General features: G+C 49.0%; 7 protein-coding genes across 25 annotated transcripts; 5 read left to right on the top strand and 2 right to left on the bottom strand.

Annotated features, from left to right (window-relative positions):
* Window positions 1–2584: 2584 nt before the first annotated feature.
* LIAT1 (ligand of ATE1) lies at window positions 2585–12447 on the bottom strand. Its single transcript, XM_061561638.1, has 2 exons — window positions 11970–12447; window positions 2585–3907 (listed from the first exon to the last, which is right to left on the bottom strand). The coding sequence occupies exons 1-2, from the start codon at window positions 12265–12267 to the stop codon at window positions 3336–3338; spliced, it is 870 nt and encodes a 289-aa protein (XP_061417622.1). The 5' UTR covers window positions 12268–12447; the 3' UTR covers window positions 2585–3335.
* Window positions 12448–13423: 976 nt separating this feature from the next.
* LOC133348759 (coiled-coil domain-containing protein 92-like) lies at window positions 13424–32127 on the top strand. Of its 2 annotated transcripts, none has more exons than XM_061561734.1 (4): window positions 13424–13525; window positions 26034–26177; window positions 26726–26767; window positions 27886–32127. In XM_061561734.1, the coding sequence occupies exons 3-4, from the start codon at window positions 26746–26748 to the stop codon at window positions 28722–28724; spliced, it is 861 nt and encodes a 286-aa protein (XP_061417718.1). In that variant the 5' UTR covers window positions 13424–13525; window positions 26034–26177; window positions 26726–26745; the 3' UTR covers window positions 28725–32127. The 2 variants fall into 2 exon arrangements, with proteins under 2 accessions (XP_061417718.1, XP_061417717.1); XM_061561733.1 differs by lacking the exon at window positions 13424–13525 and adding an exon at window positions 16538–16878.
* LOC133348754 (dynein axonemal heavy chain 10-like) lies at window positions 27458–133117 on the bottom strand. The gene is given in 81 exon segments (XM_061561713.1): window positions 27458–28067; window positions 36995–37156; window positions 37475–37620; window positions 37760–37940; window positions 38090–38257; window positions 38952–39163; window positions 40428–40559; window positions 41339–41510; window positions 41645–41740; window positions 43140–43349; window positions 44687–44887; window positions 45510–45693; window positions 46381–46535; window positions 47065–47219; window positions 47367–47471; window positions 48292–48565; window positions 50471–50700; window positions 53023–53302; window positions 56536–56683; window positions 57395–57616; window positions 58203–58420; window positions 58853–58983; window positions 60636–60817; window positions 61479–61653; window positions 62138–62299; window positions 62962–63159; window positions 63755–63835; window positions 63967–64170; window positions 64299–64470; window positions 66172–66363; window positions 67237–67404; window positions 67553–67646; window positions 68289–68461; window positions 68887–69147; window positions 69292–69444; window positions 69534–69679; window positions 69788–69907; window positions 70149–70365; window positions 70674–70808; window positions 70906–71025; window positions 71704–71839; window positions 72342–72500; window positions 72735–72853; window positions 73717–73908; window positions 74134–74280; window positions 74786–74974; window positions 75676–75828; window positions 76686–76820; window positions 79474–79657; window positions 81815–82084; window positions 82954–83177; window positions 84783–85016; window positions 85319–85441; window positions 86203–86241; window positions 86243–86437; window positions 86851–87007; window positions 101730–101941; window positions 102450–102628; window positions 102903–103005; window positions 103097–103213; window positions 103529–103687; window positions 116391–116645; window positions 116903–117127; window positions 117253–117409; window positions 117666–117873; window positions 118734–118895; window positions 119013–119164; window positions 119657–119820; window positions 122376–122576; window positions 123527–123703; window positions 124136–124303; window positions 124660–124845; window positions 127736–127934; window positions 128284–128474; window positions 130007–130237; window positions 130378–130433; window positions 130683–130959; window positions 131080–131195; window positions 131388–131472; window positions 132269–132285; window positions 132907–133117. Coding segments are annotated over 80 exon segments (13581 nt in total). The 5' UTR covers window positions 133115–133117; the 3' UTR covers window positions 27458–28067; window positions 36995–37009.
* A 700-nt stretch (window positions 133118–133817) lies between these two features.
* LOC133348757 (probable RNA-binding protein 46) lies at window positions 133818–145418 on the top strand. 16 transcript variants are annotated; one of them, XM_061561728.1, is made up of 8 exons: window positions 133972–133985; window positions 134237–134284; window positions 134761–134888; window positions 137541–137706; window positions 140715–141013; window positions 141662–141818; window positions 142812–143117; window positions 144388–145418. In XM_061561728.1, exons 4-8 carry the CDS (start codon window positions 137541–137543, stop codon window positions 144498–144500), a joined length of 1041 nt encoding a protein of 346 aa, XP_061417712.1. In that variant the 5' UTR covers window positions 133972–133985; window positions 134237–134284; window positions 134761–134888; the 3' UTR covers window positions 144501–145418. The 16 variants fall into 16 exon arrangements, with proteins under 16 accessions (XP_061417702.1, XP_061417706.1, XP_061417700.1 ...); XM_061561718.1 differs by lacking the exon at window positions 134237–134284 and having other exon boundaries at window positions 133818–133985; window positions 134744–134888; window positions 137637–137706; XM_061561722.1 differs by lacking the exon at window positions 134237–134284 and having other exon boundaries at window positions 133818–133985; window positions 134744–134888; window positions 142978–143117.
* Window positions 145419–158502: 13084 nt separating this feature from the next.
* Window positions 158503–163866, top strand: ZNHIT3 (zinc finger HIT-type containing 3). Of its 2 annotated transcripts, XM_061561711.1 has the most exons (5): window positions 158503–158616; window positions 159324–159355; window positions 160834–160914; window positions 161796–161870; window positions 162823–163866. In XM_061561711.1, exons 1-5 carry the CDS (start codon window positions 158531–158533, stop codon window positions 163005–163007), a joined length of 459 nt encoding a protein of 152 aa, XP_061417695.1. In that variant the 5' UTR covers window positions 158503–158530; the 3' UTR covers window positions 163008–163866. The 2 variants fall into 2 exon arrangements, with proteins under 2 accessions (XP_061417695.1, XP_061417696.1); XM_061561712.1 differs by lacking the exon at window positions 161796–161870.
* An 11464-nt stretch (window positions 163867–175330) lies between these two features.
* Window positions 175331–223893, top strand: LOC133348755 (V-type proton ATPase 116 kDa subunit a 3-like). Of its 2 annotated transcripts, none has more exons than XM_061561715.1 (21): window positions 175331–175647; window positions 182018–182096; window positions 189711–189808; window positions 190324–190458; window positions 192188–192264; window positions 200007–200133; window positions 200834–200916; window positions 201081–201174; window positions 201521–201598; window positions 202345–202476; window positions 203616–203760; window positions 204426–204565; window positions 204897–205051; window positions 205698–205794; window positions 214492–214610; window positions 215496–215700; window positions 215887–215991; window positions 217017–217109; window positions 217582–217699; window positions 218090–218261; window positions 221514–223893. In XM_061561715.1, exons 1-21 carry the CDS (start codon window positions 175531–175533, stop codon window positions 221608–221610), a joined length of 2466 nt encoding a protein of 821 aa, XP_061417699.1. In that variant the 5' UTR covers window positions 175331–175530; the 3' UTR covers window positions 221611–223893. The 2 variants fall into 2 exon arrangements, with proteins under 2 accessions (XP_061417699.1, XP_061417698.1); XM_061561714.1 differs by having other exon boundaries at window positions 175332–175647; window positions 217014–217109.
* A 7523-nt stretch (window positions 223894–231416) lies between these two features.
* Window positions 231417–242961, top strand: LOC133348710 (basic proline-rich protein-like). The gene is made up of 3 exons (XM_061561648.1): window positions 231417–231434; window positions 239894–241891; window positions 242845–242961. The coding sequence occupies exons 1-3, from the start codon at window positions 231417–231419 to the stop codon at window positions 242959–242961; spliced, it is 2133 nt and encodes a 710-aa protein (XP_061417632.1).
* Window positions 242962–245764: the final 2803 nt, after the last annotated feature.

Genomic DNA, 245764 nt, shown 5'->3' with positions numbered 1-245764 from the left:
ATGCACAACAATAACCGCCTGCCCACCAACAATCGAGTGAAGCTCTACTACTTGCTTGAAGCACCGAGGGCAATCGCAAACGTGACCGACATTCACAACAACGGCAACCCCCCCCCCCACCCGCCCCCCAAAAAAAAATCACTCGACAATTAAAAGTCTGATTGTGATCATGCGGCTGTACAACGTACAACGAAAGCGAGGTCTCGTCACTGCATTCCCAAGCACGACGGACACGTACTGCAGGTGCAGCGCAGCTGAACGGTTGGAGAATCGAGACAGGATTACATTGACGTCGCCTATGACATCAATGGAGCTATTCTAAGATCATCTCACTGATGTGGCGTTCCAATATAGGTCTAAAATGAGGTCATAGAGACACTAATTTAGGAACTCATTCTAAAAATTCTCAAAACGCTCAGGGCACGCTGGTGTGTGTATATATATATAGTTTATTATATAGCTCAGTGGGTCAGGCTGCAGGGCTTCCAATCGTATGACCATGAGCTCAAATTCCTGTCGGGATTGACATCAATCATCACAACCACCACCACCAACATCATCATCCTCTGTGTTTTGTAAAATAAGCAGCGCCTACCGTTCAAAAGAGGTTGTTGTGTTAGGGAGTGTAAGATCCCCCCTCCCCTACCACGAGAATGTGGAATTTCCACCACTGGCTGAGGATCAGTGATAAGAGGTGTTGAGCACCGATCAGCGCATGTTTCAGAGTGGGGATACATCTTTTAGACTATAAAACATATATACATGACGTTCTTCGCCTTTTATAGCGGGCGAGTCAGGGCCTTAAAAAGCCGTGACGCATATGAACGGCCATAAAGCTGATTGGTAATACGCTCTGTAAACCGACGTTTTTGGATCATGAGCGACCAATGATGCACGTAGTAAACGATCACGAGTGTAGACGTGTAATAGAAATGTGGAATACACGAAACATGTCATTCCTGAGTGACAACAACATTATACGTTTTGGCGGTGGGGTAGGACGAGCGAATTGAGAGGCAGAGACAAACAGGAAGAGAGGAGACGCCGGTGGATCTTGTCGCTCGATTTGTGGCTTCAATAAAAGACCTCCCCAGCTCCCTACACCTCGGCTCCCCACGCACACAGGGCGCCTGTTTGCAAGCCGACCTACACACGTGACTGTTTCTACCCAGCTGCCACAACTGTATGGCATCGGCAAGTGGATCCTCTCGGCGCCCCGACGTTATTCGCAATCGGAGATTCAGCAGTCTCCAAAAATGATGAAGAGTTGTTAAATTGTGCGAAAATGTTGGCATGTGCATCAACATCAATTGATTGTGGAGTCACAAAGGGGTGACGACCACATCCCAAACGTTTACATGCAATAAACTAATTAACTTCACCTGAACAGATTTAAACAACACACACACGTGCATTACTCTCAGCCTTATGCAGACCACCGGCTCAAAAGAACTGCATACGTGCGTCAGTCTCTCTTGCAATTTTTAGACCACGAACTCAAGGAGTTGGGAAAACGCGGCCAACCCAACAACAGCCTGCGGTGAGACAGACACAACTGTGAACAGGTTTCCATCCTTATTAGGACTCATCAGTACAGCAGTCATGAACATTCGCTGCGGCCATATGCCTTTGGGAGCCTCGTATATTGGAGAGGGTTTCTTCTGAAATCTGATCTAATCTATTTGCATGACGTGATAAAAGTATAAAAGTCTACAGCAGGCAAAGGGGTGTGGGGGGGGTCTTTCATTGTTATCCAATTTCTAGAGCAGATTTGCCTCAAATATTTGCAAAGGAACTAAAAATAATCACACCGTGAGATATTCATAGCAATACAAATGTACGACTCTATGCTTTGCACAAACCGTTCAATTTGTGGCAAACGGAACACGGTCAGGGGATAGTGGCACGTGTACAACAACTTCCAATCGGAGGGGGTAGGGGTACAATAATATGGCCACAATTTTACATCTTGGTAATAATAATATTTTAAATGATTATTAGCAAGGCTGGTGTGCATTATACACGCTGCATGGTGAGGTCATGTGACAATGCCAGGCATGCTGGAAGGACGACCAGTCTTACAGTCACAATGGCAACTTTTGGTGTCTATAAGCCACGTTTTGTATTATTCATCTTGGTTGGTGAATCTTTGTGACAGGCTTCCCTAAACTCCAGTCTTTGAAACCGGCCAGAGTTCAACTTTCAGCGTTTACCAAGCTACCGTGCACATTCATTATTTGTTACATGCTGCGCACACTCAATGATTGGTAGATAGCGTTGAGTGCAATTTCAAATGAAGATAGACATCTTGCATGTGTGTGTGCGTCACATGCAACTTAGCGCCGATTCAGATTAACAATGACTTAGATAATAATAGGGGTTTCCCCCTTTTTCTGGCAACAAAACTGAAACCTTTTTACAAGGATTCATGTCTGCATTAACCACAATACTTGCAGTCAAAATGTAAACATCAAACACACTCTGATAATATATAGTCCACACCAGTTTCATGGACAATGCATATATTATCAGAGTATGTTTTATGTTTGCATTTTGACTGCAAGTATTGTGGTTAATGCAGACATAAATCCTTGTAAAAAGGTTTCAGTTTTGTTGCTAGAAACAAGGGGGAAACCCCTATTATTATATTTGGGTACTGGCAAAGGAGGTCTAATGATGAAATGACTTAGATTTGTGCCAGTGGAATGTAACATTTGTTGATGTGCTTAGAAATCATCTTGGTGTGTGCAGTGTGCAACAACCTAATTTATACTTGAATGGAGAAGACTGGGAAGACTTGAGTGGGTTGTGAGGATCGGAGTTTGGGACCTTGCGCCGTAAACAATGCATCGACAATATTCGGTGCACTTTGCACAGCCGGAGCGTTCGGTGCAACATTCCAAAGGAGAATGGGGAAACGACTTTTTGGAACATCATACGAATCAGTCCATTGCAGATCCAACTGACGAGGTGGTACACATCTTCACATCCATGAGGGAAAACAATCCGCCTTGCTTGGAAAGCAGGCTGCTAAACGGGGTCAGCGTTAAAATAGCAATGGGGCTGTGGCCAAAACTACGATCAGTTAAATGCACTTGCCCGTTAAATCCTCAATGAGGTTCGGTTCTCTTGAGGAGGTTCTCGCTACGGATGATTTGGGCAAATCCCATTTCAGTAATTTTGCGAGTGAGAGAAAACCCACTCATACGGGCGGAAAATAAAAAAGAAATCCACAGACAGCTAAGCCACCTACTTGCTACACAACCCCCCGCCCAGCAGGTGGGTCTTTTACGAATAAGATCCCGGCACAACTTATAAACCACAACCTCCAAATCTCAACTTATAGGCGTGCACAACTGCCCCCGTGCCCAGCTAACAGGCCCCCGAACAACGGTTCTCACGAGGAACCGCTGCGGTCCCTCCGGCCTTTTCGCACAGCAGGCGCTCACACGGCGGCGGGGCCGACCTCCGCGCCGACGGGCGGCAACTCTGCGATGCGCACGGCGAGCCGCTCCACCTGGCGATGGTGCCACGGCACCGGCGCGGCGCCCACCGCCTCGCCCCGCCGACTTCTCCGCCGCAGGAGCAGCAGGCCAGAGTACTCGTCCGCGGTGAGGACGTAGGGGCCGTCCGACGCGTGGCGCGGCAGCGGGCGGCGAGTCGCGGTCGGGCTCGGCGAGCGCCGGCGGCAGGTTGAGGCGGCGGCACAGGTCCCGGCGCGCCGTCAGGTAGCGCTCGCGCCGCCGCAGCCGGTAGAGCCGCATGCGCTCCTCCTCGGCGGCCGGGTCGGGCAGCGCGCCCTCCCAGCGCAGGCTCGCATCGCCGGTGCCCGGCGCCGCCGTGGTGGCGGCGGCCGGCGCTGGGCCGCGCTCCTGCTCGCTGCTTCCGCTGCTGCTATGCAATTTCCCTTGAGGAGGCGAGATGAACAGCAATGGTAAAAATGATAACGGCAAAAAATTCAACGTTTCAAAAGTCGTAGAGCAATTTGATATTTTTTTGTAATTGCCATGTGATCGAGGAGGTTGTGTCAATGATAATCATTTACAGTGCCATTGGGGCCAAGCAACCCAAACTATGAACCATACGTAAACCTATAAAAACAGATATACAAACACCCACTGAAATACATAGAGACCCATAGAGAACATACAGAAAGACAGAGACTCAGAGGTACAGAGAGAGCCAAAGAGATACATCAAAGTCAAGCCACTGCAGTACGATTGTAGCTATGCAATCCAAACTACGGACCGTGGTCCGTGCCCCAACAGAGGAGGAGCAGCAAAACTGCACCAACTCTCCCTCTCCCGAAACCCACTCGTTGTGACCGGCCAGCAGCAGACCTTGACATCGAGCCCCTGAACACATTGCCATATGCAAGAACAGAACATAATTTACAGCTGCCTGGTTGATCCACTGTTGGATGACCGTGTCCCTAGGCCGTGTTGGACGTGGGGTTTGTTTTGCCATACTTCGCCACGCTGGTCAGCGCAGGTTGGTGAAGGCAGAGGGCCTATAGAAAGGCTGTAACACTGAGAAGGGCGTCGGGGGGGGGGGGGGGGGCGGTTACATTCCTATGTGATGGGCAAGGAGCCCATATTGTTTTAAAAGATTTCCACAAATGAAGTTTGACACAGTCATTACATCATCATCATCATCTCGTAGGCTTTACCGATCAATATCATCCATAATACACATTTATATATTTACGCGATCTAACCCAAAAAAAACCTGGATTATGGATCATCCGGCCCCTCGCCGAGCTTACATTTACAAGCAAATATTTCTTTCCTACTCGCTCTCTCGAAAGAACCAAAGAGTATGGATCATCATCAAGCAATGACAGTATTGGTCAGCTGACCGATCAATCTAGAGGATGTGAGCGCCTGTTTCCCTTGTATACACCTTGTGGTTTTCTTCAGAAACTCCACTTTCCTCCAACGAGACGCTCAAACACACTCCAAAACGCAACACTGGACAAACACAACCACCCCCACCATACAACTCTTATTAACCAAATACACATTCACATTTAAAAGTAGTTTGATTTTGAGCTTTGATCAATGAAGTGCGGCTGCGAGTACGTGTCCAGCTCGTAGACCCAGGAGGAGTGGCCTTTCGCTTTGTTTTCTTTTGCACGGCCGAGGCCCTCTGCCATGCAGTTTACACGCCGGCAAGCCGACGGGGCCCATTGGCGCCACGAGAACCTCCGAACAAGCCCTCGGCGCTGGCTCGTGAGCACGGCCCTCGGCGCTGGCTCGTGAGCACGGCCCCCGCGTCATGGCAAGAGTGGCCCCTCGAGGGGCCGATATCCCGGCCCTTACACCGGCCCTCGTTCCCGACCGAGCGCTCGCGAGAGACACGCGCGTGGAGTGCGAGCCGAGAGGCCGGCGCTGGGGCGAGCGAGTGTGCGTGTGTGCGTGCGTGCGTGCTCTCTGTCCCGTGGCCACTGGACATCGCGGGACGAGTGCACACACAGCGACGCTTTCTCGAGTGATTTTCCCAGACCCTTCTGGCATGCTGGAATGTAAGAATATGCGTAAAGTGTTTGTACATACACACCGCTCCTTTCATTCATGTTGAAACCCAGCGTGGCTGTTTTATATATTTGTACAAGGCTGTGACAGACATCTGAGCAGTTTGGTTTATGTACTGTTCAGGGCACTGTGCAATTGACCCGGTGGCCTGAGTTTGACTCCCTGCCATGGTTAACACCAGTGGTGAGTGATAGCTGAACAGGGCATCGTCTACCATTCGCCAAATCCACACTGACATGCCTTTGGGAGGTATTCATTCAGTAGTGGATTGAAAAAAAAGTTGTAAATTGTCCTAGAATTCAAATGTATTGTAGCCTAAACTAAAACAGAGTAATAATTGCTAAAACATATTTTCTCCATTTTCTAAATTAATATTGTTGACCGCGGTTGGCTGTTCCATGTCACACTTTTTTTCACACCCCTTTAGCCACTGCTGCATGAAAGCCTCCCAATGTCTGTGCCGGTCATGGTAGTTGTCTGACCATACTTCACCACGCTGGTCCGTGTGGGTTGGTGAAGGAAGTGCCAGGATCGGTGCAGACATGCAGTTGTGGCTGATGTTAGCCGTGGCTGCAAGCTGAACTCTGGTGGCAGGGCGCAGAGCGCAATGTGCTAATCTTTGCGCCACCACTCCACCCACCTTTCACTGAACAGCAATTTATTTCAACAAATCGTTTTTTCTCTCCAATCGTTTGATGTAAAGTATTTTGACAACTGAGATACACGTGAAATATCATGCTAAATCAGGGGTTGGAAACCAAAATAACAATAGCAGCCATTTTTTTCCAATTTGGTCAACAAAAATATTTCAAGAGCCGCATTTTATGTGACTATGAGACGGTGGCCCTTCATAAATAACGTCACGAAGCAGTTCCTTAACGCGGCGCACGCGGCCCTGGAGCTGCAGGTTGTCGCCCCCTGTGCTAAATTAACCCAAATAGAGTTTTGCTGTACGTACACGCGCATACGTAACTATAGGTGTGCGCGAGTGTCTCCACGTACTGTAAACCAATCCATACACTGTGCACTCTACAGGTGCAGGCCAGGTGGACCGACTGGTGTTTAACCAACACAAGACCATAGCCACCTGGTAAAAATAGAAGAGAAAGGCCTCGCCTCACAGCTGCCGCTGCATGCAGTCGTATGATGCGGCAGCAAGGCTGGCGAAGAGGAAGTTATTAAGAGGCGGTCGCGGTTCAGCGGGGTAAGGGGCCGTTGCCAGGGCTCCGAGTGGTGCCGTTGTCGTGTTTGCGACCTGTACAGACTTCAGGTTGTTACTGCCGAGTGGTCAAGCGTAAAACAAGAATCAGCCACCTTCTGCATGTACAGTATTTATGTTGAACTTCTTTTTCACCGTACGTAGCTAACCGTACTAATTGGAGGTATGAATAAATGTTGAACTTCTTTCGCACCGTACGTAGCCAACAGTGATAATCAGAGGTGCAGGGGAAGGACAACAAACTAAATACAAAAATAAGTTTGAAGTAAATGAGTTTTCAATCTAGATGATTTAAAAGTGCATACCTCCAGTGGCTTCGGCGTTTCAGACGGCCGCGATGCGATGCCCGTTTTTGTTCAATAGCTAGCCAAAAGCCGCTACTGCGGGGATGACGGGAGTTCACGTGATGGTTTATTACTCCTTGACGAGATCGCCAAAGTATTGTGGTTCATTTGTGACAAGCACTGTGTGCGTAATGAGTGCGACCTTATCATGTAAAGCTTGCAAACGTTTTCCAGTACAGATAATTAATTAGATGTGCTACTCTTTGTCAATAACGATTGCCTGAATAGAAATATCCGACAGATGTGGTTATATTTATAAGGTAAACATGAGGGTTTCATTGCAGCTGGATCTGTGGTGTGTCAGCGACCCAGAATGTATCTCTGCATCCGGAACACCACATCCAGTTTACCTCGCACTTTGACTGTGGCTACTTGTCACGTGCCTACTCCGGGCTCGTTACTCGCGACCTGGAAAATTTTCGTGTTTGTTACGGCCAAAGCCAGCACTGGCAGTCCTGACGCAAAGTGGAGCATCCCATCTATTACAACAGCATCGCTTGGCTTCTTCATCATCATCATTGCCATCAGCCAAGATTAATCCAATGCTGGATGAAGGCCTCCCAAGCTGCCACCACCTCTCACGATACTGAGATGCATCTGCAGATAAACTGGTTTCACCGCTCCATCTCATTGGTATACGTCCACTTGGACGCATTTCATACCTCGGTTGCCACTCGGTTATTATTCTGGACAATCGTTCATTGTCCCCTCTAGCCGCAACACGTCCTACCCTAGCCCACTTACTTTTATTCATAGTTTGGATGATGTGGTCAACCTGCATATGTTCTCCAATCAACGTGCTCCTCTTTTTCCCCAACATGAATGTTTGGTATATACCGCACACAGATGTACCATGTGTTGAACAACTTGAGCATATAAACACGATGAAAGTTTCCAACATTGCCCAGATAGGGTACATTCATTATCTGCTCGGTGTCAAAGTTATTGTGGTGATCCGCAGCTCAGGGCCCCGTACAACTAACAACAGCAGTGCTGCTAGGGGCACTTTTCCAGTCTCTCAATATTTAATGGGCTGTCACTTCACCGCCGGCCGTTGTGCATTTTTATCCAATTTACTCTTTCACAGGGGCAGCAGCAGGGCTATTGTCGCTACACAATGACCCACTCGCCGCAAGTGTGGCACGACCGTGAATTGAAAACGGTCGCACGCCGTCCCCCGCACACCGTGTTGGCAGGCGTCACCTGGCACGTCTGTGATCATTCAGCCAGAGTACCGACTGTCAAATGAGCAATCTGCACTAAAACCCAAATGTCCTCTGTTGGCTCCAGCATGTTTAATTCTGCTAAGATGTGTCGATGGGAGTGGTGGCGAAGTATTTAGAGCGCTGTGCTACGAGCCCAGCAACTTGAGTTTGATTACTGACAACGGCTGGCATCAGTAGCCCAGGTGGCGAAATGTGAACGACCTCGCCTGGTATACAGGAGTACGTGGGTTCAATCTCGACCCTGAAGCCTACATATTTGGAGTTTGCATATTCATTTTTCTCCAGGTCCTCCATTTTTCCCCTCCGCATTTCGAATCAACATTACGAGTTAAAATGTCCACGTGATAAGCCACATCGTTCAGCTATCATTTGTGGACAGATCGCTTCTGAAAAAGAGCTACATAGCTCCGTGGGCCTTGCCTGGTAATATAACAAGTTTAGTCGTGTAGTACATGATATCAGAACTGGGCCCTCAACCAACACGGACTCGTGTGAAGTATGGCCAAACAGCCTGCATCAACTGACATAGTGTGGGGAAGCCTGCATCCAGCAGTGGATTGATTAAGAGTTGTAAATAACTAATTTTATGTGAAATTTGAAATGTGTAGACATTCACGCATCCAAATCTCTTCCACGTTTACCATGACATGTGTATGCAAATTGGAACGACTGCAGTCGTGGAAGCTGGGCCACCTAAGAGGAACCACAAAGCGCAGAGATGGGCCACTGCTCAAGGAGAAGGCCGAGGTGGTGTGTGGCGGGAGTTGGCAAGTGCGTGCTGAAAGCATTCCCAATATTTCTACTGCGTCCACTGCCAAGGCAACTTTTAATAACTTAAGGCAGCTTACAGTAAAGGTATTTGGGCCCTGGCCAGGATTAGGGTGAACCCAAGCCATATTCTTAAAAATGATCTCAAATGATTGTACTAAATTTTTTTTTAAATATAATGAAAATAAAAATTGAACAGTGCTTTGTCAATCCACTGTGGGATAAAGCCTGCCCACGCTGTTGGTCTTGGGGGTTTATGTGACCATACTTCACCACGCGGTGCAGCTTGGTGAAGAGGGGTCCACAGGACCAGTGATGTCAGCCGTCTTAACTCATTTAATGGTCGCGAGTATACATTTATCCAGAGCCCCAACACGTTTCTGCACAAATAAACATCAAACTGGCTTCTGAATCACTGGGGAGCTAAACTATTATTAAACGGCGAGCAGGTTAAACCAGCTCTTTAATTCAATAAGCAGTCCAATACACGTTACAGTGAAGCTCACGAAGGGCAGCCGCTCTGCTGATAAACAAGGAAGTTTGGACTCTTTTCATCGACACGAAGCTATAGCAGCTCGCATTCAGTTTTGGCGAAAGTCACAGATACAGGAAATCTGTATCTGCAGTGCAGGGCATGTGTGCGTGTGTACGTTGCCATACGTGTGACCCGACAATAGCCCTTGTGCCAAGGCAACTTTGACCAACACAACAAAATGTGTGGCTCCGGTTGGCACACCAACTCACACAATGTTTGTTTTTCCCCCACTGGAGTCAATGGACACACCAAACACTTTCCCCGTTTTACTGCAGTACAGTACATTATACATAATTTGACTTTAATATTCTTTGTTAAAACTGTTTATACTCTTTAGTTTGTTCGGTAAAGTCACGTAGGTAAAAATAAATAAAATGAAAACTAAATTAAATCACAACGTTTCGGGCGCAACACCAGTTGTTTTCATTTCATTTATTTTCACCTACGTGACTTTACCGAAAAAAACCAAAGAGTATGAATCCTTGCAGTCACGAAAACTTCAAATCTAGAATTAAAACTGTTTACTTAATGCAATCCACGAGAGATTTATTCAACGGAACTTCTATGGAATACGATGGCAAATTCACCAGACTGTGTTCTTGCTTAAGCACGTGGAGACAGACCCGTGTAAACAGAGTTTAAATACCGTCGTGTTATTTCTGCTTTCGAATAAGTTGCAGGCGGTCCTCAGACCTGAGATTAGGTCTTACAAGTATTCACACTGACCAAAGAAAACCTTGATTGTGGATAATATTGGTCGCGAAAGCCTCCGTGCTAAAATGACAACGAATGACTCACATGGCAGGTTCTGTGTGTCCACTTTAGAGTTGGCAACATCATTTGCGTAATAATTCCCCGATGGACACGGTGTAGAAGGGGGGCTTTAAAAATTAACCCGTAAAAACAAAGTTTTTCACTCTAAATCCTTTATATGCGTGGCAGCTAGAGTCCTCTCGTCCTCTGGCTTGAGATGGCTGCCACCTATGGGTCAGATGATTGTCTGCCAGCATTAAGCAATTGGTAATTAAATATTTTTAAAAAATTCCCTAAACAGTGTAAAATTTTGGAAAAATTTGTTCACGAAAATGTTTTGTCACGCACAACGAGTCTGTGTGGAAAATGTCAGCTCGATTGGATCACGGGAAGTGGGTTAAAAAACGACCGAAAGATTTGCACGGTCGTAAGCAAGCACGCAAGCAAGTGAACTTAATATAAAGGATTTAAAAATGGCGATTTTGGAGAAAAACTTCATGGGCTCGTGAATTAAATTTCCGAATATCTCAACTCGATGTCAAAAGCTTCCTTTGGGTATAAATCTTCTATTGATAGATGACAAATTTTTCTCAACAACAAAAATCTATCTGCCTGCTTGAGTAGTAAAAGACCACGATACCACCACCACCACAGTCCACCCCACTTGCTACACCAGTAGAGTCACAAGAGGAAACTAAATCTCTGCTGGCACAAAGCCGACCACTCTGCTGCTAACTCTGTGCCAAGTCAGGTTAATTGATGACTGCTTACTCGGAATTACATACCGCAAACCCTGAACATGCCCGACTATAAAACGGTGATAATAATCATAAATTACAGCCGTTCTGTCAATCCCCTGCTGGACACTCTAACGCTCTAAGGCACGCAACACAGACGGCGGGTTGGTGAGGGAATGGGTCCACACGTCGCTCGCCACTGACGTGAATAAGGCCGTGGCCGAGTGTCGAACTCAGGTGGCCGGGTGTCGAACTCAGGTGGCCGGGTGTCGAGCTCAGGTGGCCGGGTGTCGAGCTCAGGTGGCCGGGTGTCGAGCTCAGGTGGCCGGGTGTCGAGCTCAGGTGGCCGGGTGTCGAGCTCAGGTGGCCGGGTGTCGAACTCAGGTGGCCGGATGTCGAATTCAGGTGACCGGGTGTCGAGCTCAGGTGGCCGGGTGTCGAGCTCAGGTGGCCGGGTACATATTGTGCTAACCACTGCACCACCATTCCACCCGAACTTATAATTGTAGTAATAATGTTGATAAGACAGCGGTCATGAAAGTCGCGTTACCTCGACATGACACCCGATATGAAACAAGGCGATGGTGGTGGTGGTGATGGTGGTGGTGATGATGATGATGGTGGTGATGGTAGTGATCGTGGTGGTGATGATGGTGATGATGGTGGTGGTGGTAGTGGTGATGTTAGTGATGATGGTGGTGATCGTGGTGATGTTGATGGTGGTGACGGGGGTGGCGATCGTGGTGATGATAGTGGTGATGATGATGATAGTGATGATGGTGATGATCTTGATGGCGGTGGTGACGCTGGTGTTGATAATAGTGACGGCATCTCACCACTGTCAGCGACTCACCCGCGTCTCTCCTTCTCCTCCTCCTCCTCGTCGCGTTCTCCTTCACCTCCTTCACCTCGTCAGCCATCACCGCCCTCAGCTGCTGTATCTTCATCCCCTCCGCCACCTTCACCGCCTCCACCACCACCACCTCGTCCCTCACCTCGACCTTCACCTCGTCCCTCACCTCGTCCCTCGCCGCCCCTTTCCTCCTCCTCCTCCTCATCGCCGCCGCCTTCTTCGTCATCTTCTTCGTCTTCCCCTCGGGGTCAGAGCTCGACCCCTGAGCGACGGCTCTCTCCATCATCTCGACCCGCATTAATATTTATCAACATCTAACCCCGCGCTTTCTTCTTATTCACATCGCTAACGCGGCCGCCGCGGCTTCAAAGCCGTCTGATTGCTTGTTGACATTTGTTGACGCGCGTTTGTTTGTTTGTTTGTGTCTCTTGTCAAGTTCCGCGTGAACCGCAGCAGCGGACGCGGCTTTTCCCGTTGCCAGGGGCGACGCCGCCGCGTCACCGCCGCGCCGGGGGGCGGGGGGGGGCGGGGGGGGGCCGAGCGCCGTTGTATCCCTCCGCCCGGCGTGAGATTCTTGGGCTTCTAACGCGACGTCGGTGGCCCCGCCCACCGCGCGTCACAGAGCAGCAGCAGCGTCACGGCTTGCTGGAGGTCACCCGTGTGACCCCTACACACTCCACGTTCCTCCTACAGAGTCCCATCACAAGGTGAGAAACACAAACAAATAGACAAACATCATATAAACGTGTCGTTAAACCCGCCACCACCCGACACAGCCAATTAGGAAGGTTTGTCACGTAAACAGAACGTGGTCAATTCGTCACTAGTACAGCACTAGTGTGTAGTGTAGTGTATAGTGTAGTGTATAGTGTAGTGTATAGTAGTGTAGTGTATAGTGAGTATACTAGTACAGCACTAACCAGTGTGTTGGAGAGCCAAGCTACAACATTTACAATCTCGACTACGAGGTTTCGCCAGTAATTACAACCGGCATCATCAGGCGACAGCCAAATCTGGCTGCTTACGTGACGAAACTTACTAATTGGTTGTGTCGAGTGGTGGCGGGTTTCACAACACCACATTTATATTTCCGATGTCTAACCCAAAAAAAAACTGCATTATGGATGATATTGGTCGCGAAAGCATACGCGTTAAACCAAACAGATAAACATGTTCCTTAACAAAAACTGTTGTATGTATTAATGTTGATAATTGGTGTCAATTACGCTACTTATCATGCGACTGTCTGTGATCTTGCTGCTTGCTTGATACGTGGATGCACACAGTCATGCTGATTTGTGTTGCCCATATTGAAACTTCTGTCCGCTGTACAAGAATACGGGTAAACCGCATGGGTTGACAGCTATGAAACTGCAGATGGGCAGAATGAGAATCTTGTATTAATCCCGGAGGAATCCGATGACTTGTGAAGCTATTCCTCCTCCCCCCTATAGATGTCCAGTTGGGGCGGCTCAGCGACGTTACAACGGCGAACAATACGGCCACACGATCGGAGGGCAAATGAGAGAAAAGGGTAATAATACAAGTCACAAAAGGTAATAAAATAAAATAATTATACAAGTCCGACTTATCATGCTTGGGCACGGCACGATAAACAACAACAAAATAATCCAAGACTTAGCACGGTTGGCTACATACGGTGCAAAAGAAGTTCAACACACGGTTGCTAACGTAACGCACAATAGTCCCTCAATAAAATGGCACATTTACATTGAATTATCGATACAGAAGTAAGGATCAAAGTTACAAATCACATTTGCAAATGCAAAACTAATCTTCTGTTTCAAGATATTTTTTACAGGAAGATTTACGATGTCAAGGATTGTCCCATATAGAGTAGGTGCTTCAATCTGCAGGCGATTAATCTCATCTCTGCCCCTCCACGTGAACCTATATATTTCTACACATTCCATCATCCACACGGCCTTCTTGTAAGGGAGTGGATAATCACAGCAGCATTGGTTCAACACAAGTCAAACTCTAGACCAGTTTCGACATGCAGTGTCTCATCAGCAGTCCGAATTGCTTTAACCATTCTAATTATGGAGCTGAACTGCACCGAATCTCTAAAAACATCAATATATTTGCTTAGCATATTGGCTTGCTGGTCTGGAAAGACAATACCGTAGCTAGATAACAATATTTCTAGAATATTTTTAAATAAACACACTTATTTCAGACCCAATGCTGTTGCTAGACTAAAAATCAGGGCGGAGATGCATAATGGAGTTCTTCTTATAACGTTGTATTGTGCGGTGCAAAAGAAGTTAAACATAATACAATAATGTTTCATTGTATAATGATGGTTTAACGAAAGGCGCCTTGAATGAAATAAACTTTGGTTGTGTTTGCTCTGATTATAGAGGTGAACACACAACTGAGTACACAGCGTGTCCGTGTGCCATGCCACTGCGTGTGGTGTTGACACGGGTGGTAACGAGTCCATTTGGATTCATTATCACAGTTCCATTACGGGGCGTCCGAGTATTTTTTGTTTGTTTATGTTTTGGCGAATGGTAGCGGCCTCTAGCGCCTGCAAGGGGTCACGTGAAGCGACGTTAAATACACAATAACACGAAGAATATCTGTGTGTGCCGTAAAGGTCCATTATCCGAAACGTCTCCTATTATATATTTTATAAGACCATAGCGTTATTGACGAATGTTTCTTAGTTGCCTTGTTACAAACGAATATATTCCATGCGTTTGTCGTTATGCATTACCATAGAGGTCAATTAATCGTCCACGCATCATCCTCCCTGCTTGGTTATTTTTGTCAATCCACTGCTGGATGACGGCCTCCCCACGCCCTGTCGTCGTTCATACGGGTTGATGCACATACTTCACCACCCTGCTAAAACCGGGAAGGGGGCCCAGGACCGGTTCAGATATCACTCGCCACTGACGTGAGCCGGGGTCGGGAATCGAACTGAGGTGGCCAGGTTCACCGCGCAGTGCGCCAACTACGGAGCCACCGCTGCACCCCGCAAGTTTATGTTATATAATACTTAGGGGCCGTTCATAAATGACGTCACGCAATGTTGGACGATTTTTGACCCTCCCCCTCGTCACACGGCGTCACAAAAAGTCAGACCCCCCCCCCCCCTCAAATATGACGTCACAAAGCTCTGCCCCCCCCCCCACCTAAGTGCGTGACGTCATTTATGGACGGCCCCTTACGAAACATTGGGCATGCAAGATTTACCCACTCTATGGAATATACCCTAATCGAACCCCGCTTTAATCCGGTTACGAAAGATTTCAATGATATTGGTCATCTATGCACGATAGTGTTTGTAGCTATATCAAGTGTAACTCGTGTACAGTATAGCTTGCTGAGATGTCTTGTTCACACCACTGCTGGCAGAAGAGCCTCCATTAGGCAGAGCTCTCGAGAACCCCGCTAGAATGTACAGTATTTGGCCTACTCTTCCACGATGGCCAGACGTCTTGGAAGAAACAAAACACAGTACTGTACAGGGTAGTCCATATGTAGTGACCCCCAATTAATTGACCCCAATATTATAGTCTTGGTTCTTTCGGTAAAGTCACAACTGATGATGATTGCTTGTGTTGCAGTCGAAACGTTGTGATAATTTTATTGTTTAATATTTTTGTTATTTAATTTTTTCCCTTCTACGTGACTTTACCGAAAGAACCAAGAATATGAATCCCTGCAGTCACGAAAGCTTTAAATCAAAATTTGACCCCAATATTGTTTTATTTTGCATAACCATTAATGTTTCAAATAAACCTTACTTTAAAAAAAATCAGTTTCAGATCATTAAACGGGGCTCACAAGACATTTGGACCACCATGTACATGCATGGGAGTTCTCAGATCTCGAAAGCTCAGCGTATTTGAGCCTGGGTTTGTCCCTTGTACCGGGTGACCGCTTGGGTTTGCCAAGTGTTGTAGGCTGCGCGGGGCCGCGAGATGGCGAAGGGAGTTGCTGAGTGTCACCCCCTGGCATGCCTGATGGGTTTCCTCCGGTTTGCTCCCCATACGCCGCTTGCTAATGGCATTGAGAGGAGACATGGGGGGTGGGGGTTGGCTCAGGCGAGGGTAATGATAATAATACCGCACATCGGACGAGACCATTGTGGTCCTCATTTTCTGTCAGCGTGGGAACTGACACAATCTGGAATCCTAACCCAGAATTAATAATAACACCGTGGACCAAATACGAATGATTTCACGCAGTTTCTTGTATACACAGTAGACGTGTATTGTATACATTAAAGCACATATAGGTTATGCGACGATTCAATCCTTTAGCGCTATGTTCTTTACAAAGGGTGGAAAATGCGTAACGATACGATCCGCCTATTTTCCTATAATGTATACTGCCCTTTATTTCTATTAACAAAACCCGTCACTTGCGTGTTTAAAATTGTATAACATGTTTGACTTGGCTATTTTAATTTAGAATCCAATCATGCTGTGAATCCAATCAGAATAGGGGCCGCAGTGCACACACAGAGCCGGTCCCTATGGAAGACAGTGGGCGTTTAAATGTCAGGATGGACTCACCCACCTCACGCGCGATGGGGTTTCCTTAAAAGGACGTAAGCATCAGCTGTTAGAATTATTAACCATCATCACGAGCACTGCCATAGCAGCCGTGGTCTACGAGCCATAAGCAGCGTTATACCACGATTTGTAAAAAATATATATTAACAAACAGTGTGTATGCGGGAAGCCTTGCGTGGTTGGAACAATGTGTCCGCGGATGAGTTAAACAAGGGACACGTGCGGGGGATGAGCGGTGCGGCTGCTGGACTTGGCGCATTTTTTTTTCTTGCTTGAACCCGACGGTCCAATTCGCGCATAAATAGGCGCTTCCAACCAGCGAGACACGGGGAAAATGGCAGAAGACCGCTGCCACGGTGAGTCGAGTTTGCCAACGTTTCACCCCGCGTTGTGTGGCGTCGTTGCTGCTGGTTTGTGTAAAGGCGAGCTGATGGCCGCATCTGCAGTGGACGTATGTACTTGTGTGTTCTACCGGTGCGGTGCATTTGTATCCTTCGTGCAGGGACATCTTGCAGCAGCCATTTAAAATGTACTTACTGGATGTGCATGCCACACGCTGCGGGAGATGTAATGCATTGGTATATATTTTTTCGAATGTCTATATAGCTTTTTTTAGTTCATATGCTTTGGAACTCATACATCATCAGCTATGATCGCTGCTGGATAAAGGCTCTCACCCAAACCATCGCCATCTCTCGCGATCCTGAGATGAAACATTCCACTTCACGTATTTCATTGCTCCATCTCCCCGGTTGGAGCATCCTCTCGGGGTTCATATACATACGCATGAATTATATTAATATTTTCACGTGTGCTATCATGTATGTGTTGTCCAGTGGGAAATTATCCATTGATAAATGTTGTCGTTATATCTTACCGATATAACATGTTACGTCATTGGGGTAATAAAATTGATATTCTAAACATGTACAGTATATGGATATAAAAACATGCACGCATATACACGGCTGTGTACATTATTAATATACACTCGCTCCACTAACTACAGTTTTTAGACGTATGAACGCACACAATAGCCTCTCTTTCGCTCGTCACACGTACTGGCCTGTAGACAATCAGCGTAACCCAATGTCACTCCAAACGCAATTAGCAAAAACAACACCGCATTGCAGCGTGTTTGAACCAATGGCTGTTTCAACTATACCCTTCGTGCAATGAATATATAGATCATGCTGCTAAACAAGAGTTTTGTTCCTTCTCCAAAGCATTTAAAAAAAAATTAAACATTCAAAAGCACAGCAGACTCCCAAGAGCACAAGTGGAGAAAGACGCAAACACAAAACATTGCATTCACACAAATTGTGTCCGTGTGACAATGTAATACACAGAGGTGGGCGAGTGTACGAGTAGGTTGTTGAAGGGGGCGAGCGGGTCCATTGTCAGAATTGTCTGCTTAGAGACGGTATGAATACAATGAGCGAGTTGATAACATATCATTATCCATGACATTTAACATTTTGACATAAGGGGCCGTCCATAAATGACGTCACGCGATTTTGGACGATTTTTGACCCCCCCCCCCCCGTCGTCACACGGCGTCACAAAAAGTCAGACCCCCCCCCTCAAATATGACGTCACAAAGCTCTGCCCCCCCCCCCCCTCTAAACCCATATTTCTATTTTGAAAATAAAACTTGCTTCAAATCGCTTTAAACTATTGTCATTGTAGTGCGTATTTAATGTGGCGCTGCACTCTGATGTTGTAGGAGTGTTGTTATAACAATTAGTGTTATAACAATTCTATATTTATTTAAAGTTGCACATTTTTTATCTGGAACCCATGGGTCCCTCCATAAGGTTCAATTATTTATTATTATCTATTTCACCTATTACCTAATCGGGGAAAGGGGAGAAATATGGGGATGAGGAGTTGATTGAGGCTGCAAACCGTACATGGAAGTCGGTCTTTGATCCCTTAAGAGGGGATTCTCAGGTAAGGCTCCTTCTATACCTTGACAAACATCCATCCCTCTTAGTTTAACACAAAGATGCACTAAGGGGGCGTCCATAAATGACGTCACGCACCTGGGGGAGGGGGGGGGGTCAGACAGTTGTGACGATGTGTGACGAGGGGGGGGGGGTTTGAGAAATGTGACGTCACATCAAAATGCGCAACTTTAAATAAATATAGAATTGTGAAAACAACAATTGGTATAACACTCCTACAACATGAGAGTGCAGCGCCACATTAAATACGCACTACAATGTTTTATTTTCAAAATGGAAATATGGTTGGGGGGGGCAGAGCTTTGTGACGTCATATTTGAGGGGGGGGGGTCTGACTTTTTGTGACGCCGTGTGACGAGGGGGGGGTCAAAAATCGTCCAAAATCACGTGACGTCATTTATGGACGGCCCCTAAGGCGGCCTGCACGGCCAACAAAGCTCCGCATGATTACATGATGCGGTGTTTGCATTTCCTTTCACAAGACTGTTAGGTCATCTGTAACCCAACGCCGGTATGGGTGTTGGCGGGTAGGGGTAGTGATTGTGGGGAAATGGAGGTGGCGCCCACTGCACAGGGCTGGGCCATAATACATTTTCGCCTCCCTCTATCCACCATCATATATCTGTATATCTTAATATGACCTGCCTTTGAGTACCTTACAATTTATCTCTTATCATCTTCCCATGTGCAGTGGGGGTTATATATGACGTGAAAATATGAATTACATAAATGCCTAACCGCCATGCTTTTTGTTCTGCCGAAGCCTACTTTCATATATAGTCCAAGGGCCCAGACCTAAAAAAAATCACTTATTGGTACCAGCTGAGGTGGCAAAGTCTAGTCATGTTTTTTGTAATCCTCCATCTGTGTGTGGGACATATTCTGATCTGATCACCTTTGCGGAGTGGCAGCTTAGTTTTAGTTACCACGACTTGTAAACACCCATAGCCTGTGACAGGCGTCCGGAACGATGCAATGGGCATTATTACTGACAAACTACCTCGACCAAAGCCAGTTAGGTCACAAGCTGGTCTTTGTTGGTTTAAATGCACAATGAAAACACAGGATAATAAGGAATACCACAGTGAGGTACGGAACTACTTGAATATTATAAACATTGACATTCGCATATACTTAGTCAATGATACATGTGAAGTATTGGAAATGACGGCAGGAACTTCTTGACGGGTAACACACTTTTATTAAAACTTGACGTGTCACAATACAACGTGTGGTCTCTATTCTTTGTACTATACACTCCACTTAACTCGTGTAGACTCTATGCCTTTGGCTACACACAATACACTTGACTCGTGTAGACCCTATGCCTCTGGCTACACATAATACACTTGACTCGTGTAGACCCTATGCCTCTGGCTACACACAATACACTTGACTCGTGTAGACCCTATGCCTCTGGCTACACACAATGCATTCGGCTCGTGTAGACCCTATGCCTATGGCTACACACAATACACTCGCCTCTGGGTTACACAGAGTCCCAGTCCCGTTAGGACAGCGGGACTAGGTACCGCAGGGCCCTATCTCTTCGATCCCCGTCTTCATTCTTCGCTGGTTACATACTGCCCTTACGCCTGTGTGCATCCCCTTTTATAGCCCCTGCTCACGGGAGACGGAGCTGATGCGGACGTCTACGTGAGCATCGCTCCTTAGTTAACCAATCACGACGCGCTCTCTCTACGATCCGTTTTCCCCCAGCGCGTGTTAACACTACTCCACCAATCACACCGCGCTGTCACCTGATCACTCCCTCTCAGCGCGTCACCGGCACACAGCCAATCAGCACCCCGTAACCCACGACCCCGCGCTGACCCCTGATCCTCCACCGTCAGCGCGCGTCACCACATACACAGCCAATCATTACGCGCTGGCATACGATCCCTAATCCCAGCGCGTATCACCACTACACATGTAATCCCATATATATCGTTAGTGATGGGTATATGTAAAGGTTACATTATTGTTATCAAGCTCTGTGTGTACTTAGATGGTGTTAACAAGGGTAACCAAGTCCAGAATGACCACACTGTGCATCAATTTATACTACTACTACCACCACAGTAATACCATCAGAATCACCACCCTGTGTCACTCATCAAACTGCTCGTCTATCTCGTCATCTGACTCCCTGAGTTCAAAGTCAGGTTCTGGATCATCCTGCAGTTTTTGGTTACTGCAGGTCTGTAACCTGCACATGTCTGTGCATGTCAGTCCATTTGACAGGCACATGCAGCTTGGCATTTTGCATGAACGCATACACTTGCATGTTAGCAGTTCCAAGACCACATCTGGTGCGGGTGGGGAGCGCATCCAGTAAATGGCCAGCTTGCCATTATCGTCTGTCCATCCATACTTAGTAGGGCTTGGCACCACAGGGTTAGCCTGCAGACAGCATTTCCAGATTGCTGCCTGATAGTTGGCTCGTTGATCATGCATGAAGAGACAGTCTCTACATGGTGGCAGCTGGCTGGACTCGACTTCTCCCCTTTTGGTGCAGAAGAGCTGGTAGCGCAGTTCGTTCACCTCACCGGTGCTGCGATTAGCAACATACATGCGACTGGTGAACTGCTCAATTTTCTGGAACAGTCCATCACTCACATTCCATGACTACCCCTGTCGACTAAAAGTCTCTTGGCAGGAAGTGTCCTTTCTCACCATCTTCAGGGCATTCAGATTCCCTCTGATGGTGAATGCACTGACAGTGTCGCAGCCTGTGAAGGCGTGCAAGCCAATTAGGCTGTCACAGATGCTGTCTCCAAGTGACCTTGTCAGTTTGCTGATATTGACAAACCGTGTGCGGTTCTGTGTCCCACACTTCTCGTAGGCGGGAGAGGTGATGTCCTTCTGGAAGCCAAGACAAAGCACCATGACATCAGTGTCCTCAGCTGTGATGATAACTACCTTTGAGCCCACATTTGCTACATGCAATGCATGCAGGAGCAGACGGGTGTCAACTTCTTCATGCGTGGAGTGCAGCTCTGCTACTTTCTCACACTCATCTTCTGTCAACTTGTAGCAGGTTTCCTCACAAGTCATGTACAACACCTTGCCATGCAGCATCTCTCTGTATCGTGGGAATTACCACTCTTCCACCAGAAACTTGATGAGACTGGTCTTGTTGGAGGGACTGCACAGGAATTTTCTCCACTGCTGGACGTGGCACCCCCCTGCAAGATTCTTGTACTGGAGAGTGTTATCTGCACCCCGGTTCAGTCGTTCAGCATCTTTGATCGAAGTCTGTCGGTAGACATTAAACAGGACCCTGCGGGGTGGGCTGGTAGGAACGAATAACCAAAGAATATAAACATAATGTATTATTACACTTGTTTAGCCAGGAAAGCCCCACTGAGTCGAAAGGTTTTTGTAGGGTCCTGCCAAGTGTTTGCAGTAGGGGGCGATGTTGCTACACCTAATCGGACGATCCGAAGGGAGATTTTGAGGCCTAGTTCTAGGCTTTAGGCCTAGCTGTAGGCTTTAGGGCGCTGTGAGTTAATTTTTAATTTAAATTTTTAATTATTAATGTATAATTTAAATGTTTTAATTATTAATGTAAAAGCTTTAAATGTAAATGTTTCTATTTTAAAACATCAGGGAATGTAACATTGTTAAACATTAACTCTCTTTCACACACGCGGGGGTACGATACGAAGGGAGACTTTGAGGCCTAGTTCTAGGCTTTAGGCCTAGCTGTAGGCTTTAGGGCGCTGTGAGTTTTTTATTTAATTTCAAAGTTTTAATTAAAAGCTATCTCAGGGAATTATAAGGGAATGTTACACGTGTTTAGCCAGGAAAGCCTCATTCATTTAAATGTTTTAATTAAAGCTATCTGAGGGAATTACAAGGGAATGTTACACTTGTTTAGCCAGGAAAGCCTCACAGAGTCTAAAGGTTTTTGTAGGGTCATGCCAAGTGTTTTCAGTAGGGGGCGATGTTGCTACACGTAATCGGACATTGGACGGACGGACGTACGATATAATCTATTGTAGGCTGGTCCACTTCGTTCCTACCAGTAAAAAATCAGTCCTCTCACTCTGTGCCCCCTCGTGGAGGACCTGGGTCAAGGCTGACTCTGCCACCTGTGCAAATATTTTGTTGTTGCCATTCATTTTTTTGGACCAGGCTCATCCCATCAATGATGGAAGTAGATGGGGTTGGGATGTCTTCTGCAGGAGACACATTCTTTTCAAGCTCTCTGGAAAGTGCAGCCTTGTTTGATTTTCTTAGGGACCCATCAGCATTTGCCAGTGCCCATGGCAGTGGGCCCAATGGGTGGGCAAGGACATCGTTCATATTCACCTTCCTGCTTTCAGCCACCAGGATCATGTGGCTGAACAGGTTTCTATCTGCCTTCAGAACCACATCCTGTGCTTTCTTTCCATGTGCTGTTTTTGTGCTGGCATTGGAGAATGTCTTCAGACTTTGCTTGGTCATCTTGTCGTGGTATTTCACAGATGGTAGGTCAACTAACCTTGTTTGCTTCAATACCTGGTAGGCCTCTTCTCCTATCTCAAGAGGTCTCAAGAGATCCCTGGTAACATCAGGTGAAGCCATGGTACCAGTGGAGAGGCTAACCAGATCTGTCTCATCAGGGGATAGGGGATTGATCCAGTTAGTCTCCATAAGGTCAATGAGAGACTGGCCATCTGCTTCATCTCTCTTGATCCTTGGACCCTGTAGATTTGGATGGGACAGTTTGGAGTTGCCTTGACCTATCAAGTCTCTCAGCTGTCTGAGGTACATGCTTCTGTACTCAGCTGTTAGGTAAAATTTGGTCACGGCTCCTGGCTTCAAGCTGAATCCCTTTGTCCCCCCAGCTGTCTGGGTGTCTTTTTTCACTGTTTCTTCTGTAGCGTGGTCAACAGGGATTCGGCCAAAGGGATTGGTGGAGCCCAGTTGAACTGAAAAGCCTCCTTCATCTTAACTAATCTTAACTAAATTAAGGGGAGGTACTACAGATGAATAGCCAAAAAAATCCTATCCTTTTATCAGAACGAAAAATTACCAGAAGAATATACACAAAAATATAAGCTTTTTTGTATTGTGACTTTCCCCCCATTCATTTATGCATATTTTCGTGTTATCTCATTAAATATACACACATTTGCATATTATGTAAAACACAATATTGACTTAGTAGATGAAGCCGTAACTTTTTGGTTTGTTTTAATGTGATCAATAACTAATTGGTTGGCAATCTACAGAGGCTTTTGTCATATTATTCTTTCAGTTAATTATGTAAAAATATATTTTACATATATACTACCACATAAAATGACAAAAATATCAAAAAATCATTCTGAACATTTCTAGCTATTCCAAGTAGGAAGCAGTATGTAGAATTATGTGGCTTTACCTTTTATGAAACATGAGTTTTCACACTCGGCATGCAAAATGTCATTTTTAGAAAATCGCAATACCAGTTCTGGCACTGTGATGCCAGTAGCAATGAGACTTGAGAGTTCTACTTGTGTGTTCCCCCTCTTAATGCCATGACAGCAAAGTAAATAGCCATATATGACGAAGCTAGACGTCTGCTCCAGAGAATAAGCTTGTCAATGATATGCAATTCACGTAGGTTATTTCTTAGAATGCGGAGACAAATTACTAATTTAAGACTTTGTTTACTTGGCGAAGTGTGTATAAAATCGTAAAAACAAACTTAGAAAATATAAAGTTACTTTTTATGATTTTAATAATCAATTATTACCAATAACAAAGTTATTACCAATAACAAAGTTATTGGTAATAATTGTGTGCATGTTATGAAAGTTTACAATTTATAGAAGCAAAATATTAAAAATATATAAAAATTGACAAACTTAACAATAATCTTAACAGGTACATTAATACATTGAGGGTAAAGTTACCACTTTAGATATCTTTACTGAACAGAAATAATACAGAACCATCAGTACTTGCCTCACCTGCCACTAAGTGATCATGAACAAACAAGCAGCTAGAAACAGAAGGAAAACAGCGCCAATCTATTCCAGACTTCACTAAGTCACTGAAATTGAAGAACAAGCGTAAATAAATGCTATATGTATGAAATACATGCCTTGGGGAAAAACATCCATTTTGTAAATTATTTATTGTCTTAACAGCAGAGGTGTTGGAATGTTTTATTTGTAACGTCCGGGCAAATAGGCGTGATTGGGATAGGTGCAAAAACAGGTTTACTGCGAGAACAATTCAACAGCTGCTCATTTGGAAAGGTTGTCATGTCTTGACTTCTGTTGGTGTAACAAACAAAATGGCACCTTTGAAGTTTTGCCACCTTGGGTGGTACCGATAACTGGTCTGGCCCAAGGACTAATACAAGTATGTTATCAGTCAACGTCTTTAATTTGCATTCACTGAATCGTGTGTCCATTTTCTGGCTCTCAAACTCCAAGCATGCACCTTCTAACACACATCTTTGGTTCCAGGTTATTTACCATTGTCTTTGTTTCTGATCCGTGTCGATCTCTCCAGTGCTGCTGAGGTGGTCCACTTTACTCCAGTGACCCGGGTGCTGCCGCGGGGTCCACTTTCTGCCCATCCCCCCCCCCACTTCTCTCTCCCCCCCTACTGCCGAGGCCTATACAACCTCGTGCCACGGCAGATCTCTCGCCTACTTCAGCAGTTTTTTCTTGCTGTGGTTGTCCCACCTGATGACGATTGCTTGTGTTGCGATCGAAACGTCGTGATCTATTATTGTTCTACCTACGTGACTTTACCGAAAGAACCAAAGAGTATGGTATCATGCTCTTTATTCAGTTTACCATTATGTACTTGGAGCGGTAAAAAAATGTACAACATAATAAATAACAACTATTGTATTTATATGTTATACGGAAGTAAACGCCTGTCTTCTATCTAGCTGGGTGAAACTGTAGTTCTGGTGCTTGACTCACTCTTGTAAGCCTGAGTTAATTTCCTGCTCTTGGATAAGAAGTCAACAGTGAATGTCCCCTTGGACGTAGACTTGGGCCCCACCAATACTGGTTCAGGCCCACCAATGGAGGTAAATGTCACGCATTTCTGGGTTGAACAGGAAGACAAGATGACATTGCCTTGACCCAGAAAGCATCTCAGTCCTCTGCCCAATGGCATGTCCTCACTTCAAACTCCTTTTTCCCCATCACATTCTTGAGCGTCTTTACTTCATCTGTACACCTCCACCACCTTCAAATTGTCAAGCAGCATCTTTCTCTTTCTGCCTCTGTACGTCTCCCATGCGTTTTCGTGTTGTACTGCGTAATGGTCAGAATGCCCGACGTTTCACTCAACGTGCAGGGAGCCAATTCATGAACCAGTATTGAGCTGAGGGACTGAGCTCCTGAAGAAGTTCTCAGCACATGAATAGAAATGCCAGATAAGCCAAACAACACAAAACACAACCTGAAAACAGGAGTGTTCAAATCGGTTTCCTCTCCAACTGAACCTGCTGAAAAACTGAATTACTCTTCCTCATTAAACTAAAGAACCTGTAACAAAACCTTGCACACATGCATGATTTCCTCACGGCTGACTCTGTGTAGGAGATGTCCTGGAGCCCTGGGAGCCAGCGGCCAGGGCTCGGCTGGAGCGAGCCAAGGAAGCTCTCCAGGCCGAGCAGCACGCGCACAGCCAGAGGCTCGGCCTCCTGCACTCGGAGATAGCACAGCTGCAACGTCACTGCGCTGGTACTGGGGGCACCCCACCGCCGTTCACTTCTCCACAGTGATAGTCGCTAAATGCTGGGAGAAACAGGGGCTGGATCTGTATAAAATTCTGCAAATCCAGGAAATCGTGATAACATTCGGTATCGTGATTTCAGTGGCAAATTTTAGTGTCACAATAAAAGTCACCATGGAAATTTCTAGGCATGTTAATATCCTCTTATGGCTGATGATGTTTCCACTTCGAGTTTCCACCCTAAACGCATAATTCCTTGGTGCTCCCTGCTGCGATGGCATCTTCAAGTGTATAAAATGTATCAATAATTTATGTAAGTCGCTGCTGTAAGAATGTGTATGTGTAGTATATTTCATTGCTAACATTATAATTGGGTCATGGGGAAAGCAGAGGGCAAAGGGAAATTAAATAATCAAAACATGACATGTAGGTGTATTGCATATTGTACCTATCATAAATGTATGAACGTAGGATATTAGCCAACTGTGAATAGATTGATTGGTAATGATGGTGAGATTGATAATCACTGAAGTGTTTTTGGTTTAAACTGTTGCAGATTTGACTTTTGAAGTTGTGATGAAGACAGCCCCCAGTGAAGGTGAGATCATTTTTTTCACATCTTCAATAGGAAAGAACATCCGTGCAAAGAGCTTCAGAGCTCATCGGACTCCTCCAGCGTAAATAAATATTATGATTCTGTGTAAAGTGCTTCAACAAAGGTGACCTTCAAATCAAGGGGAGGCAATCAATAAATCCACCCACACACTTCCAGTCTGCTGATAGGCATTTAGACTACAAATGACTCCACTTTAACGCAATGCAGACTTTACGATCTAATGTCGTACTACAGTCTGCAGCACATGATATCGCGGAGGACGAGAATGGTGATGGAGTGGCAGCCAGGGGAAGGACCGCATCCGAGAGGACGACTAACTTTGGAGATAGTGACGAGATTAATTCGTGTGCTGGAGACGAATGGATTGTCGCATCGAGGAACCAGTAAGAGATAGAAGAACATAGCTGACCATTATTAATAAAATCGTGGTGCAGCAGTGGCAAGTGGTTAGCGTACTGCAATGTGGGGAATCCTCAGCCATGGCTCATGTAAATTGAATATCTGAACGAATCCCACGCAACCCCATCATCAACCTGAATTGACCAGCATCACGAAATATGGTAAAATAACCACCATTGTCTGAAAGTGTGGGGTGGCCCTCATCCATTATTATTGATGAAATCGCCTCAAACATGTTGCAAATACAATAAAATAGTGAATGAACTCGAACTTTTGAAACATGTTTATTACAATATATGCTTAACAAATTGTCAACAGTGTTTCTTAACAATACCAAACCTCAAACAGCATAAACAAAAACAAAAGACGGTGTAGAACAGGTAAATGATTCACAACTTGCAACAAACGTGTTTGATTAGGGTTGGCTAATTTTTATCAAGTGTGGCCCTTCCTGGAATAAAAGTGCCTTTTTCATAAACCCTGTTCAGGAGTGGTGTAGGAATCTAGAATTAATTGTAATAATAGTTATGTAACTTTATGGTAATCAAGTTTTAAATTTCCAGTAGCAGCTGCAGGAAAAAAATAAATGTAGGTCAACAGTGACAAATACAGATAAATACTGGGTCAATGGAATGGATATAAATTCACCAACTCCAAGAAAAAACTAACATTTTTTTGTGTGCTTGTGTCACATCACACAGGAGAGCTCTGGAGCAAAGATGAAAAGAGTGTGGATGAGGCACTGGAGAGGAGTGTTTGGGAGCTGGAAGCTCAGCTCAGAAATAAAGAACAAGAGAAGCAGGAGCTCACCGAGCAGATCGACCAAACGCTGGTAGTCATTGTGGCGCTGGAGGGCGGCATGAGGGGCCAGGAGCGCGAGTATCTGGAGGAGATAAAGCAGAAGAGCCACAGGATGCACGTCATGGCTCACGAATTAGAGCAACAGCGCAGCACCATAGCCCACCTAACGACCCAGCTGCATCACGTCAGGGGCAGGCTCTCCAGCGGCAAGGGCTACCCCCCGCCCAAGGTGGACAGCGCGACAGGTCGGGGAGCTTCGCCCGCGGCTGTACGAGGGCCTCCCGTCGGGAAGGACCATGGCGACTGGCGGCAAAGCAGCATCGTGAGGCAGTCGTACGTGTCGCCCAAGTACAGCGTGCGCAGCGCGGCTGTACGCTCTATGAGTCTCGACAGCCTCACGGATATGCCCGACCCTGGACTCTTCCTCAGCCCTGTGCTGGACTCCTGGGTGTCCCCCAGGGTGGTGGGCAACCCCTGCCTCTACCTGTACGACATGCCTGACCCCTCCGCCTTCCTGCCGTGCCAGGACACGGGCATTCACGGCTGCGGTAGCCAAATGCCACGAGAGCTTGTGCTCAATGATAAAGACTGCAACAATGCGGTTCGTCTTCCCCAGACAGGGCTGGACGATGCTCAAAGCCAAACAGCAGGACTCGTTCGGCTATCTCAGACGTTACCAAACGTACCAACACCTAAAGTGACCTGTTTGAAGCAGGGCAAGAAGACAAAGGCTTTATGACCACAATCTACACTTTAATAGTATTAACATTTTAACTGTAACAAATGGATGTAGTGAAGCATTGTTTTTTTACAGTTAAATATCATTTCATGAATAGTTAAAGAAAACTGGTGGGAAAAAGTGGAAACCATCCCTTGTAGACATAGATGTGTGAAGAGTAATTATTGATTACGGTAAAATATTTTTCCCACTGGTTACACGTGCATTTGCTTACAGTTACACGGAGACAATCTCATTGGCAGTGCTAACAAAATACTAGCCAAGTCAGAACATGGTATTTTAATATTATATATTGGGCATAGGCACATGCACAGATATCTATCAACTGAATGCCCTCAAATTACAAAACAGCAAACGTGCACTGCTAATTGCTGAATTTACAAATCAGTAATTGAAATCTCTTTCCCGTAAAACCTTGCTGAGTCTTCAAGACTCTTAATAAGGTCCTGTATGCAATGTTAGCCCAATTTATTAGAACTGATGGTGACTTCCAGAAATAATTGAGGGCATTTATATAAGACACAACATAATAATGCCCTAAATTTACCCCGGTAAGACCAAAGAGATTGTCAGGAGGGGGCTATACTGGGATGTTTGGCCAATTCCATTCATGAATGTTTGGCTTCAATGCCAGTGGAAATTGAACTACCCAAAGAAAACCTACGCATATGAGGGGGTAAAACTTGAAGTTCTATACAGATTCAAGAATCAGTTGCTCTCCTGCCATTTTATGGCTACTTTGCATCACGAACAACGTATTCACAACAGTCATGGCACTGAGCCTGGACAGTGGCATTTAGTGGGGATCTTTGTTCGTGGGGATCTATGTTGCTAACAGCAATATCTTCTTTACTGAAGGCTTGGCTAGCCAAAGTAATTAAGATTTGTATTTTTCTCACAGCGGCAGAAAAAAATATACTCGCTGGGGTTTTTTTCCATAATAAACTTTGCTGAACACTGTAGGCTTTTTGTGGACACGTTTTAACGATTATTGGAGATCGGGAATAGAACGTTAGTGTTCATAGGCAAGCAGCAGATGTGCGGTGCCTGATGGTTGGCTATGCCCACGATACCGTGGAACGTTAATAATGCATTAGCAACTGGGTTTTTACACAACAACCATAAGCACATAATGTAATACATGGCTTGGTAAATGTAATACCATAGTTCGTTTCTGCAGCTGTGATTGTTACACACACATGTAAACATTTATAATGGGCTTGTATACAATATGAAATGTTTTCGATGTAAAAAAATAACGAAGATGAATATGTACTGTCTGACAGTAAGCTATAATTCTCAGCATGCAAGCCATTCTTCTCATACTGCTGGTGTACATTTTCACATCTTCTCTTTGCGCAAATCTTTTTTCAGACCTTTCCCACTGGTTTTCTTCGCTCCATTTACCTCCCTACCATCATCCCCCTTCGCTCTACCTCTCACTTATTGATCACGCTTCACGTGCATAGAAAAGTGAATTTGTTTTCTAGCAGTGGATATCCGCACTTAAATATTCACATCTCCACAAGGAGGCCTGGAATAGACCATAGGGGTGGAGGGGGCTGATTCCCCTCTACTTGGTAGGGGACAAAGACTTAGCCACCTCGACTAAAATTTTCTCTGGTTAGGGAATACTGTAGTTGCCAATTGGCTACCTTTAACAGTAAATGGTCCATATAAACGCATTCATTTACTGTTAAAAGAACATCTAAAGTGTTACAAATATAATGTGCTATACATAACTTATGTTAACAGTATCACTCTTTGGAGAGACACTGTGGCTGCGGGATGGTGAACTTAAAGAGTACAATATAATCTGAGGCAGAACGCGTCTCCTGTCTGTGCTCAGCTCTCTTCTGCAACCGGACTACAGGAATATGAATTTAAATAGCGTTTCAATGCAAGAGCATCTAAACAGAGTACTATACGACAACCATATTAACGTACGCAGTTCAAACTAAGTATTAAGTATATTATAACAATAATGCAAACCTAATTTTAAAATATATTGGCTATATAAATCCCCATTTGGTGGTACAGTGTATCATGTGTATAACGTTTGAGATGTAGTTTTCATTTAGGCACTAAATACATTCAAATTGTAATTGGAGCCACTCTGTCCTCACCCCTCCGCTACAGCACCTTTACCTTTATGCAGCAGATGCTGACTTTTTTTTCCCCTTCCATCATGGTTTCGCCCAACTCCCCTGTCTCCCCCCCATCCCCCCATTTTCTCCACCATTTAGCACACCCCTCCCCCCCCCCCACTTGCGAAGGCTGTAGCACTGCCAATGGCATAAAGGACAGTACAGTATTTATTCGAATCTAAAAATACATGACCACAGCAGACATAAGACAGCAGCCCCTCACCCCAACCCACGAAGATGGGTCTCCATGACCTCACGGGGCCTACGCCCTTGCACTGGCTTGGAAGAAACTACAGCTCCGCGCTGCACCATGACACGTGTCTCGTATGCGATGTAGGCAAGATTATTCAAGGTTGGGCCGAGCTGCACTGTGCATTAGTGCCTTTTACAAGAGGAATGACCTTTCTGTAGCCAGACATGTTGGTCTGTGTACTTGTGAGCTAGGACATGAATCTTGACATGCGTGCATGTGAGCTGAATATTCTACACACATCAACATCATCGTCGTCATCTTTAGCCATGTGCATGGCGCCAAGTCAAAGAAATATTTAAGATTGACTCCAGCTTACTTTGTTGACAAGATGTAACAGGGAGTTTCTTTAATTGACATTGAGGTAAATGTCCTAACATGAAATGCAAGGTAATTTATTAGAATGAAATATAAAGCATCCTGATGGATTGTGCTATTTATCATATACATTACACGCCTAATTATAGCCTAAGTGAGCATAGTGTTTAACATATATGCATGTGTCTTAACTCATTGTTTGAATTGTTAAGTGTTTTTTAAGTTTATTTACCAATGTGTTTCCTATTGCTGTAGATAAATAGTAATGTGATTGTCTTTGCCTCAAGGACAAATTCATCTGGCACTGCGTATGGCTGATGCTCCTCGGGTTGGTTAGTGGACAAAGAATACAATCAGTACAACCTGAATAAACGATATTTTCCAAGGAATGTTCCGGTAAGAAAAAGGTAACCAAAAAACCCTGCTAAATGCAAAGTTGTATCAATAACTTTAACAACAAAAAAATCAGTATTTCTATTTCATGGGCACTTTGAATTGATTTGGTAGATCTGCCTCAAATGTTAGAGCTTCCCAAAGTATAGCAACAAGTTGATAATATGTAGTTATTATTTTGAATGTTTTAACCCATACATTTAAATAAATTACATTTCTTATTGCACTTGCTATGCGGAACATTATAGCATATGGCTCACTATGCAAAGAGATTCAATAAAATTCATATTACTCATGTTTTGTCAGATTTTATGTTTGCACAACATTGACAAACATTTGGTCTACTTTTCCCAGAAATGTAACTTTCCGAAATGCATGGTCCGTTCGTTCGTTCGTTTCTCAGTCCGCTTGTCCTGATGAGGGTCGTGGAGGCAGCATGTTGAGTCGGACAGGCGTTCCCAAGCCAGATGAGCGACATAGTCCCGCCAGCGTGTCCTGGGCTGGCCCCGGAGTTTATGCCCAATGGGACGTGCCCGGTAGAGTTCCAGGGGGAGTCTATCAGGGGGGCATCTTTACCATCTACCTGAACCATCTCAACTGGCTCCTCTCGATCCAGAGGAGCAGCCGCTCGACTTTGAGGCTCTCCCGGATTACCGAGCTCCTCACCCGATCACGGAGAGTGAGCCCCTTGTACCCACGATCTCATCCTTTCGGTCATTACCCAAAGCTCATGACCATGGGTCAGGGTGGGAATGTAGATCGACCTGTCACCAAGAACTTTGTTCGAGAACTCAGCTCCCGCTTCACTACCACGCAATGGTGCAGTGCCCACAACACTGCGGACGCCGCACCGATCTGCCAGCCGATCTCCCGCTCCCACTTACCATCACTCGCGAAAGAGACACCGGGGTACTTAAACTCCTCCACTAAGGGCAGCTATTCCCCCCTCACCTGGAGAGAACAATTCACCGTCTCCTGGAAGTGAACCATGACCTCAGATTTGAAGGTGCTGATCTTCATCCCAGCCTCTTCACACCCGGCATCAAACCATTCAAGTTAATGCTAGAGATCACACACTGACGAGGACGTCATCTGCAAAAAGCAGCGACACCACCTCCATGGGCCTGTAATGGATACTCTCCATACCTCGGCTGCGCCTTGATATCCTATCCATGAAAATCACAAACAATTGGAGACAAGACGCACCCGTGGTGGAATTCAACACCCACAGTGAACGACTTTGGTTTAACACCAAGAATACGGACACAGCTCTCACTCCGGGAATAAAGGGAACGGCACGGGTACATCATACTCCCGCAGCACCTCCAACAAGCCATTGCGGGGAACACGGTCACATGCTTTCTACAAGTCTACGAAGCGGAGGTAGATTGGAGAAGCATACTCCCATGACCCCTCATATCTGTGAGAGGGAAAAGTGCTGGTCCATTGTTCCATGATCATGACGGAATCCACATTATTTCTCCTGAAGTTGAGGCTCAACCACCGAACGGAGCCTCCTCTCCAGCACTCTGGCACAAGCTTTATCTGGCACACTGAAGAGTGTGATTCCTCTATAGTTGGAGCACACCGTCTGGTCTCCTTTTTTAAATCCTTTATATTAAGTTAGCTTGGTTGCTTGCTTGCTTGCGCGCTTACGACCGTGCAAATCTTTCGGTCGTTTTTAACCCACTTCTCGTGATCCAATCGAGCTGACATTTTCCACACAGACTCGTTGTGCGTGACAATTAATTTTCGTGAAAAAAAATTTGCTAAATTTTTAGGAATTTTTTTTTATATTTAATTACCAATTGCTTAATGCTGCCAGGCAATCATCTGACCCATAGGTGGCAGCCATCTCAAGCCAGAGGACGAGAGGACTCTAGCTGCCACGCATATAAAGGATTTAGAGTGAAAAACTTTGTTTATATGGGTTAATTTTTTTAAAAATGGGAAGCATGACCCGATTTTTCCAATACAGAGTTACTATACCCGCCTTTCATGCAACATTGAAGAGGCGTGTTAATCACAACACTCCTACACTGTCCAGCGCTTTCATCAACTCTGGTCAAATCTCGTCCACCCCAGTAGCTTTGCCACTACAAAGACCCTCAACTGTCACAGCGACTTCAGCAGCCGTGATGGATCTGACCCCCCCAGCTGTTTTCAGGGCTCCCTCCTGAGAGGAGGGCATGTCCACCATGTTGAGGAGCTCCTCAAAGTGTTCCTTCCACCTCTCCTTAGTTGAGGTCAATGTTATGCCACCCTTACTGAAAACAGCCTGGACCACGCCCCATCGACCCCTCCTAAGGCGTCAGATGGTTTGTCAGAACATTTTAGAGGCTGCCCAGTTGTCCGTCTCCATGGCCTCTCCAAACTCCTCCCATGCCCGGGCTTTCGCTTCAGCGACTGCTGCAGCTGCCGTCCTCTTGGCAAGCCAGTACCTTTCAATCGAGTCGGGAGACATTTTTCCGAGCATAGCTCGGAAAGCCTCCTTCTTCAACTTGATAGCTTCCCTCACCACTGGTGTCCACCAGCGGGTCATAGAGTTGCCGCCATGACAGGCACCAACTGCCTTCAGGCCACAGCTTTTCGCAGCTGCATCCACAATCGAGGTCCTGAACATCGTCCACTCAGACTGAATGTCCACGACCTCCCCTGGAGTGCAGGATAAGTTTTTTTTCCAGAGTTAGAGGTTGAAATAATTCTGCACTGGGTCTTCCGCCAGACGTTCCCAGAAAACCCGCACTATTTGTTTGGGCCTTCCACATCTATCTGGTCAGTGCCCCAAGCATAGGATCCAACTTACCACCAGGTGGTGATCAGATGACAGCTCTGCCCCTCTCGTCACCCGAGTGTCCAGAACATAAGGCCTTAGGTTTGATGATACAACTATAAAGTCAATCACTGACCTTCGGCCCAAGGTGCTCTGGTACTAAGTACACTTATAAGCATTCTTGTGTTCGGATGTGGTGTTTGTTATTGACATTCTGTGACTATCAGAGAATTCCAATAACATCTCACCGTTCGGGTTTAGATCATCATTGAAGTTGCCCAGTAAGACTATTGAGTTGGTAGGCGGCACTCTGTTGAGCACTGCACCCACCATCTCCAAGGCCGAATACTCTGAACTCCTGTTTGGTGCATAAGCACAGACAACAGTCAGGGTTTTCCTTTCTGAGAACCGAAGTCTCACTGAGGCGACCCTCTCGTCCACTGAACAACACCCAGCCAGGGGCTTGTGAGTATTCCCACACCCACCCGGGGCCTCTCACCAGGGGTTACTCCGAAATAGGGAGACCACCCCCGATCAAGAAGTTTGGTTCCAATGCCAATACTGTGTGTGTAGGTGAGACAGCCTATATCTAGTCAGTACCTTTCCACCTCCTCCGCCAGCTCTGGCTCCTTCCCCCCCAGTGACGTGACATTCCGCGTCCCTATAGCTAGTGTCCATCGCTAAGGTTCAGTCCATCTGAGACCATCTCTATTCCTGCCAAACTGGCATCGCACCCGCCACTCACACTTTGTCCTGCGGATAGTGGGCCCACAGGACGGCGCCACATAGCCATTTTGGGTTGGGCCCGACCGGGTTACACGAGTCACCCGGTCACCAGGCACTTGCCAGCGAACACCACACCCAGGCTTGGTTCCAGGGGTGTGTCCCGATATCCCTTGTCCGGGCGAGGTTCTCTGATTTTTGTATTATTCTAAATGTAATATTAAACATGTCGACATGCCAGTCTATTAATGGAACCTCCATTATTTTTGAGGATTCCTAGGCCATATCTTTGGAAGAACTTCAGACATAAGGATGACACTTCACGTGATAATGTCAGAGTATTCCAAGAATACTGTTTCAAGCAGAGTCAACTGTGCAAAGAAATGTGCACAAATAAATACATGTACATGCTGACAGCTGCACACAGGCACAGGCACATGAAAACAAAATCTTTCCCAATGTTATAAGTAAGCAATGTCATCCTCCGTGGCAATATAGAGCAACTGCACTCCGGGCAGAACAAGTTTGACACGATTATCTAATTTCCATGGACATATCAATGGAAACTATATGGTAGTTGAGTCGAGTTGACCTGTGCCCTGGCAGTGTAAGGTGGCCAGGACATGGCAGCATGGTAAGTGGGTTCGTGAACCTCTCTGTGCGTGGATTGTCTCTGGATACTCTGGTTCCCTCCCACATACAAAATGTTCCTTAAATGAACAAAGGCGCTCTATACATATAAAACAAGATATTAAGCCAACCATTTCAATGCATGACTGTCCTGAATCTGCATTAGGCATTGATAAATTAGAAGATGGGTACAAACTGAGCAATCATTGGAAGGACGTCATCAACCAGGTAAAGTCTTAACTGACTGTGATGTTTCCATCCTACCTGCCTATGTCAGCTGTTATTTCCGACTGTGTGTCTCTCTCTCTCTCTGTGCATCTCTCTCCGATCTCTACTCCAGTGACCCGGGTGCTGCTGCGGGGTCCACTTTCTGCCCCGCCTCCTCCCCCTCCCCCTTCTCTCTCCCCCCCCTGCAGCCGATCTCTCAGATCTCTCCAAGTGCTGCCTGGGGGTCTATTTTCTGTCCCGCCCCTCTCTCCCCCCACCTCCTCTCTCCCCCCCTACTGCCGAGGCCTATATAACCTCGTGTCACGGCAGATCTCTAGCCTACTTCAGCAGTTTTATCTTGCCGTGGTTGTCCCACCTGATGAAGATTGCTTGTGTTGCGATCGAAACGTCGTGATCTATTATTTTTCTACCTACGTGACTTTACCAAATAAACCAAAGAGTATGGATTCCTGCATTCACGAAAGATTCATATCAAGATTAAATAAAATGATTACATGATGTATTGTATAGGCACTCAATCATGTAAAGAATGATTCAGGGATTAATTTCTCATTTTCTGGGTTGCTGATAGACCCAAGTAGGAAAGTGAGTAGTAGCGACGGTCATACTGGTTGTGGTATGCCGGGTTGCAGAAATATTTTCCGGGTTGCCAACCCATACAGGCTGCACTGAAACTAAGCCCCGAACTGATTCCAGCTAAAGGAATGCAAAATTTCCTTTGCTGGCTCAGGAATTGCAATGGAGATGATGAGCAATGTTGGAAAAAGTTGTGTTGTATGCAGGTATGCAGTACTCTTATCCAGTTTACCTTGGCAGACACATGTCAGCTGGAGTTGAGAGTGAGGCACACTCCTTGCAGGATCAAGTGAGACATGTGCTGGGAGGTGTGCAAGTCGGCTTCAAATACCAGCCCTTCTCCCATCGCGTTTCGTCTCATTGATGTCACGTATACGGGTGTTCGAAGAGTGTTCTGCGGTACAAGAGACACCATTTGCAGCTGAAGACACTTCATCATCATCATTAACACCGCTTTACGAATGAAAAATAAATATTTCTGTAAGCTAATGGCCTTCAGAGTGGAGAGAGAGATGGACAGAAGATTGTGACAACAGAGACAGCAGTGCATCACTTGTATTGTGGCCTATCAAGTTTTAATTTATACACCACTTCAAAATCTCTATAGCATATGCCGTCCTCTCCATGAGAGCTACCAGCACCAAAGCCACTCTCACCACCCCATTTTTTTCACATAACAGATCATTAGCATGACTGTATTTGTCCAGTTTACCTGGAGTTTCACTAAGCGCAACTGGGTCGGAATAATTTCCATAATTGGGAGCTCCACAACAAGTACTTTTGGTCTACTGCAAACCAAGCATCGTCTCTCTATGTCCCAGTCAGCTCCTTCCAAGTACAGGCCAGACACAAAGTATCCTGGAAACACATCAGGAAACTGGATTAATGGTGGGCAATCAACGAAAAAGTTAAGGCATATGTGTGTGCTAGTGAAACAAAACTGCAGTCCCAGAATAAAAAAAATGACATGGTAATTTTATAGAAAGTGTTCATTGACCTTGCCCTCGGCGTTCTGTGATCTCCTCAGCTCTGCGGTAACCAGTAACTTGTGTGTATAGGGTGGACCTGTCCAGTGGCCATGCATTTTTGTGGCATGTGGTCTGGACAAGGGCAGTCAGGTAAGACTCTGGAATGTGCAGCCCTGACAGCCATATCACATGTGGCTCTCCTTCAGATATCTATTCATAAGAGAAACATTTATTGAGATAAATGCTCAGTGCAAACCATGACGGAATGGTCAACAACGTTACTTATCAACAAAGTGGTGTATAGTGTGTCGAGTTGACATGCTTGCTCCCTATGTAACTGATGAAAAGCAAGTTCCTACCCATGATGAGTACTGGTCGTGTCTGCGCTTGAAGTGTATCATCCAGTTTCCAAGGCTCTTGAGCGTGTTGGGAGCAAGCTTCCTCCAAATGGCTGGGATCTCTCCATTGAACAGGGATTGGGCCAAGTCATCCAGCTCACTGCTCATGCCTACCTCACCAATCAGTGCCTGCGATGAAACAAAACAACCATAAAGGTACTTTACTGATACATATAATTATTTGAGGGATGCTACTACAGTGTGATGGTTAACACGTTGGACTTGCGATCCAGACCACACCAGTTTGATTTCCCAGTGCAGCAGTTGATATGGGGCAAGTTTCTGATATCCTCCCCACCTCTGTTCAATATGAACAAGTACACCACAGGTAGTCGATCGAGTGTGGTTGGATAAAGTGTGGGTACTCCTACTTCTTCCAAGATGTCTGGGAAGCTTAGAATAAACCTAAAACTTTCTATTGGGGCAATCTAGAGCGCTCTCTAGTGAAACTCCTTATGTTAGCAAAAGCACGTAATCACAGGGCTAAACCTTTGCACTATTTAGTTTAACACGTAGGCTTTCGCGACCAATATCATTCATAATAGAGTTTTTTTGGGTTAGATCGCGTAACTATATAAATGTGTCGTTAACACAGAACATTTTAATTCGTCACTAGTACAGCACACCGGTGTGTTGGAGAGCCAAGCCACAACATTTACAATCTGAGTATGACGTTTCGCCAGTAATTACAACTAGCTTCATCAGGCGACAGCCAGATTTGTGGAGAAGTCTAACTGATGACCATTATTTAAGGCTATATTTATTGAGGATACTTTTAGATTCCATTACTTTTAAATTTCAGGATACTTTTAAATTCCATTACCCGCTGCAACTCGTTGAGGGATCTGCCCATGCAGATGACAAGACGGTTGAAGCGCTGCAGCTCCTGGAGGAGTACCACAGTGGGTGGTGAGATGTCACTTCCCAGGGCCTTCTTGATCGGGTCCAGGTCAAACCTCATGGGCAGCCTTTGCTCAATGTCCCCGGACACTTGAGCAATGAAGTCCTCACGGCTTTCTCCGACACTCGTGTCTCCTAATGGTTTAAACAGTGTTCACCATTTTTTGTTGTTGTCGTCAAAATCACAAGATGATAAATGTGTGAGCACATTGCAGGGATGCACCAGTCGATCATAAACTTTGACATTTTTCCACTATAGCAGGATTATAGTCATGATCAGTCTGAGGGACAGGTATATGTACAATGTATATGTGCAATAATAATTTACACGTGTAATTATATGCGTAACATATACTGTGGCATGATGATGGCAAGACTTTTGTTGTCTAAACATTGATATATAAAAATCCTATTGTGTGAAACCAGTGTTTTTATGAGCACCTTCACTGCCAGTCACACCTTTGCTATCCAGTGTGAATACTGGTCACGTGGTCAGAGAGACCAATGAGGTCAATACAGGCGGTCTCCGGTTTACAACAGACTGATTTAGCATGATCCACATTTACGACATTTATGTAATGCCACCATGGATTAATTCACGATACAGAATCTTGATTTACGATGCATCTTCTGACATGACTCCGGAAATATTTGAACAGTCAGTCTGGTTTCCAATGGGACTTGGCATCATTCATTCATAACGCATAGTCAGCGAAGGACAATTGCTCCAAACGTGTGACCTCTTGCGACAGCATTCGCATAAGCTGCGCTTGCTGCCGTACCAATGACTTAGCGTGGAGCTTTTGTTATTCTCAAGCGTTTTTTGTGGATTTTTTACAATTAAGCCCTGTTAAATAGGGCTGATAAAAGGAAAAACACATCGGCAGCTGATGTTTCTGTTTCTACTGTCTATGGGAAAATAGGGTCCGATTTACGACGAGGCTTTTCCAGGAAAGCATTGTCATAAAAGCGGGGACCGCCTGTATACAGAACAAGTACTGTATCTACCAAACTCAATAGTTAAATTCAATTCGCTCTTATATGACAAAATTGTAAAACATACTTTACTTCATTATGCAACTCCGATTAGCACGGTTGGCTACGTATGGTGCCAAAGAAGTTCAACATACATACATTAAGCTAAATAACAATGCTGATAGGTAGGAGATGGAAAGAGCTTGAGGAGTTGAGAGGTTGTGGGGATTAGTGTCTAGGATCTCTATTGTCCAAGGCAAACACATTCACACATTCACCCATGTCATTTTAAATGACACAACGACACGGCGTCATGATTCTGACAGATTATCACCCCCAGATGTCTTTATTGACCGTGTACAAAGGCTGTGCACACAATGTATTGCCCTGACGTGCACTAAAAGCAATGACTACAATTGCTTACCAGTTTGCGGTTGCAGTTCCACCAGGTACCTCCACATGTCACATGCTGCCTGGGTGTAGTAGCCGATCTCTGCATTTGGGTGCAGCCCAAACACTTCTGGTGTGTTCGCAAGAGGCATAGATTCAATTGCATCTATGAAAAAATTAAAAAAAAGTTTGGCCTGTAAAATCTAACCTTGCTGAAGTTAAAAGTTCCAAGGTTGCTGCATGTCTTTCAGAGGGATGATATCGATGTTAAGACATCGAGCCAGCACCTCTGTTTTCACCATGTAACAAGCAACCTCTCAGAGAACAGGTACCCATACCAATGCACTGATGCAGTAGCTTGACTTCAAGTCTTAGGATTCAATGTTTATCAGCTCATGTCTATGGTATGGATTATTTGACCACATATAAGACATTTAATTCGTCAACCAATATGCCTCAACGATTTGTTTAAACCTAAGACATTGATATGGACTGAAACTAGTCTTATAAGCATAGTCTGGCCTGTTAAACCGAAACTGGCTATGCTGATGATCTGTACATAAGCAGTCACCCTACAACGTAGAAAAGAAACAATGAGCTGTAGTGGTCCATAATAGAGTTTTTTGGGTTGGATCGCGTAAATATAATTGTGTCATTAAACCCGCCACAGCCAGTTAGTATTTGAATTGTAAATGTTGTGGGTTTACTCTCCAACACATCGGTGTACTGAACTAGTAACTAATTGGCATGTTTTGTTTACGTGACAAACTTTACTAATTGGCTGTGTATGGTGGTGGCGGGTTTAACGACGCATTTATATTTACGCAATCTAACCCAGAAAACCTCTATGATGTATATTGGTCACGAAAGCCTAATACGTGCTAAACCAGCTGTAGTGGTGTTTCAAACATTGGGGGAAAAAATGTGTTGACGTTCGCAACTTACCAACATAGCTGTCATTGGGCCCAATGGGTGGGATTTTGTAGTCGACATGCTCATTGTGAAAAAAATGGAAGGGCTGATACGTGTCGAAGACAAAGTCTCCCAGGTACTCATCCAAGTACGTAGTCAGAATTCGCTGATCAAAACTGTCTAAGACACGGCCTCCATACACCACCTGTGCAACAACATGCAGCATTAGAAAGGTACAGTGCACGTGACCCATCGATATGTATTCAAATGCAATCGCATACTGAGTATAGAGTATCATCAGTGGACATGTCCTTAAAAGAAATACATAAAAATACCCACCTGGCCTATCAGGTACTTGAGGTTGTCCCAGGGAATCTTGCCTTGAACTCGCTGGTGTGCCTTGGTTAGGTATGTGTTAAGAATTTCCATGCAAACCTATGTACAGACACAGGTGTTTTAAAGTTTTGCTTTATAATGTTCATCACTCCTTCATTGTGAAAAAGAATGTAAGATTCCTTTGTTTATAACCAGGTGTGAGCCCAATGCTGCAGGACGTCCCTGATGTCAGGAAGCCCGGGGTAAAATACCAGACAAAGGTAAAAACTTTTACCAAATTATAACAAAAAATTGGTGCAAAACAGTGTAAATAAAATATGAAAATTGGCTAATCAACAGTTGTGCCAAACTAATGCACTATGTACTAATGCAAACATTAAAGCATAAATATTTAAAACAAGCTGGCAAGACAATCCATTAAAAGGATTTGGCTATACAAAGACATTTCTGCACCAAAACAAGCAGCAAACATGAAAATGAATGCACACGTTTGCACGTAAATACAAATATGCACGTATTCCATGCACACACCTGCTAATATCATATCGGTACACAGCATTTCATTAGAGATTTCATAAAAAAACGCTTTTTCAAGGTATTTTATTGCGAATTTTTCCAAAAAGTATGCGGATTTGGAAAGAGGTATTGGTAAGTGGAGTAGTACATTTTGTAACAATTGCTTTATGGGTTTGTAGCTTTTGTGGCATATTGTGCCAGAAAACAGATATGTCATGGGCATAGCAAGCAGACCTTCGTGCTACCCGTAAAACACACAAACAGCAGTGTAAAGATATTTGCACATTCGTTAAAACTATAAGAGCAATAAAACACATGTTGACAAGCAAAAAGTAAACCACACCTTATAAACTGAACAAAAACAACCTTATACCATAGACTCCTGAATAATAAACTGGATGCCTTATCATTACTATATTTTCTAATGACCTCTTCCTCATGCATAGACTAATAATAGGGGAGAGGAGTACAGTGAGTTATATGGAGATCCTGGGCAACAGCGAGGGAATGGGGGCACTGGAAGGAAGAGGGTGGTGAACCCACGGAGTGTCATGGCTCATAGGTGACTGATGTCCAGGGCTCTGGGGCTGATTCTGGGTAATTCCTGGGTTGGTACTGGGCTCGCAGAGCCTGCTTCTCAATCCAGTACTGCATAAGTATGATCCATGCTGTCCTAGTAGACATTATAATCAGCCATGATTAATCCACTGCTGGACAAAGGCCTCCCCAGACTCTCACCATCTCTCACAGTCCTACGATGTATCAATCCACCTAATCCCTTTTCCAGGATATGGATCAAAATTAGAGGGAGGGATACTCTTTGGTTTTTTCGGTAAAGTCACGTAGGTTAAAAAAAAGAGAAAACAAATAAATTAAATCACGACATTTCGAAGGCAACACAAGCCTCCGTCTTCAGGTGGCACCGCCACAGCAAAAATCACTGTATCAAATCTAGAATTAGAGGGAGGGATATGGTGGTCACCTGGAAGTCAGACCGATTGAAGTTGTAGGGGACGTTCCAGCCAATCTTGCCGTACTTGCGACGCTCCTGCACGACGGCGTGGAAGAAGGCAAGCGTGAAGACGAGATGGCGGAAGTCAGGGTGGGGGCAGTCCGACAGTGCCTGGTGCGACACCTTGAAGTACGTCGCCCTCAGGTTCAGCTTCAAGCCACTTGGGGGCTCCGTTACGACCTGGTGTGCATTAAGGCACAAAGCAGGGAAGCACAAGAAATCAAGACAGATTTTTGAGAGTTGAATAAAAATCAAATGTGTTTTCGGGTTGTCTCGCATGTTGTTCGGCATGATGCTCAAATGTTTTGTTCCATCTGCTGGGAGCTTTTTCAGGAACTGAAGTTAAGCAGCTTATTTTCTTCCTCGATTGGATATTGTTGTTAGCTGCTGCTGGTGTTGCCAGGTCTTGACTTTTGATTGGGATCAGCTCTCTGATGTGCACCTCAATTCAGTGCCAAACAACACGCGGTACAAGCCAAAAATAAGTCAGAGCTATATATACAGCACAACCACTAAAATCTAAGCAGTAGTGTTGAATCCGAGTTTTCGGTGTGTGTGGGGAGTGTTTGGCGTGATGATTAGCACCCTCTTCTTGGTTCTTTCGGTAAAGTCACGTAGAAGGAAAATAATAAAATAATACAAATAAAACATAATAAAATAATTCTCACGACGTTTCGGCCACAACGCAAGCAGCCGTCTTCAGGTGGAGAACAGGTCTGTCGAAAAGACAGAGTCTGAATGGCACGCCCCAGGCTTGGAGACGGCTGCTTGCGTTGTGGCGGAAACGTCGTGAGAATTATTTTATTATGTTTTATTTTTATTATTTTATTATTTTCCTTCTACGTGACTTTACCGAAAGAACCAAGAAGATGAATCCCTGTAGTCACGAAAGCTTGAAATCGAGATGAGCACCCTGCCGCACGTCTACGATAACCAAGACCTGTGTTTAACACATGGCTGGTATATTGGCAATTGGTATCGAAAACCCAGCCTTGGCCTCCATAGCTTAAAATTAGCGACTGACACGGTTATAGTTTTAGTTTTATGCTTAAGAGGAATTGTATCCTAAAACCATCGTTTAATCCACACCACAAATAAGAAAAGCATTATCACAGATAACAAGATTAATACTCCTTTAAGCCATTGATTTGCTTATCTCTATCATGGTGCCCCCATACCATTGCAGGTAATGAATGCGTGTACTTCAATAGAGTATATCAAGCATGCGAAGGAAGTTTAACATATATAGATCACATATCATGTACATGTGTATACATGCACAGCCCTTTAGTCAATCAACTTCTGGATGAGATCCTCCCCACACTGGATAAGTAATGGTGTTTATTTGACCATACTTCACCACAATGGTAAGCGAGGGTACGGTTAAGGCGGGCAGCATAGACATTGGATTACAGCAGTACAGTACAACAATGGATGTGTATGTACTGCCTTATGCTGACACTGTAGCTCCACCAATTAAAACGTGTGTTTTATCCCCAATCCATTGTGTGCTTTGCCTTGAAAGATTTCCGCAGGATGCCAATGGGGAAGAGAGGAGTTGGCTCCGTCGTGAGCCACACACGCAGGTTTGGGTGTGGGTTGTGAAGCTTGCCCAGGGCCTCCTCTAGATCTCTGAGCCACCTCACCAACAGGTGGCAGTTCTGCAGCATCAGCCACAGGCCCCGTGCTGCTGCGTGCTCCAGCAACTTTAGGGCTACCTGTGTGCGCACAAGCAACGCAGTTACAAACCCACAATTGCACAATGTCAACTCACAACATATAATTTCATTGTTCGCCTACAACAATCACAATGTAGCATGCACATTTGGATTCATCCGAAATGAGTGACCTATGATGCTAACTGTGAATGGGCCTTGGCCCCATGCGGACTCCCTGGGACTCGTTTGTGTTGTTCTGGCCTCACCGGCTGTCCCAGGGGGACGTTGTTGGTAATGGACTCTGGTGCAATCGCATTCAGATGGTATGTAACCTGAAATTGTAATTGTAAAAATCTAAGTGGTACTATGTACTGCATGTGCTGGGCATTGTGATGCTTGTTTGTCATCTTGCACAACCAAACTGTAAGGTTATAAGATGGCTCACAGGTGGCAATACAAGTCAGGTTGTTGACCTATCCATACATATTTATGTTGGGGTTATAGCCTCCTATGTGAGGGTTTTCTCCAGGGGATCCAGTTCACCTCACAAGTGTAAAAAAAACATTGAAAGACTACACTTATTATTCTGTTTTTAAAAATGCAATTAACCAGCCATTCATCAATGCTTCTCTCTTGGGAGGCTAGGGAAACATCATTCGCACTTTCTAAAACAGGAAACCACCTTCTCCTGGCCTTGGCCCATGGCAAGGATCCGCAGGTGCTTCCTGGTGAAGCCCAACTGCTCTGCCAGCTTCTTCAAGTCACTGGCGGGGTTAGCACCAGGGCTCAGAATGAATATGACGGGCGACGCGGAGCTGCTCTGGTCAAAAACATTCCTCATGTTGACGACGGGTGGCTGCACGTACCTGCAGCACAGACGTGAAAGAGACAACATTCGACCACCTCTGTGTAACAAGCAACTCTGCATGTACTGGTGACACCTTGATAACGGCCCAAGTTGATTTTTATGTCCAGGTGTCTTTGAGGTTAGCGTGACTGCCACTCGATCCAGAGATCGGCAGTTCAAATATCGAGCTTGTGATAACGCTGCAGGGTTATCATGAGATACGTGTGAGAACATATCCAACTGAGTCGTGCAGTGATTCCAGAACACAGCTCGTAATTGGAAGGTTCTGCGGTTAAAATCCTGGTGGAGGTTGACACAAGCCCTCTGTCCTTCTGGAATCAATTCAATCAGTACCACTTTGTAGAATGTCAACAGTGGTTGTTCTACGGATAGACTCAACTCTTTGATAGTAATTTGGAGATTTTAGCACTTATCCATGGAGGGAAAACAGGCAATTAACTTACTACATCTGTTTCAGCAAGAAATTTACATTCACTGATATTAACAATGCTATTTTTCAAAATTCCTACAATCATTAACTTAACATATATAGGATGCTTTACTCCAAGTTATATAAACTAGAAGACACCTTTAGAAACAGTACTGCACCAAGACGATACTTGGTGTATGGGTAACAATGCTGATGCTGCAATGCAAGTTTGATTTTAGGTGTATCTGCAATGTGGCTTGGCGTGCGTAGGCTCACTTCTCGCCCATGGTAATAGTGACATAGTCAGTAATGGCACGGATCATCCGGTCCACGCGGAAACAGCGTAGGTGCAGCAGACGCTGGAACGCTGTCAGGCTATTCTTGTGCTCACAAGGGATTGTCGCCTGTTCCGGGGCATCCAGATCAAACCACTGATGTGCAAATGGCACGTGCATAGGAGGGTTAGACACAACAGTGCCACAAACATAATAACTGCACATGCAGTGCAAAGCTGGGTTCACATCATGAGGGCAGATTGTACAGATGCTATTGCTATAAATATAGCACTTTAAATAAATAAACAAGCAAGGCTTTCATCCTAAGAGCAGACAACACAACATTTAAGATTATTCATTATAACGCTGTGAAGTGCCATGGCATTCAGGACTTACTAAATAAATAAATGCAAATCCTTATTTGCTGACCATGAAACTCTTTATTACTAGTCACCAAAATGAAAATGCCCTTGACCCTTGTTGACATTATGAATATGCACTTCAAAGTGCTTGTGACACTTGCTTGTGATAAGAAACTATTTCAAGACCAGCATTTACAATTCTTGGAAATGCAAAATGAGCATCGTTCAGATGCACTCATTTCTCAAACCGCGCTACTGACAAAAACAACTAAACGAAATGTAATGTGGAAAGCTTGTCAGATAATGCGTAAGCTTATACTCACAGCCTTCCAGTCCACTTCGTGTGTCTCAATATCCCCTGGAAGATTCGAAAAAGCCTCAGGGGACACTTCTGCTAATTGCACCACGTCCTCCCAGCCCTGGTCAGGGATCCAACCAAATGGCTTCTGCCTTTTACTCCTCTCCTGGGATATGTTTCCTGCAGGGTACATTTAATAATGTAAAGTTCTGCACTATTTATACCACACATGTTAATCTTAGGTAATATTACACCATTTAATGTTTTTAACAATTAAAAAAAAGTCACAGATTTTACTCAGACTCAGGCGATAATTAAATGTTGTACCTTTCAGGAAGAAATCCAACTCTCTCTGAGGCACCTGACCGCCTGCCTGCTGAATCTTGAGAGTCATATTAAATGAGAATGGCAACTTGTGTTTTTCAAACAGCCCTGTGAAACATTTGACAAACTTCAAAACCATGATTTATACAGCTAGGAAATAAAAAAAAAAAATTTGATGGCAAACAACACTAAACCAGTAGAGCAATCACAGTTGCTCTTTGGAAACTGGAAAAATATCATAAAACACATGGACATAATAAAATGAAAACTCGATTGGCGGTAGGATTAATGATTTTTACGATGTTTTTAAGTTAGTGTTTAGCCTAGAGAGAGTATGATACATTAAGCAATGAGAATGGCCCAAGTGATCAAGACCAATTTTAGACTCAATTAAAACCAAGTGGGCAAATCTGTACAAGATTTTGTGTAAACATAAAAATAATTCATAACATTGTGGATTAAAAATAGAGTATGTTAACACACCTGGCATGGACAAATTCCTTTGTGAATCTACTGCTGGATGAAGGCTAGTCAAGGAGGTCGTTTGACCTTATTCCACCACGTTTGTCAGTGCGGGTTAATGAAGAGGAGGCCAATGCAAAGTTTGAATATCACTTGCTGGCAATATTAGCCATGGCCGGAAATCAAACTCAAGTAGACAGGTTTGTATCACAATGCGCAAAACACAGCACCAATGTTGCACCACTTAAAATGTATATACGCTCTATCTTTAGCATTCAAGATGATTTATGGATGGTAAAGAATACTCGTTTTAAATTCAGGTCATTTTCTGATCACACTCAATAATGCAAACTATATTTGCTATGTTTTACATATTTTTCAAGTGAGGATTTAAATTCCAAAGGGGTCTCAACGTAGGTATACTGTAATTTAATTTATCAAAGTCCCTATCAGGCGTGGGATGTACCTGTACAACCATAGTTGTAGACTCTGTAAGTCAGTGCATCCATAATGTTTTGCAGGCGCACGCCGAGGTTGCTGTCTGGGATTGAGTGGCGCAGAGAAAACCTGAAGACTCGCAGGAAGGAGGAGAGCGAGTACTGGTACATCCTGTTTATGAGGGCCATTTCTGACAGGCCGAAGAAAAGAATTGCTCCACGTTGAGCAGCAGGGCGATACCTGTTGCGCAGGATGTCAATGTCCACAGTCGTTTGCTCTGCCAGGGCCAGTTTCTCGGAGACCTGCCACAAGGTGATGATCACACATTGCACTTGTGCACTCTTTGATAATGCTCAAGTAGCCAACCCTTAAAGTTGACTTGATACCGCGTGCAAAAGGCATAATGACCACAAGGAATATTGTGATTCTAAAGCCAATCAGCCATACTTTTAGCAAATAGCAAGAAAAATATGACATTTAGTAGGACCCAAAGAAGCTCAATGTGGCCTGGGATTCAGAGAAATAATAGCCGGAATCAATTTGGATCAAGTCAATATAGTGAGTGGAGCTAAGCCTTCAATCACTACAACACAGGGTGAGTACAGTATTCACAAGCTTTACTCTCTACATGTATCGTTTGTCACCCTTCCATCTCCACTCTATACACCTCTCCTCTCTCTCGCTTGAGTGCATTTATTTCCTGCCTCTTCGATCTGATCTGAATACACCTTCTATATCCAACAAATGCATCTCTATCCTATTGTTTCTTTTAAATGCATCTCTTCTAACATGTCTCTCATATATTTATTATATCTCTCATTTCGTATGTCTCAGAGAAATGTATCTCTCTTTTACAATAGATCTAATATCTGCTCTAAAATGAATCTCTTTCGTATCTTATCCCTTTTCTATCTTGTCTCAATAAATCTCCTTGATCTCATCTGAATTAATTTCTCCTATAATCTCCCCTATCACTTAAGGATACATGAGAAGCACAAGAGACACGATAGACATAAATAAAACACGAGAGAGACTAAGAGGCATGAGAGAAACAAGCACGACACAATAGAGAAATTATAATTGAGAAACGTTGAAAAACACGAGCAGAGACACGATGAGAAAGACATGAACGACAGATGTGAGCAGGATACGAGAGAGACAAGAGAGGGACACGTGGTGTGAGACGACAGAAACGAGGCAATAGACACGGATGTAGAGGGAGCCAAACACCTATCTGTGCCAAGGAGGTCGTGTCATAATGTGAGGATACGGAGGAGACTGTGGAAGAGGTCAGTCTCGATAGGGGTTAATGTTAGGGCTCATGGTACATTGATTTTTTTTGTTTTGGTGTATTTGATAAAAGCACAATTTAGTTGATATGTAAAGTATTGGGATAATCGAGTTAAAACGATCTTGATAAAGCATTTAATTGAATATGTGAATTACGTTTCAACCCAAAGCTTTAGCAATCATCATCAGTGTTACGCTGTGCTCATATCTACTGGTGATCCTGTGCGAGTGGTGTAAATTAAACATATCTATGATGGAGATCAGCCTCTCCTTAGAACAACCACTGTTCTACTGACCTATTAATTGACTCAAAAAAGAGCTGATGTACTGAGTCGACTCCTCACTCCAAATTTAACTCACAACCTTCCAATTGTGAGCAACAATGTCACTCTGCCACCCAGCCTAACACCCAATCAGGCACATGCTATATGCAATTGAATGTAAGAGATTGAACACGACGCCTATATACAGTATTTGAAGTTGTCATGTTCTCCCCGTGGTTGCGTGGATTTTTCTGCGGTCCTCCTGTTTTTTCCTCCACATTTAGAATCAACATGCGTTTAGAATATTTGGCTGCTATAAATTTCCACATGATAAGCCATTTCTTTGAGCTATCATTTGTGGCCAGGTTGCTTCTAAAAAAGATCTATATAGCTCAGTGGGCCTTACCTGGTAAAATAAAAAATAGTTTAGTTTAAATGTGGAAAGGTGAACTGTGATACAGTGTGAGGACTACAGTACCCTTCTGTTCTTTGTGTAATTCTGCAATCTTGAGGTGATCGATATTTTACAGGCAGTTGGCTACATACTTGCAAATTTAAGTTATCGTTATAAAACCCTCGTGTTGATGATTTGTATTAGTGCTGTCCCAGATGACTATGACTTTGTGTTGGAGCAAGTTGAGCAATGCGGTGCACCTCGGTGGCTTTGGCCTTGGTCTCATCGAGCGTCTGCACTAGCTGTGCGTTGTCCAGCATGTTCCCTGTGGACGTGATGAGCTCACGGAGGAGCGAGTTCTCCAGCTCCTTTAGCAGCTTCTTGCTGGAGCTGGTCTCCTGGACGAGGCGCTCACGCTGCTCCTCCAGCTCCTTCCGCTCAAAGTCCACGATCACTCCAAGCAGTTGATCTTCCAGACCCTTCATCGTCACTGACTCACAAACATGTGCACGAGCTCGTTTCAGCTTCACAAAATCACACGTGTAGGGTGATGCTCAGTGGTAGAGGGAGGCGCTGGTGGGCTCTGCACTTTTTCAAAAGAAGAACAATTAATTTCTCCCGGTCTTCTGAGATCTCGTTTGGCTTACACACCACTGTTAACGCTCTACATGTCCGCGCACTGGCGGAGCCAGTGGGGTGGGGTGGCACGTGCTCCCCCAATGATCCGATTGAAATCCCTAATTTCGATCGGATCATTGGGGTTTATTAGTAATAAATCGGGATTTTGCGACCCCCACTGCCACTGTGTAGCATATTATTTTGTGCCAGGGACTCTATGAGATGATAGGACAATAGTCTGCGTCCATAATTGGCAATAAGTAACGGTAAAGCAGTTATAAGTAACTCACAGAATTGTGCACAGTTTATTATACAGTACCAGACTTCCCGGAAGGCAAACACCCTTCAGCGAGCGCGATGCCGATCATACACAGTTCAAATTCGATCCTCGATCGATTGCTGTGCCATACGCATCGAATAAAAAGCAAGGGACAAGTCTTTACTTACTAACAACTCCTCTATCATTTTTAATTGCTAGAGGGGTGCCCCCCATACCTGAAAATCCTGGCTCCGCCATTGTGTCCGCGAGCAAATTTGACTTTTATCAAAATTCTTTGCGCTTCGTGGGCCCTCTAGTGTTCGTGGAGGGCTCTCGCTTGTGGCAGTCAACATGCGCGCCATTCTAAATGACTACTCATGAGACTCTCAAAGTCGAAACTAGTCCAAGATGTCTCTGCCTAAACAAGTGCTGCTGGAATACATAAACTAAATGCTATGTCGTGAGATAGATGCTCATCTGTTGATATTAATCTATTATGTATGTATGTTGAACTTATTTCGCACCGTACGTAGCCAACCATGCTAATCGGAGGTGCGGGGGAAGGACAACAAACTAAAAACAAAAAGCAGTTTTAAAGAAATGAGTTTTCATTCTAGATTTAAAAGTGAATAGCTCCAGTGGCTTCCTAATATCGGAAGAGCATTCCAGACGGCCGCAGAAATACATCTGAAAGTGCGATGTCGTGACCATATTTTTCAATGACTCGCCAAAAGCCGCTGCGAGGATGACCGCAGCTCGCGTGATGGTTTACGTTCCTTGACGAGATCAGCAAGGTATTGTGGTTCATTTGTGGCAAGCACTTTGTGTGTAATGAGTGCGACCTTATAATGTTCAGTAACCGGAAGCCAATGCCACAATTATATGGTGAAGAGTTGTGAATGTTTTGTTGACTAAAAGCACATTATTCTGGTTGCAGAGAAGGTATAAAGGAAGATTTTAGCTGTTAAAGCATTCCATGTAAAATTATGCGATTGTTCAAGAATGTGCATGAAGGCACTCAGATTTGTATGCAGTTAACAGAGACCTTAACATGTAGGCAAGGTGACGTGTTTGGTATTTATCACCCACACTGTTGAATCTTGTGATCGATGTTGTGCTCATTTTATATGATGACGAATATACAGGTTGTTAGGGTTGGGTTTTCTGCGTCTTCATCCAAGGTGTCAATAGAAATTGAGAATGTGTAGGCAATAGAGAGATTCATGTATTTAGCTATTAGTATGCATTATGCAGCGTGTTGTGAGGTCAAGAGATGTATGGCGTTTGCAAGATCGTTTTTTAATGGGCTACACAAACCAGTTTGAAAGAGTAGAGAGATAAATTAGTTTTTTAAATATGGGTGTTTGAGGAAGGAGTAATGTTGTTTTACTGTTAGGGCCCCTGGGCCAGTGAGCTGGACTTTAACAAAACAACTCAAAAGATATTTGTTTCCCATATGCATATACATGTGTGTGGAGTATTCGAGGAATTTAATTACAGGTTGCGTTAACTTGTAAGTTTGTAATAGATTGTGAAAATAAAGTTTCGCAAAAAAAATCAGGTTGTGACAAGTTGGGCACATGCATCAGATGCAGGAGGGCAGGTTACCGATCAAGGCATTAAAGTACCTAGGGGTCAGATGGTGGGGTATTGTAATAGTTGACATTAAAGGCTGGGTACTGAGTGTGTAAGAATTTGGCATGAAGCAGAAAGAAGATAATTTTAGTGGGATGTGCTGGCATTTTGAGCATGAATTTTACAAATATAGGATTTTACTTGTTACTCTGGGATTTCATTTGCACACAGTAGCCTATTATGCACCTTGGGCAGTCTTTAACATCCACTTTAATCAGAAATGTTTACAGCAAACTGCAATGTTCTTGTAAATACCTCTTCTAAAAGGAACCTTCAGGTCATTTACAGCAGTTTTCCCACCTGTGTAGTTGATGACCATGGTTTTGCTGTAGACTGATGGTGAGTACTTGGGGTTTGCAAGCTTGGTGTTGAGATAGAGCCTAAAATTGGGATCAAAGTCCACTTCCTTGTCCCCGAGGACAATGAACTGGCGTCCCTGCTGCACTTGGACATTCCGCGTGATCACGTTGTCCACCACGGGGTCAATAAACTCATCCACGTCTTCGAAGAGGCATGGGAAGCCGTACTTGAGGGCAAACTCCAAATGGTTCAGGAAATCTGGCTTGTTGAATGATGTCACCTGCATGATTAACAGCAAACAAATCAGTAAAAAAAATCCACGTTTACATTTTTTTATGTATTAAAAAGCAAAGCTATAGCCAGACACATCTGTCAAGGTGTGCAATGTACCATCATCGTTCAACTACGTGGCTGCAATACTAATGAATGATAATATTCTACAAGGGCTATAAAACTGAAATTTGTCATATAGTTTAGTTTATTCTTATCTCCAGAAACATCCAAAATACAACATATTTTCATGCAGGCAAGACAGTCACAAAGGTAGAAAACCAGGTGACCAACTATGGGGTATGCAGCGAATACGATGCATAGGAGCCCAGTCGGCCACAAGGAGACCCCGAATCAACAGATAAACAAGTAAGAAATGTTAAGAAAATTTATTTTTAAAAATATTACAACAATCTTACCTATAAAAGTACATTTTTGTCTGTCTGTCTGTGTGTCTGTCTGTGTGGACACACCTTGTGACGCATTTAACTCACAAACTGCTGGCTTTACGTTTCAAATCGCAATTTCTTTTTCCCATCCGTCAAATGTAAAGTAGTTAAATTAACTATTTACTACTATTTATTATATTACTATGCTGAGCGCATGCTGAGCGCGCGTCAAGGCACGCATCTGCGCATGCGCAAGAACGCTATCTCGTGGTTCCCCGAGCAACGCACATACGCGATCAGTGGGGGCGGGGGAAAATTATCATTCGCGTTAAAAATGATAAAAAAATACAGACAACGCCAAGGTAAATTCTTCACAGTGTGATGTCCTCTTCTCCCTCCACCTCAATGTGTGCAGTTACTACTATAGAGTCAGGGAGATGGTGGGTAGCAGCCCAGTCCTAGCCTACCAAGGTGCCACCTCGGCCGGCTGAGCAATCTTGGCAAGGCCGGAGGCTCTCCACGGGACTAGGCCTCACCACGGCACTTTGTATAGTTTGTAGATACTGCTATAGAGTCGATATATACTATTATAGAGTCGGTAGATACGACTATAGAGTCAGTAGATACATCTACAGTCAGTAGATACTACTATAGTCAGTATATTCTGCTGCAGAGTTGGTCGATATGACTATAGAATCAGTAGTTACTACTAGTCAGTGGATACTACTATAGAGTCCATAGATACGACTATATATTCAGTAGATACTACTATAGTCAGTAGTAGATACTACTACGGTGAGTAGATACTACTATAGAGTCAGTACATACTACTGTATAGTTAGTAGATACTACTACTGTCAGTAGATACTACTATGGTCAGTAAATACCCATTCTGGCAATTTGCCCGATGATGCTGGATGCAATTACCAGCGAAACGTCGTACTCAAATTGTAAATGTTGTGGTCTCGCGCTTCAACACACCGGTGGGCTAAAGCAGTGAACTATTTTGTCTTTTGTCAACGTGACACTTTTTTACTGATTGGCCGTGTCGGGTGGTGGAGGGTTACGACACATTTATAAATAACGCGATCTAAACCCAAAAACGTTGATTATGAATAATATTGGTCGCGAAAGCCTACGTGTTAAATACTACTAAAGTCAGTGGATACTACTATAGTCAGTATATACTGCTGCAGAGTAGGTAGATATGACTATAGAGTAAGTAGAGACTGCTATAGTCAGCAAATACTGCTATAGAGTTAGCAGATACTGCTATAGAGTGAGCAGATACTACTGTAGAGTTAGTAGTTACTACTTTAGAGTCGGTAGATACTACTGTAGAGTCAGTAGATACTACATTAAGGTCAGTAGTTACTACTACAGTCAATAGTAACTATTATACAGTCAGTCGCTACGACTGTGCTCAGTAGATAACTACTGTACAGTCAGTAGATAAAACCACAGTCATCAGATACTACTATAGAGTCAATAGATACTACTGTAGAGTCAGTAGATACTACTGTAGAGCCAGATACTACTATAGAGTCACTAGATACTACTCACTCTATTGTATGTAGGGTGTATAAGTATATATGCCTACGGGGGGGGGTAAAAATATTTTTGAAGGGGGGGGAGGTCGACAATTTTCGGAAACCTTTTAGATCAACTATTTACCCACCACTTTCTATTACTTTTTGATTCAGGACTTCTGCAAGCCTCTTATAATTTTGTTTACGGACAAATTGACAAACGGAATGCCGGGCTTTCACAATAGCTTCGTATTAAGAGAAGTTTTAAAATATATTTGTCCCCCGGGTAATGCCAGGTACTTCCCGCTAGTTAACTATAAATGGCAAAAACTGAAAAAATATTTCTGAAAAACACGCACACAGCGTAAAATATAGTAGCGCTACTGCTGGTGTTTGTTATTGACATTCACGTGAAAGCAAGACGCATGATAACTTAAGTGTAAGTATTGTATCATTAAATATTTGTATTAATACTGTCACCGTGAGACTGTCTTCCTCTAAACCCAATACACAGTGCAACTAAAATTATATAAATATATAGTTATTACCTACATATTATTGTATACGGCTTAAAAACATCCGCAGCTATTTCAGTAAAAGTGAGTCGGCAGAGAGGAGGGGGCCCCCAGTTGTATCTCACATACCCCCGTTGAAATAGGCAGTTGTGCCAATGTAGACAGCCGAAAAACAAACATTACTGAAAAAATATGAACCATGTGAAGGCACATACATATAAGGACAACCGTAGGGTTGACGTAATTGAAAGAAGGCAAACAAATGGAAATCAAAACTAAATATTTTTTAAATAGGGCATTTATTGAAGGTGGACCAGAAGAAAATGATAATATAGAGAGGTGAGCGATAGCAGGTTGGTGTGCTTATCGAAATTGAATAAGAGAATGAAAATCAGCAGGCCAGTGTGCCTAAAGAGTAAAGTTTTCAAGTGTATTACATGCTATGATATGGATTGGAAACAGACACTCACAAAGAAAATGGAACAAAAGCTCAAAAGGAAACTGTGTGGAGATATTGGTGCTGGAAATTATATTGAAATAAAAAAAGATCAACACATGTATCATAATAATAACATGAGCTTGAGCAGGACACATAGCTATATTAAATGGTGATTGAGGCACAAGACTAGTGATGAGATGAGAGTCAAAAGAGGGATCACATCTGAGAGGATGACCACCACCAAATATCGTGACGTGAGATGCTGTTGCTGCCACCAATAATGTTTACAAGTGAGAAGATCACTCTGTGACGCGACGCATGCTGCAAGATTTGATCCTATTACTCGTGTACATGATATAAATCTGACTTGCCCTCATTTGGTTCTTCTCTTCCTTTCTCTTGATCCATTTGAGCGCCTGCTGCTGGGGATCGATACAGAGCGGCGTGCGGTAGGCCTGCACCGTCAGGATTCCATTCTGCACGGACATCTCATCTGATGGGAGGCCCTCTGAGCGCCATCTGGGGACAAAAGTGTTTGTTGCATTTGCACGCTCATGTCTCTAGTGTGGTGGGGTAATAAACTCCATTTAAAGTTTTGCAGTTTCAGAGAACACGTGTAAGTAGATTAATACTGTCATTAAAATTCAATAGAAATATAAACTTTTCAGAGACTGCAACAATGTATGGAATGCATTGTTGCATGTTTGACGAAGCCACTGCCATCACAATTCTATTTAGCTAGGATAGCCATGCCAAGTGCTGAAATACTTTTTCAGGGAGGTTCACAGCTAGGAATATTTATCCAATTGCTTTTAAAACATTGTACGTAGAGGAGTTAAGTGGAGTGCTCATAATGGGGCCACACGTTTCAGTAAAGCATATTCAAACTCCACACAATAGCTGTACTGTCTTCAACACGATTACTTGCGATTTTTTATTATATTCATGTACAATTTCACATTAGTTTCCAGTGTTATTGTTATTGTGATGTGTTACTGATGCTTTATTTAACCTGGAGACATTTGAAATCAAACTTGTGATTTAAGCGAGGACACCATTGCGAATAAAACCACATTTCCAGTTGTCTCAACAGATTGTTTTTACTTGTCTCACAATTGTGTGCAGTTACTTACATTCAACTGCTACTAACTTTGTTAAAGGTGTACTATGGTGCTGTGGTGATGCCGGATGCAAACCACTTCTGCGATACTGAAATCGGCTTTCCCTTGCCTGCTTATCTCCACGTCGTCAGAGAGCAGAGCCTCGAGGCGGAAGGGCTGGCTCAGAGGGATGTTTCGCAACAGGATGTCGCTCTGCCACTCCTCGTATACCATGGCGTTGCGGAAGTTCAAGCTGAAGGTGGCTTCGTAGCTGAGGAAGGCCGCGCAGATAAGACAGTCTCCCAGGAGCCTCAGCCGACGTGTCTGGAGCTCGTCCAGTTCCGCAGCCCACCTGTTCGCCAGCATCAGTCATTCATCTCTTCATTTCTTATTCACAATTTTATTCCAATTGTGAGATGAAAAAAATTACATTCACAATATTGAAACTAGCAATGACCTTGTCTAAAGAGAATGGTACTGCAAAATATCACAGAACTACTTAAGTGACTTAAATATATCTTTATCCATAATATGACCACACTTGGAATGATCTACACAGATTATTCATTCCATTTCAATCAGACAATTTTCAAGTCTCAGATCTGAAGGAATCTAAATAAAATAACCATAAATTAACGTGATTTTTTGTGCTGAACCCAGATTCAAACCCAGAGCTTTAGCAATGACTGCTGAGCCACATGGCCACCTCAAATGTTCAACTTTCACTGAACAAATGTTGAAATTGAGTTTTATTCTTGTAACATCCGATTTTGGAGCTGGGAACTCCAAGATTGACCATGAGGGTCACAGTCACAGGGGTCAAATCAAAGGGAAATTTCCTCCATATGAACTCTGCAATTGGAGTGGGAATTATATTTTTATTTTCAATTTTTCGTTTAATTGATATTTCATTCATGTAAACAGCTCTATCAACACACCTGATATTCTCAGAACCAAAGCCAGCAAAAAGTTTGTCCACTGCGATGAGCTGGCGCTCCATGATCTCAGTCTCTGACTGAAGCTGCTGTTTTTCGATCATCGCCTCCTCGTACTTTTTCATCAGTGTCGCCCCCAAGGCTTGCAGTGATGCAAACTCTTGCTGAATTTTGCCCAGTTCCCGTTTACTCTGGTGGTAATTCCGCTCCAGCTTGGCTGCCTGCGTCAACAAACCGTGCAAGGCTACATGTTAGTGGGCACGTATATTTTCAAGTGATTGCTTGTGTTTTAATTAGTATACAATGCAACACGAAGTGGTGCAGTTAGGATTTGCATAGTTTAAAAATGTAATTATTTAAAATCACAGTTGCTACAGGCGCACATGCCTAAAATGCCACTCGGCCAGCAACACACAGTACAATTGAGCATATAAAAAGATATAAAACATGAAGGTAACTTCAGGTGCAGGTGTCACAGTGACAATATCAACACTTAAGGGAGTATGCACGGTTGGCTACGTACGGTGCAAAATAAGATTAACATACATGACCTTTCACCATGAAGTAGTCTCTAACTATATTATGTCAAACACAAATACATGTGAATATATTAATTCTCCAAAAAGCTACAAACTAATTTTGTTTTATGTTACCTTCTCCCGTTTGGGCTTAATGTCACGTGCGACATCGCAGTAGCCCATAACAGCCTCTACAAACTTCAGCATGCCAGCGCCCGCCCTGCTGACGGCCACCATTTCCTCATAGGCTGTCAATTTCATCAAACCTGCAGCAGAATTTACAGAATCATTATGATTAAGAATTGTTTTTTGTTAGACTGTGCAAGTATGAAGCTAAAATGGTGGCGTACTTATATTTACGAAATATAACCCAAAAAACAATTATTAATCATATTAGTCGCAAACCCTACATGTTAAAGAATCATTATGCATTACTTTTTTCAGTGGCTACATATATGCAACAGCAGAGGGAAATTGGTAAGGAAACCCTGCTCACCCTAGCCCAGTCTTACTCCTCAGTGTGGGCCTGCAACTGTAGGTTTCAGTTTTTTTAAAATAATTATTCGGAGCAATGTTACCCATCCTGTGGTACATGTATCTGGAGGTACACGTGTGACATCTCTCAGGGGTACATGAGATAATTTACTTCACGGCGGTAGTCATGTGGGGTATGGTCAAGGGGGCTTACGCAGTGCTGATTTGGGTGTGAAGGGATTCAGCTCACGCTGTGTTCAGCAAAGGTTTCCTTCCTTGTTGATGGCCCACAGGTAACGCAGCCAGTCGTACAGCAGGTAACACACGCTTCCGCAACGCCACATTCAGAACTCCCCTACTTCTCCCTCCCCTTTTATCCCCCGGTCTCCCCTCCTTGCCTGGCAATCATTTCCCAGGGCTTCTGCCGCAGATGATGACGAACAGGCAAGGTGCCTCCATGTTTCCTACACGTGCGTGCACTAGACAATCTAAACTATATACTTATCTCTTGTATGAAATTTGGCGAACCCCTGAGCGTGGGAGCCTAGGCCATCCATGTATGCTCTTAGGGCTCTCTCTTATTTAACATAATTATTTTAAGAAAAACATTCAGAACCAATGTAATAGAGGTTAATTCAGACGTGATGCTAATACATTGATTCAATCCATATACTGTGCGGTAGGTTTGTCACATCATGCAGGGAACCATCATTCCTAGCAAGAGCTGTGATGATGATGTGCATGAGATAACCACTTACAGGATGAGGTGTTGTCTGCAGGGGGCATTGGAGAGGACAAGTTCAAACCTATACTCGTACCATTTACAATTGTTTTTTACACACTTTTATTGAACTCGCCTTGTTGTCTGCTTATATTCTTTGGAATCGTTGACACTTAATATCTTCAGATCTACGAAGCCTAACCAGCTGAAATTTTTCTACAGACTCGTCTCGCGTGACAATTTAAGATTTCATGAAAAAAAAACGGTCCAGGTCCTGCCGATCGTGGGCCTATTCGTGTTTTTGACTTAATTTTAATGAGTACATTTTACCCCCCCCCCCCTTCTGTCACCGGGTTTCTATGGTGCAACCAGGTCCTCATTGAACATTAGTATGTAGGTGTTTTACCTGTACCAAAAAAACGATTTAACCTATCTGTGTGAAACGTGGTGTTCTCCTTTCAGACTATATGTATGGATATTCTCTTGGTCCTCCCACATAAATAATCTGCCAAATGATGTCAAGTATGACTCTATTGAAAATGAGCCTTGAAGACTCAAGGGTCTTTATCAGGTAAACATTTCAAATTATACCAATGTAAGGCCTATTACCATGGCTGCATCCACATAACAATAATTTTTCATAATTTTGTTGCCTGCACTTTGTCAATTTAATATTTTTTTTATTAAATATTTAACTTGTTTAACGTGTCAATGGGACGGTACCTCGGATAGTTTTGACCTGGCTGGGTGTGATAGCGTCACAGTCCATCTCCATGAGTGTGCGCAGGAAACTTGTATCTGACATCATGGACCTGGCAGACTTCCAGCTGATATCCTTATAGGCCTGCATCACCAGAATGCACTCGCACACCGTCTGCACCTGCTTGGGCGGCTTCACAAAAGACCTGTACCACCGACACGCGAGAGGATATTCGGCGATGATCTAGACAAAGATTCCAGTCTCCAGCTAGGTATTATCTGTGAGTATTTTTTTCTGCCAATTGACCATTTTAAGTACACGTATGGTTTACAGTAAATTATATTTCTGAACAATAATTTACTCCATAATAACCCTTAAGATGACAAAGTCATCCAAAATATGAAGCTCGTCCTTTATTGCTCTGCTGTGTGTGACTGAGGCTACGAACTCCAAGCTATGGTCCACGTAACTTTGCACTGCCCAAAATATAATTTTAAAAGCGGCATATTTGAAATTTACCAACTCTCAGACAAAGCAATTGATTGGTTAAATCGCTTACACATTCATCTATAATAGTTTCTCTTCGTTGTCCATATGAAGACAAAAAAATAACGCACCAAAAATATTATATGAAGAAACTCATGGGTATGTGTGCTGTACACATTGAAAAAAGCCTACGTGAAATGTGAAAAAAAGAACATGCTCTCAGTGAGTGTCGGTCAGTTCCATGACTTGTGGTCATTGAGACATTACTGCTGTTACTGCCTCTTTCCATCAGTTATCCCTGTCAGAAGAAGAGTACAAGGCCAACCTAAAGATAACAAATAAAATTAGGATGAGGTGTTGGGCACCAATGTGAGGCATGCCTTATCTCAGTGACGTCTGACTTGTCGAGTTCCTGCAGGGCTTTCCGAGCAGCCTCCAATACAGGCATAGCTGCTGCAAGGGCTTCCTCTGCCTCCTTCTTTTCCTTGGAAATCATCAAGTTCTGATCCTCAATCTCCTGCACCTTCGCCTCTACTAACAGTCTCTTCTCATTCACTGTTGTGATCCACAAACATACAAATTGATTCACAATTTAAATTTCGATTTAAAGCTTTCGTGACTGCAGGGATTCACAATTTGTCTACCGCACTGCTTCTTGCAGACATCACCTTGTTGTTGTGTGCATTCATTGGTCACTCAAAGCTACCAGAAGTCACTACAGCTGATGACCATTTCACCCCAATGGAGATATTCCAATTCACATTCTTCCAAAGTGAAATTTCAGCAAAAACATATTTGAAATATAAGCTTTGCTCCTCAATACATACCCGCGCTTCTGCGGTTGTCTGGCATGCTCTTCCTTCCGATATTAGGAAACAACTGGAGCTATGCACTTTTAAATCTAGATAGAAAACTCATTTCCTTAGAACTGCTTTTTTTGTTTTAGCTGTTTCTCCTTCCCCACCTCCGATTAGCACGTTTGGCTACCTACGGTCCGAAAGAAGCTAAAAATACGTACATACTTGAACTGAGCACTTACCGTCCACAGTACTGGCAACAATCTCCTCCAAGAGCAGCTTACACGCTGTGGACTTTTCGGCTACAATCACCCTCTGGAAGGCCAGCCTCTCGTTCAGCTCCACCAGCTGCACACTGGCCTCCTGCAGCTTTTCTAGCCCAACCTCCAGGCGTCTGGATTGGGCTGCAGTGGGAAATTATACAAAACTCTTACACAACGGCAGCTTTCAGTTAAAAGAGGCCCTCGCATTTAATCAGCACATTTATTCGTGCAAAGCTCTAAGCTGACGTGCATAAAAAAAGTTTTCAGTATATTTTTGGTTTTCAAAGTTCATGGTTAAAATATACATATATTTGAATAGATCTACAATATTACAATGTGTGGCTCTTTCACAAGGAGCTTGTGAAGATAATTATTTTAGTCACATCTTTAGCACACAAATGTGAGCATTTTCATTGAGCGCTATGGGATCCTTAAATATAAATTGGTGAATTAACTAGGCTTTTATACTGTATTAGATACAAGTTTTACTGGCTGGATTTCAGCCTGGATTCCTGTCTGTCTGGATGTCTGGTGAGCAGGTGCGTGATGGTGACATCACCGCGCACATCTGTGTGAAGACGTCACCCGCATCCCACAGCATTGAGCCAGATCCGTGTGTTGCACTGACGTTACGCCTTCCCCCCCCCCACCCTTTATCCTGCCCGTGGATCCCGCACAAATGCGTGGGATATGCTATCATACTTTCATCATACTATCATGCTATATTACACAAAAGTTCGGCTGCCTGGCGGCCAGGAAAGATTATAGTAGTTTAGTTTTTTGTACAGAAATGTGCAGCTCACTCTTTATGGACATGTCCTTTTCCTGAAGCAGCCTTATATAGTTATGGATGAAATCCATAAAATTCTTGGGTGTTACATAATTCTCGCGTCTGAGTTCTTGTTTAAACTTCTCAGTGTAGGATTTCACAGATTTGTGGACCACAACTATGTGGTTGATGAGAGCCTCTGTGTAGTTGCTGGGAATCATGGGGTTCTTTCCTAATGGAATAAAAACTCATCTTTACATAGAATTCTGCTATAAACAATAATCCTTTGAATTTTTTTCAAAATGAGAAAAATTTGTTGCGTTAATTTAGATGCAACATGAGAAATACAAGGAGGCAAAATTCTGGTTATATTCGTTTAAAGGAGAAAGTAAAAACTATCAAATGTAAACAAGTACAGAATGGGCATTCAGAAACAGTAGAATACAGTACAAATAAAATACAAACATGTACTGTATATAGCCATGTGCAAGACAAACATCTCTATAAAATATAAACATATGATCATTTACCTAATACATGACAAAAATGTACATGCAATAGTACTTTGACCATTTAATACTATGCATCTGGGGCTATTTACTCAGTAAAGCATCACTGGATCCTTAAGATGATTTTCAGAGGATCATTTCGAGATATTTGACCAGTCGCTGAGTATTGACATGTAGAAATAAATTGAATGCCCATAGAAAATGAACATAAAATAAAAAACTTGCCAAAAAAACTATTTTTGGTTTTCAGAACTTTAGTTTCTAAGCAGTTACTTTATGTCATAGAAATTCTTAATGTGTATTTGTAAATAATCTTACCTAAAAATGTCTCTGCAACTTCATTTAGTGCATCAATTGGCCATTGAAATAGCCAATTTATACCTGTGTTGTTCACGATACCTGCAAAGTAAAAAGCGTCCACTTTAAAACCTGCTGCAGAAGGGTGCAAATCAACTTAAACACAGGAACCATAATCATATTAATTCCGCAAGTTGCAGCTCAGCAGTAGAAGATTGAGATAATTCACTTGCCAGGGAAGTTTCTACATCTTGTCCTGAGAGTATCTCCGACGGGAGACATGCTCAACACCACGTGGAGATTGCTGGCACTCTTTTCGTTGAAGTACTGCCAGATGCTTGCCTTGGACAGCCCAAAGCCCGCACTCGTTGCCTCGTCCCGAATCTGGTTCACAATATTCTCTCTCTCATCGTCCAAAAATAGTGCTGGCACCACACCTTAAAGGAGGAATCACAAGCATTGTCTTTCGCAATGGACACACTTAACTCGTAGCAATGAACAATTGACTTGAGTCAATGTTTTATTCAACAAACCGAGCAGTAATGTGTCGGTAATGAGCACTGACCACATGTCAGCATGTTGTTGACGATCTCCAAAAAGCTCTCTTTGGCTACATGTGCATCAGTGAACAGGAAGACAATCTTCTTGTTGTCGATGCCTAGTTTTGTGTACAGCACTTTCAAGTCTTCCCGAAAATGCTTTTCTTCATATCCCCGTGTTAGCTTGATCTCAAACATCTGATAAGTACCGCACGTTTACAAAAGAAAATTTTAACACAGGCAGAGTGGATATAAATATGAATATTCATGACAACAAGTTGGGACCCTATCTCCACAACAAAAAATTATGATAAATAAGTCTATTGGGCTATTGGCCAAACTTGACTCATGTTGATCAGCAGCTTTATTTATTTATTTAGGCAAATAAAATATATTCGCATGAACAGAATGTGTTTAATGATATGTTTTGATTATAGCAAGGATAAATTTTGACTTAAAACTTTCGTGACTGCAGGAATTCATATTCTATGGTTCTTTCGGTAAAGTCACGTAGATAGAAAATTTAATAAAAATCTCTCCCCCCCCACCTCTCCCTCTATCACTACCCCCTTCTTTCTCCCTATCTCCCCTCCCCTCTCTCTCTCCCCCTGTCTCTACCCTCCTCTCTCTCCCCCTGTCTCTACCCCCCCCCCCTCTCTCTCTCTCCCCCTGTCTCTACCCTCCTCTCTCTCTCACTCTCCCCCTGTCTCTACCCTCCTTCACTCTCCCCCTATCTCTCCCCCCTCTCTCTACCTCTACCCCTTCTCTTTCCCTTCTCTCTCTCCCTTTGTCTTCTCCTACATTAACATTAGCTGCCCCGCCCATGTTGCTGACACACTTGGACTACGCCGAACGAGCTCAGCACCACGACTCTTGTGCCTCGCCCACTCACAGCTTTAGCTCGTCTATTCATGCTGTTCCACTGCTCTTGCGCCCATTTAAGACCTTTATAAGCAGTTGCAGTTAGAGGCTTGCCCCCCCTTTTTTCTCTCCGCCTGATGACTGCTTGTGTTGCGATCGAAACGTCGCGAGTTTTTTGTTTTTTATATTTTTATTATTTTTATTTTATTTTCTATCTACGTGACTTTACCGAAAGAACCATAGAATATAGCAAGGATATTGCAGTGATCATTCGACTGAAATTCCCCAATATCATTATTGTCTTATAAAGACCCAGAACTCAGTGGGGGTGCAGATTGACCTGTGAATTTGCAAAGGTAAGCTTGAGTAGAGAGTAGAGGGTGAGGCATGAATGTGTATTGAGAGTCAAAGTTGTATTTTCAAGCACAAGGCGAGTGTGCGTCTTTCAACGTGCATGTCTGTGCAAGTGTGAATGTGACATTATTGTGGTGGTGTTCACTGCTCATTGACCTAGAAACTATTTCTGCACTTAGTGCACCACGTCCAGGATACATCTCGCCATGGCTGTGACTAGTCACAGAGCTGACCTCGTTTTCAGTGACACGGAAAATATTCAGCGAGAAATTAAGCCTTGTGTAAACATAACCGTTCACCCTGTCCCCCTCCCACACTCCCAATGAATTTAGAAATTATAAACATGTTTTTATTTTACCAGGTAAGGCCCACTGAGCTATTAGCTTCTTTTTCAGAAGCGACCTGGCCAAAAATGATAACCCAACGAAGTGGCTCATCATGTTAAAATGTATAGCAGCTTAATACTTGATATAGCCTTATCATAATGGTAGAAATTTGAAATTATAATTTCCTTGGTGTAGTTGAAACGTCTCACCTGTTAAATAAATGTTGGTGTGCCCCAGTGGTTGTCATGAGTGAGCGACGATTTGCAAAGCCTCAACATTATATTAATGAGGTCTTTATGCCAGGTGATAGGAATGATGACGATTACCATTGCGAGCATGTGCAGGCAGCACTGTGTACCTCGTAGCCGGCGGTGTAGGCGGCGAGGCGTGTGAGCGAGTGCTTCCCCGAGCCTTCAACCCCGACCAGCAGGCCGTGACCACCGTCAATTCGCAAGATGCGGTGGATGCGTGTCGTGTGCTCCACGGCATAGTCAAACAGGACGAGGTTCATCGCCGTCATATTCTTCTCGTTGTAGTCCTCCAGTACCTCCTTTCAAGGGAATGGCACGCACGTAATGTGGGGTCACAAAAGTTCCTATCCCTCAAAGGAAACTTGTCAAAGCATTTGGTGGTGCTCTTAGCTTTAACATTCTTTAACAATGCAGACTTAGTGTGCATACCTACATTGTTGCACTGCTGTGACATGTATCAGATCTATGCCCCAGGAGTGATTGGCTGGCAGGTCTTTCATGAAGAGGGACAAAGTATTATAGCTGCTACATATTGTGCATCTGGTGGTCCACAGCTGCCAGGTGAGGTCCCCAGTTATAATTTGTATTTCTTATCATAAGGTGTCTCAGTAAATTAGTTTAGGAGACTTGAGATATAACTTCCAGTTTCAGAGTGGTGAATACCCCAACATGTTTCTAAAAATAATCAACGGTGCTACCTATTTCCTAAACTTAAGTAGGTATTTTATAAATATGCATACATTATAAATTTGAATGCATAAGGAAATAAACCATTACATTGCTGGAGTTTTGACAAAACCATCAGAAGATGGTAAAGTTTTGCGATGTTTGTGCGACGTTGAATGGGAGAAAATCAGTTGGACAGAGAGAAAGAGTTACGAGGAAGTCCAGGAGGGTTCAGGACACACCTAATTCAAACAAGTCAAAAGGGGGAAAACGATATGGATTTGGAATGCTGTCAGAGCCGAAGGCTTGCTGAAAGAAGCTCTAGGATCTTAGAAAAAGTCCAATACGTAGAAAAGGAAGGTGCTGCTCGACAACAGGAAGAAACGGGGGCCGTATAGGGAAATTAAAAATAGCGCAAGATCAGATAGTGTGGAGAAAACTTGAATTTAGACCTCCGCATAAGCAGATAAATTAAGAGAGCTGCCAGAGAGAGCCGTCATTTTCACCTGGAGTAGTATCCTTGCTGTATTGTAATCTTTGACGTCCTCGTACACACGGCTCTCAGCCCCTCCCGGTGCTGTATTGTAATCACCAAACAAAATGGGGTCACGTGTTGCGTAGTCCAACTCAGTTGGTAAGTGTTCCGTGATCAGTTCCTGTATACTGCGCTGAACCTGAAAAATGGTGAGGCACGGTGAAATAACCTCCATCTAAAATTAGTAAATTGGCAAACGACTGTAAACGCGCTTTTAATAAACAATGACTAGCAAAATATGATTGTTTATAAATACTGTTTTGTGTTCAAAAGTACACATGACTTACAAGTGCTTGGTCAGTTTTGTTTATAAGCCGGTCATGGAAAACACGAAGGCACTCGTTTCTCCAGACTCTTACAAACTGCGCTTTCATGGTGAATCTGAAACAATAAAAATGTTCAGCACAATTCAACACACCCAAACATGGTTTGGAGCTTAACATATACTCATATAGAGTAATATTTCTCTTGTATGACAAATGTGAAGGACACTTACTTATGAGTAAATTTTGAAATCAGGGAAGTTTTATTGATTTTACGGGTAGGAAATCTCATCTGCTAATATAGTTATCCACCAACACTGTGGGACCCATTCAGAGCAAAACAGCTAAATTATACCAAACTCGTTATGCATGGCCATGAAGGATTGTGGAAAATGCAATAATAAATGAACAGATAATGATGCCTTTCCATATAAAATATATGCAAACATTTTGTCAGTCTATGAACCTATATAGCCTCTGGCAGCACAGAATCACTTAACAGGGTTGACTGCTGATGAGTCAGATAGTCAAAACCAACAAAGAATTTAATTGCTGAAATGAATGCTGCTGAAAAACATTTGTTCAGAAAGTCCAAATGTTGATAGAACAAAAACATGTTTTGAATGCGGAGAGAGATACTTTTTACATCTAATTTTAGTGCATGACAAAGTTGTATCATTTTATGCAAAATGGAATGGAACTTTCAGTGGTTTTTATAAAGTGATCTAACAGCACACATGAACAAAAGACATATGGCCACCTTTCAGGTGTGGTGAGACACAAGCCACTGTAGACTCTGGAGAGGTCTCGCAGATTGAAAATATAATGGAACTTCGAGGGGGTTGGTGGAAGGTTGTGAACGACGTTGTTATACAGCTTGAGCGTGCAAGCAGTAATCTTCTCACACAATGACTGCACCTCGTCTGAAAATGTCTTGGGGTAAAATGGTACGACAGGACACAAAAAAGGTTTATCAACCAGTTCAACATTGTCAAATTGAAATGTGAAAAATCTCAATGATAGTTCACTACCCAGCAAAACTATCTAGCACGAAAACCCTTCCTAGCAGGGCCTGGTCGAGGATGTTTAACCATTTCCTTACTGAATGTTTTCATAAGTGAGAAAAAAAAACATTCCAAGTGAAAATCCAGACATATGAAAGGAGATTGCTCAAAAATCTACCCAGGTTGTAAAACAACCCACTTGCTCTACTGTATTGTGCAGTCTACCCCACTGCCCTGCATCAACACCCCACCCCTCCCATTACAAAGCATTGGGTTACAGGTGCACAAAACCACCACACCGCCGAAACATTTGGGAATCATGGTTAGCTTCATTCGAAGTCCGCTCTGGCTTACCGTTGTGTGGCATTTTAAGATAGAAGCGTAGATATGGTGCAGTGACTCCTCTTTTGGGAAAGTGACAATGAAGGTGGAGACGAGGGACGTAAAGCGCGGGTCCACTTCATTGCGGCCTCCTCCAGCCTTGCCCATCGCAGCCAGGAAGTCCAGGTTTTTCACGTTCTTGTAGTTTATCCCCTGCCCACGGTTGTACATTCCGCCCTTCTCCAACAAAAACTTTAGCAATGCGATTGGCTGCTGTGTTCCATACTCATCCACCTGGCAAGTAAAATATCATTCAAATTAGCAGGGGCTTCTGGAAATGCTGGCACTCACTTCGATGGTATGAAACTTTGCAAGCGGTGAGAGTACAAACAGCATGACTTCAAGCCATGGAATTAAAAGTGCTGTGACAATTCTCACCCGAGGCATGTTCATATCATCTATGAACATGAGCAGTCTCTTGCCCAACGGTGGGCTGAACGTGTCCCTTGTTATTTTTTCGATATTGGCTTCCAAGTTTCGTTGAACATCCATTGATGTGGTGCAAGATGAGAAGGTCATTTTAAGCACAATCTGAAAATAGTAACACATTTTTTTAGTTCTGCTTACAGATGACATAAAAATAGTGTTTTGTTACTATTGTGTTAGAAACGGACCCTTACAGTGGTTTCTTTATTGAGGTCCTTGAGAAAGTTGTGTGTGATGACTGTTTTGGAGGTGCCAGATTCCCCGACCAGCAGCGCAGGGCGTTTAATCTTGACCATCTGCTCGAGAAGCCACGTGATCCGCAAAGTATCCACTGTGGGAACTATTTGAGCAGATGAGAGAAACATACAAAAAACGTAATGACCAGCTGCAAAATGTATCACCAGCTAATTTTGCAAACATAGAGCAGCACGTGAGTCACAGCACTCACCAAGAATGTCGCCGAATCTGACTTCGGGCCTGGGCATGTACTGGGGCACTCGATTGGCCCAGCTCACCCAATGTTTGCTTTCTTCATCAAAATGGAAATCATAGAGCGTAGGGCACTGACCTAACAGAGCAACAGCAACATTCATATGGATTGTGAAGCATCACAAACACGTGACTACAATCGAAGTGGTTTCATTACTGTCAACAGAATAATAAAATTAAACTTTTCAAGACATATCACCAGGTAACATAAAATGGCATTTGTAAACATATTTTTCTAAATTCATTAAGAAATATATTTAACTATGTAACGTGATATAAAGGTCATCAAGATGAACATGAGTGATGAGGCATTGTATTACCAGGAAGTTCATCAGGTCCTACCACTCTGCCTTGCTCAGACACTAGGCGCATGCCTGAGATTTTTTTCACTAATTTGTCAAATCTGATTCTGTCTTCCTCTAGAAGAGTTGCTCCCAGGGAGCAAAAGAGAGCCTCTAGAAAATAACACTCGAGCATTGAGCTGTCTTCTCCAGCCAACTCCAGCAGTGCATCCAGCATCATGCACAGTTGCACAACCTGGGTAGAGATTTATAGCGCAGTGTGGCACATCATCATATTCCAATGCTTTGACATTTTACACCCGATATTCCTAGCCTGTGACCTCCAGGGATGCAGGTATTGAGAAATGTTAAGTTGTTTTTGAGTTTGGAACAATAGTTACATTTTTAAAAGTCTATCATTCGAAGTGAACCAATATTTTTGGACACCCCACATCAGGTGATACAGTTAAAAAAAATATTGCAATGATTAGTTGTTAAATTAACAATTTAAGAAACTCGGTCTTTCTTAGAATATTTTTGCTCTCTGCCAGGCGGCCCACCTACCATGTTCAGGTCCGTCTGGGGCACCATGGTTTTGGGCTTGACTTCCTGGGTCCCGTTCACAATTCCTTCCACGATCATTTGCATACACACTGGGACGTACTTGAGAAATAACACCTCCAGGCTCTCTTGTATTTTCTGCAGAAAGCGAGTTCCATTTGTTATTTCGTCCATTGTCTTGGACAACCAAGAAAAAACTCATGTCACACCAAACACGTGTAATACATACACCCACCTGATGCCACTTCTTAAGCCACTTTTTCCAGTAGGGTAAATGCTGTAGGTTTTTGGGGTCAACGTACACCACTCCACACCGCGACACTGTAGAAGGTGACGAATAATCTAGATTCCCAACCTAAAGCAGGGCAACGCAGGGACACACAATATAAACACAGAACCTATTTTGTGAACGTATGACAAAGTCATGTGTTTAAGAAACAAGATCAAATTCCCCTTGCCAGAGTGTGAATGGTAAAATCACAGTGCAAAAGTATTAGGTGTGGTGTCATAACTTTGGAATTCCCTCTCATCAGAAAATAAAGAATTTGCACTGTTCCAGTCTTTAAACTGCACTTAGAGACAGATAATTTAATTAGACACATCCTTCCAATGCTCACGTGAACAGACCCATAACATTGGGTGTTTAAACTTTATGGTAAAACAAAACATAATACCTTAAATGAGTTGGTGTATTGTGTAGAGGTAAAACATACATGGGACATCCACATTCAGGGCAATAATTTGAAGCCTGGCAGTAGCAGTATAGTAAGTAATTTTGTGATCTGTGTGTAATTGGACTGTTGTGCCTTAACATCTGTGGGTTTTATCTGGTAACTCTAGTTTTCTCCAAAACAAAACACTCAGGGATTTAGGCAAACATGGGAATAAACGACTGCCCTGAAAAAACTCTTCAAACTCAATGAAACATATCGTGACCAAAACACTAATTTAATTACATTAAATGCTTTTCCAGTGGGTGGATGTGCACGCATCATGAAACTAATTACAATAAACAAAATACAAAAACACTGACTTCCAGAAGCATGGCACAATACGGCTGAAGGTGAATGCGTTCGCCGTTAGCAAGCGTGAGCAGCTTGTTGTCGTCCATCACAGAGTTCATGTTTTCCACCCATAGGGGATCCACGTCACCATCAAACAAAATGTACCTGCCACCAGGTTAAATAACATCAGCATGTTTTACTGTCTCCAAAATTAAGTGGCCACTGACATGCGGGATTTCTACAACTGACTCAAGGTCATTAACAGAGCTTTGCAACCACCACATTACTCTCTTGAGCAGAAAATGTCCTTCATTGAAATAAATCGAAGATCTCGACACTTTGCCTTTTGTCTCAAAAATGTATCGGTTGCAAAGATTTCACACAAACACAATTTCAAATTTTGCAATGACAAGTTTCAAAAAGCCAAGAGCATCACGCTTCGATATTCAAATCTAAATCTTTACAGGATTAACTGCCCTGGAAACAGTACAATATATCACAGGCTAAATATATCACAAAACCCTGTTTTTATCAGTTATATGCCAATGCTATCAATGATGATGGTGATAAAAGTATATTTAATCTGTACATGTACACCCAAGCTCATAAGTCATCAACTTCCTTGTCATGCTCTCTTTTCAAGCGGAGACTTTGCAGGCATAGTGACCTGCGTTCCTGCCTGTCCGTAGGCTTGTTGATATTCCGGAAGATGCTCGAGAGGATACCATCGGTCCATTGCTGCGTGCCAGGCTCCAGAACACCATACAACTCGACCACGCTCATTGCCTTTGGGTTCAGTGTGTAGAGCCTTGTGAACAGGCCAAGTCTGTACACATACGCAGGAGACAGCATTCCATTGATTCCAGAGAGAAACAGAGTAAAGAGTAGAGTTGTCATGAATAAATTAATCGACAATGCTTAAGGTCAAGATGCTTGCATAAAATTTTGTGTTTAAGAATTAATTTGTGTACTTTGTGTGAAATGATCACAATGTAAAATTTCCTTGCTACAAGCGTCTCATAATTTGTGAGTGTGGCACTTTTGAGACACAAATGCTGACCTGGTCTGTGCTTGGCACAGGGTGTTGATGACCACAGATTTCCCACCACCAGTAGGGCCTACCACTACAGAGGTGTGGCGAGTCATCATGGTTTCATACAACTGCACCACCTTGTCCACCTGCATGGCCGACAATCAAAACCTCTTTAAATCAAAACTGTAAATATATTGTACACATGACTCCACAACAATTTTTTTAAATAAATAATACTGTAATGGAACAATTTTCACGAGGCCCTTTTGCATCATGACACAAGCTCCCATTGCCACATGCCTTCCCTTAATATACAAATCATATCCACGCATCTGCAACTATTGATAGGGATTATGTATGATTACAATTGGGGAGGATATCAGGATAATGTCTCAATAATTTTTTTATAAATAACATTAAATATGCAAATGCTTTAAATTTACAATAGAATGTTTATATTTTATAGGCACGTTGTAGAAACCGACATTGGCGGATAAAAAAAAACCTGTGATGTCATATTTTATAAGATAAATCTGCTGTGTCAGTGTTGTGGTCCAAATATTGCCAAAATCGGTGTACACTAGCAAAGTCAGAAATAATTTTCTTGGCAAAGTCAGCCATGAGGTGGCTCATCATACAATTTTGACTTGTACAAAGAGGCCCCAATGAATCTTCAAAATACTTTTTTCCAGGAGGGTGCTTGTTAAGGTCCACTTCTTATAAAATACCACTAATCACGTAGGGGGAAACAACACAATGATCTACCACTTCGTCGTTTACGTCTCATGGTGATGTCATGGTAAGCCATTGGTGGGGGGGGGGGGGGGTTTAATCCAGAGTACATTCCAGAACTTTCATTATTGGGTGGAATTTGTTTAAAATGTCTATTTCTACCTCCTGACTTCACATAACTGGTGTTTTCCCCATATGCCAATATCAACCCAGTGAGTTGCAACACTTTTTTGAGGGGTCTTGAGCCCTGATTGTTGAGCACTACAACCATCAGAACCTGGGCAGGAAGAACCAAGTAGCCCTTTTCTTGCAGTGTCTCCTCCACGGCCTTGACAAAGCTAGGATACGACACGCGCTGGCATTCGAGGCCTGGGAAGAGGTCGGAGATGAGGCCCAAGAAGAGAGGCACGTCCTCAAACACAAACTTGGGCAGGTTCATGTCTCGTAGGGCCCGCATCAGCACCACGTCCTGGCTCACCAACATTCAGTCAAATTTACATGTGAGGTCTTTGTTTTGAAATAATCTGATAAATAATAGTTATGATTAACTTTTGAAAAGATGCATGTGGGTTCATCAAAAGGTGTTGTCAACTGGACATTAAAGAGGTAGGCAGAGTTTATATTCCATCACACAACATTGACTAACGCAGTAAAACAGAGTTCACAAAACTAACACTAAAATCACTCTAGTCACCTCGCTGAGGTACGGTTCCTCTCGCTTAAGATCACCGGCCATCATCAAGACAGACTTGAGAGTTCGTAGCCCAAAGTCATAGTGACTCTGTTTCGAAAGCTGGTCCCGTGCCAGTTTGTAAAGCGTGGTCATCTTCTTGGCAAGAGTCTGGACAAGAACATTTTAAAATATTAATGAAAGAATGTAGGTATGTTTTGAATATCACATGCTGCTGCCATGTATGACATTGTTATGTAAATACAAAAAACTATGTACATAATTAGCTTATTGATACCCATTTAGGCCACCTACGGTAGACCACACCTGTAATATAGCACTTTGGAGACTGAGTCAGTGGATTGTGCAGGAATCATCCTCAAAGCAGAGCTATGAAGTGAATGGTAGAAAATGGTACAGCAATTGCAATGCTGACCCGTCTGCCCAAACTACTGAGAATTATCCATTTACAATAATCGCTTTTATTCCCTCTTGTTAGTCACGTAAATATCCACAGACACAATAGTCAACAAAGAACTAGGTGTATAACAGAACTGAAAAAAGAGTATTGGAAGTTTAAGTTTTTCTTGCCAAGGAAATTATCATTGGCAACATCAGGCAAAGCCCTTGATTGTACCTTGATGTTCGGTAACTTTTGCTTAAAAAACACAAATACCTTTGCCATGAGGAACCCTTCTGAGAAGAGCATTATTTCACAGATGAGCTGCAAGTCTGGCGCAACGACCATGACTGGCCGGAATAAAGTCTTGATAGACTCGGGCAGCTCAGTGCGGCCAGCATAGCCCAGGTTCATGGTGATGAAGATGCCCATCTTTGCATCCAGTGAAATCGCACTGCCCTCAAACTGACAAAACAACGACAAAGATCCCCCGTATAGCCTTAACAGATTTCTGGGGCAATTGCTGTTAGCGAGCACCTATGAAGGCCGGCACGGCACGCAAGGGGGTGGGTGGACAGCACCACGCCTGGTCTCCTTGTCTCCCCAGTGGTGATGTTTACATACCACACTGGGTACTCATTTGAGGCTGAGTCGACCTAGGAGAGGCCCAGGACCAGTTCAGATAATCGTCACTGGTGTCGGCCATGAGCAGGAATCGAACTTGGGCTGCTGGGTTCATAGTGCAGGACTCTAACCGCTACACTACCACTTCCCAGAAACTGAACACACATACACACGCTTATATATAAAATTATGCTTGGGTGCAATACATGATGTGAATAGTTCAATGTCTATTTTGAATTTGCTATTAAAGTTTAGGAGTTGCAAACTCTAATCACAGCACAACCCAGAAAATTAAATTTTATAATGCAATTTGCCAATGGTGAAACATTATTCATGAAGGATGCTGTGTGTTCTGGCTCTGTGGCGTTATCCTTTAAGGATAATGACGTATGCTATGTGATGGTAGCTTTAATTTTAGATGTAATTCAAAAAAACTGCTTGATTATTTTCAAACTTCTGTATTTTTGTGAATGTGCCAAAAATGTGGCTTATCACTAAAGATGACACGTACTATGTTGCCTGTCATTGCTGTTGCAGCCTACCTGGAATTTAGTGAGATGGTTGATAAGTGCATTTCGAATGGTTTGAATCTGGGACGAAACGACAGATAGCACGGAAGCATCGATGCGGTTGAACTCATCAAAGCAGCCCCAGGCACCGCATTGGGCCAGTCCGGAAAAGATCTTTCCTATAGCCTAGAGCAGAAACATCAAAACAATGACATGAACTTTGTTTTCTTAATTTAAACATGGTGACCCAACACATATAATTTTCAGCAAAACATAAGGTGGCCTTAATTGTACTGTGTAGTGGCAACAACCTATAATACAGCCACCTGGGAGTGGAGTTGATCAATGTAAACTGGAATCCCCATAAGACCAGCATGGTAATAATGTTGTATCCGTAGGAGGCAACACATCAAGAAGGTTTCTGGTGTGCTGTGTCGAATTCTTTGTAAAGTGGAGATTTACAAGTACTTGAGCTGGTTTTTCCCACAAGCAAAACATATCGCAACATTTCCCCAACATGCTACAGAGGACAATACTGATAGTTATTATACTTTCCTGGGCCAATAAAGAATGTTTTTTACACTGTAAAATGTTTTCTTGATTCAGGGAGAATAAGTGTAACAGCATTTGATAAACAGTGCAATTATAAATAAAATGGATATTTTAGTTTTTAATTTGAATAGAAAAAAATGGATATGAACCTTATGGCAGGACCCCGGGGTCCCATAAGCCCCCGGCTATCACGTAAACTGCGTTGAGACGTCAATTTATGTCTGTTGAAGGCGAACGATATGGCAATCTATTCCTCTCGATGAGCTCTACACGTTGCGCTAATCAAAGTTTAGAAGTTTTGTTTCTTCTGCGCATTCGTCCTCGCTGCGCTTGGACATGACAAAAAAATTATCCGCGCCAGGTGGGTCGCGGCGTTTATGTGCGCGGTGGGACGGAGTCGCCAAAAATAAATACATTTATTACGATATTGACTTCCGTTTATTCTGGACCCCGGGGTCCCGCCATGAGGTTCATATGTCTGATTGCAGGACCTTGTAATCCATGCCCTCGCCACAGTTGGTAACCATGCAGAGCAGTCCCAGGGCTTTCGCGAGGTCTTTAGTCGTCTCCGTTTTGCCCGTCCCAGCAGGTCCAGCAGGTGCCCCACCCAGGAAAATTGTCAGGGCCTGGGCAAAGTTGCTTCATCATCAACATTTTTTTAATTACAAATATAATTAATACATCCTGATCAACAAACAATATATAATACATTGTTTTGGGCAATTAGCATCCTTCAAAGTAGAAGGAAAAGCGTATTATAAGTAAAACATGTATACACAATGCTATTGGTGAAAATAGTGCAGTGACATAGGACGTCACTACTGTGTCGGCCCGTACGAGGGCTAGGAGCCCCAGGGGGTAGCCTGGGGGGTCGTGTGGTGGAGGATCCGGACCTTCCCGGATGTTCAGGAAGGGAGGCGTGGCCTGGGCGGAGCCGGCCACGCCGGAGCGGTTATAAGCGGGGTGTGAACGCAGAGCAGGGCTGTTCAACCCCGAAGTGAAGACGCCATCATCGGTCCTCAAGTCCCGGGTCGTCGTCCGTGACCAGGCAGCCCGTTGCCTGCCTTGGCCAGGCTCTATAGTGTTCCAGAGTGTTAGTGAGTTGAGGAAGGTGGTCACCACCTTATGTACTTACTTACCGTTCTAATAAATGTGTTTGTGCACCTAATTCGAACCCACTACATTTGGTGTCGGAAGTGGCCGTCGAACCTTGGCTGCTTAAATTCAAGAAGCTGGAACCCTTCGCTGGCGTGGTGCAAAAGCCGGCAGCGGAGTGCAAGACCCAACCGGAAGAGCGGATGGACGGCGAGGGCTGCACCAGAGCTCTCCCTGCGACGGTGATGTGCCCCTAGGGGAGGGTGACTGCAGCCTGCACGGGAGGAGGCTGTGGGCCCAGACTGGCTCCCATCGATGGAGAGCTGGGGCGACGTCGCCGGCCGACTCGACCAGCTGCTGGTGTCGAGGGAGCGGCCGGGTGTGGGTGAGTCGATGGCGGAGCTGCAGGGGGACGCGGCCGCCGTCGGGTCGCTGTGGCGTTCCCGCCATTCCCGCGGCTGCGACGTTCCCGCCATTTTTGCGGTGGCGGTGTTCCCGCCATTTAGCGCATGGCAGCGACTCGGCCGTCGACCGTTATTGTCGCTGCTGGAACCCGGTGACTGCGAGCGGGGTGTGCCTCCCTCGTCGTAATTGAAGAGGTGTGCTCCAACGTCTGGAGCCTGGGGAGCCGCCTGCTTCGTACTGGTGGGATGAGCCGGCACACAGGAGAGCGCACCGCCACTGCGCGATGGGCCTGCTGCTTGTGGGGGGTGCAAGCCGCGTCGTTGGTGTGACAGGCACAGCGGGACATTGCTTCGAGGGACTTTGCAACGTCGGCCGTCAAGTGTTGTGTTCTTCGCTGACGTTCTTTTTGGAAATTTTTGGAGGTGTTATATTGTTGTTACAGTGTTGTTATGTTGTGGCTATAGGGATGTTAGTTTGGGGGTTTAGTGTTATGATGTGTTGCTATTTTTTAAAATGTTTTTTGCTGCCTGTCGTGGGGGTCATCTAGATTGTTTTGTTTCTTTTTATAAGGGAACGTTGACAGCCGAGACGGCTGATTTTGCTTCACGGGGGGGGGGGGAGATGTAGAGGAGTAGTGATATGACGTCATGTCATCTGTCGAGTGGGATGACGTGATGTGATGACATCATGTCATCTAAAGCGGTGGGGTACTTAAGGGGGACCCCGGGACGATGGCGGGGTCGCCGTGGGGAGAGTGAGGGGGTCGCCGTAGGAGAGTGAGAGAAAGGGGAACGAGAGCCTGCGTGGAAGACATCCCAGCCGCCGGAGAAGGGCTAGAGATGTAGAGGTCTCACCTCGTCGCCGGGCGGTGATGGGTGAGCCCCCGCCTGGGGCAGACGAGGTGATAGACATAGGGGAAGCCGTACCGGGGCGTAGATAACTGAGGGATGTCCGCGTAAAGGACAGAGTTCTGACGTGTGTAAGCGTCGAGTATAGAGAGTGGAAACAGAGTGTATAAGAGTGTGTAACAGGTTGTGAATAAACGGCAAGCAGCCCGATGTAACAATCCTCGTCTCCGTCTTCCTCTACAAGTCTCCTGGGTGTCAAGAGTTACTACACAACAATAGTATTCAGACGCTGTCTTTCCGACAGACCTGTTCTTCACCTGAGTGCGGCTGCTTGCGTTGTGGCCGAAACGTCGTGTGAATTGTATTTTATTATGTTTTCTCTTTATTATTTTATTATTTCCCTTCTACGTGACTTTACCGAAAGAACCAAGAAGAAAAATAGTATAGCATTTTAGGTGTGTGCTGAAACACCACTGACAGTGCATTCCTTTTAATTTATCTAGCAACTGTCCAGTGATAATGGACTTTATACAAAGGGAAAGCAGGAGGTGACCAGATAGCTCAAAAGGCCAGAGTGCTGAGCTGGCATCATTGAATTCCCGGGTTAAAAAATCTAGGAAACTAAGTTCTCACGTGTACTGGGTTGACAAAAAAATCCATTATATAAAATTTGGTTCTACACTTAAGCTGGCTAAATAAGAGATATACAAATATATGTTTGACTGTCATGCGAAGAACATTACTCAGTCGAAAGTGACCTTGTGGAAAAGAGGTAGCTTTGCTTCTGTGGGCTGTTCTCTAACATGAATGGTTGCATTGCTTTTTCCAAAACCTGAATAGATACTTCTTCACGTGACACTGATGGCACAATCAGGATAACACTGCGAAAACGAGATTATAAAATCAGGAAAAATAATGATAAAACACTAACTTGCGTTAGCGTGAGGTAGACGCGGTCCGTGAGCGGCGTGATCACCAGACGACCATTCAGCCCCATGTACTCGTAGCCGTAGCCAAACGTGCCTGTGCACTGTCGCACGGTCAACTCGTCCGGAACGCAGTCCCAGTAAAACCTCAGCTGACTCTCCCATGCAAACTCGTTCACATCCACAATACTGCCAATGGGGCGGGAAATACAGTGTCGTGTTGTGAGCAACTTTGTGTAATGCCCAAATTTCGATTTAAAGCTTTCGTGACTGCAGGGATTCATCTTCTTGGTTCTTTCGGTAAAGTCACGTAGAAGGGAAGTAATAAAATAATAAAAATAAAACATAATAAAACAATTCTCACGACGTTTCGGCCACAACGCAAGCAGCCGTCCTCAGGTGAAAACCAGGTCCGTCGAGGCGACAGAGTCTGAATGAAACAGCACACGAGCTTGGAGCATATATATAAGCTGGGCGCATTGACAAAGGAATTTGCATATCAAAAGGAATTTAGCATATTTATGGGAAATGCAGGAATGTGATTAGTACTGCATATGCATGTGCATTATGCAGGATTAACAGCATCAAAGGGAGTAGTAAGCAGTAACTGCAGCTCCCTTTGATGCTGTTAATCCTGCATAATGCACATGCATATGCAGTACTAATCACATTCCTGCATTTCCCATAAATATGCTAAATTCATTTTGATATGCAAATTCCTTTGTCAATGCGCCCAGCTTATATATATGCTCCAAGCTCGTGTGCTGTTTCATTCAGACTCTGTCACCTCGACGGACCTGGTTTTCACCTGAGGACGGCTGCTTGCGTTGTGGCCGAAACGTCGTGAGAATTGTTTTATTATGTTTTATTTTTATTATTTTATTACTTCCCTTCTACGTGACTTTACCGAAAGAACCAAGAAGATAATGCCCAAATGTTAAAGCCAGAAGTACTTTTTGTTCTTGTCTATTTATTAATCTACTGATGAGCCCTAATATTGTGAAACCAATTCAGTGTTTGTGCGCATAAACAATGCTGCTGGTAAACATAAGTCTGGAAGGCCACTTTGACAAAAGGCTAATGGATGTTTTAGATTTATGTGGCGAAAGAAACATAAGGTTATTTTATTCCAGAGAATACTCCACTATGGTACTCGGTGAAGTTGTATCGGCCTACGATGAAGCATTGATTAATCTATTAAAATCACTTCTTATGTTTGTAATACAGTACATGCATTAAAATTGCATGTAAAAATGTATACATTTTTATTCATTTATATATTTAAAATGTAATTCATTCACGTTATGTCTACAGCGTGCAATGCACCATACAGTTAAAAAGGAGTTGATTTCTGAATCTAATCAATCATGACCCAGAATTGTGACAATTCATCAAATCATGAGGTGGGAGAATCATTACAACCCTAGAAGCATATATTTCACAAAAGTGTCCAGAACACATGAGATATGAAGGGTCTATCACCAAACCTAGGATTGTCTGGGTGAATTTAATACATTGTTTAACATAACTATTAAAAAAAAATAAGTTTGGCTCGCTGATAAAGAAAGCTGCTAAAGATCGTCCGGCATGGCGTGGGCTTGTTGTGGCCACAGGGAGCGAAGTGGAGAAAGTAAGTTGGCTCACGTTGAAAAACACACACATACCCTGAACATACACATAGCCACCTTGGCGCACTCGCTGTGTAGAAGGTTTGGCGATCCTGCATTGACATGCTAATTTTTATTCAATGGGTCTTTCGGTAAAGCCATGTAGATAGAAAAATAATAAAAATATCACAACGTTTCGATCGCAACACAAGCAATCGTCTTCAGGTGTGTATCCTCTCCTACCTGAAGATGATTGCTTGTGTTGCGATCGAAACGTCGTGATATTTTTTTAAAATTTCTATCTACGTGGCTTGACTAAAAGACCCATAGAATATGTATACCTGCAGTCACAAAAGATTAAGTCATGCTAATTTTTGCCTGGCAGCCCTCTGATTGGTGGAAAGCCCACCACCGTCGCAGTCGCTGCCCACCACTTGTATTGGCATTGGCTGCTGACATTTGGGCTATGCCAATTTCACACCTTTATAAGCAGTTGTCTTTAGAAGCTAACCCCCCTTTTTGCTGAAGACGACCACTTGTGTTGCGATCGAAACGTCGATATTTTTTGTTATTTTTTTCTGTCTACGTGGCTTTACCCAAAGAATACATCTCAGCCATTTAAACTTGCAGTATTGCTCATCGGCATGAGTGAAGAATGGTTTGTACAACTATGCAAAGATTCATATGAACTGACCTGTGGCACATAAATCAATAAAAGTTAGTAAAAGCTGTGACGCACCTGTCCCTTACGAGGATGTCCACAATATCACGGGCATGCACGTCGATGATGAGTGCGGTGTTGTACTTCTTGCGGTTGTTGCCACTGAGAGGCTGAGAGCTTCTGGAAACCAGCTCATTGATCTGATGGTGCAGCTTAGTGGAATAGCTCTTCATAGCCAGCTTTTGGCCTTTGCCAATCTGACAGAACATATCTTCCACCTCCCAGGTCCACCAAACCTGGGTTGCAGCCAGCACCACCATGCCCTGAAGTGGAAGCATCCAGTCCACTCTGCAAGCACCAGGAAATGCAACACACTGATTGCAAAATACTGAAGACCCAATTTATTTGGCTTTTTTGGCCATCATTCTGCGTTGTTATGGTATATTGGCCCGATTCTGCCAATTGAAAGTTATGAAGGGACATTACCTACAGTAGTGGACCATATTTTGCCAAGCCTCAGTCCACAAGGTGGATATGATGGAGTTGGGTGGAGCTACGAGGAGCCCCAAAATTGGAAAATTTCACTGGGGTGAAAGGAATGTTTGGTCATAAAAATGTCAGGTTGAATATCTGTAGGCAGAGACCACTGACTGGGCAGACATTTGAGGTAGTTATGGTCGAGAAAATGCAGAGTCTCAATTATTGTGCGTATTATTGTTTTGTGACTTGAAATGTTCCAGTATTGTTAGACAGGTAAGGAAAGAACCATAATCAAGGTTGTAGCAAATAACATTAAACTTGGCCCAGGTACGGTAGAAGAAACATGGATACAACTTAATGTGCATAAAGTTATGGAGCCCTGCACACTTCCTGTAATCTTCATTTTCAGCAAGTGAGAAAATATATTTTGCAACTTATTGTGCGATCTAGCCCGTGGGATTTTAGCTAAAATCGATTTCACCTACGGTGGCAAAAACATTAATGGTATCAATTTCATAATTTGGCTAATATGAATTACCTGCTAACAGTTATTCGACGATATGACAACATAATTCACTTTTTTTTTAAGCAAAATGGCATTGCTAAATCCTTGGCCAAGTCAGCTTGTATCAACAAATGGCATTTCTAGTCTGGATTTGTGTTACTAAGTCCCAATCCTAGAAAGCACACTGTTGGCTGATAAAAATTATGCATTTGCAGGTGGGGGCATCCAGTACCTGCTTTTGTCCTCACAGTATGTGAAGATGGCCTTCTTGGTGATGAACTTATTGGTGGACCGCATCTCATAGAGCACTTTCGTCATCCAGTCCTCCACATAACCCTCGGCCAACACCGGCCGGCGGAAATTCATCACCTCACCCTCGGCTGACACCATCCCCATTACCTGTGTCTCAGAATGGCTGTCTGTACAGAAGCTCAGAGATGCGATGTTGTCGTACATCTGCAAGGTACACATGTGGATACAAAAACTGCTCAGCGCTCAAAATACTCATGTGATCAGTGGGTGTGGGTCATGACGCCAAGTCGGGATAACATGGATCATGGCATGTCAAAGCTGTGAGAGTTCAGAATCAGAAACTTTATTTATATTGGAGGAATCCGATGAGCTATAAAGCTCTTTTTCAAGATATCCAGTAGGGGCGGGTCAGAAAGTTACAATAAGAGACAAGACATAACACGATAGGAGTTCAAAGCATAGGGAAGATAAGAAAATCACAAAACAATAAAAAAAATCGAGTATTTTTATTTTACCAGGTAAAGCCCACTGAGCTATTAGCTTCTTTTTCAGAAGCGACCTGGCCAAAAATGATAACCCAACGAAGTGGCTCATCATGTGGAAATGTATAGCAGCTAAATAATCTAAATAATCTTGCTTGTATATGGTCATCATATTACATGTACATATGCATTTACAGCCCTTTGTCAAGTCATTAAGAATAGTCTCCCCACATCATATCGTTAATGGAAGTTGTTTTGACCATACTTCACCACATTGGTTAGTAAGAGTTTGGTGAAGGGAACCTCAGCACCAATTTAGATATCGCTTGCTACTGATGTTCACTATGGCTGGGAATTAGACCCAGGTATCTGGGTTGAGTGCACAGTTCGCTAACCACTATGCCACTGCTCCAACTCAAAGTACATATATCACTGAGATACAACCGGGTAAAAAAATAAAGCAACATACATTTTTGCAATGTTTCCCTAGTTTCGCATACAGAAGGCCAGGGTAAATTAACTAATTAAGTTTATTATTTATTTACTATCTACAGTTGTCCTGTTTCATAAAAAATGTTGAGGAAATAAACCAAAGGATGCATTTTGTTGGAACAGTGGTGTAATATTACTACATATGTAGACACATAATGTGTGGTCTCTACATATGTAGTAATATAACACCACTTGCCCTAACTTGAGGAGTTTTTTATGTGCATTTTTCTCCTTTTTCCTTCCTGTTCGGGGTTTCACAGCCGGGTCGGCTGACTTTTTATAAAGGGGGGGGGGGGGGTAGAGACACATAATGTGGTCTTTATGTTGTTGCACCAGCCAAAGGGCTGGAGGGGCGCTGAGCACCGGGAGCCTCCATTTTGGAGGATGAGAGGACACGTGACCAGGAGCGGGGAGCTAGGGTCGGGACACAAAGAGGGGCGGGGCCGAGGGCGGCTGAGAGGCGGCGGCCAGCGGATAAAGGGGGAGCGCCGGAGAGATTCAGGGCTCGTGTTGGGGGATCGATGCAAGAGGACTCGCGCTTCAGCTCTTCAGGGGTCTGCTCTTGGTCGTCGCGTGGAGTTAACTAGAAATCGTGGGTTCTGTAGCGTGTGAGCTACAGACCCGTTCACTAGCTAACTCACACACACATAGTAACCAATATAGGACAGGCATAGCCACACTTGACAGATTAGAACCCGGTGATCAGTGAGTTGTTTATTAAGAGATGCCTCTGTTGAACAGTGTGTGTGTCTCAGTAATTACACACGCTACACATACATACAACAAAACATATGCGTGTGGCAACATGCACAGAGCGACAGAGAAGCTGGTGTACCTTGATCATGTGCTCCTGCACACAGGAGGGGTTGCTGCTACCCAGGATGCTCAGCAGCTCATCATCGGAGATGAAGAAAAAGCGTGGGAATGCATTGCGCTTTGAGTCCAGGTAGTCGTTGAGGCTCTTCTGGCAGTTCTCCAGCCCCTCGCACAGGTTCATCAGTGATGATAACCGATTTGGTGCCAGGCAGCAGTGCTTTATGAGTGGGTCCTTTAGTGTCTCCAACATGATCTACACCAAGGCACAAAATGGGTTTACATGATATGGTCTAACACTTGTCATCAGCGGGTGTCGTCATATTATATTTTTCTTCATGTGTATATGCATGCATGCCTCCATCCTGCCACTTTAGTGATGGAGATGTTAATAGATGAAAAATATGATAAGAGCTAGAACCGCATATGGCTTGTCCTACACTGGTTGAAATTGGCAGGAATGGGCAACTTCAAACATTGACTTGTAAGATCCCACAACCCACGTACATACAAGTGACAGGACTGTAAGTTTGGATTAAAACCAAAACCGTTCGGTACCTTCCTAAACATCTTGTCCATGTTGTCGAAGCATTTGGCTTTCTCTGGTAACTGCGACCTGATATCCGCTCCGGTAAATATACTCTCGAGATATATCCATTTACTTTGTACCACCAGCCACATCTGTATTGAGAAGACATGTAAATGCTTGGCTATGAAGCAAAGTAAGATTTTAACTAACATTACAATGAGCATCCTGTGTGCACCTGCCTTTGATTTATGACACGTGTATCTTCACATGTTTCACTAGTCATGAGTACTTGTATACATATTCTTAACTTCCCTGTGTATTCATTTGGGTCACTACAAACCCTGTTGAAATGGGATTCTGTATCATCAGTATCATTACATTTATAAATAGCACATATTACATTATGCCCTAAGCTGTCATAGCTATTGAATGAATATTAGTAAGTTCCAAAATGAGACTACTTTAAGTGTGTGCAAGACTCTGCATGAATGTAGAGATGAAGGAGAAAATGCCAGCATTTTTAACCAACAAAGTTGAGCAAAAGGCATTTCCTATATAACTATTAATTACCCAGTATAATACAAGCGTCCAGAGAACATCCACAAGTACATAGCATATGTCAAAAACATACTGCCTGTTCTATCTCCAATTGTTGAAGGTAGGTGTCTCGTGAACTTGACAGAATAACTCATGTGTGATTTATTAACCCACATCCCAAATATACACATTAAAGGCATATTATAGCTACCGCACATGGAAAATTTCAGAATGAAATATCATGAATGCACATCTGAATAGCACCCGCACCTCTGATTAGTGCAGTTGGCTATGTACGGTGTGAAAGAAGTTCACCATACATAGATACCTACAACAGAATGTCACGACCCAGCAATTTGTGAGTGAATTTAAATACCTCAATGACTTCTCTGATGAGGGACAGGGATTTTTCACGAGCTCTGCACAGTGCCAAGGAAGGGACCAATAAAACGGCTGCCGGCCATTCCCTGCAAGATCATGGTTTGGTCGTCAAGCATTTGTACGATCTCAGCTGTGGAGTCCAGCACATGTCCTCGTCCTTCCGTCCCCTTCATGTGCTGTGTAAGTGTAAACTCCATGCTCTTCCATGTATCCTCAATCTCCTGTATGCCCTGCTCACTCAAACGCGTGCATGCAAGTTCCCGCTTAAAACACATTTTTTCAATCTCTTTATTGTCAATCCCAGCGATCATGAAAAATATTTAATTCATTCATCAAGCTAAGGCTCAGAGTTACAAAGGCTCTTTTGCGGGGTTAAAGTCATGCTGTGAATAAGTCAATTCCTTTTTGAAGAATGCTTCTTTGAATTCACAAGAAAACCCCAACATGTTTTGGGAAAACTATTTTTCTTAATGTGCATTCTTCATTGTGTGTGCCTCACTCACATGATAGAGTTGAACTCTTGTTTTTGTTTAAAAAATGCCTTAACCAGTACTTTGGATACATAATTTATGACTTAAAATCGGTCTTTATGGATTGTTCTCAATATTATGTACTTTCAATGATGTGATATCAAACAAAAAACCTTTTCTATGCTAATCTCCTTAGCAGCAATGGTGATGATCTCTGGGATCTTGGCATTGTGTTTGTGCAGTTCCATAGAAAACACATTTTCCAGTGTAAACTTGTCAGGATCCAAGTCACAGTGAATGCCCACCATGTCCATTAGCTTATTCCAGTGTCTGCAAAGTGTAAAATGCAATCACACACTTAGGTATACGTAACAAAGATATTCAGACATGTTTGCATATGTTTAGCAAGTAGCTGTATACAGTGAACTCCTGACTATCTATGGTCAGGTAGCTGGAAAATAAAATAAAAAATATTTTTCTTTTTTTTGTATTACTTTTTTATTTTCTATCTACGTGACTTTACGGAAAGAACCAAATAATATGAATTCCTGCAGTCACGAAAGTTTTAAGTCAAAATGTATCTATGGTCAGATTATCCAGCGGATTAACTGTGCTCTTTCACGTCTTTCCATTCGCTAGTTTAATAGCTGCTCTTCACTTGTACTGGGTCAGTTACTCGGTGCCCACCTGACGGCAAACATGTCAGCTAATAATCTGATTACTTGAAAAAAACAATAATACCACATGATGCATTGTGCATTTCCACACACATTCTACATAGGTAAATAAAATAATCATTTTATAGCCCTAATTACATATCGTTTACATTACCCATGTTTTTGTTTGGTATCCCTGCCCCCCCATTACTCTGGACTGGTAACCAATTCACTATATACAATTTACAAAAAACACAAGTTCAGTTAAGTAAACATTTTGATCATTGGTAGATGTGTTACTTGGTGCGCTAAAGTGTATCTTGTGGTACGGCTTCAGCAATTATCCTATGTACACAGCTTGCTAAGTACAGGCGACCATTGGTGGAATGTGGCCTAAAATAACATCAGCATTTAGCCTACAGCCCAGGCTGGAGTGGATAGATTCACTTCCGACCAGATACTGAATAACTGTTCCAGTGCTTATTGGCTATGATTACTGTATTAGGGAAGGCAGTATACAGATAGTTTAACACGTAGGCTTTCGCGACCAATATTATTCATAATAAAGGTTTTTGGGTTTGATCGCGTTATTTATAAATGTGTCGCAACCCTCCAGCACCTGGCACGGCCAATCAGTGCGGCCTGGAAGTGTATGATTCAATAATTATTACAATTCCTTTTCGGGGAAACACATACACTAATTCACTGATTGCTAACGTAGTATATAATGGGTAGTGATTGGGTTCAATTATTAAATAATACACATTACAACTAATTACTAATCTACAACTGATTACTAATCATAACATTTAACTGATTACTAAGCTATTATATAATTACCTCCTCTCTGCCTCTGATCTCTGCACCTGATTGGGTAAAATGATGATATCACCCTGCTGCTCTATTTAAGACCGGGAGCAGGCAAATTATCCGATGATGCTGGATGTAATTACCAGCGAAACGTCGTACTCGAAAAATGTAAATGTTATGGATTCACTCTTCAACACACCGGTGGGCTAAAGTAGTAAACTATTTGTCTTTTGTCAACGTGACACTTTTTTTACTGATTGGCCGTGTCGGGTGGTGGAGGGTTGCGACACATTTATAAATAATGCGATCTAACCCAAAAACATGTATTATGAGTATACAGATAATTTATGTACAATGTTGTCCACTGTGAGAGTCAAATGGAGCTCTGCCTTAATAAAATACAATGATTAGACAGGATTCATTGGCCTATTGGAATGGTATTTGAATATGCTAGGTGTACTCCCCTATGGTTTCTAGAACCCTATAATAGAGGCCACTTGACCACAGCTTTCAAGTGACTACAATTCATGGACATATTCCTTTTCCCACAACAAGACAGGGTTGGTTTTTGGAACACACCTATCATGTCCATGCTGTGCTTCACTATGTGTTCACTGTCATCACGGAAATGGGTTGAGCAAACACATATAAATCAACAATGGTTCATATGAAACTTAGACTTTGGAGTATGCAGAATATGCAAGGATTATGGCAAAAGCAACACAACTTTTGACACATGTCCGAAGACTGGACATTGAGTCCTTAAAATGAGATTCCCAGTGTTAAGATAAGGCTATTATAAATGGTCACTGCAGGTGTCAGGAAATGATGATGTGAAGGTAGTAGAGGATGTCATGAGTTCAGAGAGTAATATACGTCTAGGGACAGTGCGGAGAAAGAGGGACAGTGCATGACCAAGTGGTCACGAGGGATAATTACAGGAGGGGACTATCGAGGAAGTTCGGGGTTGGCCGAGACAATTCGAGAAAGGGGGCGTGGCCGGGGGCGGAGCGAAGCCACGCCAGGGAATATAAGGCGGCGGGCGAGGGAGCTTGGGGCTGGCGTGGGATCGGGATGGACTGTCTCCACGTCGTCGCTGTCTCTGCGTCGTCGCTGTCTCTGCGTCGTCGCTGTCTCTGCGTCGTCGCTGTCTCTGCGTCGTCGCTGTCTTCGTGTCGTCTCTAATAGGGGGCTGGCCTAGCCCAAGTATCTATATGTTATCCTAGCCTAAGTATCTATATGTTAGCGCTAACCCAAAAGCTGTCGGATACGAGACCACGTTATCTGCGCGCCGCGCCTGAATAAATAAATAATAATAGTTCAATTTGTAACGCGCGCAAATTTACAGACGTAGTGGCCGCAACTCAGAGGCGCGGAGCCAAGCTCAAAGTCACTCAAAAGCATGATTGTAGAAGTGAGTTTTTAAGTCTCTCTTGAAGGAGGCGATTGAGGTGATGCTGCGAATGTGCAGAGGGATATCGTTCCAGACTGTTGGGGCTGCCACCGAGAAGCGGCGCATAGACATGACCATCCTGGATCTTGGTATCAAGAGGAGGTCGTGAGTCGCGCTGCGCAGGCATCTGCCGTGTGCTGAGCTGCAAGTTGTCAATAGTGAAGAAAGGTATGGCGGGCAAGCGGATATGAAGGCATTGTGGCAGAGGCAGGCGATCTTGTATGTAGTTGATAGCACGGAGACAAGCTAGTGAGTCGAGACAGGGATGAGTGTGGGCAATGACGACGCGTGCTAGGTTGTTTTGTAGTCTTTGAAGTTTCTTTAGTTTTGCCAGCGGAGGTCCGGACTAGGACGGAGTTGCAATAGTCAAGGCGAGACCCAACTATGCAACATGCCAATGTGTTGGCAATTTCAGTAGAGATGAGAGGACGTATGTGTCTGAGAGCCTTCAGGTGAAAGTTACATGAGCTGATGATATGGTTGGTTTGATGGTCGAAGGATAAAGTTGAATCTAGGATGACACCGAGGTAGCTGAAGTGGTCGGTGAACTTGATGCTGTGACCGAAGATGTGTATGTGTGTGGGGAGTGCTGCTGAATTGAGACGTTGCTTGGTACCTAACATGATGGCCACTGACTTTTTCGGATTAAGGGCTAGGTTGTGTGCAGTGATCCATTGTTGCACCGCGGGTAGTACATTCCAGCGGAGGTCCGGACTAGGACGGAGTTGCAATAGTCAAGGCGAGACCCAACTATGCAACATGCCAATGTGTTGGCAATTTCAGTAGAGATGAGAGGACGTATGTGTCTGAGAGCCTTCAAGTGAAAGTTACATGAGCTGATGATATGGTTGGTTTGATGGTCGAAGGATAAAGTTGAATCTAGGAAGACACCGAGGTAGCTGAAGTGGTCGGTGAACTTGATGCTGTGACCGAAGTTGTGTATGTATGTGGGGAGTGCTGCTGAATTGAGATGTTGCTTGGTACCTAACATGATGGCCACTGACTTTTTCGGATTAAGGGCTAGGTTGTGTGCAGTGATCCATTGTTGCACCGCGGGTAGTACATTCCGAGAGCCTCTCGAATCCAGATGCATTGCTAGAATCGATGGCGGTGAATAGAATCGTGTCATCCGCGTATGAGTGATGCTTAATACCGAAGCTTGCGATGAGCAGGCCGATCGGGGAAGTGTAGGCTGTGAAGAGCAGGGGACCTAGTACAGAGCCCTGGGGAACCCCGCATAATGCTATTGTTTCAGGCGATGTGGACATGCCGGTCAGAAAGGTACGAAACTAATCACATGAGTGCTGAGCCGCATATACCGAAGTCGGATTTCAGGAGGGAAGCAAGGAGCGAATGGTTGATGGTGTAAAAGGCTGACGAAATGTCAAGAATTATAAGTGCAACAGTTGAGCCGCAATCAATGATCGTTAAAATGTTATCGAGCACTCTAGTGAGTGCTGTAGTTTGCGGAGGAGGTGATGTGTGGTTTTAGCTGGGCGAGGGCTAGTCGTTCAAGGAGTTTAGAGAGGTTCGAGAGGTTAGTGATGGGACGATAACTAGATGGGTCATCCGGGTCAAGACTTGGTTTCTTTAACAAGGGAGAAACCAGGCCAGGTTTGAGGTTGGACAGAAAACACCCCGTAGAGAAGGAGGCATTTGCGATGTTCCTGATCATGATGGCGAGTTCCAGGAGCACATTGCTTGAACAAGGAACCTGGGAGCACGTCGAGTGGAGATGACTTCAAATGAAGTGATTCAATTAACGAGAAAACGTCTTTTGTAGACACCGGCTTTAGCGTAATTAGAAGAGTGTCTGGGTTAGTGCTTACAATTTTAGGTACCATGAGTGGGGTACAATGGTGCGATGTGTCGGTAGACGTGCACGAGTTTACGATGGTGATTAGCTTGTTGGTGAAATAAGTATTAAAAGAGGTGGCAAGTTTCAGTGAGGCAAGGGGATCGCTAAGGTGAGGGACTATGGTGCTACCAGGATGTAGAAGATCTTTGAGGGTTTTACATAGAATGCGCGGTTTTCCAGTTGGTTTTTTGATGCGTTCCTCAATGTAGCAGGAACGTGAGACTAGGATCAGTTTGTTAGTTTCCTGCAGGCGACTCTGTAAGCAAGTCGATCAGCAGGTAGACCACTGCGGGATGCGATACTTTCAAGGCGCCTCCTGGTTCGCTTAGCAATGATGGCATCTCTTGAGAGCCAGTGAGTGTCGTGGGAAGACTGCCTAGCGGTTCGTGATTTTAATGGAGCTAGTTTGTCCAGCGCCGCCCTCATGTCAGCTTCTAGTTGGAGAGCGCAGACGGTTGGATCCGATGATGGGGATAACATTGAAAGCGAATTTGCAAGGAGGTGACGAAAAGCAGAAAACTTGATACCCTTAAAATTACGCAAGTTGCGGGTGAATTTGATGGTGATTGGCTTGGGAAATTGGAGGGAAGAAAGTATGAGGCGGTGGTCGGAGTAACCAGTTTGGAAAACTCCCAGTGCAGTGATGCGTCGGTGCTGGTCAGGTTCCAGAACCAGGTCGAGCATGTTCTCAACGTTGGTTGACGAAGCTCTGGTGGGGCCTGAGTTTGTGATGACTAGGTTATGGCAAGCCAAAGTTGACTCAAGGTGACTATCGATGGAGGCTGGGGTATTGCCGGGGCAATTAAAGTCACCTGTAATCACAAGCCTGTGAGATGGGTTAGGAATCAGATATAGGAATTCCGAAAGCTCGTTTAAGAAGGTGTTGATGCTGCCATCTGGAGGGCGATAGATGGAAATGATGGAAAAGCACTCAGTAGTGAGGGATACGGACTGGACCTCCAAGGTGGCAGGAGCCATCGGTAGATAGAGCTTTTTAATTTTCAAATGTGCATTGTTAACGACCGCTAAGCCACCACCCCGCTGGTTAGTTGCGCGAGGTTTATGAAGAACCTTGTATCCTGGGGGTACAAGGTTCTTTATAAACCTTGTACATACGTAATGATTGTGAGTAGCAGGTCAAGAGACAAATGCATGTATCAGGGTGAGTTTTAAAAAATGTTACGCAAGCTACTGTAAAAGTAACTGGCCTACTTTTGTGTTCAGAACTATGTGCTTGAGACAAGAGTAACATCCTTTTAATCTATGGGTCAGGAAGCTGAACTTAAGCAAATCAATGTATGGCCTTTGAAAATAGGTACTTTCAAGTATTCCTAGGAAATACATGGTAGCATAAGGTGAATGACTTGGAAGATTGGAATAGAACATGGCAAGAAAGCATTGCGGACGATATAAAGAGGACGTTGTTCGGGTGGACATACAGTATATGAAGAATGAAGGATGGTTACTAATACAGGTACTGCATTGAAAACACAAATAATGGAAATAAATCGTACTTTAAACCAGATGGTTGGATACTTAAACTATCATGGGATCGAGCAGAAGTGATGGGGGGTTGTGGTAGAATCAACAGCTGTGATGGCCCTTGACCTCTATGTATCAATAAAAACCTGGATGAGTTTCCAATCTCAATTCGAGAGGATCCTTCTTGAAATGTTTTGATAATTCTCGATTAGTTTACAGTAATAGAGGAAACAAGTGAAAACCTAACACACAAAAAGGGACAGCAGTCATACGTGCATTAAAATGGATCAACAGCATACTTTCTGAACTCTCTTATACAACACTAACTGCACCTGCACGTAATTGTGGTGCCACAGCGACGGGGCCGCTCTGCCGAGCCAGGGAGCCGCCCGGCTTCCCCCACCGCACTGCCCCCCATCACCCCCCCCACATAAGCACACACCCGCACGCATTCCCCCCCCCCCCCCCCCCATAGAGCTGGAAGGGAAGGTTACCTGATCGACCGGTTTTTATCCGAGAGACCCTTATCGGGATTAATTCTCACGGTTTCCGGCGATCAGGGAATTGGATGACCTCCCCCGTGCTACGTTGCGCCGCGGCGCTGCGACCGGCCTTAATATGGTGTGGTCGCGGCGTGGGGCATTCGGCCAGCGCGGTTGAGGCGCATTTCCCCCCACACACGCCAGTATCGACGGGGCAGGCAGAGGGAATAAGCATTGTGATGGAGGAGCATCATTAGAAAACACGCAGCGCATCTGAACTGCATAATCAGGCACCCCCGCACCGGCAGCGTAGGAACGGCATAATTACGCTCGGGTACGCAGGCACCATTGTTAGGGGAGTTAAAGGATAAGGCTATTAGTATAAATAATCGGGAGAGGGGAGGCGCGCGGGGAGCCATGCACAGCTTCCCACGACGGGCCTTTGTGATGGACACCGCCGCATGAACCTCGATGATGGGGGCCTGCGTGAGAAAAGGATTGATTGGAATTTGCGCCGTGCAGGTCGCTCATTGATTAGCGGAACAAAGGCACCGGCGGAGCTGCCTGGCCCGGGCGAGGGGGGCGCGTGCCATTGTTTGGAGTTCACGCCGCGCGGACAAAGGATTAATTAGCATAGCGAAGGCGCACGGTGCGTGGGAAGGGGGTAGGGGTCCGGGAATCAGGATAAATGGAGAGCGCAGAGGGGAAATCGCTCTCTTACTCCAGCGCCAGGCGACCAGACGCAGCTCGAGCCAGCGACCCAGGACGTCCGTGCGACGCACCGAGGCACGCGGTTAACACAAGGATCAGCGGACCGCCGTGGACACTTAACAGTGAGTAAGAAGGTGAATTAGAATCATAGCCGATAAATAGGGAATAGGTGCCGGTTTAGTGGAATAGGCCAGCCTCGTCGACTCACTGATTCAACATTAGTTACCAGGTAATAAATCATTAATAGCGAAGCGTGGTCTCGCGTGATCTTGTCGTGCAAGGTGAGCGTGTATACGCAGTGGTTCTGTAGTGCTGCGGCTCGCCTCGGGGGAGCGCTGCGCAGAGCGGTGCGAGAGTGGGTGTCGCGTGTGTTCACTCCGTGTGTGACACAGGTGCACGATCATAACGCGAGTAGTCAGTGTGGAGTTGGAGTGTACGGCGCGATGTGTGTGTGCGTGCATACGTTCGTTACGTGTCGGATACGGATGCGCATTGGTAACGTGCCGCACAGGGCTATACTGCGAGCACGGCGTTTGATCGACGATGATGTGCGCACGTATGCTCGCAGCGTGGGAGCGCGGCGCGAGGCTGTAACCGTAGGGGCGTCGCGTTCGAATGCCGGCGAAACCGTAGCGGGTAATAGGGAGGTGGGGTAACGTAAACGGAATAGGGGATGAAGGCGGGAGGGACCCCGGGGGCCGACGGCCCCCACAAATTGGTGTCGGAAGCGGTACGGACCCCCGCGTTACCTCACGCTAAAATAAGACTAATATTTACCGGCCGGGGGGCCCCTTCGTGGAAGGCATTCGCCCGCAATCTCTTAGGGGCCAAGGAAATTAATGGATGGACGGACGCGCAGGCAGTACGTCAACTTAATATGAATCTTGATGGGCGGGCAGCCGATTTTGTAGAAGCGTTACCCGCGAGCGCACAGACACAGCTAGAGGAGCTGATGCGCCGACTCGATCAGCGCTTTGGCACGCGTGACGAGGAGGAAGCAAAATCGGCCTTAGAGGCGCGCCGTCGCCAACCTGGCGAAGATCTACGTGATTACGCCGAGGATGTGCGCGAGTTAACAAAGATCGCACGCCCGGGGTACGCATCTGATGTTATTGAGGAACTGGCCGCCGAGAAAATCCAGCGGTACCTGTCTCGCACGGCGTGGTGGCAGCCAGACATGAGCTGCCCACGTCTTCCCTTTAACGCCCTTGTCGAGCGCGCACGTAAGTGTGAAAGAATTCACAGCGAACGCGCGCAGCTCCGGGGGCTGGGACGAGAGCGCGCCATTACGAGCCTGCTCTCGGAAGACGAGGAGGAGGAACAGGAGCTCGCAAGGACGGTAAGGGGCCGGGAAAGAGAGCCACAGAGACCCAGCGAGACGACCCCGGGGTGGGTAGCCGGGTTACAGACCGGCATTGGAGATATTGCTGGCCGGGTAGACCGAATGGACGGTAAGGTAACCCACGTAGGTGAGAGGGTAGCCCAGGTACGCGAGGAAACGAATAAAAATATGACCAAACTGCAATCCTCCGTTGAGACCATCCGATCCGAGATGGGGGAACTAGACTCCACGGTAGGAGGGCTAACTGGAAGGATAGCGCGACTAGAAGCAGAGTATGAGCAGCAGCGCACTGGGGGAGGAGGGAGTGGGCAGAGAGCCCACTACGGAGCCGCCACCCCTCCCCGGGCATGTTATATGTGCGATCGCCGAGGGCATCTAGTGAGGGACTGTCCTCAGGTCGCCCGAGCTAGACAAGAGCTAAGGTCAAACACTAAGGCCCCCTTAGAGAGGGGACCACCGGGGGGTGAAATCGACGTAGCCCCGACACAAACAAGGTGTGAGAATAATGGCGAGCGAGTGATCTCCACACAGGTTCCAGCAACAACGCCCACAGAAACGGTGACTCCTGGCGACTGGCTGCGGGAGCTGGTGGCGGGGATCACGGGGGCCACGTCGCTGGTGGAAGGGGAGGTAAACGGAGTGCGTACCCGAATCCTGCTGGACACGGGGGCGGTGGCCTCGCTCGTGAGCGCAGCGCACTGCAGCGCGATCGGGGTCGACGTGCGTCACCTGCAGGCCCCGGACCGCGCGCTGCACACTGCGAGCGGAGCCGGAATGGGGCTGCTGGGGAGAGCCACCCTAGAGGTCCGCATAGGCAGCCAGGTGTGCACGCAGGAGTTCTACGTGTCGAGTGCGTTGTGTCACGAGTGTATCGCAGGCACCGACCTCCTAGAACGGTTGGGACTCAACGTGCAACCCCGCCAGCGATGCGCCACCATGGAGAGCAACGGCGAGCGGATACCGTTCCTGGGACGAGAACCAACGCGCCGCCGCTTTGCACCTGTGGCCGCTATCCTGGCGACGGCAGTCACCATCGGCCCGCTCACCGAGATGCTGGTGCCGGTGGCAACATCCCCCACCGACCCCGCGCTCCGACCATCAGGGGAGGTAATGCTAACTCCTCACCCGGAGTTGGCAAAACGGTATGGGGTTGTGGGATCCGCCACGTTGGTAAACGCAGATGGGGACCGATTGTTTATGCGGATGTTTAACCCCCACAATACCCCAGAGATACTGCGACGGCGCACCCCGATAGCCACAGTACACCCCCTGCACGCACGCCACTCTAACGACTCGGTGTTCGCACTCTGGGCTGAGGACCCCGGTCGTCCTGAGGGTGAGCAGGACCTGGCCTGGCAAGTCGGCCCGACTCCCCGAGCCGAGGTCGTTCCCCTGCTCGACGCGTTACATGTACCATGGGCGGACTTACCTAAGGGAGAGGCCGATCGGCTGCGCGAGTTACTGCGGGAGTATGCCGACGTGTTCAGCGAACACGACTCGGACGTGGGTCGGACCGACCTTGTTAAGCACCAAATTGACACCGGTGCAGCCCGACCCATCAAACTCCCTGCGTACCGAGTGGGCGCACCCGAACGCACCCAGATCAAAGAGGCGGTTGGGGACATGCTTCGCGATAACATAATTCAGCCCTCGGCGAGCCCCTGGTCAGCCCCAGTGGTACTAGTAACGAAAAAGGATGGGTCAACCCGGTTCTGCGTCGATTACCGTAAACTAAATGCAGTCACGCTCGGCGATGCCTTCCCCATACCCCGCATCGACGACACCTTCGACAGTCTCGCAGGAGCGCGGTATTTTTCCACCCTCGATCTGGCGTCCGGTTACTGGCAGGTGGAGATGACGGAGGAGGATCGGCCAAAAACAGCATTCACCACCCCGATGGGCCTGTTTGAGTTTCGAGTGTTGCCGTTCGGACTCACTAACGCGCCCGCGACGTTCCAGCGGTTGATGGAGTTGGTGATGCGGGGTTTGCAATGGGAACAGTGCCTGATTTACTTGGACGATGTGATAGTGTTCAGTAGATCTTTGTCTGAGCATTGGTCCAGGCTTCGAGAGGTGTTCCAGCGACTGCGAGCGGCTCATCTCAAGCTCAAGCCACGTAAGTGTTACATCGCACAACGCGAGGTGGGGTACCTCGGGCATCGCGTCAGCAAGGCAGGCGTGTGCACCGATCCGGAGAAGGTACGCGCCGTAGTGGAGTGGCCACGGCCAAGGAATCTGACGGAGATCAGATCATTTTTGGGGCTCGCCACCTATTATCGTCGATTTGTAAAGGGATTCAGCGAGATTGCACGCCCCCTCACCCAACTCACCTCCCCTAAGCACCCCTATCAGTGGACGGGGGCCTGCCAGACGGCCTTCACCACTCTCAAAGACCACCTCACCCACGCCCCCACCCTTGCTTTCCCCGATTTTACCACCGATTTTATTTTGGACACCGACGCCTGCAGCAGCGGGCTGGGCGCGGTGTTGTCACAGGTACAGGATGGGACGGAACGAGTCATCGCGTACGCCAGCCGGACCTTGAGTGGGGCCGAGCTGAACTATTGCGTGACCCGCCAAGAGTTGTACGCCGTGATTTTCGCATGCAAACAGTTCCGGCCGTATTTGTACGGCAGGAGATGTCGCGTACGCACTGACCATTATGCTCTGCAGTTTCTTCTTACATTCAAGGAGCCGCCGGGGCAGATGGCCCGGTGGTTGGCGCAGTTGCAGGAGTACAACCTGCAAATCGAGTATCGGGCTGGCCGGACGCATGCAAACGCGGACGCCTTGTCGAGGCGACCCACGGTGTACGCCGAGACGAGGGCGGAGGAGGCCTGCCCGTGTTTCACGGGGGGACGCTGCCGGCAGGCAACGGACCCCCGAGAGGCCGCGGCCACTGACCCCCCCCCAGCGAGAGAGAGTGCAGTGTGCGCCACAGAGACCCTCACAGGTGGCACTGAGGATCCCGTCGACCGCCCGGCAAGCGCGGGACCCGCGGCTCGGGACCCGATCGGACGGATCCAGGAGGACGTCGGCTGCGCCTTCCCGGGCCTAAACGACGAGCAGCTGAGACAGACCCAGCAGCGAGATCCGGATCTGGCGGCGGTGGAGGCGGCACTGCGGGAGGAAAAGAGCGCCCTACCAGGACCCTGGAGCGGTTTGTATGCCCGGTTGTGTGTGCAGAACGGAGTGGTACGGGAGTTAACCGAGGCCGGCCAGCTGGGGTGCATCTGTGTTCCTGCCCAGGTGCGACCCCAGCTGCTACGGCTGGTGCATGACCACCCACTCGGGGGCCACGATGGGGAACGACGTACTCGAGAGACCCTGCGTCGCCAGTATCTCTGGCCCAAATTGGCACAAGACGTGGCGGCCTGGGTACAGGGCTGCCGCGCCTGTCAGCAGTGCGGGCCGAAACCGGCACGATACCAGGTACCCCTAAGGCCGTTCCGCATCAGCCGCACGAATCAGCTGGTCGGGATCGACCTACAGGGGCCATTCCCGCGATCCCATCGAGGCAACCGATATATCCTAGTCGCAGTAGAGTATTTCACCCGCTACCCCGTGGCAGTGGCCATCCCTGATAAAACGGCCTTGGTGGTGGCCCGGGCATTTGTGGAACACTACGTACTTAAGCACGGGATCCCAGAACGAGTCCTCACCGACCAGGGTAGCGAGTTCGAGGCCGAGTTGTTCCAGGCACTGTGCCGAGAGTTCGGAATCCAGAAGGACCGAACCACAGCGTACCACCCCCAGGCGAACGGGATGGTGGAGCGCATGAATCAGACCTTAGCGGGGAAACTCAAACGTATGGCGGCCGCAAATCAACGGGATTGGGATGAACACCTCCCCTACGCCCTTTTCGCCTACGCCACCACCGTACACACGTCGACGGGACAAACCCCGTTTTTAATGATGTTCGGCCGTGAGTCTCGTTTACCCGCAGATCTGCTATTCGGCGTCCCTTCCCCCCAGCCGGAGGAGGGAAGCCGCCCCGTGGAACACCTGTTGGAGACCCTACGAGAAGCCCGAGGCCGAGCATACCCGCAAGGGGAAGCCGCGCATCGGCGGCAGGAACAGGGCACCCGACCCCGCATGGAACCCCCCTTATTCCTGACAGGCGCTAAGGTGTGGCTACACACCCCTCGCGTCGGGGCCGGGCAGGTGGGGAAACTGACGACCTACTGGCGGGGACCCTGGACCGTGGTGCGACAGATCTCCCCCTGGACGGTACTAATTGATGGCGGGGAGAGGGGTCGAGAGACGGTGGTCAATGTCCGCCGCTTAAAACCGTGGAAAGCGGCCCCGGCGAGAGAGAACCCCGTCACCCGAAGGCCCCGAAATCCCGGAGTACCCGCATCCCCCGTGCCCGGGGGCCTCGCGCAGTATATGGGCCCCACGGAGCCCAGGGCTCCGAGGGGCCCCGGGCGGGGCCGGGGGCGACGAGGACGGCGACCCTTAAACCCCACCGCCTCTGAGTTTGTTCCCCAGCCCGCAGGTGCCAGGGGCCGAGGGGAGCCGTTGGAATGGAGGAGGAGACCACCGCCGGAGCCCCAGGAGACGGAGCCGCCACCCCCGAGGCCAGCCACAAGGGCCGGGCGAATCCCGCGGACCCCGCGGCGATACCTCGTGGGGGCAACCCAGGCGAGGTGCTCCAGTCAACCCGGGACGGGGACTGGCACCCCGGGGGGCTATGTGGTGCCACAGCGACGGGGCCGCTCTGCCGAGCCAGGGAGCCGCCCGGCTTCCCCCACCGCACTGCCCCCCATCACCCCCCCCACATAAGCACACACCCGCACGCACCCCCCCCCCCCCCCCATAGAGCTGGAAGGGAAGGTTACCTGATCGACCGGTTTTTATCCGAGAGACCCTTATCGGGATTAATTCTCGCGGTTTCCGGCGATCAGGGAATTGGATGACCTCCCCCGTGCTACGTTGCGCCGCGGCGCTGCGACCGGCCTCAATATGGTGTGGTCGCGGCGTGGGGCATTCGGCCAGCGCGGTTGAGGCGCATTTCCCCCCACACACGCCAGTATCGACGGGGCAGGCAGAGGGAATAAGCATTGTGATGGAGGAGCATCATTAGAAAACACGCAGCGCATCTGAACTGCATAATCAGGCACCCCCGCACCGGCAGCGTAGGAACGGCATAATTACGCTCGGGTACGCAGGCACCATTGTTAGGGGAGTTAAAGGATAAGGCTATTAGTATAAATAATCGGGAGAGGGGAGGCGCGCGGGGAGCCATGCACAGCTTCCCACGACGGGCCTTTGTGATGGACACCGCCGCATGAACCTCGATGATGGGGGCCTGCGTGAGAAAAGGATTGATTGGAATTTGCGCCGTGCAGGTCGCTCATTGATTAGCGGAACAAAGGCACCGGCGGAGCTGCCTGGCCCGGGCGAGGGGGGCGCGTGCCATTGTTTGGAGTTCACGCCGCGCGGACAAAGGATTAATTAGCATAGCGAAGGCGCACGGTGCGTGGGAAGGGGGTAGGGGTCCGGGAATCAGGATAAATGGAGAGCGCAGAGGGGAAATCGCTCTCTTACTCCAGCGCCAGGCGACCAGACGCAGCTCGAGCCAGCGACCCGGACGTCCGTGCGACGTACCGAGGCACGCGGTTAACACAAGGATCAGCGGACCGCCGTGGACACTTAACAGTGAGTAAGAAGGTGAATTAGAATCATAGCCGATAAATAGGGAATAGGTGCCGGTTTAGTGGAATAGGCCAGCCTCGTCGACTCACTGATTCAACATTAGTTACCAGGTAATAAATCATTAATAGCGAAGCGTGGTCTCGCGTTATCTTGTCGTGCAGGGTGAGCGTGTGTACGCAGTGGTTCTGTAGTGCTGCGGCTCGCCTCGGGGGAGCGCTGCGCAGAGCGGTGCGAGAGTGGGTGTCGCGTGTGTTCACTCCGTGTGTGACACAGGTGCACGATCATAACGCGAGTAGTCAGTGTGGAGTTGGAGTGTACGGCGCGGTGTGTGTGTGCGTGCATACGTTCGTTACGTGTCGGATACGGATGCGCATTGGTAACGTGCCGCACAGGGCTATACTGCGAGCACGGCGTTTGATCGACGATGATGTGCGCACGTATGCTCGCAGCGTGGGAGCGCGGCGCGAAGCTGTAACCGTAGGGGCGTCGCGTTCGAATGCCGGCGAAACCGTAGCGGGTAATAGGGAGGTGGGGTAACGTAAACGGAATAGGGGATGAAGGCGGGAGGGACCCCGGGGGCCGACGGCCCCCACATAATACCTCTCCTGCAGTGCCTCTGCCTTCAAATATGCCAGCAGAGCCAATGCACTGGTGAAGTCGTTGATCTTAGCCTCCAAGAATAATGATGCAGACATTTCCCTGACCATCTTTGGGAGACTGTGCAGCGACTTCATGAGCACATCCACCCCCTCTTCATAATTTGACATGTCCAGGTCACGCCACAGCATCCGTGCCCACTTTTGTTTTGTGGCCTGCTCAGTAGTGTTAGTGGAGGAATCAGCAAGATGCAAATCAAAAAACTTGCTACGTCTTGTTTTCATCTTATTCCAGTAATTTGACATATATTTGAATACATAAATATGTTTTGACTAGTGCAGCCTCAGAGGCCAAGCAACAGCAGTCCCACTATTATGCTATACCTCTGCAATGCCACCATCACACAAATGCTATATCACACTCCCCAAACTAACATTTGAAAAATGACTATGCTAAGAACCCTACAGTTTCCTTAACCTATTGGTTGGACTCTCTAAAAAATGTTACCATTTAAATTGTATGCTATCATGTTATAGAATGGTCTACTCTTTTGAATAAGATAAACATCCATAAGAACACTGTTTAGCTGATGGTAAACAATGTGCAACAAGCTACAGCTTAATCGGCCAGCTATTGGGATTTCAACTAAAGACCATTGCTAACTGGCTCATTGCCTAAAGCGATTACCACTTGGATATCCATCCATGTATTCAAGCTGCTAACCTTCAGTTGACTGTAAATGTTGTAGATTTCTTTCAAGTCCTTAATTTCGGTTTGAACACTAACAAGGTCTGTGCAAGCAGTAATTTGGAGGTCAAATAGCTTCTCTGCGTTTGTCAGTTCCTTTTTCCTTTTTCCATACTCATCAGCTTCATTGTGGAATATCACCAACACTTCCAGGCCTATAGGGAGTCACAGCAGTAAACCAATGAGACTTTTGAAATATATTTTCCATTCAAGTATAGCAACCCTGTTTGAATAGCATCCAAACCAACCGTTTAATCGAATCAGGTCTGCATTTAAGGCTACTTTTAAAAAAGTTATTCTCACATGATTTTAGATAACTGGCCTTTTTGTTAAATGCAAGCTAACTAAAATTTAAACCTTTACTAAAATACTAAAATCTGTTGAGCTGACTACGACATTATAGAATAAGATCAAAAAGAAATATCAAACCTTTGTCAAAGTTAGGTCCAAATGAGACAGGGCCCTCACAGCGGAACCTCTCAATAAACTGCATCAGGTCTTGCTTAAAGACGCTCATATCATCTGCAGTAATCTGTGAAAACATGCAACCATACATGTATATTCGTGAAATAAATAACGTGACACTTTTTGTTTAGTTAATGACAAACATGAGCACGTCTCACCTGCATAAAGTGTTTCTTTAAAGGGGTTAGGTTGTAGTTGGTTTTCTTCGCGTCCATTATCAGGTTTTCCCATAATGATTGCACATTAGCAAGAGCTTCAATTTCTTCTTGTGTTAACTGAAACAGATCTTTTATTAAATAACATTTTTTTTCACACAGATATTAAGTGTTCGTCAAGTGTAACGCCACTAATATTTTATTCTCATACACGGGTATTTGATTTAAACAAAAAACCTATATTTTATCAATTGACAGCTTAAGATGTTACACTATAAGATATGAAGATTAATACCAGCATCAACTAGCACCATCAATAGGCAGCCATAACAACTCGGCATAGTAGCATTAATCATACGACAGGCAATGCTGTCCCTGACAAACATACCTCTATATATGGGCAGATAGCAACATGTCATCTAATAATGTACTTACGTCAATGTCAAATAGAACCAAGTTGTGATATTTCTCTTGGATATCATTCAGCATCAGCTCCATAGTGAGAGACTCCTCCATAATGATGGAAATTGTGCCGAGGATGAGCTTTATGTCATTGAAACTCTGAGGTACCTTATTCAGAATTTGCCGCTTTTCCTGTGCACAATCACCAGTCAGAATAAATGCCTTAAAAAAGAAAAGTCGCAGATTTTGCTGATCTGTATTCTTAATATGATCCTTATGGTGGGACCCCGGGGTCCCGAATAAACGGTAGTCAAAACCGCAAATAATTTATTTATTTTTGGCGACTCCGTCCCACCGCGCACATAAACGCCGAGACCCACCTGGCGAGGATCATTGTTGTCATGTCATCCAAGCACAGCGAGGACGAATGCGCAGAACAGCTGAACAAGCGAAACTTTGATTAGCGCATCGTGTATAGCCCATTAAGAGGAATAGATTGTCGTATCGTTCGCCTTCAACAGAAATAAAATGACGTCGCAACGCAGTTTATGCGAGAGCCAGGGGCTTATGGGACCCCGGGGTCCCACCATAAGGTACATATCACGAGTAGATGTACAGCCAATGAGCTTCTCATGTCAAAACCAAATCAATACTATACATAATACAAATTAGTGTCATTGCTCCTGTCAGACAAACCAAAGTAGAAAACATTCATGTATATATTTGTAAAAATATAACACTATTTAAATAAGAATTCACAAAATAAAGCATGTCTACTGGAAATACTGGAATTTTCACCACTGGATCATTATCACCAATGCAGATGAGTGCTACTAAAATGCACTCCAGTATATGTGGACTCTTTTTGCCTTTTTGACTTGTGAAAGAGATACATCTTACCTATAAACGTCATTTTTTTTGTCTGTGTGTCTGTCTGTCTGCGCGGGTACTTTGAGCCTTTTTAATTGACAAACTGTGGGGTTTACGTATCAAAAAAGTACACGGATACCACGTGGTATGCCCCGGGACGAAAAAGTGCTATTCGTATTTCACGTCAACTTTAAAGTCATTAAATTAACATGTCTCGGACCGCATCCGTGAACATAAAGCAGACTTGAAACACGGTAGGACAAACACCTCAGCCGTGGCAGATCACTGTTATAATTCAGTGGGTTCACATGATATTGACTTCTCCAAGACAGAGGTTATCTGCAAGCCATCTGGCTACCATGGGAGATTCGTTGATGAGGCGATCCACATATACAAACACAGAGACAATTTCAACCGAGAAGATGGATTCCGGCTTAGCAATCATTGGAAGGACGTAATAAACCATTTCGGATCTTAACTGATTGTGTCCACGTTTACGGTGACTTTCAGGCCGTGTTCCACTCACTGACTTTGACTATATATCCTGTATTCTCCGCAGGGAATGGATTCTTTGCTCCGCTGCAAGCTTCCTACCACCACTCTCCCATTGACATATTTCGTTGCTTCCTCTTAGTACCTTTCACGCGACGGTCAATGGTATAGTGTATAGCATATTGTATAATAATAAATTGTATTAAAGTGTAATGTTTAATACAATGTATAAGGTAATATATAGTATCGTAATTGTATAGTGAATATACAGCAGTGTGGTATACAGTTGGGTGGGCAGAATAATACATAGTGTAATATTACAATGTATAGTCTAAAAACATATTAGTTGCTGCGGCGCCATATTATTAACATTCTTTCCCTTTATTAATTCTAACCTTACTCCCTCCCTTTGATACTGCTAATCCTGCATAATGCATGGGCATAATGACTTAAACCCCTCGCCAATCCTCCTAATCGCATATCTGCATTTCCCATAAATATGCTAAATTCCTCTTGATATGCACTCTGCATGGAATGGATTCTTTGCTCCGCTGCAAGCTTCCCACCACCATTCTCCCATTGACATATTTAATTGCTTCATCTTAGTACCTTTCACGCGACGGTTTATGGTATAGTGTATAGCATATTATATAATAATAAATAGTATTAAAGTGTAATGTTTAATACAATGTATAAGGTAATATATAGTATCGTAATTTTATAGTGAATATATAGCAGTGTGGGTAGAATAAAACATAGTGTAATATGACAAGGTATAGTCAATAAGCATATTAGTTGCTGCGGCGCCATATTTTTAACATTCCTTCCCTTTATTAATTCTGACCTTACTCCCTCCCTTTGATGCTGCTAATCCTGCATAATGCATGGGCATAATGACTTTAAACCCCTCGCCAAACCTCCTACGCATTTCACAAGAAGTACTAATCGCATATCTGCATTTCCCATAAATATGCTAAATTCCTCTTGATATGCAAATTATTTTGTCAAGACGCTCTTCGCTCCTCCATCCCAGCATAAATAGTCGCTCCAAGCCTGGAGCGTGCCATTCAGACTCTGTCTACTTGACGGACCTGTTCTCCACCTGAGGATGGCTGCTTGCGTTGTGGCCGAAACGTCGTGAGAATTATTTTATTATGTTTTATTTTTTATTATTTTATTACTTCCCTTCTACGTGACTTTACCGAAAGATAATTTATTCCCTTTTATAAGCACAGGGTGGCGCCAGAGCATGCATCTGCGCATGCGCAAGCAAGCCGTCTCTGGGGTGGTGGTTGCCTTAGCAACGCACATACGCGATCGGTGGAGGGAATTCTCATTCGCGTTAAAATTCAGCAAAAAATACACAACGCTGAGGTAAATTCCTCACAGTGTGATGTCCTCTTCTCCCCAATGTGTGCACTTACTACTATAGGGTCGGTAGATACTATTATAGTCCTTAGATACTATTACTGTCGAGCGGGCGGGGGGATGGTGGGGGGGGGTGGCAGCGAGGCCGGGGGCTCTGCACGTGACTAGGCCTCACCACGGCACTATGTGTAGTAGTTAACTGCTATAGAGTCGATAGATACTATTATAGAGTTGGTATATACGACTTTAGAGTCGGTAGATACTACTGTAGAATCGGTAGATACTACGGTATAGTCATATATACTGCTATAGAGTAAACAGATACTGCTATAGTCAGCAGATACTACTATAGAGTTAGTGGTTACGACTATAGTCAGTAGATACTACTATAGAGTAAATACATACTACTATAGAGTCAGTAGATATTACTGTAGAGCCAGATATTATTGTAGAGTCAGATACTACTATAGAGTCACTAGATACTCCTCACTCTATTGTATGTAGGGAGTGTAGGTATATATGCCTACGCGGGGGTAAAACAAAATTTTGAGGTGAGGGGGGTCGACAATTTTCGGAAACCTGTTAGATCAACTATTTACACCCCACTTTTTATAACGTATTGGACTTCTGCAAGCCTCTTATAATTTTGTTGATGGACAAATGGACAAACAGCACACCGGGCTTTCACAATAGCTTAGTATTTGTGTATGTATATGTTATACAGGTAGGAACAATGTTCCACACTGCCCACCAGGGATTTATTGTCTGTCTGTTTGTCTGACTGTCTGTTTGTTTGTCGTGCATAAATAAATATATAACATAAACAGCTCTTTGATTGGTGGAGACCTACTTCCGGGTACGGAGAGGGGAGGTGCCTAAGGGAGGAGGGTCAGGGGAGGGGCCTAAGGATATGGGGGGGGGGGTGTTCAGGGGAGGGGCCTAAGGGAAGGGGGGTCAGGGGAGGGGCCTAAGGGAGGGGGGGTCAGGGGAGGGGCCTAAGGGAAGGGGGGTCAGGGGAGGGGCCTAAGGGAGGGGGGGTCAGGGGAGGGGCCTAAGGGAGGGGGGGCGATAGTTAAGGGGGCTGTCTGCCTGGCTACCTAAAGTCAAGTTATACAGGTAGGAACAATGTTCCACAGTGCCCACCAGGGGTTTATTGTCTGTCTGTCGTGCATCTTATTCGCTGCGTTAACTCTCCCATGCCACTCGAGGCCATCTTGGTGCCAGTCCTTTCCCACCCCACCACCTCTGTGTTCTCTCCCTCCCCCACCGATGGTGCTTCAAACAATGGCGAATAGGCTTCAACGTAAATATTAAGAGTCTTCTATTAAGAGTCTTCAAGGCGGTACGTGACTCCACAGATATTTGCTTTATCACTAAAAACACCATGAGTATATTGATAAGCTTTTTTCTCGTATCTCTTGACGCAGAATACGCTGCCTATGCACATATACTATTGTATTGTAAGTTAGAGTATTGTTTGTGTCTCCTGCACTTTTATTATCGATTTTTACCGTTTGCTTATGGAATATTGTATTGATTCCTAAGTCATGGAATCTATAATCTTCTACTTTTTGAGTACTTGATCAAACTGCTTGGCGCATGGCACGCATTTTTACAGACGCATGTTGCAATGTCATTGTTCTGATCATTATAGATACAATATAAACAATATAATAAACGTACACCACTTGGTCAAGCCACTGCTAGATGAAGGCCTAACCACGCCATGTCAGTCATTGAGCTTGTTTTGACCATATTTCACTCATTGTGGGTGTGCTGAAGATTGGTAATGCTTTTTTTAATAGGCTTTTGTGCATGCAATTATCGCAACACCCTTAAAAATGCAATGAACATCCCTAACTGGACATGTGTGCATGGTGGCATTGGCTGCCTGTGGGCCATGTTTACGATTCAACTGGAGTCCCCCCCCCCACTCCCAGCACACTTTCCAGTTTTTCAATTAATTGTGATAGATTTAGTCATTATTTCATTATTTTTTTCCCATTTTGACCATCTCTATTTTAATTCATACAGTTATTTTTTGGTTACTTTACTTTCTCCTCAATTCAACATTGCAAAAATGCAAGTAGAGTTTTAATTAGGCTTGCCAAAGACACATCGTGACTAAAAGGGATAATAGCAAGTGGACAGAACTTGGGATGGAATGTCAACCGATGGAGAAAACACGTGTGAGAAAATAACCACCACAGAGATGAAGCAATGAGATCATCTCATGCGCATGAGCTGGGTGGATCACAAGATCATGAGGGATGGTGACAATATCGGGGAAAATATTGGGGAACCTTTTCTCCCAGCAGTAGATTGAGCATGGCTGATGATGATGAACATTGGCATGTAATGTACATGCATTGTAAATAATCTAATCTCACGTGACTTGTTTATTTGTCAGGAGCATAATCAATTTCAGTTGATGAATTTATTTTACGTGCCTACTCAACGCTTTGGGTAGTTGCTACACTTGTGGGTAAGACACGAGGTTGCCATTTCTTAATTTGAAAAAAATAGGTTTGGCATTTCTTATTTATAAATTATTCTGACATGATACATACATCGTGAGTGTGAAAATGGATAATTGACAGTATTTTATTATAATACAGCTATTATTGACAGTATTTGAATCTTATACAGGGAGGAACAACAGGTTCCACACTGCCCACCAGGGATTATTTGGCTGTCTGTCGTGCATATTTGTCTGTCGTGCACTCTGTGCAGTTCAGTGACTGTGACTGTCTTGGCATATTGCAGTTTGCTTGACTGCAAAAGTTTTCTGGCGCGATCGCCGACGTTCAGTGCAACCATCGGTGGTGTGGAGAAAGTGGGGATGTTCGCAACCATCGGCGACGTCTGGCCACAGTACGGCGGCGGGCGCACAATAAAGGACGAGATGCCCGAAGAGCGTGCTGGCCGACTGGAGCGCGCGCGCGTCTCGTTGGCTGCCCGACGTGCCGCGCCCCAGACGCCCGAAGAGCGTGCTGCCCGACTGGAGCGCGCGCGCGTCTCGATGGCTGCCCGACGTGCCGCGCCCCAGACGCCCGAAGAGCGTGCTGCCCGACTGGAGCGCGCGCGCGTCTCGATGGCTGCCCGACGTGCTGCGCCCCAGACGCCCGAAGAGCGTGCTGCCCGACTGGAGCGCGCGCGCGTCGCGAAGGCCGAGAAGCGACGCGTCAGCGTCGATACTGAGGACGCCATGCTCGCGTCTCTGGCCGAGACCGCTCTCACTGAGCAGGACCCTAGTGAGGAGACCGTCAGGTTCCTGGCGAAGTCGCAAAATTTCGCAAAGGATCCGCGTCTGGCGCTGCTGTATTTCCACCTGTGCGCAAACCATCCCGACGCCTTTGTTTTCAATGATGAGAGCCTGCATGGGCCTAACGGACCCGCGGTCTGCGAGCGGATCCTGCGAGCCATTGGCGGCGTGGTAGGCCACGACGACGCTGTGCACTGTCAGCGCAGTGCGGCTGCCCGTGACCCCGGCACGGGGCGCATCGCGGCGTGCGCGTCGTGCAATGAGTTTCTCTTTGAGGCCAATAAGACCATCGTCGACGCCGGCCCCGTCGAACAGCTTCCCAATGTGTTCCGCCTCACCAATGAGCAAGTCGCCGAGCAGTGCACCCTGCCGGAGCATCTCGTTGAGCGGCACGTCTCCGTGCTGCGCGTGAACGACGTCCGGTACCATCTCAATCCGGATCTCGTGCCCGACATCAACAACGTCGTCCTGTGCTCGACCTGTGCGAAAAATCCGGCCGATCACGACTTCAGCCTCTACAACGGGCACGACTATGGTCGGCGGGGGTCGCTGCCCAAAGTGAACAGCATGACGCTCAACGCGATTTTACCCGCCCGAGCCTTCAATATTGACATCTTGATAAGGGCCAGCCACTCAACGGGGAACGCCATTTGTTTCATGCAAGACGGTCCTGTCGAGGTGGCCAACGTGCTGCCCCGGGTTTCCCCGGTGCAACGCCCGCAGGAGACCTTTCTCGGGCCGCGCGACGCCTGGCGGAAGGCGCAGGCTCGTTTCCGTGACATGTACAACATCGACGTCACCGGAGCGTACCAGTGGCTCGAGTTCTGGACCGGGGTCAAACATCCGCGATTCGACGGCATTACCATCGACAATTCCTCCGAAATGCGCCGACGCCTGGACGAGGAGGGTGCCGCCATCGAGAACGACGCCATCTGCAATGACGATGTTGACGTCGCTGCAATGAATGCGCACGTCGACGATGACGACGTCAACAACGACGTGCCAGAGTCGCCGGCCAGCAACACGGGCTGTGACCTTGTTCACGCGGCGGTCTTGCCCAAACAATCTCTCCTCAGTGGCGGCGTCAACCTGGCGCTGCAGGCGCTGAACTACATCATTCACCCCGATGACAAGAATGCCGGAGATCGTGTTCCCCCTCCTATCGCAGGTGGTTTCACGCGGCAAAGACTCAATCGTCGAGTGGGACGAGAACGATGTCCTCATGTCGGCGGTTTTCGCGTCTTTGTTCCTTCTGGGCAAGGGATTGTCCAAGGGCTCTCTCAACAAAAAGTTCCTGCACCATCTCTTTCTCTACTACGATGGCCGATTCGAGGACCCGCTCTTCATTGCGACCGCGTTCAATCAGCTGCAGCGGCATACATGCGTCCGGCATACGGCGCGCATAGGCGCCAAACGGGCCTCGCAACTTCAGAAACTCGGCGAGCTGGCCAATTCGTCAGCATTCCCACAACGCCTGCTCTGGGCGCACGACAACCCGCTGTCAGATGAGGCCAAGAAGCTGAACGCCAAGGTGTGCCGCATCATGTCCATGGTCGGATCGACTGTCCCGTTTAGCCCGTTTGAGCGCGAGGCCACGCGCCCCAAACTGGCTGCGATGCGTCTCAGGTATGGGATCGGGAGTCATTTTCTGACGGGGTCGCCGCCCGAGTTTGAGGACTTATCCGTCCTGCGCCTGGCCATCATGCGCGATACTCGCCAATGGAACAACATCAACTGCCCGCTGCAGCGGACAGGTTTCACGTGCGCCGATCTGCCCGACGATTTCGTTTCCAACGCCGGCGCGAGGATGGCGGTGACGCGTCCCCATCCTGCTCTGGCCGCAATGTCTTTCGCCAACCACATGCGCATCCTGCTCGATGATGTTGTACGGTGTCCGATGGCTGCGCATACTCGCGTCTCGCGTGACTACTTGCAGCGGGAGCGCGGCGCGTATCTCAATATTGCCGCCGTCAGCGGCGTGATTGAGCCGCAGAAGGGCGGACGGCTGCATTGGCATCTGAATACATACAGCTCGGTCCTGACGCCATCGCTACTAACTCGGTTGGCTGCCGCGCCAACCGACGTTCAGATTGTCATCGGCAACATTCTCGACAGTACGGCTTGTACACACCTGGCTCCTGCTGTGCGCGAGTGGTGTGACGGGATTGTCGCGCAAGACAGCAACGTCGCGCGCCCGCGCGCTGCCGACCTGAATGTGCCGGATGCGATGGCCCACTACGGCGAGTTCGTCGCCGTGGGGCAACGCAAGTCCGCCCTGTCGCAGCACCACAAACATGGATTTTCCTGCGAAAAGCCACCGAAGGGCCTGTATATGTGCCGCTTGTGCATGCCACGTGGCGTTCATGAAGAGCATACCTGCCCTCTCATGATCGCTATGCACAAGCGCCCGGAGCACAAGGACAATCAGCGTGCCATTCTGGTCGGCCTGCCCGTCGATCAAGCAACGCTGGACATGATTGACGGCCCGAACGACCCGTTGGGTGGCCAGCTCATCCGCCCGCATCCTGTTGGCCCGATCGTATGGGAAATGCGGCGCCCTGCGACCGATGCGATGCTTGTAGAATCGAACCTGATCACGACCAATCTGGTCGGTTGCCACAACAACTCGTCCGTCATTAGCAGTCAGGATGCCGGCGAAGCCGTCGAGGAGTACGAGGCGGCGTATATGACGAAAGAGGGCGCTCCTTTGCGCCAGGCCGCTGCTGTGCTCCTGTCCGCCCTGGACGACATTGCGCAACACCCAAGCGTGGCCGACGACACAGGCACGGCACACCGCACGGGGAAGCACTTGGCGTCGCGGACGGTCAACGCGTTCACCGGCGCCCACCAATGGTCCATGCCCTTGATGGTACATGCCCTGATGGGCGCCACGTCAGAAGTCCAGACAGAAACATTCCGGTACGTCTTCCCACACGCAGCTGTCGCCTACGTCGATCGGCAATTGGATCGCGCCATCGACAAGGACGGCGAAAACGACGATCCTCTGGCGCCTGACGTTGACCCGCCTGTCGATGACGACCAGTTCGTCGACGAGGCCCTGGACGCCCTGGTGTTCGCTGTCCATCCTGATGATAAGGGCGATGGCAGCGTCGGCGGTGCGACGGCGTACAAGCTGCCGTCCGGCAAAGTCGTCTTCATGTCGCAGGCCGAATCGTATGACAACCGCGGGATTCACTTTGCCGAATACTCGGCGCTCGAGTTCGAGAGCATCGTCGAGCTGGTCCCTAACAAGCAGCGCCTTGCTGCGGCTCAGCCTGCCGGGGCGGGTCGACCTGGTCGGCACGTGTTTGATCTGGGGCCCAAACATCCTCTGTTCACTGAGTATAACGCGGTCATTCGCCTCAAGATGCGTACCGCTGTTCTCGCCGGCCGACCGCCGCCGTCGTTTCCGGGGAACAAACCCGACGATCCCGCTTGAGTCTCTGCATGGAAGCGCGATCTCGAACCGTTCGCCAAATACATCCTGGATCTGCTCGTACCATGGCAGAGTGCCGACGAGCCACGGTTCGCCCGCAACGGCGACGGTCTCGCCGAGATGATTCATGCATGGGATCGGCGCTCGGTCTCTTTACCACCTGATGTCGAAGCGGCATCGGAGCAGTCGCAATGAGCTGATCACCAGTCTCTGGAGGCAGCGCAATGCCGACTACTGGGCCACCGTCCGCATTGGCAAGTCCAGGGGCCCTGGCCTGCGACCTGACAACGCCGATGGGGACGGGGATGCCGAGCACGCGGGTCGTCTCTGTCCGTCGGAGATGTACGAGCTAACCGCAGCAGCAGCCAGCCCCGATGTTCAGCGACGAGCGTCCCATGTGGAGCTGACGGCTTCGTGCGATGAGCTCTTCAACGATGCCGTTCTCGTGAGTGCCCACCAACTCGCGGCTAGCCATGGACCGGCGCCGTCGGTGCCGGTGTACGCCCCGCCCGACAACTACGATTTGCTGCACGGCGAGGGGGCCGCTGATGACGTCCGACTGTCGCTGAGCGACATGCGCAAACAGATCCATGCCCTCGAACCGCACCAAACCGTTCACGCGACGTTGGTGCCGCCAGTGGCCATGGAAGAAACGGCGGCCCTGTAGATCCGATGTTCCATGACGAGGCCATGGTCAAAATCGGGCCGTGCTTTCTGACCGATGGCCAGTACTGTGTCGCATCGGAAATCGTCGACGTGCCCGGACAGAAGTTGCTCATGATTCACGGCGGTGGTGGCGTCGGGAAGAGCGTCTGCATCCACAAAACCGCCGATGAAATCGCCTCACGCGGCGGCACAACGGCCTGCTGCTGCTACACCGGCGTCGGCGCCTGCCCGCTGCCCCAGGGTCAGACTTTTGCTGCCATGTGGAAGTCGTTCGTCAAGGACCTGAACGCTGGCCAGCTGGTGGACTTGATTTTCAACGTCATCGGCGGCGACAGTTTGCGCCTCGTCATCATCGACGAGGTCAGCATGCTGCCGGCTGCCTTCCTCGTACTGTTGGACCAGCGCCTGCGCTCAATGTACAATCCGCGTTTGGTTTTCGGGGGCATCTCCATCCTCCTGGTGGGCGACTTCATACAGCTGCCGGTTACATGCGGCCGCGATTTATATCGCGTCATGTACGGCGCCGTGTCATCGGAAGACCTGATGTCGCGCTCCCTATTCGAGCGATTCCATGTTTTCGAGATGACTGAGCAGCTTCGGGCCGCTGGCTGTCCGGATCATTGCCGGCGCCTCCAGGGGATGCGGGCGCTACCGCGGCGTTACCCGACGGGGACCCGCTGGACGGATGCCGACTGCGCCTTCCGCCCCATCACCGACGACATAATCGATGGCCTGACGGCACCGATTACCAAGATCGAGATCGCCGCAGATCCAGCCTGGCTCACGGAATCCACGTGCCTGACGACAAGCAATCGCGATCGGGCCGTCATCAATGCTGCACGTGCTGTACACGTCGCCGTTGCCACGGGTCGACACGTTCTGCGGTGGCGTCGGCGCCTGAAGCGCGATGTTCCTGTCTCGCTGCAGTCACTGCTCTACCAGGAGAAAGACAATCCCGAGCTGTTCGGGTACTTCGTCGCTGGCTGCCCTGCCCAGATCCTCGACAATGGCAACGGCAACATCGTCTACAATGTCGCGAATGGCACGCCCTGCACGCTGGTATCCGTCACGTGGGACAATGCGGACGAACGCCGCACCACCATCGCCGCCATACGTGCTCAAAGCGACAGCGGCGACAATGGCGTCCGCCGTATCATTGACGTTCCGATGCCGCCTGACCATATCATCGTCTCCGTGCATGGGGTCGATGTGGCTGCATGGCCGCGTCATCTCAACGTCGTCCCGCGCAATGCTGACGGTGGTGTCGACGCGGTCCACATCCCGATCGGACTGCCGAAGACGATCCGGATCGGAAAGGTCACGGTCGCCTACGAGATGCACGCGGTCGACCTGTCATTCGCAATCACCACATGGAAATGCCAGGGCGCGACGTTCGCGTACATCATCGCCCTGCTGGAGCCAAGTCGCGCCAGCCCCAATCTGTCATTCGAGTTGCTGTACGTGATGTTCAGCCGCGTACGGCAGGCGTGTCGATTCCGTTGTTTTCCTTTGACGCTCTCGTTCCGGAAGGCGCACCTCAAGACGTTGCGGCCAAATATACATTTGACGAAATGGCGAATGGACATTGCCAAAAACGGCATGTGGCAACCACGTGCGGGACCACAGGCTCGCAAGCCACTCGTCCCGCGCGGGAAACGGTCGTGGCCGGAGGAGCCAACGTCGCAAGAGTCTGCTGTGGCGGTGAAGCGGCGGAGGTCCAAACCAAGCCCGCCTCCGCCCGATCCGCTCATCCTGCGCAGAAAACGGTCGCGGCCAGAGGAGCCAACTCCGACGCCGCAAGAGTCTGCTGTGGCGGTGAAGCAGCGACCAAGCCCGCCTCCGCCCGGCGTCACTCCACGTTGTCCGCCCCCTGTCTCGGTCGAACACGTTGTCTTCGTTCCGGGGTACGGAAGGCTGTTCCCGAACGACTTCCGCTGCTTACAACCTGGCCAGTGGTTGAACGACACCATCATCAACCTGTTCGGGCAGTTCTACTGCCTGCCGCGAGCGGCATACGTCCACCTGTTCAACACATTCCTGTACACAAAGTTCTTGGCGGGCCATCTCGACGACTTGAATTGCGTCATCGATGGCGTGTCTTCCAGGCCGGTGTGGATCATACCGATCCACGACCAGTCGCACTGGCAGATCTTGGTCATCGTCAACGCCACGTGCCCAACAAGGTCGACTGCCATGCTGTTAGACTCAATGGCAGCGTGCGGGCAGTCGCGCAACGCCAAAAACATCGCGGCCTTCGCCAGCACGGTGGTGGACCGGGTCGTGCGCGCCGAATCGGTGAGCACGCCGGTGGCGATCACCACCGTGGCAATCACCACGGTGCTTGTGCCGCAGCAACCGAACGGCTACGACTGTGGCGTCTACGCCCTGCTCAACATCATGCACCTGGTGCGCCATTACGACAACATCGTGGCCGTTCAAGGACCAGGTCAGGTGGATTGGCGCGCGTGGTACACGCAGGAGGCGGCGTCACAGCACAGGCGCAACCTGCTGCAACAGCTACATGAACTTAAAGACCTACACCAATAAATCAACAATCATCATCTGATGCAATAGTAACAGCTACAACTTCCAACACGACTACGGTATCCAACACGGATCGCACGAATGCGCTGTCCAACCAAGTTCCTACCTGCCCACTCCGAAGGAACGTGTTGTTTTTAAGAGACGTTTTGAAATATATTTTTCCCCCGGCCAACGCCGGGTACTTCACGCTAGACACTGATAAATAAATAAAAAAAATCTGCCACCATGTTTCCCCGTTCACGTTTTGCACTCACAATTAGTGAATTCTGAAAGTCAAACAGGTTTTTTCTGTTGACTTGATTGAGCATCCTGCTCAGAGAAATCTGCACCGAGTGCAACTTGGTCACGATTGATGAGATGAGCGGTGTCAACTGCAGCCTTATGCAATGCTCATCCCAAGTGTCGGGCTGTGCCTGGATCTCGGCTCGCATGTTTGAGTACAGTTTCAGTTTTCCTTCGTACACCGCACAACTCGGATTCTTAGCTGCAACCCGCTGCAGCATTAGGTTCTGGGGATAACGGGGAGTCAGAAATCAACAAACAGAAAGAAGCATTGACTGGTGAAAGTTACCCTCATAAATCGGCAGCTCATGACACAATAATCCTTTCAGACCACCTATATGTCTTATTTTATCTCACTCCCTTGCTCAGTCTGTCCTATTCCCATTTCTTCCTTTGTATTTCTCTGAAACATTTGTTAAGTTATTGGAGCATTGAAAACTATTGTGTTGGCAATACAAGATTGTCTCAAACAAACACTTCACACCTGGTCAAGTTTCCAAATTGTATTGAACTTCTTCCAGCTGATGAGGTACTTGTTGATATTCCGCAGAATCTGCTGCATGGTGAGGGAGATGAGACTGAGATGAAACGATATCTGAGGGTTTTGAGAGATGTCGTCGAAAAAGCTGAGAACTACAGGTTCGTCTTCATTGGCTATGAACTGAGGCGGTGTTTCGATGCATGTTCCATCCATCCAGCGTACAAAACTCTGTTGGGCCAGAATTTTTTTTACGTAAACATCAATGAAAAATCTGATATAATTGAGCACTGCATGTACCAAAACTCTGACTACATTGCTTTTTTGGTTCAGTCACTAAGGTGGTGTTAGGGTACCTTAGTTGAAGCCAGACAGTTTTTTGCTGAATTAAGGGCTAGGATATGGATATCATAAGGAAGAGGTTGCAACACCACGTTTGGTGACGATGGTATGGTATGGACAATAAACAATGGTTTTTCACTCTGTAAATTGGAATTATAGTTATTCAAATTTCTGCAAGAAAAAATAGGCAAGAGTTATATATATATAAATTCTCATAGAGAATAGTCATTTTTACTCTTTCCCAATTATATACCTGGGTTTCTCTATGAAACCTAGCTTTTACAAACATTCCAACATCTGAAAAGACATTCAATTGGCCAAACAGAATTCCCACGAAAATATTTATGAGACTTAGGGTAGCCTTTCCTTAGTAGACAAAGCAATCATCATGAAACTATAAGAAAAGGGTAAAGAATGGTGACTGTACCTGAGCACCATACTTGTGAGCGCATCATAGATTCGTCTCTCCCAGTAAGTGTAATAATTGGCAAGCTGGGGCGACCTGCCCGTGCTGGTGAAGGCCACTAGGCCTTCCACCTTTACCAGCAGTGGGCCGATTGCCTGCACCTCTCGCAGCAGCAGCTCCACGTCCCTCTGTCGCTCACACTCCATGGACTGAAAAAACTCCCTCGCACCTGCCACTCGGCACAGACGATCAACAATTCTCTTCGGAAATTATCACAATATAATTTCTTCACTGTTCAATATTGTCCTGCTTGGTGACATGCAGATTTGATAGAGGCAGTATACCAGAGTGTAAACGCACATGCAATTATTGCATTCATATGTATTACCCATGGTTGGTTACTTCATGACATTTGACAAAATGATAGAACATCAGGTGTACCACTTCAAACTCTGGTTATATTATGTCAACAAGCTGTGGGAAAACAAAGACTCCATACATCCAATAACATAGCAGTGTCTAAAAAAATGTACTGCAAGAACTGAACTGAAACAAGGTAGCTGGGAAGAACGGCTTAGGGCGTTTCTCCCACTGCTCTTAAGCTCTTTCACAAGTTGCTTTAGTTTTGCTGTTTGGAGTTTTTTGGGATTTACTTTAAACATGGTCCTGTATGACTCAAGCAATTTGCAGCAAATCAGATGTTTTTAACTTATTGGCTGTAAAGGTACTTTTCATAATTTTCTTAAATTAATATTTCTAGCATTATTCTTATTAACATGCGCGTGTCTGAGCACGTGTGTGCGAGAGGTCCCATCGCTCCTTCTTCTCCTTTGGAAATTTTTGTTATGACGATTCTGTGAAGACTACATGTGAGTGAAAACAATTTTCACTTGTCATAACTAGAAATAAAGAACTCACGTTTTATATAAAGCTTATATTTGTAGATATGTGGAAGAATGACACCAGGATATAGATATATAATCTGACAAAACATTTAAGTATCTCTGTGGGAAAAAAAAACATCACATTGGGAGAAACTAAAAAGCACAGTATGTACCAAAACACCTTATTCACTGCAGCTATACTCACTTGAAAGTTCCCCGTGCATTGAAGAAGAAATTCTACACAAGATTGCTGTCTTAATGGCTGTTAACTTGCATTCCATAAGGAAAGCATTTCTGTGCACTTGTGCTACAAGTTTTTCAAACTTGGCGATCGCTTGTCTCAAACGAGAAATGTAGTCTCTAACTCCTGTTAGAAAAGAGCAGTGTTCATGAACAGTGAAAGTCGCGTAAAAACAATTCAATCAAGTCACATATTTGGGCAAAACTGATGGTTGCCATTACTGGGTCATCAGATAAAACCTACCTAGGGAGTTCCAAAATATTCTATTGAGCCCTGGCGACAAGATGCTTTGCAATTGATTAATCTGCTGGTCCAGCAGTTGAGATTCAGCTTCATTTATAGAGTTCAGCACGGCACGATAATGTTGTAAAGTCATTTTGAGGGCATCTTTATTCCTGAAATATTGCAAATTAATTTAGGTTATGTATACATAGTACAGACAGAAAAATGAGCACATGAATAAGGGAACAAACAGAAAGCAGAGACATCGCTAAAAGGATGATTACTACAAGTGATGGAATGGTAGCCAAAGTAGAGAATGTGCACAAGAATATGCTCACGATGAAGATTGCAGAATGAGACTTAAATCACAACTTAGCTGTGCAGAAGTAGAAGTGACATTGAGAGGTAAACGAGCGAAAGGGTAACTTTTATAAGAATTATAAAATATCAATACAGTAATTATTTTTGTTACGTCAATACATATTTAAAAATAATTATTAATATTGTGAAGATCGTTCATTTTACTATTACACTTATTAGGATCTACTGTGAAATACATAGGCTGAAAAAATTACGTGTATTGCATTGGTCAAAAAACCTAAACACTTGATTGATTTCATTATTAAAGGTACTCCAGCTAACTGCAGAAAGAAAATCGAGGATACCTGATGAGACTTTCCTCCAGCAGCACTGCATTGCAGGTCATCTCTGGGATGTGGAAACCAAGCTGGTTCAAACGCCTGGCCTCCATTATAACCTCCAGCAGCTCTGGAGCAAAGTTTACTTCAAAGTCCATCGATATGTTCTCATGTTTTCTCAATAACAACTCCTGAGGACACCACAGAAACACAAATACAGGATATGTTATATTGTGACTGGGATACAGAGCCAGATCGATTGTTAGAACAACACATTCACAATTATGTGCCATTTAATATTAGTGAGATGTGACTCAACCCATCATTATGAAGCCAACTGAAGACCCGGGAAGCTAAAAATCGATATCACTCCTGTGCACGATCTATAAACGGCTGGAATGCATCATCCTCCAGAGAATCAGCCCCCTTGTTGAGTCAGTGAACCTGCAGAACAAGCGGGATTCTGGCCTGGACGCAGCTGCTGTGACAAAGTTTTTGCCTTTGCGATGCACATTGAGGCCAGATTACAGAAAAAATCCAAGACCGGCGCTGCCTTCGTGGACTTGTCATCGGCCTACGACAGTCTGGATTAAGGGCTTGATGTTGAAGCTCACAAGGACCATTCCTTGACTCACACAATATGCCTGATAAGGATGATGCTGACCGCGGGTCTATATGGGCGACAAAGCCAGCTCACCCCAGTTTCTCAATAATGGATTGCCATGAGTGTCAATACTCGCACCAATGCTCAATATCTATACGAGCAGCATGCCGAAAACCGGGTCATGCAAATATGTATACGCGAATGACCTTTCCCTGGCAATGCAAGCAACCACTTTCAACGACATGGAATCTACTCTGAACTAAGACCTAAACACCATGGGGGAATATTTCTGGAAATGGAGGCTAAAGCCAAATTCTCATAAAACAAGTCACTGCATTTAATCTTGAGAACTAAAGCACCAAGCACACTGAAAGTGACCTTCTGCGGCAACAATGTGCAACATGACCCCACTCCAACATCTCAGAATGAAGCTGGACCGTACGCTAACCTTCCATGACCACTTGAAAAAGATAGCCTCCAAGACAAAAACACGGGTTAAACTGGTCCAGAAACTGGCAACCACAAGCTTGGGAGCATGAGCACCAGCGCTACGAACATCAACTATGGCCCTTGAGTACTCTGTAACAAAACACTGTGCACCAGTATGGACAAATAGTAGTCACACTCGACTTGTTGATGTCCAACTGAACAATTTCAATGCGGTGTATCACTGGAACCCTCAAGTCGATCCCAACACTGTGGCTGCCCACGCTATCACACATCTCTCCCCTACCCATCCGCCGCAAAACTGCAACCCGACGGGAAGTCCTGCAAATCGAGGAAAATAGTCACCACCTTCCCATTTATCAGGACCTCACTAACGTACCTCGTCATTGCTTGAAGCCATGAAAACCCTTTTGGACCCATGCGCTTAACCATCAACAATGCGAATTCAACCCTAATGAAGCCTGGAGAGCTGAATGGAGTTTAAAATAACTCACAAACACCTTGTGAAAAACTCAACACAGATCTCTGGGTGTGATCTTCCATGAAGCTCATGGTCCACCCTAAACCACATCCGCACAAATCATGGCAGATGCGGATAATTGATGCACAAATAGAAACATTTTAACTCTCCAGTGTGTGACTGTGGTCATCCAGAACAGACCATACAATATATAACGACGCAATGCCCGATCCAAAAATACGGAATAGGCATCACAGCAATACACTCCACTACTCCTGGCACAGTTATCTGGCTTGAACACCATAATGTGAAATTGTAGTTGTTGCTCTGCATCTATATCAGCTATACGAAACAGTTAGAAAGATGGTACATCAAACATTCGCTTAAACTTTGAAATCAGCCAAAAACCGTCTGTTTAAGTATTATTTATCGAACATTCGATAAAGGAAAATCAAAGGGAGAGGAAGTAATAAAGGATTCAGAAAAGTTACACCCAGATTGTTCCTGCCGTGTAAGCATATACCGAACACCCATCCCCAGGGAACAGTCCCATCATCAGAGAGAGGAGAAATAATACAGTAAATTGTATTATTCTGGGGCAAAGCAATTCTGAAGAGGGCTCCTAGCAGTGTTTGTACAGTATATTCTCATTTTCGCATTGCGATAAGTGCCCAGATGCTTTACAGATACTTTTTCGGCATTGTATGAATCCACACACATTTTACTTTTATTTACTATGATCCTTCCAATATGGGAGCATGGGGAGTCTGACCATGACAGCAAATCTGAAGAAGCAGTCTATGGTATTTAGTAAGCGGTACAGGCGATGGAAGCCTTAAGAGACAAACTAACGTGGCGTGGAGTAAGTGTTAAACGAGAGCTGAATATTCACATTTTCAACATACAGTATCAGCACAAAGAAGTGGGCTCATGTTTGCTGAACCGAATGGGTGCGTCTAAGAAACATCTGGCTCATCACCTTCAACAGTCCTAAACCAACGGTGAACATTTCAGATTCTTGAAACAAAGATCAATCTCTTACATTCTCTCAAAAGTGGTACTTGTTTGTATCAACTCTGGTGGGATGTTGGGATTAGTCAACCCTGACAATGACTCATCCATACTTTTCCTATTTAGCATCATATAAATATAGGATGTATAGTATATGAATACATTACAATTCATTTAAGTATAAATACTAGACCTATAAAGTAGTTTAAAATATATTCACTTACAGTAGCTAGTGAGTTACTTTCAGGATTAATGTAGTCATCCATTGCAGATAGCTTGAGATTGCCCTGTGAATCCGCGAGCCTCAGCAGGCTTTTGTGCAGGTAAGGTAACAGAACAGATTCCACCTCTTTTGTCCAGTCGGCATATTTCTTCTCCTCATATTTTTTCAATTGCATTCCCACTTCTAGATACTTTTCTTTAGTCTGTAACATACCAACATAACTGTTAATGTTGCCTTCATTGCTCACAATTTTGTTCTCAGATAGCTATTGATAAATATACATTACAGAATAATTATTAGCATCACTGTGAAAATAATTAATGAGCAAATAATATGCCTCCTTCCCATATCTGTCCCTCCCCATAAAAATATGAAAGTATTTTTTCACATTCAATTAAGTTAGCGGTCCCCAATCTTTTTGGCACCAGGGACCGGTTTTGTGGAAGACAATTTTTTCACGGACCGGGGGGGGGGTCATCATTGGGTCTTTCCCCTTTTTCAAAGAAGCTCTCCAGCGACGTTTGTTTTTGACTTATTATGGCAAGGGTTAGCTTGTGGGCTTACCAAAACTGAGAAAAGTGCGCAGTGCGGGAAAGAGGCACGGATGGAAGTGGTATATAAAATAATGGGCGGGCCACGCGCGGACTCACCGCTCACCTCCTGCTGTGCGGCCCGGTTTGGGGACCCCTGCGCCACACAGCATTCTGAGAGTATTTGTTTAGCAGCATTGGTTTCCACATTCAGTGTCTCATGACGAGCCAAGCTTGCTTAAACCAATGCCAATTGTTTATATGTAAAGACCCTAAGATATGGGTCCAAACTCGATGCAGAAATATATAATTGATAACTAAAAAAATTAACGTCGTTGTGGAGAATAAAAGTAATTTAGTGACAAATATGGGAAGGCATATGGAGTGTTTAATTTATCGCATTACTTTCATTTTAAGGGAGCTGTTTTGGGAAATATGAGTCTACTCAGAATGGTTTTCGTCCATTACATGATACCCCATGCATGACAATACATTTACATGTAGTTCTCCTCTCTTAAGTATGTTGCATCTCAGCAGTGCTGTCCCGAATTGCAACTACAAAACCCTGGAATGTTAATCAACCAAACTATTTCCATGACTGCAAACTTCTAGATTGACGCACAGCTCTGCCGATTTCCGTGTCCATCACATGTGGAGAGCTCAGGAAGTGGATGATGGGATTCTTGATACGCTGAAATAGCATACGAGCCCAGCTGATGGCTCCAGCCACCGGCGGTTGGCTCTTGCCAATTGGTGGCTTCTCATGAGACGTCATAAATATTTCCTGCACTGTTGCTACCTGAAAAACAGATTTTCTAAGATTTGTTTAAATACTTACAGGTGGTTTGGTGTGATATGTCCTGTTTTTTGTCATATGCATTGGCTTTTTTAAACATTTGTTACAGAACCATATCGCAGAATTTCTCCATTAATGCACAGACCAGTTAATAATTGGTTAAGACTAGCAAATATGCACCGTTGGCACACACATAATTATTACATTAAACTCAACTTCATTATAGTACTACAAATAGGAAATGAAGCACAATGAAATCTCACCAAACCAAACCAAACAAATGTCATGAACACAAATACAATTCTCTGAAGGCTAGATTTTTTAAAAGAGCATGTATATTCCCACAATACTACTGTAGATCACTGCTATTACTTTAGATACAGTTCAAACATGGTCAAAGTTCACATTGTAACACAGCATAAGTAAAACAAGTACCTCTTTGCAGTACCGTAAGAGCACTTCATTAACTTTCTCCATCAACAGTGAGCTGATTTTCTCTCCCTTTTGAATGTTCTTAAACTTCAATAGCATGTCAAATGCATCAGCGGAACGTAGGTGTTTGAATGCATCATTTATTAAGGTCACAGCCGTCTCTTCGATATCCTTTAATTAAACATCAATATATACATAGATTTTGTAAAAAAAAATGTGCAAACAGGTCGATCAATTGAGTTGTATCAACAATGTAGGATTGTACATTATCAATATTGTCCATTCATCAACAAGGAGTTTCTCTTGGCATTCCTGTTTCCTCTCACATACAAAAATACTCAATATGGAATTAGTCAAACGTTTATGGAAGGGCTTTCAAACTGAGTTTAGAATGTCCTGGGTAAATAAAAAACCCTAAATTTGCATTACCAATATTTTCCTGGGATAGAGAATAGAAAAATAAACACAAATGAAAAATGTAAATTATGTTTACAAATAATTATGTCAACAGTTGCACCTTTACACACCTGCTTGAAACCAGTAATTAATCCATTCCACGATTTTGCATACTGGACATTGAATGGGTTGAAAAGTATGCTTGTAAATGGGTCAATGAGCTGGTCAGCCTTCTTTTGTGCATCATCGATATACCACAAAATCCCAGTTATGGACTTCAACTCTGGCCCAAAATCTGCATAAAATTCTTCCAGAATCTAAGTAAAAATATATTTGTATCACAAGACAGACATCCAAAAACAACTCATTGTGTGTACATTATATTTACCCAAAATTCCAAAGAATGATACATTTTTCATATGAAGTAGCACATTCATATCTACACTTGATTTAAAGACAACACCTAATAAATAGGATTAAGTTGTAGCTACATAAACAGGCTAAGCTGCATACAGTGAGGGAAAAAAGTATTTGATCCCCTGCTGATTTTGTACGTTTGTCGACTGACAAAGAAATGATCAGTCTATAATTTTAATGGTAGGTTTAATTGAACAGTGAGAGACAGAATAACAACAAAATCCAGAAAAATGCATGTCAAAAATTTTATAAATTGATTTGCATTTTAATGAGGGAAATAAGTATTTAACCCCTCTGCAAAACATGACTTAGTACTTGGTGGCAAAACCCTTGTTGGCAATCACAGAGGTCAGACGTTTCTTTTAGTTGGCCACCAGGTTTGCACACATCTCAGGAGGGATTTTGTCCCACTCCTCTTTGCAGATCTTCTCCAAGTCATTAAGGTTTCGAGGCTGACGTTTGGCAACTCGAACCTCCAGCTCCCTCCACAGATTTTCTATGGGATTAAGGTCTGGAGACTGGCTAGGCCACTCCAGGACCTTAATGTTCTTCTTCTTGAGCCACTCCTTTGTTGCCTTGGCCGTGTGTTTTGGGTCAGTGTCATGCTGGAATACCCATCCACAACCCATTTCCAATGCCCTGGCTAAGGGAAGGAGGTTCTCACCCAAGATTTGACGGTACATGGCCCCGTCCATCGTCCCTTTGATGCGGTGAAGTTGTCCTGTCCCCTTAGTAGAAAAACACCCCCAAAGCATGTTTCCACCTCCATGTTTGACGGTGGGGATGGTGTTCTTGGGGTCATAGGCAGCATTCCTCCTCCAAACACGGCGAGTTGAGTTGATGCCAAAGAGCTCCATTTTGGTCTCATTTGACCACAACACTTTCACCCAGTTGTCCTCTGAATCATTCACATGTTCATTGGCAAACTTCAGACGGGCATGTATGTGCTTTCTTGAGCACGGGGACCTTGCGGGCGCTGCAGGATTTCAGTCCTTCACGGCGTAGTGTTACCAACTATTTTCTTGGTGACTATGGTCCCAGCTGCTGAGATCATTGACAAGATCCTCCCGTGTAGTTCTGGGCTGATTCCTCACCGTTCTCATGATCATTGCAACTCCACGAGGTGAGATCTTGCATGGAGCCCCAGGCCGAGGGAGATTGACAGTTCTTGTGTTTCTTCCATTTGCGAATAATCGCACCAACTGTTGTCACCTTCTCACCAAGCTGCTTGGCGATGGTCTTGTAGCCCATTCCAGCCTTGTGTAGGTCTACAATCTTGTCCCTGACATCCTTGGAGAGCTCTTTGGTCTTGACCATGGTGGAGCGTTTGGAATCTGATTGATTGCTTCTGTAAACAGGTGTCTTTTAGGGGTCCTACTCTTGAGTCGGGGTCCCTGCCGGCTAGCTCCGGTCTCTCTCGTGTCGGATCGTGGACTCTGCCGACTCCACCGACCGGAGAGAGAGCACCTCTACGGCTACCACCGGCTTCTCCCCAGACTCCCTATTTGATCCCTCTCTCTACCCCTGGTTCCCTCTTCACCCTGTTTACTTTATCCGTTCCCACAGTGACCCCGCTTACTTCATGGGATATCCCTTAAGTACCCTAGGAGACGTGACGTCATCGCACTGAATGGCACACCTGACGTCACGTCCCTATTTTACTCCTCTACACAGGTAACAAGCTGAGATTAGGAGCACTCCCTTTAAGAGTGGTAACAAGCTGAGATTAGGAGCACTCCCTTTAAGAGTGGTAACAAGCTGAGATTAGGAGCACTCCCTTTAAGAGTGTGCGCCTAATCTCAGCTTGTTACCTGTATAAAAGACACCTGGGAGCCAGAAATCTTTCTGATTGAGAGGGGGTCAAATACTTATTTCCCTTATTAAAATGCAAATCAATTTATAAAATTTTTGACATGCGTTTTTCTAGATTTTGTCGTTGTTATTCTGTCTCTCACTGTTCAAATAAACCTACCATTAAAATTATAGACTGATCATTTCTTTGTCGGTGGGCAAACGTACAAAATCAGCAGGGGATCAAATACTTTTTTCCCCTCACTGTATCTTGGGTTGTCCAATGTGGATTTGGAGACTTTGGCGCAATTGTGATGCACAAACATATTTCCTTTTCGTGGTATCACCAAATTGCACCCACATTACGTGATTTGTTACCAAAATGTGCAGTAGAAATAAATAACATGCTTCTCCCAACGTTTTCTAGCTTGAGTTGTATTATTACAGCACTGTGCAGCTACAAATTGGGGAATCCACGTAACCTCAACACAACCACACTGAAGTGCGATCAAACACTGCAGCTACATTCCAAGATGAGAATTCTATCTACATGTGCTACATCGTAACATGTGATGCATGATAGTGTTAAACATAGATCTCAGCACCAGGACTTAATTTCTCATTGAATATCTTCCAGGCTGCTGGTCGACTGGAGTAGCCATGTGGCTTGTTGCTCAAGCCAAGCGTATACTGGATGTGGTGTCCAGGGTGCAGATAATAAGCCCTGCTATGCACACAGAGGGTCATATAAAACCCGTAAGTGGTGGCACAATGCCCTCAAGCTGAGAATTGGATGTGATTTTAAACAGCTTTCTTTTAACGTACATATAATGTACTGCATTGCTGTGGATTAATATATTGTATTTCAGGAAAATTGCATCCATTTGTTTTTTATTTAACATATACCTTTGGTTTCATGCCAGAGAAATGTAAAAATGAAGACTAGTAAAACACCCATTTCCGTAGAATGTGTTAATTGTACAAAGCATACGTTTGTACCTGCGCTATGTCATAAAGGTCCTGGCATACGCCAGTCATGTAGTCAGTCTTCTGAAATAGACACTTTTTGTCAAACACCCAGTACTCACACCTGCCCGATGCCTCAATGGCAGCACAGGTTTCTAGGTAACACTCTTTCCACCGGACCAACATTCTCTTCGCTTCTTTTGTCTGCCTCATGACCACCATGGGACTATTCCTGAACAGGAAAAATTGGTCATATTTAAAAAAATATGTTTTAAGTTCTCTACATATTTGTTGCAATTTTCATTTGACTGGGGATTATGCAAGCTTGTAATAAGTCTACATTAGCAGGCTATAACATTTTATGGATTTTCTTTTTGTAAATTTATTTTACTTGCAATTTTATAAATAAAAACAATGTATTTTCTACTGGATAAAGGCCTCCCCACGCCATATCGGTCATGGGGATTATTTGAATATACTTCATCATACTGTTCACCCCTGTTATGTGTGTATATATATTTTTAAACTACTAACAATGACATTTTGAATTTAACACAGAGTTGTACACGAGATGAACGCACTTAAACAGCGAGCGGACGTCAATGATGCAGCAGACACGCTCTGCTATCTCCCACGCGATGCGCTGCATGAGTGGCCCCATGCGCTCGCTCGTGTTGTAGTGATGTGAGATGGTCCACACCACGCGCAGCCCCATCATCATCGACGGCAGGGTGTCAATGACAACCCTAAAGCTTGTACCTTGGGAGAGTGTCTGACAAAATCGTGGCATAGGGTTATACAGCATATTTCCACTATATTAATTAACACGTATGACTCCCTAACCCATAACACCTACGACTTTGTCCCCAAGTTCAGATTACGCACCGAAATCATCGCGAGCGGTCTGTATATCAGTTTAGCATGTAGGCTTTCGCGACCAATATTATTCATAATAAAGGTTTTTGGGTTAAATCACGTAAGTATAAATGTGTCGTAACCCTCCACCACACGACACAGCCAGTAAGGTTTGTCACGTAAACAATGCGCCAATTATTTACTACTTCAGCCCACCTGTGTGTTGGAGAGTAAATCCACAACATTTAAAATATTGACGTTTCGCTGGTAATTACATCCAGCATCATCGGCGATTTGGCAAATTCAACGAAATGTCGTATTCAAATTGTAAATGTTGTGGATTTACTCTCCAACACACCGGTGGGCTGAATAACTAATTGGCAACTTGTTCACGTGCCAAACCTTATTGGCTGTGTTGGATAGTGGAGGGTTATGACACATTTTTACTTACGTGATCTAACCCAAAAACCTTTATTATGGTCTGTATGTATTTCCACTTCACTCGGGCAAGCATGTCTCCTATGCTACCCTCACCTTGCACAACTTCTCTCCGGTACCTCCTCTGGTACGCTTGTCCTCTCTACACAGCTAAAACTACTCACCTCTCCTCCATATTAGCTAGTAGGTACCTACCCTTCACTCAAGATAGGGTTAATATATCTGCTTGCATCTTTTAAACAGCAATCCTGAACGAGCTATGAACCAAGTTTCCCTCGTAGGTCCCCCAGCACACCCATCCATTACTTGCACACTGCTATCCCCCATCTCCCTCCCCCTGTTCACATCCCCAGAAGTTCACCCTCATTTACACCTGCCCTATCTTTAATCTTTCTAACTTCTCTGACCAACATTTGTCTCCCACTGATCTCTCTCTTATCCTTTCACAGAGTTACTGTTTAACAACGCTATTTGAAGTTACTTCCAGTCCTGACTCAAAATAATCATAAATGTATTTCTTATACAAGTCATCGGCTGCACGGCATTCCGGGAGTGCATAATTTCAGCAGCATTGATCTACATATCAGTAAACTCTGCACCAGTTTCTACAGTGTCAAGCGTGCTTTACTCAATGCTGGTAAACTGTCAATGTTACATGTATGGGTTGTAGTTCGACGCAATATTATAGAATACATAACTTAATATAATCATGAGCATTGTGAATACAAATTACAAAATAATATCGTCTATGTCGTGTTCTAGCCCTCATGTCGCTTCCCTCTGCTACATGCTGCAGGTACCAAGCTACCCCATATAATTATATTAAATCCATGATTGACTTGGATGGAGGTCATTGCAATTCCACATTTTTCTCATTAAGAAGCCTCTATGGTGACCCAAGTTTTTTTTTTGGCCCAACTGCTGCAAGGCTAACCGAAGACAGATTAATAAATTGAGAATCAATTTAAATAATGAAGGAATTACGCTTGAACTGCAGCTTGATACCCGTACCTTGAAGTATCTTTCCAGTGCGGACAAAAACCGGACGTTGTCCTTGGCCTCTACTTGCAGCTCATGAAGCTCGGAGGTGGCGAGCTCAAATGTCTGTACTGCCACAGGATCAACTTTGGCGACCAATGCCAGTGTCTCCAGCACAGCCGGAAGTTTCAGCTGTTCCGCTAGTGCTTCGAGCACAGTCCTGCGTTCTCGCCAGAATTCTATCTCCGCCAGTGGTCCTTTATCCTGATGACATGCACAACTATTGTAAACTGAAAACCTCGTGAGATTTATACGTCATTAATTCCATAATTCAATTTAAAACGTAGCGTTTGGGAGTGTTGACCACAAGTTGACAAGCTTTGTTTTACCAGTGCTCAACATACCTGTGGAATCTTTTCCAGTTCTACCTCGATGGTTCTCATGGTCTGGATCTGCCAGTCTGTCAGACATTTTTGGACCATATCAAGATTTGCAGAGTCTCTTAATAAAGCACGCCAGTTCTCTGGAATCGTCAATGTTATGTTTCCTGCAAATGTTTCAGAAACATTTCAACAAAGGCACAATTTCCATCATGACACAAATTTAAAGTAGTATGTTCAAAAATACATTTAAAGCCAAACTACAGAGTATGTCAAACATGTATTTTACAATGGCAAATGAAGGCTCTCCATGTCTGCAATATTCTCACCTGCAAGCTGCTGATTGGCACGATGGACAAAGTCAACAAATGTATGTAAGCCGAGAAGAAATGCGTCACGCATTGGCTGCGGGTTGCACGCAATAACCTTATTTTTGCCTAACTGTTCAGTGGAGGACAGAGGCTCGGCAATGCCCTTCTCTTCTGAACTATTAGAGGATGACAGTTGCTCGCGAGGTGTTTGGCTTGCTGCTTCCATTTGTATGCTGTCGTTGGGAGGCACTGTAATTCCTTTGTGCCGACCATACGCGAGCAATGGCACATACATCTGTGACCCATCACATCACGTCAATGTTTTGTTACAAATTAGTGTCATGGCCATAAATTATTGTGGATTACATTTTTATTGAAACAAACGATTGATGTATAGTCCATGTTACAGTAATACCTGGGAAAGCACTTGTTCCAATACGCCTAGCAGAGGTCCAGAGCAGAGTCCAAATTCCAGGAATTGTGGCAGGAGTTGATTTGCTTCCAGAAAATTGACAGGCGTTGGGATTGACTCTGTCCAGATAGATATATAAATTCAGTTAAACAATTTCACATGGTTGGGATATTTTGAAACTCACGCGACCACTATTTATGGCAGGCACGGGTTAAACTTGACATGCATTGAGTAACCAGTATATGTAAAATTTTATGAAACATAATAAATACAGTAACATCATGTATTTAAACAAATTGATATGTAACCACCTCTTGTGTTTCGTAGAAAATATAAGCCCTGGCCAATGTAGTTCTCAGGTAGGTGACCATAGCTGATATGCAAGACCTCAGATTCCTTCATTCACACAAAAACCCCATCACAAATCATTAAATGCAGTGTTCAGTGTTATAATACGTGTTGTACATTATTCAAAATAAAACACTTGTACGTACAATATTGTTACATGATAGAATACCAAGTGTTGTGACACTTGAAGAATCACGTAAATAGCTGAGTTGCAGCAATGCTGTGATCAGTACACGACGGAACTTTACAGGCAAGGCCACAATGGGTATGCATCTGGCCTGGCGAAAAAAATCCGATCCACCCCTTATTGGGCATCTGTGATTTCTCGATGATAAATTAACACATTCCTGCGGAGGGAGCTGGTAGGAACGTTGGGTTGCTCGGTCAATGGCCAGGGTCAACGGCGGCGTGGTGTATTCCGCAAATATGTCCGACTGTGAGGGCGGGCACAAGCCGGCGTGAGTAGGTTAAACGTTGAGTTTATAAGGGCAACACGGGGTGACCAGCCCCTCCCCACCCAGCTCCTCCCCACCCACCCAGCCCCTCCCTCCCCACCCAGCCCCTCCCTGCACGATGGACACAATAATCCCCTGTGGGCTGGTGTAACCAGGAGGGTCCTACCAGTAAAATTCAGATTCTGATAACAGAAACATCACAGCATTTTAAGACAATGTATTAGAAAGTGGTAGGTCACAGTGATTAGAATCGACCCCTCGTCACTGGCAGACCATTGAAACACGCCCAGAGTTCACAATAAACCATGGGGCCCCTCTCTTCTCATCTCTTGTATGAGGGTGACAAAATCAACAAGGGTGATTCCAATAGGTAGGTGCAAAACCCTCACCATATCCATATTTGTTTCTGGAATAAAACGCACAAAAAAAGAAGTTTATTTTACATTCAGCCATTTTCAGTAAATACATTTTTTTCTGAGCAAATATCACGTTTGTGGAATTTTCTCTGTCGGAAACAAAAATACTCACATTTCACAATGACGCCACCAGGTGTTGATATAATTAAGTGTTGTACAGTGATTGGTAGAATTACATGTAGTACAGTACTGTATTGTGAAGATGTATAAATACCAAGTATGCGACTTTGCTTGAACACATACAAATTGTATTTCAAATATACACGCCATGAACATACACAATATAGCATGGTTATTGGAGCTGTGATAAACGATTGTTTTTGCAAGACAATCTAAACCACGCCACTTCAGCATCTTCCCATTATCCGCGATATCTTGCAAAGATTCGTCACGGAAAGTGTTGGTGGTGATCCCTACAATTATTCCCTTATCGCGATTCTTACACAGATAAAGACAACCGCGTTAAGTCTGTCATGAGCGTTCGGGTGTAAATTAAACTTACTTGCGCGCATCTTTATTTTATTATCATCACACGAAGGGGGGGGGGGGATAATGCCACGACGAAGATGTCGTGAAGGAAGACGTAAGCTCAGCATTGGTGTCTCTCTCACCCTGCTGTCGTCCCAAAGCCTCCACGTAGAACCACAGCACCTGGGGCGGATCGTCCTCCACGTCCTCCTCGTCCGCCACGTGGCCGAGGAGGCGCCGCACGGAGTCGCGGTGACCCTCGTCCTCCATGAGGCGGTCGAAGCGACTGGCAGTGCTCAGCATGGAGGAGACCCTGTCCCTCAGCCACGAGAGGACGGGCCAGGACGACATGGCTACACACACTTCGTTGTTGTTGACGTTGTTGTTGATGTTGTTGGGAGGCAATGGCGATTGGGTTTGGCACCGCCAGCCGAGGTCCTCCTGGAGGGAATCTACCGCAGGATTCTCGCCACTTTTACTACGCCTCTTTAGATCTGTGGTGGTTACATTTGTGGGTGGTTACATTTGTAAAGGATTAACGTCCCTCAAATTTGAGATTAAAATTGTAATATTCGCTCGAAGTGGAAGGCACCAGAAACCTCACAGGAACTATGTTATTGCATAATTAACCGAATCCCTATGAGGCGGGAAAATGTTTTACGCGTCTATAGGTTATTTTAGTTGATCTTACGTCTGCGTCTATAGATTTCCTCAAATTACTAGATTTAATTGAAATATCCACCCGACATTTACTTTTAGCAACAGAATTATATAATTTGAAGAGATTTTAGAATATTGTATTCGTGACGTGTATTGTACTGTGATATCCACGTCTTTTATAAGTTACTTCAGTTTAATAAAATTACTTCTAATAAGTTACTAAAATCTTACGTGAGCTTTTAAAACAAATAAACGTACAGGATATTCCTACACTGAGGTAAATTATTTCAACGTTACGTTTTAATCGATTTAGTTCCCACGATTTGGGGTTTATTCCCCCCAACCACACCAAGGAAACGTTTAAGGAGTAATAAAAACGTTAATAAAATCGTTTAAAACGTCAAAACGTTTAAATGTTTGTGGCTGTCGCGATACAAACGGACCGCGAAAAAACCGCCGAGCAGGCAGCAATTAGCCAATCACAGAGAGGGGGCGTGTCACGTGATGCTGGGCCAGCCAATGGGGTGACTCCATCAACCGGCCTCGGGAGTAAATCGACACGGTGATGAACCCGCTGATTATTTTATTATTCTTATGCCCCTTTTTGTATTAAATTAAAGAACATTGTATTCTGATGTCCGTTTTTTTCCTTCTTAAATTTGATTATGTGACTGTACACGAAACCATTGGCGTTCTGTGGATTCTACGATGTCGGGATGTTAACTACCTCGCCTGGCACGCAGGAGGTTCGTGTGTTTGACCCGGCCCCCTGCTGCTGCTGAGTATTTGGAGTTTGCGTCTCTCTCTCATCAGCATCGCAATGGCGAGGGGACGGTAACTACCTCGCGTGGCGTGCAGGAGGTTAGTGTGTTTGACCCGGCCCCCTGCTGCTGCTGTGTATTTGGAGTTTGCGTCTCTCTCTCATCAACATCGCGATGGCGAGGGGACGGTAGCTACCTCGCCTGGCACGCAGGAGGGTCGTCGATTCGATCCCGACCCTGACGCCTGCTGCTGTGTATTTGGAGTCTGCGTGTCTCTCTCTCTCTCCCCGTGGATTTGTCTCCGTGCCCTCCAGTTTTTTCCCCTCCACGTTTAAAAACATAAGTTTAGAATATTTGGGTGCTATACATTTCCACGTGAGAAGCCACTTCATTGAGCTATCGCGTGATAGCCAGGGCGTTTTAGATCTCAGCGGGCTTCACATATTAAATAAAATTGTAAGCACCTTTTCAGCTCGTGGGGTGTGGCCATAGGTGGGGCCTCAAAATCCCACGTGTCCATCGATTAGGTGTGGCCTTAATATCTCTCGTGTCCATAAAGGGGTGCATCTCTGATAGGAGATTGCATTGGGTGCCTCGAGCTGCTGCGAGTGACCCACGCCTTGCCACACGGGCTCGGCGGCACGCGGTCGAGTGCCCCCCCAGCGACGACGCCCGCCTTCGTGTCTCTGCACCATCATCACCAGGTGATCGCACGGCCCTGGGGGGGCGGCGGGGGGGGGGGCGACGGAAATGAATTTGACTGTTTTTTTGTGTGTGATTAAAAATTTACAGAGATATCAATTAAATATATTGATACGCCTCGTTTTATTTGCGCTCGCCACGTCGTCGTCGAACGAAATCCTTTTTAAAATTGCGTCATCCGATGTAATCGTAGTAAAAAAAAGTTGATATTTTCGCGCTTATTTTTTGGTTTTACCGTGTTTTTAAAATATCAAATTAAATCTGCTTGTCTGCCGCACAGAGCGCGCTTTCCGTACAACGAGGACACATACTAAATAATGAACGTAATCAACATTTAACGACGCCTTTCAATTGACTGGACCAAGTCCACGTCAATCACTCTGAGTGAAAGCGACGTCAGCGGTGCCAAATGTCGACGGTCTCCATTGAAGGGCGACAATTGTACCAAACACATCTCGTCACCGTGGCATCGTTGTTGAGAATACCGTGACATGTACATTATTAAGCACAATATACTCTTTGGTGCTTTCGGTCAAGTCACGTAGTTAGAAATACGTGGACTTTACCGAAAGAACCAAAGAGTATGGATTCCTGCGGTCACGAAAGCTTTAAATCAAGATTAAGCACAATGTGGACAATAACATGCTGAAATTCATAGATAACATTTTACACGGGCGAAGGGGCTTTGGGGGGCGGGGCGGGGGAGTTTGTGGGGGGGCGGGGGGAGTTTGTGGGGGGGCGGGGGGAGTTTGGGGGGGCGCGGGGGAGTTTGGGGGGGGCGCGGGGGGAGTTTGGGGGGGCGCGGGGGGAATTTGGGGGGGGCGGGGGGAGTTTGGGGGGGGCGCGGGGGGAGTTTGGGGGGGGGCGGGGGGAGTTTGTGGGGGGGCGGGGGGAGTTTGGGGGGGGGCGGGGGGAGTTTGGGGGGGGCGCGGGGGGAGTTTGTGGGGGGGCGGGGGGAGTTTGGGGGGGCGCGGGGGGAGTTTGGGGGGGGCGCGGGGGGAGTTTGGGGGGGCGCGGGGGGAGTTTGGGGGGGGCGGGGGGAGTTTGGGGGGGCGCGGGGGGAGTTTGGGGGGGGGGCGGGGGGAGTTTGTGGGGGGGGGCGCGGGGGAGTTTGGGGGGGGGGAGTTGTGGGGGGCCGGGGGGAGTTTGGGGGGGCGGCCATGTTCCTAAAATGGCGGTGTAAGGGAGCCGCCATCTTGGCCACGTTTGTCTCCAAGTCTGCGGTGCTCGCCGAGGTGACGTGTGAATGTTGAATGTGGTTAAGAAGGGGGGGTACCTTTCATTATATTGGCTCCGGGTGTTGAATCCATCGGATATTTGTCGAATGTTTATTTAAAAGATCCCGCGTACAGTATGATGTATGCACTGCGAAGTGTAAAAGTGTCGCTTTGTGTGAATTAATCATAAATCTTGTCGCTCTTACTCCCGCCATGGAGAAGTGGAATTACGACTACCACTTCGTGCTGCCAAAGCAGGAGAGAGGAGGGTCTGGGCGTTTTGATTGGGGAGCCGCGGACATTTACAAGCAAATTCATTTAGGCCTCTGTTGAATTACCATCAAATCACTTTTAACACGATTTATTTTAATTTATCCAGACACGTTTCGTCTTCAGTGCTGCGAATCTTTCGTGATACTGCCCGGTTAAGCAATGGTGCACAACAACATTACTAAACATTGCACACAGTCTTCAATAACACTGGCCTTAAATAGAGAAATATATATAACACTTGTATATAACACTTGCCTTTAATCGAAAGAAAATAGTCGACGTTTTGGGCCCAAGTAAAATTAGTTACAGCGCGGGCAGCACGTCACGTGACTTCAATCTGGGGTTTACAAATATAATAAAATAACCCTGTGGAGTCTTACTCCAGTGCTGGGCCTTTAAAACTATATATCTATACAATAGCTGCGACAGCTGTGGATCGCGGGTGATATTGACGACAGTTTTACATCACACTTGCACAACTGCGTGCATTCTAATTCAATTGTGCGACGTTTATGACAATATTAAACTTTACACGTCAAAACGACTACCAAACACTTGACTCTGAAATCGTAGTGGTTTTGTGTTCATTTCCAATGCGATAGTCGAATGTTAATGTTGCCAAATGTGTAGTACATTTCTTGGGAATTGCGCAGTGCAACACCACGTGAGGCTTATGAGCACGAAACATTTGGAGAAACTCTAGATTTGAAGCTTTCGTGACTACAAGGATTCATACTCTTAGGTTTTTTCGGTAACTTCACGTAGGTAAAAATAATAGAAATCAAATTATATTTATATTATCTAGAAATAAAATTATATTATTTATTTTTACCTACGTGACTTTACCGAAAAACCCTAAGAGTATTTGGAGAAACATTGGAGAAACGCATGGCGTTCTGTGCCTAATAGCACACGGGTGCTAGTAGGCACACTTGAGTCGTCCCGTGTGCTGTTGAGGTGCTGTTGAGAACCCCTCCTGATGTCCGGAGTCACGGGCTCACGGCTCTTGCTCTGCACGCTCCCGGGAACTGCAAAAGCGGCTGCTTCGTCGTGCACAAAATGATCGCTGTATAAAGAAAGTTGCAGAACAACCTCGAGAGAGAACATTTTAATTCATCAACCGTTGTGCGCTGATTTGCCTCCCTCCCCCCCCCCCCCCCTTAGATGGCGTCAGATTCCCCGTGCCATGCTCCGATAACCAGCACCACTCTGAGGGTTTTAAAAGCGTTCAGTGTTGACCCCAAGGAGAATGCGTTGCAGGAGCTGGTTCGTCGCACGGGGTACAGACTGGCCCAAGAGAACGGACAGCGGACGTACGGACCGCCACCCGGTATCTGAGACGCACCGAGACTCTTGTCCGCGCGAATGTGCACGCACAGGCACGCACATGGGTACATGGGCACATGGATATAAGGATACATGGGCACTCGTGTTGATTCGCACCCACGGGAGCATACGCGTGCACATAAAGCCCCCCCCCATACATATAGTGTTTTGAAGCCGAGTTGTTCGTACCTTAATAGGGGTTTTCCCCTTTTTTCTGGCAACAAAACTGAAACCTTCTTACAAGGATTCGTGTCTGCATTAACCACAATACTGGCAGTCAAAATGCAAAAAAAGCCCACTTTTAGTTTTTTCTTCTTAGTTCTTTCGGTAAAGTCACGTAGAAGGGAAATAATAAAGTAATAAAATATAATAAAATACAATTGTACGTGACTTTACCGAAAGAACCAAGAAGATGAATCCCTGCAGTCACGAAAGCTTTAAATCGATATTTTTGTTTTGTTTGCATTTTGACTGCAAGTATTGTGGTCAATGCAGACATGAATCCTCGTAAAAAAAGGTTTCAGTTTTGTTGTCGGAAAAAAAGGGTAAAAACCCTTTTATATTTTTGTACTGGCAAAGGAGGTCTAATGCTGTTAGTACCTATTAAGACTGGAATACCCAAGGGAATGGTGTGACCAGCACCACGGCCTTTGACCCGGGTGAGTTGTCCTAAGGGAGTCCCAGGACCAGACCACATTCGCCATCGATGTTTACCTCGTGTGTGCTAACCACTCACTACCGCTATCACAAAGATAAAGATCCCCCTATAGACATAGCATACCGTTGGGAAAGCGCTATTAGTGAGGATCAATTAAGGCCAACATGGTCCACAAATGAATTTTTTTATCCTTGAGAAATCCGATGAGCTATGAAGGTCTTTTTCATATGTATAGTATGGGCAGGTCAGAAAGTTACAACAGCAAACAAAACGGGACATGGGTGGGTGGCCGGCATCAAGCCATCTGTCTTCCTAAATGATGTTTTCACACCATACCAGGGACGGTAATACCCTGATTTACGTCGTTTTGCAAATACGTCGTCACTTAATACTGCCTGATCTGCATCGCCCCAACCGTATCCGTCGCCTCGGCCTTCGCTCTCCACCTACCCTGTACAAACTACTTTGCGTAGCGCATAAATAAATGTACTGTAGGGTACAGTATATTATGTATGCGCATGTAGTCATCGACTTACGAACACACGTACTTGACAACCAGCGTCCACGAGATATAAAAAAATAACATTTGGCTTAACGCGAACTCGCGTTTTAAGTCAAGAAACGTGGAAATATTCTGTTCCGAGGAGTGATCCTCCGAGAGATGTTATGAGTCGGCCTCACGCTGGGAGTGAGTGCGAGCGCGTGTGGACTGTGTGTGTGTGTGACTGTGTGTGTGTGTGACTGTGTGTGTGTGTGACTGTGTGTGTGTGACTTGTGTGTGTGTGACTGTGTGCGTCTGTGACGGTGAGTCTGTGGGGAGCGGTAGTGTAGCGGTTAGCGCGCTGCGCTACGAAAGCGGAGACCCGAGTTCGATTCTTGCTCACGGTCAACACCAGTGACGATTATCTGAATGGGACCTGGGCCTCCCCCAGGTCGACTCAGCCTCAAATGGGTACCTGATGCGGTGTATAAACGACGCCACTGGGGAGGCATCTGTAGCCGGGCATGGCGCTGGCCACTCGCCCCCCCCTCGTGTGCCGTCCTGGCCTTCAGCGGCGCTGCTTGCTAACAGCTCTGCCACCAACACCCTGTAAAGGTAACACAGGAGATTGTTGGAGTGTGGGTGTGCGTCTGTGTGTGTGCAATTGTGGTGACTCATTTCCTCCCTTCCGACTACAAGCTAGCATCAGGACTCAAGGTAAGTGAAAATACAAGTTTTTTTTCTATTTATGTTTATTTAGTTTTACTATACAGTATATTTTTTACAATGTTACATGCAAATGTACAATATTTATTTTTAATTGTGAGTTCAACAATGCTTCCATTTTTGTCCAACCATAATACATTTCATAACACTGACTATACGGGCATTTAAATACAGTACCTTATTGTGTTCCGACTTATGAACCGTTCAACTTATGAACAGGTCTCGGGAATGAATTAGATTTGTAACCCGGGAATTGTCTGTACAGTATTTTGGTGATCTTTATTGTACCCTATATAATTTGTGTTAAAGTTTACTGCTCTACACTGGTGTTGAGTACAGTATCTGTGACTAAGAGGCGTTGTAAACGTGTTTATGTATCGTAGAAGTAAAATTAGATGTAATTCGGCACTGCTGCCGAGGCGAGACGCATGCGCTCCTCCTACGAGTGCGTGTATGTGGACCCTAGACTCTTCGGTTTTTTCGGTAAAGTCACGAAAAAAAAACTTTAAGTATGGATCCTTGCAGTCACGAAAACTTCAAATCTAGAATGTGGACCTGTGAACGAGCGCATGTGTGCGGGGGGGGGGGCGCTGTGTCTCCACATCGCCACCTCATACCCAGTAAGCAAAGCCAGCTCTCGGTACTCGAGATAAGAAAAATTAAAACTCTGTTTTTTTTGTATTTAAATGTCTGGTAATTTTAATGTTATGTATGTGTATTTGAATATAACTGTCATTAACCAAAAAGGGGTAATATAGGTAAAGAGTGACAATACGTGAAGTTCAGTCTTGATTTGAACCTTTCGTGACTGCAGGAATCCATACTCTTTGGTTCTTTCGGTAAAGTCAGGTAGGTATGAAATAAAATAAATGACGACGTTTCGGGTGCAACACAAGCGTGACTTCACCGAAAGAACCAAAGAGTAATACGTGAAGTGACGACGTTAGGAACGCAATCCCCCCCCCATTCATATGAGAAAAAATTGCTTTGATTAACATTTCAATGTTCGTCACATTTCAGGAACGCACCACCGATGTGAACCGGGGTATTGCTGTATTCTTATAAGTCAACCGCTACCACACGTGCACATACATTTGTATTGGCGACTTTAACATGTGACTGGACTGTCTCTCCCCCATGGCCGCAGACTGGAAGGGGTTCCCGCCCCCCCGTGGCAGCGAAGTGTTTGTGGGGAAACTCCCGCGTGACCTCTACGAGGACGAGCTGGTGCCCGTGCTGGAGATGGTTGGGCAGCTCTACAAGCTGCGCCTTATGATGGCGTTTAGCGGAGAAAACCGCGGCTTCGCGTTCGCCACCTACACGAATTGCGCTGACGCGGAGACCGCCGTCCGGAAGCTAAATAATTGGTATATCCGGCCCAGACATCGCATCGGAGTCTGCATCAGCAAAGACAATTGCTGTATCTTCATTAGCGGACTGCCAAAGGTACGGCGGCATGGTCGGAGGGGAGGGGCGGGGGTAATCTGCCATAATGATAACAAAACAGTATAAAATACAACATGTATTCTAAATCCAATACAGGTAAGAACGTGTGGTTTACACAATTTTGCGTTAATACAATTGACAAATTATGGACACTTTTCCATTTAACGAAATCAAATGTCAGTGTGAATGAAATAACGAAATCGAATGTGTGCGAATGAAATATCACACTGCACGTGCCATGCAATCAAACAAGAAGAAAACGGGAGGCTGCGTCATCCATTCACGAGTGTCACAGTACCCCTCCAGTGCAACAATAACGCTGTTACAAGGCAATGAAACACTGCCTCAATGCTCATTTATGCAAAAAGTAAGTTTCAACTTTGGCTATACAATCATACATTTAAAGTGCTGCTGTATAGAACGGTAGGACAAAGGCAATCGAGTAAAAAGAGAGGCATATTTCTGTTATGCATGTCTATATAATATTGGTGCGAGAGTATTGTAATTTTTAATTTTGGACATTGGTCTATGGGGGCCATTATGTCTCTGGAATAGGATAACATGAGCACCAATTTGTATGCACCGGAATGGACTTCAAAGCAGTAAATGAATGCTGGTGAGTTTGCATTGTGTCTCCTCCCCTTGCAGGACAAGACCAAAGAGGAGGTCTTGATGGAAATGTGTTGTGCCACGGAGGGGGTTGTGGATGTGAAAATGAGCAGCTATGCTCAAAGTCAAGGCTACGCATTGGTCGAGTACCAGAACCATCGTGCAGCCGCCATGGCCCGCAGAAGAATGATTCCAGGTGCGGTGGAGGTCACATGTCGCACGAATTATGCGTGTTTAGTGCTTGTGACCCTGTGTGCATTTACACCTGTATTAGGTAACGACCTCTCAGCCGATCCTGGGCCTCTTTTAGGTCGACTGGTGCGGTGTCTAAAAACATTGCCTATTGGGAGACAAAGGTGGTCGGATGTGGTCCTAGTCACCCACCCCCTCATTGTGCCAGCCTTCAGAGGGGCTCACTCGTAGCCCTTGCCCCAAAAGTCTGTTAGGCTGAGGGGGGGGGGACCTTTGTCTTGTGTGCTTATGTGAGCTAGTGTGGGGGTGTACGTGTGCGAGCCCGTCTGTACAGGTGCGAGTTTGGCAATACCAATACCCGCCATTTGCCACTAAGTGACGGTGACGTCACCACGGTGCCTGTGCCAGGCCAGGTGCATTTTGAGTGTGCACCGCGCCTGGCACAAGCGAATCGTGGCTGTTATTGTCGTGTACGCATGTGAGCCTGTGGGTGTGTGCGTGTTTGTTAACTACACTATCGGAGTTACCTCGTTTCTGACTTATTCAAGCCTTCTGGGTATTTTCCTGTATTCTACTGTACGAAGTCTAGGTTGCATCCTAAACTGGTATTCTCATGCATTTGAAATGTATTAATTATGTTTTCTTTTTACTATTTGGTATATTAAATGTATGGGAATACAGTTCCATAGTTAATGCAACATGTTCAGCCTTTTTGTCAATTCTACTGGATAATGGGAATCCCCAAGCCGTGCTGGTCCTGGAATTGATTTGATCCTTTTTCTACGCTGATCTAAGCAGATTGATGTGTGCATATTAAAGGTCACTTGAAGAGATCTTAGGTAGTTCTGTGATATCTAATTATGGGGGGGGGGCGTTCTCTTAACACGGTGGCGGCACTGCTCTGCAAGAGTTCATTTCGTGATCTATGTGGTGCTGATGGCGCAGTCGGAAAAAACGAAATTAAAAATATTCCCGTTTGTGCGCCACCATTCCACAGTGTCCTTCCAGCTGTGGTGCCACCCCATCTGTGTGGAATGGGCCGACCCAGATTGGGACGTGGCAACGCTGATGGATAGGCCAGCGCCTTCCCTGCACGGTCGCCACATGCTACTGCCTGCCCGCATGGACCTCCGTGCATGCGGTGTTCTCTCGCGTAACAACAGCAGTGATGGCGGTGGAACCAGTGCTGCTGCTTCGGATGAAGATTTTGCCCGGTGGCTTTGCAGTGCTGAAGTTCGACTCGCAAAAGGCTGTGAAAATCACCTGCCAAGTGCTGCACAGGTCCAGTCTGCTCGGGGTACAGGTGAGGGCAGCCACTGCAGAGCCTGGGGGCCTCTGTTTTGACATTTTTTTGTGCAGTCATTGCTGATCCATCAGACCATCAACTTACTGCGCTCGAGAACCCAGTATATAATTAATCAGATGGCTGATGCCTGGATTTTATCCTAGGATTTTAGTGGCGCCAGCTTGGCAAACTGACCTCTTCGAGTCACCGGGGCTTACTCTTCTGTGAGAATTCGTAATGGAAATGTATTCATTTCATGACCTGGTGCCAGTAAGCACAAGTGGTACTATAAATCTACAATAAATATTCATGTTTGCCCCAGAAAGTACCACTTACCGTTGGAAAGCACAATTCGTGCGACATGGTTGAATATTTTTACAAGCGATGTTAATTTTATTCATTAAATTAGCGATGCAAATACTAGTAAAATTCAAGTGTGCCGACGATGACAATAAATGTGTTTCACATTCCAAGAACACAGGATTAGATGTTACTATCCTTTGTGCAAGCACTTCCAAGAGTTCATGAACAGTGAGCCTGGTGAAATTTGGGGAGCGCATCGTCAGTAGTGTACCTTTGGTTCCCAGGGTGTTTCGGCCTTTCACACTATACACCCTCCCCAAAGGCGGCCAGCGACAGGGTGATCAATCCTACGCTTGCGTCCCATTCCCAATTAGTCATATGAGTTGCCTTGTTGTTGATAGCTAACATCCCATGGGACTATGCATGGCAGGGGCGTCCTCCCTGAGTCAAGCATTGTTGACCGCAACTGTTGACCGTAACTATGACGAGATGAACTTAACGCCTCCTGAAGATGCTTGCACACAATCACCTACTCTTGCTAATTACATAAGGGTATCTTTAAAGTCCACTGAGGTAGACGGCGTGTAATAATACGTAGTAATACAGTATTCCCTCATTCATGAACTTGCTATCCCCGATTTTGTCTATCTGCGAATTGCCTCTGGAACTCTGAATGATTGCATCGAGAGAGAAAGAAAGTGATGGAAAAAAGAGATGAGAGATGGAGAAAGATAACTTATTGCAGCTTTAGAAGCATTTGCAGAAATTGCGTGTATGATATTTGTAGGTCAATATCCGCAAAATCTGCTATTCACAAGCATCCTCTACGTATCCCTCGCGAAATAACGAGGGAATGCTTGTACAATCAGGGTCGCCGCTGGGTTCTAACCACGAACTTCTGCAACAAGCGGAAAACGGGACGCGTCACCGCCTGTGAAACGAGCACGGATTGCAAGGCGGTGACCGCTCTGTGTGTGTGCTGCAGGTGGAGGTGCTGTTTGCAACAACTACTCGGGAGATGTCCCCAGGTTTCCCCATTGCATCTCCGACCAGCACTACCGAGCCAGTGAGCTCTGGGGCACGTACACCAAGCCATAGGGAGACAACCATCTGAGCCATCGCCGCGCCTGTGTCCTCAGCACTTCCTCGCGAGGAACCCCGACTTCACATGTCTTAAATGACGCCTCCTTTTACACGAGAGCACTTCCTCCCTCACCAATGCATTCGTGTTCATATGCTAACTCTTGAGTGGCACCAATCCCCGACTAACCACAAAGCACCCTCTCACACATTTCCCTCCACGCACATGCTAATTTATTGCCGTGCTCACTTTTCATTGAGACCTGGGACATCTCATCATGCGTCGATGGTAGTCAGGATTTGATTGTAATATGGCTTAATTTTACCCACTTGTGGTTTTCAGAATCATTAAGCTAAATTGAGAAAACAGTCCTTAGAATAAGCATGTTGTACGTTTTACAAATAGTTTTACAGTTTTCCAAGTTTCACGCACTAGTTATGTTTGAAAGAACAAAAATACTTGCATAGATGTTAGTAATTTCATAAAGACTTACATGGACATGTTTCACGTATTTAAACTTCTGTTATTTTAAACGAGAAAGAATAGCTTTTTGTGCATCATGTTTTGTTATCCTCCGTTATCTTAAAAAATGTTTACGGAGTTTGTGGGCCAGGATTGGACAAGGACACAGCACCACCCACCACTTCCACTAGGGCAACCAAACGGCACAGACTTTGATATTTTTCATCACTATAGCGTCAAACAATTATGCATATTCAACGCACAATTTATACAATAAATAACACGCAATTTAATACTTGAATAAAAACAACTTGATCTGATTATTTTTTATACTCGGGGACACTTCCCATATCAAAGCAGGCTACTGTCTAAAACAGCCAACCAGTGGAAGTTATATCATAAGAGTTTAAGTTAAATGTTTTTTTTTGCTGTAATTGTTTACACATTTCAAAAATAAAGTCTTAAAATTCTTGCGTTTTCTTGTGTGTGGTCACAATTGAAACTAGGTATTCCTCGTGCTTCCATCAAGGCTCGAACAATGCTGCCTTGTCATGGCCGCTTGACATTTCTTCCCTTGGTACACAATCTGCTTGCAAAAAATGCATTGACTCAAAATCCTTATTTACCATTGAGAAACTTGTTTTTACAGATGTCAGTCGAGGTGGGTCAAAAGGTTACAACAAACTACAAAAATACAATAGGAGTGCAAAGTATCGGAAAGGTTAGCATGAAAATAAATCCACAAAATGAACGTTTTATTTTACCAGCTAAAGCCGACTCACCTATTTTTCAGAAGCGACCTGGCCACAAATAGCTCAACTAAGTGGCTTATGTGGAAATGTACAGCACCAAATACTGTACTCTAAACCAGGGATGTCACTCAATCGGATAGCGGGCCAGTTCTTTCCCGGGGGCACAGTTGGGCTTTGAAAATGAAAAACATAACACGGCATGAATTGGCTGGCTGTATAAAAGGGTAGTTAAATTCAGTTCAACCCATGTAATGTCAAAAAACATTGAATACAATGATTTGTATTGCTCTTCAGTTCTGCGGCTGCTTGCGTCCTGATGCTTCACACCTCTGGACGAATGCATCGAAGTATGGAACAAGTGACTGGGCTCTTGCTACCTTTATTTGCTGTGCGCAGATCTTGGCTTTCCATTAACCTCCACAAAGAAATGTGAATTCCTCCACTTGGACAACTCTACACTTTATTGACCTGCCTTTGATAACAATTGGGCTATTCGACATATCACAGTTCAAAAACATTTATTATCCCATATTCTAATTTTGAATTGAAATGGATTTTGCTGCTGGAGTGATTGAAGGATAATCGTATCAGTAGAGCTTACGTGTATAGGTAGCGAGATACGAAGATCCGATTTGGGAACCATCTGCACTTACGAACGAACCGCTCTAAGATATATATTTTTTTAACCACCTGACTTGAGAATGTCCTGTCGTACTCTTGAACCCAACCGTGCAACTATTTTGGTTGGCGGAGCGATCCTCCGCGAGATGTAATGAGTCTCAGCATCCCGCATAATACACAATTACATAATATACAATTACATAATACACAATTACATAATATACAATGACAGTAAATTGTTTGATTCGAGGTAAGTTAAAATATTACTTTTTCCACGTGACACTTTTTTTCTAAAGTATATTACTGTGTTACATGTAACTGCAATATTTCTTATTTATGAGTTTGAAAATTATTCCCTTTCTTCAACTATATGATCATGGGACCTCCCTTGCCAATATCAAAATATAATAATAGGTTTTACCCTTTGGCAATAAAAGTTGTGTTAAGAAGTTAAAATAACCAACAGAAACCTTTTGCAAGGAATCATGTCTGCATGAACCACATACTTGTGGTGAACATGCAAACAAAAACATGCTTTGGTAGTATTTGATGCATTGTCTTTGAAACTGATTGGTCCACACCAGAGACAGCTTTCTTCAGAGCCAAATCTCAAACGGTGTTAGACCAGAGGACGCCAAAAGTTGAACAGCACAAAGACTCCATATCAGGACACTGAGAGCTCGGGGTGAGCAGCTACATCTAGAAATCAACATACGAACACATCGACTTAACGGTTCTCAGGAACGTATCGCGTTCGCAAGTCGAGGACTGTAGAAGTAGCGTGAGGAACTTCCTCGGATTTCTATGGACACGGGTGGTTGAGGGCGGGCGGCGGGGGAGGGTACTACGTCCGCGGATGTCTATCGCCCATATAAAGTGGTCGTGGAGAGGACGCGGGGGTCTGCAGACATTACAGTGGGTGAGCCGGCTGGGGAAGGGTGGATGTCCATGTGAAGGCATCGAGAGATGGTTTAGAATGCGCGGTAAAATATACGATTTACAGTCCTTTTTAGCGGAAGGCTGCGCCAAATCCGTTTCAATTTACGATTTAAATTCAGGTTGAATTTAGGTAGAAGCTTAAAATAAAAAAAGAATAAAAACAATAAGTAAGTCAACTTTTAAACACGTGGTGGGCCAGGGGAAGGGGCTTGGGGGGCCGGGTATTTAACATCTCTGCTCTAAACGCGTGATGTTGATTCTAAATGTGGAGGGAAAATCCGGAGGACCCGGAGAAGACCCCACACGACCATGGAGAGAGCGAGACACGCAAACTCCAAATATACAGGCGTCAGAGTCGGGATCAACATGAACACTCCTGAGATTGTAAATCTTTATCCCTAATTTCAGCACTTTTGGGAAACTTAACTCGACCAGCAGTCTCTTAATGTGGAGAGTTCGTTTATGAGATGGTGCTACTGTCGATAGCTCTCATCTCTCTTACCGAATTAAAAAAAACTTACAAATGCATCTCAGTGGACTGGTAATTCTAGAGTTACACCATTTAATTGGTGTTATCCATTGTAACACAATTACGCTGCTTGACACAACAATCTGGCTTAAAGAGGTTGTGCTTAAAGCCTCTTTAACTGAACAAATATAACCACCACGAAACAAAGCACAGATTCGGTCCACGTTAGAATCTCGTCATATCTGGGGAGGACCACCCAAGTTCCCTACCTCACCGGATGTAATTCAACGTAAGTGGCAGTCAGGGTGATCGATGATTCAGCACTTGCTCATCGACGGTCAGCCTCCTCGTCTATAGCTGCTAGGCTACTAATCCCGTGACCTTCACTCATCGATTTCCCTCCCCACCATGTTGAGGATTCGCCCCACCAGCAAACACTTCTCTCTCTACTTCTTCCCTCCCTCACACTGCTCCACTTTGGAATTTGTTGGCGCTTTCTATTTCCCCAAGCTCGTATAATCTTGCTCATTTGAAGGAACGCTTTAACTCGTCTAGTGCAACTGGGAGCTTTGATGTATTTGCTGGTCGCTTGGCGTTTTGAGCTCAGCGACTTTCTGGAGTCCTCGTTCACGTGATTTCATTGTACAGGTCGTGCTCTCATTGTACAGGTCGTGCTCTCATTGTACAGGTCGTGCTCTCATTGTACAGGTCGTGCTTCATTGTACAGGTCGTGCTTTCATTGTACAGGTCGTGCTCTCATTGTACAGGTCGTGCTCTCATTGTACAGGTCGTGCTCTCTATCCCTCTGGGGGCCGCCGAGCTCCGGGTAATTCCAAGCATGAAACTCTCCAAACCTTTTCATTAATGTCCACGTTTCTCATCCAAGAGCAGGCACATTTATTCGTATTAATTCATTAATAAGTATTATTGCCCCCCCCCCCTCCTGATTTGTTTAACGTGTGAGCGTAAGCTTCATCTCCACAGGACAACAATCACTACATTTCATCTTGATAAGAGCAGCGCCAAGCAAACTCTCATTCACCTGCGGCAACACTTGCGCTGCAGGACGCCAATCCAACCCATCGCTGGACTGGACGCTTCTTACTCTTAGGTTTATTTCGGTAAAGTCACGTAGGTAAAAAATAATAAAAATAAAATAATAATTGAAAATAAATCAATTAAATCACGACGTTTCGGAGGCAACACAAAATAACGGTAGCGAGAGTTATTTGATAAATAACTCGCTACAGTTATTTTGCTGTGCCTTTTTTACACCTGATGGAGGAAGCTTGTGTTGCCTCCTAAATGTCGTGATTGAATTGATTTATTTTCATTTATTATTATTTTATTTTTATTATTTTTTTACCGACGTAACTTTACCGAAAACACATAAGAGTATGAATCCTTGCAGTCACGAAAGCTTCAAATCTAGAATGGACGTTTCTTCTTTCTTACTGCTGCTGATGTAGATCCACAGCCACAACTACAATCTCTCATGCAGGTGGTTATCAAGCCAGATAACAGCGTCAGGAGCAGCGGAGTGGATCATCGCTGTGATGCCTCCTTCGTATTTGCGGATCGGGAATTGCGTGGTTATCTATATATATAAATATAAAATCGCAAATCTGTCTGTCTGTCTGTGTGTGTGTGTGTCTGTCTGTCTGTGTGTCGCCGGACCATACGCAGTTTCATTGGACGAAATGTGAGGGATTTGCGAGACACGATTGGTCCATTTGGTTTTCCACGGCGGTTGCCCCTGGCAACGGGTAGCGACGCATTCGCTGCGGGGTGGACGCCATTTTTAATTCCCGTTAAAAATATGCGCACGCATTAACACGCGACTCTGAGGTAAATTCATCAAAGTTTCACGTCCTCTTCACTCCCCCCCCCCCACCCCAATGTGTGCAATTACTATTATAGGGTCGGTAGATAATAAAATTATAGCGATTAGACAGTATTATTGATGCGCGGGGGTGGGGGGGGGGGGTAACGGCCCCAGTACCCAGCCTCAGCCGGGTGGGCAATTTAGGCGAGGCCGGAGGCTCTGCACGGTACTAGGCCTCGACACCCCACCACACTATAGGCCGTACATATTACTGCACAGCGGCCGAGGAGATCGTGGCTGGGGGGGGGGGGGGGGTTATTAAGAAATATATTTTTCACCCGGGCAATGCTGGGTACTTCTGCTAGTATGTTATACAATCTGTCCTGGATGACCACAGTCACACACTGCTGGAGAGAGTTTTTAATTTTCCATTTGTGCATCAGGTATCCGCATCTAATGATATGGTTTCATGAACTATTAAGTTCATTAATGTTTGTTCTTTCTAATAAAAAATAACAGAATCTTTAAATTGTGCGGCATCCAATAGGTATGTCTTTAAATATCAGTTTAATCAAGTCAACAATTTTAGTTTTGTGGAAAAATACACGTTTTTTTGTAGTTGTTCGCGTGTCTGATAGACAAAACGGAAGAAATATATATCATGTCACGTTTATTATTATATTTATTTAAAACGTTTGCCTGGCGAAGACGAGCTTCATGAACTCGTACGAAAGAAGAAATAAAAAAAAATAAAAAATGCTTTGAGCCTTGCTGTGCCCACGTACGGCTTCGTCGCCCCCTACTGCGAAAACCTGGCAAGACCCCAAACACCGACTCTTGAAACCCTTCACGGGTTTTTCTAATTGAACACCAGAAGTTACCGTAGGAATACCAAACCTGTCAACCCTTTATCAGTGGCTACCTTATTACAGAACAGTTCAGAACGTATTGGTCACCCCGTGTCCTTACAAATCTCAGCGTTCATCCCACAAAGTCCCATCACAAAGGAGAAATACAAATGTCACGTTTTTGCTACTGTAGAGGTGTAATTGCGCATGGCTACGAATGTTGAGGTGTGATTATGCATGGCCACGGATGGCCAACAAACACAAGGGGCGGGGTTACGGCCGTACACAAGGGTGGCGCTCGCACCGACGTCCGCATGTGTATCCCCCACGGGCCCCCCCCCTCGGGGGCGAGTCCTATAAAAGGTGATGAGCTCGAGGGCTCGAGGTCGGGACTCAGCTTTAACCAGAGAAGACGGAAGACCAGCTAGTGTAGGCCCCAGAGCTCCCCTGGCTCGCTGTCCTTATAAGGGCCGACCAGGGCAAGCCGGTGGCGTGGCCCCGAGAGCCCAGACGAAGCTGGTCTGGTGACTCAGGGAGCCGGGATCCCAGCTTAACCAAGCTGGGACAGATAGCCTCCCCTAGTCCCGTAGTGGAGGAATTGGTATAGGTTAGAGGGGTTAGCTGTCGAGAATCCCTGTAGCCAAGTGACCTGTAATAACTGTGTTGGTGTAATAAATAAGTGTGCCTCCGATCCTGTCGTCAAGCCTCCATATATACTTACTACATCTGGGGTCAGAAGTAAACGTCCAACGATGGACACACGAGGGACGACACGTACCAGGGAGTCGGAGATGGAAGACGCCGCGGCCGAATCACCACCAGAGATGGCCGGGGTCGAATCGGAGCAGCCGGGGCCGAGTACGCCCGCGCCGCTACGACAGGAGGAGGGGGATGCGTCGGCCGAAGGACTCCGGCTGGCCCACTCCCGCCTGGCGGACCTGCTCTACGCCGCGGCCGCCGCGTTGGAGGAGATCACGCGGCTGGGGGCTGGAGGAGCAGCGCGGGTCGACGACGGCAGCCGGCGCGGGGCGACGTTTCCCGCCACCCCGACACGGCTCGCGGTCAAATTTCCCGCCATATCTACAGTACGAGCGGAGGGCGGGGCCGGCCCGCGTCACGTGTCTGCTGAGCGCCAAGCACAAGCCGTGACATCATCAACGCCGGCCGGCGCGTCAACATCGGAGCGACCGGCGATGCCATGTGCACGGCCCGCCCACACTGTATCATCGGCGGGGAGCGACGGAGAGCGTTCTGCGGCCACGGACGCCGCCTTACAACAGCGTCTGCCGCCTCTTAAAGAATTTGTCGGCGCTGACGGAGACTGGGGCGGCTTCAAGAGGCGGTTCATCGCTCATCAAGAGATGGCGAACTGGTCGGACGCCGAGGCCCTACGCGCGCTGCCAGCGATGCTGGACAACGACGCCCTGGCTACCCTCACCTCGGCGCCGAGGGAAAAGCGCGCCACTCTACACCTGGCGTTGCAGCTGCTGTCAGCCGTCTATGGGCCGCCTTCGGACTGCAGGCAGCTGTTCCACGATCGGAGTCGGGGCGCCAACGAGTCACCCCTGGCCTTCCGGATGGCCCTCCTGGCTCTGGCGAAGGCTGCTTTCCCAAGGATGGACGAGGAAGGAGTGGATGCCATGGTGGCTGAGAAGCTGCTGCTACTCGCTGACGAGCTGGACGTCAACGTCCTGGCTCAGGACGACGCGGAGATGTCGTCCCTGCTGGTCGCGCGCCACATCCACGGGGGCTTGCGGTCCCTGCGTCGAAAGGCGGCAAAGGGGGTGGCCAGCCATGCCATGGCGGCTACCGCCCTCCCATCGGAGGAGGTCTGCGGGGTGGAGCGGCGAGGGGAATGGAGAGCGGCGGCACCACAGGCTCGGAATGGACCGAGCCGCCAGGAGCAGCCCAGGACATCGGGGGCGCTCACACGCTGCTACAACTGTGGCCTGCAAGGCCACGTTGCGTCAGGATGCCGGGCTCCCCGTCAGCGCGGGGCGACACCTCGTCAGGACGCCACGCCGTCTCCTCCCAAGCTCCAGCAGAGAAATACGGCGAGTCGCGGCACCTCACACGTTTGGCGCACGCACACATCCGACACACACTCACGCGCTCAACCAAACAGGGCTCCAAATTCCCCGTCCGTCGCACGCGGTTGTTCTATAATGCGGCGAGCGCTCCAACCGGGTCAGTGGTCGGAGCTCGCCCATCGTGTCGTTGCTGCGTCGGCGGGATCATCGGTTGTGGTCGGTCATATTGATGGGGTAGAGGTGCGGATTTTAATTGACACAGGGGCATCGGCGACCATTATATCTGATTTGATTTATAACATCCTTCCCGTTCAAAGTCGTCCCTTGCTCCCTGTTGACGTACCATGCTATGCTGCTAACGGGGGCTCGCTGGGCATTATTGGGCAAATCCGCGCCACTATCTGCATTGGAGACATTAAATTATCCGGGCCTGTTTTGGTTTCCTCCTCACTCGCGGTTCCGTGCCTGTTGGGGACGGATTTCTTGGCCAAAATGCCCATCCGTATCCTGATTGACCAGGGGTGCATTGAGCTCCCATCGGGCCGACGCGTTACATTTTTGTCTTCCCCCACCACGGAGCGCCGGGCGTTTGCCACCGTGCAGGCGCTCGTGACAAAAACTGTGCGCGTACCTCCGGGGGCTCAGATGCTCGTCCCTCTTAGGTTGCGTCGGCCGTTTAATGAAGGGGTTGCGGATCGGGGGGTCTTGTTGGGACCATCTCGGGCCGGGGTAAATGGACCCGATTTGCTCGCGGCTCAGACCATGGTGAGAGGGGATGGGGACCCCTTCATTGCAGTCCTTAATGTGGGATCGCGAACGGCCGTGGTTCCTCAAGGGACCGTGCTTGCACACGCAACGCCGGTACCCTATGAGGAACCACTCGTGGGTCAGGTATCCACCGATCCTCCGTCGCGACCGCATTCGGACTGTGATGACGGATGGCTGGATGCGCTTTGCGCGGGTTCAGTGGACCTGTCCGACTCGCAGCGCGCGCAGCTGCGAGTTCTCTGTGAGCGAATTTGCTGACGTTTTTAGTCAACACAAATTTGATATTGGTTGTACTAAATTGCTGCGACACCATATTGACACGGGTGACAGCGCGCCAATCCGCCAAAATCCCTTTCGGTTGAGTCCCGCCGAAAAGGATCATGTCAAATCGGCTGTTGATGACATGCTAGCCGCTGATATCATTTCCCCTTCCAACAGCCCGTGGGGCGCGCCGATCGTTTTGGTGAAAAAACATGACGGCTCACTGAGATTTTGTGTCGACTTTCGGCGTCTCAACAAAATCTCTGTGGCAGATGCGTACCCGCTTCCTCGGATGGATGAGTCGCTCGACGCCTTGGCCGGTGCGCGATTCTTTTCCACCCTCGATTTGCTATCAGGATTCTGGCAGCTTCCTCTGGATGACGAATCGAAACCTAAGACTGCTTTTCGTACACCGCAAGGTCTCTTCCAATTTAACCGCTTGCCGATGGGTTTACATTCTGCGCCGGCAACTTTTCAGCGGTTAATGGAATTGGTCTTGGCAGGTTTGCAATGGGATTCGTGTTTGATTTACTTAGACGATGTCATCGTCTTTAGCAAATCCTTCGAGGAACACCTCCAGAGGTTGCGTGCTGTTTTTCTCAAAATGCGGGCTGCCAATTTGAAATTTAAACCACAGAAGTGCCATTTACTCCGCGAATCGGTGCGATATTTGGGTCACATTGTTGGGCGCTCGGGGATATCCACTGATTCCGCCAAAACGGAATGCGTCAGCTCCTGGCCGACTCCCACCTCTGTGGGAGAGGTCAGGAGTTTCATTGGGTTCGCGTCGTATTATCGGCGATTTGTGGCTGACTTCGCTACGATTGCGAAACCATTGCATGCCTTGACGTCCAAGGGAGTCAGGTTTCATTGGGGGCCGGAGGAGGAGGCTTCTTTTCGCGCCCTCCGGAATGCTTTGGTGGGGGCTCCGCCGTTGAATTACCCGGATTTTTCACAACCCTTCTTGCTCGATACAGACGCAAGTAACACGGGCATCGGGGGCGTGCTGTCCCAGCTCATTGGGGGCGTAGAGCATGTGGTGGCTTACGGTAGTCGGGTACTGTCTCCAGCCGAACAGCGGTACTGCGTTACCCGTCGGGAATTATTGGCGATTGTTTATTTCATTCAGCAGTACCGCCCGTATCTGTACGGTCGGCGGTTCACCGTCCGTACAGATCATGCGGCCCTACAATACGCCCTGCGGGTTCAACAACCATCGGGCCAGTTGTCTCGATGGTTGGAGATTCTCCAAGACTATGACTTTGTCACCACATATCGTAAGGGTCTCCGCCACACGAACGCTGACGCCCTGTCGCGATTGCCACCCACTTCGGAGTGCGCGTGCCTCTTGGGTTCGGGGCGTTGTAGGTCTCCGAACGTCACCACCGATTCGGTCCTCGTGGCCGCTGCCGATGCGCCTTCGGTTTCGGGTCCTATCGAGCAAGAAGGGAGGGATTCGTTGCTGGGGTTGTCGGTCGCGGAATGGGGTCGCCTCCAAATGGAGGACACCTCCCTCCTCGCTCTGCGCCGTCGCGCCGGGGGGGTTGGCCAGGGGGTGGAAAACGTTGACTCGTGGGGGTTGTTCCAGGGACTTTTAATGCACTGGGATGGTAAAACCCGGCGCCAGCGGCTCGTGGTGCCTGCTGCTTTAAGGGGTAAGGTGGTATGGGGCTGTTCATGAGCGGCTTCTGCACTTGGGGGTTCACAAGACCTTTGCCACGCTCCAGCTAGATTTCTTCTGGCCGGGCATGGAAAAGGACGTGGGGGATCTCCTGGGGTCATGCACGCAATGCGCGCAGAGGAAGCCACCTGCTAGGGGGTCCAACCCTCCGCTGCAGTCCATAAAAGTTTCCCGGGTTAACGAGCTCGTCGCTCTGGACATACTTGGCCCATTTCCCGCTACACCCAGGGGCAATAGGTATTTACTAACGGGGGTTGAATACTTCACGAGATGGCCTATGGCCTGGCCCCTGGCGAACCAGTCGGCAGCAGCCATCGCGGAGGCCTTTGTCCAGGGCTATGTCCTCGACAAGGGTGCTCCGGAATGGCTGCTTACTGACCAGGGTAGGAATTTTTCTGGTAAACTCCTACGTGAGGTGTGCGACCTCTTGGGTACGGAGAAGGTTCGGACCTCTCCGTATCACCCACAAACTGACGGGATGGTGGAACGGCTGCATCGGACCATCACGTCCATGCTGTCCCAGCAGGTGTCGGTATCCCAGACGGATTGGGACCTCCGCATAGCCGGTGTGTTGCAGGCCTACAGAATGGCTCCCCATGCGGCCACCGGATTTTCCCCTTTCTTTTTAATGTATGGGCGCGAAGTTAACCCCCCTGTGGCGACCCAGCTGAAGCTCTCGGCGCTCCAGGCGAAGTCTAATTTGTCCGAACACGTTAAATTTAACATCGCTCAATTGTCTGAGGCGCGGGAAGCGGCCGTGCAAAATTCTGAACTCCGCCAGAAGGCGAACGAGAGGCTTCGGTTGGGGCGGGTGCAGGTGGTCAAATGGAAACCAGGGGACAGGGCGTGGTTGCACTGTCCCCAGGTGCCGCTGGCAACCTCGTCAAAATTGGTACGGCCGTGGCGGGGGCCAGTGGAGGTCGTACAGGTCTTGCGGCCGCAATGTGTTCGCGTCAAATGGGGGAGGCGCCGGTGGTATGTGCACCCCTCAAGGTTGAAACCATTCATCGCGCCGCCCCGTGGTTCACACACACACACGCATGGCCAAACGTGTGAGGGTTCCGCCGACTCCCCGACGTCGCTGCACTCGCCTAACCCGACATCAACTGTTCCGTCCCCAGGCGCAACAGGAGTGACGGGTCCACACCCACCAACCCCTCCCGGAGGGGTCGGGGGTCACTCGGCAGCGACGCCTGACTCTCTTGCACCCGGACCGTCAACAACCGTCACTGAGCGTGCCAGGACGGGCCCTTGTGACGGGCCCGCCGCGAGAACGCGCGCCAAAACGCGCAGACTATTGTGAGGTCGGCCGTTGGGGGGCTTTGCGGACAATGGGAGGGGTGGCGTCCGGAGTGTGTGTATATATGTTGGTTTTGGGGTATTTATTCGGGGGGGGTGCGTCGGGTTATTTTTTTTTCTCTCTCTTCCTGTTGTTGTTCTTGTTAAGGTTCTCTTGTTCTTGTTAAAAATTACGCGAGGCACACACACGGGGTTTTCGTGAGGGATGCACCTTTATTCTGATTTTTTTTGCAGCCAGGGACGGCTGCGAGCTGTACAGGGGGGGGTGATGTAGAGGTGTAATTGCGCATGGCTACGAATGTTGAGGTGTGATTATGCATGGCCACGGATGGCCAACAAACACAAGGGGCGGGGTTACGGCCGTACACAAGGGTGGCGCTCGCACCGACGTCCGCATGTGTATCCCCCACGGGCCCCCCCCCCTCGGGGGCGAGTCCTATAAAAGGTGATGAGCTCGAGGGCTCGAGGTCGGGACTCAGCTTTAACCAGAGAAGACGGAAGACCAGCTAGTGTAGGCCCCAGAGCTCCCCTGGCTCGCTGTCCTTATAAGGGCCGACCAGGGCAAGCCGGTGGCGTGGCCCCGAGAGCCCAGACGAAGCTGGTCTGGTGACTCAGGGAGCCGGGATCCCAGCTTAACCAAGCTGGGACAGATAGCCTCCCCTAGTCCCGTAGTGGTGGAATTGGTATAGGTTAGAGGGGTTAGCTGTCGAGAATCCCTGTAGCCAAGTGACCTGTAATAATTGTGTTGGTGTAATAAATAAGTGTGCCTCCGATCCTGTCGTCAAGCCTCCATATATACTTACTACACTACTATTGAAACGGCTGTATGCAGTATGGACCTACAAACTATTTCCCTGTACAAGAATACGGGGTAAACCATGTATGGTCCATAATACAGTTTTTTTTGGGTTACATTGCGTAATCAACCAGGTAGGGTGTTGACTGTTATGTTAGCCGACTCTTTGTGTTGTATTGCATTATATTTCTAAGTTTACTAGGTTGGTTTTGACTTAAAGCTTTCGTGACTGCAGGGATTCATATTATTGGTTCTTTCGGTAAAGTCACGTAGAAGGGAAATTATAAAAATATAAAACAATAAAATTCTCACAACGTTTCGACTGCAACACAAGCAATCATCATCAGGTGTGAAATCCACATCAAGAAATAGTTTTTTTCAAATTTTGTAGAGCGTATTTAATGTGGCGCTGCACTCTGATGTTGTAGGAGAAAACATTTATTAAAAAGTCTTTGAGTTGTGCGCCTTTTGGCGTCATCTGGTCCAACCCATGTGAGACTAGGCTCTAAGGAAAGCTTTCTCGGGTGTGGACCAATCAACTTCAAGGACAGTGCATACATTATCAGAGTTATGTTTTTTGTTTGCATTTCGACTGCAGGTATTGTGGTCTATGTAAACATGACTCCTTGTAAAAAAAAGGTGTCAGTTTTGTTGCCAGATAGAAGGGTAAAAAAAAAACAATTATCATAAGTAGAGCGTGTTGTCTATATTTATTTAAAGTTGCGCATTTTGATGTGACGTCATATTTCTCCCCCCCCCCCCCTCGTCACACATCGTCACAAATGTCTGACCCCCCCCCCCCTAGGTGCGTGACGTCATTTATGGACGGCCCCTTATAGATATTCTATGGGTCTTTCGGTAAAGCCACGTAGATAGAAAAATAATAAAAGAATGTGCCTTCCTGTAGTCACGAAAGCTTTAAGTCAAGATTTGTGTTATATTGGTCGCGAAAGCCTCCGTGTTAAACTAACCCGCATGTGTTGACAGGTATGGAATACAATGTTTAAACAAAACATATGCCCGTGTTTCTGATGCATATATTATATCGTGCATATAAACGCGGGAAACATAAATTATATGTTGCTAATCGTAATAATTATATTTGTAAAATAAACAGCGGGAGCGTCCTCGGCCCGTCACGTGACGCGGGACGTCCTCCCCCTACCCAAGATGGCCGCGCGGACTACAGCGCGAGGCCGCGTTTTCCTCGCGCGCGATTGGTCGCGCTTCGGTCACGTGACATAGACGCTCGACTGCGATTGGCTGCTGCTGTTGGGTGGCGGCGAGGAACGAGCGATGGAAGCGACGAAGAGGGCGGCGTTGTGCGCCGTGTGCGCGCTCTCTCCTCGCAAGTACAAGTGTCCCGCGTGCGAAAGCCCATAGTACGTGCGCTACACCGTCGCACTACGTGCCACGTGTATTCAATGTTTAATAATAATAACCACACGGTGACGAAACACAGCGCGCCCTGCCGATACACCGTAGCACGTGTTGTGCAGTTGTCGTCCCAGATGTCTTGTGACCCCTCCTATACCCCTATTTCATTCTCTAAAACTTAATGTTTTTGGATACCAGTGGAGGTGCGACAACAGAAATTAATACGCAAAGGGAAAACAATGTTCAGGGTCAATTAATTGGGGGGGGTCGTGTCACAAGATATTTGGACCACACTGTACGTGGCCCGGGTAGTTACTGTACGTGAGTGGGGATTGGTGGCGCGGTGGTTAGCGCTGAACTGCGCTGCGAAACCCGGCAACCCGAGTTCGGTTCCCAGTGGCAACTATTTGTCGCTCGCTGGGTCTCCCACTTGGTCGACTTAGTATTAAACGAGTGTGCCTGGTACGGTGCGTAAACAGCATTGTGGATACCAATGCGGCCTTGCGTGGAGTTATGGCAACACCATCGTTACCGTTGTCGGTGTGCCGTGCCGGCCTTCATAGATAGGTGCTCGCCAACAGCACTTTCATCATCATCAGCAGCAGCCTGTTAAAGGCTATAGGGCGGGTGCGTGGACCTAGCCTGGCACAAGCACCGTGTTGACGTGGCGAATAGCTGTATGAGCTTTCAACTTGAACCTCTCTGTCCGCAGCTGTTCGGTGGAGTGCTATAAAGTTCACAAAGGTAACACAACGCACACCGCCGTTCGACTGCAGTGCAAGCACGTGCTCACCACGGTCCATGCGCACAGGCGATAAGAAAATGGGGGAAATTAAAGACAGCCCACAGTGCTATTTGGGCCATGGAACCCCAATTATATGGGTCATATAGTAAACCCGTAGCGACACACAGAGGTAGAAACACCCATTAGATATGCATTTAAAACAAGCCACAGCAGTACGTGCAGGCTGGACTCGGGTCAAGCCAAAATTCGGAATGTCGGAAAAGCTACCCAAAAGTATAGCAGCCAATTCAATTAAACCAAAAATCTCCAGCCTGAATATTGTTCGCAACGCAGCACTGAAACCCATCCCATCGGAGTTTGGTTACCAGCCATGCCTAACATGGGCCTCCCCTTCATCCCACACTGACCAGCGTGGTGGTAAAGTATGGTCATTCAAAACCAACAACTGCCACATCATGTGGAGGTCATCATCCAGCAGTGGATAGACAATATTAATTATTTGTGAATATTAATTATTTAGTTCTGTGGTTTTAAATATACATGCAGTTAAAATTACTTTTCATTTTCTTGGTGTGTTTACACGTGCAACATTGCCACCTACTGGGAAACCTGACAGTCTTGAGACCCTGTGATGCTTAACTGTAAACAAGCGTGAGTAATAATTATAACAGACATGTTAGCTGGTAGCTGTTTAACAAACAAGATGCATTGCCAGCTGTGGATCACACAAAAAAACAAATTAAATTACTACATTAATGATTTGCCACTGTGTAAATGTGGCAGCAGCAGAGGTGTGCGCGACTGTTTTGACAAACGTCCCCTGCTGTATAAGAATAGGTTTTACCCTTTCTGTCAAAACAGGTGTTAAGGTATTCTTTGGGTCTTTCGGTAAAGTCACGTAGATCGTTTTTTGTTATTTTCTTTCAACCTATCTACATTACTTTACCGAAAGACCCAAAGAATATGAATTCCTGTAGTCACGAAAGCTTTAAATGAAGGTGTTAAGATGTTAAAACAGCAAACAGAAACCTTTGGAAAGAATCATGTCTGCATTAACCACACATACCTGTGGTGAACATGCAAACAAAAGAATGTTCTGGTAATATATTGCCAGAAAGGGTAAAGCCAATTCTTATATTTTGATACCGGCAAGATCCCATGATGTAGATGCTCACCCCAAGCTATAATGCCCCTGCATTGTCTTTGTGCTGGTCGCCTTTTGGCGTTCTCTGGTTTAACACTGTTGTCTCTGGTGTGGACCAATCAGTTTCAAAGACAATGCATATAATACTATAGCATGATTTTGTTTGCATGTTCACCACAAGTGTGGTTAATGCAGACATGATTCCTTGCAAAAGGTTTCTGTTTGGTGTTTTAACATCTTAACACCTGTTTTATTGCCAGAAAGGGTATAAACAATTATTATATTTTGATACTGGCAAGAAAGGTCCCATCATGTTCCCTGCTGTCTCGTTAGGGAGCAGCAACTGCATTCCAAAGCCCAACACCGCTGCCGCCACTTCCACTGGGAGCCCTCTTGACAGAAGGCACGACAAGGGTGTGTGGTATACAACAACAACACGCACACCCACAGACACACCTGATTTATGCATTCACCATTTGAATGATCGCAACATGTTTGTCTTGGACCACATCACCCAGAATGCACCTGACCGTGTCACATCTCGGAAACTAAGCGGTATTGAGCCTACATCAGTGGTTGGCCACCTGTGTGCCGTGGAGCCCCTCCTCGTGGTGGCCTGGTCTAAGTGTGTCTAGGGTGGTGCGTGGGGTCATGATTAGTGCACAAGCACGATGTCAAGCTTGTGGCCTGCTGAGGAGAAAGAGGGCTGCTCATGTGGCCCCACTAGTTTAGGTTGCCCATCAGTGACCTAGAGAGTGCTTGGATGGACAACCACCTTGCATAAAACACGAAACAGGAATTGTAGGCTCTCGACAGAGAGCAGTGCAGCAAACATCAATCGTGCTTTTCTATGCTACAATAACTTTGCTCTGCGTTTTCACCAACCTACAGTGACAAGCGTGGTGAAGCATGGTCAAATAACCCCCACAAGCTGCTCTTTCCACCAACTGTTCCCAATATCCTGGAGCTCTTATGTAAATTCCCCCTTGACTCCCGATCTGTCTTGGCACATGTCGTTCGCGATCAGTTATCACACACTAAATGAAGGATGTTTTAACGTGCGATTTCTACCCTTATTTTAGCAGCACGCCTATTTTAAGTGCTCATCTGTGAGGCCCCAACTTGAGTCAAACTGCGGTCTTGTGCAGGGTTCAGGCGGTTGCTTTGGAAAGCATGAAGTTATAAACCATCCGCGATTCACGCTGGCTCGAAAACAACCTTGCTTGTCTTGTTTTGTTGATTTGACATTGCGTCATAGCTGATCACGTTTGACATTGTTGCTATTTTGCCAGCAGCAGTGGACAACAATACTTATGATTATGCAGATGAAGATTCTGACCAAGTGCCCCCAACCAGATTGTGTCTACTCGGTGAGTCGTTGGTGCATCAGCTGAAACTGCCGGTTCCACCTATGACCCCATTGAAAATGACCGTGTCTTTTACTGACATACAGTTAATCATCGATTATTCGCCTTCCAACATTATCTGGTGGTCTCAGGCCGATCCGGCAAAACCACTCCACAAGCTGTACCAGTCCAGCGATCAACACCATGTGCGTGGCAAAAAAAGTAGCTATGTTTGATTTTACTGTGAAATACCATAGTATATTATACACTACATACAACTTAAACAATGAAAATACTGCACATATATACATTTTTTATGACAAATAACTACAATAATAAAAACAATATACAGTGCGATCTGGTGCAATGTAATTCGGCGTTTGTATCAGTCCGGCGATCATCAAACACAAACAAGAGCGTAGCACCTCAGCCCATGCAAAGTATTCGAGATTGAAGTGGTAAGTACGTTACAGAAAATTCAGCACCTTTTTACAGTAGGGTATTTTTTTTGTCTTATTAGTATGTTTATGCCAATTTCATATCGCAAACAAATTTAAAACACGAAAAAAACCTATACACAGCGCTTAAAAACATGTAATGCAAGGATGTGCAAAAATATATTTTGAATAATGATGTGATTATCCAGAGTTTTAGAAAATTTGGCACCCCCTTCTTCCCGAAGCCGTCGGATAATCAATAATCTACTGTAGTAATACTCAACAGTGTCAGTCCGCTACTGGACAAAAGCCTCCCTGTGTTTGACCAGTTTTGGGGATTATTTGGCCATCCTTCACCACACTGGGCAGTTGAGGTTGGTAAAAGTGATGCGAGATCTAGCAGGGACGTCACTCGTCACTGACGTTAGCCACAACTCGCCGAGATCTCTGTGCGGCGGTACGTTGGCCGGGCAGAGCGGTGCATGGGGACAACGACGACGTCACCGGTCGGCATTGCGTGAAACTTGCGTGCGCTGCAGACGAGAGCGCCGCCCTGAGGGCGCTGCTGGACAACCCCCACCTGCGCTCGCTTCTGACGGAGGTCGACGGTGCGCAGGACAAGGCGACGGCGATGCGCCTCGCCATGCAGGAGCCGCTCTTCGTCGAGTTCGCCGACCGGTGCCTGAGTGTCGTGGCGCCCGCGGAGGGCGAGCGGGAGGACTAGCGCCGCCGGCGTTTCCGGACGTCGCAACGCACTCCGGCAAAGAAGAGATATCGCCACCAGCTGTAGTCTTTCAACTGCTGGATGAAGACATGCCAAAAGTGGTCGCCATCTCGAGACGATTTTATCGTTCTCATCTCTGCGGTGGTAAAACAATCCCCGCTAACAACCTGCACTCAGCAGTGGGTGAATACAAAGGGCTGTACGCATACTATGTAGCATAACGCTGTCCATAAAATACTGTGATGGTGTTTATTCAGAGACGGAAGTTAATGCTTTTGAGGCAGTGTGTTATTGCAACATCTGCCACTAAATGTTGTGTGTGCCAGTTCAGATGTTTTTTTTAATCTAAAACGTTATGACGAGTAATAATTTCAACTTGTAACGTGCCGCAGAATGGAAGGCCAGCCACACGCTGAGCCGGCACCAACAGTTGTCCAAGCTCAGCAGTCGACAGATTCAGGCGTTATCGGCCATTTAATTAGTGCTAAGATATGGGAGGAAACCGGAGCACCTCGAGAAAACCAAAATATGCGAGAGGGAAATTTTCTCCTGTACAGACCGAACAGGTGGAGTCCACATTTTGTCTGTACCGCCTTCTGGAAAGCCAAGGTATAACTACTCGACACTTACAGAAAAGGAGTTTAGCTGCATTTGTACGGTGATCCATCAACCGGCATTGCCTCCATAGTGCTGGATTGCAGGCAGCCACGTGCAGTATTGCCACCACGGCTTGGCTATACTGCACATATAGGGAGCACGTGTTTATTTCTCAGCAAGTGATTGGTTATTTGAGTGCAGTAGCCACATTGTGGCATTTATTTCGTAAGATGTAGCCTAAAATAAAAATGTATTTTTCTTACGTGTGCGGTTTTGCTTTAGTAATGTTGCTGTTGTACATCTGGTTATTATTTTAGTTTTATAAACGACAGTACTGTCACTAGGGTTGGTGTCACCCAGTGCGGTAACTCATGGTGTCACCCCTCATGGACCACCGCCCGTACCAGACCATACAGAATCCTTAGTAATGTGTTTTGTACTAATGTTACTGGTAAATCGTAATTCCCGTATATCACTGAATGTAATGGCAATAGTAGTGACATAAACAACTAGCAACATTTAAATTACACCTTTAAATTACAATATTTCATTTAATTACTACTTCATTCTCAAAAAAGTTATTGATATAAATTCACAAATACTAATTACCACAATATTGCAGCTTAAACACCAGAAAATTTGACAAAACCAGCGACTAAAAACACGAGCAGCAACAGCTGCTTGAAGCACGTGCAGATGAAACCACGTGATTCGAAGCATCATTGTAATTGGGTAATAATGACGGCTCTGACCGGGGCGCATTCGAAGGTTCGAAAAGTAAATTCGCACAGGGATTTAGCCTTGTAGGTATATTGATACAGTACATGTAAGCTGGGCTTACGAAACATGTTCTTGTTATAACTACAGGGATATTTTTTTTTATAAAAAAAAATACATTTCTTCTGAAACACTGCACAAGTTGTATAGACTAATTTTGGTGTCACCCCCTCTGATGGTGTCACCCGGGGCGGTCCGCACCCCCCGAGTGACGCCACTGATAAACGAATAATTTTAACAAAAAATGGAAAGTTTCCTGTTCAAATAGAAAGCACTCATCCTGTTAGCCGCCTTGAGCCAACCGATTACGAAAATCAATATTTCAAATTACTTTTTTAAAAACATGCTTTAATGAACATGCTTTAATTACATTCAGTACCGTACGAGTAATGGCAGAACTCCAGGAAGTGGCCCCGAGGCTTGCCACAACGTAAGCGTGGTGATTTACAACCAACGTCAGTTGAGCGTGGACAATTAGACCCGAGCCGAAACATAACATGTAAAAAAATTGTTTAAAAATATATTTTTTATGATACAATATAGTATTGTCATCCGTATGACATAAGTATACCAAGTTTGCAGTCGATAACACATTGGGAAGTGGGTTAAAAATTAGTTACAAGATTTGAGGATGCGACAACAGAGTTAAATAAAAGCGTGTAATAAAAAAAAATGTGCATCAATTTTATCGACCCTGCAGAAATTATTGGCTGAGTTAACCCTCAGCCGAGTAGTTGTAACTCGCAACCTTCTAATTGACTTGGGTGTTCAAATTGGCCTCAGTTGTAAAAATACCATTCTGCTCTGTAACCTTGAAAACTTTGACAAAACGAGTCTGTAAATCAATGAACTCTCACCTGCGTAAGGAACCAGCATAAACAACTATACGACTCTTGGACGTACCGCATTTTCTGCTATAAAGGTTTATTTTACTTGTCGGCGCAGTATTGGCAGGGCCGTCCATACGTTGGCTGCGGAACCCGGGGTAAATCCCACAACACGTGCCCCCCCCCGCCCCCGATGCCTTCAAACTAAACTGGAAGTCTTGCATCTGACACCGTGAGGTCGAATCGCCGTTCCTTCGGGACGGCTCTGAGCCCTCTTGGTGAACGTAGCACAACCACACGGCACCAAGTCGTAAGGAGGGTTAGGGGCCGTCCATAAATGACGTCACGCACCTGAAATGTGACGTCACATCAAAATGCGCAACTTTAAATAAATGTAGGCAACACGTTCCACTTAATTAAAGAGACTTTGATAAATGAATAGTTTAAAGCGATTTGAAGCATGTTTTATTTTTTGGGGGGGGGGGGCAGAGCTTTGTGACGTCATATTTGAGGGGGGTCTGACTTTTTGTGACGAGGGGGGGGGGGGGTCAAAAATCGTCCAAAATAGCGTGACGTCATTTATGGACGGCCCCTTAGCTTGTTCAAGTAACCAGAGACTGTATATCTCTACGTAATGCTGCAGACCAGTTCTACTCGACGACGTCTTCATCTCCGGTTTGGCCACATGACCTGTCGCCCAAACAACTCGTGATTGCCACCCCCCTCCCCGCTAGCTCAGGTGACCGTGACTCATGTGAAGAAACACTAGCGGCGAAAGCATTCACTCAACGTTTAAAAAGCAAACTGTGCCTGTTTTAACCTGATAAAAAAATAGCCAGTATCTGCCCAAAGATTGCAGCTTTAGCACTCGGGGTGAAGTGTTGTTAGCGAGCACCTATTCAAAACTATAACTTTTATTTATATTACCAGCTAAGGCCCACTGAACTATATAGCTCTTTTCAGAAGTAATCTGGCCACGAATGATAGCTCAACGAAGCATCTTACGTGGACATGTATCGACGAATGAATGGGTAGGTAAGAGTGGTGGCAGCGCCACACAGATGTTTCGTAACGTCCTTCATGCAAATCGTCGCTCGCGTAGCGGCCATGTGACCAGGCGGGGCGAGCCAGTACCAGCAATGGGCCAAGGGGCCGTCCATAAATGACGTCACGCGATTTTGGACGATTTTTGACCCCCCCCCCCATCGTCACACGGCGTCACAAAAAGTCAGACCCCCTCTCAAATATGACGTCACAAAGCTTTGCCCCCCCCCCAAAAAAAATAAAACATGCTTCAAATCGCTTTAAACTATTGTCATTGTAGTGCGTATTTAATGTGGCGCTGTACTCTGATGTTGTAGGAGAAACATTTATTAAAAAGTCTATTTAATTAATTAGAACGTGTTGTCAATATTTATTTAAAGTTGCGCATTTTGATGTGACGTCACATTTCTCCCCCCCCCCCCCCGTCACACAGCGTCACAAATGTCTGACCCCCCCCCCCCTAGATGCGTGACGTCATTTATGGACGACCCCTATGGGAAGGAGGGGAATTGCTTGTATTGTGGATTATACATTGGTTAAGAATACAACCCGGATGCATTCCGTTAGTGCCTGAAACTACGAACCTAAACACCTGGTGACCTGAAGTTTAATTCCCGGCCACGTGTGTCAATGGTGGTGGCGTGGCCACGTGTGTCAATGGTGGTGGCGTGGCCACGTGTGTCAATGGTGGTGGCGTGGCCACGTGTGTCAATGGTGGTGGCGTGGCCACGTGTGTCAATGGTGGTGGCGTGGCCACGTGTGTCAATGGTGGTGGCGTGACCACGTGTGTCAATGGTGGTGGCGTGGTCACGTGTGTCAATGGTGGTGGCGTGGCCACGTGTGTCAATGGTGGTGGCGTGGCCACGTGTGTCAATGGTGGTGGCGTGGCCACGTGTGTCAATGGTGGTGGCGTGGCCACGTGTGTCAATGGTGGTGGCGTGGCCACGTGTGTCAATGGTGGTGGCGTGGCCACGTGTGTCAATGGTGGTGGCGTGGCCACGTGTGTCAATGGTGGTGGCGTGGCCACGTGTGTCAATGGTGGTGGCGTGGCCACGTGTGTCAATGGTGGTGGCGTGGTCACGTGTGTCAATGGTGGTGGCGTGGCCACGTGTGTCAATGGTGGTGGCGTGGCCACGTGTGTCAATGGTGGTGGCGTGGCCACGTGTGTCAATGGTGGTGGCGTGACCACGTGTGTCAATGGTGGTGGCGTGGCCACGTGTGTCAATGGTGGTGGCGTGGCCACGTGTGTCAATGGTGGTGGCGTGGCCACGTGTGTCAATGGTGGTGGCGTGACCACGTGTGTCAATGGTGGTGGCGTGGCCACGTGTGTCAATGGTGGTGGCGTGGCCACGTGTGTCAATGGTGGTGGCGTGGCCACGTGTGTCAATGGTGGTGGCGTGACCACGTGTGTCAATGGTGGTGGCGTGGTCACGTGTGTCAATGGTGGTGGCGTGACCACGTGTGTCAATGGTGGTGGCGTGACCACGTGTGTCAATGGTGGTGGCGTGGCCACGTGTGTCAATGGTGGTGGCGTGGCCACGTGTGTCAATGGTGGTGGCGTGACCACGTGTGTCAATGGTGGTGGCGTGACCACGTGTGTCAATGGTGGTGGCGTGGCCACGTGTGTCAATGGTGGTGGCGTGACCACGTGTGTCAATGGTGGTGGCGTGGTCACGTGTGTCAATTGTGGTGGCGTGGCCACGTGTGTCAATGGTGGTGGCGTGGTCACGTGTGTCAATGGTGGTGGCGTGGTCACGTGTGTCAATGGTGGTGGCGTGGCCACGTGTGTCAATGGTGGTGGCGTGGTCACGTGTGTCAATGGTGGTGGCGTGGCCACGTGTGTCAATGTTGGTGGCGTGGTCACGTGTGTCAATGGTGGTGGCGTGACCACGTGTGTCAATGGTGGTGGCGTGGTCACGTGTGTCAATGGTGGTGGCGTGACCACGTGTGTCAATGTTGGTGGCGTGACCACGTGTGTCAATGGTGGTGGCGTGACCACGTGTGTCAATGGTGGTGGCGTGGCCACGTGTGTCAATGTTGGTGGCGTGGTCACGTGTGTCAATGGTGGTGGCGTGACCACGTGTGTCAATGGTGGTGGCGTGGTCACGTGTGTCAATGGTGGTGGCGTGGTCACGTGTGTCAATGGTGGTGGCGTGGTCACGTGTGTCAATGGTGGTGGCGTGACCACGTGTGTCAATGGTGGTGGCGTGGTCACGTGTGTCAATGGTGGTGGCGTGGTCACGTGTGTCAATGGTGGTGGCGTGGTCACGTGTGTCAATGGTGGTAGCGTGGTCACGTGTGTCAATGGTGGTGGCGTGACCACGTGTGTCAATGGTGGTGGCGTGGTCACGTGTGTCAATGGTGGTGGCGTGGCAAGTCAACGAGTCCTACTGGGGGCAACCCGCGCCGACTCGCGTGGGTGGGTGAAGTGTGGCCCCAAACAAGCCCCTAGCACCTGCGCCACGTGGGGAGCCTTCATCCAGCAGTGGATTTAACAAAGAGGCTGCAGGAGCTCCATGTTGACGTGAAGGAAAGTAAACAGAGCAGTGCAGCCGAAGTGACGGGAGAATCCGTGTAGAAACCTTCACATCGGTTATCTTGAGATGGGCACGCATTTGCTACCCCGTTACACAGACAACACAGGCTCAGAGACTTCCCAGACATATGTATGTTAAACTTCTTTCGCACCGTACGTAGCCAACCGTGCTAATCGACGGTGTTTATTGATACTGATCCCCCCCTCACCCCAAACGTGCACGCGTGATAGCCGTGGGAAACCCGCTGAGATGCTCAGATATCAGAACCATTTAAAACATACAAACATAACCGGTTATGCAAAGCAGGCGACATTCTTATCACACAGCGTGGCTCGACGTGTTTCTATTAGGGTTTCTTGCCCCCCCCCCCCACCCCGATAAAAAAAAAGTAATTCGACAGACAGCAACAAACAGCACTATTTAGTTTAACACGTTGTAGGCTTTCGCGACCAATATCATCCATTATAGAATTTTTGGGTTAGATCGCGTAAATATATAAATGTGTCGTTAAAACCCGCCACCACCCGACACAGCCGACTAGTAAGGGTTGTCACGTAAACAGAACGTGGCCAATTCGTCACTAGTACAGCACAACAGTAATTACAACAGTTGTAATTATAACTATTGTAATTACTGGCGAAACGTCGTACTCAGATTGTAAATGTTGTGGCTTGGCTCTCCAACACACCGGTTAGTGCTGTACTAGTATACTACACTATACACTACACTATACACTACTATATACACCACTATACACTACACTATACACTAGTGCTGTACTAGTATACTACACTATACACTAGTGCTGTACTAGTCACTAGTACAGCACTAGTGTATAGTGTAGTATACTAGTACGTTCTGTTTACGTGACAACCCTTACTAGTCCGTTTCGTACATTCCAACGATATCCTGGAAGGACTATAGTCAGCTAAAATGTTGGTAGGGTATTCATTAATATATTTGAGCCTATTCTGAAAGGACAGTGTAGTCTCGAATAGATCTGCGTGGGACATTGTGCGATTGAACTTATCTCGTGAGTCGAGGGTCAGACTCGAGCTGGCGACATCCGCTCGACCTTGGCCAAAGCTTGAATTTGGTGTTCAAACATCGGCAGGAATTAAAGCCCAGGGTGGTCCACATGTATTGTGACGCCCAATGAATTGACCCATAACATTGCTTTCCTTCGCATATTCATTTCTGTTTCAAATAAACCTTACTTAAAAAAAATTATTAGGTTTTAGAGAATGAAATGTATTTCTGTTTCAAATAAACCTTACTTTTAAAAAATGTTAGGTTTTAGAGAATGAAATGTGGGGGGGGGGGGGGGGGTCACAAGACATGTGGATCATCCTGTTCTTATGCAATTTGTACCTACTGTAATTAATATATTTTTAGTGACTTACTTAGCTTTCCTATACTTTGCACTCCTATCGGATGTTGTACTCTTTGTTGATGTAACTCTGACCCGCAGCCAACTGAACATGTTATTTTAAAAAGAGCTTTAGAGCTCATCGGATTGTCCCACTCTCAATCAACATTCTGCGTGCGCGAGTGGAGCGCCCTCTGCAGGCCCCCACGGGCGCTGCGGGCGACCGTAAACTCTGGAGTAGAAGCACCCTCGGGGAAGGAAGAGGCGCTGCAAACCCGCGTCCCGTTGCCACGAAGACGTCACACACTTGATCATACAAGACGTGACACACTTGATCATACAAGACGTGACACACTTGATCATACAGGACGTGACACACTTGATCATACAAGACGTGACACACTTGATCATACAAGACGTGACACACTTGATCATAAAAGACGTGACACACGTGATCATACAAGACGTGACACACGTGATCATACAAGACGTGACACACTTGATCATACAAGACGTGACACACTTGATCATACAAGACGTAACACACTTGATCATACTAGACGTGACACACTTGATCATACAAGACGTGACACACGTGATCATACAAGACGTACACACTTAATCATACAAGACGTGACACACTTGATCATACAAGACGTACACACTTGATCATACAAGACGTGACACACTTGATCATACAAGACGTGACACATTGATCATACAAGACGTGACACACTTGATCATACAAGACGTGACACACGTGATCATACAAGACGTACACACTTAATCATACAAGACGTGACACACTTGATCATACAAGACGTACACACTTGATCATACAAGACGTGACACACTTGATCATACAAGACGTGACACATTGATCATACAAGACGTGACACACTTGATCATACAAGACGTGACACACTTGATCATACAAGACGTGACACACTTAATCATACAAGACGTGACACACTTGATCATACAAGACGTGACACACTTGATCATAAAAGACGTGACACACTTGATCATACAAGACGCACACACTTGATCATACAAGACGTGACACACTTGATCATACGAGACGCACACACTTGATCATACAAGACGCACACACTTGATCATACAAGACGTGACACACTTGATCATAAAAGACGTGACACACTTGATCATACAAGACGTGACACATTGATCATACAAGACGTGACACACTTGATCATACAAGACATGACACACTTGATCATACAAGACGTGACACACTTGATCATACAAGACGTGACACACTTGATCATACAAGACGCACACACTTGATCATACAAGACGTGACACACTTGATCATAAAAGACGTGACACACTTGATCATACAAGACGTGACACACTTGATCATACAAGACGTACACACTTGATCATACAAGACGTGACACACTTGATCATACAAGACGTGACACACTTAATCATACAAGACGTGACACACTTGATCATACAAGACGTGACACACTTGATCATAAAAGACGTGACACACTTGATCATACAAGACGCACACACTTGATCATACAAGACGTGACACACTTGATCATACAAGACGCACACACTTGATCATACAAGACGCACACACTTGATCATACAAGACGTGACACACTTGATCATAAAAGACGTGACACACTTGATCATACAAGACGCACACACTTGATCATACAAGACGTGACACACTTGATCATAAAAGACGTGACACACTTGATCATACAAGACGTGACACATTGATCATACAAGACGTGACACACTTGATCGTACAAGACATGACACACTTGATCATACAAGACGCACACACTTGATCATACAAGACGTGACACATTGATCATACAAGATGCACACACTTGATCATACAAGACGTGACACACTTGATCATACAAGACGCACACACTTGATCATACAAGATGCACACATTTGATCATACAAGACGCACACACTTGATCATACAAGACGTGACACATTGATCATACAAGATGCACACACTTGATCATACAAGACGTACACACTTGATCATACAAGACGTACACACTTGATCATACAAGACGTGACACACTTGATCATACAAGACGCACGCACTTGATCATACAAGACGTACACACTTGATCATACAAGACGTACACACTTGATCATACAAGACGTGACACATTGATCATACAAGACGTGACACACTTGATCATACAAGACGCACACACTTGATCATACAAGACGCACACACTTGATCATACAAGACGTACACACTTGATCATACAAGACGTGACACACGTGATCATACAAGACGTGACACACTTGATCATACAAGACGTGACACACTTGATCATACAAGACGTGACACACTTGATCATACAAGACGTGACACACGTGATCATACAAGACGTGACACACTTGATCATACAAGACGTGACACACGTGATCATACAAGACGTACACACTTGATCATACAAGACGTGACACACTTGATCATACAAGACGTGACACACGTGATCATACAAGACGTACACACTTGATCATACAAGACGTGACACACTTGATCATACAAGACGTGATACACTTGATCATATAAGACGTACACACTTGATCATACAAGACGCACACACTTGATCATACAAGACGCACACACGTGATCATACAAGACGCGACACACTTGATCATACAAGACGCACACACTTGATCATACAAGACGTGACACACGTGATCATACAAGACGCGACACACGTGATCATACAAGACGTGACACACTTGATCATACAAGACGTGACACACTTGATCATACAAGACGCACACACTTGATCATACAAGACGTGACACACGTGATCATACAAGACGCACACACTTGATCATACAAGACGCACACACGTGATCATACAAGACGTGACACACTTGATCATACAAGACGTGACACACTTGATCATACAAGACGCACACACTTGATCATACAAGACGTACACACTTGATCATACAAGACGTGACACACTTGATCATACAAGACGTGACACACTTGATCATACAAGACGTGACACACTTGATCATACAAGACGCACACACTTGATCATACAAGACGTGACACACGTGATCATACAAGACGCACACACTTGATCATACAAGACGCACACACTTGATCATACAAGACGTGACACACTTGATCATACAAGACGCGACACACGTGATCATACAAGACGCACACACTTGATCATACAAGACGCACACACTTGATCATACAAGACGTGACACATTGATCATACAAGACGCGACACACTTGATCATACAAGACGCACACACTTGATCATACAAGACGTGACACACGTGATCATACAAGACGCGACACACGTGATCATACAAGACGTGACACACTTGATCATACAAGACGTGACACACTCGATCATACAAGACGCACACACTTGATCATACAAGACGTGACACACGTGATCATACAAGACGCACACACTTGATCATACAAGACGCACACACGTGATCATACAAGACGTGACACACTTGATCATACAAGACGTGACACACTTGATCATACAAGACGTGACACACTTGATCATACAAGACGTGACACACTTGATCATACAAGACGTGACACACGTGATCATACAAGACGCACACACTTGATCATACAAGACGCACACACTTGATCATACAAGACGTGACACACTTGATCATACAAGACGCGACACACGTGATCATACAAGACGTGACACATTGATCATACAAGACGTGACACACTTGATCATACAAGACGCACACACTTGATCATACAAGACGTGACACACTTGATCATACAAGACGCGACACACGTGATCATACAAGACGCACACACTTGATCATACAAGACGCACACACTTGATCATACAAGACGTGACACATTGATCATACAAGACGTGACACACTTGATCATACAAGACGTGACACATTGATCATACAAGACGCACACACGTGCACACACCTCGTGTCACACGTAGCCCTACAACCCCCAACGTTTGCGTGACACATGGGGGAGGGGGGGGGGTGACGAGAGTGCGCGTTGTAGTCGCGAGAATACGGCCCCAGCACGCGCGTGTTGTGGCTGCGAGATGGGCGGCACGTGATGGGGGAGAGGAGGAGGAGGGGGGTGATGGTGGTGATGAGGAGGAGGGGGGTGATGATGGTGGTGATGAGGAGGAGGGGGTGGTGAGGAGGAGGAGGAAGCGCAGAGTCCACGCGATTCATCCGCCCGCCCAGTCGCCACAAGCCGCCGGCTGCTGCCACCACCGCGAGTCGCACAGCTCGAGGCGTGGGGGTCGTCAGCTGTTGGTGAACGAACGGAGCCGCCGCCGCCACCATCATCATCATCACCACCATCATCACCACCATCATCATCATCGTCTCCGTGGTCTCCAAGACGGCATCGTCTGAGCGCCGCGGCCGCGATCTCCTGCAGAGAGCAGCATCGACACCTCGTCTCGGCCCTGTAGTTTAGTAGACTGTAGTTTAGTCGATTGTAGTTGAGTAGACTGTAGTTTAGTAGACTGTAGTTTAGTAGACTGTAGTTTAGTAGACTAGTTGAGTAGACTGTAGTTGAGTCGAGTGTAGTTTAGTCGAGTGTAGTTGCGGGCTCGCTGTCCTCTGGGATTATCGGGAGACGTCGCCACCGGAGCGAGGCACAAGAAGACGGACCCAGCCCTGCCGTGCCCCCCCCCCCACGCCTCCATCCACCCACGGGGTTTAATTCTCGAGTCAAACAAAACAACAACAACAGCAGCAGCTGCTGCTGCGTCCATTCATTGTGAAGCCGGACAAGGGGAGGAGGAGGAGGCTCGATCGGCGCTGTGGAATTTCCAGGGTCGTGGGTTAAAGGGTCGGAGGTTGCCCAGCGGGAGCCTCCAGGGGGTCCAGGGGGTCGAGAGAGTCCGGCAGAGGGGACCCGGGCAGAGGGGACCCGGGCAGAGGGGACCCGGGCAGAGGGGACCCGGGCAGAGGGGACCCGGGCAGAGGGGACCCGGGCAGAGGGGACCCGGGCAGAGTGACGCGGTCAGGCAGTGGGACGAAGGGGTCCAGGGAAGGGGCAGTCGGGAAGAGTTGGGTAGTGGGGAGATCAGCGAGATCTTGGGGTTGTTTGAGAGGGGATCTTGGGGTTGTTTGAGAGTGGATCTTGGGGTTGTTTGAGAGGGGATCTTGGGGTTGTTTGAGAGTGGATCTTGGGGTTGTTTGATAGGAGATCTTGGGGTTGTTTGAGAGGGGATCTTGGGGTTGTTTGATAGGGGATCTTGGGGTTGTTTGATAGGGGATCTTGGGGTTGTTTGAGAGTGGATCTTGGGGTTGTTTGAGAGGGGTCTCTGGTAGAGAAGGCCACCACCGCCACCACCATGGGCGCGTTGTTCCGCAGCGAGAGGATGAGCCTCATGAACATCTTCCTGCCCAGCGCGTCCGCCTTCGCGTGCGTGAGCGAGCTCGGAGAGCGCGGCCTCTGCGAGTTCAGAGATGTGAGTACACACACACACACAGGTACACACACACGTACACACACACACAGGTACACACACACACAGGTACACACACACAGGTACACACACACACACACACAGGTACACACACACACAGGTACACAAAGACAAAGACAAAGATCCCCGTATAGCCTTAACACACTGTAGGGGCAAGTGCTGTTAGCGAGCACCTATGAAGGCCGGAACGGTACACGAGTGGGTGGGTGGCCAGCACCACGCCCGACCGCCTTTGTCTCCCAAGTGGCGATGTTTACACACCGCACCAGGTACTCACTTAAGGCTGAGTCGACCTAGGGGAGGCCCAGAACCGGTTCAGATAATCGTCACTGGTGTTAGCCGTGAGCGGGAATCGAACCCGGGTCGCCAGGTTCATAGCGCAGCGCGCTAACCGCTACACTACCGCTCCCCACACAGGTACACACACACGACAACAACACACACACAGGTACACACACACAAGTACACACACAGGTACACACACACACAGGTACACACACACACAGGTACACACACACACAGGTACACACACACACACGTACACACACACACACAGGTACACACACACAGGTACACACACACAAGTACACACACACAGGTACACACACACAGGTACACACACACACACAGGTACACACACACAGGTACACACACACACACAGGTACACACACACAGGTACACACGACAACAACACACACAGGTACACACGACAACAACACACACACAGGTACACACACACACACAGGTACACACACACAGGTACACACACACACAGGTACACACACACACAGGTACACACACACACAGGTACACACACACACACGTACACACACACACACAGGTACACACACACAGGTACACACACACAAGTACACACACACAGGTACACACACACAGGTACACACACACACACAGGTACACACACACAGGTACACACGACAACAACACACACACAGGTACACACACACAGGTACACACACACAAGTACACACACACAGGTACACACACAACAACACACACACAGGTACACACGACAACAACACACACACAGGTACACACACACAGGTACACACACACAGGTACACACACACAGGTACACACACAACAACACACACACACGACAACAACACACACACAGGTACACACACACACAGGTACACACACACACGGGTACACACACACGGGTACACACACGGGTACACACACACAGGTACACACACACACAGGTACACAGGTACACACACACAGGTACACACACGGGTACACACACACACACAGGTACACACACACACGGGTACACACAACAACACACACACACAGGTACACACACGGGTAGACACACAAAACAAAGAAAACAAAGATCCCCCGTATAGCCTTAACAGGCTGTTAGCGAGTAGCACCTACGAAGGCCGGCACGGCACGCGAGGGGGTGGGTAGTCAACAGCACGCCCGGCCGCCTTTGTCTCCCCAGTGGCGATGTTGACTACACGTCGCACCGGGTACTCATTTGAGACTGAGTCGACCTAGGGGAGGCCCAGGACCGGTTCAGATAATCGTTACCGGTGTTGGCCGTGAGCGGGAATCGAACCCGGCTCGCTTGGCTCTTAACGCAGCGTATCGCTAACCACTACACCCACCGCTCCCCACACATACGCCACGAAGTGTGGCGCTTGTGCCAGGCTAGGTGCATCTTGAGGCTATCATCATGTGCAGTGTGGAAGGCTCGTTGGCAAGAGGGGGTGACGAGACAGAGCCGAGTGTTGTGGGTTCGGCAAAGGCTGTTGGGGCAAGAGCTGTTTGCGTGTGTCTAGCACCACACCCGGCCGCCTTTGTCTCTCCAGTGACGATGTTTACTACACACAGCACCAGGTACTCATTTGAGGCTGAGTCGACATAAGGGAGGCCAGGGCCGGTTCAGATAATCGTCGCCGGTGTTGGCCGTGAGCGGGAATCGGACTCGGATCGCTACACTGTCGCTCCCCACACACACACGTGTGTGGACAGTGTAGACACGCGTGTGGACAGTGTAGACACGCGTGTGGACAGTGTAGACACGCGTGTGGACAGTGTAGACACGCGTGTGGACAGTGTAGACACGCGTGTGGACAGTGTAGACACGCGTGTGGACAGTGTAGACACGCGTGTGGACAGTGTAGACACGCGTGTGGACAGTGTAGACACGCGTGTGGACAGTGTAGACACGCGTGTGGACAGTGTAGACACGCGTGTGGACAGTGTAGACACGCCACGCGTGTGGACAGTGTAGACACGCGTGTGGACAGTGTAGACACGCGTGTGGACAGTGTAGACACGCGTGTGGACAGTGTAGACACGCGTGTGGACAGTGTAGACACGCGTGTGGACAGTGTAGACACGCGTGTGGACAGTGTAGACACGCGTGTGGACAGTGTAGACACGCGTGTGGACAGTGTAGACACGCGTGTGGACAGTGTAGACACGCGTGTGGACAGTGTAGACACGCGTGTGGACAGTGTAGACACGCGTGTGGACAGTGTAGACACGCGTGTACAGTACGAGTGCACACTAGACACTTGTACACACACACGCGGAGACATACGCGAATGTAATGTACAGTACTCTCACACGTTCCTGTGTACACGTGCTCACACAGACAACGCGTACACAAGTCCCCACATACACAACGCGTACACACTAGGGTCGAACGATTAATCCATTTCAAATCGAAATCGCAATTTGAAACAATGCGATTAGCAAATCGCAAAGGCGGCGATGTTTTGCGATTTGAAAAGTCCTATTACTTTCCTATTGGAATTGTTTTATTTATTTATTATAACTTTATTTAACTGAATTGTTCTGTTTGATTGTTTTATTTAAATACATTTAAAAAATACATGTTGGAAGCAATTCATATATTTTAAGTTATCATCCTTGCATTAGAATATATAGAGCAGTTCATATTGTGATGGTATCACGTGGTAATGCTCCATCACATGTTTTAAATCTATTACGCATAGAATATTGAACTGAAGCTTGACTTAAAAAAATGTAATCGCAGATCAAATCGCCATATATTTGTTAGAAAACAAATCGCAATTCGATTCCCCCCCCCAAATCGTTCAGCCCTTGTGCACACGTGCTCACGCAGGCAACACGTGTTCTTACACAGTGCACAAAGAAGACGGAGACAACCCATCCCCGCCCCCATGTAGCCCAGGGCTGTTGAGGGAAGTGCTTTGAGTTAGCTGCGTTAGCATCTGCAAGGCCACACCAAACAAACAAAAAATACCCGTTTCGTCACACAGGTCGTTGTGGAAAGTGCTGTTGGCAAGCGCCTATTAAGGCCTGAACTATGCTCGAGGGGGTGATGGTCAGAACCACGCCAGGTCACCTTTGTATCATCCAATGCTGATGCTTATTAATTTAAGGTCGAGTCGACCTAGGGGAAGCCCAGGAATCGTTTTGATATCATTTGCCATTGATGTTCATCCCTGGTCGGGAATTGAACTCGGGTAGGAAGGGTTCGTAGCGCCACTGCCTCGCGTGTGTACCCAAGCATGGGTGGGGTGGATAAAATGTGAATGCCTTCACCAACCCCACTAACCGGCATGGTGAAGTATGGTCAAACTACCCCCATGGCCGGCAAGGCATGAGTAGGGCTCATGTAACATTAACAAAGAAGCTTCAATTAATCATAATTGGACGCATTGCATGACAATGCCTTTATTGTAATCTTGGCATGTGGCAGTAATAGGAGTGCATTCTATCGTGGGAAGCCTTGCTGAGTCTCAAGACTCATTTGAAGAGGAGTCCTGCTACATTCTGATGTTTGGCCAATTCCAGTAATGAGAGTTTGTCTTCTGTGTTGAAGAAACCGGAGAACATCCACCACTCATAGATAGGGGGAGGTGACACTCAAAGCCCCGCACATATGAATTCAAGAATCCGTTGCTGTGCTTCCATCTCCTGGCCACACCTCTCAGCCAGTCACAACCCGATGACAGCAGTACCTGCTATTCCCAAACAGCCTCCAACCACACGGAGCACTGACCAGGCCCAACACTGGCAATTTTAAATATTAAATGTCCCCCCCCCCCCCCAAGGGATGGCACTGAAAGTTCAGTCCCAGGGATAAGCCAGCGAAATCATCCCCCCCCCCCATCATTTCACACCATGCTGCAATGCTGTTTGTGTTTGACGCACGTACAGAGTCGTTTGTTGTCCTTCCCCCGCACCTCCGATTAGTGCGGTTGGCTACGTATGGTGCGAAAGAAGTTCAACATACATAGATATACGTACACACACACATTCCTGCACTTGGCATCGCACTTCATCAGGAAGCACTATCTGGAACGCTTTCCACATTCACATGATCGATGATTCACGCTCTGACTCCCCCACCCCTCCCCCCTGATTAGCCAAGGGGGACAAATGTTTGAAAATGTTTCTTGATGTTTGTCAAAGTGGAACCCGTGTCCGTTCATGAACACTTCTCTCCTTGTTTCTGGAAACTTAAGAGACCCACGAATTTCATCTGGCCCCACAAAGTGTTTAAATCCCAAAGTCCAACAACCCGATATTTATTTACCCATCACTGCCAGAATATCAACATTTCCCTTTAACTCGTGTGTGGCCGGCCTAACCCAAAACAAATATGAATCAAGGAGACTCGGGTGTTCTGATCAGTGCACTGATGACCTGGGTGGGTTGACCCAGCACGATTGCACTACTTTGAACCCAGAGATAGTGACGCCGCCCTGTCGAATTTGTCACGAGCCCTCGATGTGCACAGCCTCGTGTGTCGCCATCGCCGCTGGTTGAAATGCGGGTCCGCAACGGCATTACTTAACTCGCGTAATGGCCAACCTGCGATGTTGCACAGTTTGTAAAGTTAACGTGCCTCAAAGAGTTTTGCGTGAATCGGCAGCCAATCAAGAGAATTATGTTGAACTTCTGTCGTACCGTACATAGCCAATCATGGCACAAGAGTGGACACCGGCAAGGGCTGTGATTCACGCGACGGTGAAGCAATCGTCACAAACTACACGACCGTAACGTGAAGTTCCCCTCTCGTACTTTTAACGTAACGCAAGGCAACGTCCAGCGTCGGCCATCCTGAGTGTTGAGGCTGGAAGCCCACCCAAGGTGCGATCAGTGCCAGTCCGAATATACGAATCCAGGAAATAGAAACTAAAACTAAACTCTTTTTTTTATTTTACCAAACAAGTCCCACTGAGCTATGTAGCTCTTTTTCATAAGCGACCTGGCCACAAATGATAGCGCAACGAAGTGGCTTATGTGTGTAAATTAATATCAGCCAAATACTCTTAAACGCATGTTTCTAAATATGGAGGGAAAAACCAGAGGACCCGGAGAAAAATCCACGTGACCATAGGGAGAACATGCAAGCTCCAAATATACAGGTGTCAGGGTCGGGATCAAAGCCACGACCTCCTGCATACCTGGCGAGGGAGATAACATCTTGCCACCGGGGTGCCCATTTACGAAGTTCTAAGGAGTGGAGCCGGTCCAGAAGGTGTGGACTGGTTCAGCAAAATGTGCACTGCCCCCGGCACTTTGTAGAATGACTCGGCTTATTGTTGCAACGTGTTGGGTGGGGGGGGCGCGGGTTGAGTTCAGGATCTGCAAATGGCGGAACGCGTTTCGCCAGCCACACGGCCGTTGTACGTAGCGGTTGAATGATCAGTGGTGGGCGAACCTCCCGCGGAGCCGCTGCAGGGCTCCAGTGAAGCTGAAAGCTTCTGCAATTCGTGGGAAAACGCAACATCCCGCATGCCGGATGGGCATGGCGGGAAGGGCACGCGCTCTCGCACACGTGGCATTCGTGTCTTCAGTGTGCGTACAAATGGCACGGACAGTATACACGGCGTTCACGTGGGGGCAGAGTGGCAGAGCAGCGGTTAACGCATTTATTCACCGCTGAACCCTGCCACCTAAGTTTGAATTCCGGCAATGGCTAATGCCAATCCCGCACCGACCGGCATGGTAAAATATGGCCAAACAACTCCCATTACCGACACGGTATGGAGAGAGGCCCTCATCCAGCAACGGTCCATGATTGATGACAGCGCTATGAACCCGGCAACCTGAGTTCAATTCCCATCCACGACTATCACCAGTAGAGAGTGATCTCTTGAGTCGGTCCAGTAAATTATTATTAACATCTTCAAGATTTCACGTTTGTCTTATTCTTGACACCGCAACTTTTATTTCCATTGTTTAAACCCCCTTGCCCACCTTAACTTCCCACTGACCCCCTGACCTTACTTCTGGTGACCTCAGCCTCTCCCTGCTGACCTCTCCCTCCCCTCCCCCAACCTCCTCCCACTATTATCTCGTGAACGCGAGCAGATGAACGCCGGTGTGAACGTGTTCCAGCGGCGCTTTGTGGGCGAGATCCGTCGCTACGAGGACATGGAGCACACCCTGGGTAAGGCGCTGGTTGCTGGGGCAGCATCGTCAGTAACCACCCATGGTCTATTCACTGCTGGTTGTAGCGGCTTTGCACCTTCTGCCACTGACCCTCGTGCCCCCGGCAAAAAAAAATATTGTGCCCCAAAACACAAGCTGCGTTTGTATTTTTGTCCATTTCCCCACCCCCCAAACGGCCTACGGAAGCGTTCATCACAGAACTCCTTCCGAGATATCCTTGCTATTAATATTCCACGGCTTACATCGGTTGCGAATGACATCTGCATCTGGGCCTGGACAACCCCCTCTCCTTCGCCAATCCGCACTGACCAACATGGCGAAGTATGTTCAAACAACCCATGTAACCGACAAGGCGTGGGGGAGGTCTTCATCCAGTAGTGGACGGCGCAGGCCTGCACACCTGTGTGTGTTTGTGTGAGAGTGATGGAGAGGTAGTGTCACGGTTAGCACGTTGCGCTATAAATACGGTGACCCGAGTTCGATTCCTCTCATGCCCAACACCAGTGACTATTATCTTAACCGGTCCTGGGCCCTCCCCTATGTCAACTCGGCCTCAAAATGAGTACCTGGTGCAGTATTTACACACCCCGCCCCCTCGTGTGCCATGCCTGCCTTCATTGGTGCTCGCTAACAAGCGTTGCCCCAATAGTCTGTTATGGCTACACGGGGGATTTTTGTTTTTGTGGTAGAGAGGTTGGCGGGAATATGATTTGTGGAACTGATGGAGAGTTTCCACAGCGACCATGTGCCGGGCCGTCTGAGTGAAAACAGGAAACGCAAAAGAGTGTTTTTTTTTTTATCACAGCTGCCTCGGTGCCACCGCAGATCGCTGCCCGTAGACCCAAGCGAGTGAACCCACATGCCCGGTCACATGCTGAACAATCCGCTAGGCCCTTAACGTTATCAATCGTTGACCGTCGGGTGAGTGTGGCCTGTGTCTCCGACGTAAGGGCCGAGGGAGCAGAGGAGAGCATCTGCTCGTTCAGGGGTTTTCCTCTCCACAGCCAATTTCACTTCCTTTATTTTCACGACGACAGTTGTGTAGCGTCTAAATGTGACCACTGTATAGACAGAGCTTTTGTAGGGGAGTGAGGGAGAGGGGAGAGGTGGGAGAGTGCGTGGAGGGGAGGAGAGTGGGATGAGAGGGAGAGGTAGGAGAGTGCGTCGAGGGGAGGAGAGTGAGTTAGGAGGGGAGAGGTAAGCAGGGCTGAGTCTGCCTCCCTTCTGTACTGTGAAAGATTCACGGCTAATAAAACATTTTACGGGTTTGGAATCAATATAAATAATTATCTAACATGTTCGTGTTTTTGTCTGACATCTGCTTGAGATGTTTGTCCAGTTCCTATTTTTTTTAGAGCTGTGTGAGCGGAGGATCTGCTTACCAGTGACGACCCCACGGCTTAACAGAGACGTTAAGCGTCCTGCTGGAAGCGTTAGCGAGTCAGCCTCAGTTGGTGGGTTGAGTGACAGATTATTTATTTACATCCGTGGTGGAGGCAGTGGCCACGAGTCGTGCATCTTCCTGCCGTGATGCCGCCGTCTCCTTCCCGTCGATTCCGGGAGGGTCAGGGGGTCGGTAGCGGAAGAAGAGGCATTTCAAGAGCCGCAACGCACGCGGATGCGTACACTGCACGCGTGACGTCACGAAGCAGCCCGTAAAGAGGGGCGCACGCGGCTCCGGAGCTGCGGGTTTCCGACCCCTTGCAGAGGTGGGGGGGTGGGTACGGGAGATTGATTGACGTTCGAGGTCGCACTTTACCCCCTTGGGGCCTTGAGAAGATCGGTGTTAGCGGGCGGCGGGGGGGCATTTTAAGGACGTTGAGAAACATAACTGAGCGGACACGAGTCGTTTACTGTTGGATGACTCTGGCGATTAAACAGACCCTTGGAAGGTCAAACACATTTTGTGTACGGGAATCGTTGTGTAAAAAAAGAAGCTGTAAAAGATGAATGTGGAACTGAATAGATCCGCTTTTTCACATCCTAGTTATTGAACCGATCGTGACGCTTCCTCGTGCGTTATTTGTTTATTTAAACGACGTGCAAGGGGGCCTCGTCGTCACGCACGTGCCGACTTGCCCCCTTCAACGAAACGTCTCAGCGACACCACGCACACACGCGCTCACGCACACACGCATGTACACACGCATGTACACACGCACACACGCACACACACGTACACACGCATAACAACAACCGCCATTTGCCCCTAAGTGGCGGTGACATCACCACGACGCTTGTGCCAGGCCATGTGCACCTTGAGGCCACGTGAAGTGTCGAACGCCCGCTGGCAGGAGGTCACGGGGCAGACCCAGGTGCCACGGGTCGACTGACTGAGATTACCGAGATGACTGGCTGATGCACCACCTGTGCCTCCTACTGTCCTACTATGCCAACTTGCTGTGCTTTAACCACCCGGCGCTCCGCTCGTTGTGAGCGTCGCTCCTCCGCCCTTCGTTGTTGTTGGAGGGAGACTGCCTCCAACTGCCCAGTAGCGTCCTTCACGAGCCTCCTCCACAGAGGCCGATCTTGACATCGCTGGTACCAGTCATTGGCAAGTCCATTCAGCTCCACGTCCTCCTGTACCACATCACTCCATCTCTTCTCTACCCCATGCGGCGCTCGTTTAGCCCCCTCGATCCGGCCGAACAAAAGCTGTTTAGGCATGTGGTGGCTGGGCATGCGGGCTACATGACCCAGTCAACGCAGCCTTGCCTGCCAGAGGAGCTCACCGATGGGACTTTGCCCAGATCTTTCGTGGATTTGTGAGCTCACACAATCCAGCCTGGTTAAACCTTGCCTGCCGGAGGAGCTCACCGATGGGACTTTGCCCAGATTTTTCAAGGATTTGTGAGCTCCTCACACAATCCAGCCTGGTTAAACCCAGGATGGATCGTAGGCAGGCCAGCCTAAATGTTTCTAACCGGCAAAGATGCTCCATTAGGAGGGTCCACGTTTCGCAAGCGTAGAGAAGGGAGGGAATGACTGTGGCCGAGAAGACCTGAAGCTTCGTGCGAAGCGACAGACCAGGTAGCTTCCACACAGCCGTTACGCAACCGATGAAAAGATATTGCCGCTCGACTTATTCGGAGTGAGACCTCTGCTGTTAAACTGGAGCCGGTCATAAGCACACTGCCCAGGTATGGGAAACTCTCCACTCTCTCCACAACTACCCCATCACCGATTGGGAGTTGCGTGGGTGGAGTGTCCGATGGTACAAAATACCCAGGCAGGTGCTTAGTTTTGGTGGGGCTGATGGTAAGGCCCCACCTCTTAGTGGCACGCTCCAGTCTCAGCAGCAGCGTCTCAAACTCCTTCTCTGAATGAGCAGCTATTTCCAAATCATCGGCATACATAACGTGGTTGACCAATAGGGAGCCATCCCTTGATCACACCCGGGCATCGATCAGCCTCCCATTATATCTGTACCAAATGGAAATTCCCCTGGTACAGCTATTGAAGGCTTCACGAACTACGTGGTCAAAATAGATGTTAAATAATGTGGGAGCCAGAGGACATCCCTGTAGCACCCCAAGGTGTACAGGAAAGGCTCTGACTCCCGGCCACGTAGTTTTACCCGGGCCCGCTCACCATTATGAAGGTCTTTATTGATCGTGAGCAGAGGGTCAGGGACTCCGAAAGCACGAAGAACAACCCAGAGCCCAGGCCTACTGATGGTATCATAGGCCTTGACCAGGTCAATAAAGCAGAGATGTAGGTCTCTTTGGAATTCCCTACACCTCTGCTGTAGCAGACGGACAGAAAATATGGCATCTGTGCAGGACTGCCCTTTCCTGAAATTGCATTGGGGCTCCGCAAGCCTCTCCTCAGCGTGCCTAGCAAGGCGATGTTGTATAATCTTTGCCAGGACCTTTCCCGGCACACTGAGGAGTGAGATGCCCCTGTAGTTGTTACAGTCTGTGCGGTCCCCCTTCTTAAAGAGGGGGATCACAGCATCCTTCCAATCCTGCGGAACCCGTCCAGTGGTCCAGACTGTTGTTATGATGTCATATAGGGCAGTCTGTGCACAAACGCCACCCTCCCTCAGCATTTCGCTTGGGAGATCATCTCTGCCCGGTGCCTTTCCTGGTCTCAGACTCCGGATCGCCTTCAGTACTTCCTCAACAGATGGCACCTCAGCCAGCCACTCACAGGGGGTGACTTCTTCCAATATTTGAGGCACCGCAGCCTCAGCAGGGTCATCCCCACTTTGTCCCATGATGTTTTCCAGGCTGAGGGATTTCCCCACCCCCAGGACCTCACACAAATGCTCAGCAAATCTGCAAACCTGTTCCTGGGGGTCGGAGATTGGATCACCGTTTTTTCCCCGAATGATGGTAATCGGTGTGGCGCTGCAGGTCACGCACACGTACACACACACGCGCCGCACACACAAGTCGCCTGCCTGTCGTGACTCGCCAGCCGCGGCACCGAGAGGAGTCACGCCGGTGATAGGGTGGGGAGAGGTGGGGAGAGAGGGGGCTAGGTTAGGGGGGAGGGAGGTGGGGGGAGCTGGGGGAGGGGTAGGGTGGAGGTGGATGGGGGAGGCTGGAGAGGAGACGTACTGGTTTCTCTGCATCCGTGTGCTTGGAGCAACCCAACCTCATTTGCCACGCTGTGCCCTACACGTGTGCCTTCACGCTTCATTTATTGACATGTTTACCATCGTCTGACCATACTTCACCCCACGATGGTCAGTGCGAGTTGGTCAAGGCGGGGGAACCCAGGACAGCTTCGGGTATCACTTTGCCACTGACGTTAGCCGTGAGCAGGTTATCAAATTCAGGTCGTGCTGTTCGGAGCGCAGTGCGCTGGTTGCCACTGATTGTGTAAACAGAGGCCTCCTGTGTACTGAGCATACACACACAGAGATGCCCTCTGTAGCCCTTAATGGTGTGCTGTTAGCAAGCATCTATTAAGGGCGCCATGGTGGGGGAGGGGTGTGGCTCCCCTTTGTCTCTGCGGTGGCGATGTTTAACCACCGCCACCGAGTGGTTGTTTCCAGAGCTCCGGGGCTGCCTCAGAGATCACTCGCCACCGCTGGCAGCCGTGGCCGGACATCGGGCTCGTGCTTGTGTGTAAGAGCGTGATAAAAGCTGCGTGTTAACCCGTGTGTGTTCAACGCTGCGTGTTAGCCCACAGCGAAAAGCGTGGGTTAACAACTCGGCTTAAGGGCTTGAGTTTATCGGCCTGCACACAAGGGGGGGGGGGTGGTGTAATGGGATGGCATGACCCCCCCTTCCAGCCACTAGAGGCCGCAACATTAACCGCACTGTTGACAACCAAATGGAATCCAAGTATTGGACGTTAAGCTTCTTTCGCACCGTACGTAGGCAAACGCGCTCATCGGAAGTGCGGGGGGAAAGGACAACAAACTAAACGGTGTCGTTGAGTCGCGACAGTTCGTCGTCACTGGGGGGGGGGGGGGGGGGGTGAGCCGAGGCGTGGATCAAGCCGAGCGCCGATTAGTGGCGAAACTTCGGCGGCGCCCTCGAGTTTGATTCCCGGCCCACGGCCAACGTCGGTGGCGAGCTGCATCTGAAACGGCGGGGGCCCCTCGTCACCAACCCGGCCTGGGGAAGTACGGTCAAACAAACAACGCCCCACGACCAAACACTGCTGAGGCATTCATTCAGCGGTCTATTGACAAATGGTTGATTGTCATGAATTATTACTCTATATGATATTTATTCAATTACACACACACACGGGATTAAGCGTGTCCTTAAACTTGGAATCCACTTTGCCTGACAAGTGCCTCATTCATTTCTCAGACTGTTACCGATTTCAGAACCCATCCCATGGCCTCAGGGAGTGGGGGGGGGCGATTGGTGGCAGATAACCGCGATAATCGTTTGGCGATGGAGCAAATGAGCCGTGTGACTCTGTTGCTCTCCAGATTTTTGGCAGCCCCCCCACCCCGCCACCCCCTGGCCACGGTATCTCTGGTGGGCGTGTGTGCCCATTGTCACCAAGCTGCCAAGGGGAGAAATGAAAACTACTGAGTGTGGGAATCCGTCGCACGAGGCCGGATCGGGTCCCGAAATGACCCACGGGGCACGGGCAGGAGCACTCCGTGTGCCCCACGTGGCTACACGTCGTCACACCACCTTCCCCCCGTCGCCTTCCCTCAGTCGCCGTCCCACCACGTCGCCGCGTCCCACCCCGTCGCCGCCCCACCCCGTCGCCGCCCCACCCCGTCGCCGCGTGACGTGAGCGTTGTGAAGCACAGCGTGCGGCGCACGTCTCTAGAGCGGGAAGTGAGCACGCTAGAGCGACAGTGAGCTGGACGTCGCGCCGGCCAGGAGGATCGGAACGCTGAGCCGGTTCCGCAGAAATCCTGGGGTCCAAATCCGGGTTTCAGCGACCCTGTGCTGAACTGCAATAAACTATGGGGTTTTGTTTGTGGCTCACGTGATAGTCTCCGGCTGTGTGTACAGCGCTAAACCCCCGGACCGTCCACGTGACCTAACACGGCCGTTAGGAGTCCCTCCCGGCACCACGGTGATCTCTCACGGGGGGTTAACGCCTCGCAATGCTCCTGCTGACCCATGTGGGGCGTTTATATGAACTCGTCTGGTACGCAGGAGGTCATGGCTTCGATCCCGACCCTGACGCCTGCTGTATATTTGGAGTTTGCGTGTCTCTCTCCCCAGGGTCGCGTTGATGTTTCTCCGGGTCCTCCGGTTTTCCCCTCCATATTTAGAATCAACATATGTTTATAGTGTTTGGCTGCCACATGATAAGCCACTTCGTCCAGGTGGTGAGTCCCGGTTCTCAATTGAGCCGAGTCTCTAATGGCAGCACAAGGATTACACTCCCGTCTCATTCATACTGGATCACCAGTTATCACACCCTCCCTCTCCCCTTTACAGACAGACGCACAGACAGATGGACGGACGGACAATGGGAATCTTTTCACGCTTATAACATTCCTCCACGCATGTTGAGTACTCGGTCTACCAGACTGTTCACTCACCACACATCACTATCACACACTCATTCACCCACCCACTAACCGCACTACAGGTCACACAACACTATCACCCACCCACTAACCGCACTGCAGGTCACACAACACTATCACCCACCCACTCACCGCACTGCAGGTCACAACAACACACTCACCCACCCACTCACCGCACTGCAGGTCACAATAACACTCGCCCACCCACTCACCGCACTGCAGGTCAAACAAAACTCACCCACCCACTCACCGCACTGCAGGTCACAACAACACTCTCACTCACCGCACCGCACTGCAGGTCACAACAACACTCTCACTCACCCACTCACCGCACTGCAGGTCACAACAACACACTCACTCACCCACTCATCGCACTGCAGGTCACAACAACACACTCACTCACCCACTCATCGCACTGCAGGTCACAACAACACACTCACCCACTCACCGCACTGCAGGTCACAACAACACTCTAACTCACCGCATCGCATTGCAGGTCACACAACACTCACCCACCCACTCACCGCATGCCACCACACTGCTCTCCCTGCTTCCTCCCTCCCACTGCTCCGCTCTGGAACTCCCATCATCACCGTCCGCGCGACGTGCGAGTGACTCCTCCTCCGTCCCGCGTGCGCCACGCAGGGCTCCTGGAGAAGGAGGTGGTGAAGGCGAAGCTGGCAGGGGATGCGCGCGAAGGCAACCCGATGGCGCCTTCGCCGCGTGACGCGCTGCACATACAGGTACGGTGCATGCGGTGCAACTGCACACGCACGCGGTGCGATCACACGTGCGCGCGGTGCGATCACACACACGTTTCCGCCGGGACGGTCGTCGACGAGTCCAAGACGAACTCGTGACATCGTCAGAGACCGCGGTGCACCGAGGAACACCGGCAATGTTACGACGTATGAACACCCAGAGATCGACTGAGTTCACCGATTGGCTGAACTGATAATATTGGGCGGAGGGGGGCGTGGGATTGCACACCCCTCACACCAACATATCCTAGCCTAGAGTGTCTGACTGACTAGGTGTGTGACTGCTTGAGTGACCAGACGAAGAGAACGGCTCCGTCAAATCCACAGACTCGACGCAAACTGCCAGTCCCGTCACCGTAGTCGCCGTAGTCTGGACTGGAACTCTGGGTAAAGTAAACCTCGCGGAACCGCATTAGTGGCGCGAAGGACGGCATGAGCACCGCCACGCCCAATGCCCATCGCCGCTCCCCAACCCCCCCTCCTGTAACCCTGCGCAGACCCAGACGGAGCAGCTGGAGCGCGAGCTGCTGGAGGTGAGCCGCAACCGCGAGACGCTGCAGAAGAACCTGACGGAGCTGCTGGAGTACGCGGCGCTGCTGCGCGCCGTCCAGAGGCTCTGCCGGGACGACGGCGTGAGTTCCCCCCCCGCCGCGAGTTCCCCCCCCGCCGCGAGTTCCCCCCCCGCCGCGAGTTCCCCCCCCGCCGCGAGTTCCCTCCCCGCCGCGAGTTCCCCCCCCGCCGCGAGTTCCCCTCCCGCCGCGAGTTCCCCCCCCCCCCGCCGCGAGTTCCCCCCCCCCGCGAGTTCCCCCCCCGCCCCGACGAGTTCCCCCCCCGCCGCGAGTTCCCCCCCTGCCGCGAGTTCCCCCCCCCACCGCGAGTTCCCCCCCTGCCGCGAGTTCCCCCCCCGCCGCGCAGTTCCCCCCCCGCCGCGAGTCCCCCCCCCGCCGCGAGTTCCCCCCCCGCCGCGAGTTCCCCCCCCCGCCGCGAGTTCCCCCCCCGCCGCGAGTTCCTCCCCCCGCCGCGAGTTCCCCCCCCGCCGCGAGTTCCCCCCCGCCGCGAGTTCCCCCCCTGCCGCGAGTTCCCCCCCTGCCGCGAGTTCCCCCCCTGCCGCGAGTTCCCCCCCTGCCGCGAGTTCCCCCCCCGCCGCGAGTTCCCCCCCTGCCGCGAGTTCCCCCCCCGCCGCGAGTTCCCCCCCCGCCGCGAGTTCCCCCCCCCGCCGCGAGTTCCCCCGCTCCCCCGACGGCAGTGGCGGACGCGTTTTTAGGTCCGGCTTGGGTCGCTCTGAGCCCCAACCAGACTTTCTGGTTGGGACCACTTTAACCGTTTCCCGTTGTTGTTCAGGGTGTGGGGGGGGTCCCTGTTTGCCGCTGAATCTCAGAACGCGCACGCGGTCACGTTAATTTTATTCACAAAGGTGAAGTAGCGCCGTTGTTTTTAAAGACATTGCACTCCCTGCAGAGAACTGTAGTGAGACGACCATCGCACTCTACGATAGCTGGCGCTAAATTCTGTCACGCCCTCCCGCATGGCCTTGTGGGAGCGTCGGGACCAATAAAGTTACTTGAGTTTTTTCTTTCGTTCCCATTCCGTCATCGGAACAGATTTGAAAGAAAAACTAATGAATGTATACGTGCGTCGTCGGAACGGGAAAGGGTTAATAAACTCTCCCCTGTGCTGGCGGGCCAAGCGTCATGATGTCATAACGTCTGTACTCGTCCCCACTGATGTCTCGATTAAACAATGTAAAGTTAAAAACAAACTGTGAATGTTTCCTTGGGTCCAATTTGTAAATGGAACGGAGTTTGGATTTTGCGGAAAGTTCACCGCTGGAAACCTGCTGGAAACCTTCCGCAAACAGAAAATGTCACAACTCTTGTTCTCGTGTGCAAATTAATAAAAGTAATAATAGAAATAAAATAAAATAATAAATCACTCTACTCCCCTCCACACACTCTCCTACCTCTCCCCTCCCAACTCACTCTACTCCCCTCCACGCACTCTCCGCTCCGATATCGTGGATTGTAAAGCATTCCAACGAAGCTATGGATTTTAAATAATCGGATTTTGACTCTAAGGACAATTACGGACTTATTTTGCGGATGTTCAGATATTCTGCTTAATTATTGAAGCAGCAGCGTCGCCTGGCATCGCCACTTTTGGCGGGAAAACCGTGGACTTGACCTCACTTTTTTTTTCAGATCTAAAGCATTTTTTTTTCTGGATGATTCCAAATCTCAAATCTGAATCAAATGTGATATTTTCAGATTTTTTTCAGATGTCTAAAATCGAGAAATGGTAAAAACGCGCCCCTAACGCGCGCCTCTCCCGTCCGTAAGTGCGTGGTGGTCGTTTTCTGCGCAGGCTCCTCCTTCGCCCGTCCTCTTCAACGGTCGCGCCACAGACGCCGCGGGGAGTCAGCCCAACGAGATGAGGATGAGGTGAGGGCAACCGGTCCACGCCTCCCGGCTTGGGGAAACGTGCCGCCGCGCCACCGACGGTCCGGGCAACGCACGGCTGTTGACGGTGCCGAATAGCAGAACCGGTCCTTGGTCGACTTGGCCTCAAACGAGTACCTGGTGCGGTGTGTAGTAAACATCGCCACCGGGGAGACAGGGGGCCCGGCGTGGTGTTGGCCACCCAACCCCTCGTGTGCCGTGTCGGCCTTCATAGGTGCTACTCGCCGACAGCACTTGCTCCTACAGTTTGTTTAGGCTATACGGGGCATCTTTGTCTTTTGTATGTATGTCTGTCTGTGTGTGTGTCTTTGCGTGGCTAAAGCACAGCAAGTTGGTACAGTAGGGGGCACATGTGGTGCATCAGCCAGTCATCTCGGTCGTCTCAGTCAGTCGACCCGTGGCACCTGGGTCTGCCCCGTGACCTCCTGCCAGCGGGCGTTTGACACTTCACGTGGCCTCAAGGTGCACATGGCCTGGCACAAGCGTCGTGGTGACGTCACCACCACTTAGTGGCGAATGGCGGTTGTTGTGTCTTTGTCTGTTTATTTGTATGTCTGTATGTGTCTTTGTGTGTGTTTATGTGTATGTGTCTTTGTGTGTGTTTATGTGTACGTGTCTGTGTGTGTGTTTATGTGTGTGTGTGTGTGTTTATGTGTCTGTGTGTGTGTTTATGTGTCTGTGTGTGTGTGTTTATGTGTCTGTGTGTTTATGTGTACGTGTCTGTGTGTGTTTGTTTATGTGTACGTGTCTGTGTGTGTTTGTTTATGTGTACGTGTCTGTGTGTTTGTTTATGTGTACGTGTCTGTGTGTGTGTTTATGTGTACGTGTCTGTGTGTTTGTTTATGTGTACGTGTCTGTGTGTTTGTTTATGTGTAATAAAGGACTCGACCACGATGTCTGGCTTGGTGTCCTTTATTCGGTTCTTCTCTCTTAACCCGCACGGCTGTCCTTCTATAAGACTCTATACTGACACTGATACTGCTCTCCTGCAGTTTCTCCCCTCGTCGTTCTCTCAGCCTCTCTCTCCTCTCGTCGCTCTCGTAGCCTCTCCCTCACACACAGCCTCGCCGGCTGTGTTCCCCGCAGCTCCTCGTCCGCCTTCTCTCCAGCCGCCCCACCGCTGTCTTCTCTCGCAGCTCCGCTGGCTGCTCCCTTAGCTGGCCACCGCTGGCCGCCGCTGCCACCCCTTGGCTTTGCCCACGTGGCCTTACTCTGGTCCAGTCCCACTCGTTCTGCCTTCCTCTTCCGGTCTCCTCCCTTAAGAACCTTAACCTTTCCTCCCACGTCACCTAACTCCACCTCTCCGTGACGTCACATCCGGGAGGTCGCCCGCGCCCGCATTACACCACCCTCCCCCGTGGAGAAAAACCCAGCCGACCTCGGCTGAACAACACCAACAGTAATGCGGGCGAACCCGAGCGTAACACACCAAAGGACACCAAGCATGCAATATAACAGTAAGAACAATCAACACAACTCAACAATCAATAACGTAGCAGAAGCAGGCAATAAATACACAGTAAGAACAATACAACATAACAATCAACGAAACACAAGGGATTTAGAGCGTGTGCGGGTCGCCGGCCCGTCCCGGACGGTCGGCGGCCCATCCGCGGAACGGGAACGTGATTGAGTTTGAGGAGCGACAGGGTGAAATCCCCCTGTCGCTGTTGGAAGTCCACCAACGTCCCGTGTCCTTGAAGGATCAGTCTTGGGCTTGTCCCGCGGATGCATCTGCAGCGGGGTCGGAAGGGCTGCAGGGCTCGAAGGACCCGCAGATCTGGCAGGCACCCTCCGAGCAGAGCGCCTCGTCCCCTCCGGCGTCAAGGCCGGCCTGCCTGGAACAGGTACGACAGGCGCTCTAGCAAGATCAATGGACGCAGGCGGGGGAGAGTCGGCAGCAACAGACCCCGGCAAGGCAACATTGGGAGATGATGCATCATGTAGGGGAGCAACATACGGTTTCAAGCGCGACGTGTGAACAAACCAGCGGCGAGAACCAATTTGAACACGCGCCGACTGAGGATTAGGAACCTCAATGAGGCGGACAGGCCCTCGCCAAGGTTTGTGAAATTTGGGAGAGGTACCCGGCCGCACCTGCGGGCAATGGAGCCAGGCCAGGTCCCCAACCTTCCAGGGGCACTCCCCTTTGGAACGCCGTGCGTACCTTTCATTTCGGGCCTGAGCTTTGGCCGTAGCCACACGGGCACTCTCCCGCGCCTCCGAGACCCGGCGAACAGTGTCACGAATGTAGTCAGGAAGCGGTTTACAAGGTCCCCTCACACCGGTTCCCATCTGCACATCCATTGGCGGCACGTTTTCCCGACCATACATAAGGTAAAATGGCGAATAACCCGTAGCCGCATGAGGAGTCATCCTGTACGCCGAAAGCACCCCCGGGATGTGCAGGTCCCAATCCGATTGTTGCTCACTCACCGTGTGGCACAGCATGGCAGACAATGTCCGGTTTAGCCGCTCAACCATACCATCCGTTTGCGGATGGTATGGGGATGTCCGGACCTTCTTAGTCCCTAGGCCCGCGCATACTTCCGCCAATAATTTCGAAGAAAAATTTCGGCCCTGATCCGTAAGGAGTCTCTCCGGCGCACCCTTGTCCATAACATATCCGAACAAAAAGGCGTCGGTAATGGCCGCGGCCGATTGATCGGGCAACGGCCAGGCCATCGGCCAACGGGAGAGGTACTCAACCCCGACCAGCAAATATTTATTACCCCTCGCCGAAGGTGGGAAAGGTCCCAAAATGTCCAGTGCCACCAATTCATTGACCCGAGACACCCGAATTGACTGTAAGGGTGGCACATAAGGATGTTTAGGAGGCTTACGCCGGGCACAGTCAGGGCACGCGCGGACGTGCCCCACGACATCCGTCGACATGCCGTGCCAAAAATAATGACGTTGCAACGTCAACAAGGTCTTCTGCACACCCAGATGTAATAGCGTGTCACAATGGAGAGTTCTAATCAACTCGTATCGGAGGGACGCAGGCACCACTAGACGCCAGTGTTCCTGGAGACTTTCCCTCCACATAAGCAGACCATCTCGGACCGCGGTTTCCGGCGCACCCTCCGTAACCGGACCCCCAACCTCCACTTTGGATCGCTTCCGCAAGGACACTAACGACTCATCCATCATTTGCTCCCTTATCCAAACAGACCGTGGCAGATTCAAAACCCCATCAGTCGGCCCCGGTTCCACAGTAGCATCCGACTTCTCCACAGCCAATACCACCGGCTGAGGGGGGGGTAGGCTGGGCGCACATCTCTGCGTCCCCGACGCACATTTGCAAGGGGAGCGCTGCGGCAACCTAGAAAGTGCGTCTGCGTTCGCATGGCGCACCCCTTTACGATGGTGAATTTGAAATGAAAATTCTTGCAGCGTGTCCAACCAACGCGACAGCTGGCCGGAAGGTTGATCCATTTTAAGGGCATATTGCAAGGCCGCATGATCCGTACGTACGATAAAGGAACGGCCGTACAGGTACGGTCGAAACTGACGTAGGAAAAAAACGACGGCTAAGAGTTCCCTGCGAGTGACACAGTAGCGTGTTTCCGCGGGCGACAGGACCCGGCTACCATACGCAACGACGCGCTCTACGCCCCCTTTAGACTGAGACAACACCGCGCCAATACCTGTGTCGCTCGCATCCGTATCAAGAATGAACGGTTGATTGAAATCCGGATAATCCAATGTTGGGGCGGTAGCCAACAGATTACGCAGACTCTGAAAGGCCGCCTCTTCCGGCGGTCCCCACGCAAACTTACGTCCCTTACCCGTAAGGAGGTGCAAGGGCCTCGCGATGGTCGCAAAATTCGGTACAAATCTTCGATAATACGAGGCAAATCCCAGAAAGCGACGTACATCCCCCACGGTGACCGGAGTCGGCCAATCTCGGACGCACGCCGTTTTTTCCGGGTCCGTAGACACCCCCTCAGCACTCACGATGTGCCCCAAATAACGGACGGACCGTTGCAGTAGGTGACATTTCTTTGGTTTAAATTTCAAGTTCGCGGAGCGCATCCTCGCGAACACCGTCTCCAGCCGCCTTAAATGTTCATCAAATGTGCGGCTGAAGACGATGATATCGTCCAAATATATGAGACATGTCTCCCACTGCAACCCCGTCAAAACGAGTTCCATGAGCCTTTGAAATGTGGCAGGGGCCGCATTCAGCCCCATCGGAAGGCAGTTAAATTGAAACAACCCCTGCGGCGTACGGAATGCGGTCTTCTCCCGTGAGGGCTCGTCAAGGGGAAGCTGCCAAAATCCCGAAGAGAGGTCCAGTGTAGAGAAATACTTAGCCCCCGACAATGCGTCGAGGGAGTCGTCCATACGCGGCAGGGGATACGCATCTGCCACCGATATCTTATTCAATTTTCGAAAGTCAACACAGAATCGCAATTTGCCATCCTTTTTCTTAACCAAAACCACAGGCGCGCCCCATGGGCTGTTCGACGGCGATATAATATCCGCAGCCAACATATCCTCCACTGCCCCCCGAACGTGTTCTCGCTCGGCCGGACTCATTCGGTGCGAATTCAACCGAATAGGGGCAGCGTCGCCTGTAGCAATGTGATGGTGAAGCAATGAGGTGCGTCCCAAATCCAAATCATTGGAGCTGAACACATCGGAATACGTCAATAACAATTTATGAAGCGCACCCCGTTGATCCACAGACAGGGAAGAATTTCCGTCACATAAGCTAGCAATCCAGCGGTCATCCGAAGCCACAGGCTCGGAAACACCAGCAACCACTCCCTGGCTATGCGAACAATCGTGAGCCGTAAATGCCGTGGTGGCATGTGCCACAACCGTGCCGGCTGGGACACAGACATTTTCCGTACCCGCATTGAGCACCTGCAAAAACGGTAATTGATCTGGCCGGACGATGGTCTGCGCTCCGACCAGCGCCGATCCGGCCGTTATCGAGGCTGAAGGTGACAACAAGATCCCAACCGCTCCCAGCCGACCAGGCAGGGGCTTCCGATACCGCAGGGGAATAAGCATCTGTGAACCAGGTGGAATATCAACAGATGCCACGGATAGCGCCTGCCCTTGTACGGCCGAAGCAGGTCGCCCCCAGGGCGACGGCAGAAACGAAATTTGACGGCCACCCGGCAGTTCAATACAATTCTCATTAATTTTGATCAAAATAGGCATCTTAGCCAGAAAATCAGTGCCCAATAAACAGGGAACTGCCAAGGATCTTGAAATCAACACAACGCCCGAGGCCGACACATCCCCAATAGATATTTTAGCGTCCACCTGGCCCACGATGCCCATACTACCCCCGTTCGCAGCGACGCACGACCCGTAAACCGGACGCACGGCCCCGGGTGGGATGCCTAACAGATGAAAAATGACATCCGAAATAATAGTCGCGGACGCCCCGGAATCGACCAAAATGCGCACGTCCACCCCTTGTATAGACCCCGGCACGGTGGACGAACCCGTAGCGGCCGCAACAACCCTCCGTGCCAATTTGCGCCACTGCGTCACAGAGCGACAAGGCCCCGTCGAAGGTCCCTCTTTAACAACAACACTATGACCGCACAACGAAGGTGATGGGTGAGGTGTAAAGCCTTGCCGGGTGTCTGGTGCGTGCCGACTTGCCTGTTTCGGTGGATCCTTGGGCGGCTTGGCCGGTAATGAGGCCTCCTGTTGTGGCGGACCCGGGATGCGGGCCCAGCAGTCCTTCGCGTAGTGGCCCTTCCGTCCGCAGCGGAAGCAATCGGCGTCGTTGCGCCGAAGCGCAGGCCTTGCATCGCGCCGCCCGCGTATCGGCGGTGCAGCACGAGAGGCCGGTCCACCCCGGCCTGACCATGGCACCGAGGCGGCCGTCAGCTCCTGAGGGCCCCGCTCATCCGGCACGTATACCGACTTCGTAGGGTCCCAACCCAGAGCGCCACCCTCCGCGTCGGGCCCCCCTGTCCACGCCGTGACCTGTTTCCATCGTCGTAGGTTGAATTGTGCATCCAGACATTTCGCCGCCGCCCGGGAGGTGAGCTTCTCATGCCCGCACACCGGCATGGGAATCCCAAGATCCCGCGACAGCTCGAGCATCTTGCCCAAGATGAGAGGCTCGAGCAGGTCAGGTGTTGTATCTGGATACGCGGCCATAGCCAAATCAAGCACTGCACCCCTGTACGCCACAGGCGACTCCTCGGGCGCTCGTTGTCGTTGAGCGAATCGCCGATGCGCGTCGTCAGGTGGCTCGTAGGCGTCGGCCATTTCTTGAAAAACTCCATATAATGTCCTCTTCTTCTCGGCCTTAATGGAGCGAAAAAAACGAACAGATTCGTCGTCCAGAAGAGTCGGCAACACTTCCAAGGCCTCAGCATCGGTCCATCTCGCAGAACGGACCGCCGCTAAAAATCTGCAGGCGAAAGCGCTCCAGTCGCCCCCAATGGCGAATTCCTTGACCGTGGTGAGATGGCGACTCCGACTTCGCTTCACTCCGCCCTCCGCCGATGGTTCCTCCGGAGGCAAATTCAAAATGGCGTCGAATCGCGGCGTGGTCAAGATGGCGGATTCCCGCCGCGGCACGCGCAAGATGGCGGCCTCCTGCCGCGTGGCCCATGGCGCCGGGAGTGAAGAACCCGTGGCGGCCTGTGGAGCACTCTCCGCTCTCTCCGTCGCCGTGCTTGGGGTGACGAGATGACACAATTGGCCCAGGGCGTCCTTGAGAGTCTCCAGTTGCTCAGCCACCTGCAGCCATCGCCGATCAGCGTCTGATGGTGTCGGCGGCCCTGACACTGTGGCTACATCTTCCACTCCCGTCCCCGCACTCGTTTCAGCAGGGCTCTCCTCCACCACCCTGGCAGGATCCATGTTTGGAGGGAAGTCTTCGTCTTCCGACGAAGAAGCCGATGCCGGCGCTGGAACATTTTTCTTTCTCACTTGTTTCGACATGCCGTTGCACTTCCGACACCAATGTAATAAAGGACTCGACCACGATGTCTGGCTTGGTGTCCTTTATTCGGTTCTTCTCTCTTAACCCGCACGGCTGTCCTTCTATAAGACTCTATACTGACACTGATACTGCTCTCCTGCAGTTTCTCCCCTCGTCGTTCTCTCAGCCTCTCTCTCCTCTCGTCGCTCTCGTAGCCTCTCCCTCACACACAGCCTCGCCGGCTGTGTTCCCCGCAGCTCCTCGTCCGCCTTCTCTCCAGCCGCCCCACCGCTGTCTTCTCTCGCAGCTCCGCTGGCTGCTCCCTTAGCTGGCCACCGCTGGCCGCCGCTGCCACCCCTTGGCTTTGCCCACGTGGCCTTACTCTGGTCCAGTCCCACTCGTTCTGCCTTCCTCTTCCGGTCTCCTCCCTTAAGAACCTTAACCTTTCCTCCCACGTCACCTAACTCCACCTCTCCGTGACGTCACATCCGGGAGGTCGCCCGCGCCCGCATTACATATGTGTACGTGTCTGTGTGTGTGTTTATGTGTACGTGTCTGTGTGTTTGTTTATGTGTACGTGTCTGTGTGTGTGTTTATGTGTACGTGTCTGTGTGTTTGTTTATGTGTACGTGTCTGTGTGTTTGTTTATGTGTACGTGTCTGTGTGTGTGTTTATGTGTACGTGTCTGTGTGTTTGTTTATGTGTACGTGTCTGTGTGTGTTTGTTTATGTGTACGTGTCTGTGTGTGTGTTTATGTGTACGTGTCTGTATGTTTATGTGTACATGTCTGTGTCTGTGTGTGTGTGTGCTGCAGCACGGTGTTTGGCACCATCGACCCGCAGAAGGTGCCCGCGTTTGAGCTCATGCTGTTCCGCGTGTGCCGAGGCTTCACCTTCATGCGCTCCATGGAGCTCCCGGAGCCGCTCGCCGTGCCCTTCCTCGTGCGTCTCCTTCCCCTGCCCACACTCGCACCACCCCTCCCGCTCCCCTCCTCCTCACTCCCTCAAGTGGACATGAATAGCGTAGCGCAATGTCTACGTTGTGAATCCAGCCGCTGCTGCGGACTTCAGAGCACAGTGATCGTGAATTCCATAGACACGCAGAGACCCATGGATTCACACAGAGACTCATAGACTCACGCAGAGACTCGTAGACTCACACATAGACCCATAGACTCACACAGAGGAGACCCATAGACTCACACAGAAGAGACCCAGTGAGCATGAGTTCACGATGTGTTCCGCTAATTGTTGCTGTGCAACTTAGTCGCATTTGGGAGATTATTTTATTTTACATTTGTGAAGAAGTTGATTGCACCTTTGACTCCACCTGTCACTGCACCTACGATGTGTGGTAGCCGACTCCTTGCGAGGGCTTCCCACTCCTACTGATCCTCGTGGTGGTGGTGATGGTGATTGCGGTGGAGGTGGTGTAGTGATGATTATCACAGTGCTGGTTAATGGTCATGGTGGTGGTTACTGATGGTATCGGTGGTTGCGGTGGTGATGGTCACAGTGCTGGTATTGGCTATGGTGGTATCAGTGACGTCATCGGTGAATGTGGCGGTACTGGTCAATGCGGTGGTGGCGGTGGCGATGACGATTGTGGCTTTGTGTGGCCGGTTGCCGTCACGGCCCGCAGGACGAGCCGGTGCGTCTCTCCGTCTTCTCCATCTCCTTCTGGGGGGAGCGCATCGGTGACAAGGTGCGCAAGATCAGCAGCTGGTGAGTGGCCGCCCTTGGCGCCGCGCCCCCCACATCTCCATGCGAGTTCACCACCCGGCCTCCGCCCTCCACGATCGCCACGACGACGATTGTGACGACCTTGACGACGACGCTCTGCGTGACCTCCACGCTCTCTCTGCCCCCTCCCCCCCCCCCCGCTGCAGCTTTCACTGCCGCCTGCTCCACTGCCCCGACTCCCAGCGGGAGCAGCAGGAGCTGCTGGGCAGCCTGGACATCCGCATCGCTGACCTGCAGAGCGTGAGCTACTCACCGCCGCCTACCCCCGTCGCCTACCTCCGCCTAACCCACACACTGCCACTTACCCACACTCCACCCCCTACCCACACACCACCACCTACCCACACCACCACCCACCCACACACCGTCACCTACCCACACACCACCAGCAAACCTCACACCGTCACCTAACCACACACCACCACCTACCTCACACCGTCACCTAACCACACACCACCACCTACCACACACCGCCACCTATCCACACACCACCACCTACCTCACACCCCTGACTTGGCGTGTTTTTTCCGTCTGTTGGCATTACCCCGATCCCCCCCTCTCCCACCGCCGCCGCCGCCCTGTGTAGGTCCTTTCCCAGACGGAGGCCTACAGGAAGCAGGTGCTGCAGAAGGCGGCCAGCGTCTGCTCGGTGTGGCTCGTGCAGGTGAGCGCGCCGCCCCCCCGGCTGTCTCCGCCCTCGACGATTCGACATCAATCCCTGCCGCCTTCCCCCAATCTCTCATTACGAGCGGCACGGACGCGTGGGCCCCTTTAGCTGCGTCGTCGTCGTCTTGTCTAGGGGACCCTTGTTGCCGGTATAAAGATGAATAAAAAAATGTTTAAATGCTTTACCAGGTGTGTTCAAACACCAAATAGAGGCGTTATTACAAGGCGTCCAGTCTGCGTTAACCGCACAGACAAATATGCTTTGATAATGAACTCCAATGCGGAAGCAACACTGCTTAACCCGAGCTGTTAATGCGTTGGCGTTTGCATTGCCCTTGTGCTGTCTGCCTTTTTGCGTCCTTTGCTCGACAGCACCGTGGAGGCAAAGCCATGAATGAAGGAGGCTGTCTGTGGTGCAGGCCAATCAGTCCCAAGGACAATTTGCTGTTGTTGTCTACTTCAACCAATGTTTTTCCTCGGTTTTTTATTGCCACTTAGATAAAGTAGTCAACAAGCACACGGCGCCTGTGGCTGCTACGGTCATGAGCCGCACTACTGCCCCCCACGCCCCCATCCCTCTTCCCCGCATTCCCCAGCTCAGCGGAGGTGGGGGGGGTGCGCCAAACACCCGAAGTGAAACTCGCGATCGATCGGCACCGCCGCGAGAGACAGCTCGGGGAACGCAGCGCTCGCACCGCCGTCGCCACCGCTTGTAATTGCCACTCCCCGCCCTACCCCCACAAGGTGCGCAAGGCCAAGGCTGTCTACCACGTGCTCAACCAGTGCCACTACGATGCACGCAACTACCTGGTGGGTGAGGCGTGGTGCCCGACCGAGGACAAGCCGAGGGTGGAGGAGGCGCTGCTGCAAGCCTCCGTACGTCGTCGCACACGCGCATGTGTGTGTACGTGTGTGTGCGCACGTGTGTGTGCGCACGTGTGTGTACGTGTGTGTGTACGTGTGTGTACGTGTGTGTGTACGTGTGTGTACGTGTGTGTGTGCGTGCGTGTGTGTGCGCGTGTGTGTACGTGTGTGTGCGTGTGTGCGCGCGTGTGTGCGCGCGTGTGTGCGCGCGTGTGTGCGCGCGTGTGCGCGCGCGTGTGCGCGCGCGTGTACGTGTGTGTGTACGTGTGTGTGTACGTGTGTGTGTACGTGTGTGTGTGCGTGTGTGTGCGTGTTTGTGCGTGTGTGTGTGTGTGTACGTGTGTGTGTACGTGTGTGTGTACGTGTGTGTGTGCGTGTGTGTGCGCGTGTGTGTGCGCGTGTGTGTGCGCGCGTGTGTACGCGCGTGTGTACGTGTGTGCGCGCACGTGTGCGCACGTGTGTGTATGTGTGTGTGTACGTGTGTGTACGTGTGTGTGTGCGCGTGTGCGTACGCGTGTGTGTATGCGTGTGTGTACGTGTGTGTGCGCACGTGTGTGTGCGCACGTGTGTGTGCGCACGTGTGTGTGCGCACGTGTGTGTACGTGTGTGTACGTGTGTGTACGTGTGTGTACGTGCGGAGCGGTAGCGTAACGGTTAGCGCCCTGCGCTACGATCCTGGCAACGCGAGTTTAATACCTGCCCACGGCCAACACCAGTGACGATTATCTGAACCGGTCATGGGCCTCCCCTAGGTCGACTTTGCCTGAAATGAGTACCTGGTGCAGTGTATAAAAACATTGCCACTAGGGAAAGGCGGTTGGGCGTGGTGTTGGCCACCCACCCCCTCATATGCCGTGCCAGCCTTAAGAGGTGCTCGCTAACAGCACTTGCCTCAAAAGTCAGTTAGGGCTAAACGGAGGGATCTTTGTATGCACACGAAGTGGCCGTGTGTGTGTGTACACCCGCACACACGGCCACTCGCGACTCGCATATGCGTACATACACGTGTGTCCATGTGTGCGCATACACATGGGCACCCGTACAAGACAAAAATTTCCTGTATAGCCTTTAACAGACTGTTGGGGCAAGTGCTGTTGGCGAGTAGCTCCTACGCTTCGCGTCGCCTAAGCGAGCGACGCGTCTCCCGACAGGACGTCCACTCAGAGAAGGCCACCGTGACGGTGATCCCCACGCAGCAGGAGCCGCCCACTCTCAACCGCACCAACCGCTTCACCAGCAGCTTCCAGGGCATCGTGGACGCGTACGGCGTGGGCAGCTACCGCGAGGTCAACCCCGGTGGGTCGCGTGGCCGCTCGCGACCGCGACGACGCGTCTGTGCGTGCGTGAACGTTTGTGCGCCCGCAAGTATTTGTAAGGGGGCCGTGGTGGTGTGTGAGAGCTTGACGGCCAACGTGATCATCGTCGTCGCCATCGTCTTCATCATCACCACTGCTACCAGCACCATTGTCACCACCACCAGCGTCTTCACTGCTATCATCACGGTCACTGCACCCACCAGGATCACCCAACTGCCATCATCATCACCACCACCACTACTACTAAAACTTAAAGAAACTATTTTTTTTATTTTACCAGGTAAGACCAATTGAGCGATATGTCTTTTTTCTGAAGCGACCTGGCCAAAAATGATAGCTCAACTAAGTGGCTTATCAATTGGAGATGTATTGCAACAAAATACTCTATACGCAAGATGTTGATTCTAAATGTGGAGGGAAAGACCGGAGGACACGGAGAAAAATCTTCACGACCACGAGGAGAGAGAGAGACACTGCAGACTCCACATAAAGAGGCACTGTCAGGGTCGGGATCGGAACCACGACCTCCTGTATACCAGGCGAGGGAGTTAACATATCACGACCGTCTTCAGCCGAGACCCCTTCTCTGACTCTCTTATCCCTCGTTCCCTCTCTCTCTCTCCGCCCTGCCCCTCTCCCCCGCAGCGCCGTACACGATCATCACCTTCCCCTTTCTCTTCGCCGTGATGTTCGGCGACCTGGGCCATGGCGCCATTATGCTGCTGTTCGCCCTCTGGATGGTGCTGAAGGAGAATAACAAGGCGTTCAAGAGCAGCAACAACGAGGTGGGCGCCGGGAGACGCAGATCATCGTCCCGAGAGGGCTGGCCGGGCACGGGGAGAGCCTGGGGGGCGACTGTGGGCCAAGCTTGGGTAGCTACGGCCCAGCGGGTCGGACAGGGCCCGTGACTTGATATCGTACAGCCCGCATTCAAAGAACAATCGGGATAATAACGTTTCGCTTCTTACCCAAAATATTCAAATTAAACGGAGTGACTGTCGGGAGTCGAGGATGGTGGTGGCTGTGGCTGGAGGGGTCCTTGGTGCGTGCCCCACGTGAGCCCCCTGTGCTTGCCCGTGTGGATGGTCCCTGCGTACCCGTGTCCGCTGGGAGTAGATCTGGCAGCAGCTCTTTGGAGGGCGCTACATCATGCTGCTCATGGGGCTCTTCTCTATCTACACGGGCTTCATCTACAACGACTGCTTCTCCAAGCCGCTCACCATCTTCCCCTCGGCCTGGAACGTCACCGCCATGATCAAAGGGTCTTGGAAGTACGCAAACGTCCAGACATGCACGCACACTCGGATATATACACGCACGCACAGACACACTCGGACACATGTACGCACGCACTCACAGGCACGCGTGTGCACAGACGCACGCACAGACACGCACGCACACACATTGACGTGTGCGCACACACATTCGGACACACACTCGGATACACACTCGCACATTTGAGACACACACTCAAGGCACAAATGCGTGTATGCAATGACAACAACAACAACATTTGCCACCAAGTGGCGGTGACATCACCACAGTGACACACAAAATGATAAAGGCAAAGATCCCCCGCGTAGCCTTAACAGACTGTTGGGGGCAAGTGCTGTTTGCGAGCACCCATCAAGGCCGACGTGGCACATGATGGGGTGGGTGGCCAGCGCCACGCCTGGCCACCTTTATCTCTCCAGGTACTAATTTGAGGCTGAGTTGACCTAGAGGAAGCCCGGAACCAGTTTATACAATCGTCACCGGTGTTGACCGTGAGTGGGAATTGAACTCGGGCAGCCGGGTTAGTAGCGCAGCGCACTAACCGCCACGCTACCGCTCCTCACAAACTGTGACGCGCACAGCGACATGCAGCGAGCAGACAGGGGCTGACGCTTGCCTCTTGCGCCCCGCTTGCTTCCCCAGCGTGACACACACCAACATCAGCAACATCCAGCTGCTCGCCCTGGACCCCAATATCAGCGGCGTCTTCACAACCCCCTACCCCTTCGGCATCGACCCGGTAAATACTCGGCTTGACGGGCAACGCCGCGGCAAAACCCGGCGGTGCTCGCGGCGGTTCAGACGCGACGATGACAGCGGCGAGAATCGCGATTCGAGAGGGGAGACTGAGGGGGGGAGACTGGGGGGGGGGGAGACTGAGGGGGGGGAGACTGAGGGGGGGGGAGACTGAGGGGGGGGAGACTGAGGGGGGGGGAGACTGGGGGGGGGAGACGGGGGGGGGAGACTGGGGGGGGGAGACTGAGGGGGGGGGAGACTGGGGGGGGGGGAGACTGGGGGGGGGGGAGACTGGGGGGGGGGGAGACTGGGTGGGGGGAGACTGGGGGGGGGAGACTGGGGGGGGGGGACGGAGGGGGGGGGACGGAGGGGGGGGGGACGGAGGGGGGGGACGGAGGGGGGGGACGGAGGGGGTACAAGGGATTGTTTCGCCTCCTTGCTCCACCGTGTAGAATGGGGCACGCTGCCCCCATGGCGTAACGGTCAGCAGAGGTGATGGTGGGAGTTTCTTAAACCCCCCCCCCCCATTCCTAACACCGTACGCTAAGCGAGCGTTTGCCATAGCCGTCGGCTCTCTCGACGGGGGATCAGCAGAGGCATTTAGAGAAATTGTGCTGGGGCCGGGGTCTGAGCAGTAGAGGGAGGAGGGGGTGGGGGGCCGGGGTCTGAGCAGTAGAGGGAGGAGGGGGTGGGGAGCCGGGGTCTGAGCAGTAGAGGGAGGAGGGGGTGGGGGGCCGGGCTTGCGACGACGGAGAAAGAAGAAGGTGAAACGCCGCCGCTTACCGGCGCTCACCAAGCGGCGCGTTAGCGAAGCGGTGAGCGACGTTCACCATGAGGTGGGACTCTCAGCCCCTTCGCACGGCGGCAGCAGAGGGGCAGCCGTGTCGCCGTAGTCACGCGCCGCTCTCCCGGCGGCGACCAAAACACCGCCACCGTCGTCGTCGCCGCATCACGCCGGCCCCTCATCCATTTCGGGTTTTTCTTTTTACAAATCATTCATCATCAATCTCCTCAGCCGGGCTCGATCCACTGCTGTTTTGAGCGAGACGTGAAGCCGTATCGAATTGGAATAAGCGCTTGGGTGAGCGGTGCTCTGCCCCTTGGCCTGTGTAGTGTTTTTTTTAATGTATATTCGACTCCATCGGTTTTGTTTTCTTACAAACCATTATCCCGATTGGGGTGAAGAGCGTCGTGTCGTCACGAGACGGCGAATCCATTCGCAAGTCTCGCAGGGAGCAGCGTGCACGCCTTCATGTAGTTGAGGGCCGCGGAAGCAGATACCACAGAGCCAGCTCTGAGATCCCCTTCTGAAGTGCTCTGTTCCACACAGTAGGGGGGGGGGGGGCAGCACTTCCCCACTCATTCTACCGTTCTTTGAGAGCATCGTTCGTCATGTTGAAAGTCTAAATCAACAGGAGGCTTTCTCCAGAATTCTGGCTGCCGCCTGATGATGCTGGTTGTATTTACTGGCGAAACGTCGTACTCGGTGTGCAGTACTAGTGTAGAGGTGATACGCGCTGGGATTAAGGATCGTATGCACAGTGCGTGATGATTGGCTGTGTAGGTGGTGACGCGCGCTGACGGTGGAGGATCAGGGGTCAGCGCGGGGTCGTGGGTTACGGGGTACCGATTGGCTGTGGGCGGTGACGCGCTGAGAGAGAGTGCGTCGTGATTGGGTCATTAAGGAACGACGCTCACGTCGACGCCGCATCAGCTCCGTCCCTCGTGAGCAGGGGCTATAAAAGGGGATGCACACAGGCGTAAGGGCAGAGTGTAACCAGCGAAGAAGGAAGACGGGGATGAAGACCTAGAGCCCTGCGGTACCTAGCCCCGCTGTCCTAAGGGGACCGGGACTCTGTGTAACCCAGAGGCGAGTGTAGTGGGTGTAGCCATAGGTCTACACGAGCCGAATGTACTATGTGTAGCCAGAGGCATAGGGCTTACACGAGTCGAGTGTATTGTGTAGCCAGAGGCATAGGGCTTACACGAGTCGAGTATATTGTGTGTAGCCAGAGGCATAGGGTCTACACGAGTCAAGTGTATCGGGTGTAGCCAGAGGCCTAGAGCTTACACGAGATTAGTGGAGTGTGTCGGAGGAAGAAGAGAGACCACACGTTGTATTGTGATACCTAAAGGATTTAATAAAAGTGTGTTACCCGTCAAGAAGTTCCTGCCGTCAATTCCCATACTTCAACTGGCGTCAGAAGTGAAACGGTCCTCCAAGCATGGATACAAGGAGGAACCGTCGGACCCACGGGATTGACCACGAGGACAACCTCGACGACGCGGGCCAGCGGGCATCAGGGGGTGAGGAAGAGGAGCTGCCCACGGGGCAGGATCCACCGACGGCGCCGGTCGAGCGACGGGGGACTGACACCGTGCTTCGCGAGGCACACTCCCGTCTGGCGGAGCTGCTGCTCGCCGCCGCGTCCATCTTGGCGGAGATCAGCTCGTCGGGAGGAGCGGGGACGGCGGCCGACGTGCTACAGGATCGCCCTGCAGATTCCCGCCAAAACGATTTGGCGATTCCCGCCATTTCATCCGCTCCAACTTTTGGCGGGAACGGCCATCACCACGTGGCAGCGGTTCTCCATGCACGGCCGCTGACGTCACCAACGCGCGCGGCGGACCGCCATCACACACCCGCCACTGGGGCCGCCATCTTACACACCGACGGGGGGGCAGAGAGGAAGCACGAGGAGGAGGACGACTTTATCTTTCAGCAGCGCCTTCCCACGTTGTCAGCATTCAAGGCGGAAGGCGGGGATTGGAGCCAATTTCAGCGCAGATTTTTGGCGCATCAAGAGATGTCCGCCTGGTCCGACGCTACGGCACTGCGGGCACTGCCTGCCATGCTGGACGACAACGCGCTCGCGGCCTTCACGTCCGCACGCAGGTCGGACCGCTCCACGCTCAAGGATGCGCTGGCTCTCATGGCCAAAGTCTACGGTCCTCCCTCGGCGTGCCGCCATCATTTCTACGCAAGACGGAAGGCGGACACGGAGACCGTGCTCGCCTACCGCACGGCGTTGCTCGCTCTCGCTGACGCCGCGTTCCCTCGTATGGACGAGGAGGGCCAAGATGCGATGGTTTTGGAGCAGCTGCTCAAGTTGGCGCAGGACCTGGGGGTCCCCATCAACACGGCCGACGACACCGATATTTCTTCATTACGGGTCGCCACGAGCATGCAAGCGCACGAGGTCCTTCAACGAAAGCAGGGGGTCGTCTGCAACGCTGCCGTGGCCTCAACTCCGGGTCCGGTTGACACCGTGCCCCAAGTCGTCAGCCCACGAGAGGACGCGTTCATCGCGGGACGAGCGGGGGACTGGAGGTCGGGGGGTCGTTCGCCTCTGCGAGCGGCCCGCAAGCTGGAGCAACCGAGATCTCCGACTACTGTCATCACCTGCTATAACTGCGGCCTTCGTGGCCACGTGGCCTCCGGTTGCCGCGCCCCACGTCAGCGCGCCATGGGACCTCGGCTGGACGACGACCAAGGCCCCAAGTCATCACTGCAAACCCCGGCAAGTCGCGGCACCTCACATGCTTGGCCCGCATACTCGACACGTATGGGTCGTCGCGTTGCGACGAGGGAGAGCCGAGTAGAGTTCGGGGATTCGGTTCGGAGAGGGGGGTTCGGCCGGGACCGGGGAGACATTAAATGGTCGGAATTGGGGCACAGAATAGTGGCTGCCTCAGCGGGTTCATCCGTCGTTACCGGATCGATTGATGGGGTCGAGGTCAGGGTGTTAGTGGACACGGGGGCATCGGCGACTATTATTTCGGATCTCATTTATAATATTCTCCCGGTACAATGTCGTCCGCTTCTTCCGGTGGATGTGCCATTTTACGCCGCAAACGGGGAATCGTTGGGCATTATCGGTCAGATTAGGGCGTCCATTTGCATTGGTGATATCAAATTGTCGGGACCCGTTTTCGTTTCATCTTCCCTGGCGGTTCCTTGCCTATTGGGCACTGATTTTTTGGCGAAAATGCCCATCAAAATTCTCATTGATCAGCGTTGCATTGAACTACCATCGGGTCGCCGTATTTCATTTTTGACGAGCCCTAATGTAATTCGGACGGCGTGCGCTACCATTCAGGCGTTAGCAACACAGACCGTGCACGTGCCCCCGGGTTCACAAATGTTGATTCCCCTCCGGTTACGGAAGCCATGGGGGAAGGAGGCCTCGGAACAGGCCATGCTTCTGGGTCCTTCTAATAGGGCTGTTGGAGGTCTCGATTTATCGGTGGCTCACACTTTGGTTGGGGCAGACAGGGATCCGTTTGTCATGGTTTTAAACGCTGGGGCGCGGCCGGCCGTCATTTAGCAGGGCACCGTGCTGGCTCACGCGGCACGGGTCCCTGCGGAGGAGAGGCTGGTTGCGCAGGCTGATCCGAGCCCCACGAATAGCGTACCATCAAAGGAGGACCTAGATTGGATTGATATGCTGTGCGCGGACTCTGACGATTTGTCAGCGCTACAGTTGGGTGCGTTGCGCGGGTTGCTGATTGAATTTTCGGATGTCTTCAGTAAACATAAGTATGATATCGGATGCACGGACCTGCTACGCCACCACATTGAAACGGGCGATGCGGCACCGGTCAGGCAAAATCCCTTCCGACTGAGTCCTGCTGAGAAGGAACATGTTCAGTCGGCAGTTAACGATATGCTGGAAGCCGACATTATTTCGCCTTCTTCCAGTCCTTGGGGAGCACCTATTGTGCTCGTTAAAAAGCAGGACGGGTCCCTGCGATTTTGCGTCGATTTCCGCCGCCTGAATAAGATCTCGGTGGCCGACGCGTATCCGCTCCCCAGGATGGACGAGTCTCTCGATGCATTGTCCGGTGCGCGATACTTTTCGACTCTTGATTTATTGTCCGGATTTTGGCAGTTGCCACTCGACGAGGAGTCTAAGCCTAAGACTGCATTCCGGACTCCAGGGGGCCTGTTTCAGTTTAACCGGTTACCCATGGGACTTCACTCCTCTCCTGCGACGTTTCAGCGTCTTATGGAATTGGTTTTGTCGGGCTTGCAGTGGGAGACGTGCCTCATTTACCTTGACGATGTCATTGTTTTCGGTAAAACGTTCGAAGAACACCTCCAGCGATTGAGAGGGGTGTTCTTGCGAATGCGATCGGCTAAATTAAAGTTTAAACCGGCCAAATGCCATCTTTTTCGTAAATCCGTGAGGTACTTGGGTCACATTGTCGACTCTTCGGGGATTTCTACCGATCCTGCGAAGACGGACTGTGTCAGTTCGTGGCCGACGCCCACGTCAGTGTCAGACGTGCGCAGTTTCATCGGTTTTGCTTCGTATTATCGCCGATTCGTTGAGCACTTCGCCACCATTGCAAAGCCCTTGCACGCTCTAACGGCAAAAGGAGTGAAGTTCCGGTGGGGACCGGAGGAGGAGGCTGCATTCTGTTCCCTCCGGGACGCCTTGGTAAGGGCCCCACCCTTGTGCTATCCGGACTTTGAGAGTCCCTTCTTGCTAGACACGGATGCTAGCAACACGGGCATTGGGGGAGTGCTGTCCCAAGTCGTTGGAGGGGTCGAACGGGTGGTCGCCTATGGTAGCAGGGTGTTGTCGCCGGCAGAGCAGCGCTACTGCGTCACCCGTCGTGAACTACTTGCCATTGTTTTTTTTGTACAACAATTCAGGCCATATCTCTATGGTCGTCATTTCACGGTCCGGACGGACCATGCGGCGCTCCAGTATTCATTACGGGTTGCCCAGCCCTCGGGCCAATTGTCGCGGTGGTTGGAAGTCCTCCAGGACTATCAGTTCACGACTACGTACCGTAAAGGGTTGCGACACACGAATGCCGATGCCCTGTCGCGGTTGTTGCCTTGTCACAAATGTGCGTGCTTATCGGGATCGGCGCGCTGTAAACCTCCGGTTACGGAAGGTAGGGAGGCGTTGGTTGCGACCGCGAGCACACCAATTGGGGATGGTCCCGCTACCCCAGGGGGTCAGGACTCGCTGCTCTCACTGTCGTTGATTGAGTGGGGCCGTCTCCAAATGGCGGACAGCTCCCTGCTGACATTGCGCCGAAAGACGGAGGGTTCCGAAGGTAGCCACGACCGAACTGGCTCCTACGAGCTTAAGCAGGGCCTGTTGATGAGATGGGACAGTTTGTCCCGACGGCATGCGATTGTGGTGCCTTCTGCTGTGAGGGGGAAGGTTGTCTTGGCCGCACACGAACGCCTCTTGCATTTGGGAGTTAACAAAACGCTTGCCCTGCTTCAGCGTGACTATTATTGGCCGGGAATGGGGGGTGACGTGGTGAATATTCTGAAGGGTTGTGTTGAGTGCGCCAGACGGAAACCACCGCCCGTGGCAGCTAATCCACCGCTGCAATCTATTCAGGTCTCGCGCACTAACGAGCTCGTTGCACTCGATATTCTGGGGCCCTTTCCGGTCACGCCTAGGGGTAATAAGTACCTGTTGGTGGGGGTCGAATATTTTACCCGGTGGCCTATGGCGTGGCCACTCGCCAACCAGTCGGCGGCGGCTGTGACGGACGCCTTTGTCCAGGGCTACGTCCTGGACAAGGGGGCTCCCGAACGCTTGCTGATTGACCAAGGGAAAAATTTTTCGAGTAAATTACTGCAGGAGGTGTGCGACCTGTTGGGTACCAAAAAGGTGCGTACCTCCCCGTACCACCCGCAGACGGACGGGATGGTGGAGAGGCTTAACAGGACATTGACCTCTATGCTGTGCCAGCAGGTGTGTGAGTCGCATGTTGATTGGGACCTGCAGGTCCCTGGGGTCCTTGCCGCGTATAGAATGGCCCCCCATGCAGCTACGGGGTTTTCCCCGTTTTTTCTAATGTACGGTCGGGAAGCCGACCCGCCCATGGAAACGCAGCTGGGTCTGCCCGCACCACGAACTAATTCTAAATTGGCAGAGCATATTAAATTTAATATTCATAAACTGACAGAGGCAAGGGAGGCCGCACGGCTTAATTCGCGGGCTCGCCAAATTGCGAACGAGCGGTTGCGGGCACGGAAGGTGTCCGTGCACAATTGGGAACCAGGTGACAAGGCCTGGCTGCATTGCCCTCAGGCACCTTTGGCCACGTCGCCTAAATTGTTGAAGCCGTGGCGGGGACCCGTGGAGGTCGTGCGGGTGGCACGCCCCCAGTGCGTTCAGATAAAATGGGGGAAACGCCGTTGGTACGTCCACCCCTCCCGACTGAAACCGTTCTCGCCTCCGTATGGCCTCCCCTTGTGTCGTGAGGGCCGAGCATGTGACGTGACCGACGACCCTGAGAGGGAATTGTCCTTGCCTGCTCCTCACATGTCTCCGCCTGATCCGCTCCCAGGTGTCTCGGAACTGACTGCTGCCGACCACCGGCGGCCGGATCTTCACGGCGGGGCCGGTCCTTCCAGGCCCGACCCGTGCCGTCTAGAGCTGCCGGAGACACCGGACGGTCGCCAACGTCCCGTTCCATACGACGGACCGGCCAGACGGACTCGCGCTAGGTCGCGCTACTTTGTGTAACCTACCACGTGCGGAGTCGAGGCAGCCGGAGCGCCTCGGCACTGCGTGGGTCACAGTGACACTTGGCGCGTTCGTTTTACGGTGTTCGCTTTTATTGTGTTGTTCGTCGGGCTGTATATTGCTTCATATTTAAGGTTGTGTTATGTTGTTGTTGTTGTGTTACGGGGCACACTGGGATGTGGAGTTCTTTATTACTGCGTTGCGTTATGTTGTGTTGTAGGTTAACAGCCGGGCCGGCTGCAAGCTATGTGGGAGGGGGTGATGTAGAGGTGATACGCGCTGGGATTAAGGATCGTATGCACAGTGCGTGATGATTGGCTGTGTAGGTGGTGACGCGCGCTGACGGTGGAGGATCAGGGGTCAGCGCGGGGTCGTGGGTTACGGGGTACCGATTGGCTGTGGGCGGTGACGCGCTGAGAGAGAGTGCGTCGTGATTGGGTCATTAAGGAACGACGCTCACGTCGACGCCGCATCAGCTCCGTCCCTCGTGAGCAGGGGCTATAAAAGGGGATGCACACAGGCGTAAGGGCAGAGTGTAACCAGCGAAGAAGGAAGACGGGGATGAAGACCTAGAGCCCTGCGGTACCTAGCCCCGCTGTCCTAAGGGGACCGGGACTCTGTGTAACCCAGAGGCGAGTGTAGTGGGTGTAGCCATAGGTCTACACGAGCCGAATGTACTATGTGTAGCCAGAGGCATAGGGCTTACACGAGTCGAGTGTATTGTGTAGCCAGAGGCATAGGGCTTACACGAGTCGAGTATATTGTGTGTAGCCAGAGGCATAGGGTCTACACGAGTCAAGTGTATCGGGTGTAGCCAGAGGCCTAGAGCTTACACGAGATTAGTGGAGTGTGTCGGAGGAAGAAGAGAGACCACACGTTGTATTGTGATACCTAAAGGATTTAATAAAAGTGTGTTACCCGTCAAGAAGTTCCTGCCGTCAATTCCCATACTTCACTAGCAATGAATTGGCACGCTCTGTTCACGTGACAAACCTTACTACATTAATATTTACGCGATCTAACCCAAAAACCTCTATTATGGAAAATATTTTTACTTCCCAGAGCTGGAGATGTATTCACATTTAGTGAAACACCAAATGTAATTTCATGGAGTCGTTGGTGACTCGGCTGGGCCCATTCAGCTCGCTGCGTTTGGCTGATTTGTAATCTCCACATGTCGATTGTGGTCACAGATCTGGGGCTTGGCAAAGAACCAGTTGACCTTCCTCAACTCGTACAAGATGAAGATGTCCGTGGTGCTGGGCGTCATCCACATGACGTTCGGAGTCATCCTCAGCTGCTTCAACCACGTGTAATATACTGTCCACATGCGAGCACTGGACCACACACTGCGGTGCTTGCACCGTACACGCTCGCGGCTCCAGACAGTGGAGGAATAGTGCCGGCACGTGGCGGTACTCTGTGCCGGGGCTCCGCACGACACCGACATGTATACCGGCATGATTCACCGCGATTCACGAAATTATTGATGAAACTCGTCCCCACTGTGGCGAGAGGGGCGCCACGGTGGCGAGATGTTAACTCCCTCGCCTGGCATGCAGGAGGTCGTGGGTTCGATCCCGACCCTGACGCCTGCTGCTGTATATTTGGAGTTTGTGTGTTCTCCCCGTGGTTGTGTGGATTTTTCTCCGGGTCCTCCTGTTTTTCCCTCCACATACAGAAACATGCGTTTAGAGTATTTGGCCGCTATAAAATTCCACATGGTAAGCCGCTTCGTTCAGCTATCATTTGTGGCCAGGTCGCTTCTGGGCCTTACCTGGTAAAATCAAAATAGAATAGTTAGAGCTGCTGTGCCAGGAGGCGGAATGACGCTGGTGATGTCAGGATTGCAAATCCAGTGCGCTGCTAACATTTACATCAACTGTGGCAGCGTGCCCCAAAAATCACAACAATGGTATTAAACTGTACGAAATGATGATGGTGATTAAAGCCCTGTGAGAGCTTTGATTTATTTTAAGCATGGGAGCTCGGTTCCGAACATACGTAGATATGTTGAACTTCTTTCGCACCGTACGTATCCAACCGGGCTAATTGGACGTGCGGGGGAAGGACCACAAAAAGCTAAAAGCAGTTCCTAAAGTAATGAAATTCTGGCGTTTTGGGCGCTAAACCCCATGCGTTCGTGCGTACTTGATCCCCCGCTCCCCCCCTCTCCCCTGGCACTCAACGCCGACAGCCACTTCCGCGACTACCCGAGCATCCTGCTGGTGTTTGTGCCGGAGATGGTGTTCATGCTGGCGCTGTTTGGGTACCTGGTGGTGATCGTAATCTACAAGTGGGTGGCGTGGCCTACCAGCATGTCTAACACGGCGCCCAGCATCCTCATCGACTTCATCAACATGTTCATGTTCAGGAGCTCGGACAACCTCTACGCTCACCAGGTCAGTGGGAGAGTTTGTTGCGGTGACAATGACAACGATATCATTTTGGCTTTGGTGTTCATCATCGATAGTGACAGTGATTACACCACCCACTGATGGTGACGGTGACTACGCCTGTCAGCGCTGTGATTGTGGCGCCGGCTCGCTCCGCTGACCCCGCCACGCCGCTGTTGTCCCCGCGAGCAGGCGAAGGTGCAGATGCTGCTGGTGGTGGTGGCCGTGCTCATGGTGCCAGTGTTGCTGCTGGGGAAGCCGCTGTCCCAGGTCGTCGCGTTGCGGATGAAGCGCAGGGTGAGCGGTGCGACGATCGTTTCCGTTGCTCGAGGGGTCCGATTGTGCAACTATGATGGTTCGCCTCCGTTCCCACGCGTGCTGCTGGTCAGGAGGTTTTCATAAACTGCGTCGGGCTGGGCTTGGCTTACGGGGGTTTCCCGCCTTCGGGGGGTAGGATGTGGGGGGGGGTGACCACCGTTTTTAAAGAGGGCGCGAGTTAATCGAGTACGAAACCAGCAGACAGGACATCGTTAGTCGATGAAGTCCGAGACTCCTGCGCAGGGGCGCTGGCTGTGCCGCTCCTTCGTCGCGTCCACGACCCTACGTGGGGATCACAGACGCACAGAGACGCGACCAGCCATAGACTCGTAGCGAGACTCGCACACTTACAGAGACTTGCATGGTTTTTTCACCGTTTTTGTTTTGTTGTTGTAACTTTCTGACTCGCTCCGACTGGACATCTGTGAAAAAGAGCTTCATAGCTCACCGGATTCCTCCAGGATAAATACAGATTCTGATTCTGAGGCTCATAGACTCGCTTACATTAACACGATCCAGAGAGTTACGTAGAGCACTATCAATTTGCAGAGAGACACGTGAACTTTGGCGGGGCGCGGGGGGGCACTGCTCAGAGTTTCTCTCTCCACGAGCGTCTATCCGGCGCCTCTTCTGCAGTCCCGTCCACCGCCCTCGCGTCTCGCTCACCGCACCGCCCCCTCGCTCACTCCCAGTCAAAATCACAATCTTCTTTATTTAGATTGGAAGACTCCGATGAGCTATGAATCCCTTTTTCACAGATGTCCAGTAAGGGCACGGGGTTAGAAAGTTACAACACCAAATACAATGCAGACAAGACGCTGGCGTCACACGGCGGAGTGGGGAGATGCTCGCTGGACGCGCGTCGTGCACATGGGGGCAGCCCCGTTCGTCTCTCTGCCGCCGGACGTAGCCCTCTGGTTGCGATCGCTCACCGAGCCCTCCCCCTCCTCCCATTCGCAATGTCCCCCCCCCCCCCCCATGCCCCCCACTCCGCACCCCAGCAGACGAATCTCACGCTGCTGATTCAGTCGGAGGAGAGGACGCCGCTCCTGACCGCCGTGACCGTGGAGGACGAACCGGACTCTGAGCACGCGGAGGTGAGTGTGCGGAGTCTGTCCACGCGTGAACGCGTTTAGATGAAGACGTCGCGACGCTCTGTCCCGGCCGGCTGCCTGGGTCTGCGCGAGGCCTCCCGCTGGAGGTGTGGAGAAGCTCATCGCCACCACTGTGCTGCAACTTTGGTTTCGCGAAAAAAAATACAAAAACGGCGGCGATCTTTTTTTGTCCATTTTGTTGTCGGCGTCGTGAGACGAGGAGAGATCCTCTCCGGACTTCTCCCAACGAATCCATCTCAATAAAATCGTCTTTTTATCCTTCGGTCGACCCTTCCGTCCCGACCGCGTTGTGCCTGTGGCGCGTAGCGGGGTCGTGACGTGGACTGTCCGTGGGGGTCCGGACCAACGTTCGAAGAAAGGATTTCGTTGCGTTTACAAATAGACGGCCATGTTTGGAACGTGACGTCGCCACGGTTTTCACGAGCCGCACTCCCCCTTCCGCTACAACGTGCAGGTTGACTTCAGCGACATCTTCATGCACCAGGCGATCCACACCATCGAGTACTGCCTGGGCTGCATCTCCAACACGGCCTCCTACCTGCGCCTCTGGGCGCTCAGCCTGGCGCACGGAGGTGCGTCCTCAGTCTCGTCTCGTCGTCCCTCCGTCCGCTCTGCCCCCACCCCGGCCCTTCCCCTTATTATTATTATTGTAACTCTCTGACCCGCCCGTGCTGCGCATCGGTGAAAAAGGGCTTCGCGGCTCATCGGATTCCTCCTGCAGTCTAAATAAAGATTCTGATTCTCAAATGCGGAGAAAGAAAATCTGCGACACGCAAAGCCGTCTCAAAATGGTGGGCCCCGTGTTGATCGCCGGCCGTGCGTGACGGAGTCACGGGCCCTAGGCTCCCGGAAACTTCCCTGGGCTCCTCTTGCTGTGGTCTTCGGTGAATGTGAACGTACGCCACCCCAACCCCCCACCCCCCTCGCCCCGTGTGTCCCCCCCCCCTCCCGCGCGTGCGCAGAGCTGTCCGAGGTGCTGTGGAAGATGGTGCTGAGCTTCGGGCTCCGGTCGACGAGCTTGTCGCACGCCGTGCTGCTGGTGCCCATCTTCGGGGCCTTCGCTGTGCTCACGCTCTCCATCCTGCTCGTCATGGAGGGGCTCTCCGCATTCCTGCATGCGCTGCGCCTGCACTGGTAACCGCGCAACTACAACAACCACCGCTAGCCACCGAGCGGCACTGACGGCGCCACGGCACGCTCGTGCCAGGCCAGGTGCACTTTAGGGCCATCGCGCGTGCGTTGTGGTCGGACCGGGTTCTCAGGGGCAGGGAGATGATGGTCTCGGCCTGCTCACCAGTGACTTAGATAGAGACCCATAGACCGCACAGTCACCCAAAGACTCGCATAGATTGCGTTGCAATTAAACTGGGTTTTTATGGGGGCAGTGAAGTTGATGGTCTGAGCCTGTTTATCAATGGCTACACAACTACCAGCTTTTGAGATAAAAACAAAAATTAGATTTGACTCATTCTTCGAACATTATTCTCGGTTTGTGGAAAGGTGGGTGGGTGGGTGCGTGGGTTGATGCGTGGGTGGGTGGGTGCGTGGGTGGGTGCTTGGGTGAGTTTGGGTGGGTGGGTGAGTTTGGGTAGGTGGGTGAGTTTGGGTGGGTGGGTGAGTTTGGGTGGGTGGGTGAGTTTGGGTGGGTGGGTGGGTGAGTTTGGGTGGGTGGGTGGGTGAGTTTGGGTGGGTGGGTGGGTGAGTGAGTTTGGGTGGGTGAGTGAGTTTGGGTGGGTGGGTGGGTGAGTGAGTTTGGGTGGGTGGGTGAGTGAGTTTGGGTGGGTGGGTGGGTGAGTGAGTTTGGGTGGGTGGGTGGGTGAGTGAGTTTGGGTGGGTGGGTGGGTGGGTGAGTGAGTTTGGGTGGGTGGGTGAGTGAGTTTGGGTGGGTGGGTGAGTGAGTTTGGGTGGGTGGGTGAGTGAGTGAGTTGGGTGGGTGGGTGAGTGAGTTTGGGTGGGTGGGTGAGTGAGTTTGGGTGGGTGGGTGAGTGAGTTGGGTGGGTGGGTGAGTGTTGGGTGGGTGGTGAGTGAGTTTGGGTGGGTGGGTGAGTGAGTGAGTTTGGGTGGGTGGGTGAGTGAGTGAGTTTGGGTGGGTGGGTGAGTGAGTGAGTTTGGGTGGGTGGGTGGGTGAGTTTGGGTGGGTGGGTGGGTGGGTGAGTTTGGGTGGGTGGGTGAGTTTGGGTGGGTGGGTGGCCAGCACTACGCCCGGCTGCCTTTCTCTTCTGAGTGGTGGTGCTTACAGATCGCACCAGCTACTCATTTGAAGCTGAGTCGACCTAGGAGGAGGCCCAGGACCGGTTCAAATATTCTTCACCACTGTTGTTGGTCGTGAGTGGGAATCGAACTCGGGTCGTAGTGCAGCGCGCACACCACTGCACCACCACTCGCACGCACACATGCATACACGTACACACACACTCACCACCAGATGGCGTGCTAGCTTCCGTGGGTCCTGACCTTGTATCTCTTAGTTCATCGTGGACAAAAAACAACGGCAAGTCAATCGCTGTTCACGAGCGTTGAGCAGAGCTCGTAGGTGTTTCTCTCTCTCCCAACGTTGTTCACGCTGCGCTTTGGCATCGAGAGGCAGACACGGACACTCGGAACGCTCGCTCAACATTGCATTACCCCACGTGTTAGACAACGGCCTGCGAAACTACTTCTGAGATCCCGCGCGTGACCTCTTATGGATACGGGGAGGGGGGGGGCAACAGCACTCTCGTACGGGCCCTGGCATAGAGACTGTGGTACAGGTGCGCTTACTGCACCTGTGCATCATCCACTGAGCCTCTATTGAGGAGCCTATTGAGGCCGGCACGGTGCATGAGTGGGTGCTGTGGAAACAAACTAAAACTAAACTATTTTTATTTTACCAGGTAATTCCCCACTAAGCTATAGAGCTCTTTTTCAGAAGCGACTTGGCAATCACAAATGATAAGCTTTACGAAGCGGCTTATCACGTGGACATTTATAGAACTGATTTTGTTGATTCTAGGAGTTTGAGTTTATTAGTTTATGTCATGGGTCTGCATTTGTGACCGGGCTAAGAGCCACCGACCGGCTGCTGCGCTTGAGAATCCAGTTCAATCGCGCGGGTGCCTGAGGTCCCGGCTTCAAACCCAGGATCTCACGGAGCCGGCTCAGTGCCCTCTGCCCCTCTGAGCCCTGAGCCTCTCGGCCGTCTGTGGTTCAGTCTCCTCCTCACCGCGCCGAACTTCATCGGAACAAGGCTGTTTGTGAAACAAACTAAGAATGCCTATTGTTGTAAATGTCATTATTTTGTAAAATTGTTCTTGTTGTATTAATATATTTTGGTGCGGATCCCAGTTCCTGTAACACGTAGAGATACTCGCTGTTTGTGTCATGTCCTATTGAACTCAGATCTGTACTGTACAACAAGTGTCCAGCAGCTCATTGGGCCCTTCCTGCTAAAATAAATAATCTAATTCTCAAGTTATGTTATTTTAAATATGACTAACCAACTAAAACGTAGTAGATCAGCTTTGCTTGTTTAACTTTGTGCCAATTAACGAAGTAATTAGCACAAACCTAAACATGTGCTAATTTACCTTCAAATTAAAGTACTAATATATTGATCGAGGCTCTTCGTAATCTCATTCAGCAGGCACCACATTTAGATATTCATATAATTTACAGCTCTTTGTCAGAATCTGAATAGATGTCTAGTAAATCCTCTGCTGAATAAAGGCCTCCACTTAACGTTTTGGCCATAGGAGTTGCTTGACCATACTTCACCATACTAGTCAATGCAGGTCTGTGAATGGCCTATCTTTCACTCGCCACTGATGCTAGCCACGGCCGCGATGGAATTCCTTGGTTTCGTAGCGCAGCGCGCAAATCACTGCACCACCGCTCCCATGTGTACGTAAACGAGCAAAGAGGAGGGGGGCAGGGGGGTGGGAGGTGGGGGGCTAACTGCGCCGAGATGACGTTCCCCTTCAAAGACTTCCAAGAATCCACACTTTGCATTTACTTTCTGGTTTCCATCGCAACCGCACAACCACCACATGGCTCACGCTCACACGTGTATGTGTGCGCGTGTGTGTGCGCGCGTCTGTCCGTGCATGTCCACGTGTATGTCCGGGTGGGGAGCGGTGAGGCAGCGGTTAGTGTGCCGCGCTATGAACCTGGCGACACGAGTTTGATTCCCGCTCACGACCAACACCAGTGATGATAATCTGAACCGGTCTACGTCCTGTCCTAGGTCGACTCAGCCTCACATGAGTACCTGGTGGTCGGGCGTGGTGCTGGCCACTCACCCCCTCGTGTACCATCACGGCCTCAATAGGTGCTCGCTAACAGTACTTGCCCCAACAGTCTGTTAATGTTGGGGGATCTTTGTCTTTTTGTGTGTCCGTGTCCACGCAGGGTGGAGTTCCAGAACAAGTTCTACAAGGGCTCGGGGTACCTGTTCGTTCCGTTCTACTTCCAACCAATCCTGGAAGGCCTGGTGCACTCAGACTAAGCCCCCCGCGGTTATCCCAAGAAACCCCCCCGCCCCCTCACGTACTTTACTTTTACAAAACGCAACAGGGATTACACGAGATTTCTACCACGCACCTGCCATTCTCAAGCGGTCGGCTGCCGATATTTTTTCAACATCCCCCTCCCCCGCGTCCTCGCGATGGTTTTCAGATTAAAACGTTTTGCGTTCCGGAATTTTAGGGCCAGTTTTAGATGTTTATTCTTCACATTTTCTGATAATTTTGTTGAAAACTTCTTTGTACCAACGACGGTGACGTCACGCGACGCCGCCGCTCTTGGCCGGAGAAGCGCGGCAGTGATGTCACGCAAAGCTAAATGTTCGAATCATCCGCAATTTTGCATTTTGGCCTTGTTTTCAGGTTTTTCTGATTTATCCGGAATTAGAGAGCACGTCCCTCCCAACATACCAGTTTTCAACGCGTTAATCTTACTGCTTCCTAAACAGTTTGGCGACGAAAAATGTCGATAATGTTTGCTTTGAAAAGTCAGTACGTGCCAAACGGTCTAGAGCATTGGCAGCCTAGTGCTTCAGTCGGCAGGGTTGGTCAGTCAGTACGTCGCACGCACGCGCACGCAATGCTGCTCATCTCCCATGCAAACATCAACCTCCCCTTCGCCTTACTGTCGACTGGACGGCGTGATGCTAGCGAGCACCTGCTGAAGGTCGGCAGCACTGCTGGAGAGTGGTGGTGGTGGTGTGGCCAGGACCACGTGTGGGGGTTCCTGGGGTTCTCCCGTGGCTATGGGCGGGCTGCACCATGAGGCTCGGAACAAGTTGAGGTGCTCGGCGTGGCCGGGGAATTGAAATTGAGACCATTGCATCGCCACAGCGATAAAGAGCCTCTGTGTAGACTTTAACAGACTGTTGGGGCGGGAGCTGTCAGCGAGCTCCTATTAAGACCGATACAGTTCCAAGGGGCAGTGTAGCCACCTTTGTCTCTCTAGCGCTGATGTTGATACGCTCTCTCCCCAAGCACTCATTTGAGACTGAATTGACGAAGGGAAGTCCCCAGACTTGTTCTGATTCCAGTTGCTACTGATAGTTCGCTGTGACCGGGGATTGAACTCAGGCCGCCGGGTTCATTGCGCACTGTCACCACCCACCACTGCATCACCCCACCACCCCACCACCCCACCACCCCACCACCCCACCACCCCACCACCCCACCACCCCACCACTCCACCACCCCACCACCCCACCACCCCACCACCCCACCACCCCCCACAGTCACTGCACAAGATCTCCTGTCTAGCCTTTAACAGACTGTTGTGGACAGTGCTGTTAGCGAGTAGAACCTATGAAAGCTGGCGCAGCACACCAGGGGGTGGCTAACACCACGCCCGGCCACCTGTGTATTCCCAATGCTGATGTTTACACACCGCACCTGGGACTCGTTTGAGGCTGATTCGATCTAGGGGAGGCCTAGGACCACTTCAAATATCTGCTGCTGTTGGTCGTGAGCGAGAGTCGAACTCGGGTCTCCGGGTAGCGCACCGCTCTCCTACACGCACGAAATACTGCCACAATGTACAGGTTTTTTTTTTTTATCCCGAATGCGAAAGGGAATTTGCTACTTGAGAAATTTTTATATGGAAAACATTGACTATGGTTTTCTCTTGTGAATGCTGTGTTTAAAATAGTTTTTTAAACAAATCTTTTAGCGGCGGGCGGGCGGGCAGTGGTGGGAAAGGAAACGTTGGGGGGGGGGGGGTGGGGAGACAGTGCACGCGTTGCTATCGCCGGGCACGTAATCCTCGTCTACTTCCGAAATTGAAGTTAAAACCGAAGCTGTGGCGGGCTCGCCCGAGAGACCGCGGGAAGCGAGTCTGGTTCCCGACTCTATGGCCGATCGGGGCCATCGATGGGGAATTTCGCGTTTCCATGGTTTGGTCGCACATTTCATTCCAATGGTTTGGTAAGAGAACAAGGATCCATCGACCCATCGACCACCATCGATTCTCGCGGTGCACGGATCGAATCGCGTGTGCACATGTGTTTGTGTGCGCACGATAGGCTAACGTTACGTCTCGGCTGGCGGGGCTAGCAGAGCTGTTTGAAACGAGAAACAATACAAACGAACTGCTAAAACGAGCCACGGCCAACCAATCCTTGAATCGAATTGTGTCCGTGAATTTAAGACGATTTGATTTACTCGCTTGCTGGGAGGCTGGATCGTGACGGCCCTCATTATTAGCGTATTAACTCCATTGGCGAAGTCATGGCCTTTGTAGCGAAACCTTCCAGATGCACAGTAAAAAACAACCAAAAACAGTGGGTGCCAAGAATATAGCCAACAGCAGGAGCCGAGAACAACTAGAACCGGTCAGAGTGAAAGTGTGTGTGTGATTCCACGATACAGAAGACGCGTTCACGCGGAACCTGTGGCGATTGTGAACGAGTGACGCACGCGCTTCGCGGGTGACGCGCTCCGCGGGTGACGCGCTCCGCGGGTGACGAGCTCCGCGGGTGACGCGCTCCGCGGGTGACGAGCTCCGCGGGTGACGCGCTCCGTGGGTGACGCGCTCCGTGGGTGACGCGGCCCAGGGCCCTCTGGCCCCCACTGCTGCGTTCCCCAGTGTTGTCGTGCCCCCCCCCCCCACCCCCCCATGTCTGCTGCGTGTGGTGGTGCAGTCGCCACCGGCCATTTGCCCGCCACAATGCGACAACTCGGCACGCGCATTGTCACACAAACAAAAATTCCAAATAAAATTCAAATGTTTGCCAAATAATTTGTGTGCGATGTTTTTGGAGTGAACTTCCATCGCTGAACGACGGCTTCCTCGTGCGGTGCCTTCACTGCGCAATTGTGCAGGGCAATCCGTTTACAGATACCCCACTGATTTCCAATGACCCTCCGTCCCTGTTTTGGACAGCTGACGTGTGAGTATCGTGAAAGCGATGTCGCAGAAGGGAGGGTTCAAAGATGTAATGACTGCGCTGAGATTGGAGCTAGACTTGTAAGAGGGTTTGAAATGAAACGATTTCAGTATATGGCAGTCCTCGACTTAAGAACACGCACTTACGAATGGGCCTCGGCAAGATACGGTAATTCTAGATTTGAAGCTTTCGTGACTGCAAGCATTCATATTCTTAGGTTTTTTCGGTAAAGTCACGTAGGTAAAAAATTAAAATTAATAATTGAGGACTTGGTCCAACATGGATTGAATTCGGATGTACCTGCGCTGGTTAGGCATTGCCTCACCAACACTTATTTTACCTGAAATGGCACCTTCTACAAACACAATGACGGTACCCCTATGGGCTCCCCCTTGTCACCAGTAATAGCCAACGTGTTCATGGAAAAGTTTGAATCAGACGCCATCCAGACATCCACCCTGCGTCCTTCCCTGTGGAAGAGGTATGTGGATGACACTTTCGTCATTTGGCCACATGGCCTCCCAGCATTGAACCACTTCTTGGACCACATCAATTCCAGACACCCATCCATCAGATTCACCATGGAAGTGGAGAAAGATGGTAAACTACCATTCTTAGATATTCTGTTTGAGAGGAGACCTGACGGATCCTTGGGACATTCTGTCTACAGGAAAGCCACCCACACAGATTCCTACTTGAAACCTGATTCCCACCACCACCCATCTCAAAATAATTCTCTCATCAAAACGCTATACCACAGAGCTCATGGCATTTCTGACCAACACCACCTGGCCAGTGAATTAAGACATGTACATCGGGCCCTCAGGATGAACGGATACTCTGACCGCACCATCCGCCAAGCTGTTTCTCCCACCATACAGAAACAGCCACATGAAACTCCGATCAAAACTATCACGTTACCATACATAGCAGGCGTGACCAAAAAGATCTCCAAAATTCTAAACAAACATAAGATCCAAGTCCGATTCAGTACAGTACATAAAATCCGTGATCTAATTCCATCTGTGAAAGATGTCATTCCTGACTTACAATGCCCTGGAGTCTACAAACTGAGTTGCAGTTGTGGTGATTGCTACATTGGAGAAACGAAACGTCATATCTCTGATCGTGTCCGCGAGCACAAGTCAGATCTGAAACACGGCAAAACTGATTCTTCCGCCGTTGCCGATCATTGCTACAACGCTGTGGGCTCTCATGAAATTGTCTTTTCCGAGACCAAGGTGCTCTGCAAACCTCCTGGCTACCATCAAAGGTTTGTACATGAAGCCATCCAAATATACAAACACAGACATAATTTCAACCGTGATGATGGGTCCAAACTTAGTAATCATTGGAAAGATGTTATTAACCATGCAAAAAAGATTTAACTACACATATTTGGACCATCTTATTTGACAGGCACTATTCTTCAGTTACCGTATAGTTTCTTCTTTTTTCACACACTGGTTTTCCTACTTTAAGTTTTACCACACATATTTGGCAAATCTAGAATTAATCCCAGCAACGTAGCAAAAGTGCTGTTTCATCTACATAACAAAGGCTAAGTCCCATTCACAGCAGCCGCACCTTTACATCAGCCGCACCTTAACAACTCTTTAGAACCTCCCAGTTCAACCAGTCTACACAACAAAGACTCATTCCTGGCAGTGGTTTCAGCCTCACCACCTCTACATAACAAAAGGCTCAGTCCCATTTACACGCACCTTTACATCAGCCTCACCTTAACAACTCTTTTCAACCAGTCTAGACAACAAAGGCTCATTCCTAACAGCGTGCTTCAGCCGCACCGAACCTCACAATAATAATATTGAAGTACCGGTGAAGACGCTTGACGCCGAGGTTGAGGCACACGTATATTTATTTCACAGTATGACAGTGGGCATATACACTCTCACCCGTATAACTCGGGATACACCCCTAGCTAACTCTGTCCTAGCCCCGAATCCTCCACTAATGGGCTAGGGGAGGCTAACTGGCCCGACACTGGTAAGTCGGGCCCGGTACCCGGAGTTCCAGACCAGCTCTTACAAGAGCACCGGCTCTGGCTTTCGGGACCACGCCGCTGGCTCAATCCTGTCCGGCCCTGAAAAGGACATCGAACCAGGGGAGTCCAGGGCTCTATCTAAGACGTCTTCAATCTTCTTCCCTTAGCTTAAACATAACTGCCGAGCCCTTTGAAACATCCCCTTTTATACCCAACCCCTCCCTGAGGGGTGGGGCCCCGGGGGATCATAACGTTCGAACCAGCCCCCCCCAGGGTGTCTGGCTCGGACGTCGTAGAGAGCACTTGCTCGTGCACTTACGTAGCCCCGCCCACTGTGTTTGTTTTCCATAGGCTGCCATGCATAACGGGCCCTCTCTTTAACACCCCTACAATATCCTGCCTTGGCTCCTCCCACCCTCAACCAGTATATATACAAGGCCTGTTTTCTTGGAATTTCTCTCACTTGATACAGCTATCGTGCTGTGACGGTTCCACCTGAAGACGGAGGATTGTGTTGCCTCCGAAACGTCGTGATTTTTATTTTATTTTAATTTTACTTTTATGAATTTAAATTTAAATTTTTTACCTACGTGACTTTACAGAAAAAACCTAAGAATAAGCACACATGGACTCCATCTATATGGGATTGTGTGTTCCCCCATGGCACGGGTCGACTCCACATTAATGGAGTTGGCTCAAAGTCCCAATTCAGGGTCACAAAACTGGGCAATTGCTGGCCCCAGTTTTTGATTGCCTTCTGTTTGCTTGTCTGGTTTCCCACGCCTCTTCAGTCGAACGCATTACAAATTTGTACATCTAATTTTATTATTTAAATGGGGTGGAACACTCTACCTGTGTCTACTATGGGCAGTGTCCACCATCGGCAGTGTCTAAGATGGGCACAACATGTCAACAAATGGGAAGTTATTGAAGCCAACGATGACTTAAGTGGACGAAAATCGTCAATCGAGACGATGGCTACGACTACTCACCAACACCACCAATACCAACAGCCGCCATTCGCCACCAAGTGACCGAGACGTCACCACGGCGCGTGTGCCAGGCCAGGTGCACTTTGAGGCCACGTGAAGTGTCGTTGGAGAGAGACCCAGTAGGTGCCATGGGTTGGCTGACTGAGATGACTGGCTGATGCACCACCAGCTGTACCCCCTGCTGTGCCAACAAAATCACCACCACCAGCACCATCGTCATCTACCCACTGGGGAGAGAGCGAGTGCGACGAGAGGTCGTGCACCGAGGTAACGCGGTTAGCATCGCCAGAGGCTGCAGGGCACCGACATTGCGGCGCTGACCTGGCCCGGGAAATTGACGACGACGCCGCCGAGGAGCGAACAGAACGGTTCACCGCTTTGGTCGACTTGGCGGAGATTCCGACTCGAATTTAAAAAATCCGCCGACTTGGGAGTGCGCTCGCATTCCACGGGTTCGCTGTCGACTCGGGGCCGAGGGAGTAGTGCGATAATCCTCTTCATCACCTACGGGACGTGAGGCCGCACTGAGTTCCCTCCACTTCTTCCTGTCCTTGGCAACTTGTTGAGGCTCGCCCCAAGAGAGGTTGATCACTGTCACCAGCTCGTCCTTAACGGCCTTGCGCCACGTGGTCTTGGGTTGCCCTTTTGCCCGGTGATTTCCATCTTAGGGCAATTTTTTGGAATACTTTTAGTGGTAGTGTCGACCCGAGACATCAACTAAAATAAAGTCGGAATAAACGAGCGCGGTGCCGCAGGGACCGCGTAAGACTGCACGTGAACGTGTTCTGAGATAATCACAGGAACTGTGGAACGAACGAGAGGCAAGCCTGGTAGGACGACGAATTGAGTGACATCGTCAGCAATTTGCACGTGGTGGTCAATTGTTCAGTGTCCACCATGAGCAGTGTCCACCACGTACAGTGTCCACCACGTGCTGTGTCGACCATGAGCAGTGTCCACCACTCAGTGTCCACCACGAGCAGTGTCCACCACGGGCAGTGTCCACCACAGTGTCCACCACGTGCAGTGTCCACCACTCAGTGTCCACCATGAGCAGTGTCCACCCTGGGCAGTGTCCACCACGTGCAGTGTCCACCACTCAGTGTCCACCACGAGCAGTGTCCACCCTGAGCAGTGTCCACCACGGGGCAGTGTCCACCACGAGCAGTGTCCACCATGAGCAGTGTCCACCCTGGGCAGTGTCCACCACGTGCAGTGTCCACCACGTGCAGTGTCCACCACAGTGTCCATCACGAGCAGTGACCTTGAGTGGAGTTCTGAGATGTTGCTATGCCTGATGACGCTGGGTGTTATCTCCTGCAGCGAAACGTCGGATGTGATTTGTCAAACTTTGGTCACGTTTCAACGTAAGCGGATTTTCTGAAAAACAAAAAAAAACAATTGGCTCCCTTGTCCACGCGACAATTGGATCGGTTGGGCTGTGTCGGGTGGTGGAGGGCACACAGCTCACATTGACGTTACATCCACAACGTCTAACCCACAGCAAGGAAGTCGGGCATGAATTATTATTATGAGCATTTATATATATTGAACACATAACTGAGTACGAGCTAATATTTTGGCGTGACCCTATTTTCCACGAAGTCCCTTGAGGCGGTAAACTTTTTCTGGGTTTGTTTTTGCTCAGCCCCACCTCTGTAACCCGGAAAACTGTCAGCAGAGCAGGCAGCTGTCAAGCCACGTGGTGTACTGGCTATACCGCACCTCACTGGACAATGTCACCAGACAACACATGCTCCATCCGTCACTAGTTGTCACCAGTAACCAGCGATCACACCCAACACACACCACCACAATACAACACACCACACTGTCTGTCACACCAGCTGACATGTCACCACCTTTCACCAGCTGTTATGTAACTACCGTCACACCAGCTGACACGTGACCACCGTCACACCAGCTGACACGTGACCACCGTCACACCAGCTGACATGTCACCACCGTCACACCAGCTGACACGTGACCACCGTCACACCAGCTGACACGTGACCACCGTCACACCAGCTGACACGTGACCACCGTCACACCAGCTGACATGTCACCACCGTCACACCAGCTGACACGTGACCACCGTCACACCAGCTGACATGTAACCACCGTCACACCAGCTGACACGTGACCACCGTCACACCAGCTGACATGTAACTACCGTCACACCAGCTGACATGAGACTATCATCACACCAGCTGCCACGTGACCACAGTCACACCAGCCGACATGAGACCATCATCACACCAGCTGACACGTGACCACCGTCACACCAGCTGACACGTGACCACCGTCACACCAGCTGACATGTAACCACCGTCACACCAGCTGTCACGTGACCACCGTCACACCAGCTGTCACGTGACCACCGTCACACCAGCTGACACGTGACCACCGTCACACCAGCTGACATGTAACCACCATCACACCAGCTGACACGTGACCACCGTCACACCAGCTGACATGAGACCATCATCACACCAGCTGTCATGTAAACACCGTCACACCAGCTGACATGTAACCACCACGAATTTACAGCTGACGTGCGTCATTCACCACACTGTGTTCAACCATCACGCACTGCAGGTCACAGTGCTTCTGTTTATGCTTGGACTCTGGAATTCCCTCCCGTCATCTCGCGTCACAGGTTCGCAAGACACCTTCCCGGTCTGATCTGTGACACCTGCGATAGGGCCGTTTGTTGCTGGCTGCATGGCGTTGTTGGGCCTTGGCTCGGCATCTGCGATATTGAACAAACAGAAAGTGTTGCACCACCTGACGTGCACCGATCATCCCGAAAACCAACACCGCTCCGATGGCACCAGTTCAGATCCTGGCCAGGTGGAGTGGTGGCGCAGTGGTTGGTGAGTTCACGGTGCTATGAACCCGGCCACTTGTGTTCGATCCCCCTCCCACGGCTAATACCAGTGGCGAGTATGTAACGTCTGAATCGCACCGACCAGTGTGGTTAAGTATGGTCAAACAAACATCATGACCGACACGGAGGCCTTTCTCACACCATGCATCCCCAAGCAATTGCAGGGCTGCGCTTCTATCTTATAATAATTAGTGACATGGTGCTCTGGTCCCGTTCGCTCAAGAAGGTCTTCATCATTGAGCTCACAGTACCCTGGGAGGACTCAGTAGATGAGGTTTATGAGCGAAAACATCTGCGCTATGCCGATCTAGCTGCCGAAGCACTGCATCATGGCTGGAACACAGAAGTCCGACCAGTGGAGGTGGGCTGCAGAGGTTTTGTGGCAACATCTACAACCAGACTGCTTAGAGACCTGGGAATTAAGGGCCAGAGCCAGCGTTCGGCAATCAGAGCTGTATCGGAGGCGGCAGAAGGCAGCAGTCAGTGGCTCTGGATGAAGAGGAATAACCCCAGCTGGGCCCCGAAGTGAGAGGGCCAGGAGGTATGCGGTCAACAATGCTTGACTCAGGGAGGAGGACGCCCCTGCCATGCATAGTCCCATGGGATGTTGGCTATCAACAACAAGGCAACTCCTATGACTAATTGGGAATGGGACACAAGCGTAGGATTGATCACCCTGTCGCTGGCCGCCTTTGGGGAGGGTGTATAGTGTGAAAGGCCGAAACACCCTAGGAACCAAATGTATACTACTGACGATGCGCTCCCCAAATTTCACCAGGCTCACTGTTCATGAACTCTTGGAAGTGCTTGCACAAAGGATAGTAACATCTCATCCTGTGTTCTTGGAATCTAGCGCACGAGTCCGCCTTCACCGCATGAATGATAACCAAGCAGCACGAGCGACCATCCTCCACGCACAGAATCCGCCCACCAACCCTGGGTGTCTCCAGCCACCAGCCAACCAACATCTGCACGCATCACCACCAGCTCGCCACGCCTCACCGCCTGCACCTCCAGCGAGATGCAGCACGCACGATCGGTCAGTCGCACCCAGTTCAGTTCCCGGCACGCTCATGATGCTGCACGCTACTTATGCTTGAAGGTGGTGATGCTGCACCCTGGTGATGCTGCACGCTGGTGATACTGCACCCTAGTGATGGTGATCACTAGTGATACTGCACATTAGTGATGGTGCACACAAGTGATTCTGCACACGAGTGATACTGCAGGCTGGGTATGCTGCACGCTGGTTATGCTGCATGCTTGTGATGCTGATATAATTAGGCAACCTATTTAATGATGTTGTGCACAATGAACAAACACATATCTCAACACTTTTGTCATTAGCACTGTGGCTCTAAAATAAAAAAAAGTAAGAAATAGGTGACGTTTCGGGCCATGGCCCTTCTTTATAGCGCGTAAAAGCGATGTGCCTTCTTCAAAGCACGTGTGTGTGTGTGTGCTATAGAACATCTTCGGGCGTTAGAAACATTTAGGCTAGCCTGCCTACGATCCATCCTGGGTTTAACCAGGCTGGATTGTGTGAGCTCACATATCCTTGAAAGATCTGGACAAAGTCCCATTGGTGAGCTCCTCCGGCCGGCAAGGCTGCGTTGGCTGGGTCATGTAGCCCGCATGCCCAGCCACCGCATGCCTAAACAGCTTTTGTTCGGCCGGATCGAGGGGGCTAAACGGGCGCGGCAACGGGCTAGAGAAGAGATAGAGTGATGTGGTACAGGAGGACGTGGAGTTGAGTGGACTTGCCGATGACTGGTACCAGCGGTGTCAACATCGGCTTCTGTGGAGGAGGCTCGTGAAGGACGCTACTGGGCAGTTGGAGGCAGTCGCCCTCCGACAACAACGGAGGGCGGAGGAGCGATGCTCACAACAACGAGTGGAGCGCCGGGTGTATAAAGCACAGCAAGTTGGCACAGTAGGGGGCACAGGTGGTGCATCGGCCACTCATTTCAGTCAGTCGACCCGTGGCACCTGGGTCTGTCCTGTGACCTCCTGCCAGCGGGCGTTCGACACTTCACGTAGCCTCAACGTGCATATAGCCTGGCACAAGCGGCGTGGTGACCTCACTGCCACTTAGTGGCGAATGGCGGTTGTTGTTGTGCTATGAAAAAGGGAAATTGCCCGAAACGTCTCCTATTATATGTTTCCTTGTTAAGGCCACAGTGGGATTCATTAACCACTCTGTAGAGTCTCTTCTTGTCGTCTTGCGTTCCGTGAACTCGTCCACCTCGACTGGGCGGGCGGGCGAGTGGAATGGTGGCGGTCGAGACGGGACAGTGGCTGCGTCTTCATCCTTGTTGTACGTGTAAGTACGTAGAACTTCCTTCGCGCCGTACGTTGGACAACAAACTAAACACAAAAAGCAGTTTTAAAGAAACGAGTTTGTCAATCGAGATGATGTAAAAGCGCGCAGCTCCCAGTGGTTTCCAAATATCGGAAGCAAGAGCGTTCCAGACGGCCGCGTGACCGCCGTCTTTGTTTGATGGCAGCAGCCAGAAGCCGCCGCTGCTGCGAGGACGAGTGGAGGTCACGTGGTGGTGGTGTATTACTCCTTGACGAGATCAGCGACGTGTTGAGGTTCCCCTCCAGCAAGCACCTTGCCGTGAGTGACGAGTGCCACTCCGGCGTCTTCATTCAGCGAGCGGCACCCAATGCAACTCGACGAGCACCGGACGGACACGGCGGGGATCTTGCAATGTGGAACTTCTTTCGCGCCGTACGTAGCCACCCCCGCTAGGTCGGAGGTGCGGGAAGTGGCTGCAAGGTGGCAGAGCGGCGCGGTTGTGATTGCGCCGCCACGAAGCCGTTCGGCAGGCACCAAATCCCCGACCTCGCCACCACCAAGCAACGGAGCCGACCCCGCGTCCCCCTCACCTCACCTCACATGAACACACCCGCACTCATTTCCCCCCCCCATAGAGCTCCGAGGGGAGGTCGCCTGGCCGACCGGTTTTTATCCGAGAGACCCTTATCGGGATTAATTCTCACGGTTTCCGGCGATCAGGGAATTGGATGACCTCCCCCGTGCTACGTGGCACCGCGGCGCTGCGGCCGGCCTTAATATGGTGTGGTCGCGGCGTGGGGCATTCGGCCACCGCGGTTGAGGCGCATTTCCCCCCACACACACCCCCACGAGTCGACGGGGCAAGCAGGGGAGGCACGGGACAGCATGAATAGCGGGATCACAGGGGCTGTTGCGCATAGTCATGGAGGGTTGGGATAATTGCGCTTGAGCGCGCAGGCCCCATTGTTAGGGAGGGTAAGGGGTTAATTAGGATGTACGCCGCCAACGTCGCTCACTGATTAGCATATCAACAGCGCCCGGAACCGCCGTGCGCGGGCTCGGGGTGCGCGAGCCCATTGTTCAGCGCAGCATCCCCTTTGAGGTAGGGAGGATAAATAGAGGAGCGCAGAGGGGAAATCGCTCTCTTCTCTCCAGCGCCAGGCGACAGGACGCTCTCCAGTCCAGCGACCCGATCGTCCGTGAGACGCATCGAGGCACGCTGCGAGCACGGGATCAACGAACCGCCGTGGGCATCCAGCAGGGAGTAAGTAGGTGAATTAGAATCATAGCAGATAAATCGGGAATAGGTATAAAGGTATCAGCGTAGGCCAGCCTCGTCGACTCACTGATTTAACATAAATTACCAGGTATCAGATAATAAATCATTAATAGCGAAGCGTGGTCTCGCGTGATATTGTGCAGTGTGAGCGTGTGGGTGCGCGTGTGTACACTGTGGTTCACCACGTGAGTGAGCGCTGCGTAGAGCGGCGCACGAGTGGGTGTCGCGTGTGTGCAGGTGTGTGCGCTCGTAGTGTGGGTGAAGGGGTCGGTGCGTCCGCAGGTCCCCGATCCGTCTGTCGCCGCCGGGACTCGCGCAGTGTGAGGGCAGCGTCGTTCGCCCCCGACCCCCGTTTAATAGCGCGTGATCCGTGGAGAGACAACGCAGCGTCTGCAGGTGAACGAGGGCGTGCGGCGAGCTATGCCTCTCACACGAGCTCGCGGAGGGACGGACCAGGGAGGGGAGCCGTCGGGCGATGAGCCCAGCGACGGCAGCAGCTGCTCGCAGAGCAGCGAGGGGTCGGCGCACGGCGGAGCCCCTGCCATAGGCACGGAGCAGGGAGGGACTTCGGGGACCAGCGGCCCCAACACGGTCACTCTCGCATCACGAGGCCTCTCCCACGCAGATCGTCGGGATCTGTGTTTAGACTGGAGGAGGAATCCGATGAGTCGTAAAGTTCCTTTTCACAGATGTCCAGTAGCGGCGGGTCACAACGTCACAGAGAGAGAGAGGGGGAAACAGCACGGGCAGCCCTCGCCCAATCCACTGCTGGATGAGGGAGGGGATTTCACCATACTTCATCACGCTGGTCAGCGCGGGTTGGTGAAGACAGGGAACATAGAAGTACAGTGCGACAATGAATGTGGTTGCCACTGGTAAAATAGCCATACAGCCATGATACCCAAGGGGGAGCGGTGGCGCAGTGGTTGACACACTGCGCTGTGATCCCGTGATCTGAGTTCAATGTCCAGACGCTCCGGCTACCATCAGCGGCGAGCCTTGGAGCGCTCCCCGCCTTCACCAAGCCGCACTGACAAGCGGGGCGAGGGATGGTCACAGCCTCCAGGCCTCGTAGGGCACCCGCAACTTCCACAGTGCGGATTGCCTCCCTGGGCTAGGAGTGTGGAGGTGGGGGTGAGGTGTGACTGGCTGGGCTAGGAGTGTGGGGGTGGGGGTGAGGTGTGACTGGCTGGGCTAGGAGTGTGGAGGTGGGGGTGAGGTGTGACTGGCTGGGCTAGGAGTGTGGGGGTGGGGGTGAGGTGTGACTGGCTGGGCTAGGAGTGTGGAGGTGGAGGTGAGGTGTGACTGGCTGGGCTAGGAGGGTTGGGGTGGGGGTGAGGTGTGACTGGCTGGGCTAGGAGTGTGGGGGTGTGGGTGAGGTGTGACTGGCTGGGCTAGGAGGTGGAGGTGGGGGTGAGGTGTGACTGGCTGGGCTAGGAGTGTGGAGGTGGAGGTGAGGTGTGACTGGCTGGGCTAGGAGTGTGGGGGTGGGGGGAGGTGTGACTGGCTGGGCTAGGAGGTGGAGGTGAGGTGTGACTGGCTGGGCTAGGAGTGTGGGGGTGGGGGTGAGGTGTGACTGGCTGGGCTAGGAGTGTGGAAGTGGAGGTGAGGTGTGACTGGCTGGGCTAGGAGGTGGAGGTGAGGTGTGACTGGCTGGGCTAGGAGTGTGTGGGTGGGGGTGAGGTGTGACTGGCTGGGCTAGGAGTGTGGGGGTGGGGGTGAGGTGTGACTGGCTGGGCTAGGAGTGTGGGGGTGGGGGTGAGGTGTGACTGGCTGGGCTAGGAGGTGGAGGTGGGGGTGAGGTGTGACTGGCTGGGCTAGGAGTGTGTGGGTGGGGGTGAGGTGTGACTGGCTGGGCTAGGACTATGAGGTGGGGGTGAGGTGTGACTGGCTGGGCTAGGAGTGTGGGGGTGGGGGTGAGGTGTGACTGGCTGGGCTAGGAGGTGGAGGTGGGGTGTGACTGGCTGGGCTAGGAGTGTGGGGGTGGGGGTGAGGTGTGACTGGCTGGGCTAGGAGTGTGGAGGTTGGGGTGAGGTGTGACTGGCTGGGCTAGGAGGGTGGGGGTGGGGGTGAGGTGTGACTAGCTGGGCTAGGAGGGTGGGGGTGGGGGTGAGGTGTGACTGGCTGGGCTAGGAGTGTGGGGGTGAGGTGTGACTGGCTGGGCTAGGAGGGTGGGGGTGAGGTGTGACTGGCTGGCTAGGAGGTGGGGATGAGGTGTGACTGGCTGGGCTAGGAGGGTGGGGTGGTGGGGGGAGGTGAGGTGTGTGACTAGCTGGGCTAGGAGGGTGGGGGGTGGGGGTGAGGTGTGACTGGCTGGGCTAGGAGGGTGGGGGTGAGGTGTGACTGGCTGGGCTAGGAGGGTGGAGGTGGGGGTGAGGTGTGACTGGCTGGGCTAGGAGGGTGGGGGTGAGGTATGACTGGCTGGGCTAGGAGTGTGGAGGTTGGGGTGAGGTGTGACTGGCTGGGCTAGGAGTGGGAGGTGGGGGTGAGGTGTGACTGGCTGGGCTAGGAGTGTGAGGTGGGGTGAGGTGTGACTGGCTGGACTAGGAGTGTGAGGTGGAGTGAGGTGTGACTGGCTGGGCTAGGAGTGTGGAGGTGAGGTGTGACTGGCTGGGCTAGGAGGGTGGGGGTGAGGTGTGACTGGCTGGGCTAGGAGTGTGGGGGTGAGGTGTGACTGGCTGGGCTAGGAGGGTGGGGGTGAGGTGTGACTGGCTGGGCTAGGAGTGTGGGGGTGAGGTGTGACTGGCTGGGCTAGGAGTGTGGAGGTGAGGGTGAGGTGTGACTGGCTGGGCTAGGAGTGTGGAGGTGGGGGTGAGGTGTGACTGGCTGGGCTAGGAGTGTGAGGTGGAGTGAGGTGTGACTGGCTGGGCTAGGAGTGTGAGGTGGAGGTGGGGTGTGACTGGCTGGGCTAGGAGTGTGAGGTGGAGGTGGGGTGTGACTGGCTGGGCTAGGAGGGTGGGGGTGAGGTGTGACTGGCTGGGCTAGGAGGTGGGGATGAGGTGTGACTGGCTGGGCTAGGAGGTGGGTGGGGTGAGGTGTGACTAGCTGGGCTAGGAGGGTGGGGGGGGGGTGAGGTGTGACTGGCTGGGCTAGGAGGGTGGGGGTGAGGTGTGACTGGCTGGGCTAGGAGGGTGGAGGTGGGGTGAGGTGTGACTGGCTGGGCTAGGAGGGTGGGGGGTGAGGTATGACTGGCTGGGCTAGGAGTGTGGAGGTTGGGGTGAGGTGTGACTGGCTGGGCTAGGAGTGGGAGGTGGGGGTGAGGTGTGACTGGCTGGGCTAGGAGTGTGAGGTGGGGGTTAGGTGTGACTGGCTGGACTAGGAGTGGAGGTGGAGTGAGGTGTGACTGGCTGGGCTAGGAGTGTGGAGGAGGTTGACTGGCTGGGCTAGGAGTGTGGGGGTGAGGTGTGACTGGCTGGGCTAGGAGGGTGGGGGTGAGGTGTGACTGGCTGGGCTAGGAGTGTGGGGGGTGAGGTGTGACTGGCTGGGCTAGGAGTGTGGGAGGTGAGGGTGAGGTGTGACTGGCTGGGCTAGGAGTGTGAGGTGGGGGTGAGGTGTTGACTGGCTGGGCTAGGAGTGTGAGGTGGAGGTGAGGTGTGACTGGCTGGGCTAGGAGTGTGAGGTGGAGGTGGGGTTGTGACTGGCTGGGCTAGGAGTGTGAGGTGGAGGTGGGGTGTGACTGGCTGGGCTAGGAGTGTGAGGTGGAGGTGGGGTGTGACTGGCTGGGCTAGGAGTGTGAGGTGGAGGTGGGGTGTGACTGGCTGGGCTAGGAGGTGAGGTGGAGGTGGGGTGTGACTGGCTGGGCTAGGAGTGTGAGGTGGAGGTGAGGTGTGACTGGCTGGGCTAGGAGTGTGAGGTGGAAGTGAGGTGTGACTGGCTGGGCTAGGAGTGTGGGGGTGAGGTGTGACTGGCTGGGCTAGGAGTGTGCAGGTGGGGGTGAGGTGTGACTGGCTGGGCTAGGAGGGTTGGGGTGAGGTGTGACTGGCTGGGCTAGGAGTGTGAGGTGGGGTGAGGTGTGACTGGCTGGGCTAGGAGTGTGGGGTGAGGTGTGACTGGCTGGGCTAGGAGTGTGGAGGTGGGGGTGAGGTGTGACTGGCTGGGCTAGGAGGGTTGGGGTGAGGTGTGACTGGCTGGGCTAGGAGTGTGAGGTGGGGTGAGGTGTGACTGGCTGGGCTAGGAGTGTGGGGTGAGGTGTGACTGGCTGGGCTAGGAGTGTGGAGGTGGGGGTGAGGTGTGACTGGCTGGGCTAGGAGTTTGGAGGTGAGGTGTGACTGGCTGGGCTAGGAGTTTGGAGGTGAGGTGTGACTGGCTGGGCTAGGAGGGTGGATGTGGGGGTGAGGTGTGACTGGCTGGGCTAGGAGTGTGGGGGTGAGGTGTGACTGGCTGGGCTAGGAGGGTGGATGTGGGGGTGAGGTGTGACTGGCTGGGCTAGGAGTGGGAGGTGGGGTAAGGTGTGACTGGCTGGGCTAGGAGTGGGAGGTGGGGTGAGGTGTGACTGGCTGGGCTAGGAGTGTGGAGGTGAGGTGTGACTGGCTGGGCTAGGAGGGTGAGAGTGAGGTGTGACTGGCTGGGCTAGGAGTGTGGAGGTGGGGTGAGGTGTGACTGGCTGGGCTAGGAGTGTGAGGTGGGGGTGAGGTGTGACTGGCTGGGCTAGGAGTGTGGAAGTGGGGTGAGGTGTGACTGGCTGGGCTAGGAGTGTGGAGGTGGGGGTGAGGTGTGACTGGCTGGGCTAGGAGTGTGGAGGTGGGGTGAGGTGTGACTGGCTGGGCTAGGAGTGTGGAAGTGAGGTGTGACTGGCTGGGCTAGGAGTGTGAGGTGGGGGTGAGGTGTGACTGGCTGGGCTAGGAGTGTGGGGGTGGGGGTGAGGTGTGACTGGCTGGGCTAGGAGTGTGAGGTGGGGGTGAGGTGTGACTGGCTGGGCTAGGAGTGTGAGGTGGGGTGAGGTGTGACTGGCTGGGCTAGGAGTGTGAGGTGGGGGTGAGGTGTGACTGGCTGGGCTAGGAGTGTGGGGGTGGGGGTGAGGTGTGACTGGCTGGGCTAGGAGTGTGGGGGTGGGGGTGAGGTGTGACTGGCTGGGCTAGGAGTGTGAGGTGGGGTGAGGTGTGACTGGCTGGGCTAGGAGTGTGAGGTGGGGGTGAGGTGTGACTGGCTGGGCTAGGAGTGTGAGGTGGGGGTGAGGTGTGACTGGCTGGACTAGGAGTGTGAGGTGGGGGTGAGGTGTGACTGGCTGGGCTAGGAGGGTGGGGGTGAGGGTGAGGTGTGACTGGCTGGGCTAGGAGTATGAGGTGGGGGTGAGGTGTGACTGGCTGGGCTAGGAGTGTGTGGGTGAGGTGTGACTGGCTGGGCTAGGAGTTTGGAGGTGGGGGTGAGGTGTGACTGGCTGGGCTAGGAGTGTGGGGGTGGGGGTGAGGTGTGACTGGCTGGGCTAGGAGTTTGGAGGTGGGGGTGAGGTGTGACTGGCTGGGCTAGGAGTGTGTGGGTGAGGTGTGACTGGCTGGGCTAGGAGTTTGGAGGTGGGGGTGAGGTGTGACTGGCTGGGCTAGGAGTGTGGGGGTGGGGGTGAGGTGTGACTGGCTGGGCTAGGAGTTTGGAGGTGGGGGTGAGGTGTGACTGGCTGGGCTAGGAGTGTGGGGGTGGGGGTGAGGTGTGACTGGCTGGGCTAGGAGTGTGGAGGTGAGGTGTGACTGGCTGGGCTAGGAGTGTGGAGGTGAGAGTGAGGTGTGACTGGCTGGGCTAGGAGTGTGGGGTTGTGGGTGAGGTGTGACTGGCTGGGCTAGGAGGGTGGGGTGAGGTGTTAATCGCTGGGCTATGGAGAGGCGCCGAGAGTTCCCCGCGCGGCTGATAAGGCGATCCCCCAGCCGCTGACGTCTGCCGACAGGCCGCGCCGTCTCCCGGGAGACGCCTCCGTGCACACAAACAGCGCGCTCACCTCAAGCCCTCGCCCCAAGCCCTCGCCCCAAACCCTCGCCCCGAGCCCTCGCCCCAAGCCCTCGCCCCGAGCCCTCGCCCCAAGCCCTCGTCCCAAGCCCTCGCCCCAAACCCTCGCCCCAAGCCCTCGTCCCAAGCCCTCGTCCCAAGCCCTCGCCCCAAACCCTCGCCCCAAGCCCTCGCCCCAAGCCCTCGCCCCAAACCCTCGCCCCGAGCCCTCGCCCCAAGCCCTCGTCCCAAGCCCTCGCCCCAAGCCCTCGTCCAAGCCCTCGCCCCAAACCCTCGCCCCAAGCCCTCGTCCCAAGCCCTCGTCCCAAGCCCTCGCCCAAAACCCTCGTCCCAAGCCCTCGCCCCAAGCCCTCGCCCCAAACCCTCGTCCCAAACCCTCGTCCCAAGCCCTCGTCCCAAGCCCTCGCCCCAAGCCCTCGCCCCAAACCCTCGTCCCAAACACTCGTCCCAAGCCCTCGTCCCAAGTCCTCGCCCCAAGCCCTCGTCCCAAGCCCTCGCCCCAAACCCTCGCCCCAAGCCCTCGTCCCAAGCCCTCGTCCCAAGCCCTCGTCCCAAACCCTCGTCCCAAGCCCTCGCCCCAAACCCTCGCCCCAAGCCCTCGTCCCAAGCCCTCGTCCCAAGCCCTCGTCCCAAACCCTCGCCCCAAACCCTCGTCCCAAACCCTCGTCCCAAGCCCTCGCCCCGAGCCCTCGTCCCAAACCCTCGCCCGAGCCCTCGTCCCAAACCCTCGTCCCAAACCCTCGTCCCAAGCCCTCGTTCCAAACCCTCGCCCCAAGCCCTCGCCCCAAACCCTCGTCCCAAACCCTCGTCCCAAGCCCTCGTCCCAAGCCCTCGCCCCAAGCCCTCGTCCCAAGCCCTCGCCCCAAACCCTCGCCCCAAGCCCTCGTCCCAAGCCCTCGTCCCAAGCCCTCGCCCCAAACCCTCGTCCCAAACCCTCGTCCCAAGCCCTCGCCCCAAGCCCTCGCCCCAAACCCTCGCCCCGAGCCCTCGCCCCGAGCCCTCGTCCCAAGCCCTCGCCCCAAGCCCTCGTCCCAAGCCCTCGCCCCAAACCCTCGCCCCAAGCCCTCGTCCCAAGCCCTCGTCCCAAGCCCTCGCCCCAAACCCTCGTCCCAAACCCTCGTCCCAAGCCCTCACCCAAGCCCTCGCCCCAAGCCCTCGCCCCAAGCCCTCGTCCCAAACCCTCGCCCCAAGCCCTCGCCCCAAGCCCTCGTCCCAAGCCCTCGCCCCAAGCCCTCGCCCCAAACCCTCGCCCCAAGCCCTCGCCCCAAACCATCGCCCCAAGCCCTCGCCCCAAGCCCTCGTCCCAAGCCCTCGCCCCAAGCCCTCGCCCCAAACCCTCGCCCCAAGCCCTCGCCCCAAACCCTCGCCACAAGCCCTCGCCCCAAGCCCTCGTCCCAAGCCCTCGTCCCAAGCCCTCGCCCCAAACCCTCGTCCCAAACCCTCGTCCCAAGCCCTCGCCCCAAGCCCTCGCCCCAAACCCTCGCCCCGAGCCCTCGCCCCAAGCCCTCGTCCCAAGCCCTCGCCCCAAGCCCTCGTCCCAAGCCCTCGCCCCAAACCCTCGCCCCAAGCCCTCGTCCCAAGCCCTCGTCCCAAGCCCTCGCCCCAAACCCTCGTCCCAAACCCTCGTCCCAAGCCCTCGCCCCAAGCCCTCGCCCCAAACCCTCGTCCCAAACCCTCGCCCCAAGCCCTCGCCCCAAGCCCTCGTCCCAAGCCCTCGCCCCAAGCCCTCGCCCCAAACCCTCGCCCCAAGCCCTCGCCCCAAACCCTCGCCCCAAGCCCTCGCCCCAAGCCCTCGTCCCAAGCCCTCGCCCCAAGCCCTCGCCCCAAACCCTTGCCCCAAACCCTCGTCCCAAGCCCTGCGGCCCCGCGGTGGTTGCGCCCCGACAAGCCGAGGAGGAGTCGCGCTGCCTCGGGCACGCTTTGCTTGCTGTGCCCGCGATCCGGGTTCGACTCATGGCCGTGGCACGTGCACGAGTTTCCCGTAGGTGGAATCGGCCTTGCTATTAACTCAGTGAATGCGCAATGCGCCTTTGCCCGCTGAGGGTCGGCTATCCAATGTCCGCAGCTCGCACAGATGGCTCCTCGTCACGCCAGGGGCATCGCCCGCTATGAAGATGCGGCCATTGCATCTGGGGAGACCTCGCGTCACCAAGCCGCCGCCTTTTTCTTCGTGTGGCTGCTGTTGTCGGTGAATCGCTGCGACGATACCTCTACTTCACATCGATCTTTGTGGGTCTCTACCTGATTCTAGAGGTCTCTATGTGAATCTACGGTTCTCTTTGTGTGTTTAGGGGTCTATATGGGAGTCTGGGGGTCTTTATGTGAGTCTAAGGGTCTGTATGTCAGTATAGGGGTCTCTACATGAGTTTAGGGGGCTCTATGTGAGTCTAGAGGTCTCTACGTGAGTCCAGGGGTCTCTATGTGAATCAGTGGGTGTCCGTGTGGCTCTAGATAGCTCTATATGTGCTTATAACCAGCTCCGATTTGACAACAGAAGTCTCACTCCGAATCAGTCGGGCGGCGTTTTATTTTAATTGGCCGCACAATATTGTGTGGAAGCTACCTGGTCTGTCGCTCCGCACGAAGCTTCGGGTCTTCTCGGCCACGGTCACGCCATCCCTTCTCTATGCTTGCGAAACATGGACCACTCTAATGGAAAATATGCGCCGGTTTGAAACATTCATGCTGGCCTGCCTACGATCCACCTTGGGTTTAACCAGGCTGGATTGTGTGAGGAGCTCACAAATCCTTGAAAGATCTGGACACATTCTCATCAGTGCGCTCCTCCGGCAGGCAAGGCTGCGTTGGCTGGGTCATGTAGCCCGCGTGCCCCGGCCGCCGCGTGCCCCGGCCGCCGCGTGCCCCGGCCACCGCGCGCCCCGGCCACCGCGTGCCCCGGCCACCGCGCGCCCCGGCCACCGCGTGCCCGAGCAGCTTATGATTGGCCGGGCGGAGCTCCGCGCCACTCGGCGGAGTCCCCCTGCGGCCGCGCGGGGCCCAGCGCCGCGTGCGATGCGCGTCGACCCTCACCGTCTGGAGCGCTCGCGGTGACCTCGCGTCGACCGGAGTCGTCCCTGGGCTCACGCGGCCCTCAACTGCCTCTGAATCTCAGCGGCTCGCCCGACTCTGGGGACCCGGTCCAGCCGGCGCCTTTGCGCGTCTCAAAAACAACACGGGCGGGCATTCCCATCGTCACCTCGAGTCAATGCGCGCGTCACAGCGCAGGCTACGGTTGAACAGTATCGCGTGGCTTTATAGTCGCGTGGTTTAAAATCTGGGGATTTTTGTGTGTTCGTGTGTGTGCGCGCGTATTCTTCGCATGGAAAAGAAAAACACGGCACAAAACCGGTACCGGCTTGCCATCAAAACACAAATGACCACAGCAACAGCCAAAACGATTTCATCTGAAGACGCTGTACAGACACTGCGAATACATGTAGTACAGAGAGAAATTCATAGCTCCGTCTTGTGGGTCTCTGCGTGCGTCTGTGGATCCTCACGTGAGACGATGTACAGTATGCGTCTCTGTGTGGGTCTTCTGGTCTCTATGTGGGAATATCGGTCTCTTTGTGGGTCTCTATGTGAGTCTGTGGGTGTCTACAACACGTGGATTTACACTGTATCTAAATACAGGCGTGTCTCGCTTAACGAGCGAGATATGTTCTCCGAAAATGTATCGGTAAACGACCGTCGTTTTCCCACTGACTCCCTCCCATGTTAAAAGCTGAGATCCGTTTCAGCCCCCAAATTTTCCATTTTAACATGCGAAATACAAATGACTGTATCATTTTAAAATTAAGGTATGAAACACCACATTTAACACTTACTGTACCACACATGAACAACCACTGTGCAAGATCCCCCATATAGCCTATGATATCACCTCCTTACAGCAACATATTTGAAATCACTCGCACATACTCTCTCCACGCAATCGCACAACCCTCTCGCTCTCTCATACATACACAACAAAAGGACAAAGGTCCCCCGTATAGCATGTAATAGACTGTTGGGGCAAGTGCTGTTAGCGAGCGCCTATGAAGGCCGACACGGCACACGAGGGGGTGGGTGGCCAGCACCACGCCCGGCCACCTTTGTCTTACTCGTGGCGATGTTTTTACACACCCCACCAGGTTCTCATTTGTATCTGATTCGTCCTAGGGGAGGCCCAGGACCGGTTTATATAACCATCACTTGTGTTGGCCGTGAGGGGGAATCAAACTCGGGTCGCCGGGGTCGTAGCGCCGCGCGCTAACCGTTGCGCCACCGCTCCCTCCACCTACTCCTCCCCCACCCACACATTACACGAGTGCACCCCCCTGCCGCTCGTTACGCGAACATTCGCTCGTTTTGTGAACAAATCAGGCGAAATTGAAATTGACCATTCTAGCGAATTCTCGTAAAAAGAACGCTCGTTAAGCGAAGACACGCAACTCAAGAGACTGCGCAGGGAACAGTTTCCACGCGGATTGTGCGTAGAGAGGCAACCAAGTCATGGACAGGGAAGACCAAGATCTTGAGCCTGGACCCGAAGAGTGGAGGCAGGGGGTGGACAGCACGGCTGGCAGGGGCATGGAGGCCCACGCTGGGGGCAGCAGAGGAGGGTGAGCGACCTCCCTGCGTTCTACGCAAGAGTCCGCGTCCTTCGGCTGAGACGACTCGACAAATGTTAATTTCAGTTTGGCGTGCCTTCCCTCGGCTTCATCGTCACACTCTGCCAACAAGATCCATGAAAGCCGAATTATCAAAAACACATCAGGATTAGAAACCTTATTTATCCTGGAGAAATCCGATGAGATGTGAAGTTCTGTTTCATAGATGCCCAGTATGGGCGGGTCAGAAAGTTACCACAAACGATACAAAAAACGATAGGAGTGCAGAGTATGGGAACGTTAAGCAAATCAAATCACTAAATATAAATAAAACAGATAAAATATATAAGTTCAATTTGTACCTATTCCCAATCTTGGGCAAGGAAGCCAAACAACAGCAAGAACAGTCCCAGACCACACCATCAAATGGCAGATTAAAATTGAACTTCAATACATTAGGAAGGATGAAAGTTACAAATCACATTGGCAAATACAGTTGTATCCAGCACGAATCGTCTGCCTCAGGATATTTTTTGAAGGAAGATTTACGAAGTTAAGGAGGAAACAAATATGTTCCAAAACGTTGTTGCTGCAATGGGAAAGCCTTTGTCACGAGATCCAATTCTTGTTCTTGGGATAGTTCGAAGGGCATTAGATGGACGTCTTCGGTTAATTCGGGTTGGCAATGGGGGTTATGAAGTAGCTATCGCGCACATTTGCCAATTAAGATTTTATGAATGAGCAGAGCCCGATGTAGATTTCGTCTTGCATCAAGTAATGTGAGATTGGATTTTAAGTAGAGGGTCACAATGGTGGGTCCTGTATGGTACATCCAGTGCAAATCAAAGAGAAGAATGGTGAAGAGAGTTTAGTCTGTTTAGTGTTTCATTAGTAGCTGATCTGTAAGCAGCGACATGGCAGTAAAGAATTGGTAGAATGACGGCTTCAACAATTTGCAGGCACAATCGAATGGAAACACAATGTGTGTTTCTGTATAAAAACTCAATTTTTTAAAATTTTCTTTGAGATGTGATGAATATAGGGTTGGAATGTAAGTTTTTAATCAATCAATAAACCCAAGTATTTGAATCACTCCATTTGTTCAATTTAGTTGTTTTTGATATCCCTACTCAGTGAAGGGAATAAAATAAAAAAACGTGGTTTGAAGAAAATAGCATGAAGCATGATGCCAATTTGGGAATCAGCACCATTCCAAACATCCAGATGCAAGCAAAGAAGGCTGCTACTGGTGTATGCCAATC

This window comes from Lethenteron reissneri, chromosome 28, assembly GCF_015708825.2.
Source record: "Lethenteron reissneri isolate LAM-NWPU_2019-01 chromosome 28, ASM1570882v1, whole genome shotgun sequence".
Taxonomy (NCBI): Eukaryota; Metazoa; Chordata; class Hyperoartia; order Petromyzontiformes; family Petromyzontidae; genus Lethenteron; species Lethenteron reissneri.
Note: the sequence above shows the minus strand (reverse complement) of the source record. Positions and strands in the feature narration are given on the sequence as shown.

Bases quoted from the DNA above. Each gene is read 5' to 3' on its own strand.
- LOC133348755 (XM_061561714.1), top strand. From the start codon at position 175,531: ATGGGCGCGTTGTTCCGCAGCGAGAGGATGAGCCTCATGAACATCTTC. The intron at 200,917-201,080 runs GTGAGTGGCCGC...CCCCCGCTGCAG, and splicing joins GTGCGCAAGATCAGCAGCTG to CTTTCACTGCCGCCTGCTCC. The intron at 205,052-205,697 runs GTACGCAAACGT...TTGCTTCCCCAG, and splicing joins ATGATCAAAGGGTCTTGGAA to CGTGACACACACCAACATCA.
- LIAT1 (XM_061561638.1), bottom strand. From the start codon at position 12,267: ATGCGGGTCGAGATGATGGAGAGAGCCGTCGCTCAGGGGTCGAGCTCT. The intron at 3,908-11,969 runs GTGAGTCGCTGA...CGCCTCCTCAAG, and splicing joins GAGGAGAAGGAGAGACGCGG to GGAAATTGCATAGCAGCAGC.
- LOC133348757 (XM_061561716.1), top strand. From the start codon at position 133,837: ATGTTTGTGGCTGTCGCGATACAAACGGACCGCGAAAAAACCGCCGAG. The intron at 141,819-142,811 runs GTGCGGTGGAGG...ACCATTCCACAG, and splicing joins CCGCAGAAGAATGATTCCAG to TGTCCTTCCAGCTGTGGTGC. The intron at 143,118-144,387 runs GTGAGGGCAGCC...TGTGTGCTGCAG, and splicing joins CCAGTCTGCTCGGGGTACAG to GTGGAGGTGCTGTTTGCAAC.
- LOC133348759 (XM_061561733.1), top strand. From the start codon at position 16,857: ATGGCAGAAGACCGCTGCCACG. The intron at 16,879-26,033 runs GTGAGTCGAGTT...GACTCTGTGTAG, and splicing joins GGCAGAAGACCGCTGCCACG to GAGATGTCCTGGAGCCCTGG. The intron at 26,178-26,725 runs GTACTGGGGGCA...AAACTGTTGCAG, and splicing joins GCTGCAACGTCACTGCGCTG to ATTTGACTTTTGAAGTTGTG.
- ZNHIT3 (XM_061561711.1), top strand. From the start codon at position 158,531: ATGGAAGCGACGAAGAGGGCGGCGTTGTGCGCCGTGTGCGCGCTCTCT. The intron at 158,617-159,323 runs GTACGTGCGCTA...CTCTGTCCGCAG, and splicing joins CCCGCGTGCGAAAGCCCATA to CTGTTCGGTGGAGTGCTATA. The intron at 161,871-162,822 runs GTGAGTCGTTGG...CGTGCGCTGCAG, and splicing joins AACCAGATTGTGTCTACTCG to ACGAGAGCGCCGCCCTGAGG.
- LOC133348710 (XM_061561648.1), top strand. The intron at 241,892-242,844 runs GTAGGTGGAATC...GTGCCCGAGCAG, and splicing joins GGCACGTGCACGAGTTTCCC to CTTATGATTGGCCGGGCGGA.